At 39.6% G+C, this 251,830-nt stretch overlaps 23 protein-coding genes, 1 long non-coding RNA gene and 2 other non-coding genes across 29 annotated transcripts; 8 read left to right on the top strand and 18 right to left on the bottom strand.

The window, feature by feature from the left end:
• Window positions 1-4,105: 4,105 nt before the first annotated feature.
• TRNAG-UCC (transfer RNA glycine (anticodon UCC)) lies at window positions 4,106-4,177 on the bottom strand. The gene has a single exon. It is a non-coding gene; the product is annotated as a tRNA-Gly (tRNA).
• Window positions 4,178-10,802: 6,625 nt separating this feature from the next.
• On the bottom strand, window positions 10,803-10,874 carry TRNAG-UCC (transfer RNA glycine (anticodon UCC)). The gene has a single exon. It is a non-coding gene; the product is annotated as a tRNA-Gly (tRNA).
• Window positions 10,875-24,507: 13,633 nt separating this feature from the next.
• LOC108063377 (trypsin-1) lies at window positions 24,508-26,189 on the top strand. The gene is made up of 2 exons (XM_044393218.2): window positions 24,508-25,230; window positions 25,860-26,189. Exons 1-2 carry the CDS (start codon window positions 24,508-24,510, stop codon window positions 26,187-26,189), a joined length of 1,053 nt encoding a protein of 350 aa, XP_044249153.1.
• A 92-nt stretch (window positions 26,190-26,281) lies between these two features.
• On the bottom strand, window positions 26,282-28,279 carry LOC138912231 (neprilysin-2-like). The gene is made up of 2 exons (XM_070212137.1): window positions 27,227-28,279; window positions 26,282-27,172 (listed from the first exon to the last, which is right to left on the bottom strand). Exons 1-2 carry the CDS (start codon window positions 28,277-28,279, stop codon window positions 26,282-26,284), a joined length of 1,944 nt encoding a protein of 647 aa, XP_070068238.1.
• A 923-nt stretch (window positions 28,280-29,202) lies between these two features.
• On the bottom strand, window positions 29,203-31,200 carry LOC138912232 (neprilysin-1-like). Its single transcript, XM_070212138.1, has 3 exons — window positions 30,142-31,200; window positions 29,864-30,088; window positions 29,203-29,514 (listed from the first exon to the last, which is right to left on the bottom strand). Exons 1-3 carry the CDS (start codon window positions 31,198-31,200, stop codon window positions 29,203-29,205), a joined length of 1,596 nt encoding a protein of 531 aa, XP_070068239.1.
• A 920-nt stretch (window positions 31,201-32,120) lies between these two features.
• LOC138912384 (neprilysin-2-like) lies at window positions 32,121-34,386 on the bottom strand. Its single transcript, XM_070213141.1, has 2 exons — window positions 33,263-34,386; window positions 32,121-33,201 (listed from the first exon to the last, which is right to left on the bottom strand). Exons 1-2 carry the CDS (start codon window positions 34,322-34,324, stop codon window positions 32,317-32,319), a joined length of 1,947 nt encoding a protein of 648 aa, XP_070069242.1. The 5' UTR covers window positions 34,325-34,386; the 3' UTR covers window positions 32,121-32,316.
• A 3,611-nt stretch (window positions 34,387-37,997) lies between these two features.
• comr (cookie monster) lies at window positions 37,998-40,049 on the bottom strand. The gene has a single exon (XM_017150457.3). It carries the CDS (start codon window positions 39,927-39,929, stop codon window positions 38,139-38,141), a length of 1,791 nt encoding a protein of 596 aa, XP_017005946.2. The 5' UTR covers window positions 39,930-40,049; the 3' UTR covers window positions 37,998-38,138.
• A 7,381-nt stretch (window positions 40,050-47,430) lies between these two features.
• On the top strand, window positions 47,431-143,640 carry Fili (Fish-lips). Its single transcript, XM_070212392.1, has 5 exons — window positions 47,431-47,980; window positions 108,433-108,513; window positions 117,150-118,097; window positions 122,833-122,993; window positions 141,905-143,640. The coding sequence occupies exons 3-5, from the start codon at window positions 117,270-117,272 to the stop codon at window positions 143,127-143,129; spliced, it is 2,214 nt and encodes a 737-aa protein (XP_070068493.1). The 5' UTR covers window positions 47,431-47,980; window positions 108,433-108,513; window positions 117,150-117,269; the 3' UTR covers window positions 143,130-143,640.
• On the bottom strand, window positions 57,519-58,763 carry PpN58A (Protein phosphatase N at 58A). Its single transcript, XM_017150479.3, has one exon. It carries the CDS (start codon window positions 58,578-58,580, stop codon window positions 57,624-57,626), a length of 957 nt encoding a protein of 318 aa, XP_017005968.3. The 5' UTR covers window positions 58,581-58,763; the 3' UTR covers window positions 57,519-57,623.
• LOC108063405 (thioester-containing protein 1 allele S1-like) lies at window positions 96,640-102,269 on the bottom strand. 2 transcript variants are annotated; one of them, XM_044393267.2, is made up of 8 exons: window positions 102,156-102,269; window positions 100,906-102,096; window positions 100,586-100,847; window positions 100,299-100,524; window positions 100,171-100,245; window positions 100,011-100,119; window positions 98,842-99,949; window positions 96,640-97,793 (listed from the first exon to the last, which is right to left on the bottom strand). In XM_044393267.2, the coding sequence occupies exons 1-8, from the start codon at window positions 102,215-102,217 to the stop codon at window positions 96,744-96,746; spliced, it is 4,083 nt and encodes a 1,360-aa protein (XP_044249202.2). In that variant the 5' UTR covers window positions 102,218-102,269; the 3' UTR covers window positions 96,640-96,743. The 2 variants fall into 2 exon arrangements, with proteins under 2 accessions (XP_044249202.2, XP_070069783.1); XM_070213682.1 differs by lacking the exon at window positions 102,156-102,269 and having other exon boundaries at window positions 96,642-97,793; window positions 100,906-101,055; window positions 101,123-101,232.
• Window positions 129,206-130,295, bottom strand: LOC108063407 (CLIP domain-containing serine protease B10-like). The gene is made up of 4 exons (XM_044393021.2): window positions 129,990-130,295; window positions 129,886-129,931; window positions 129,670-129,827; window positions 129,206-129,390 (listed from the first exon to the last, which is right to left on the bottom strand). The coding sequence occupies exons 1-4, from the start codon at window positions 130,189-130,191 to the stop codon at window positions 129,206-129,208; spliced, it is 591 nt and encodes a 196-aa protein (XP_044248956.2). The 5' UTR covers window positions 130,192-130,295.
• On the bottom strand, window positions 130,399-132,400 carry LOC108063410 (CLIP domain-containing serine protease B4-like). The gene is made up of 7 exons (XM_070213015.1): window positions 132,187-132,400; window positions 132,087-132,132; window positions 131,863-132,020; window positions 131,176-131,670; window positions 131,070-131,118; window positions 130,861-130,991; window positions 130,399-130,807 (listed from the first exon to the last, which is right to left on the bottom strand). The coding sequence occupies exons 1-7, from the start codon at window positions 132,386-132,388 to the stop codon at window positions 130,440-130,442; spliced, it is 1,449 nt and encodes a 482-aa protein (XP_070069116.1). The 5' UTR covers window positions 132,389-132,400; the 3' UTR covers window positions 130,399-130,439.
• Window positions 132,713-134,804, bottom strand: LOC108063408 (uncharacterized). Its single transcript, XM_070213644.1, has 8 exons — window positions 134,442-134,804; window positions 134,325-134,387; window positions 134,227-134,251; window positions 134,005-134,162; window positions 133,464-133,937; window positions 133,358-133,406; window positions 133,135-133,265; window positions 132,713-133,083 (listed from the first exon to the last, which is right to left on the bottom strand). Exons 1-8 carry the CDS (start codon window positions 134,641-134,643, stop codon window positions 132,713-132,715), a joined length of 1,473 nt encoding a protein of 490 aa, XP_070069745.1. The 5' UTR covers window positions 134,644-134,804.
• A 7,071-nt stretch (window positions 143,641-150,711) lies between the features above and the next one.
• LOC108063393 (uncharacterized) lies at window positions 150,712-151,815 on the top strand. The gene is made up of 2 exons (XM_017150459.3): window positions 150,712-150,811; window positions 150,962-151,815. Exons 1-2 carry the CDS (start codon window positions 150,770-150,772, stop codon window positions 151,520-151,522), a joined length of 603 nt encoding a protein of 200 aa, XP_017005948.2. The 5' UTR covers window positions 150,712-150,769; the 3' UTR covers window positions 151,523-151,815.
• Window positions 151,816-152,629: 814 nt separating this feature from the next.
• Window positions 152,630-154,319, top strand: LOC108063380 (serine protease inhibitor 42Dd-like). Its single transcript, XM_017150447.3, has 3 exons — window positions 152,630-152,747; window positions 153,091-154,053; window positions 154,107-154,319. Exons 1-3 carry the CDS (start codon window positions 152,726-152,728, stop codon window positions 154,229-154,231), a joined length of 1,110 nt encoding a protein of 369 aa, XP_017005936.3. The 5' UTR covers window positions 152,630-152,725; the 3' UTR covers window positions 154,232-154,319.
• Window positions 154,260-154,908, bottom strand: LOC123002718 (uncharacterized). Its single transcript, XM_044393260.2, has 2 exons — window positions 154,742-154,908; window positions 154,260-154,681 (listed from the first exon to the last, which is right to left on the bottom strand). The coding sequence occupies exon 2, from the start codon at window positions 154,624-154,626 to the stop codon at window positions 154,378-154,380; it is 249 nt and encodes an 82-aa protein (XP_044249195.1). The 5' UTR covers window positions 154,627-154,681; window positions 154,742-154,908; the 3' UTR covers window positions 154,260-154,377.
• A 338-nt stretch (window positions 154,909-155,246) lies between these two features.
• On the bottom strand, window positions 155,247-155,675 carry LOC108063372 (uncharacterized). Its single transcript, XM_017150439.2, has one exon. It carries the CDS (start codon window positions 155,673-155,675, stop codon window positions 155,247-155,249), a length of 429 nt encoding a protein of 142 aa, XP_017005928.2.
• An 11,735-nt stretch (window positions 155,676-167,410) lies between these two features.
• Window positions 167,411-175,837, top strand: ppk9 (pickpocket 9). Of its 2 annotated transcripts, none has more exons than XM_017150440.3 (9): window positions 167,411-167,958; window positions 172,696-172,893; window positions 173,223-173,507; window positions 173,578-173,814; window positions 174,036-174,190; window positions 174,414-174,479; window positions 174,887-174,978; window positions 175,553-175,658; window positions 175,728-175,837. In XM_017150440.3, exons 1-9 carry the CDS (start codon window positions 167,411-167,413, stop codon window positions 175,835-175,837), a joined length of 1,797 nt encoding a protein of 598 aa, XP_017005929.2. The 2 variants fall into 2 exon arrangements, with proteins under 2 accessions (XP_017005929.2, XP_044249259.2); XM_044393324.2 differs by having other exon boundaries at window positions 174,042-174,220.
• Window positions 175,838-176,165: 328 nt separating this feature from the next.
• On the bottom strand, window positions 176,166-176,768 carry LOC108062158 (protein FAM76B). Its single transcript, XM_017148713.3, has 2 exons — window positions 176,655-176,768; window positions 176,166-176,587 (listed from the first exon to the last, which is right to left on the bottom strand). The coding sequence occupies exon 2, from the start codon at window positions 176,583-176,585 to the stop codon at window positions 176,241-176,243; it is 345 nt and encodes a 114-aa protein (XP_017004202.1). The 5' UTR covers window positions 176,586-176,587; window positions 176,655-176,768; the 3' UTR covers window positions 176,166-176,240.
• A 2,353-nt stretch (window positions 176,769-179,121) lies between these two features.
• On the top strand, window positions 179,122-182,786 carry LOC108054220 (transmembrane protein 145). Of its 2 annotated transcripts, XM_017137079.3 has the most exons (5): window positions 179,123-179,861; window positions 180,658-181,234; window positions 181,294-181,364; window positions 181,419-181,708; window positions 181,769-182,786. In XM_017137079.3, the coding sequence occupies exons 1-5, from the start codon at window positions 179,221-179,223 to the stop codon at window positions 182,011-182,013; spliced, it is 1,824 nt and encodes a 607-aa protein (XP_016992568.3). In that variant the 5' UTR covers window positions 179,123-179,220; the 3' UTR covers window positions 182,014-182,786. The 2 variants fall into 2 exon arrangements, with proteins under 2 accessions (XP_070068970.1, XP_016992568.3); XM_070212869.1 differs by having other exon boundaries at window positions 179,122-179,861; window positions 181,294-181,708.
• On the bottom strand, window positions 180,350-181,425 carry LOC138912329 (uncharacterized). Its single transcript, XR_011417857.1, has 2 exons — window positions 181,284-181,425; window positions 180,350-181,224 (listed from the first exon to the last, which is right to left on the bottom strand). It is a non-coding gene; the product is annotated as an uncharacterized lncRNA (long non-coding RNA).
• A 445-nt stretch (window positions 182,787-183,231) lies between the features above and the next one.
• On the top strand, window positions 183,232-184,528 carry Gr58c (Gustatory receptor 58c). The gene is made up of 2 exons (XM_017137078.3): window positions 183,232-184,293; window positions 184,352-184,528. The coding sequence occupies exons 1-2, from the start codon at window positions 183,232-183,234 to the stop codon at window positions 184,526-184,528; spliced, it is 1,239 nt and encodes a 412-aa protein (XP_016992567.3).
• Window positions 184,529-185,074: 546 nt separating this feature from the next.
• Window positions 185,075-186,356, bottom strand: Gr58b (Gustatory receptor 58b). Its single transcript, XM_017137074.3, has 2 exons — window positions 185,343-186,356; window positions 185,075-185,284 (listed from the first exon to the last, which is right to left on the bottom strand). The coding sequence occupies exons 1-2, from the start codon at window positions 186,354-186,356 to the stop codon at window positions 185,075-185,077; spliced, it is 1,224 nt and encodes a 407-aa protein (XP_016992563.3).
• On the top strand, window positions 186,324-187,797 carry Gr58a (Gustatory receptor 58a). The gene is made up of 2 exons (XM_017137075.3): window positions 186,324-187,558; window positions 187,609-187,797. The coding sequence occupies exons 1-2, from the start codon at window positions 186,539-186,541 to the stop codon at window positions 187,795-187,797; spliced, it is 1,209 nt and encodes a 402-aa protein (XP_016992564.2). The 5' UTR covers window positions 186,324-186,538.
• Window positions 187,798-194,164: 6,367 nt separating this feature from the next.
• dany (distal antenna-young) lies at window positions 194,165-195,564 on the bottom strand. Its single transcript, XM_017137077.3, has 2 exons — window positions 194,878-195,564; window positions 194,165-194,823 (listed from the first exon to the last, which is right to left on the bottom strand). The coding sequence occupies exons 1-2, from the start codon at window positions 195,077-195,079 to the stop codon at window positions 194,207-194,209; spliced, it is 819 nt and encodes a 272-aa protein (XP_016992566.2). The 5' UTR covers window positions 195,080-195,564; the 3' UTR covers window positions 194,165-194,206.
• A 262-nt stretch (window positions 195,565-195,826) lies between these two features.
• On the bottom strand, window positions 195,827-219,308 carry LOC108054221 (uncharacterized). Its single transcript, XM_044393068.2, has 7 exons — window positions 219,083-219,308; window positions 218,816-218,959; window positions 212,233-212,339; window positions 210,149-210,322; window positions 206,078-206,232; window positions 205,738-206,017; window positions 195,827-198,394 (listed from the first exon to the last, which is right to left on the bottom strand). The coding sequence occupies exons 2-7, from the start codon at window positions 218,906-218,908 to the stop codon at window positions 196,828-196,830; spliced, it is 2,376 nt and encodes a 791-aa protein (XP_044249003.1). The 5' UTR covers window positions 218,909-218,959; window positions 219,083-219,308; the 3' UTR covers window positions 195,827-196,827.
• Window positions 219,309-251,830: the final 32,522 nt, after the last annotated feature.

Here is a 251,830-nt window from a genome sequence, read left to right on the forward strand (position 1 = left end):
AATTAGTAAACCAAGAAAATTACACATCCCTAGATACGTTACAAACAGAAATGGCTCAAATATATTTTGATTTATTTACTACAAACAATTTGCAAGTATTTATCCTATTTATACAATGTCAACAAGCAAGATATCTGCCAGACAAACTCATAAGATACAATATTTGTTATGCATCGAACTTTGTCTATATAAATTTATGGGTGTTTGTTTGCCTTCTCAATTGTGTATGTGCGGTGGCGAGAGTGTGAGTGCGAAAATATCTGATGGAAACAAAACTTTTGTTTCAATCGTTTGTTAAAAGGGGGAGAACACATCAGCCAATTGGTCGAGACTGACAAAATTGCCTCTTGTCTTCGGTTAAAATAGAAAAATCTGGTATAATATATTTGATTGCTTTTTGGAATGGCGGGGGAAACTCAAGAATGGGAAAGTATTTAATTGAATAAATATATTTAGAATTAAAAAGATAAAGACTTCTTGCCAAATTGGTTTAAATCTTTAAAATATTTATAAATATAATTTTTAATCCTCTGTCTAAATAAAATAAACGACTTTTCAGCTTAATGTTTGTTTAATTGTTGTAGATACTTTTATTATATTTTGACAACCACTGTCAATGAGTCTAGATAGTTTTTGGTGTAAGTAATCTACAGCTGATTGGAAATGGGCCCACGATATTATCTCTCCCACTGACATTTCCCCGGCCCCCTTTCCACTTATCAAAAATGCTGTTTTTCTCACAATTGACTTCAATCATGTTGGCCATATGTATTGACTGCTGATTGATTGATGGAGCCCAGCAAATGGTTAGTTGTTGGGCCGAAAATTGCATAAATCCTTGGCGCCCGGCCTTTCGATTTCCTTTTGGCCCACGTTATTTAGGCCTGCGGTCCGCCTTCTCTCCGTCCCGCTCGCCACCGCCGCCCCTCTCACTAGCACACACTCGTGTAATTGCGTTTATTGTGCGTTTGAGATTTGTAATTCGATGGCTGTGCCTCTGTATCTGTATTCGCAACTGTGTGTGTGTGTTAGCCTGTTGGGGTTTGGTTTTGCCCGTGTTGATTGAAAATGGCTTAAGTAATCGACAGTTGATTGGCTGATTTGATTGCTGGTGTTGTAGTTCGGTTGTCACTGAATATTGTTCGGTGTTTGGATTATGTTTTGGATATGGATATGGATATGGATATTATTTTCAGAAATCTCTTTTAAATATAAAAAATTAATACCCTTACAAGAACTTAGTAAATTATGTGGTTTTATTTATCAAATATACAAAAAACTAAGCATAAAGTAACGAATCTTTTTTCCCCCCATTTCATTTAATTTGCTTACCTTTGATTTGGCTTTTGTAGCCGCAAACTACTTTCAAAAATTAGCAGATTGCCAGCGCCACATCCTTTTACTTCCTTTGCTTCCCTCACTTAACCCTCGAGCCCAAGATTTTCTATGTCAGGTACAATCTTTGAGTCTGAACCCTGACCCAGATAGCCCACCATATCCCTCGAGCCCCTCGAAAGCCCCCAAGGAACCCAGAAACCCCCGAACCACCAAGTCTGCCGAGGCTCTTGAGCGGCTAAATAAGCTTGCCGGCGGCTACAAACACTTTTGCGCCTGGACGCAGCCAAAAGCACCACTTTGTGTCGAGCGGTTTGGCGGTGGGGTGGCATGGGTTAAGTTTGCTGTGCGGTGTGTAGCAAAACGTAAATAACTTGCCAAAGCAAAAGGCAAACAAACAAAACTGCCACGAGGAGAAGGAAAAGCAGAATCAGAAGCAGAAGCTGAAGCAAACCGAGCCAAAGAAACGTAAAATACCGCAAAATGGCGCAAAAGAAAATCCACTTTTCCAGTAAAAAGTTCTTCACATTATGGCTGTTGTTGTTGTTGCCACTGATGCATGTGCTGCCCCCTTTGGTTGCCAGTTACCCCTCGCCATCACCATTCACCTGCCGCTTTTGCTCTTGCCAAAATGCCACCATTAGTTGACCTGAAAATGGCTTCAAGTGGCGCTCAACTCTTCTCTTTTAGTGGCTTCCACATGCACTCCAATATTTAACATAAACAAATATAAACGAACCACTTCAGCGGCTGTCTGTGCGGGTATATCTCAATCCATTCGAAAAACGGGGGGATTTTCATTTAATATTTCCACAGGTGAAAAAATTTTTTAAAAGGTTTGAAGGGATAAGATATTTCTGAGCACTGAAATATTTATATAAAAAATATTAAAATATTTTTAAGGCTAAAATTCTGAACAAATAGCTTACACTTTTTAATAATTGGAAACAAAATTTATTTTTGGAGCAATTATGTTTTCCAAGATATTAAATAATTATGCCTGTAATTCAGTGTTACCATCCCCACTTTCGCTAGTTAACATCTTCAAAAGTTTACTTACCTAAAGTGCAAAAATTCTTACCGGTTACCCAACTGGATTAATAAAAGCAACATTCCACGGAGTCTCTAATCAAATGGCCACGAATAGACATTATGCGTTTAATCAAGATGAGATCCCCCATCGGGGAAACCAGTTTCAGTGGACACCCAAAGTTGTCAAACCCTTGGGTGGGCAATTTTAAGCAGAACGCGACATCGGGCAATCAAAACTGCCATGATTAATGTCAGCACAATTGACATAAAGCATTGGCCATGGCCGAGAGTGGAAATCGCCGAGGGCCATCGCCATCCAGGCCAACTGGAAAAACTCGAACCTGAGAGACACGACGGCAGACGCAGCACACCCAGCAGATCCCAGATCCCAGATCCCGACCAACTGGAGGATGCAATTATTGATGGATTATTTACTGTCAGCACTGTCCGTTATGACAATGAGATATGGCCACAGGGCGGGCTGTCTGTCTGTCTGTCTGGAGAATGTCTGCAGCCAATGACATCGACTAGACGAGTAGTTGGACCGGAGTTGGCTGCCCTCCGGCCCGAGTCATTGAATCTGGCTCCTTTTGGCATCTATCGCATCCCTGACTTTGCAATTTATGGCCCGCAATTATCTGGAGTGTGTGTGTGCGCATCATTAGTATTCAATATATTCAATATATCCAGCATTGCATTGATGCATTAATTGCGCGTAATCACCTTTCGTATAAATAATCGAGCAACAAAAGCGGGGGAAGCTAAGAACATAACTCCCACACTGGGGAAAATTTATGATTTATCAAAATAAAAATGATATGCAAATTCAGGAAACCTTAATAAATAGTTGAACTAACTAATTAAATATAATATTGTGAGCAATATTTTAACATTTAATTTTAATTTCGAAATCATTAATATTTTATTTTCTTAAATATATATTTTTCTGTTCTGTGCAGAACTACCAAGAAGGAACCCAAATCCAAAGTCAAAGTCAAGCGCCGGCGACGCCTTCACTCATTTACATATTTCGTGTAATTATGCGGGGAAATTACAACGGGAGCGATGGGCCACCGACCATCAGCACATTCGTCGCAATCATCATCATTATTATCATCGTCCTCACAATCCGTCGCATAACTTCTTGTCATGGCCCTGAGACTTTGGCTGCCAGTCGGACGCAGACATTCGCCGTTAATTATGTTGACAGCATTGACAGCCGCGCTGGGGATCGCGATTGGGATTGAGAATGGGGATATACTTATAAGAGACTGAGGAAGGCGAGGTAGAATGGGGGGACCACCAGCCATGTTGTGTCAATCGATAAACGTTTAATCGCCTTAAATTGATAATAGCCAAACTGCCCATTATGACCGCGCTGATGTGCCGTCTAATGGATAATTTGTGTTTCGACCAACTTTTGATTTGGCCGCTCAATCACATTTCGAATGCAAAACGTCAAATCGCAGCGGAAATGAAGACCAAAAAGTTATGCTTCTTTGATTCCCGATGATTTGAGCAATTTCCATAAATTTATTGGGAAATTATGAAAAAGCCGTGGGAGTGGAAAACGTCTGAATCTGAATTTTTAAGTTGCTAAACTGGGTGCGACACTAAAAAAATATTGTTTAAGGAAAAACAACAGCAACAACACGATTTAAAGATGCTAATAAACCATAGGAAAATTAACAAAAAAAAACAATTATTAAAAAATAATAAAGAAAAAAAAATTTACTTGTGCGTCGGCCGGGAATCGAACCCGGATCAACTGCTTGGAAGGCAACTATGCTGACCATTACACCACCGACGCCCATATGAAGGGGGTGAGAAAATAACCGAACAAAAACTAAAAGAGATAAGAAAGTGAAAGAGGGGAAGAATTTACTTTGCTGGAAGAATTTCGGCTTGAGCTGTACTAATCAAATTTCAAGTCTAAAAATAGAACAAGTTGTCTTTACTAATTGCTCAAGACAATATTAATTAATAAATGATTTGAGTAGCACACTTGAGTTTGCATCTGAACAAAACCTTCACACATTTCATGGTATTCCATTATAAATTGGCAAAATCTTAAAAATTTATGGGCTGCCGTAAGATAAATAAAATGATATTTATGATGATTGCTTATTTGCTTTGAGAGTAATTGGTGGAATTTGTTTGCCCAGCACCACCGAGAGTGTGGAAACGGTGTGGAAACCTCTTCAACCTCCATGTAGGTGTTGCGTAGGTGTCAGAGGTCAATGGGTTTTCTGTTCGACAGAGACCGCCTGTGGACAAAGTTGCTCAACGGCTCCAAATGCCAAGCGAACAGGCGGAAAACGACGAGTTTTCTGTGCGAAAAAAAGCCTCTGCCTCTGCTGCCTGCCAGACTTTGTTTTTGACAAACTTATTAAAAAAGTTTCTGCCAGTTGGCAAATATCATAATCATCTGCATTTCAGATAGTACGGAGTTGATTCCCCTCCCGCCTTTCCACGGCTCATCTTTTCCTCTATAATCAGCGAAGGCTATGTTTGGCCTATGCCCTCCGACTTGAGCTCGTCATCGCCAGACATTTTGCTGGCAAAGTTTACTACTAATGGTATACTTGATGCTCTTTCAAAGGGATTACAAGGTGTTAGTAGAAACAGCTTCATTTAGCATTTTAAACCAACTAATTTGTTTTATTTCTGCAAAATATTTACAGGAAAAATTATTTTAAGCATTATACTGTAATGTCTACTTAATACGAAAAGTGTATAAGATCATAAGACATATTACTTCACTCTTTTTAAAGTGTATCCAAATTGCACTTAAAATCCGACCCACTCTTAATTAATTATCAAACAATGAGATGTGCCATTGTGTGATTATGCGATTGAGATGATGGATATGTAAATAGTTTCATCAACTGTTTATGCCATTCATATTAAACAAGTTAAATACAAAAGTGATGACAAAGTTGAGCACTAAAATTAAAATGCGCATATTGCATGGCAAAATTAATATGTGCATAAAACTTCCATTGTGGCTGGACTTAATAAACAATTTTAATTAAATATTTCCCAAAATATGTGTTTATATTAATTTTGCCCGCACATTTTGCCTGTTGAGATTCCATCGTGGATTTTTTCACAGCCAAGGCGAAAGAATAATTTATAATAGCATGCAAATTTTTGCTTTGTAACTTTATACTTTCAGTGGGTTAAGTAAACGAAAGGTATGTTGGTTGGGGATTAAAGATGTTTGCATTTAATTTTGTATGATTAATACTTGTTGATTAGTTGGCATACTTTTAGGGGTTTGAAAAGAGGTTAAATATTTTGTTTAGATATTATGGGTAATGGGTATAGTGCAGTTTACTCCACAAAGCAGAGAGCATTATTTATTTTCCATTTATTTATATGCGCGTAAGCCAAAGTTGGACAGGGGATATTGTGGGAACCCAGAGGGGACTTTCGGGTAGTAAATTACAAAAGCGGACAGTTGCTTACCCCAGTGGCCAGTGGCCAGGGTCCCTATTCCTCTCTGCACCAGCTCTCAGACATTTTCAAGCTGTGCGTGCGGAAATTAAAGGCATCAGGCCAAGAACAACTTGCAACTGGGCAGCATCCACTTGGGCTTCATAATTGCCTTGCGGTGCTTTGGCTAATAGAATTAGAATGTGCACCACATGAGCAATTTTCTGCAAATTTGTCGCTCGCTTCGTATATACACAAGTGTACATTTTGCAGCTGCTGCTGCAGAGTCTTTCGGGCCAAGAGGATCGCAGCCTTGTTGCTCTATCCACGCTAATTAGTTGGCCAAGACGCGGCAACGGGCCGAATAAAAATAAGCGAGGAGAGGCCCAGCGCTATGTGGATGCCATGTTCGGATCGGAGGAGTCGCCGGGAGTTGGCCGATGTCACCAAAGGTTGATTGGGATCAAGGTGAGAACGAAGTTGTTGCCGCCGCCACGGAGCCATGAATTGTCCACTTTACGAGTTTAGTGGGTGACTGTGGATGTGTGGAATTCAATGGGATGTTCTGGGCCCAATGTTGTTTTTTCTTCGTCCGTTGGCAACAATGTCTTGGGCCGTGTTTTTCGGCATTGTTTTCTTTTTTGTGGCCCGAGGTATGCCGGCTAGACTTATAGACTTTTAATTGGACAAGAAAATTGAACTTGTTTGAATTTTAGGAATATTTTGAAAATTATTTTTTATGTTTTACCTTTACTTTATTTAGTTTAAAAATAAAAAAAATTGTACCTTACCTCAATATTAATTTTTTTGCATTTTTTTAAATTAATATTTATTGAGTTACGATTTTTTTTTCAAATAATATAGCAACAATCATTTTGAATCTCTAAAATATTTAACTGGTTAAAATGGAAATTAATATTAGCATTTAGACATTTTTAACATTTTTTTTTCTTTTAACCCACAACTTGCTGCCTTGATCGACTCGCCGCCGTAACGGTTCCGCTAAAAAACGGTTAAGCTATAGAATTAGATATTAACAACAAAATGCAATTATCTTGGACCATGACCAGCCGAAAAACTCGCGACAATTTAGCGACGCTGTGAAATTTCAGGCCTGAATAACGAGGAATTCTTCGGCCGCCGCATGACAACGGAAATTAAATTGCATGAAATTGGAAAATTATTACACGCAGGCACACAGAGAGTGGAAAATGCATTTGCATAGTGTTGAGGTAGCCATGCAATTTGGCCGGCCATTTAAGCCAAATTAAGGCCCCGTTGCAGGCTCTACTTGGCCTAAAACCCCGTCGCTTTCGACGTCTTCCGATGGCAATTCTCTACTATATGGCTATATGGCGTATGTGCGTGTTGCTGGCGGTCACATGCAATCAAGGCTGCAATTTTCTTAACCAGTTTCCTTTAACCAGTTGACAATTCGTGTGCGTAACGCGGTCTAGACCCCGTCACTTGGGTTCTGGCCATTTTTCTATCGTCGACACGAATAAACAGTACACCGTAAAATGTTAGGAGAGTTCCTATGATGATCTACCGGTTATTACTTTTATTACTAAAACATCGATATTTTGTGTCAGCATAAAATGACTTCTATAATATTAACGAATAATAAGAAATATATATTTTAACTTTTAATTTATCAACTTTCACAACTTCTATCCTAAAATTATTATTTTTACAGTGTAGCTCTGAGAGTCTCATCTTTGTGGGCTCCTTTCTGGTCTTTGGTTTTGGCATTGGCATGCATCGCCAATCAGTTGGCAGTTTGTTTGGCTTAATCGCCTGCGTAATTGATATGCGCCTGTATGCTGAAATATACACATGGTAGGTACGTATATATCTGCTGGGAGGCGGGAGCAGCCTAGGCTCCTTTTTTAATTAAACTCCACAGCTCGTTGGCTTTTAGCTGGCAATTTAACAGAGACATTAATGCGGAGAGTTCTAGCCGGCGATTGAGCGGCAGATTGAAGCAGATGCTAAATGGATGTGGAAATAGAATGAGATGACAGCGATTGATCTGGGGGAGTGAGTGTGTGGGGTCGGGAGAAGATTGGATCTGGTGATTGCCGGTTATCGAAAGAGATACACTCAGGGAAAAAATTGTTCTGATTGTGTCTGAAAACGTGTCTGTTTGAGTCTCAAAAATAGCTTTATACCGTTTGGTATCATTATAAGAATTTATGGTATTATTTTAAGAACGAATTTTTAAGACCGCTGTTCTTACTCTAAGAACGAAACGTACTTAAATTTATATTTATTTTTAGTACAAAAATAAATTTCTTTGAATGCTCCTGTAAGCATTCTGCCATGGAAAGAAGTAATAAGGCCATGGCCCAGGGGCCAAGATGCTGGATTCTGGTATTATTTTGTGTTTGGGGGTACGAGGTTCGATTCCCGCTCACAACACAACTTATTTTTTTTTTTTGTAATTAGTAAACTAACAACATAACTTTTTTAATACATTTTTGTTCTTAAAGTTATTAAGGAAATATTAATTGAAATACATTTGAAAAACTTTTTACTTACATTGACTTATCCGGTTTTTGAACCGGGGTCCTCTCGCATCAGAGACAGACGCCTTACCAACTGGGCCATCGCACCGTGCTTCGCGCGAGTGCATAAGTTCAACTTAAATCTAAATTTACTGGTCTTAAATCAATACCCTTTGGTATCAATTTAAGAATATGGTCTTAAAAAAATAAAAGAACAAAACGGTAGTAATGTAAGAAATTCGGTCTTAGATTTTTTCGGTCTTTTTTTTCTGGGTGTATTATCGCATAGAAGGGGTTTCAAGGCTGGTAGTTAAGTTTTTATGACAGCCATATTTTACAGTACCTACTTTATACTAAAAGATAATATGTTTTAATATTTTTCTTCATAAATTTACCGACAATAAATTTAGATGGTATGAGAAAATTTGTAATAAAAATGTAAAAAGAGATTTTCAGTCTATTTTATACTAAAATCTACATTTTATTGTTCCAAATAAACTTTTTCTTGGGGCTGTCAATAAAATATTATTTTATTTTAAAACCTTTTTTTCGAGAATTCATTTATGCGCATGTGGCAGAAATTACAATTACAAATGGTTCGTTTTCCAGGCTATTCTTTGGCGCTCCCGCCTGACCCCGTTTAACCCTCTGTTGCCGGTGGCACAGCGGTGGACAAAGACAAATATTGGGCCGCAATCACTCAGCTGTGAAGATGCCGCAGAGCAAACACAAACAGAATACGGAGGCCCATCAGCCACAGAGGGCAGCAAAAGCAAAACAACACCAGCTGACCGGTCATCATAATACGGAGGGGCAGACAGACAGTGGCTGCTATAAATATGCGAATGCCAAATAAACAAAGTGGAACAAAACGTGCTGGGAGCCAAATGGAAAAAGGGGCGTGGCAGCCATTGAAATGCCAAAAACGTAAAGCGCAGCTGAGGTAACCAAACTAAATATTGCTTTTTAAATGGTAGGAAAAAGAGAGCCAGCAACAGACATAAAATAACATTGTATTTTTGTGCGTTATTTTCTTATGTTAATAAAAGGATGTAAACTATAATTTCAAGGTAAAAAATCCACAAAAAAATATATTGGTTAAATTGACCACCCGGTAAAGTAAATTTTACACATTAAAATAGTAAGTAAATCCTATGAATAGGCAAATGTAGTTAGGTAAATCAGAATATGATTTAATTTATACATTGTAAATTATAAATTCTTAATTTCTGATAAACAGAATAAATAGTACCATGCAAGAATGATCTCCATTTTGGGTTTATTAAATTTGTAAATTCGGTCAGCCTAAACCAAATCAAATGCAATAGTTCCGGCTCCGGTTAACCCAGATTTACCATTCGAGGGTGTTGCAAGCTTCTGCGGCAGCCTCAAGTGCTCACAAATGCAGTGAGGCACGCTTTGCATACTCCAATGTTGCAAGTACGACAGCAACCACAACGACACAGCAGCAACATCGTCGGGCGACCAGCAACTTGAACAATATTTGAGGGCTATCCGAGGGCAACTTGAAATTTCCGATTATGTGCGTGACTTTGACCCTTTCCCCTCCGCTGGCAGACACATAAATCGGACTCCAAATCAATTATGTTAGCCGTCTGCGAGTCCTTATCTGCCACACTACTCCGCATGGGGCTTGATTATAATCCAAGGTCAGTGCGTGTCCAGGGCAAAAATTGTATTGGGTATTTCACGCACGTTTTCGGCATTAATTGATATTTGCAGTAATACGCCTAAGTCAAGAACAGGACAGCAGTGAAATGAATAGCAAATGAGTTGCCAAGGAAGCGGATAAAAAGGAGAGAAAAAGCCAAGCTAAAATGTTGGCATCCGGAAATAATTTGACATTTTATTTATTTTAGTGTGAAAATTTTATTTAAGTTCTCAATTAGTTACTATTGCTTCTTATAATGGAAATCTTTATTCTCGGCCAACACACTTGTCCCTATAAAAATGCCAACATTTTCCCCTGGGTGTTTGGTACTCTGAAAATCTGTTATTGAGAATTTAGTGCAAACAAAACGCTTTGCTAAACGCAAACGGCATACTAATTACTCCCAGTTCTAGTGTATTTATACCCCTCCCCAGGGCAACGTTCATTGACCTTGGACCTGGCCAAAGATGTTCATCTTATTTACGAACACCAAATTACAAGCTTAAATATTTACATGTTCAGGGCAGAGACAATGTCAGCATAATTAAATTTTCTATGCAAATATTTGAATTCAGACAGTTGGGCGAGGTATTAAATAGCTAGACTTGATAAAATTAATTGAAAGCAGGTGTTATACTCAATTGGACTTTGCTAGTAAATAAATTAGCATAAGAAATCCTTCTTGAACGTGCTATTTATTAATTTGTGTACATTCTGTTTCCTTACTGCGCTTAAATTCTAGACAGTAACACGGAAAAACTAATAAATATATTAAAAAAAAAAAAAAATTAAAAAAAAAAAATTAAAAAATTTACTTGTGCGTTGGCCGGGAATCGAACCCGGATCAACTGCTTGGAAGGCAACTATGCTGACCATTACACCACCAACGCCCATTGAATGGGGCGAGAAAATTTACCCCTATGAGTCAAACCCTTACTCCCAGAAGAGAGACTCGAAGAGAACCGCGTTCTAAAAATAGAACAAGCGCCAGCCACGCTTAACAAAACGAGATTATGGAAATCTTTATGTTCTGATTATCAAATTGGGTCGTTTTAGCAACCATTAAGAAATTATATATTTTGTTGGGTTCAGTCAACCACTAATTTGATTTGGCACGTTGCCACATAAATGCAGAGATAGCTAAATATATTTTTGGGAAACTGACGTAGCTACAAATTAATAATGACACAGCTGAATAAATCCAAAACAATGATAAGTTGTCTTTTAACACATTAAATAAATATCACGGCTTTTATTAAAGTGGTTATTTTACTTATTAAATAAATATCAAAACCTCTTTAAAATGTTTTTGATAGATAAACGCATTTTAACCATTTCCTTATAATCAGAATTAAATATTTCTGACTCAGGGCTTAAAATGCATTGCAGCATATGTTTTGATTGTTAAGTAATAAGTTTTAGGACGAGTTGCTTCAATACTTTGTGGTTAATAAGTCCCTTAAGACCATGCATTCTAGCATTATCCAATCACTCTTTTATTTGTATGACAGCCATGCTTTTAAAATTTGCCTTATGCTTAACATTAAAATGAGAGCCTGAAATAAATGGCTGAATAATTTACTTAAAAATCTTATAAATTAAGTGTGACAAATGAGACGTGCACAACCTTTGATAGGTTTTCCAACGCATTCAACTTTAGTGGCAGTTCCATCAGTACTGCCAAAGCTTTTATATGCAAATGCGGAGTTCGGTGGGTCAAATAACTCAAAAAACACACCCACTCACAGAAAAACAAGTAACAAAAGGTTAAAGGCAAACCACATGCGGTCCACGAGCTAAACTATTTATTACACACCAACCTTAGCTCTTTTATATTTATTTGCCGCCTGGCGAACCGTGTAAAACGAAAGACAAACAGCAGTTCGAGCCTAAATAACCGAATCGTGTTTGGTTTTGATCTTTGACATGGACTCCCTAAAGTGTTTTTCTCTCTTTTTTGAATCGATCTCCCCGGTATTTAATTAATTTGTATGATCCGCTCACAGCGTGTCGGTAATTTCCCGTATCCGAAAGCATTTGGCCGGGCCTAACAAATTGCAGGCAATACATCAAAATCTATCAAACGAATGCCCAGTTTCATTTGGCTACCTTTTTCGACCATAGTCTATGGGGCACATAATTGATGGGACTTTGCTGGGATTGTGGATACGGTGGGTTTTCATCTTAAAAAGGGGAAAATACAATGGGGTGGGGGAAGAGAACAATGAAGTTGACACTGATGCCAAATGATGTCATTGTCGGAGTTACAAAGTTTGGCTTTGGAAATGGTTCGAACCTGTTGCTCCCCGAAAAGAGTTTCTCTCTGGTAATTTATTAATTCGATATTTCTTTCTTTAACTTTTGGGGTGCCGGTTCCTATTGAGTTGTCTACTTTGGTTAATTGTCTTCATTATTTGGGGTTAATCGCCCTACAAGGTTCCAGTTTTTTTCCAAAAAGCTTTTTTGTTTAGTCATGGTGGATTATTAAAGAATTAGATTGCTTCGCAGACATTGTTAGATATCGGAGTTAATCTTTATTTATTCCGAAATGAATGATTGAACTTGAATAGCCTTTAGATATTAAGAATTCCTTACATATTTTTTCTACAGATTAACTCATTAACTTTGAGCCGATGTAGAACATAAAATAAAGTTGTTACGTTTCGGCTAAGCACTTAAGCCTGTTGGGTTTATTTAGTAATTACATTTCAAGAGCAAATAAAGTTGGTTCTCAAGAACTGCCTGACTGGTTTCTCGATCATAATGAAACGGTTATGTTTAAAGTCCGATTTTACGAGTGAGCGTATCAAACTAATTATGCACTGCAAGAACGCTGCATTTAACAGTCCTTGAAATGCGTTGCCCTCAAAATTACATATGCAAAATGCGAAGAAAAAAAGCCAAAGAAAGAATGAATGGGTGAATGAAAAGCCAGTAAAAACGAAACGGAAACTGCATAATCAAAAATCACAGCAAGCGGTAATCAACGGACCATATATTTTCGAGATGCCTAACCCCCTGCAACCGCCAACAGCCTCCTTGAGGAGCCCACACACAGCAACTATGTAAGGCAGCCCAGCCACACGGATGGGAATGGTCAAAACAAGTCCCCAGGCCAGAAGGATGCATGCCCATGTACACGGAAGGAAATTCAAATATTATTTAAAACATTTTTTTAAATTTAGAAGGGCCTGTTTACTCTTCAGTTTTAAATTTAAGCCCAAAAGAATTTTGTAACACTTGAAAAATCTTATTTGTAAATTGTTATTTAGGTACCTAAAAATATATGAAATTAAAAAAATGAAATAAGAAAGATACACCCTATACCCTAAAAAAGATTTTAGTTTTAATCCGATTACGCAAATGTTCAATTTTCACACACTTTTTTGAACACGATGAGACACTTTAAAAAGTTGGCAATAAATAGTTTATCGAATTAAATATGATGATTAAAATTATTATTGTAGATTGAGGTTAAAATTTGGATTCAAATTTTATTACAACGTTCTCATATACACATAAATCGTTTAATAATTCATTTGTAATTAACGTTATTTCCTCTGCACCTTCTTAATTAAACGCAAAACGCTGTTTCCCTCAGTGTATGCGGCGGAATGGTTAAAAATTTGCACCGCGACGCCTCTTAGGCCCCGAACTCCTCACCACCACAACCTCCATTTGCTATCCTCACCACATGTGGCGTTCTGTTGAAAGCAACTTAGAGAGCGGTTGTCTAAGTTTCCAGACATTGAACTTGAATATGAATTTTTAATTGCATGCGGCATGCGAAACTTGCTCAGGCCAATTAATTACGCATCGATTTTTGACTCGGCAGGTTTTCGCATGTGGCCGAGACCCAAACTCAAACCCAATCCCAAAACGATCCGAACCAAACCGAAAACCCATCCCAAAGCCAACTGCCTGATGGGCAGTAACATTTGCATTTGACAGTGGGGCAACATAATTGTTGGCTCTCCTTCGTCTGACTTGGCAACTTTCGGAAATTGCTTAGTGGCAGGCTCAAGGTATGGGATCGAAGTCATTAGTTTTGTTTTGGGGCATCATCATGAGACCCAGAAAGCCTCGTTCATCAATAATTTCCTGGTAAATCACTGCAAACTGCATTCTGAGTGATTGACATCTGTGCGCCTCCCGCACCTCTGACCCCGTTTTCTGGTCGCCATGAGTCATGGAATCGAGTTAACCGAGTTAACCTGTTTCTGGGACCATGGTACTTGGCCTGTGGCTGAAGTTTGCCTGGCTGTTGAATAATTTTCAATTAACTACACGTATATGCAAGGTACAGGGAATGCAGCGATGAATAATAATTTCATTTAAGTGTGCAAGCTCTATATAGTATATTGCCGGCTAATGCGACTGGCGACTCAGTTCCATTAAAAAGGAGCAAAGGGAAATAAAGTGGAACACTCCATAAAGGCAAAACTAATCATACAATAAATGAATCCTCATCAATTCATAGACAGCAGGAGCTTGGATTCGATGAGAGCATCCATCCTGCTCATTGGTTGTCCCGGTGAGTAAGCCACAGATATATATATCGGTCCAAGTTCCGAGTTCTGAGGTCCTACAGCCTAGCCCCAAATGAGCAAACAGCAAGAGCAATAAAATTTATGTTAAGTAGCGCTCCCATAAATAGCCAAAAGCGACGATGGAGTGAGTGGCTATCGGACAGCGTCGTCATCATCTTCTGGCCTTGACAATAGCAGGAAAAAAATCAAGGAGCACTGAGAAAAACTAAAAATGTCCAGTGAATTAAATAGATTTAATTTAAAAAAGATTTTATTTAAAAAAGGAACGGAAGATCTTTCAAAAAATATTATAATAATGTTTAAATAAATTGGAAAAATAATATAGATCATATGAGATGAAAAATCTGGTTCCTTTTAAATTGTTTCTTAAATGGCCATTTTTTATTAATAAAAATATTTGTTTGTTTTACGGTTGTCCAAACTATAAAATTTCATATCTGTTTTTATTTATTTACTCTTTTTTTTCAAGTGCATTTATAGACATTCAAGGAGTGGGGCAAAAAATGGTGAAATCGTGGAATGATAAATGTCAAAGCAAATGACATAAATAATCGAATCGAGCGCAAACTCAGTCAGCCATGAAAGCGATGCGTTCCGAGGAGTTGGCTCTTGGACTCCGGAGGTCCAGGAGATACTTGCAGGCAGGAAATCGGGAACAGGAGAGGGCAGCCTATCAACGACTTTGGCTCCATAAAGAGAATAATCGGAGGAGGGAATCAGAATCGGAGTCGGAATCCTTTGGCGTCGCCAAGTGTGGTCCAAGAAGGGTTCCATTTGGGGATCCGATAGCACGAGCCGCTCCTCTTTCGACTGGCGATGATGCCAATGCCAGGCAAAGAGGCCTTCTCAATTATTGATAGATTATTTACTGTCAGTCAGCCGGAGATAGTTGGCCAGTCAGTCCCTCAGTCAGTCACTCCGTCAGTCAGGCAATGACATTGCCAATGGCCATTGTGCTCGGTTCCAGGAAAGAAAAGCTCCGTCACAGTGCCATCGTCATCATCTCTCTTCGATTCTGGTACGCGACTTACATTAATCATTAAGTGAAGCACCACTTCCCCTTCCCCTTCTCTCTGCCCTTGTGGAGCTGTCTGTGCGTGCAATTTGTAATTCTCTATAGAGCATCAGGCTGGGACTTCATATATCATAGATCCCAACTGGAGGAACCAGAATTTGCATTAACACATCAGCAAATGGTTAAAGGAGTGCTGGTAAATTCCTTAGAAACACGTTTTTTAAGAGGAAAATATATTTATAATAGATTTACCTACATTAAAAAGGATTGTATTTATATTTGCCATATATTATTTCTTATAGGCATAAACCAATCACAATGAACGTTTCCGAACAAACAAAAGTATATTCCCCTATCTATAAATCACTCTCGAATGGCCAGATCAAAATAAAGAACTTCACCGCTCATAAATTCCCAAGAGAAGGAAATCGAGAAACACTTTCAGTGCCCAATTTCCCATTTCCCAGCTCAACTTGTCCATCTGGGAGTTATATACGTGCTGCGTACCTCCCCGGCTTTTCGATTTCAATACCTGGCGGTGAGCCCGCTGCACACCTTTATGGCTCATTAACGACATGTCGTGGCAACCACGATAACTTTTGCATCCCACAAGGCCTCCTTCAGAGGAGCCTCCTCCTCAACCTCCTCACCATCCTCCTTCAGCAACAAAACGAGCTCAATAAAAATAAAAACTGTCTGTCGACCGGGCTGGCTGGACGACAATAAAACAAAATGGCAATTTACGATTTTATTTACGAGCTGCCGCCAACAGGAGAACGTGGATGGGGGCTAAGCACCCAGGCTATATGGTCTATAAGGCGCACAGATCCATCTGCGAAGGTGACTCGGGGAGTTTTGCGAAAAGAAAGAGAACTTCAAAAGCCAGCAAGCGCCCCGAACAAAAATTTGTCATGCTCATTGCGGTGAGTCGGACTCCCCAACTCCTCTTGAAATGGTTGTCTAAACTTGTGGAACTGCATAAATTATACGATTCTCGTATAGTTTGGGGCCACCAGGCGCAGCTGTCAACGCCCTTCCGCCCCTTTTTCTCTGCGATCCGATACCATTCCCATTTCTACCCGCCCACAATTGTGAACTGGAGCAAATTGTCTTTGCCGAGACTTCAAAAATTGACCGACCTGCCGCACCCCTCGATAATGCATTTCAATGGGCGTTGCACGCACAGACGCCTCCTATTTTTGGTACCATATCCATATCCAACCCCACTTCTATATAAAGTGGTGTATTTTTGGGTATTTGTCTTGATTGAAAGTTTATTAGAGGCCCTTAATTAAATTTGTTATGGACTTCAGGTGTGACTTTTTCAGGGGTGGCCTTTGAAAACCGCGAGATTTTGGGGTTAACCATTTCTGGTTTCAATTAGTCAAGGGGCGGGATAATTTAATAAGTGTTAGCTGTGAAGAAATTTTGGGAAATTGGAAATTGAAAGAGGAAATGTTGTCTTAAATAAAAGGGAAATATTAAAAGAAAAGTACGAAATATTCTTACATCATCTTCAACTCCATATAAACATCCTTTCAAGCATTTTCACATTCTTAATTATAACCAAAATACCCGAACTTAATGCTTTGATCTTCCAGCACTCTTTCGTTTATTACAATAATAAAACTTCACTCCAAATTTCCATCATAAAAACTACCGAAAAATCAAGCAAGTCGAATGAGAAAAAATCGTAAAAACTTTCTCAAATCTGTTTTTCATTACGCTACTAGAAAAATTGAAGCTCGGAGCAAAAGAAGCTATCTATCTTGGCCGAAAGTGCAGCCAGACGACAGTTAGGTACCCGAGTTGGAGTATGGAGAATGAGTTTGAATATGAGGCTCTCCAGTGGCGATGGCGCGTAATGCATCATAAATTCACATTAACACTTTGCAGACATGTGCGCGGTTGTCCCTCCCTTAGGAGACCCACTCTCCATATCTTCCTGCCCCCGATCTGCCTCACATTGTAGTCTGCCTCGCATTTATGGTGCTCATTTTGCGTTTTAAAAGATACATTTTGTGTGCCATTTGTGTCATCTAAGGGGAGTGCACGTGTGTGTGTGCAAAGAGACCCAGAGAATTTGTGCATCTGTTTTGGTTAGATTTTAGATGATATCGCACTCGATTTAAATACCCTTTTAAGGGATATGGATTTCAATACATGGTATCATATGCCATGGTTTAAAATGGATAACTTATATTTAATTACAAATATTTTAGAATTTACATACGATTTTTAAAAAATATTTTAAAAGTTAGGTCGTCTTATATCTAGAGTATTCCCTCTTCGCTGAGAAATATCCATGTTCTTTTTCTGCGTTGTGTTTTTGCTGCTGTTAAAGATGCAATAAAGATTTTTTTCTTGTGGCCCGACGAAGGCTGCGTCGTTTCAATATATTTACTTTTTAATTTTTTATTGCCCATTTGAGTGCGTGGAAGCTTTTGGGCATTTGTCAAAATTTTCACGATTTACGATCGACATCATCATCAACATCGGGAGTATAGCACCAGAGGAGCTTTTCTGGGAGGAGGAGAAGGAGGGGACCCCACTTGAGTTGCCCCGCCCTCCAGTCACTGAAATCCCCTAGCTGAAAAGCGCCGACGACAGAACAAGATTTATGTTAATTTGTTGTGATTTATTGAATGATTTTTTATGGGAGTTTCACGCATGCTGCTGGCCTAAATTATTGTCTGTTTCCCCCAGACATGGAAAACCGACAGACAGACGCACACAAAACATTTGACAAAACCAAATGACATTTTGAGTGCTCCGCATGTTTGGTTAATTGAAAAAGGAACAGAAACAGCATTGAATCGAATGAAATTGAAAGACTCCTTTTGGCACAGTTGGAGCTCGTTGTGGCATGTTTAACCCCCTCATGCCCCGCGTGCCCCTCCCTTAACCCAGCGCCAATATGATCAATGTGCGTCTGTCATGCAAATTTAAATTTGTCCAAAACCCAAGGAGAGGAATAAGATGGAGAAAAGCCAATGCTAAAAACAAACCAAAAACCGTCACACGGGGAAAAAAGCAATATCAGTTTTAAATGATTTTTGGAATGTACGTAAATAATTTTTTGACTTTAAAAATATAAAATTAAGTATTAAATAAGAATCGTCTACTAATTAAATTCGCGGAAGTCTTCCCAAGAAATTGGTTTTGTTGGTCTTCATATTTATTTGGTGGTAATAACAGTACATTCAATACATAAACCGAAAATGTATAAAAATTGAAGTTTCACGAGTTTCCAAAAAGTATGAATGAGTAGTAATAATAAACTTTTCGGTATAAAATGTTTATAATTTTAAAGTAATAATATTTAATTAGAAAACTTTATTCTGCACATCAGATTTGATTAGTATTTTTTTATCCCGGAAATGTTGATGTTATTTACCAATTTAAATTGTATATTTAATTTTTCGATAGGTAAAACCTTATTTTAGGCTTATTTTTACTGCTTAAAATCAAGAAAGTATTTATTAAATCTAGCGGATAATATAAACTTATCAAAATGATACAACAATTGAAGAATATAAATGATTTTTTTCCTGTGCCCAGAGAGGTTGATGTTGCTGCCGGGGCTAGACAAGCGGCAAGTTAATTTATGCACAACAGCAACAACAGGCGGCACGGCAACAACACAATGCCAATAAAAGGCTGCCAGGCAGACACAACAACAACAACAACTGGAACAACAACAACTATAGCAGCTACAACAATTTGAAATTGTTTATGCGTCTGCGCAGCCGCAAAAGTCGCCTTCGTCTTTTGCCTTCTGCGACTTGTGGCGCGTTTAGTGTTAAACGCTTGATTAAAATTCTTGTAACTGCAACACTTTTGTGGCATGTGTTGTAGTTGCTGCTGTTGTTGTTGTTGCTGTTGTCCGGGATCTTTATGGAGCGTGTTTTGTTTCGTTTCCTTTTCTTTTCATTTCTGTCGGGGCTTTTCTTCAGCTGGAGGAGAGCATATAGCATCGGATCGTATGTTTCTTCTACCTCGCGGCTATGCATCCTGGCTATTGTTGCTGCATTGCTCGTTGTTGCACGTTGCTCTTGTTCTTTTTTAATTGAATTGATTTGCATTTTTCACGCAGGCGTTGCTCATTGGGTTTGCTCTGCTGTCTGGCTATTTGCACTGCCATCAGTGGGTTAAGACGAGAGGAGGAGCGTTGGCAGGAGGGGGTCTGTTTGAGCACGGGGAAAGCAGAAAAGCACCGGCGAAAGCAGGAAATGTTTGCTTTTGGGGCTGGCCACTTAAATTAACCCAATTTTAAAGGAGTAGACATTTAAATCTGATCGGATATGCATCGTTTTTTCTATATTTTATTAGCATAACTTTAATATAAAGTTATTTTTTTTATTTTTGTGTTTACAACAATATTTTATGTTATAAAAAATATTTTTATATATTTATTATTGTCTGAAACCGTTTATTTGTTTCTGTTCCGGAATTTTGTGGACCAATTTTCTTAAATATAAAAAAGTTTTATATTGTGAACGGAATATTTAAAAAAACTCTTCGAAAGAAACAATACAATTTAATTTATTAAAATGTCTCTAAAAGACTGTTTCATTCTTCTTTTCCTTAACAATTTCCACACGACAAGTGACCATAATTTCATCTCCCCAAATCGAAATCGAAAATTTGTTAATTATAGCTTTACATGGTTCAACGCCCGCCCCCGAAATAAAATTGATATTAATTAATATGTAATTGTAATGGGCAGGCGGCATGACATGGGCCCACATGTATTTCAGTCAAATAGTGGGCGGTGCTGGCGGACTTTGTGTCAAATCGCTGCTGGCTTTAACAAATTAATAAACTTGACCAGACACGAGAAAACCGCATAAATCAATTTCAGTAAAAATGCGCTAAACAATCATAAATAATAATTAAATGCTGTTCAAACTATTTTGGGCAATAAAATGCCCTCACACTGCCGAATTTTCCGTTCTGTTGGATAATTAAAAACTGTCGGTAATTATTGAAATTTGTGGCCAGCGTCAGACATTGGTTAACCGAATGGTTCGTAAATTACGAACAAAAAAATGTACTCTCAAAATTTAATTTAATTAATTGAAACCGAGGCGGAAAAGCGGGGAAATGCGATGGAGATAACCTGGCTGTCATCTCTTTTACATGGCTCGTTAGCTGTTTGCTTGTTTGCTTCCGCTTCCTGTTCCTATTCCTGTCATCTATCTAACAATTTGTAACGCCTAATTGGGCAAAGGGTAGCTACAATCTACCTATATATCCGCCATATATATATGAGCATATATATATCGGGCACACATATCCATCTCAAGTGGACGAAGTGAACTTTCCACTTCTAATTGCACATTTGTATGCCTAATCGATCTGTCCGATTCGATTTGTTTTCACGTCTCTCATGGAATTTGTGTGCCGTGTTGACTTTTTTCCATACCATACCATACCTTTCATCTACTGTATTGCTCTTTCTTTCTATCTCCTTTGAGGGTTACCTTTTGGCCAGGTGTCCGTTTGAACGGTTAAAGCAAATGAAGCGTGACATTTTTCACATTTTCTCTTCGTTTTTCTGGTTGGGGGCGGAAATTGTTGGGAGGTTGACGTAGTCGGGGGAAAAACCAGCTCTATGTAAATTGGGTGCATGACAAAGGATTTTGATGTGTATGTTTTCTGAGCAATCAATTGCTCTTTAACTGGCTGATAGCATGTGTATCAATAGAATGAACGGGGTGTACAGGGTTAAGTGGACGGAATGTAACTTGTTTGAGGTAAAAGTAGCTGCATAATATACTCAGAAGATACTGTTAGAGACTTTACTACTGGATAACACTTTTTAATAATATTTCTTTTGATTTTTAAATACAAAGTCTTAGAATTTAATGTTATTATTAAAGTATAGACTGATATTAAAAAAACGAAATCGTTTTATATGTAAATAACTTCTATTAATATTATAAATTAATATTATATATTTTATATTTAATATCCCATTTAATTAAAAAAAATACCTAAAACAATCATTTTTATTCAAATTCTTAAAAAATAAAAAAAAAACAATTTGAAATGAATTCTTAAAGGGTATTAAAAATGCTTTTCACATCAACACCAAGAGGTAAAGTCAAAGTCTTAAAATTGACTCCTCATCAGCAGGCACTTCAAGTATTGTTATTGGCAGCAAAAAGCCCACTGTATACCCCTTTTTTGCCGCTTCCCTTTCCTTTTTACCCACTGTCCTTTATGGACTGTCATAAGCGGCTTAGCCGAAGTTGATTAGGAGCCATCTCTTTCGCACATTGATTGCGTGTTGCAACAAACGCTGATCATGTAAATCCTAAGTTGCAAGTTTATGTGTTGCATGCACTCTCTATGTATCTGCGTTTATATACACACTTTTATAGATATGGTTGTAATGCTGGCCAGACAGCCACGAAACCCACATGCAACTCCATTTGGCCGTTGCACGCAATTAAAATCTTCATTAGCCGCGTTTAATTTCCACTTTTGATTAAAATAAAAAATAAGGAAAAACGAAAGGCAAAAGGCGAAAAAGCGAGACTGGGCAGAAAGGCAGAAAAATCTTGTGACATGTGTCGCTGCTTATCGCCATCAGCCGGCAGCAACAAGTGGAGTTTTTCAGCAGGAGTCGGAGTTGGGGTCTTTGGATCCGGTCCTCGAGCAGGACTCTTCGGATTGGCCGGACACTTTGCCTGATTAACGTTGGCCGCTTCGCTGGAGTCGCTATCAATGCTGGGCCTAAGTGACAGTTGACTTGTTTATCAATTGACAGACGTTGTTTTCCCTCTTTTTTTTTTCTGCGATTTTATTTTTTCTTAGTTTGGGTCGGGTAACTGTTAATAAGCTTGTTCTGCGGCCTGTGAAAATGTTGCTTTTAATTAAAAGTCGTCGCAGCCGCTTGAATGTTGTTGGAATGTTTTGGCTGCTTTGCCTGCTGTTTTGTAAGCCGTATTTTAAAGCCCGATCCTGTCACGATAGCGGCCAAAGAGCTCATGTTCGACAACTAAGTAGTTGCCACAAGTCGAGATATTGTGTGTTTGTGCATAAATATTTTCTCGGTCTTTTGCCATTAAATCATGATCACGCCGATCAGCCTACGCAATTCGAAACATTCGGTTCTCATCGAGATAAACATAAATTCCCTGTATTCAGAAATATATTTCGCAATTGAATATTTGGATTGTGAAAGGGAGACTTGAGTTAGGCAATTAAATTTGATTATTTATTTTATTTTATTAGGAGGTAAATGTTGTTAAATTGTTTTGAGATACTGATTTATATTGATTTATTGTAAAATTTTAATAGTTCATTTTTATTAAGAAAACTTTTCAGTTTATCTGTTTTACTCCTCCCCTTGAAACTCTGGTCAGTTATTTCTTTTTCGTCTAATTTCTGACTTCTGCTGCTCTGCCATTTTAATTGGTTTTCTTTTGCGGCTTGCGACCACAAACAACGGTCGAAAGTTCTTGGCAACCAAAACTTTTTACCCACTCTGGACATGTTTATTACTTGGCCACAATTAAGCCATATATTTCTTGGACAAAAGCAGCTCTCCTGCTGTTTTTCCTCCACTGGTTTTTCCTGCAGGCCTGCAGTTGTGGGTCAGTGGATTACTCCTCAGAGGCTTTCCAGCATTGTTTCTTCGAGTGTCTCCCACTCTCTAATGAGCTGTCCCCGGCAAATGAAGTTCAATGTTGTGGCTTGTAAATCTCCCCACATGTGCTCCACTTTCCGGCAGAATCCCATTTCCATAAATATCAATTAAGCGAGAGGAGCGACTATCAAAAGTGACAGAAACATGTGGATGCGTCTCGAGTTTCCCCGAGTTGAGTTGAGTTGGCTTCTGGTCTTCTGGTCTTCTGGCTTTCGAACTGGCTACCTGGCCTACGCAGTTTTATAATTGGACAATTTACTGAGGTGCTGCCCCTGAAAAGGCCCCCTCTAAACTCTCCAATTGAGCTCATCAAGTTGGTAGTCTATAAAATGGGGGGGAAATGTTACCATTTAGGCGCCGAAGCATGAAACGTACTGCCCCATGTGGGCGTGTCCATCGAAATTGAAGTCGTGTGCTGGGGTTAGAGCTACGCCTCAATGGATATACCCCAAATTCAATTAGTCAAAGTCGAAAAGCTTTGCTCACAGTCCCATAAGCGGCTTAGTTTTCCGCACAAACACAGTCACACACACGGAAATTGTTATGAAAATGCTTTCACTAATTTTCAGAGCTCTTCTAATTACACTTGGAGTTTTTCGGACGGAGTTCTTCCAGCGAGCTGATGTTACTTAGTCATTTGGCATCCACTAAGCGGTCACTAAGCGTCAATATTTCATGCCTAAGCCTATTACAGATTATTGTGCCAGCTTACACAGACGCAAATGACAAGTGGCGGGAAAATCTGGGGGAAAATGGGGAAGGGGAAATTGGAAACTCGCGTTATGTGATGCCAACAATGTGTGGAGTGTCAAGTCATGATTGGAGCGCCTATTGGGCGGCTGATTTGCATAATGTTTAATAAATAGTTGGAAAAGTTTCCATGAAAATTATCCAAGTTGTCGATTAAGGAATTTCGAAGTGATTAGGGAAAATAGGAAATAATAACAAATATTCCGTGTCTAATTTATATTTCGACTCCATTAAAGCTCATTAATTTAGCAATAATGAAAAGTACAACCTCCTGGTTGACTTCCCGCCCAAAAAACCCCTGGCAAATATGGCCCCATTGCCTGTCAGTTCAAACCCTGATTGTTAGTTAACCTGCGAGGCATTTACACTCTCCTGGCAAACATTTCATGAATTCATTTGTGCGACGGCCCGGAAAATGTGTTGCCAAAATGAAAAGTTGCCCAGCCAGGCGATGCTAGAATAAAACGTGATTAGCAGCCTGATTTTCTGCTTTAAATGGATGATCCATTAGAGTATCCAGTTTAGTTGTAGCGAGTTGTCCAAGAAAGATGAAGCTTCAGTTCATTTTGATCGGTTTACTTTGCGGCCTGTGTTTTGGCCAAGACGAAAAGCGAATTCGGCCGAATCAGGGAAATGTTTTCGAGTGGCTGGGTTCGATATTTTTACCACCCGCGACAACAACAACAGCGACTTCTACTCCAGTATCAAGTACAACTACGACTACAACAAGGAGAACCACAACCACAACAACAACGACGACTTCAAGACCCACAGTAGCCAACTTTCCTATAGACAGGGATTGCGTTTCCTGTCGCTGTGGCCTTATTAATACCCTATATAAAATCGTGGGCGGTGAGGAAACGCGAGTTCATCAATATCCCTGGATGGCTGTGATTCTGATCTACGATCGCTTTTACTGCTCGGGATCTCTGATCAATGATCTATACGTCTTGACAGCAGCACATTGTGTGGAGGGAGTTCCACCGGAACTTATTACCCTGAGATTTCTAGAACACAATCGTAGTAATTCCAATGAAGATATCGTCATCCAGAGATATGTTTCCAGGGTAAAGGTGCATGAACTGTATAATCCGCGAAGTTTCGACAACGATATAGCCATTCTGCGGCTAAATCAGCCGGTTGATATGGAGCATCGCCGACTGAGACCCATTTGTCTGCCCGTACAATCCGACAGTTTTGATCACGAATTGGCAATCGTCACTGGTTGGGGATCTCAGAGGGAAGGAGGACCTGGCTCCGATACTTTGCGGGTAAAAATATTCATTATACCCTTGCAGAGGGTATTATGATTTCAGTCAGAAGTTTGCAACGCAGTAAAGGAGACGTTTCCGACCCCATAAAGTATATATATTCTTGATCAGCATCACAAGACGAGTCGATCTAGCCATGTCCGTCTGTCCGTCTGTCCGTCCGTCTGTCCGTCTGTCCGTCTGTCTGTTTCTACGCAAACTAGTCTCTCAGTTTTTGAGCTATCGGGACAAAACTTTCGCAAAAGTCTTCTTTCTATTGCAGGTAGTATATATGTCGGAGCCGACCGGATCGGACAACTATATCTCATAGCTCCCATAGGAGCAATCGGAAAAAAAAAACTTTGAAAAATTCTAGCTTCGGTGTTTTTTGAAATATTACCTTCTACTTTTGGGGATGTTATTTTTTAAATATTTCTGAATTTCGAATTAATTATTTAAAAAATCGGACTACTATATCATATAGCTGCCATAGGAACGATCGGAAAATTAATGAGAAATATTAGAAAATTGAACATTTTTGCGATTTGTTAATTAATAGGAATGATCTGCAAGGGTATATAAGCTTCGGCTGGCCGAAGCTAGCTTCCTTTCTTGTGAGAAATGTGCCCTATAAATATTTTAAAATTCAGGAGGTTAAAGTTGTAGTGCTGCCCCAATCGGACTGCCGGAATGGAACTTCCTATAAACCAGGGCAAATTACGGATAATATGCTGTGTGCCGGGAGTATTTTGGAGGGGGGCAAGGACGCCTGCAGTGGCGACAGTGGCGGTCCCCTTCAGACGACCTTCGACGAGCAGCCGGGGCAATATCAACTGGCTGGGATCGTTTCCTGGGGCGTCGGTTGTGCCAGACCCCAATCGCCGGGAGTTTACACCAGGGTCAATCAGTATCTTCGCTGGCTGGGATCCAATACACCGGGAGCTTGCCACTGCATGCCCTATCCCGAGGAGGATTACTGAATGTATTTTAGTAATATTTTAATCGGAAAACATTTTATTAAACTGTATTAAACTGTATACACAAGCAATAAACAGTTAAAGGTATCTTCAGATTACCACACTTGGCAAGTTTGGTTCGTAGGACGCATTCTAGATCCCACGGGACAGTTGAAGGCCTGTAAGAAGTCCTCGCTGTTGGTTAGGTCACTCAGAAGTTTGTATTTCGGCTCGCGACTCCAGTTGGCCGCCATCAAATCGTAACAAACCGTCTGGGCAAATCCCAGAAAGAAGAGCTGATCTGGCAGCAGGTCGAGTCCTGGCATCTTTTGTTCAGGATTCTCCAGAGTCTGCAATCTGTGGCTGCGATGGGCCTCAAAGGCCGACTTTAATCCCCCGCTCTCGTTATACAAATAGAATTGGCGAAGGACCTTCGGCCCGAGGTGCTTACTGAAGGCCTTCCACTGGCAGTCCTTATATAGCAGATCCAACTTCTCGAAAGAAGAAAAAAGTAGGAAAGTGGTGAGATGCTGGCCAACCGTGAAACCCAAGGAGCCGAATTTCAGGGAATGCGGCCATGAATTGTGGTAATAAGGAGGTTCCAGCAAACCGGCATCGATTGCGACGATTGGGATTGGATTACCATTTGTAATGTTTTTATCAAGTCCAATAATCGCCTCCCACGGCTTAGTGTAGTTAACTTTTTCCCTTGGATGGCGGGTGCTAAAACGCTTCATGTCGACTTGAAGGCGGAGCAAATTCATATTGGTTACAGCGTAACTATCGTCGACTACTTCCAGACGGAGAATCTCCCGGACTAGCTGATCGGTAAGAGAGGAGTCCGCAGGTGTGCCGAACTGAAGCACTGTTGAGGACAGCTGGAACAGTGCCTCCTTTCGCGCTTCCGAGTCCAACCAAGCCACTTCCTCAACTAAAGTTCGCAAGCTCTTTCGGACTTCCTGCACAATTTTAAGCACTTCCGACCGCTTTTCCTTACCAAAGTTCTCCTGCAATATATTTTTATTATTTTTTATTTTTTATATTTTATTTACTAGACTTACCGCCAAATGGAGTTTCTTGAACAGGGGCCACATGGAGGTTCGCATCTTAGTAGTGCAATAATCTCTTTGGTTCTTGACATCCTTTAGACTGGCATCGAATGTGTAGAGCAGCTGCATGGCCAGGTAATTGGCCACAGCCTCAGGATGCCGGAGACAAACCTTTTCCATTATCGGTAAATCGAAATCCAAAGGCTCTTTCTTCTCGTTCTGGTTCCACACGATCTCGAAATAATTAGTAATGTCAAACGCTACGCCGGGCCTAGATGAACTCTCCTCCTTAAGTAGCTCTCGCCAAAACTCAAAAACACCGTCGATCACTTCGGAAATTTTAGCCTCTGTGAGGTTAAAGGATCTTAAGTATCCGCGCATGCGCCGCTCGTTGCGTTTATAGGCCCAGGATTTGTTTTTCTTCATGTTGTCCAACTTAACGATGGCGTCAAACCCCTTATAATTAACCGCCAAGGACACTTCAGATCTTCCATAATGTGGAAGCACCTCCTGATATAGACCCCGTGCCCCGTAATTGGTGAGATGGGCGCTCATGTTGAACCAGCTGAAGTTGGAGGCATTCCAGGCTGCCCCATCCACCGCTGGAAAACCTCCGATCGACCGAATCAGATTCAGGTAATGCGGATCGGCAGCAGGAAACGGATGGAGATCAGCCTCCAGGCAGGCGTTGTAGAATCGTTGGGCCACCCTCAGTTCCCTGGACACATTGAGTGACTCCGCCAGATCCATCCTGTGCAGCAGTTCCTTCGCGATGTCATCTAGTACGTAGCCTAGTTTTCCTAGGTTTTCCCTTCGGGAGTATCGGTCCGGCCTTATGTTTTTCAAGTTACCGCAGGCGTACTCGTAAAAGTCGTCACAGGGTGCCACACTCGAGTTCATATATGACTTCACGAGTTCCGCATGGGAGTAATCAGTTTCCGAATTCTTTATCACTTTCTGTTCATTGCCAATTGTCAAGGAAAAGCTTAGTAAAAGCAAGTAGATCGGTAGTTCGACCGAACTGAGGCTTATCGAGCACCGAAAACTGCTCTTGAATAATCCCATGCTAATCAGCGGAGCTGGTGCGCGTAATTTTAACAAACTGAAGGGCCGACTGTCCAGCTCAGAGCTCGACTTTATACTGTCAGCTTTCAGCAATTGTTAGTTGTGCCATGAATGGATCTGCCAAGTAATTGCCTAATTTGTGAAATGTCGACAGCGGGACACCCAGTAGTACCCAACGTTCTTTAAAACTAACTTAATGGTTAGTTCTGCCTAGATTAAATCAGCTTCGTAAATGCTTTTTTTGTTTAATAATTTATTGAATGCTTTACAAATGATATGAAACATTGGCCACCTTTTTTAAAAGTGCAACGCAACTCACACCAGGAGGAATAATAACAGGATTCGTGGCCCAACTCTTTCACTTGAGCTGTATAGACAAGAAGAGGTCTACGTGGTTATGCTATTTCTATGTTGCCACATTACACTGTTATTAAGGGGTATACACAAACGGAACTTGGTGAACTTCCTCGTCCCTCTGCGATTAGCGTCTCGGGAACAGAAAAATTGGTAGTGGTATGGCTCGGTTATCAATAAGTCTGAGCACATGGATATGTAGATGGTCCCGAAATTTAGATATAGGTATACCTCTGCTTCCTTAAATAAAATGGGTATGGGTAGTTAATTAACATACAATAAATATCAACATCAGTCGGAGAATTTAAAAACAAGAAAGGATGCTAGCTTTGGCCATCCAAAGCTTATATACCGTTGCAGATCATTCCTATTAATTTACAAAAACAATCAACATTTAGTTTATTACAATAAAATGATTATTATAGCAACTCAAATTAAATTTATGATTAGGTAATTATTTGTTGCCCTTTATTAAAAACAAGTCGGTCGCTTAGGCGAAAAAATATTTCGATAAGCCGCAAAAATGTGATATAATTAGTTTTTGATTGGATTTTGATGTCCGATAGTGATTACCACACGTGGTAAGTTTTGTTCGCAGGACGCATGCCAGATCCCAAGGGACAGTTGAAGGCCCGGAAGAAGTCCTCGCTGTTGGATAGATCATTCAGAACGCGATTCCTTGCAAAGGCCTGTTCGTCCTCCTTGTAGCCGGAACGAATCATCTGAGCGAATCCCAGAAAGAAGAGCTGATCTGGCGACAGGTCGAGCCCGGGCATCTCCTCGCTGGTTCCACTCCGTGGAGGATCCTTACCCAGAAGGTAGTTGTGGTAGGCCTCAAAGGCCTGCCTTAAAGCCCCGTCTTCGACAGCTGGTTTCATAAACTGAAAATCGGTATATTCATCCGGGATCGCGTATTTACCGTAGACATCCATAAAGCTTTTCTCTCGCACCCTATATTGTGTTTCTGATTTCCGGTATTGGTATTTAAGGAAGGAATCGAGTTCACGGGTAAGTTTGCCGCCAACGTTAAAGCCCAAGGTGCTAAACTTTGCTGATATAAACACCATTTCCAAAGATAACGAAATATGCCTGAAACCATATCCACAACTGCATCCTCCGACTTTTGTTGGCGTATCGTGCTTCCTTAAAGTGGCGAGTGTTTAATCGATCTATTTCAGTTTTGAAGCGGTGAAAATTCATAGTTGTCGCAGCGTAACTATCGTCGACTACTTCCAGGCGGAGAATTTCCTGGACTAAGAGATCGGTGTGATCGGTGGAAAGAAATGGGTCGTCGATGGACTCGATGCCGGGCAGAATTTGGGATTCCCTGAGCAGTGCCTCCTGTCGAGCAGTCGAGTCCAGCCAGTCGGCTTCCCTAAGTAACTTTCGCAGGCTATTCCGCATTTCCCGCTCAATTTGGGACACTTCCAACCTTTTTTCCTCAGTAAAGTACTCCTGTAAACATACAATTTGTTAGTTAGATCCTATTTTTTGTTATTGAAGCTTACCGCCAAAAAGAGTTTCTTGAACAGGAACCACATGGAGGATCTCACCGTTGTGGTGCAGTAATCTTTACGGTTTTTTATCTCCTCCGGATTAACATCGAATGTGTACAGTAGCTGCATGGCCAGGTAATTGGCAATAGCCTCACTGTGCCGGCCACTCAATTTTTCTATCTCCACGAAGGGAGGATTGCAAACCCATGGGTCCTTCAACTTTTTAGCCGTGACGATCTCGAAGAAACTGCTAACATCGAAATAGTTATCGTCACAGGAGCCATCTTTCTTAAACGCCTCTAGAGCCTCTCTCCAGAAGGCAAAAATCCCCTCGATCACCTCTGCTATTTTATCCTCTGTGAGGTTAAAGGCTCTTAAGTAGCCGCGCATGCGTTGCTCGTTGAGTTTGTAGGCGAGCGAAGAATTCGTATCGATGTTGTCCGCCTGAACGATTGGGTCAAAACCCAGATCACCCATAAAGAAGTACGTTTTATGAGGCAAATCGGACCGAAGAGTATCATGGACCAGACCACGAGCCCCGTAATTGGTCAGATGGGAGCTCATGTTGAACCAGTTGAAGTTGGAAGCATTCCAGGCGGCACCATCGACGACGGGAAATCCTCCGATCGATCGGATGAGTTTTAAGTAATTCGGATCGGCAGCAGGAAACACAGAGAGATTAGCCCCCAAACAGGCATTGTATAGTCTTTGTGCCACCCTGAGCTCCCTGGATACATTGAGCGACTCCGCCAGATGCACCAGTTCCTCCGAGATGTCATCCAGTGAGTAGCCTATGTCGCTTAAGTGATCCCGTCTGGAGAATCGGTCAGGTGTTGTGGGTCTGTAGTTACCGCAGGCGTACTCGTAGAAATCGTCACAGGGTGTCACACTCAAATTCATGTAGGACTTCATAAGTTCCGCATGGGAGTGAAGGTAATCAGTTTCGGAATTCGTTATCACTTTCTGTTCGACCGCCCCGCTCAGTGAAAACATAAGTGTAAGCCAGTAGATCAGCAGCCCGATCGAACCTAGGCTAATCGAACACATAAATATGTTTTTGAGTAATCCCATGTTAATCAGTGGACCAGTAATGTGGTGTTGCAATCTTGTCCGTAAGATGTCACAACTGCTCGATTCAGAGCGCGATTTTGTACTGTCAACGAGATCCAAACCAATGGTTAGTGGCGCCTTGATCTGAATCTAATCATAAGGTCTGAATTTGGGTATTGTCGGCAACGGGATACCCAACAATTTTCTAATACGTTAATTGCAACGGAATTCTTTGTAGCTATAACAAAACCACTGTGAGTTTCCTATTCCTAATCCAGCAACCAGATTCATACAACTCAAAACAATGTAATTTTTTTCAAAATTATTTGTTTAATATAAAGAAAAACACATTTACCCCAATAATTTAAACCCAAGTGTCTGTAAGCCTAATACTCTTCTAATTCTTTACGATTATGGAGTAAAAATAATCAAAAATTGCGTGATCTTCCGTTCTCGCTGCGATAAGCAGCATTTTTACAAACAATTTGTGCGTATTGGCTTGGTTACTAGAAAACCAGACCACGATTATTGAATATTTCCTTAAATTACAAAATATCATATTTTCAACTTTAAGGCATGCATTAGAGTATCTAGTTTAGTTGCTTCATTTCATTTTTATCATGTTACTTTGCGGCTTGTGCTTTGGCCAAGACGAAATGAGAATTCGGCCGAATCATGGAAATGTTTTACCACCCGCCACAACAACTACACCGGCTTCTACTCCAGTATCGAGCACAACTTCAATATCCCTGGATGGCTGTGATTCTGATCTAAGATCGCTTTTACTGATCAATGATATATATGTCTTGACAGCAGCACATTGTGTGGAGGGAGTTCCACCGGAACTAACTTTTTATACCCGTTACTTGTAGAGTAAAAGGGTATATTGTATTCGAGCGCCACGCCCCTAACGATTTTAAAATGTGTCTGTAATATTTTAATCTGTAAACATTTTATTAAAAAAATTTTTAAAAATCGATATGAAACGTAGATCGATTTTACATTATTTAAGATAAATTTTCATTTGATATGTAAAAACAATATGGGTTTTGCATGACCTGAAATTTACATATATGCAATGCTTTTTTTTGTGTGTATACACACCTATAGGTGGCAAGTTTTCAAGGTAACTTCAGATTACCACACTTGGCAAGTTTGGTTCGTAGGACGCATTCCAGATCCCACGGGACAGTTGAAGGCCTGTAAGAAGTCCTCGCTGTTGGATAAGTCACTCAGAAGTTTGTATTTTGGCTGGCGACTCCAGTTGGCCGCCCTCAAATCGTAACAAACCGTCTGAGCAAATCCCAGAAAGAAGAGCTGATCTGGCAGCAAATCAAGTCCTGGCATCTTCTGTTCAGGATCCTCCAGAGTCTGCATCCTTCGGCTGCGATAAGCCTCAAATGCCGACCTCAATCCCCCGCTGTCGGTATATAAATACAATTGCTGAAAGACCTTCGGCCCGAGGTGCTTACTGAAGGTTTTCCACTGGCAGTCCTTATATATAAGATCCATTTTCTCGAAGGAAGAAAAAAGGAGGAAAGTGGTGAGATGCTCGCCAAGCGTGAAACCCAAGGAGCCGAATTTTAGGGAATGCGGCCATGAACGGTGGTAATAAGGAGGCTCGAGCAAGCCGGCATCGATTTCGACGATTGCATTATCATTTGTAATGTTTTTATCAAATCCAAAAATCGCCTTCCACGGCTTAGTGTTGTTAACGTCTTCCCTTGGGTGGCGGATTCTGAAACGCTGGATGTCGACTTGAAGGCGGAGCAAATTCATATTGGTCACGGCGTAACTATCGTCGACTACTTCCAGGCGGAGAATCTCCCGGACTAGCTGATCGGTAAGAGAGGAGTCCGCAGGTGTGCCAAAATGAAACTCTGTGGCGGACACTTGGAACAGTGCCTTCTTTCGCGCTTCCGAGTCCAACCAAGTCACTTCCTCAACTAAAGTTTGCAAGCTCTTTCGGACTTCCTGCACAATGTTAAGCACTTCCGACCGCTTTTCCTTATCAAAGTTCTCCTGCAATATATTTTTATTTTATAGTTTTTTATTTTATTTATATTTTATTTACTAGACTTACCGCCAAATGGAGTTTCTTGAACAGGGGCCACATGGAGGTTCGCATCTTTGTAGTGCAATAATCCCTTTGGTTCTTAATATCCTTTAGACTGGAGTCGAATGTGTAGAGCAATTGCATGGCCAGATAATTGGCCACAGCCTCAGGGTGCCGGATACAGACCCTATCCCTTATCTGTAAATCGGAATTAAAAGATCCACGCTTCTCGCTCTGGTTCCAGATGATCTCGAAATAATTAGTAACGTCAAACGGTACGCCGTACCTAATTGCATACTCCTCTTCTAGTGCCTCTCGCCAGAACACAAAAACACCGTCGATCACTTCTGCAATTTTAGCCTCTGTGAGGTTAAAGGATCTTAAGTATCTTCGCATGCGCTGCTCGTTGCGTTTGTAGGCCCAGGATTTGTTTTTGTTTTGTTTTTTCATGTTGTCCAACTGTACGGGGGCGTCAAACCCCAAATAATTCACCTCAAAGGACACTTCAGATCTCCCATTATTTGGTAGTACCTCAGAGTATATACCCCGTGCCCCGTAATTGGTGAGGTGGGCGCTCATGTTGAACCAGCTGAAGTTGGAGGCATTCCAGGCTGCCCCATCCACCGCTGGAAAACCTCCGATCGACCGGATGATATTGAGGTAATGCGAATCGGCAGCAGGAAACGGATGGAGATCAGCCTCCAGGCAGGCGTTGTAGAATCGTTGGGCCACCCTCAGTTCCCTGGACACATTGAGAGACTCCGCCAGATCCATCCTGTGCAGCAGTTCCTTCGCGATGTCATCTAGTACGTAGCCTGGTTTTCCTAAGTTTTCCCGTCGGGAGTATCGGTCCGGCCTTATGTTTTCGAAGTTACCGCAGGCGTACTCGTAAAAGTCGTCACAGGGTGCCACACTCGAGTTCATATATGACTTCACGAGCTCCGCATGGGAGTAATCAGTTTCCGAATTCCTTATCACTTTCTGTTCATTGCCAAATGTCAAGGAAAAGCTTAGTAAAAGCAAGTAGATCGGTAGTTCGACCGAACTAAGGCTTATCGAGCACCGAAAACTGCTCTTGAGTAATCCCATGCTAATCAGCGGAGCTGGTGTGCGTAATTTTAACAAACAGAAGGGCCGACTGTCCAGCTCAGAGCTCGACTTTATACTGTCAGCTTTCAACAATTGTTAGTTGTGCCCTGATTGTATTTATTTGTATTTGTATTTTATTTATTTATAGTTAGTTCTGCCTAGATTAAATCAGCCTCGTAAATGCTTTTTTGTTTGATTTTATATGGAGTATTGGCCACCCTTGTTCAACTTGCAACAAAACTCACACCAGGAAGAATAATAGAAGGATTCATGGCCCAACAATTGAAATTGAGCCGAATAGACAAGAAGAGGGGTACATGTTTATGATTTTTCTATGCTGCTACATTACACTTGTATTAAGGGGTATAAAAAATCAGAATTTGGTGATCTTCCTCATCTCTCTGCGATAAGCGGCTCGAAAAAAAAACAAATTAGTAGGGGTATAATCAAAATTTCGTAAGCTTCCGTTTTCTGTGCGATAAGCAGCATTTGAATTGGCTTGGTTACTAGGAAACCAGACCTCGATTATTGAATAAATTGTTTTAATACCTGGCATTGAATATATCATTGTCTAATATAATAGAAAAAATGGTGCCGGTTACCCGAGATAGAATCGGTTTATTTCTTTAAATTAAAAACTATCATATTTTCAACTTTGAAGTAATTTTTTTAAAGTGCACACATAGTTGCAGCCATCCCGCACATCGATCAAAAGTTTGCGCCAACTTTTTGGGTAGATTTTAGCAAATGTTGCATAAACTACTTTGGACTCGCCTTACTCATCCCCTGGGGAGCACATCCATATCCATAACCACATCCTTAACTGTAGCCATTGGCAAATAAAAAAGCAATTCGAAACTGGGTTACAACACTTGAAGGTAAGCTAAGTACCTCGGTCCCTTTACCTCTTTGGAGGAAAGTTTGCCGAGCAGATGGAACGAGGCCATATCTCATACATATAAATCCCAATTTGCTGGCGAAATATTTTGTGCAATTGTGATTGTTATGCATTTTGCATTTCGCATTTGTGCAATCATAAAATAACCCTCTGCCTGCTCGCAAAAATGGAAAGAAAGCCCAAGGACACGCCAAACTCACAGGAGCAAGTTTCACTGCTATTGGTGGCTAGTTTAGTATTTATAAAGTTGAATTCGGAAAAGGCATATAGATAAGCGGAAAGTTTTTAACAAATGTACAACAAATTATTTACTCGGGGGAACTGGTAAATTGAGTTTCGATTTGCTGGTAATCGAGAGTTAAGGTTAGTAAGTTTGTCTTTGGGAAAATAAGAGTTTGAATTTGGATTGGGGCATTGTAAAATGTTTAAGGAGCAATATAAACTTGATGGCTAAGAGATCTTTTCATCAATAATAGCCCCAATTAGTGATGATAATATTTGTGAAATGCACTTTCCAAGCTTCATCTGTTGCATACCCACCTATTTAAGATTCTCCTGCTTTATAACCACATAACTCACACTCAACACCTCATTTCGGTTGGCATTTTCCCATCGGAAGACAAATTGCCAAATCTTAGGGAGATATCTGTTCGTGTTGGCCCCCATAAAGCATAAAGATACATATGTAAATAGTTTTACCATCGCTTTGAATCATTAAAAATCTTTACGACTTCATATTAAAGTCAGACCGAAAACGGGAAAAATAAAAGAGAGGAGAACAGTAAAGAAAACATTAATGCGTTGCCAATAAATTTGTCTCCGCACCAGAAACTCGTAAAGATTTCCTACTCAAAACCATAAAGCAGTCTCGAAAAAAGTTTGTGTGTCTCAGAAGTTAAAGTACTGCCGACCTGCATGGATTTCCAGCTAAACGACAAATAACTTGGCATTTAATAACTCTGCATTCGGAGGGCCTTTCTCTGTCCCCCCCTCCCCCGCCATCGACTTCATTATAATGCAGCAAAAGTCTTGACTTTATTCCCGGCTCCATAATTTAATACTTGCTCGCTTTGTCGCAAAGCGAATTTATGCGTTGAAACTAAAGCTGAGATTGCGGACCTTGGGCCACAAAGGTGTGTTTCTGCGTGCGAGCTTGGATTATATTAAATACATAAATGCGTGAGAAGAAAAGAACAAGACTTTGGTTTAGGAATAAACAAAATATTTTTAATTAAATTAAATATGAGTTTTAGAATTATTGCAAAATATCGTAAAATATTCCAAAAACCCCCATCTTGTTTTCTTATTATAACATTTTAAAAAATAAAAATTAAATGACTTAATAAACTTTTATTTAAATTCTTTAAATAAAATTTTAGCCGTTTCACACATTTTTCAATGTCACGTTTTCATGTAGTCGTCAAGTTCATGTTTTTCTCATAACTTATTGATATTTTTATCCCCTAAGAGCCTACTTTATTGATGTTTTTCCTAACGCACATGCTGGATAGTGTACACCCCAGCTAATATCGAATATCCCTTCTTCTGTTTGGATAATCATTTAAACATCAAATTTAATAATCAGGCTGTCATGTTTATAATTGAGACTCTTGGGGGCGCAGGCAGCCTGGTCAACGGAGGCTCCTCGATGGGCAATCATGGCAAAAGCCACCGGAATGGAGGACAAGAAACATTTCTCAGAAGGCAAAACATGACACATCTCATTATGACGACTCCCAAAAGAACTCAACCGCAGAATCCCTCGGCTTCTCTCATTTCGCCTTCGTGTGCTGCTGTCAGAGCATTTTGTTTATTATTTTGTAGCTGTCATAAAGTTATTAAAAGTATGTGACATTTTTATGACATTATGACGTCTCGACTCAAGGTTCCTCTTTAGCTTTGCCAACCGAAAAATCGCTTTCGGTGGGATTTTCGGGGGAGTGGAGTGCATAAGAGGATACCGGCTTTTGTTTTCATCGCTCAAAAGTTCTGGGGAGTGAGCCCGAACAGCTTCGCCCTGCCGTCCGGCTGTCTTGAAATATGATATCAAATAAAAAGCAAATTAAAGACGATAAAAATCGTGTCTCGGCTCACGCTGAGTTATATACAAAAAGCGCTTACTTTTTGCGCCTCTTGCAAATGCGAATGTTCGAGTGTCCCAACCCAAAACCGAAACCGAAACCAAAACCAAATCCAAATCCGAATCGGAGTCCCTTCGAAATCAAGTATCGTTTAGGTCTCGCTTTTGGTTCTGGTTTCGTTTTCGGTTGCCTGTTGTTCATCTTGTTATTTGGTGGCTCATAAAACTTGTAAACATCCAACTGATTGTGCCCCTGTCTGCCTTTTTCCTTTATTTTCTGTCTCTGCTTTAGAGTGAGTCTGTGTGGGAGCTCGGTTCGAATTGGTAAGATATTTCCAGATGATATTACACTTTTGATTGGCCACGGTAATGGGGCACTGAGGGCGTGAGAGATCAAAGGGCGATAGGCGATTTAATTGCCCATATGTCCAAACTTATTGCCTTCGAAAGAGACCAACAAAAGCTGTTATAATGGAAGGTTTAGATATGCCGAATGGAAGATGGTTAAAGGAATGGGGTCTTAGTTGAATAAACAAAAGATATGGCTGAGGTGAATGGTCAGGAGGAGATGAGAAATGTGGCACCGAAAAAAAATATTCAAACTTTAAAGATTTTAATTATTTTACCTAAATTAATAAGATTAATATTACCCTTTAATTAAAATCTTAAACCATTTATCCAAAAATAATCAAAATTGTAAGCGACTAATTAACATTTAATTGTTTTGAGGGAGGAAATGCAGTTCACTCAGTCTTGCAGTCTTTCATTAGATTTAGCTTAAAATTGATTTAACTTAATATTTTTTCCTATTTCTGTTAAGGTATATTATAACCATTTTATGGAGGGTTTCGCTTAGAGTTGCGAAGATCATAACGCCTTCTTTTCGGCGGCTCTGGAGCACTTCTATATGGAGCGTATTTGTCAACATAATCGTCATCGTCCTCCTCGTCCAGTTCGTCCTCCTCTTCCTCGTCATCGTCATCATCCTCTTCGTATTGCAGATCCTTCACATTTTTATCCGTCGACTCATCGTTTTCCGGCATATCGGAGTCCACTTCGATTTTCACAACATAGGAGATACCATTTTCCTCAGTCTTCAATTGGATATTCTTCGGCTTTCTGGCTTTCGATTTCTCTTCAATCTCCTCCGATTCTTCGTTTTCGCTAGAACTGGATTCTAGCAGTTTGGCCACACGTTTTGTGGGCTTGGCTTTGGCCTTTGGCTTGGGTTTCGCTTTCAACTTGCTGCTGCTGCTGGTCTGTGGAACATCATCATCATCATCGTCCTCTTCCTTCTTTAGAAGGTCCTGCATAGCCTGATCGAAATCGAAATCCCCCTCAGCCACCTTGCGACCAGAAGATTTCATTTTTCCCGCCGCCGAGGTGGAAGGAAGAAAATCCATATCCAAGCCGGAAGAAAGCGGGGCCAAAACATCGTCTTCGTCATCCGAATAATTCAAGCCGATGGGCAGATTCTGTTGGAAACCAATCGATTTGTTGGTCGCATCCATTACGATATCCTTGTAGCCGGTGATTTTGCTGCCATAGCGGGGAAGATATTCCGAAAAGAAGTCGTTGACCTTGGACAGTTCCACTTTTCCATAATAACCCGCATAATCGGGCGCTTGACCTATGCCTATATTGATGACCGATTCGTGGGGCTTTACGAACTTGGCCTGGGAAACTTTACTGGGCGTTGGTTCTGGAAGGGAATTATTACTGGAGGCACTGCGTCCTCGCTTCACATTCAATTGCGTCATAATCTGTTGGTTCAACATATCGTGATTATTGCGTTCCTTTAGGACCCCCAAATCTGCCTGATAATCCAGGCGGGCTTGGAAGTGACATCGAGCTATCTGCAGGGGAGATAGGCAGGTGAACGAAGTGGAACAGAGATCTCCCCGTCGGATCATCCTGGCAATATGAGCATAATTCGGGAGGTGTAAATTCGGCAATCGTGAGTCCTTCTTGTCCTCCCTGATTTTCTCCAACTTCCCCAGCTGACCCTTGACGAAATTGGGATTCCTATAGAACAGCAAAATAGGGGAGACAGAATCTTTAGATTCAGATTCTTCCCTCGACCATATACGTTCAAATCCATGGGCCAAAAGCTGGGCCGTAAATTGCAGGGTATTTCGGCAGTGGAAAATCGAACGACCGCTGGACAAATGATCCTGCAAACCCTGATAATTTAGCTCTAATTGAGTTCCTTTTCCCGACCAGTTGAGAAAATCCACACAGCTGCTATCGGTGGCCAGGAAAAGTTTCACGACGAAGCGATAACCCATTAGCGGATGTTCGGGCTGCGACTCGTGAATATAAATGCCCAATTGGCGGTAGATCCTTCGACGGTTTTCCACGGCCTCTTGATTGTTGTTGGAATGGGAAGCGGAATTAGTTTTTACTGCCAGACGAAGGGGCTTTTTCTCTCGCACCGGACTTGCTGCGAATTCCTCCTGCGGATCTTCCCTGCTGTCCAGAAAGTCCAGCAGTTTTGACTCCTCCGACTGTGAATCCTCATCTTCCCGACTTGTTGCCGCCGCGAATTCATCCACCTCGTCAGCCGATTGCCCCTCATTTTCATTCACTTTCCGTTGGCGGCGCTGATTGGTTCGGTTTCTGGACATTACAGTTACTTCGTTTATACAGATTTTCAGATACCGATTTAGCCGGGCGTAGTCAAATTTTTGTACAAACGAGCAAGCCAGAAAAATAGTTTGATTGACAACCGACAGAGTAAGATCTAACTAGAGTTGTCCTGGCTTTGGAAAATATGGGGATAGGAGTTGTTTTCGTTTCGGCAAAAGTGTTGGAAGGTTTTTTAGCTAAGGTGTTTCCATTAGAGTTGCTTTACCATTTTTAGCGATGATTTAGAGGTAGAAATCCCTATCAACTTTGACGAAACAAGCACATTAAAATATTTAAAATTATATTTTTACCAAACTTAAAGTTTCCAGATTGTAAAAATTATTTACTCTTATAAAAAACATTATTATATTATTATTATTATTATCATTATTATTTTAAGATTATGTATTTTCTATACATTTACTACATTAAATATTAAAGTTACGCAAATTCAGCTTTAGTAAAGGAGCAGAAAAAACACAAAATCCGAAACAAAGCCATTTCATTCTATTTGAATGCATTTCATGTATTGTTTGCAATAAATCTATTGTTATTTATACCCCCAAAACCCCCTGTTTTTTCACCCACCCCTTTGTTCCTAAGGGCGGCGGAGTTCAAAAAGCAAAGTAAGGGAAGCCTTTCAATTGGGGATTCATGGGCTATAGCCATATCAATAATAATGCAGACCCAAACCGAGACAACAATAAAGCCGCCAACATTGACACTCAACTGGTCTATAACCAGTCAATGAGACAGAAAGAGAGAGGGCGGAATTGATCAGAAAGAGATAGCTGAATAAGAGTGGCCTTAAATTGACATTTATATGAATATTTTATAAACATCCTTTAATCATGAGGCGTCCATTGCGCACTCCCCAAATTATTCTGACTGATGTACGTTATTTGGATCAATGAACTGCGGAATGTGACCTCTTGTTTTCAATTATTTTTGGTGGAGGCATAAAAAATGCCGACTATCAGGACTTTTACACAATAATTTCACGTGTCACCAGGGGTAAATTAAAATAAAAAGGTGGCGAAGGACTTCAAGCACCAACAAATTTGGAATACTCTATTATATTTCTCTGTGCTTATATTTATTCATTGGCAATAACTTTTCTTTTTGCTATTAATCTTTATACAAAATTTAATTTACTGCTGCATAAATTATTTTAATAATGTATTCAAAGCTCATTTAATTTTTGCGAATATTTCCGCCAATTTTATTGTTCTTTTATTGCGCTAGTTGTTATTCTCGGGGTCCAAATTTGATGACAAAGTTGTAATTTCCTTCTGAAAAACATAGGGCAGCCCATGAAAAGCTGCATAACAAGAACGACGGCTGTATATGACGAATAAATTTACAAGTCCAGTTTGGGGGTAAAAAAAAAGTACCCCAGCACGCACGTGATTTTGACAATGAAACCTCCACTACTTTTTTCATAGCTTCCTATTTTTTGTGGCTCTTACTTTTGGCGGAACGAAAAAAGTTTTCTTTGTTGTGCTTTTTTATGATTTGAGTTAGTCGTGTGACGGAAGCCCTATATGAATTCATAAAAAAACTACATGAGTTTCGGTTTCAGTTTTATATTTCGACATTGTACTCCTTATCTGGACAAATGATAACCGTCGATCGGCTTAATTTCTAGCGTCAGACGAATAATTTTCATAAAATATAAATGCTAAGATGCCGCCGCCACAATTTTGTTTTGTTTTTGTTTAATGCGTGTCAAGTGGTCGTAGATTATGTATTTTTATGGTTTATGGGGCGCTACTCTAGCGGTTTTTCCTTTCAGGCCTTTGTTTTCCAAGCAATAAAATAAAAAGAGGACCGAGCACGACCTTCTACCCCCGAATTTCCCAGCTGTTTTCCGCCCTTTTCCCTGTCAATTGCATTTTTACGATCACGATTTCAATTTCGATTAAATTCCTTATTCCGAAGTGCGTCACTGCAGCGAGTGATACTCTCTATAAGCTGCTCTTTTTCGAATGACTCATGTGGAGACAATGGAGCTTCAATCCATCAATCATTTCACATGCCAAAAGGCCAACCTTGGGGTCCCATTGAACTTGTTTGACTACTCTTCTTTTCTTCGCCTTAAGCTTGAGCTAATTAAAATAAATGAATATTTTCCCCAATTTTAGGAACTGCATATTAAGGGCCAAAGTGTGGTGGACTTTGACAGTTAGCGGCTAAAATATCACTTTGCCATAAAGCATGCAGAAAAATCATTTTTCAAAACACAATGCTTATTAATGATCCGGCTGATCTGTTTCTTGAGAAAAACCATAATTAAACATATTGAAAGAGGTTACAATCAAGTTCATTAGGGAGAGGAATTCTGGGAATCGCTAAAGGGAAAGAAATTAATGGGTTGATAAATAAAATATGTTTCTAAAATAATTTGTAAATAATAAATAATAGAAGTTATCTTTTTTCCCAAATCGCTTTGTAAAAAATTTCCAAGAACGAAATCAGTTCAACTAAATATCTGTATATCTCCCTGCTTTATCTACAATCTCTCACCCATGTTTAAAGTGACTAATTGAAGGCCTAATGTTCCCCCTTTTTTCGCTGACCCTCAATCGCTTGTGCTCTAAAAAATCCACTCCCGTTAAGACTAGAAGGCAACTCCCGGTTTTTGGTAATTTGATATTTTCGTTGTCCACAAATTTTTCACTAAATATGTTTAAACTCATTTCCCTTTTCGGTATCGCTTTCACCCCTCGTATCTTTTTGGTTCTTTGTCTCTTTGTAGCACTGTTTTGTCTAATGAAGCGTTTAAACTCCCGTTCGTTGATGATAATTAACACAACTCCATTTCCGAACAGTACTGGCAAAAGGGATCTCATTAACCCTTGACATTTGTCACACGAACTCAGGGGAATTTCGTTTTGCTTTCGTTTTTTTAAGTTGAAGGAGTTTTCAATGGGATCCCAAGTTGAAGTTGAAGTTTCGGGCTCCTTTTGTCTGCCGTGCAAGTCAATCTACGCGACATCCCTTTCATCCTTACTTTTTTACTCCTTTTTCCTTTTCGCTCTACGAAATTGTTGAAACAGATGTCAAATTGTTGAGCATTTTGTATTTTTTCTGTTGCCTTTTCCCATTGTATTTGTTTTCCTTTCCATCTTGGTGGTGGCCCCTTTTGTTTTCGTTTGTTTTGGTTCATTGACTTTGCGCGGTTTCGAATTTCTGTGAAATACCCAATGCCCCATACCATAGAAACTCCTCTAGGGTTCCTCAATCGATTTGCAGTCCTCGAATAGGGCAACTTGATATGTCCTCACTTTGGTTCGAAAGGAATCCGGAGTGCCGAAAGTGGAGAGCGCAACACATGTGTCTCTTAAATTTCCTGATCCTATGGAAGATAATGCAATCTAGAGTTATGAGCCAGGCTAGTCGAATTGCCATGGTGAGGTCGTATATTTACAGGCGAAATTATTCCATGAAGTTATGGTTGTTAAAAGTATATCTAAAGTGTATCTGTAAAGATCATTGGGCCTAGAATTTATTTGTGGTTGGCACGGTTCGTAAATTTTTAGAGGCGGTGGTAGAATATTAATGGAGTATTACCTAAAATAAATTATGAAAGTAGTTCCAGAAGGAAAATTAATTTTAAAAACTTTTTTTTAATATTTGGTAGCAAATATAAATCTACTCAGGAAATTTCAGCTTGCTCAAGTAATATTTTAAGTCCCACTTAAGTTATAGCATCCGTTTTCCTAGTTATATCTTTTTCTTCTTGTCCTCCATATTCATTTTACACACCTTTCCTTGCGAAGAAGACGTAGGAGAGACAACCGAAGACATGCAGAAAGTGCGAAAAATCATTTTGCGATAAATAATACAACTTCATCAGCGACAAACGAACCCCCAAAAGCGAAGTTCCTCCCCTCGAGGGGGGACCACCCCCCGAAACCCCCGACCTTCGGAGCGTGAGGCGTGCATAAGTGAAATGTGCACAAGATACAAGATACAAAGATACATTCGGGACAACACCGAACGGAGCAGCCAAAAAGGTAATTAATCATCGTCATGGGGCGTGTGCACGATTCGCTTAACGTGCGCCTTTGGCGGTGGTTCCCCCCTTTCCAGGGGCTCACCGAGGGGCTACGGGGGGCAGGGCGCTGAATGAGGGTCAGAGTTTGGTCTGTGCAGAGTCAGACAAACATATTACTCAGGGCATTTCCATATGGTCTACTCGAAAGCTACACCTAAAAAACTTTCACAATATCTTTATGACATAAAATTATAGATTTTAATAAAAGATCGATTTGAAATAACTAATAAATAAAATATTATACTTAATCATTTTGAATTAGATTATAAGCTATAAACATTTCTGGAAAAAATTAAATAATGATTATCCTTAAATATTAAATTAAAATGTATACCAAATTTTCAGATTCTTAAAAAATTAATAAGTTTTGTAATATTAAGTTTAAGTAAACACATTTTTTTTCTCTGCATCATCTTCTCCTTCAGCTTCGAACCAGGGGCGTCCTGAAGGGGGCGTGGCATGGCGTGGCAATAATCATAACGAGCCAAATTAATGCGTTTCATTCTACATCAAGCAGAATTCCCGTGCACTTTTTTTGCCCACCCTTCTTGGTTGACACATTTGCTGATTTAGCAAATATGGGGAGTTGGCAGATACTTTTCCCCCTGCCATATCATATGTATATGTATGTGGTTACTTGTTCTTCCACCCCAGAATAATATCTAATAATTTCTAAGCGTGTGTGTGGCGCCTACTTATTAGTTTGTGAGTTTTTAAATTTTTAATTGATTGTGTGGATGATTTCAGCGATTCCGCGAGCAATTTCTTTTGGTCAACGGGGCGTGCGAAGTTGTATTTATTTAGCTAATTGGATGCTACTTAATTAATGGATTCCGTTGCCTAATTAGATTATTGCAGCTAAGAAATATATTAATACAATTTAAAGTTCCCGCCAGAATTTAAAACTGGCACCAAGAATTAAAATGGCCGAACAACATTCCAAAAATGTCCGTCTTTACAACACTATAAAAACGATTTCGATAACGATTTTGAGTAACTCTGGTCATACAGTTTTCGATAAACAAGCTTTCTATCTGGCGGTCATCGATTATTCGGCCTTTCCGTTCTGGACCTTGGCCGTGTGAGGACGTTCTCGCCTGAAGAAATTTTCTTTACTGATAGACTTAAGTCTAGTGATCTACCAAAATTAAATCGGCAAAAATTTCAGCCATCCTCGGCCTTTCTTCAGGTTTTCTTTTACCAGTTCCTTGCTGTTGATTAAAGAAAGTAAGTTGTACTAATATTTCGTGGAATAACCCTGATTATTTTAGAATATTACGCTATTCAACATACATCATTAAACTTCCACCTAAAATTGCATAAAGAAAGTGAATGTGAAAGTGGATGAAAACAGTGATAAATTCAATAAGTGTTACCACCTAGCGTCCACGCTGAAACATTTTGTTAAAATTCTTAACGACTCGGTCTTGTGAAATCCGATCCATTCGTGTCTGTGCAAGTTCATGCAACTTATAGTCTAATCACACTGTGTGGGGTAACCTATCGAGTGAGCCAGTAACCCGATTACTCCAAAAAAGTGTTTCCACTGGGTTAACTCCAAACATCTAGTGTTTGTTTGTGTTGTTTATTTTACTAGGGATGGACCTTCAACGATAGGAAATAAATACAAAATATACCGAAAAATAAAAAAATACTCCGAAATACCACAGAAGATTAGTACCTCACTTTTGACCACATCTAGTTGCCTATAGGGTTATGTCAATAACCCCATAACTCCACCCCAGTGTAAATAGGCTATTAGTGAACGTCTGACCAATCTGTTCTCGGTGCACCTGTTCTTAAAGTTAAAGCCCGGAGCACCCTTTGTCCTACCAACTACATAGTGCACCCTTAATCACACGTACATACATACATGCAACGTAGTGCACCCCTCGGTAGTGGTATTACACAGTGCACTTGTTATCATTCTGAAAGTGTAAAAGTTGGCAGGCCCAAACCTGCAACACACGCTTTGCTTTGTGATTCGCTTAAAGCAACAAAACTAAAAGTAACTGTACAAAAATCGCGGACAAAAAAAGAAAATTTCAAAATGCAGGTCAAAATACGAATAGTCAAGATACATAAAGGAAAACTAATTAGTTGCTAAGTAGGATAGTATTATAGATTTAAAGATATTAGGTGTCTATTATAGACATTGCAGAGTACTCTAAAAGGTTCATGCATTTTATATTTAGAGATACAATGATCGTGGGATCATTGTGGGATATTATATTAAAAGTTGCACTGAGGATCAAATTGGGAACTTACTCCCTTCTCTGACAGCAGTGCGGGAGCCCACTTGAAGCTACTCACACCATCTTTCGTTGCTTTTAAAATCACTTCAGTACTTCATTTTAATTATACTTTTTGGTTGTCAGGAAATCCGAAATACATTTTTCTGTTGACAGTTGTCTTATGTCTTATCAGAACCACTTAACATTCTCTGTTAATTCTGCTGCTACCTGTGGCCGCTTTATAAATTCTCTTGGATCGGGAAAAAATCCACGTGCTTATCAGACAATGCGAGAGAATTTATTGAAATAAACAAAAAACAGCTGTGAAGGCAAAACGAAGACAAAGAGAGCCAGAGAAACCAGAGAGCGGGTTGTTTGCTATAAAAAGTAGCCAAACAAGATAAAGGGATTTTTATGGCAAGTCTGCGAGTATCAAGGGAGAATATAATGTTGAAAATTAAATGGAACTACAAACAAAATTATAAAACTGATTTTATTAATTTTTTTTTTTATTTTACATATCGCTTTTATATCAGTTTTTAAACATTTGTAAATAGCACAATTTTAGAAAGTGAATGAATTTATTACGAATAATATAAACTAGTTGTTAGTGAACTGCCTAAACATAAAATAAGTAGTTTATTTAAACTTGTATTATCATAGTTCAATTAAATACTTTACAAAATAAATTGTTGAAATATTCAACTAGAATTGAAGAACACTATAAATTCCCATGCACCGGCTTTTCTTATTGTCCTCTCTTTGAATATCTCAGATTGTATTCGTTTATCGCATGCGAGCTATAGAGAAATCGCTCCATAAAACCGATTTTAGCCGAACGCCAGAGAGCGAACAATGTTAGCTCGCTGTTAAACGATTTCAGCATTTCTTTTCCATAAAACCGATTTCAGCCGAACGCCAGAGAGCGAACAATGTTAGCTTGCTGTTAAACAACTTTTAGAATCTCGTTCTGATGATTTTCCCATACGAAACGCACCCACCCCCGCTAAATGTTAGCCCCTGCTGTTAATTCCAGATGTTAACCATTCGAATTGGGAAGGCGAAGTGGTTGGTTCGTTGAAAACGGGCTCTTGCTGTTTCAGTTCAATTTGTATCTTCGTCAAGGCGGTCCTCACGCGGTTCATCTCACGGATAACAGAGTATCTGTGCTCGGTCGCTCGTTGAGATACAATTTACGTAAAGTTCGCTGGCCAATTGGAAGTGCGCGTGCTGGCTTTAAAACGGAAGTTAAAAGTTAAAAGTTTAGCTTGGGCCATAAAACACAATTAAGAGTGCAAACAAAAGTGAGCAAAGTTACCGAATTAAATTCAAACAGAGAACGTAGCTTTAAAGATTTTATTGGCCCTTTGTGTGCGTGTAATTGCCTTGATTGATAACCGTTGACAGCGACTTTCGCACCCCAACGCCCAAAAGAAATTCCAGCAATTATATTGAAAGCTGTCGGAAAGTGTGACCAAAGTGCGTTAGAATTCAATAAGTGACGAGGAAGCAGGAGTCGGGGGCTCATCCCCACTTTTTTACGCTTTGTCAAGCGTGCAAATTTGAGGAATTTTCAATTAATATTACACACCGCATCGATATAATTATATAGACGGTTGCAAAGTGCGCACTCACTGCAATTAAAGCCAGCGCCATAAAGGATTAATTGAGTCGGAAATAAATTCCTTGACATCATTTCAAAAGTCCGTTCGAAAAAGTTGGAAATATCTGTGTTGCTGTGTTTATCTCCTAAAAGGTGAGTGAGCCGGTGAAAAAACTTCTAGTTGAAGGCGTTGAATGCATTGCAATAAGTTGCTTTTTAAATGTGTTTTATTTTGTTTAATCCCTATTGAAACGGTCAGTACTTCTGAGAATAAATATGTATCAATTTGTTTAAAGAATAAATGCCATAAATAAAAGACATTTTACGTGTACATTAAATGGGTTCAAAATTGTATGTGTTAGTTTTCCATATTTGGGGACTTAAGTGTTTGAATAAACTACCACTTCCCTAGAAAAAAGGCAATAATCTGCTCACGAAAAAATAAAATTAATTACGGCTTCCGAAATAAAATGCAAATCCATAAGAACCATTGAAAGTGTCAATAGGCTGGCAGTTTTTCCAGTAGTTTTCCTGCCGCTCCTCTTCACTTCCTTTATGGTCAATCTGAAGTGGGTCGGAACGGCATTTTCAGAATGCCAGCCATGTTTGACTTTTCGGTTTTTCGGATACCATCTCTTCGACAGAACCCAACCCTCTAAACTTGATTAGCATAAATGCACAAAGGTACTCTTTTTCGTTTTTTGTTAACTGCGGTTGGCATCTAATTAATTTGAATGTTGGTGTTGCACTTGCTGGCTGCATTGAATTTAAATTGAAGTTGGCGGCAGTTGTTAAGGCTGTCTGTTTCCCGACTGTCTAATTATGCGGCGTGAAAATGCAACGCATGTACAAATATTATTCCTGCAGTTGTTAACAGTAATTTCTAGTTGCTAGCTTTGTTTGCCTTTCGGTACGTGCGTCTATTTAAAGTGGATCTCGAATCGAACATTATTGAAACAGTTTCAAGTGGCCCAAAGGCATTTGTTTAAACAAAATAGAGTTGGAGGCTTCAGGAATAATGATGGATGCAGACATAACAATGGGTATACATTCATTTATGTTGTTATTAAAAGAAGAAAGATCAAAGATAACTAGTGAAGGAGGAAGAAATATTAGATTCTGATGTACTATTGGAATTTATTGAGCTTAGTATTAATTTTTAATAGATTCTATATTTGTATTTAGGTAGAATATTCAACTTTAAATCCGCTTACATTTTTCTTCAGCATTTTTTTTTTCATCTATGTTTATGTTGCCATCAAAATGTAACTAAGGCAAGGTCCTGTTTTCACCTTAACCCAAAGCTGTCGCTCGAAAGTCTCGAGTCACAATAAGAACATTGTTCTTCAAAATATGAGGGGGTGAAAATCTAGTTCAAGTGCTTGGAGAATAATTAGTGAATGTGAGCAGTTGTATGTTGCATAGGTATGTGTGTGTGTCAAGTTGACGGGAAATTGTGTAAGAAAGATTCAGAACAAATATTTACGCACAAAAGGGAAACCAGCTCTCTCGCTGAGCAAAGAATTTACCTCAAGTGGACACTCAAGTGGTTCAGAAAAATCAAGGAGAGAGAATGGAGGGTTAATTAAAAAAAACACGCAGGAGAACAGAAATTGCTTTTTAATATTTTCAACAAAATGCAAACAGATTTCCACTTAAAGATTAGCCGGGGGAAAAAACGATGTACCCACACAATTTTATTGACAGACAGGGGTTAAGAGGTACGGGAAAGGGACGGGAGACAGGAGAGCTACCTGCCCATCCTCCCTCTCTTTCATCCCGGATGACAGCAACTGTCACACGTTACGCATTAGCGATCTTCCCTCTCTCTCTGATCCCAGGTCTATATCTCTCCCTTTTTTTGTATATTTAGCTTGGGGCTTGTGCAATGTTTGTGTAAGTGTGTCGGATCGCAGCCAGCTGACACAACTTAACCCACCTCTTTCCAAAAAATGTCCATTCCGAAAAGAAAGTGTGAATGAGATGTGCACTGCATTAGTAAATCGAGTTAAGTCGACCTAAGTAAGTACTTTGTCCGCTGCACTTCCGTTTTGGGTCTCAAAAGTGTCGCGCAGTTGGGCAAAAGTGTCAGAGGTGTTGGCTCTTATGGGGAGCTATTCCCGGAAAATGTGGGTAAGCAGCTGCATTTTATCGAAGAGTGATATTCTAAATGCGTAATACTTAAGTCTGTGGGTGTTGACATAAACCCGGGTTTTAATACATTTTTAATCCAGGGTTTATTGATTTAATTAAGGTTTTCGAAACCTTTTTTTAAAATATAGCACAATATTCTCCCATGAGAACCCATTTTAAAAATGCTGTATATTTTCTTATTCTAAAACGTATCATTAAAACTTTAACAATTAAGTATTTTTTAATATCTATGTCTTATTTTCATACAAATTTATTTAAATTCAAGAGGGACGTTCACCCTAATGTTCCTAAATCTCACACCTTTCTTGACTATACCTTCTGCCTCTTTTTTTCTTTAAAAAGTGATTCGATCGCTTTGGCGGATTCATGGTCTCGCCTTAATTTCTGCTGTAAAAAATTACCGAATTTTGTTTGTTCACCTACAACTATCTGCTTAGCCAATGGCCATTAGACCAGGCCGCACCCAGTACGAAAACTATTTGAATGCGAAATCCGTTTGTGATGTGAATAATTCCACCACATTACAACCTTCACCGGCCTTCCTGCCCCTCGATTTCCCCGATTTTCCCCGCTTTTCAGCTGCATTTGTGGTGCACATTTTGCTAGGCAAGTGGTTGCATTTCGGCGGTTGCAAACGGTGGTTTCGGCGGTTTCGTTTGGCTCTCGCGTTTCGGGAAAGTTGATTTGTTTGAACTGATTATGGGCATGTTCGGTGCGGTTTGCTTTGAGTTTCTGCAGCCAGATAATAGTTTTAAATAAGTTTCGAGTTGAATTTAATTGGCCCAACTAATGCCCACCGCACGGGAATAGATATCTGGTCTGCCCACTCCAATTATCTCGCATCCAACATACAAAGTGACAAATAGGCGATGACACGAGAGACGTGACTTATCAAGAAAACACACAAGACACAAAGCGAGGCGGAGTATCGTCATCTTCATCGGCTCTCGATGTCATTCTGCCTGCCCAGTGTCAGTGGGCATTAAAAACCAAACAAATTTCCCTTCATCTGCTAAGTTTTCCCTGCTGTTGCCCAACAATCTCACAGATGCCTACACCTGTCGTCTGGCTAATTTATATCTCGCAGATAAAGCATCGTATGACATGTGGTCCATCTGCAGATATATAAACGCATTCAGAGTTATGGCCAGAATTGACCAATATGAAATCATTAAACAACGGCCATAGAAAAGATGACGACAGGCGAACAAATTTGTTTTGAGTCTTGGTAATTTGCATAATTGAGTTGGAGTTTGGGGGCATTGTATTAGGTTACAGATCTCAAATAGCAGATAAATAATAAGCAAGGCTGGTGACATTTTCCACGGAACTCCGACACAGATCTTTTGAGTGATTGAGTTATGGTCGAGATTTTCGAGGGATTTTCTGGCATTAGGGTTTTCAATTTTATGGGCCTGTGCGTGGGGACAATTAAAGTTTCGGTTGATATTGGTTTACAAATTTCTTATGTTTTTGGTTATTGCTGGGATTAGTGTTTAGATGGGAAAGATAAAAATGTTGTTCCAAATGAAAATTATAAAATATTGATGATTTACTTATCGGACAAATATTTCCATTAAATTAAACAACAGTTATTAAAGAAATCTATAAAAATGCCTGCTTAGTATTCTAAAACGCTTTTATCCATTACTAAGTATTACCAACTATTTTAATCCATTCCCACACCGTTTGTAAGGTATTCTTTCCTTCCAAATGACCTATTACAAATAACCATTTCCATAGAACCATTACCAACACATCCTCTTCCAATAACCGTCGAAATGATCTATTCCACGTTTATCAAACTACTTCTTTTTCAGCCGTATGAAAACTGAAAACCTTCCATCAAAGTTAACTGCATTTTTATGGACTCCCCGCCACAAAGAGAAATAATTTCTGAGTAATCAGAAACTGGCCATTCGAAGCGTCCATCTGCCCACAACGATTACACAATTTGCATCCGCCTCACGTCCAAGTTGAGTGTCAGGATCTTAGAGTTTAGCTACTGGACTCGAGACAGAAACCAACAAAACCGAAACCAAAACCAAGGCAAAACCTCACTCGAAACCGAAACCAAATAGAAAACTGCGTTAAATTATGATAAAGCCGGGGTCTCCGTCTTCGCAAACAAAAAACCCATTCTCTCCATCGGTCTTTCTTCGGTTTTATATCTCCGCCGGCAGCCTCGACCGCAAAATGAACTGACCAAATGGCCCAGACAGAGAAAACATTTCTGCTAAATGCAGTTTGGCTGCAGATTAGTGCGAGTTGATTATTTACTTTGGCTTCAAATTGTGCAATGCAAATAAACGGGCTGCAGCCGCAGCATTATTATGTTAATGGCAACGAAATGCAGTTGCAATCGCAGTTTGCAGTTCGCAATTCGCAGTTCTTAGTTTGTTGAACGTGTTGCCCATGCGGGTCGTAAATTCAACTCCAACTCCTTCGACTGAAAGTTTTTCAGCCGAGAAAAGAGCAAAAGACCAAAGTCAGCGCCAAGAGGCGAAATACAAAATGCATCGCAGGCCAGGCGATGCATGTTGATTATTTTTATTGCAATTGACAAAAGTCGGGGAAACGCCAATGCGAAACTCTTGCGGCGGGTAATTCTTCTGTAATTGACCAGCTGCCGTTGGTTTTTCAGTCTTTATTTCCGACTTTTTTCCAGCTTTTTCCCCAGGGGTCAGCTAAATTTGCCAAAAAATAGTGAACGTACTGGATTGATTTGTGGGAATTTCAAGGAAAAGTTAGTGGTACCGGAATAACTAAAAACAATTCATTAAAGTTCTTTTAAATTATTCATATTTTTATTAGAATTTTATTTAATTCATTTATAATATTTATCAAATACCCACACCCTAAATTCTTTTCACTGCTCTACCTTCAACTTCTTTTCAACCTGTATTTTTCCCACTTTTTCGCACATAAATCTTCTGCCTTTTATAAAGCCAACACATCGTGGGTGATCTTCCCTTTTTGTTCGAGCCACACAAAAGCGCATTCTGTGATTGATTATCGCCGTATAATTCATTAATTTGACACCCACGCTCGAAAAAGAATGGCCAAAATAGATGGGTTTTGTGAATATTTTAATAATCAATAGATTATTTCAATCATTTTGCGTAAAGAAAAATGGGAGAGAAGAAAAAAGAGGGGGTCTGAGTTGCATGATGATGCGCCCGCATTCGCAGAGGCAACTGAAGTCTGAAAAATGATTTCTGCCGACTCATGATAAGAGTTACAATAATCCCGGGGAGTTTATCTTGTCGTGGCAATCGCGTTCGATTATTAACCCTCATAAATAAGGCCCTCGCACAGTAGCCCTTAACCCCTCTCCGACCGCCTTAACCCATAGACTTTTGCGTCAGTCTTCCCATTTTCACGAACATGCGGTTCTGCACCTCATCTCCTTGTTAATTTATTATGCACTGAAAATATGATTAAATAAAAAATGTATGTACATAATATTTAATTTATTTTATTTTTTAATTAACACTCTACAACAAATTAGCAGATTTAAAATACATTTTTCTTAAAAATTGTCTATGCAATATATGCAAACATTTTATGAATATGAATATTAATATTTTCTCCACCTTCGCTGCTTATGTAAAAATTATCCTCAAAATAATTAACAATATTTTTACCGTGCACTGCGCGCTCTTCTAATAAATGTTTTTCAATTTTCATTGTGGTTAGTAATATTTTTTCTTTTGCTCATCATGCAAGTCCATTGTTGTTGGCTGCGGCTTTTCGTTGAAAATAAAGGAAAACCGGGGGGAAAATGCTTTATCATTGACTGGAGGCCAAGGCCTGAGGTTCTCCTTTGTTGGCTTATTGAGCCATAACTGCAACTTTGTTCTTTCTCTCGTTACAATTTTTTTTTGTGGTTTTCCTCTTTTTTTTGCTGATTAATCATGTTTTTTTTTGTGGGGTTAGCTGGCAGATGTTCGTATGCCAGTGAAAGTGCCCTGAGTTTAATTTTCTTATATTTTGATAACTGAATTAGGGTTTCTTGAAAAAATGAATGATTAGTTATTTTAAGTGGTAAACTTGATGAAAGCATTGTTTCGTAAACTTTTGGATTTTTAAAGTATTTTTATTTTATTCTTAAAGATATTATTTTTTAAACGACCCTTTAAGCCATTATATTAATTGAAGAAACCAATTGGCTTCGATTAATTTTCTGCTACCTGCATTTTTTTACTATTTCCTAAATAACCCCTCAGATGTTCTATCAATATTAGACAACTCATCATCATCTGGCAGCATTTTTTCCCAAAAAACCAATTGCCGTAGTCATCATTTTTCACGGCCTGCCAAAGGCACCCGCTTTTCCTGTCAAAGAATGTTTATTTTTTATATGTTTTAAATTTCCCCCTGCAAAAAGGAACAGAAAGGTGACCAAGCTAATGTCCATGTCCTACCATTATAATTTCCTCGTTTTATTTTCTGCCGTCTCACCGAAGCAGAAATGTTATAAATCATTCGCCTGGGCATATTTTTAATAGAGTTGTTACTTGTGTTTTCATTTTGTTGGCCTTTTTCGCCCTTTTTTCGGGGTCGATTGCGGTTGATTTTTTCTATGTTAATTAAATGTCAGGCTAGTTTGCAATTTTGAAAAGGGTTTTGGTCTTTGTAATCTTTTAATTAGCAAACATAACTCTTTTTATCGTCCCTCCTAACCTTTTCTCTGTTTCTTTTTTTTTGCAGGTGAGTGAACTTTGTGGAGGGATAACAAGCCAGCGAAATGATTCGAGTAAGAAAATTTTATAATCAACTGAAGAAAAAAAGAAAATCGTTTGCATAGTCAAATCAAGTGAAAATCTTTTCACACCCAGAGATACAATAGAATGGAGGCGATGTCGGATAGGGAGGAATTTCCTTTTCCTTTCGCCCCAGTCTTCACTTTCGCCCGGCAAACAAAGCGGTTTTTGTGTGTTTTGAGTGACAAAACCGCAACAGACATTGACTTTTCACTGGTTTTCCAGTCTGGGATCCCCGAAAACGAAAACTTTAAAGAACCGAAGCCAGGAACATTGTCATCATCATCATCATCGGCATCAGGCAGCCCAACATTTCCTTCCGCTTGTTAAAGGAGGTTTTATTTGGGGATTTTCGGGGTGTGGAGGCTGAAGTTTCATTCTTTCTTTTTTTTTGCAAGCGTCACATTTGACGCCACACAAAAATCGGAGGGGATTAAGGGGATGGTACGGGGAAAACTTGCGGTTGGATGGGATGGCTTTTTCGAGGGTCTACTGTAACTACCTTTTGGCATATGGTTGAGTTGAGTTGGCTTTGGCTTTCGAAGCCCCACGTGATTGATGGTTCTTCTATGGTCCATGCATAGCCCTTTTTTCTCCCTCACTTGGGCTTTCATCTGCACCTGTTGTCACACCAGTAAACTGAAAAAGTTGCTGAAAAGTAAGGAAGTAAGGAAGTGTAAGGCGGAGACTCGTAGATGTTCCCAGCGATAGGATGGAGCTCTATAAAAATGGAACAGCCCATAGGGAAATATCCCTTCTAATGTTTATTATTGTCGTTTCCAGTTGGGTTTATTTTTCTTGAAAAAGAGACCCCAAGGAAATGGGGATTATGGGTCTATAATAAGGGATGGTAAAAATAAGCTTAGCTGAAAGAATTTTTGATTTTCTTTCCTAATCAAAATAATAAAAAACTTATAATCTACCATAAAGAATAAATTATATTAAAATTTACAATTATTTTATTATAAAGGTGCTTTGTTATTTTTAAACCAATATTTTCTGAGAAATCCAGATAACACACCTTTAAAACCTTTTAAAAATGTTCTTGCTCTTGAGCTCAACTTTCACTTTTCCCCCGTTATGTTTCCAGTTTTTTTTTTGAAGGGCTACTCCCGACATGGAAAACATCTCTAAATCTCTAAACAAGCTGCGTCTCATTTCTCAGTTCTCGATTCTCTACTTCCGAGACTTGTACGTCAATGTCAAACTTTGACAGATGCCAGCTGGCAGAGAAAGGAGAAAGGAGCTGAGAAAAAAAAGCGAAGCATGGATTTACTTTTATTTTATTACTGTCATTGTAGCTCACTCGCTTCCTCTTTTTCCTTGGGTCCAAGGTTGTGTTGTGGGGGTGACGAAACAGGAGAAAGGGGGAGAATGGATGGGTGGCTTCTTTCCATTCCCGTTATGTGGCTTTTGCGTAAGGATACATGGTCGTCGTTATCCCTTTGGCTGCTTTATCATCCATCTGTGCTCCCCGGTTTCCTTCTTGCTTCTTTGTTATCTGCTGTTTAGTCAGGCGGCGGTGGAAAAGTGGGTGGGTTTCTCGGGGAGAAAGTTCCCTTCGTCCTGGCAGCTTTTTGGCAAGTCGTAAATTAAAAATGGCTTAATATGTAAATCCTTGCAGCTTCGCTTTTCGTCTCTTTCCCCCTTTGTAGCTCTGGCTCTTTCGCACAGATTAGTTTTGTGGATATTTCAGCTTACGCCTGTCCCTGTCTTGCCATCCGAATATCTCTGCATCTCCATCTTTTCTCGGACATCCATTGCATCCATTGTGGGGTTAATGCTGCCGGGGTCCCTTCAACCCCACACATCTGCTTATTTGCCCGGTTGTTTTTGTTTTCCCTGGCTGTTGCGACATTGATATGCTTGTGTTGTCATTAGTCAACAACATCGTAGTGAATCTGCTTGTTGTCGTGTTTGTTGCAAAATCAACTCTGGCAGAAACTTTGGTCTTTGGCAAATTAAATTTAGATCGTCAAGAAAGCAAAATTGTAACTTTAAAAATTAAATTATCTTAAAGTACATAACTTAAGATTTATTTTATTATGCTTTAATGAATTTATAAGGCCAAGCCAATTAGTTATCTACTCTATATGGTTTATATAGTTCAAGGTACTTGACTCTATCTATCCGTCACATAATCCCCACCCTATCATTACCCCACACATTTGCATTAATGGCCACTGTGCATCATACCAATTTTCCGAAATGGATTGCCATTAATTTATTCCCTTTGCAAATTGCAGTGTCATTTAATTTCTCTCCTTTTTTTTGTGCTATTTTCCCCACCAATTTGCATTTCCCTCTGTGTGAGTGTGCGTGTCGTAATGCATTTTAGTAATTATTTTAGCTGCTTTTCACTTTTGTTGAGGGCAGTCATTAACATTTGAGCTGGGCGCTAGAAAAATGGCGGCGAGGGACTGGGGAATTGAACAAAATTCTTTGCCAACTTTGCCATAATTTAATTGCCTTTATGACTTTACTAGATGGAAATTAATGATTGCCATTTATCAAATTAATATATATTACTTTTTACACGACTAACAAAGAAATCGGTATGGGATTTTTTCTAGGCTATGAAATACTTGTTAATGCATTTCTCGATTAATTGCATTGTAATTGTAGCAGTTAATTATACAATGGTAATATGCGCTACTTAGTGGTAATTTTATGATTTTACACTTTAGGTGAATATAAAAATTATATAGCCTATAAAAATATTTATTTTTATGAGTATAGTAATTTTAATATATAATAAACCAAACGAAAAATGGGTTATAATACATTATTTAATAAAAACTCACAAGTTAACAATGTTAGAATTAACGAGACCTTATAAACCCTAAACACCTGAACAAATATCATGAACTCCCATATCATTTCTTATGCTCTGCACCGATTGGCCTCTGAACCCGAAAGGTGCAGAGCAGATCCTCATCGATGCACAACATTGCTCCGGCATTATCAAACTCCCCGCAATAGTTTGGGGCTGAAAAAATGGTAATCAGCTGACGCTTGGCGAAGAACTCATAGCCGTCCTCGACGACCTGATGACCCCGGCAAATGAGGTTCAGGTTGAAGCGGTGCAGAAAGGCACTGACCACATCCGAACCGAAGGTGTGACTCACACCCCGTTCGTTGGGACCCCAGCCCATTATCCTTATATCCGGATCGGACCACAGGATATCGCACACCAGTCCCGATTCCGGAATTTCAACGGGTCTCTTGATTTGTCTTATCTGCTGCATGCTAAACAGACTGGGACTCAAGCCGCCGTGGCAACAGAAGATATTATCCTCGATGATCGCGGCCAGGGGCATACAATTGTAGCAATCGACAAATGTGCGCCATAGTTTAACCGTATATCGCCTCTTGCACTCGTCGTAGAATCCATAGAACTGATTCAGGCTGGCACACTCGTGGTTTCCCCGCAGTAAAAAGAACTTTGTTGGATATCGCGACTTGAGGGCCAACAAAAGGGTCAACGTTTCGATGGACTGCTTGCCTCGGTCCACATAATCACCCAGAAAAAGATATTTAGAGTCCGGCGGATAGCCATTAGACTCAAAGTACCTCAGCAGATTGAGGTACTGTCCATGGATATCGCCCAGTAAATTGATGGGAGCCGTGAGTTCCAGCAAAGTTGGCTGATTCAGCATCACTTCTCTCGCCCGCACACACACCCATTCGATATCCCGGGCGGAGATTTGAACCATGGATCCCAGATCCCCCACCAGCTTCAGTTTTGCGATGATCTGGTCCAGATTCATTCCCTCATCGAACTTGGCCCGGGTTTTACTGGCTGTCGCCCTGCCAATTAACTTCTTCATCATTTGGATTCAACGAGGAGTTCTCTTTAGCAATTTGGAATTTCGATTCAGCGTAGAGTGTATGGAAAAAAGGATTTCTTTTTGTTTTCAGCGAATTATTTATGGTTTTTTATTTTTTTTTTTGAAAAGAGGAATATTTTCCTAAGTTTATTTGTCTTCAGTGTTTTGAAGTGTATGACAAAGGCTACTCTGTTTTCTTGACCAATCTCGGCCAAAGAATAACCATCACAAAGCCACATAACTGTCATTCAATCAACTAAATTTGAAGCACCAGCTAAACGACCACCACCCCCTTGGAAAAGCCCGCCTTATAAATCCCCCCCCCCACAGTAAACTCCCCTTTTAAAGCCCCTCTCGCATTGTCAGCTCGCCCTTCATCTTTGTGTGAGCAATCGCATCCGTTGCTTTTATTTTTCAAATCAACATAATGGACACTTTGCCCGCTGGCAGCATCATCCAGCCACCTCCCACCCCCCTTTTGGCCACCACCCCTCCGGCCATGTCCATGCATACATATATAAACGAAAAAATACAAAGGCAACTTCAGTTTTGGGCTTTGACAGCTGACATAGAATGCAGAAAGCGAGCGACGCATTTTCGAGTGGGTGGGCCAGCCCCCAACCCCCCCTTATCCACCCTCTAGGGGTGGATCAAACCCCCAGCCCTCCGTTTTCCAGAATCAGTTCTTAAGCCAAAACCTACCGCAGATGCAAATTTTCAATGCTTTGTCCTTTTCTCCTAGTGCACTAAAAATAATGAAATTCTAAAAAATTAGTATTACAATATTATTAAAATTCAATGCTCCAACTATTTAAATTTTATAAAATTAAAATACTTGTGATATCAAAAAAGGTCCTAAAAATATTTTAATATTAATAAAAGCAATTTGAACATTGTCTTGTTTTCCAATTGATTGATTTTTAAAAGAATATTTTAACATATCAAAATATCTAAACAAATTCTAAAAGTTCTTTAATTTTATTTTTCTAATAATCCGGGTCTTAGGGATATTTTTCCCAGTGCATGTCCGTCTCTCTGTCACTCATTAAACATTTTGCTAACTGCAACTCGGAGTGTTGTTGCTGCTGTTCGGGCCTGTTGTCATGGCAAGTGTCACAACAGTCGCCTGCATTTTGTTGATTTTACGAGCATGTGACAGGCTGAGATTCTGCGAATGCATCAACCCTGAACCGAGGAATGGAAATTGAAGAGGGATTCCAGCGGGCAGGAAGGGAAAAGTCGGAAGCGGGCTACAAATGTAAGTCGTGTGATTAGTAACGGATTCCGCAAAGGGCGCTGCAGAAAAGCGGTTGGGGCAGAGCAGCCCCAAGCACTCGGGCCTAGACCCACTCTCCTTTTGAACTTCATCCCTGATCCATCAAGTTGACAAGACCAAATCTGCGCCCACATATGAACATTTGTTCTTTGATGAAGAATATTTTTGCACAGCGCCTTGACGCAGACCCTCAGACTTTTAGCTTGAAACATTTTATACGCTGTCACCCGCAACTTTGAAATTACTTTAATTTTCTTGCAGTATTTCCTGTTTTAATAAATATTTTTCTAAGCCTTGAATCTGTAAATCAAATTTTTTCACAAAAAAGAGTATATAAAAGAGTATTTCTAAGTCGGATTTCGTGTTAAATACATTTTTCTTTAATACATTACCTCTCCTTGTGTTATGCAAGTAAATATGAAAATATTTCACACGAAATAGTATCTCTGCACTTTGCATTTAGAGAAAGAGGCAAACGTGAGAAGAGAAGATGGGGATTACTATTTTTGGATGAGCGGCTTCTGTTTCATATAGTAAACACAGCTGGACCCTTTATATTTTCCATTTTTGGTGGGTTCCAGCTGAGTTTTTGCTTATCTAATGCACTTCTCCCCCAAACATTTATCCTCCCTCTCTCTCTCGCGCGGACTTGTCATCTCTTTCTTCTGCTGCTCTTATCTGTGCGGATGATATTGTTGATTTTGTACTGCAGCACACATGGATGCACTGAGAATATTTTAAATGTTGTATAGTATAAACTTTTTTCTAATTTTCAAAATGTTTAATAATTAATAAATATTTTTTAGTATTTTGTTAATAAACTTTTTTTAACCTTTAATAAATTAATCTTTTTAAATTACTTTAATTTTTCAGTGCCCCAGCAGTAGCTTCCTTTCTCCTCTCTCCTTTTGTTTGTCGCTGTAGTTGTTAATTGCTTGCCGCTACTTTCTTGCACTGCCTCTCTCTTTCTAGTGCCCTATACCCCTCTCCCTCTTTTGTTAATCACTGCACACATCAATGCGGTAGTTGTTGTTGGCTTTGCTTAATGGGTTTTTATTTGTTTATGCATGTATGAGTTGTACGAAGATGAGGGATGCCCCCTGCTGACCACTCTTCATCTTTTCCTGCCATTCTATATCTAAACCCATCTCCCTCTATTTATCTTAGCTATAGTCGCTGCTTCTTCTTTTTTCGAGACCCATGGGAATTTTTACAAATGTTTTCAACGACAAGTGCTCTTTGCAAAAGAGGGCAGAATGGGTGGCTAGGAAATTTTGAAATTGTTTATACTTAAATGGGCGTGACTGACAAAGTTTTTTTTTTATTTTTGGCCCCTTAACTTTATGTTATTAATTATTTGTTTGTTTGGACCTTTGAAGTTTATAATATTTGTAAGAGGGGAAGGTTAAAAATAAGATCAAGCGTTTGTTTATATGATTAATCGTCTTGTTGGTATGCTCCAGATTTTCAAAATTATATATACGGAAAAATATAAAGATATATGTATAAAGACTTTCGTAACTATAATATCCTTTATGATTGTACTCTGCTACCATTTACTTTTCCTGAATCAATTCTTTTTTCCCATAGAGAATTCAATTTCCCCGCAGCCTTCATAACAAACCATCAATCAAAGCCTTTGACCAATTTCAAATGACAAAATTTGAATCAATTAAATATTTATTGATGTAAAAATTCGGAAATAAATATCGGATTTCCCTTGCAATTTTCTGCCTCACTCAGATATCCCTTGGAAAACATTAAATACATCTGTATACAATCGGAAACTTAATTAACATTGGACCGAAGGGAAAATGTCATTTCATAATTTCGATTTTTGACATTTTCCAGGGTGCGATGGATGCAGTTTTTGCGGGCTGCGACTAATTAACACATTTATGGAGTGACAAACATGATGTAGAGGCATACAACCCTCATATATACACACGATCTGTATCCCTGTCTATGGGGAAACCCATTCAAATGACCCAGAGCATTAACATTTGTTGCTGCGTTTGTAATTATGCGCAAACCGAAAGGGACAACTGTTGACATTTTCAATTGTCCTCATTTATTGCGACCCCAAAAATGTTTGCTAATTAAGCAATCAAATAGTTGTCGCTTTGGTAATGAAAGTTTTCAAGGGAAGGCCGTAGGAAATTGAGATAAAGTTTTCAATTATGGGTAGATATATTATTTTATAAAAAGTTAAGTCAAGGAAGTACGCATTTCTTTTGTAAAACCACAGCAGACTCTGCACCTCGACTTCGTTAAGAAAATTCCGGAATTCCACTGGCAGGCGGACAAAAGGTCGAGAGTTCAACGCAGAGATACGGACAAAAATACGGACAGCGAGACGTGTGCCGCCAAAGCTTTTATAGCTGTCGCCGTTCACACAATGCGGTCCGAAACGAAAATATAAATCAACTCCGGAGGCAGAGGATCCCCCACCAGTTTCCCCCACCAGTTATGTCGAGAGACAAAAGATCCCGCCCGACAAAAAGAAAAGGGGAGTGGGAGATAGTTGCTGGTTTTTGTTTATTTATTCATCGATTTTAATACACTGCCGCGGACAGGGGAGTGAAAAACTCCTTGTAAATGGAAATGCATTTTCGATAAAGCATTGAAAATTGATTTTCCCCCGCCAACACCTTTTCGACTCTCCCTTCCCACTTTTCCCATTTTCCGACTAATTGTTCGTGCGTGTGTGTGACGTTGGGTGGCATTTTCTTGTTCGTTTTTGGAAGCTGCATTGTTTAGCTCTCATTGATTTCCAGCTGTTTTCCCCGCTGCTTGCTGGAAATTAATTTCCCCTCTAAACGGATTTTCATTGTAATTTTAATATTCATCTCGTTATTTTTTTGTGGTTGCTACAGTTGTTGGGTGTTTTTTGGTTTTATGGCTATTTTTATGTTTTAATATTTATGGTTTTTAATGTTCCATATTTAGTGGTTTCGTCTGACTGCCGCTCTAGACACGAATCTCGTGTTTCCGATCCCCACCTCCACTCCAAACAGTTTCTCTTTTATAGGCTTGTTCTGCAACGGAAATTGATCGTAAAATCCCACACTGACTCCTAAAAAAGTTCACACGCTGCAGGGGAAGGCATTAGTTATGGCATTGGGTTTAGAAATTCAATTTGATTTAGAGCTTGTCTAGTGAAGGGATTATAACTATATATATTATGTTTCATCTTATATCTAATCGAACCCCTAACAATGGTATGCCGGAAATATTCCTTAAGGACCTTTTTGAACCACTCCATATAGTTCCCTTTATTTTCTAGTTGATCCCATCGAGGCAAGACTCCTTCTCCTGCTGTTTGCACTTAGCCAACTGGAGTGTAAACAATAGAAACCGAAGAAGAAGAAAATCTAGTACCGCTGGCCATAAAAGCAAGTGCAACACTTGATCAGCTTAAATCAAACAAAATGAGGAATAACATTTTCACTCACACTTTTTTCGCATTTTCACTCACTCGCTAACAAGTCAAGTCAACTCGACATGTCGGTGGGTGGAAAAGGGGGCTGGAAAAGGAAAAGTGGGCGGGGTGCGGTCGTTGAACGTCCAAGTCGGTGTACTATACTATACTATATGTCTCTGTGTGCGCGACTTGGGGGAACTGTTATATATTTTCCAAACATTATAGCACTTTACACTTTTCACACGCTAAAATAATATTTTTCCAGGCCGCAGGAAGAGGTGTGCGGGGGTCTTAGACTTTCAGAAGGAAGTGTTTACTCTACTCCATTTGGCCGAAACCCGTCTACCCGTCTCTTTCTCCCAGCCTCCACCCCTCTCTTTCTTTTGAGTGTGGGCTGTGCAAACAGCAGGAGCAGCAAAGGGAAACAAAAACTGAGGGAGCAGCGCCAAATGTCAAGTAGCCGTCAATTGGACAGGACGACATGGGCACAGAAGAAGCTGCCTTGAAGAGGGGGAGGCACTTGGGAGGCAGTTCCCAAGGAGCCAGTGAGTTGGGACAGTTTTGTTAACCGCAATTGGGCACACAGGATGGCTAGGCCCCAGATCCCAAGTCTAAGAAACGGGCCTCAAACACTACGAAAGGAAAATTAAACAAAATTATAAAAAAATTGGAATCCAGAAAAGGGTTCTAAAAATTTGTTTAGTTCATATCCTGTTAGACTATTTAAATATTATTGTAATGGCTAGAACTCTCTGTAGGCAATATTATAATACGAAATATTTATACCCGTTACTCGTAGAGTAAAAGGGTATACTAGATTCGTGCAAAAGTATGTAACAGCTAGAAGGAAGCGTTTCCGACCCCATAAAGTATATATATTCTTGATCAGGGTCACTAGCCGAGTCGATCTAGCCATGTCCGTCTGTCCGTCTGTCCGTCTGTCCGTCTGTCTGTCTGTCCGTCTGTATGAACGCTGAGATCTCAGAAACTACAAAAGCTAGAAGGTTGAGATTTCCCACACATATTCTTTGGCTTCCTACGCAGCGCAAGTTTATTTTAGCCGAGCGCCACGCCCTTATTAACGCCCACAATCGCCCACTAACGATTTTAAAATGGGTCCTGCGCCCACATCTTTAAAGATTTCCGAGAAGTATAAATGCAATTTTGTTGTGTATATTTATACCTATCGAAATGTAGAAGACATTTTTCAAATCGGACCATTCATTAAAAAGTTATACGCAATCAAAAATTATATATCTATCTCCCTCGCACTCCCTTTAGCTGAGTTACGATTATTAGTCGGGACACCAACCCGACACAGCGTTCGCACTCCCTTTAGCTGAGTGACGGGTATTAGATAGTCGGGACAACAACCCGACTATAGCGTTCTCTCTTGTTTAATACTACCTTTCTCATATTTCTGTTTTAAATCGATTCAAGTGAATATCGTATTCATTTCTATTTCCATTTATTGTATACTATATTATTTTTCTTAATATTACATTACTATTTTTTGCCCTTTATAATTCTCAGTGTACTCGAAGTGTTTGCATTTTTATCCTGGCCGCCTTGTCTTCGCCTTTTTGCACTTCGTCTTCGTTTGCTTCGTTTTTTTGTTAACCAGAGCTTTGGGCAAACACTTTTACCGTTGACTTTGCTGCCCTTCTGTTGCTTTTCCTCGCCCTTCCACCATTTTTCTTCCAGCAGGAAAGTCTTTGAGAGGCAGGCTGAAAACCGCTTAGCATGTTCACCGCTATGTACGTTCGGCACTCGAATTCGCCGCGTTGCATTAGTTCGCCGCATGTGTTTGTGGCCATTACAACGCCTAAGTGCAAGCGCCTTTTTAAGAGGGGGAAAAGGTGAGGAAAGGTTAGGAAAGGTGGGAAAACGTCGGAAAAGCGGGAAATGGCGGGAAGTAGGAAGTGGTCGGGGGTAGTTGCAAACTCTGCCGCCGTCGCAAATGTTTGCTCTGCTCTGTTTAACCCATAAACGTGCTTTAAGCGCTCGGCGACTTTCCTCAGACTGTGTGTTCTTGTGTTTGTTTGGGTGTGTATGCAAGTTGGGCTTTGGCAAACATTTTTTGCAGCCCCAAAGAGTCACGCACACACGCAGGCAAACGCGGGAAATGGAGCAACTCTAGCCTGCAGGGTTGCCAAGTGGTCGGCGGTTTTTTTTGGGCCTTTGTAGTGACTGTACTTAGGACTACTTGTACATTAACGAGGATTTAACAGGCTTATTACTTCCATCCATCAGAAATTCAATAAGTTTAATACAGGGTTGCCAGGTTTGCGTATTTCTGTTCCTTTGAAATGACCACACTTCAGAGTTTCGGGTTTTCTGAAGGGTTTCTAGGATTTAGATTTTCCAGATTTATCCTAGGCACTGAACTAATTGAGAATTATAGGCTTAAAAAAAGCTTATTCCTGCTCTACCTTAACCCAGGCTAATCACTTGCTTATCTACACAAATCTTGAGCAATTAATTGAGTTGAACATGACCCATGTCCTCAATAATCCCAAGAAGAGAACTTGATCTTAGCCAGAAGTAAAATCTAATTAATTTAACAAACAATACATAAAAAGAACAAAACAATTGAGGAGAAAGAATGGCGGGAGAGAGCATCTTCTAAGCCAGCGACGTGTTGATGTCCATTTAAGTTAATACTGATTAATGCTGACAAATTAACTATGAAATTAATCAATGTCCGAGTATGTAGAGCAAGTTGAACAACAGCGGAAAGTCAAAAGAGGCCCACGTTGATAGGGCAGCTCAGCTCCACTGTGGCGACATCTAGCGGTGGGGGCTGCTCGGTTTTCGGGGGGTAAGAACTTCTGTTGTTTGTCACTTGTGACGATTTATCAATGCCAGCATAAATAAAGAGAAGAGAGAGCATTTCATCAAAGTGTCAGGCAGATTATCAACTCGTCGAAAGAGACGGCGAATGAATAGAGATAGAGACAGCCTCCACGCTTGACTTGAGTTGACTTTAGTCGGCTGCCTTATAAATATATACATATATGTGTAAATACCATAGCACTGTGCGTGTCTGCAGTCCATCAAACAACATGTGATAATTCCAGGTTCATCAGCATTACAATCAACATAAAAAGTCAACTTTTGTGTGCGCCAACTATAGTGTTTACTTATTTATATACCGAGCAAGAGACATGTCAGTGGGCATTTACCATGCAAAAGTGAGCATAAAAGTTCCCATCATCATCCCATTCCCAATCGCATCCCGCTTCTTGAGGATGCTGCTCTGCCGTGGATGATGATGATGATTGAGCAATGGCACGCAACGACTTTATCTTCATCTCCATTTTTTGGCATCCGAAATTGCATAATTTATTGCGTGTGACAAATCATGAAGGCAGCCGGTGACACCGAACCGAGTAGGCCCAACAACTGTTTTGCATAACTAATTAAGTCTGACGGAAGATGGACATGCCAGTTGTTCCAGGTGTCACAGGGATTAATTTAGTCATCTGATGTAACTCGGATCCTTTTGACTGGCTTAAAACGAAGTTTGAGTGCATGAAAAGGTTAAATGGTTATGGAGATTCAGAGTTTAAGGAGTGGAATTTAAAGGAGGAAATATTTGATGGGTAATTTTAACTTAATATAATTATTATAATAAAGGTAAATTTAAAAAAAATTTTAGACTGTTATGAATGTGCTAAGTTTAAAGGAGAAATATTTTATGTAAAATAAGAGTATGAGATAGATTATAACACTTTTCCACTCACTATCAAAATACATGTAAATTTTAAATTATTTAGAGAAACCTGACAAATGAGCTTGCTTACCCACGATTAAAGTTTGATCCTCTCCTATCCCCATTCCAATATAATAACCCTTTTTCGAGACCCCCAACCTGCTTTGATATTTAAAATGAAGACATTAGCGGGACAAAAGGTCCCCGCAATCTAAATGAGAATGCGTCAGCATGTGTGTAATTGGAAAGCGCATGGCATATATTATCGGCTAAAACGCACCGACTTTATACGATTTGGTTCAGCCGGTTTAAACAAGTTCCCATAAATTTGTAGCCCCACTACGTTGTGTCCACTTAGGAGATGTCACAACACCAGATGGGGGCCACGGATCGTGGCAGCGATAGTTAATTGTGACCATTGGATGCCCAAATTTATGGTAGCATTCTCGACGGGCGTTGAGAGAACCCCTGGATGTCTGAACCTCTGGATGTGGAATAAAAACTCTAAATTATTGACTGCAGCGGCAATCGTTGCGAAGATTTCCAGTAATCTTGACCGACATTGGTTGCATGCATAAATTTCGCAAATTATGGTTACCCACACTCGAAAAAATAGCCTGGGGCTATGGGGCAGAAATAAAAACCAAAAAAGTCGAAACATCATCCTTGGCCAGCTAATTGAACCAGTAAATCGCAGTCACATTGCTCTCGGCTTCAAGTCGAACCTTTCCTTCAGTTTTCCGTTGCTTTGTTTTTCTTGGCACTGACTTTTTTTTCCAGCAATTTCAAACCATTTGCCCTGGGGATTTTCTACTTTGGACACGACTTTGTCGTTCTGTTTTTCGATTGGAAAGTTCAAGTTTTCCCTGCCCTCCAGGCAGACTCTGTCATAATTTTGGGCGGTGTCATGGATAGACAAAGAAAAGGCAAAACTTGGAGGTGCGAGAAATTAAAATAAATGGCAGAGTACAAGCATGTAAGACAATTAATAATACTTAAAAAGGGCAAAGGAAAGTATTCCCCCTCATATAGGGGATAATACAGTACACCCACATATGGATTCCCTCGTCTATTTGGGGGGTGTGTTTTGGGTAATGAATAATGTGCACTCACCTGGAAGCATTAAGCCGACATTTCACCCATCTTAGGTCGAGTATTTGCTACATTTTTCGTTGACTTTTCATGCTGGAAAAAGAACCGAAAAATTATTACAAATTGCCTACGTATATTTCGACTTTAATTGAAATTAGGTGCGATAATTAAATGCATTTTTGTCTGCCCGTGCTAAGGGTGCCCTTTGACCCTCGGGAGAGGTGTGGCCGGAACATATGGCATATGGAAACCCAAACAGGTCACAAGGGTGTGTGTTTTCCTCTTTTTTGTTGAATCAAGTGTGGTCACTTATGTGGCGATATACATCGAGTTGATTTATGACAGCATATGTGGGCTGTATTTTGGGTGGATAAGGTCTCTAGAATAAATGAAAGTCAAGCATGAAATTTACAGCTGTTCGAAATGAATGGGAAAGGTGTGAAAGCGGGCTTGGAATAATTTTAAAGTAATAGAGAAAAACTATCCAAGGACTGGGAAATGTAAAACATATTTTATTGTCGACTTAAGCACTAAAACATTATTAATTATAATTAGTAATTACTTGAATATTTAGTATTATTCTATAAAATATATCCATACCCCAAAAAAAATGATTAACCTTATTTCTAAACTTTTTCTTTTCAGGTGAGCATATTTTTCGTTATCCACATCCGCACATTTACCATACAAACGTGAGTTAAACCATGGAAAACCCGCTTCCAATGAATGGCTAATGCCGCGAAAATGGCAAAACAAACAAATGGGGGGAAAAAAACCATATTTGCCCTGCAATCAATATCGGGTGCATTCCGTTTATGGAAATGCTATTCAATTTCCAATTCATTGCCATGCAATTTTCAAATATGTTTCGGATTTTAAATGCGCCTTTGATGTCTGCGCTGGCGCCCCCGACTTTCCCGTTTTCCCAATTTTTCCTCATCTATCTGGCCTTGTTTCGCCTTCGCCTCCCATGGGAGTGGTAGCATATGCAAACGGCATTTTGTGGCTGCATCATTAACAGCATGAAGCCAGAGGCGTCCGCAGGGGGATCGGTTAGCAGGGGTCGGGGGTCAAGGGCTCCGCTTCGGCAGACAATCGAGGACCTGGCAAAAACAATTACATTTCAATTTGGCTGATGTCAAAATCAGTCTCGAGACCCCCATACTCTACCCCCCCCTAAAAGCCAGCCACTGCCAGAATAATTGTTAATTGAAAATTGTTGCCAAACAGCGGGAAAATCGGGGGAAAAGGGCCCTGAATGTTGCATGAGGCCAAAATATTTATGCATTTAAACAATGCCAAATGAGCGCAGCGAACAAAAAGAGTTGGCTTAGTCGATCCCTGGAAATGGTTAGGAATTTCCATAAATTATTTACAAATGGGTAAAAGGGGGGGAAATCAGTTTTGTCGAGTTTCAAATTCGATAATCATTCTAATGGCAAATTATACACAATTTAATGCCAAAAACATTCCAAAAATGGAGATTTGTGCGATTCATTATTCGGTATTTGACGCAAAATTGAGGGCACTGAAATATTCATTATTGTTCTTTGTCAAGCTTTCGGCGGAAATTCAGGAATTCGGATTAAACAATGTTGGAAATTTCGTTGATTGCATTGATATCTAATTAAATACATATTTGTTTGCAATCAAGCCGGAAAAACCTAAAACTGTGCTAATAACATCAAAGGAAATGCACCACTAAATATGTTTCCCACAATCAATATTGCTGTCAGTTATTAGAAATCATTTGGAATCGTTGACATTTTATTGTCAGATGGAAGTGATAATTGCAGTCATTAAGGCGTAATTAAATTAATTTAATTTTAAATTGTTTTGGCAAAATCATTAAGTGTTTGGGAAATTTTAAATGATTTTTCCCGCTTATAATAACAGCATCCAAAATCTTAATTGCTGTTCAGAATATCAAATTAAAATTGATTTGTCTTCCATATGGGTGTAATGAAAATGTGGTGATCTTTTTTTCGGATGATTTGCAGACCATCAAATACAAATCAAATTCCAACTAATGATTATACAATCATTTTGCATAGTTCCCAGCTCTTCACCTTTTTTTCTCTATTCCCTAATTACTCCAATCATCAGTAAAACATCAAAGACCAAAAGCCGTCAGACAAAAACCAATTTGGCTGAGGAAGAAAATTTGCCGCCACCTGTTTTTGGCTCATCAACATCGCATCGAGATGGCCAAGTTAATGGTTAATGGTCTTTAAAAGCGCATTTAAAACGCGTTTAGTACATGCGTGTGGAACTAATTTGCAGTTTCCCCTTCTCTTTTTCCTCTATTTCCATATATATTTTCGAGAGGCGTTGAAATTTCTGTGGGTGAAGGGGTGAAAAGGATTGTGAAACCTTTAGGGATTTTCGTTTAACTCATTTCCGCTTTTCCTTTGATTTTCCGACCCACAAAAAAAATACTGAGCCCAAATTGAGCTGCCAAAAGTTTAAATATTTATACAAACTAATTAGCTGAGCTTAATTAAAATTTATCGAAAATTGAAAAGCACTCGACCTTGTAAAGGGATATGGAAACTTAGCCTAAAAGGTAATAGACAAGGGTAAATTTAAATTTTTAGTGAAATATATCAAAAGATTTAAAACTTTAAGATTTATAATTTAATTCAAATAACACAAAATATTTCCCTTTTGTGATCCACCAGATTTTTTTTGGCAATGCCAGACACCAAAAACCAAACCAACTCTCTGTGGGCATATTAGCGTTGCTTGATTCTTTTTGGCCAAAGTCATTAGCCGCGGCTAACAAAAGCTTGCTTACTGCGTTTACGTGTACAGTGGAGTCTTAATTAAATTATGACTACGTTAATGTACCGTTACACTCTGGCCCACTCCGTTTTAGTGGCTTTGCATGTCGCCGCTCATCAGCCACAAATCGCTACGGCTACACACACACTCATTAACATTTACTCACACACACATAGGGAATTTCCCCCCACCCGAAAAATGGAGTAATTTTTGTTTCCTTTTCCGGCGCCTTTGTTACTGCTGTGTGTATGTCCTTATGTTGACTTCCGTTGCTTTGGCGTTTCGTGTCAGCCATTTGGCGAAATGTAAATAAAGTAATTAAAGTAATAAAATTTGTTTTAATGTTGCAAAGGCGCTGGGGGTCCGTAGTTCGGAGTTCGCCATGCGGGGGATCCTTCAGTGGAAAGGTGATAATTACGCTTATTTAATCATTTATTATGGCCATTTTGATGTGCTCTTTTTCTCTGTCACCCCGTTTGTGTGCCGGCTATCTCTATCTAATGCTTTCTCCCCGTCTCTTTCCCTGTCGCCCGGAATGTTAGTTTTTTGTGCAATTGTCGATTAATTTGTTTATGGCACGAAATTGTCGCGTTTATCACATAGCTACCCTGCTAATTCATCACCTGCCTTTGCTGTTTTTCCATATTTTTCCCTTTTCTATTTGCCTTTGTTCTGCAGTTTGTTTATTTCGGCTTTTAGTTAGCTTTTGTGATACCCTTAAAATAAAATTATCATATTTAATAGAAAAATAAGAAAATATTTATAAAATTAAATAAGCATTTAGGGTATTTATTATAACGTGTTATGCTCTAAAATACATTTTTTTTACTTTTTTGTTACCAATAGTTCAAACACTTCCTTCCGCTTTTCATTAATGCCTATTAACATCCTGATGGTTAACCAACTAACCAAAAAAATGGCAAATCAATTAAACCTGCGCATTTTCTGCTCATATGGGTATGCATACATCAATTTTAATTTAAATACAAAAATACACAGAAAAAAGTAGACCCCTGCCCAATTGCCATGGAAACTATGAACGCCGAAGTTTTACAGCGCATGCAGACGGATATAAAAAACAATTTTAAATTAAATACCAGACAGCACAGACAACGAAAATAGAAAAAGAACTCCGGAGCTCCCCACTCGGAAAATAAAGAAAAACAGGGAAAAGCACAACAGCAACGGCAACAAGCGAAACAGCTTCATTTAAATGGCACGCAAGGGCGCCACTTGAGTCCTGGACATGCTCCAAAATCCCCCGGCCCCGCCCCGTTTTCCGCCCAATCTGAACTTCGGCAGACAATGTAATGAAAAAACTTCTCACACTTTGGAGAAAAAACAGAGGCAGAATTAGAAGTATAGAGCTGGCTGCAAAAAAAAAGAAAAAAACCCAACAAATGTCTAGGGCGCGTATTAAATAGTTGCCATTTTTTTCGGGATCGCCATTCCAATGCTGCCCCTTCTTCGGTTTTCTTCCTCGTGTATCCATGAGTAAATAATTTTCAGGTTCAAGTGCCATATAATTCCCTTCACTCTCCCTCTCGTTTTCTACAAATTACACGGTCTCAGCACCCACCCACTAATTTCCCTGCCCGGTCCGCCCAAAGAGCCCGCATAAATAACGCCATTAAACATGTTCGAACAAGGAGCCAGGGAATGGTAGTGGAAGGGGCTGTTAGTAGGGGGTGGGGATGGGTGGAATAGGTGGAGTGGGCAAAGGTAGGGGGAGGTCCTCATGCTGTCCCCCTGCGCGTTTCAGCGCTACATTTTTATCTGCCGCCCATTTCAAGTTTTCTAAACAGCATTCGGCTGGTGCACACTCAGAAAAATGTATATTCCATTTTCAAGGAAAATATTTATTTAGAAAAAATAGTTAATTCCTACAAACTATTTAAGGGTACTCGATATTTAAAGATACCAGTTTGGGTTACCATTATTATTTTGTTTGTATTAATTTTTTTATTTCTCTCAGTGTCCCAGCAGCTTCGGTTCAGTTTCGGTTTCGTTCTCAGTTCCCCAGCATTTAGCTCTGCCATATATCAAGCGATCCAGCTCATGTGTCTGAGCCCTGTCGTGCGGTTGCCAGCCAGCAATAGCAAAGGCACAAGCCAAAGCAAACGCCAGCCTGTTCAATGTCCTGGCATCCTGCTCTTGTTTCGGTTTCAGCTCCTGGTCCTGTTCCTGTTCCTGCTCTTGTATCCCGTAGCCTCCGGTTTCCCCTCGAGTGTTCCTCCTCCCATTTCCCCTGCCAGGCTTTGGCTTAATTGCCAAATGTGTTTAGGTGCGGTTTCGCCTTTCCATTGTCCTCGCTCTTGGCCGTGTGCAAGCGCTTTTCCGCACAACAGAATTAAAAAATGTGGCAATGTGGAAAAACGAGGAAAAGCCGGGGAAACTAGGGGGAAACCAGAGGGTCATGAAAGACCAACATCCAACAGCTGAGGCCCTTTATTCGATACATCGCACAAATTTGCATGTTTCGGCCGGCCCAATTCACGTTGAGCCGAGAGAAGCTTTTGAAGTTTTATGGTTGCCATTTGATAACTTGGCACACGAATGGGGAGTTTCGTTCATGAATGGCAGTGGGGTGGGGCTTGTAAAGTATTAGCAGGGGTTGGATGGTAAGGGAAACAATACGATTGCATTGGATTTTTTCGAGATTTTTCTATCAAATGAATGGTGCGATACAATAATGTTTTTTTTTTAAGTTTTTTAGTTCTGTACTTGTGTTTTAAATTTTCTTTAAACAAATTCCACTTGATTTAAATCACAGAAACATTTTTTGTTGTCAAGAATACACAACTGTATATTCTACTATTTTTAGGTTTTAATAAATTTACTTAAAATAACTGGTTAATTCGTTTTACCTTAACATTTGATTTCTTTCAATTTAAATATACCCTTAAGAGTCCACCTTTCGAATTAAAAATGTATGCGGACCCTTGTATTTTTCCCTTTTTATTGAATGCTACCATTTATTTACCTTCAACAACTCCGCCCAAAAGAGAGAGAAAAAATTGTAGCATTGAAACACTAATTACACTCGGTTGACACACCCCCGCCTGATGGCCACGCCCACTGCCTCGTTTTCAATTCAACTTGGACACGCTCTTGTGATATTTGATACCCTGCAGTCTAGACCCGATAAAGGTGACCGACTTTTCCAGATTCTTGGCCCCAGATGAGAGCAGCTCCTTTTGTGTCTGATTTCTGGTTAAACGGAAACACTTCAAAGGCCGAAAAGACCGAAAAATCCGAAACCAAAATGCAAATTTCCCCGACTCACCGTCCTCCTTAATTTTCCGACTTTCGTGTGGCGCTTGTCGCTCGATTCATTTCAATATGTGCCGAGGGTAAATTATGAAACTCGGGGCGTTTCACTTGTTAAAACAAATTATAGGTTTCGTTTTGATTATTTTGAGCGCTGTTTTTTCCTTCGCTTTTTGAGGTAGGTAGGTAGGCCCTGGTGTATAATAATATGAATTCATTTGCATATTTTCCAAGTTGAGGGAGCGACTTGTCAGCTGCGAGCGATGGAAAATTGCCGGGGGAACATGGGAAACAAGTAAATGAAAGCCCAAAGGAAGTCGGATTACTGGCCTTACTAGTCCTTTAAATGGGTCAGAGTTCAAGTGAAGTTAGCGGAGACGTTATGCTTATGGTTTCCTGCTTCGATTTCCTCTCTCCGAGTCGCAATCCATAAATCGCCTTTCCATCGATCTGTCTGTCACTGAATCGGCCCACAAATGTGTCAAACCGCAGTCAGATCAACAGCACTAAGCGGCATATTAAATGCCAGGCCATTGAAGAGGCGATTGAGGCACTCTCCCAGCCGACGACTCATTTAAACTCAAAATGTCAGATTATTAAACTTTGATAAGGCCCCGAGAATCATACATCCATATATATAAGCTGAGATACCCGTGGGCAGCAATTGAGGATGAGTTTCTGACTTTGAGCTGGAGTTCATTCCTTCATCCGCTGGCTCACTCAACTCAGCTCACATCCCTCTTTTTTTCGAGATGTGTCGATTACAATGGCAATTTCAAGCCGTCTGACGTCTGATGAGGATCATCGCGCTCACGAGGCATGAAAAATTATGGCACGTACTCTCGCAGGCGAAGGAGATTTCCCGAAATGATAATCAAAGAAATCCTACATATATGACTCCTCCTTTTCGCCGGCTATATGGAAATAAATATTGTGCATTAATGATGATGAGCCGTGGCGAAAAGTCTTTAAAATTTGAGCGAAGCCTGCATCTTTGATAAGTTTTGGCCGGATAATTTGCTATGGGAATATTCTGGCTATGCAGTTCCATAGAAAAATATATTGTTTACTGCATAATTATTAAAATTGTTTTTCAGATTATAGCCTTTGATTAAAGTTTCCCTCCATAAATATTCCCATAGTTAAGCAGAGTTCACAGTTAAACCAACCTGAATTTAGTTCCCGATACCCATAATCGAATCAATCAATTTGCGGCCCCAACTATGACCACGCCTTCCCCTTTCACCCCAAACTTAATATAAATGCAAATTTAAATCAGAAATTGAAGAGTGTCTCAGTCCGAAGCCGACTTCGAATCCGAGGAAAATGCGTAGCAAATTCAAAATGAAATGAAACGAATCGCTGGCCTGGCTTAGTTTGTCCGTCTCCAGTTGGACTTTTTCCATAGAAATGCATTAAATTCTGCTGCTGCAGAGGGAAACCGAAAGATTGAGAGACGACGATGAAATATGCGCACAAATCATTTGGTTAGGCTGGGTTCGGGTTCGGGCTAGGGGTCTTGGTTTTTATTTTGGCCAGCAGGTAGACAGATAAAGCCTTGCCAAATGGTAAAAGCTGTTCAATGGATCGATTTGACCAAAGTTTACAGTGGTTAAATGAGAAATTGGAAAACAAATTGGATGAAGAAGGGTTATATAAGGAGTGGTAAACACAGATAGATTATACCTAATATTTCAAAAATAAAATAAATAAATAAATACATTTTAAAATTTATAGAATATTTTTCTTTCCTAAATAACTTTATTCTTTGTGAATATTTATTTTATTATCCCTGTGCACCCACTGTAAAAATTGTGTTTTTTGGCTTATGCAAAGCCAGTTTTATCTGATTAGGCCTATGCCCCTATACCCCTCACAGATTTCCCCTCGATTCGGTTTCGGTTTTATGAATTCCATCTTTGTTGAGCTTTGGTTACGCTTTTCGGCTTTGGTTTTGGCTATGGTTTCGGTTGGTTTTGATTCGGTTTTGGTTTGCTGAGCGTTTTCTTTTCTTACGTTTTCATAAGCCACAAAAACCAGGCACAAACGCATCGTTAGCCCTGTTTTTCTTGTTTGCCGTCGATCAAAATGCAATCAAAAATGTGCGGGTTCCTCTTGGTCAGAAAATAAAACTCCTCCCTTCGCCATACCCTTCACTTCATCCTCCGGCTACTTTGTTTGATTGCGTCCCGGGCACCACAAAATAGTTTTGTTGCTGCCTCGTAAAGATTTCTATCGGTGGAGAAGGGAGAGTTGAATGGGGGAATCCAAAGAAATATAAGGCTGAGTCGGCCTTTTCTTTCGCTTTTCCATGGCTTATTATTTATGGTAAGTGTCTGTTTGGGTTTGTAATTGATTTTTACAGTTCTCGAGTCTGCGGTTCGCCAAGAGTTATAAACTCAGGCCGAGATCAGTATCAATAGTGGTCCAAATGGCATCATAAATAACGTCTTCGAAGGCTTTTGTTTTCATCATGGAAATGGTGGGATAAAAATGGGTATAAATCGGTTTAGAATTGAGCTTTAAATGAAATGAAATGTAAGGAAATATTTTTAAAAATTAAATAAAATGTTTCATATTGTTAAATCTTAAAAAATATTGGACCAATTCTTCTGCTTTATAAAGCAGGTATAGCCCTAAACCCAAACCTTTTCGATCTAAACTGATCTCTTCATCTCGCTTATCTCAGATCCCAAAGTTGGAACATGTCGAACCATTAGTCTCATTTTAAATATCCCAAAAACACTCTAAACTACATTCAAAATGCATTAAAAAACAGTGGGAAACAGAACAAAACCAAGAGAGTAGGCAACCCAAAAAAAAACGATATAATCCAATTAATCCTTAAACGTTTTTTAAAAGCATATAATTTAAACACACGCCGACGCCAACGAGCGACAAAAGAAACCGAAGCGAACCCAAAAACAGAAAAACAGAAAAATGTGGAAAACCGAAACAGGAACACACCCAAAACAACAATGGTACTCGGTGTGGAGCACGACCAACAATGCCAAATTCGATCGTCTGGGGATCCAGTTCGGTGTAGTGTGTAGTGTGTAGTATGTAGTGTGCCCCGTCTATATGGCCTCTTTCCTTCTCTTTCCTTTCGGGACCCCTCTGTGACTCACTGATTGCGATCGCGAGCGGAAGGTGCGTGAACAATGGAAACAATCGAACATAATTAGGCTAAAGTGCTGCGGATAAAGGCGACTCTACTCCTTCCCGTGGCTCCGTTCATAAATAAAAACGACAACGCAAATAAATTGTAGCGAATTTTTATAATTAATTGTATTGTCGTCGTCGTCGTCGTCGGGGCTCGTTTATCCAATCCGCCCAGCGAGGGGTTAAGCTTTAGCCGGTAGTAAAGTAGTTTTTGCTGATTTGCCGATAATGCTGCACAGTAGGCGGAGGGGCGGGACGGTTCAGAAAAAATGGGGTTCGTGTATTAAAAGCGCATTAACAAATCCCCTAATCAGCGTTGGCAAATCGTCCTCTGTGGGTGTCTCTTAAAGAGTACCCCCCTCCATTGATTTTTCCAACGCATTTGGGATGCGACATCAACTTTAACTCACTCTTTTACTGTTTTCTTCTGTGGGCTGCATTGATTGAATGATGGTTTAATGAAGAAGAGGCAATAGTTAATTAGGGGATTAGTTTACATCAGATTAAAAACGATTTAAACAGTATTTAGGTTTTTAATTTTTAGGAGAAGAGAGCTTATTTGAGGCTTAGCTTTAATAATGGGTATATTTTCTTCATTTAATTAAACACAATTTGTTAAATAACATCTTAATAAAGGAATTTTAAAGAATAAAATATGTGGTGTAATATTTGGAAAAAGCTAAATAAATATTTAACTATACAAATTATTTACGACCTTATAAATTATGAGATATATTATTTCTTGAATATTTAATACAGACTAGTTTTAATCTGAATAAAACATCTTATTAGCTTTATTTATGAAGGCAAGAACTGAATAGCTCTTAGAGATAAATGCATACTTTCTATCTCACAATAAACTATAGGTAATAATTTATTGATTTTCCTTTGAGGCCAACATGCTATTGACCCAAAATTAATCTGCCCAGAATAATCGCAAAAATGGGGGAAAAAGCAATTGTTTGGTCGGTAGGGCGACTTTGTTGCCACCTTTTGACAGGGTTTTTCTTCTCATTATGCAAGTGTATGTATGTCCCTGGCCACAGATCCTCCGTGTGTGTATATATTACTTCTGCCTGGCTGAATTAATTCGCCTACTTTAGTGAGCCGGTTGAAATGTACTTTTCCCACTCCCGCGTCGCTGCCTTTCGGCCTTTTCCACTTCTTGTTGGCTTAGTTTCCTGCTTGAGCGCATTTCCAGCCGTCAAAGGCGGCCTTTGAAGTTAATCCTACCTACCCACCAACATACATACATATATACTCGCACACAAGTCTAGTATAATTGTGTTTTAGCATTTAACTTTGGCTCCTACTACTCGTTTTCTTATTTTTTTCCCTCTGCTCGCCTTACCAATTTTGGTGTGCGCTTCTTTTTGACTCCCATTTCGACGTCTCCGGGCCATTGTTTGCCTAATTTTCTGCCTCTGGGGAGCAAAAAAATGGGGGCTGTAGCTCCAAATTGGGTGATAGATGATTTGAGCTAAAGAATGAGTTCGAGTTGCTGTGAAATGAAGGGGAAGTCCGCTTTCGGCCTTTCAATTAGTTCAAAGGGAGTTCTTTAATGTTCGGGTACTGTTCCTTAATGTTTTCATGTTTTCATGAACTTTAAAGATGGTATACTTTTCCCTTACATTAAAATAATCACCACTTGAATACAAATTTCTATATCTGGCGTAAGATAAACACACTCCGTCTTGTCTTTAGCCATATGGATATGTTTTATAGACCACCTTATTCCCTCCTTCCAATATAAAACCGCAGCAGCTGTTACAAGCGTATGAGGAACATTTGGCAAATGCCACAAAAGACGACGACGCGCTGTGCCTGCAGGTAATTTATCTAATAAAATTATTATTACCATATATTATAATAAATGAGGCTTAATAAGTAGGCTAAGATATAGGGAGAGAATGACGACGAGTGAGGCAGACAGATTTTCCATGGCAATACCTTCAGTCGCCTGCTGTTTTTCCTTCTCTTTTTTTTCTGCCTCAAAGGAGGCTGTCTTGTCGGTCACGTGCCGCTTTCGCAATTTGTGGCGGCGTCTCGGGCGACAACTGGTAAAACCAAGGAAAAGCGAGGAAAACCGGGGAAAACCGGGGAAAACCGCACAAATGTCCCCACAGCTCGGGCACCGAAAATAGCTAAACAATTTGAAAAGATGTCGCACAATTTGACGACACAAACACGGGAGCACGGGATTGCGACAACGATGTAGACGAGACAAACGACAAGGCGACGGCACATTTGAAATGCAAAATAGGCAACACCGCGAGACACGCCCCCTTTTTGGGGCGATATGGATATATAGCCCATGTCTGAGCAAATCGATGGAGCAGAGTCTTTAAAGGAGGCAAGAGTCGCATTATTTGCAATCAACTAATCATGTTTAATTAAAGTGAGGAAGTAGGATATCATTTATATATTTAAATTGGATTTTTCAAACTTAGAAACGATTCCAAAAAATCTTAATTGCAATTTTGATTTTTCGATCTTAGCAAAGATGATTGCTAAATCATTAATATTTTTATTTTATAATATTGCTTCTTACCAAAAAAACCTAGTTATATATCTAACCTGCGACAATCTGTAATGATTATTTACCTTTAGAACTTTTCCTTTCGAACATTATTTCAAGCCACCACCTGCTGAGGGTAAAAGGTGGCCTACAAATTGCTTCATTTTCGGGCCAACAAATTTTTTTCTGACCAGCAGAGAGCAACCCCCAAAAACTGGGCGAAAAAAAGGGGAAAACTAAAGCCAAAGCCAACAAATATTTATGTTAAATTTGATGTTGTACAACGACGACGAGAATGGAAGCACACAATTGAAATGGCGCTTAATTTTTTATGACCATCGCAAACACTCAAGTCAAACAGGCTAACCACAACAACAACACGACGAGTATCCTTGACACAGGGAGGGTGCCACGCCCTCCGCCCCCTAAACCAAAAAAATTGTTTCACTTTTTCTCCTGTTTCCTTGGGTTGTGGGGAAATTCTTTCCTAACCGCCACAATTTTGCGGTTTGTAAAACTTTTAGCCTTCTCCTTTTTTTCTGCTTTGTTTTTCGGGCTTTGTTTGCCGTTCTCTTGTGCCTTTTTCACTTGTTTTCCATTATTTTGTTTGCATTTGAATTGAAAATTAGTATTTCGGGCACTTTAACTTCGACCCCGCAGCTCCTGCTAATTTATCATGCTACGTTCTTTTCTATATTCCCCCCGGAAGGATTTTCCATTTTCCATTTCCCAACTTTCCATTTCCATTTTGCTTGTCAAGGGTTTTTCCCGGCCTTCGTGAAGTGTTTGTTTAGGTTTTTCTTACATAATTTTATTTATGACATGTTTGATTGGGTCTTTTAAAGTCTGCCTGGCAAAATCCTTATAAATGGGCTGGCCCTCTTGAATTTATGCCGGGACATGACTCAATTGCAGTCAAGTCGCTCACTCAATTTGCCAGAACGAACGGAACTTTACAATGTAATAAAGTCCAGGAGCCGACGTGCCACTCAGCAAACAGAAATAAACACGAAACAGTAGTCTGTACTATGGATATAGAGTCCCTTTGCCACCTAACTTTTCCCCTATCCCCCACCGGTTGCAAAAGCCCCACCAACAAAGGTAGACGCTCCCTAAGAGGAAGAGCCTGTGCAGACATCGTCGACAACGACAACTAATGAGTTCCTAATTTAAATAAATTTCTACTCATAAATTAAAAACTAAGAGACAAGGACAGTGTGTGTTTGAGTGTGCCGGTGAAAATGTGTGGGGGATAAGGACAGGGATAGTCTGGCTGTCAATTCCCTCGGGGAAAAGTAGGGAAAAGCTTAAATAGCCGGAACATATTAAAGTAAAACTTGTTGGTACTTGGCTGAAATTTTCAGAAAAACTAAAAATTAAAAATTTAAAAATGCCTTAATACGGATTTTTAGTAACTTTTATTCGTGTATTTTAAACCGTTTAAACTACAATATAAAATCTTTTAAAATCAATAATATTATTAAATGTAATATTTTATTGTTTTTTATTTTCCTGCTCATTAGTCTCTAAAAAACAAAAAGAATAATTTTAATACCTTTACTAAGCTGGCCTTATAGTAATTTCAATTATTTCAGCTGCCTTATCGGTTGGCTCTCTAACAATTCGAGCTCCATTATAAAGTCAATCGCAAGTCAATTTTTGTCCCCTTTGGTTCTTTTGGCTACTTCTGCTTCTGCTGCGATTCATTATCCTGCAATGACCAAAAGCATTTACAAATTTTGTTAACGGCTGACCAAAAGCCGCGCTCACGCATCGAAATTCGATTCTGCGACTTTATGAGTATTCTATGGGAAGACAGAATCAGAATCAGAATCCAACGGGCCAACCAGCCGCGCATAACCACATAAATCAGTTTCTAGCCCCGGCAACTGTGCGCTAAATGCCGTGACAGCCGCCGAGGAGCTCCAAAGTCTATAAAATCGAAGCGGAGGGTAAGGAAAAAACCCAAGCCGAAACCGAATCGGTGACCAAGAATCCAACAAACGTAGTAGATACGTGAGGCTCGAAAGAAAAACTTTGGCGCATACCAAAAGTCAATGAGCCATTGAACGATCGATCCGGCGATATAGAGGCAGAGGCCCAAGATGGTCATCTCTCCAACCGACCATCTCCATCTACTTTGCTCATCTCATCCCGAGCAGGCACAATTCACATTTTTGCTACGCCGCATTTTTAGCCAATTTAAAGTCTAATTTAAGCAGGCGCATTCGCAACGCACGTAGAGAGGTGAATGGGGTTCCTTTTCTGCTCAGTTCTGTTCCGCAAAGGATTGATCTGGTCTGGCTAATTTTGAGCACGTACGCATATAAATTTCATCAAAATTCCAGTGGAATAAACGCTTGTGCGTTTAAAACTCGCGAATCTTTTTGCTCCTTTTGTGCCTGTGCAAACCAAAAAGGACATTGCACACTGGCAAAAAGAATTCATATTAAATTATGGAAAAGGGAATTTTTGGGCGCAAGGAATCTGCGCTGCTGGTCCTCCAGCCATCCGACGTTATTATTGTTTTTGTCTGTCTGCGCTTTTTGTCACTGAACGCATAATAAACATGTTTATTAACATTTTTCGCTGGCTACCAGGGGAAAACAATAAATTAAGAGCGGACGGCAAGACAGCCTGCTGCAACATGTTGCACGCAACATTCATCAGCGCCACGGGCGAAAAAAAATCAACGAAAAGCGTAGCAAATAAAATTGAAATTCCAAAAAAAGAGGGAAAAATTAAATAATTATTTTTGGGCTGCGCAAATTGAGGAATTTCTCAGGAAAGAAAGTTGGAAGAGAGATGACAGGGGCGAAGGAATGGTTTCGTTTTGCCATTATCAGCGAAATTTAAATATTTACCTTTTTTTATAACAAATCTTAAAGACAATTTCCTGACAATTTTAGGATTTTTTAATGAATAAATAAAAAAGATTTTTCCTTCCTTATTTTATTGATAAGATTGTAAAACATGAAAAATTATTCTCAACCTTTATAACTTTTCCCAAAAAAAATGCAAATTAAAATGGTAATATTTTTTCGGGACTTGCATTAATTCGCGAGCACAAACACACCATCGCTGAATGATTCGAGCTCGGGGCCATCGCAGACTTGATTTAAAAGCCACTCGATACGACTTGCCGTTCATTAAATGCACTTTATAGGGCGGCCGAGGCGATCGCCGCTTTTGCATTAATTTCACATGCAATTTACGCTGATTTATTTGATCTGGGCCCCGACGTTTCTGGCGTGCCAGTATAAAATGTCCGCGGACAACTGGTGTCCCCTGGTCTTGGATTTCTCCCCCGGCTGTCTGTTTGTCACTCGGGTAACGTGGATGGGGATCTTGAACCCGCTTCCCAAATTGGCTGTGGCCACAAAAGACTCAAGAACCGACTTGGAGCCCTCTGCTGCTGCCTTGCCGGTTGATTTGATCGATTTGTGTTGATTGCCTGTCAGTATCCGATACAATGGCTTCTAGGCAAGAGGGGCTTTCCTCTTGTTAGGTGTCAGTCGGGGCAGTCAAGTGTTAAATATATATAGAAAGATATGTATATATGCAGGGGCAGCAGCTCGGGGTTTATGTTAACTAAAAGTGCATAAAATCTGCAAGGGGAGAAGGTCCGTCAGTCAGTCACTCCATTCAATTCATTCACTTGGCTTTTTATGCAGAATTGATGATGGCCAAGGTTTCCAGGCTTTTCCTTTCCCGGCAAGAAATTGTGAGATTTCCAAACAGATTGTGTGTAAAACGATATGGCAGTTGGTCCTTAAGCCAGGCTCATTTGCTTATTACCCATGAACTTCGAGTTGCTTGATTTTTAAATCAAATTAATGGAGTTCTTTGGGGGTTTTTCATTTCCCATTTAAATTTATCTCCATTTTGAAGATTGCTTTAGTCACTCAGCCATGTCCCCTGCATTTTTACTCTTTTTTTTAATGCAATTTCTTTGAATATTCCCCCTTTTTGCCTGCTTACTTCACTTTATTGTGTATATATACTTTTGAGAGCTCTGACCTTTTTGGCTGCGTTATCATTCTAACGTAATCTTAATCACTTTGCTCAATGTTCATTCATCCACATCATCAATTTCCCTCTCTTCCCCAGCCAGTCTTGCTTACTCTTTCTCTTGGCCAAAAGACTTCAACTACGGATGGATTGGCTTGAAGACGTCTTGAGTTTCTTTTGAGGGTTTCTGGTCGCTTTTCTCTGCCCTGCACTTTTCCGCTTTTCCACACTTTTCCAACTCCTTAGTGTGTGTGTCTTGCTTTGTGTTTCTACATTTGCTTTTTATGCCGCTTCAATGGAACTTTTGCCGCCTTTATCAGATTTTCAAGTCAAGAGATTCGCCACCCCAACTCCTGCGATTTTCCCTGCACTTCTCAATCTATTTTCCACGCGCGTGCTTCCTCGGTTTCCATTCAGTTCTCAATGCATCAGTCAACTGACAACGCCCAGAACTTCACCTCTGCCACCTCGCAAACCCACTCCTCCGCCCCGAAAAAGAAACAAAAAACAGCATTTGCTACTTAATAGTTGCTGTTGTTGCTGTTATCGCTCCGCAATCTGCCGGCTTCGACCCCTTATGGGCCACGTTAGTTAGCCCGGTCAGGGGAGGGGCGGGGCAGGGGTACTCCCCTCCTTTGGTCATATTAAAAATGTATATAAAACTCTTAAACAAACCTTCCTTCGACCGAATCTAGCTGAGATGGTCAATGGTCAATGGTCCTGCCACCACCACTCCCGTGCGCACTGTCAAAAAAGGGAAAGGTTAATAAAAATAAAATATTTTTTTTCGTTTAAATGGAAAAGGATAATTATTATTTGACTTTACTAAAATTAAAAATCATTTTATTGATCGGAAATATATCAGAGGCAAAACCTTTTTCAACGGAGGAACTTTTTCAACTTGTATAACCCATTTTTTATTTTTATCTAGTATATTATATACACTTATCAAGAAACCTAACAATCTGTTTCCGAAAATACTGGATTTTGAATTTACGAACAGAAGTTATGAAAACATTATCTATTAAATTTTACATAAAAATAAATGAAGTACATATAATATAAGGAATGTATCGATAGGATTTTATTTTAAAGTTTAAAAAAAAATACATCCTTAACATTTGGTTCCTTTGAAAGAAATTATTTGAAATAAATAAGGAAAAAATACTTTTATTTCCCTATACCTATACAAAAACCTAATATATTTTTAAGCCCATACTTTTTCTCCTAGTGCAGTGCTGCTCCTGCTGATCCGCCTCCTACTTCTGCTGCTGGTCTGGTCCCTGCTGGTTCTTTATAGATTTCAATAATAGATTTTTCGAGTCGGTTTCCTTCGGTTGCGTTACTTGTCTGCGTCTGCATTGCCGCTGCCTAGCTGCAATTTTCGTTCATTCGGCGTGCAAAATTGTTTTTCCTCGTTGGCTGGTTATTTCTTTTTTGTTTTTTTCGTATATACTTTTTTATTTGCCATTGGCCATGAACTCGCTGACGGTTTGTGGCTCTTTGCTCCCGGGCTCTTTCTAATGTGTTTCTTTTGTTTCGTTTTCGGTTTGCAGTTTTCAGTTTTCGGTCGCAATGCAGCTGTGCGTTGAACCTTCGGCCAATTGCAATTGTTTCAGTTGCAAGTTGGTGTTGCCGCTGCTGCTGCTGCTGCCGTTGATGTTGATGTTGCTGGTGTAGCAGCAACATCCCCCGTTGCCGCCACAATTCGTAGTTTGCTTGTTGTCCACTTAAAGTGCCACATTTGGCATAGCGAAAATTGCAGAATGCAATGCATGAGGTCAAGCTGAGTGAACGATGTGGCCTGTGGAGTGCTTTTAGGGGAAAAGGGAATGGGAAATGGTAGATGGTAAATGGGAAATAGGGGAAGCCTTTGCGGAAATTGCGATCGGGGGCCGGGGAAACCCTCATTTGTGCAAAAGCTGTTCATGCCAATGACTTCGATGAGTTGGTTTGGCTTTAATGGTTATTTAGGGGAATTTATAAAGCTATCGATTCGGTAATCGGTAAATGATGAGGGCTGCAAACCGAAATTGCATTCCTATGGCATTGCACATCTGATTAGAAATGGTCAATTTTCTGAAACCATATTAGGGGACATTGCGTTGCTGCACCCAAAAAAAACTTGATATGAAACGATGATCGATTTAATATTATGTCACATAATTTATGTGATATCAATTTTGACTTGATATGCTCGAAGTTTGTACTTCTCGCTCCCACTCAAGTAATTTAAGTCGAAACATTGCTTTTTTCTCTCATTTTCGAACTTTTTATTTATTTGTTTTCATCTTGCTTTATTTGTTAAAATTTTCTGGCTCTAAGTTTTAAAATACTTATACCATACTCTTTTATAAATCCACATTATTGCCAATTATTACCTTTTGAAAAATATCCCTGCTCTTAACAAGAGTACCTTTCCTCCACTTTGCTCCATTGCAAACTTTAAGTTTCCCCTGCAATTTCTATTATTTGCTTTAAATAAAAATTAATTGCTTGGAAAATTGCTAATAAGCGTAAAGTAAGTGGGAGCCAAGGGAGAGAGAACATCAAAAAGTGACTAACCAGAGATTAAGATAGTTGCAACAAGGATGTGTGGGATGTGACTGGGCTGGCTGAATTCCTCCTGCGGTTGATGCTCAGGATCAGGTTCCAGGTTGAGAAAAGTTTTCCAAGATTGCGATTAACGAGATGCGTGGCAAGGTGAGGCCTTGTAATCAGAGAGCTACCACTTAAAAGGTGGGCGAGGGGGTGGCAAAGGGAATTGTGTCCCGAGGATACGTTTAGTAAGTGTGAATTTGGTGTCATCAGTGGGAAAAATGCAGGGGAGAGTGGTGAGTGGGGCAGCACCCCAATGAGGGTCGAAGACAAAAGTCAACGGAAATGTGCGAGTTTCGCTCGGGGCGCAACTAAAATTGGCAATGAAAATAAGCGTAGATTACGACTGCCGAAGGGAAGGAGTAGGAGAAGGAGTCGAGTTCCTGGCCATCGCCATTGCCATTGCCATCAAGCGAAACCCATCAACGTGTAATGAGAAAAAGTTAACTCGCTTCCAGGCATTTCAGTTGTTGTTTCAGTCACTGTTTCCCGGCGTGTGTCTCTGATTATATCACCATGGACCCATGGAACTAGGGGGTCATTATCTGCTCGCAGCTCTCGAACCAAAGAAACCGAAGAATCCCAAGATGCCAATGGACACACGCTGGTCACTGCGAGGGCTAAATGCTTCTATTTAAGTTGTAAAATTTAAAGGCAACCCATAAACTTGACCCCAACTCTGCTTCTTTGGGGAGTGAGAAGTGTAAGATGCCGGATAAAGTCATTTTCGGAATGGCCTGAATGGATTTTGTAAGAGCCAGATGTTAAAGAGCTTAAGTTGGATTTTAAAGGGGGCTGAAATTGGCGAAAAAGGTTGTGAAATATGTTTTTAAAAAATTAATGTAAAATTTTTTCAAAAACTATTACCTTGAGCTACGCTTTACTTTCGGTTTCGTAACCCAAAAACCTTATGTAACTTGAGGGTGCCATTAGGCCAGAGAAAATAAATCAATTAGGCACAGTTTCCAGCTCACATCATTAATTTTTTGGGCCAAGCGGAGGGCGTTCGAAATGATACACACATTATACAGTACATAATATGTCAAAGATTGGACAACATTAGTGGATAATTAACACGCCCTTTTCGGGGAGTGTTTTTTGGCCCCTTCCCAGCAGCACATTATTTTGGCCAACTTTTGTGATGCAAATGAGATTGTAACATGCGGTGTGTACAATTTATCGCATCGTCTGTGTCCAAATAATTCGCAGTTGGGGGTCCACCCACGTGTATTCGTAGTCGAGTATCCATGAGTGGAGTATTTGGTGTTCCAATTTCATTTTGTTTTTGGCTGTTGAAAATTTCACGCTGCGCTGCCTCCAAACGCAGCTGCATTACTCATACGCCCCCTATTCCGCTCTTCGAAATCATCAAAACCTCACGTCTCATCATAAAATTAATTTCACCTAATGGTATTCAAATTATGATAATTAGCCGTAGTTTCCTGTACCACCACTAAAATACATAACTCATTTTCTTGTTATCTTTCTATCGTTGCAGGTACGTTTTTTTCCGAATTTATCTGCCTAAAATATCGGAATTACGAATGCTGTGATACCCAAGTGAGTTTTGAATGGGTTTTAATATAATTTGCATGAATTATGTTACGAGTTGGCATTTTCCACTCACTCATTCACTTCGTGAGTGGGTGTGTGAGGGGCATTCGAGTGTTGTGACATGTTATGATGCGAGCAATCCAATTTGGTTTCGACTTTGTCATAAATCAGATAAGTAGTGATGCAGACGAATGAAGTCAAAGTGGAGTGTCAAATGGGGAAGGTTATAACTGGAAATATATTTTACTGGATATATTTATAAGTCAGTTGGGATAGGTATATTTGGAAATCTGTAAAATTTTAAAAAAAGCATCTACTCTTTTATTTTTTATCACAAATCCAAACAGTATGGTAAACCTCTTCAGATATTAAATACATCCACTTATCTCACTCATCCTGTCGCTCACATATCTCTTCTGGAAAAAATTCCATTAGTCAGTGATTAACCAAAGTCAGGGAAGCCCACACGAAAACGTTTCTTCACACGCCTCTGTCAAACGTCAGACAAACTCCTTTTCCGAAGTAGTCTTAATGATGTACAGATTAATGTTTTCCACCACCACGACCAACAAGTCGGGGAAAACTCATCCAAACCGCCTGAGGCGAGACTTTTTCCAACCCGAAATCAACGGCGGCGGCGAAAAACCGGATACCAAATCAGCCACAAAGCAACGCCTTTTGTGCCAAAAGCCGAAACTTAAACTATTTATTACAAAATCACTTGGGGCTGACTGGAGCAACTGACTGGGCTGAGTGGATATTCAAATGCATTAGCTCCGAATGTCAGATATGACAGCTGCTGCTCTTTTGGCTATCTGAGTTTGGCTTTCATTGAAATGTTTGCGGAGCAGGGGAATCCGTTGCCTTCGTCTGCGTCAAAATGTTTGTTACTCCTGCTGCTGTCCACTGCAGTCGATGCACGGAGAGAAATTTAGATAGGTTTAGTTTTCAATGCAAAATTATATTATTTAAAAAATGCTATTAAATAGTTACCTTACATTTTATTTGAAGGCGGTTTCTATGCAAAAAATGTAAAGGTTTTAGTACACTTTCTTTAAAATTGTTGGTTTGTAGACCATTTTTACATTGTAGCCTTATGAATATGACGAAGTTAAGAAAATCATTATTTTTTTGTATTTGTCAGTAAAAATTAATAGATAAAATATTTATTCCTTGAATAATTTATGTTTACTTTCTTAAATTCAAAATTTAAAGTTTTGATTTAAAATTTGTATCTAAAATATTTTTTTTTTCGAAAATCATTATTTTTTTTGGTAATTTTTTTCTGTGGAAAAACAATTTTATTTCCAGTTGCCGGGCCCAACCCTTTGTCTAACTGGCTAAGAGCTGTTGTAGCCAAATTAGCGCCTTTGGCTGCCCTGACATTGAAAAGGGTCTAATGGGTCGCGTTCCGATGTCTGAAACTTTAGCCGGCTCGCTGTTAATGATCCAGAGCAACGTTGGTTAATCGATTTATGATGTCGGAGGGAAAATTAAACGTGTCTGTGACTCTGGGTGAGATAAGGTGAAAACAGTAGCCGAAAAAGCCCAACACAGAAAGCGTCTTTAAAACGCCACCCAAGTTGACTCGCCGATAAGGCGAAACGTCAACAGCTGACGGTTGAAAATGGAGTTGGGAAAAATAGTTTAAAAAAAGAGAAACTATTTCCTGCGAGCTTGTCTGCAGTTCACGAAGCGGATTGCTGGGGAGTCTCAAAGTAGCGTAAAATAACAATAAACAAGAAATAATCATGTTGCGGAAGAAGTTCAAGTTCCCTCCGCTTTTCCACTCCCACAAGAGCCAATCATGTGTAAGATTGCCATCCAGGAAGACGTTGTCTGTGCCGGGTTCTTTGCCAACTATTTGGCCCAGAAGGAGCTGCAGAAATTGGAGGAGCGGCATGGAGTCCTCATCGATGAGGCGCCTTCAAAGTGCCAACGAAAGTGAAGCAGATGCGTTCGAGGCGAAAGCGGAAGTTTGGCAAGTGAAAAGCGAAAGCAGTTGTCAAACTAACTTTATACTTACGTATTTTCATTTAATTTTTGGCTGGTTTTGAAATATCTTTAATTATGGTTTTTTTTTTTTAATTTCATTCAAGGAAATATTGGAAATATCATAAGCTTATTAATTTTCTTATATAAAAGCTGTGATATTAAAATGTTATTTGTATATAATTACTTCAAGAATATTACTTCTTAACAAGAGAGAACGCTATAGTCGGGTTGTTGTCCCGACTATCTAATACCCGTCACTCAGCTAAAGGGAGTGCGAACGCTGTGTCGGGTTGGTGTCCCGACTAATAATCGTAACTCAGCTAAAGGAAGTGCGAGGGAGATAGATATATAATTTTTGATTGCGTATAACTTTTTAATGAATGGTCCGATTTGAAAAATGTCTTCTACATTTCGATAGGTATAAATATACACAACAAAATTGCATTTATACTTCTCGGAAATCTTTAAAGATGTGGGCGCAGGACCCATTTTAAAATCGTTAGTGGGCGATTGTGGGCGTTAGAGGGGGCGTGGCGCTCGGCTAAAATAAACTTGCGCTGCGTAGGAAGCCAAAGAATATGTGTGGGAAATCTCAACCTTCTAGCTTTTGTAGTTTCTGAGATCTCAGCGTTCATACAGACGGACAGACGGACAGACAGACAGACAGACAGACAGACAGACAGACAGACAGACAGACAGACAGACGGACAGACGGACATGGCTAGATCGACTCGGCTAGTGACCCTGATCAAGAATATATATACTTTATGGGGTCGGAAACGCTTCCTTCTAGCTGTTACATACTTTTGCACGAATCTAGTATACCCTTTTACTCTACGAGTAACGGGTATAAAAATTCAATTTTATTTTTATTTAGTAATATGTTCCACATTAAATGTATACAATCTTTAAGATTTACATACCCACTCCCCGCTTCCATTAACTTTGCTACTTATTTCGCCAAGATTTCCCTATTCCCTCATCTCCATTCAAACATTTTTCTCCGGCAAAGTTGCTTTCATTCATTAGCTCAAGGCGAATTCAGTTTGTTCTACATTCCTGCGAAAATCCTATCCTCAGCAGTGGCATTACGAGCATACATACGCTCCACGGACTTTGCCATGGAAAAGCAACATCAAAGTTAAGTAACTAAGGCGGTTGTCGCATTAGTTGTGATTATTATCCCCAGACTTCGCATATGGAGACATAATAATGCCGCAGCCCCAGAGATTTTCATTCGGCGCGTGTAGGTGTTGATTTGTGTTGTCTGCAGCGAGTTGAATTGAGTTGAGAACTCGGTGAAACTCAAGGCAATTGAAGGGGGGAGTTGTGAGTGGAAGTGGATTAAACTCTTGGGCAACTGTTGGCATTGAACTGTAATCAGTGTAAGCTGTCAGTCGTTGATTTCTTTTCTCGAGGAAAAATCACGCAAGAAATGTGTATTCATTCATTAAATTTAATGGGTGAAAATCAAACAAAAACCTGCCACAAATTCCGGCTATCATTGCGGACAAAGCTATCTTCGGGAATCGGGATTACTGCCCATCGATTGGCCTGACCATCACATATATAAATGGGCAAAAAAAAGAGGGAAAAAAAGAGAACCTGAAAAAGTGGCGACTGCTAAAGTTGTTGCAATTGAATTTGCATAAATTGTGGCCGGAGTCGAGTTCCTTCTGGTTTACTGGCTTGCTCTGCGGTTATGCAAATGTCCACCCCCCTCCCCCTCACACACACACACACACACATACATACCCCTTGTGTGCATTTGAAAATGCGTAAGATTTATCCAAAGATTGCTGTCCATTAATTCAACTTGGATTTACTTTTAGCATATTTTACTACATGCAGCAGAGAGACTTTTTGTATTCTCAGTTCAATTCGGATTCGAATACGCAAATTCTTTTTTTTTTTGCACCACCCCCTTCTTTTCCCCCCATTTTCATCCTCAACTACTTGCAATAAATTTGCATTTACCCACAAAATGTTTTGAACTATGAGGTTTTGAATTTGAGGAGGCCTTCGATTTACCTAGCCTTTGCGGCTGAATTTATTCAAACTTTAGTCAACGAGTATCTGGCCGATCTAGTGAGTTTATTCAGCCATATTGATTAGTTTTTGATTGCTGGCATTCAGATCGAGAGATGACCTTTTCGGGCCAATCATTTGGCTTGCTAATTCCAGCTGCACTTTAGTGGTCACTCAAGATAAATAAAAATGTCAGATGCCAAGCAAGATCCATTGACAACTTTAAGTAAATACTCTTTAAAGCCACATTTTTGTGTGCTGAAAACAAAATTCCTTTCCTGCGGTTTTTCGATTGAAAACTTATATTACATTTGTGTCAAGACAAAAGGCATTTTTCCTTCATCACAAACTAGGCCAAGAAATTTACTGAAAATTTAGTGGCTAAAAAACCAAAAGGCACACAAAACTAAATGCAATTTGTTAGGAAGCCGCAAAAACCTCTGATGGAAGCATTTGTGTGTTAGTTTGCCGCCTCAGCAAAACACACATGAAAATTTAAATCCATTAACTGGTCAGAATGTTATACACAATTTATGAGGCGCATTGACAGCAGGACCGGAGGTGGGTCCTTGTTTTTGAAAATCCTACACACATACATATATATTGAGGTATTTTTAAGGATTTAATGGCAACCGCAGGACTGCCTCTCCCGAACTTTGGGGCTTGTTTGAATAAACAGGACACAGTGTTGGCAATAAAACCAGCACAACTAACCAATAAACCCGGAATATCCATGGTTAGGGGCTCTTTCTATTTTTTATTTGGGCGGCCAGAAAGCCGCAAACGCTTTAAATATTCGAATGGACACGAAAATAGTTTCGGACTTGGTTGACATTTTCGTTGCTTTTCGTTGCTTTTTCGATCCAAAAAAGCCGGGGAATAAAGTTGTCACTTTACACACGATTGGGCGATGAGCTCCCCAGTTCCTGTTTCAAGAAGTTGGATGCCTTAAATATTTCATGATGTGAACTCTGGCAGTCAATTCGGTGAGAGCTCTTCTAAAATCCAAATTGACAGATTTTCCCTATACCCTGAAAGAAGAAAATTCCTTGGTTTAGTCACAATATTTATACTTTCTTCACAGGGTATTTCGCTGTCGAGCCCTAGAGTGCTTTGTTCTGGTTTTCTTTTCCGTTCAGCCAGGTTGGCAGGACTTGTAGGCTTCAATTTAGCTATTTTGTCAACGAATTATGTACATTTCAGAGTAGATAAAATTGCTGGCTTACGGAGTTTGTTGAAAGGTTCTAAATTAATCGCTTGCAGTCGGTAACAGAGTTATTGATTTTGAATGTGGGGCAGTTACGTGGTAAGCCAGGTCAAAGAATAGAAACCCTAGTTATGCAATTAAATATACCAAATATTAAGTATACGTCCAACTCTCTTGTAAATCCCCATTTAAAGTCACCCACTTATTTTTTTGTTAAACTCTTCAAGTTCCCGCTTTTCGCTGGCAAGGTAAACTTAATTAAGTTCAATTAAAGTGAGCAAAACCAGGCGAAAACTTTAAGCCGCAGACAGGCTGGCCCACGAAAATAAAGTTGCTAGGGAAATTAGCGCCATTTGGCGTAGCCACAATTTCCAAATCACTCAACCCCAACTAATGCGATTCATTTTCGTGTAAACTAGCGAGACGCAAACTTTTCCCCACCCACAAATCAAGGGAAGGAAAAAAAGAACGAGGAAAGCAAATCGGAGCTATAAATTCGGATTCACGATATTTTTTATGGCCTTTTTTTCGGTTGAAATTCAATAGCAGATAAATGCAGCTCACGATTCTCAACAAGTGCAGAGAAAAATCCAGGCTAAGTGCAAATTTGTCACTCCATCCGGAAGTCGGTGGGGATTTCAGGGGGAAGATATGGGTAAAAGGCTACCGAAAAGGGTTGCTGATTGAGTGAGCGATGTGAGTCGGTTAGTCGGAGGAGTTAGTTCCCGCTTCAATCACTATGGCAACTCCAGCTGAATAAACTTTGATATTTTACGTAAACATCAACGAAATCTTCGGCATTTTTCAACTTGATTTACACATTTGTTATTTCTGTTTTAGATTTATGTGCATGTCAGTTCTGACAAAATAGTCGGTTTATATTAAGCCAGAAATGGTGTTTATTTATATTGCAATTCTCCCGTTTTACTCCTTGTACGTTAAATATTTTTTTTTAATTTTATGCACTTGTCTTTAATATTCATGGCACCAGCTTCTGATTTCCCCCTTGCATTCCATCTGCATCCTTGTCGTGCTTTTTTGCCTTTTTCATATTTAATCAATTAAAAAATGGCGAGTACGTGCATTGTTTTTTTGGCCCCACCCTTTGGACTCGCTCTTAAAAATCGGGGAATGAGATGTCAAAATCCCAAATGCACATATGCTGCGCTCCGGAGAACTTTACTTTTGAGTGGGGAATTTTAATTTCCAAATAATAATGAAAAGCTGCCGCACCCACTCTGCGTTTTTGCCACTTTGTCCTGTTCTGAAGCCCGACAATGTCATGAAATTGAAGCCATGTCTGCGTGTGTCCCCGGCTTTTGTCTAATTATCGCTCCGCCAACCCAAAAGCCTCCAGCCACCCACCATCATCATAATGCAGTCCCCAAGGTCTCGGAGTGCATGGAAAAATGTTCGCATATGTTGCGCCTTTTTCGGTGGAGTGGAGTCTCCCAGAGAAGAATTGTTTGTTGGGGGGTTTTTTTTTTGGAAAGAGCTGGAGGAGGATTTTCCGAATGGGGATAAATTCAGGGGTCCGTGGACGTTTGCGTGTGGGTTTGAGTGCGTGTCTGTGTGTTGGCAAACAAATTACAGCTGCTATTTTCAAATCATTTGGGGCCATAATTTAGGTGTGTGTCCATGTCCCTCTCTCTCTTCGCTCTTTGCGTGTTTTTGCCCTTCAAATGGTCAGCTCTTGTTGGTTTTTCCCCCCGTGGAAAATGGGAGAAAGAAGGGGCGGGGGTGCCATGCTGGAAAAGCGTTAAATGGTTTGGGTGCGTCGCCTGTCAAAATTAATTTGAGATGCGAATTTCTAATGGAAACGGTTGCGGTGGATAGAAATCCAATAAAAATGGATAAAAACATCAAAGAAAAATAAAATTGTATTAAAGATGTAACTAAAGAAGCATGAAATATTTTTTGAATTTATTTTAAAAAGTATTCCTTTTTTTTGTTATTTTATTTTATTATTTTTTTTTGAATAATTTATTTTTTTAATATATATCTTATTCCTTGTTTTATCTTCCCAAATTCTTGGTTTAATATTTAAAAGTTTAAGTAGGCATTCTTTGTTTATTTGCGTGCCTCTGCCTATTGGCAATAACAATAATAATAACAACAATTACGAACAAGTGCAGAATGGTGGCACCTACATAAATCAAACAAGCGACAGAGGCAGAAAATTCAGCTTCTGCAGTTGCCACCTTTATATGGCGGTTTACATATATCCACAAGAATATGTACATATATCGCCCATCAGGTAACAACAACAAATGGGAGCTGTGAAATTTTCGCTTTTCGTGTTTGGCATTTCAATTGGAAAATGTGCGCACATTTGCAATGAAATTCAGCCAACAAACTGAGAATTTATGCTATAATTTTTTTGTTTTATGTGCGTTTTGCTTGAGGGCGTGGCACACACACACACACAGATAAACAACCGCCCACAACAATCATTTTAAGTGTTTGCTTTTGTTTTTGGCTCTGTGCGAGGAAAAGGAAAAAAATGCATTAACATTAATGCTGCCGCTCTTCTGCTTTTTTCCTTGTCCTTTTTTTTTCATTACACAAAATTATTTAATTTCCTGCAGGCGGCACGCAATTTGATGAGCAACTGACAGGCGTTCCACCCGCTAAAATCCAGGGAGTCAAAGTGGAGGAGGGGCATGTGTCTGCTGATGATGATGATGATGTCCTGTGAAAAGTTTACGATGCTGCTAACCATTCCTTCCTTTTCCCATACCCCTCGTTTTTCCATGCCCCATTGGAATTTTCTTCTCGCTTTGAGGCGGAAATTCTCACAACTTTTTTCCAACGTTTATTTAACGTTTATCGGGGCCAAGTTAATGACTTATGTGGGTCATTAGCATTTGAGGCTGGCTGTTAAAGCTTCCTGCTTTAGCTTAAAGAATTTTCGCAAAACTTTGAGAATAAAGGAATACAGAAAAGTTTGAAATACTTTCTTCACAATGAAATAGTTTATGCTGAGCTTATAATGGCTGTTTGTGATTATTTAAAGTAAATGCTTTAAAAATATTCTGTATTTATACTTTTGGTTAAAGTCAGGAGATGAATCAAATTAATAATTTGATTCGGTGTTGATTTTCTCTGAAAGTTCTAGCTTTCTGATGAAATATAATTTGGAACTAAACGAAAACCATAAAACTTATTTTAATCAAAAATTCCTTATCAGAAAACCTTGACCTATCACCCAAAAACAAAACTGGGTTGTTGAGACTGTATTCCAAAATCTATACTAATTCCCAAAATATGCATTTAAAATAAATGTTGTTTTAAATTATTTTTTACACAATGTAAATTTTTTTAAATAAAATCGGAAATTTGTGACGTTTTTTGTGTAGTGAGCTGTTATTTCTTTACTTTTTTCTAGGAGGAATATGTGTTATTATAATTGAAACCACTTTAAATATTCTTAAGTTTTTTATTCATGTTTTTCTAGTTAGTTATACATGTTAATAATTTCAAGGACCTTTAGTTTGAGTTTCTCTTATGGTCTGATCCAATATCGACTCTCTTAGCACCTGCGCCCGCAGTCCTCGCCCTCACAGATGTCGCACAGGGAGGACTCCACCTGGTAAAACTGGGTGGCCCTTCGCTCCTTGACGTAATAGTCGTAGACGATGACGTAGGATGGCCTCTGCATGGCCACCGCATGGGCACGAGTTGCGGTCACGGTCACGCACTTGGGGTCACCCTTGGTCAGGCTGTCGAAGTAGACCACCACCATGGAGTCCTCGTTCTTGGTCTCGACGAGCTTGACGCCGGCAAAGGAGCGGATCTTGTCGAGGTCCTCGGATGCGGGAACAAAGCCAGAGGGCAGCTGGATCTCCATGAGCGCCATGTTGGAGGGTTTTCCCCTGTCAGCTGCCTCGAGGGGAGTGTATTCAGCGCAAACCTGCAGCTTGAGATGCTTGTTGGTCGAGTCCTTGACGGTGGTGGTTACTTTGAAGCTGGGCTGCGCCTCCTTGGTGGCCACATTATGGCGATAAGAGAGCTGGACAAATGATACTCCGGTTCCCTTGCCGGAGACATAAACCTGGGCGGTATTCTTCGGCAGCTCTTGATAATGCATTTTGCCCACCTCGTCGCGATTGACTCTTATTTTAGATACCGGTCCGTCTTCCTTATACCGATACGTAACATCCATATCGCCGGGGGGCAAAGCGATTTCCGTTGAGAACTTGGTGATGGCCTGCAGGGCCACAACCGTATCCTGTGTGGAGCCAAAGCCGCCGTTGCTGTTCCTCTGGCCATTCAACCACTCGATGATGGGCAGGGGCTCCTCCGTGAATCCGTTCTCCAGCATGGCAAGCAGCACATAGGCGGTCAGCTCCACGTCCCTGTATCCCACGGAGTCCGGCTGCTTGGACCACCACTTCAAGTTCTCCTTAGTCCTGGCCATGCCCTCCAGTCGGGTTAGGACATCAGCGGCCTTTGGGTTTTGGGCCAGTGATAAGACCAGAGCAGCTAAAGCCAAAGACAACGGCTCATTGGTGTTGTCCACTTGGCTGGCCACATAACGCATTCCATTGTCAATCACATACTGGTATTGCGACAGGTATTCCTGGAAGGGATTTAATAATAATATTCTTTATATCGTTATGTATAATACACAAAAAAACAAGAAAGGAAGCTAGCTTCGGCCAGCCGAAGCTTATATACCCTTGCAGATCATTCCTATTAATTAACAAATCGCAAAAATGTTAATTTTCTAATATTTCTCATTAATTTTCCGATCGTTCCTATGGCAGCTATATGATATAGTCGTCCGATTTTGATCAAATTAAAATTGAAATTCGGAAATATTTAAAAAGAGTCATATCCTAGAGTAGAAGATAATACAATAAAAATCAAAGAAGCTAGAATTTATTTCCTATTACTTTTCCATTAATTTTCCGATCGTTCCTATGGCAGCTATATGATATAGTAGTCCGATTTTTTAAATAATTAATTCGAAATTCAGAAATATTTAAAAAATAACATCCCCAAAAGTAGAAGGTAATATTTTAAAAAACACCGAAGCTAGAATTTTTTAAAGTTTTTTTCTTCCGATCCTTCCTATGGGAGCTATAAGATATAGTTGTCCGATCCGGTCGGCTCCGACATATATACTACCTGCAATAGAAAGAAGACTTTTGCGAAAGTTTCGTCCCGATAGCTCAAAAACTGAGAGACTAGTTTGCGTAGAAACAGACAGACGGACAGACGGACAGACGGACAGACGGACAGACAGACAGACGGACAGACGGACAGACGGACATGGCTAGATCGACTCGTCTTGTGATGCTGATCAAGAATATATATACTTTATGGGGTCGGAAACGTCTCCTTTACTGCGTTGCAAACTTCTGACTGAAATCATAATACCCTCTGCAAGGGTATAAAAAGTGTTCTACTTGATTAAGTATAAAAATTCAAAGGAAATATTATCAGCTTATTTTTTTGTAATTTCATTTCTATACCGAAAGTTTAAATTTAATACTTTTGAAAGTATTCATTTAATACTCATCTTATTAATGCAAATATGACACTCAATAGTGTAGAATTCAAGTAATAATAGTTTCGTTTCTATTACTATTTTTTTGTTGTGTGTAGTAATATAAAAATCTTACCTCGTTCTCGAAGAAGGTGAGCAGAATATAGGAGGTGAAGGCCAGGGGTTTCTTCATTTCCTCGTAATATACGCCATTTACTGGGAACTCGCCGTTTCCACTTTGTTTGGATGCCAGGAAACGCAGTCCGTCCTTTAGGACACTTGAGTCAATGTGTATGAAATTTTTGGCCATGTGGAATGAGCGGATCACATAGGCGGTGAGCCAAGTGCTACCCTGGGAATCACTGGGTCCCCAAGTGCTGTAGGAGCCGTCGCCATGCTTGTAGGTCAGCTCGGTCTGGTAGCCGGTGGCCAAAAAGCCCCTGGCCCGCTTCTCAATGGCGAAATCCTTGCGGCCAGTGGCTTCCAGAAAGCGAAGAACCATGATGTTAGGCACAAGGTTTATCATGTTCTGTTCTCCACAGCCGGAGGGCAGGTTAACCAGGGCGTCTATGTGCTCCAGATTGGGAGCCTGAATGTCGCCGCCCACTGAGAATATCGTGGATTCGGAACCTGGTACCACATCCGGTGGCATCTCGACCTCAATGGATTTTTCGGGCTCTCCCAAACTCTCCCAAGCTCCCACACTGCGGCTATGCCTGCGATTGGCCTTGATCAGAATGGCCTTGTTAACGTACTTAGTCACACCATCGGCCTCCACTCTCAAGTTTTCATGGATGGTGTCCTGAGCCCAAGGACACTGGGCGGTGATCTTCAGCGCAGTTAGGCCGACTTTCTTGGGACGAATCATGAAGGAGAGGCTTCTTCCGGTGTTGGCGGGAATCGTGAGTCGCTTGAAACGGCGAGCCTGTGGCACATCCCTCGCCTGCTTATCACTTACGACCTCGGAGAAATCGTACTCCTGATCCGAGTTATCCATCCACACGGTGGCCTCCACCTGCCTGTCCAGGTAGTTGAAAACCACCACCGGAATGGCTATGATCTCGGCTCGTTTCACGGAATACGGCAGGTTGGTGGATATGAAGAACGGCCGGAACACGCGAATTCTAGAGGGGTTCTTTGTCATGGCAAATCCGGAATTGGGGTTCAGGGAGAAGCCAGTAATGACCCAGGAGGTCATCGTGTCGGGGATCTTGCTACTCAGCACTGCTCCATTTGGCCCAACGCTGTGGGTAGTATTAATTGGATTTAATAACATCTCTGCATAACTATGAACCTGCAACTTACTCGGTGATATTCGCAAAGAGCCAGGTTTCAGGGAACTCCTGACGAATTGGTGGGGGTGTAAATTCGGGTTTGGTCGATAGTACATCCTTTGGAATGGGTGACTTTTTGCCTGGTTATTGGAAATATTAGTTATAGCTTAAACTGGCTGGAACTATCTTACCTGGCTTCGGAGTGGTGCCTGCTGCAGTACGACTGCCGAGTCCGCACGTCTCAAAATAAGTAAGTGCATCTAGATCTAGTAGATATGGGTTAGCCAGTTAGAAGAATAATACAATTCATTTAACTTACCCGCGCTTTCATCCTTTATGTGTGCATTGGTCAGGGTTACCAGGCCGTTCGATGCGAAATTGCTGAGATTATCAAAGATGCGATCCTGACTGAGGTCGTTTCCGGACCTTAGAAGCAGAACACTCTGGTCGACTCCTAAAAGTCCTACGAAGGAATGGGGATCGGTCTTTACTGACAAGTTGACCACTTCGCCGGGTTCTGCCTTGGCTGGTACTGTGATTTCAATCTGTAATATAATTTATTTTAATTTATTAAGTATTATTTGAATTTATTAATGAACTTTTTACCGAGTTGCCAAAGGCCTTCTGGAAATTGATCGTTTCCTCATCGGAGCGCAGTTCTCCGTTCACCACGTAGCTCACAATAAGAGTGGCTTGGGGCACCATTTCAAAGGTGGGCATGACAGAGAGCCTCTGGCTTCTAACGCCCCTGGGCACATGAACATACTGATTCTTTATGATATTACCACGAGCGACGATCGTGATCATGAAGTGGGGCAGGTACCCAGTGGACACCACATTGAAGCTCACCTTTTTTCTCAGTTCGTGTCTGTATAATACATAATATTATTAAAACAATATAGAGAAATTCCCTTAATAGCACTTGCTTTTTACTATCGATCTCGATCCTGATTGACTTTTCCAGCTTGAAAATGGTTTGATTGAGGGAGGCTGAGCCTTCAAATGAGGCCGTCACTACGCATTTCCTGCAACTATTATCCGGAAAAATAATTTTTCCCATGGCTGTACTGTCCCCTCTGAGGGGAGCCGAGATTTCATTTCTCTGACCGCAAAGGAAATCGAATTTAACACTGTTTCTCGAACCATTGACTGGGGAACCATCAACATTGGTGACTGCAACCCGGAAGGAGTGCTCCTTTCCAGCCTGGTAGCTCTGCGGCCAGTCGACAGCCAAAAGGATGTAGCGATTCTGGTGAAGATTTACATAGGCAAAACCATTGTGCTTGAGATCCGTGAGCTCCTCCGTCACAGTGGCCATAACTTTCAGGGGGGATTTCAGAGTGGCCTCAAAGGGAAGCTCCACATTGACAGTTCCATCGATGTCCACGGTCTTCTCAGTTCGTCCTCCCTCGATTGAGATGGTCGCCCTGCCCTTGACCGGCTTTCCAAAGGTGTACTTGGCTCGAATGGTGGCCTTGATCTTGCCATCACTGGCCACCACATTCGGAGGTGTCTGAACTCTGACCTCGAACTTGGGCAGCACGTACTTGTCCACCCCAATGACCTTGGTCTCCGTGCTCTCACCTTGAACGGCGACTGCAAGGGTCCAGTTTCCCAGAACCGGACGATTGGACAGGCGGAGCTCTCCCGCGAAAACTCCCTTCGTGGGTCTGACCTCCTTCCACTCCTTGATCTGATTCTTCTCGCCGTCGTGTATCTGTATACCAATGGGCTTGTCGATCCTGGCCGGCAGAGTGTGCCTGTCCAGGAAGAGAACCCTGAACTGCAGGAGGTCGCCGGGCTTGTAGGTGGCCTTGTCCGTCTGAATGTAGATGGAGGCCTTGTCGTCGGAGAAGGACAGTTTGGAGGACTCCTTGAAAATGACGCCCTCAACTCCCTCGGCGGTGAGTTGGTAATCACCACTCGAGAGTTTTGGGATGGCGAAAGAAAGTATCTGCGTGGACATGGGCTGAAGATAGACCTCCTGGCTCCTCGCAAACGAGGGTCCATTCAGACTGACCCTGATTCGACCGGGTCCATCTGCCCCGTGCAGTGAAACGGTTACATTGTAGTTGATATTGGAATGTATGGTGTCGGGGCACGATATAGAATATATACTGGGAAATAAATAAGAGAATTATTATATTATATTTAATTCTTCAGGCATTCAACTCACCCGTTGGCATTTATTGTCAGCATGTATTGAAAAATACAAGCCCAGAGAAATAACCACATCATCTTGTGTTCTTATCAATCCAGCGCAGCTTAATCTTAGACTAGACCGTTTGTGTTAAGAAGACTTTGCTGAATGAGATCTACTCAAAGCGCGCTTTATTTATATTGGGGTATTTTTACACACAAAAAAAAAGAAAAGTTTTTGTCAGCTGGTTAATTTATTAAATTGTTTAGTAATTTATATTGCCAAAAAAAATGTAAATTAACAATTAAACAGCAATTTTTTTTTTGTAAATGATTTATTAACATTTAGTTAATTATTATATGATTTTATGGATTAATTACCGTTTTAATTATAAAGTAACTTTACGATTAAAATAACACTTTAACAAATACTCTAGGAAAAACAAAAAGTACAATACATAAAATAAGTTAAAAATTTTTGTATGTGTATTTTAATCTTTCTTCTTTTTCGTTAGGTTTTTTTGGTTACCAACAGATGATAACAAAAATAATGAAAGAATTTATGGTATTCATTTTATGGTCGCTAGGAAATTCCCTATTGTCGTTTCCTGGATGATTCAATGTTTATCCCATAACAGGCATTTCAAAAGGCATCATAGTCAGTACATGTGGTATACAAAAAGAGCATTCACTTGGCAGAGTAAAAATCTGTTTGTAATAATAATCATCAAAACCAATAACCCCAACTGGTGGCCCCCTATTTTGCTTGGCTCGGGATTGATATGATATATAAAATTGCATTTATAAGCAATCATGTCAACGCCAAGAGAAATATGAAAAGACATCGCCCTTGGCCCCTCACACAAAGTGCAAAAGTACTGAGAGGATGATTTCATGCATAGAACATGTAGTTTTTGAGGAGGAAATGGGGGTAATTTTGCCACAAGGAGAAAATTCACTTCACACCTACGCAGTCAACAAAACATGAAATCGAAACGGAAGTCGAGTGGAAGAACAAGTGTGGGTCTCCTCTGCCAGCAGGAAATGCATTTGGCCCAACTTCACTTTTAGTGTCAACTTGCCTCAGTCGCTTCCCCAGCTTACTTACAAGTATTTGGCGCCATTAAAATTATTTTCTTACATTTTCTTCTTATTTTTCCTCTGAGTGAAATAAGAGGAGACAAGTTTTATGCCTGTTTGTCGACTGCCTGAGGGCGTGAAATGTCTGAGCTGCAACATAAAATTTCCCCTTTAAGGTGACACTTGTGATGGGAGTGCACTAAAGTTGCCTTTATAAGAATAAAATGTTTCAGATCATGTGATTTACGTATTATAGATTCGCGTGTCTTTCTTATCTTGAATGGATTTCTCTGAATTTATTGAGTTCATCATGGTTCTGGGAAACATAAAGTTCTAGAGATAACAGGGGTGACAATTAATAACTCATTTCAACACTGATAAGGTCTTTACTGCAAAACTAATTAAAAACCGCTAATTAGCAAAACCATTGATAGAAAGTCGAGTAGCGACTTCAACTGTAGTTTCAAAAGATTCCGGGGCATAGAAATAAAACTCAAGGTGGGTGAAGTGCATCTTTCGGGAGCTGCTTAAAAGCCAATCCGAAAATAAGTGGATTTTCGAGGCATTTAAAAGCCCAAAGTGTCAGTCTGTCAGTCAGCAAGGCACTTGTGCTCAATCAGCGGGTAGGAATTCCTATGGAGAATGGGGACTTTTGCGTGGGCGGGTGCGTTTGTGTGTGTGTTGAAAGGGGGCGGGGGAAAACTCATAACTCAAATCATTCGAACAGCAGCAGGGTCCGAAATGAAGTGTCCCAAAGTATCTGTTAATAGGTGAGCCTGTCGCTCAGACAGAAAAATATATATATGGTATAGTATAGTATAGTGGGTCTGCTGCAGAAGCTTCACTTTTATGGACAGCATTAAAAAAATCTTTTCCCCATTTTATGGCTTTAAAGCGAAAACGGTAGACAAAATGCCAAAAGCTTGTTAGGAGGAAAAACGCCTCACTTCGCTTTGGAAGCATTTACATTTTGACTGCTGCCCCTGAAAAACAGTATCCGCATCAGCATCATCATACCACATCAATCAACGGCACTGGGCAGCATTAAAATGGTAATTTAAAACCGCGAGAGAAGCCTCGGGATGCTAGATGGATACAGACGGAGCAGCAGATACCCAGATACTCGGGGAGAACTCATCATGCCGACGTTTTAATGATTGGCCGCTGGCTCCTTTCCGTTGGTCCGACGCTATGCAAATGGTATCCTCCAGGTCTCCAGCTCCCCGAACTGCCACCTCCCCAAACTGACTCGTAAATCAAGATTGCAACACCTAACCGACCGGAGGGAAAACCCTGGGCGGGGAAAGGGCGGACGAGCGAACCCGGTGCAGACGCAGTAAAGTGTTTTGAGAAATGTCACCCGTGGGGCGTTTTTGTCATTTCAAAAAGTGTTCAATCAACTGTCAGCATCCAGAATTCACCGCCCTTCTCCGCCCTTTTAAAGATTGAATACTCCTTGGCAGATATATATTGTATCTTTAATGGCAGCCTGAAAGCCTTTCAGCAATTGTCAGTTGGATAATGTTTGAGAAGGAGCTGAAATATACCTTGCTTACTTACCTTATTTAATAGGCTGGCAATACTCTCCGTTTAATTATTCGAATAAATCACAAATTCTACATTACCAACCAACATTAGATCCAATTTAACACCCTGCTTATCCGATTAAGTTACGTACTCGTATTTGCGTAATCCCTGCTTTGTTCACTGCTCCTCTCCTTTCACTTAGCACCCATTTCTCCACCTAATGCCAAGCTTTCATCGGGGCAATTAGCCATTCATAACTCATCTAAAATCAACAAAGCAGCCAACCACTTGAGAGGCATTTAAAATCCGCTTAGCATCGGCTTTGGACAAACGAAATCACAGCAAATGACCCACAAATGAAGCTGAAAATACGAGCTCTGTGTACTTAGAGTCCCCCTTGAAGTTTGTTCCACCCACGCCGAGTGTTAGGTTTCGCATGTTGAAAGACCGGCAGCAGCAGCGGATTCTTTCTCAAGTGTCTCATATGACCGAGGGGATCCCGGTCCCGGTCTCTGAACCAGACCCCCAAGTCGAACCAGTTAGCTGCCACATTGAACTGAACTTTGAATTAAGTTGAGCGGCTTCCGTCATCACAAAAACACTTACCTCTCGGGGTAACCGAATACTTTGGCGAGTGCGAAAGAGTTACTCAAATTACCCAGGAAAATATGCGATTTTATGTGAATAAAATTGAATTTTTTAGTTTAAATAGTTAATGGGAAACATGGATAGTAAGGGATTTTAGAAATGAATTTTTATATATATTTTTTATTTATTTAAATATTTATTTTTATTTTCTAGTGAAGTAACTTTATTTTTAAAGCAATTTCCAATACTTAAATTTAGTCCACAAATTTCAAATAAGATCATATTCAGCTTACATAGCTTAATTGATGATTTGATATATATATATTTTTTCCCAGAATATGATTTCCTCGAAACTTATAGACCAAGCGGAGTTAACTGGCTTTGGGAGTTCAGCCACGTTCCCCAAACAATTTCTGGCTTAAGCAATTATTTGTCTAAAATAATTGCCAATTGGTCGCTGGAAAAAGAATGGCCAAAAGGAAGACAATGCAGACGAGACATCAAACAATCAAAGAGCTGGGGAATCCATTCTGTCTGCCCTGGCGACTTTGACTTTCGCGTTTGGAGAAGGAGAAAAAAGGAGATTTGACAATTGTTCGCTCTGCTTGTTAGTTGTCCGGCGATTTCCGCTTCCGCTTTCACCGACTGCAACTTTTCAACTGCCACTCGGGAGGGAACTGTAACTATTGCCACTGGGAAACGGTGTCTGGCATTGAAATGAAAACAAAGCCACAAAGTCAAAGTCAAAGGCAGGCGAGAAATTGGCAAAAAGGAGTGAATCAGTGAAAAGGGATTTTAACCGGGGTATACCGATCCTAGCCATCGTTTGGTATTTTATTAATGGCCAAAAGGATGGCTGGCGGCCCTTGGATCAAAATTTCTGCTGCGTGGCTGCTTTTGGCATTCATTTCGTAACCCCAGACGCCTTTTGTCTGGCCCGAAACAATAACAACAAAGCAATGAAATCGAAAAACGTGCTGTTAGTCCTGCTACCGCCCTTTCACTTCCCACCTAAATAAAAAAGGGAATTTTTATTTGCCGTCTATCGGCATTATTGACTTGGGGCCCTCATCGTCGTCAGCTGTGACCAGCAGGGCAAAAAGGGAAAGAATGGAAAAGAAACAGGATTCAAGGGGAAGGAGCTCCATCGTCTGCGGTTTGCCTGGCAAAATAGAAGGTTACATAAAAATAATATTTCTCGCTTACTGGCTTTTTCCCCCATTTGTGTCTCGTTCCATTTGTGTGTTTGCATTTCAACTTTCGTTTTCAATTTACGGGGATTTCTTGCTGGCCTTTTTAGACGGCTCCCCATAAACAGGGTGTAAAATGCACCTGAACTGCAGACAATAAAGCCCTCTATAAAGCAGGGGGTTCAATTTTTTTCGTAACAGATGAAAGTGGAAGTAATAGAAAAAAAAAGAAAATAAAAGAGCAAGGTTAAATGAAAAATGGCTTTGTGGTTAATGAAAAGCCTTTATTGACATTTCCTTATCATCGCTGACTGGGATTGCAAAGCAATATAAATTCCAGGGAATTCCGTTTCAATTTAAAAGCTTAATCTTATATTAAGGTAATTAAACATTCTAGGGGCAAGGTTAATTGAAATGCTTCCTCTTTACTGATAGCTGCATTTTACTATCGCTTGACACTCAGAAAAATAATAAAACCTGCTCTGAATTCACTACAAATCACTTTCTATGCCCACATACTTTTGGGTGATTATTTTTAAAGCGTATTATTCAAGAAAGTCAACCCTTAAGTATCCACCATCAATTCAATGCCAACATCTCCTAAGTGCTTGCATTTTCAATTGCCGCTCATTATAAGGATTTATGTAATTAGAATAAATGATGATTAAAATCATTAAAAAGTTTCGCTCAAGCGCATAAATTTCCACCATAATTCGATTGCCCCCGATGAGTTTTAATCAAATTGCCGAGAGAGTTTTGCAGACGTCGTCTGTCAGTCGGTAAGTCAGTCGAGGGCCGCAGAGCTCATCGATTACAGCTCATCAGACGGAGAAAGAGATGGCTGGGTGCTGGGTGAGACAGAGAGGGATGATGTGGCCATGGTTGTCGGCTTAGTGTTTTGGAGTGTGGCAAATAAATTGACATTTAGCTGTGCGTGTAACAAGATCAAGTATACGCAACGTCGCCCTCGCCAGCGAAGACGTCGTAACTTAGATTTGGCAGCAAAGCGAGAATATGCTCCTCATTAATGTTGCATGCCACCCCCTCCCCCCATCGAATTGGCAAAACAGTCTTGCCAGCATTTTCCAAAACGGAAACCCAACCGACAGCAGAGCAAACCAAGTTTTTCCCCTGACAGGGGGTCATATGTACGTAGTAAGTACGTCATGTTGCTGCTTAGTGCAAAAAGTGTTGCAGGCACACAAGGGGAACACAAGGAAATCTATAACATGCCACCTGACATTTTGATGTGGCGATTAGTTCGTGTCCTGATTGTGTCCTGTTTGCTGTAGTTGTTCCTTGTAAGGCCTTTGGAACCCAGGGATGGATTATAAAATGCTCGTTAAAAAGCTAGGCATATTCTTGTAAAATTAGTTGTGTCTTAAAATATTTTAATAATTATTTAACAAAGAAATGTGCTAAAATTTTCAATATTTAGTGATGATTACTGTTTTTGCTAGCACTGAAAATGGGATAAGTAATTTAAAAATCAATATTAATAGCTAAATTTATTTATACGTATTTATTTTCCGAAACTCAGTCTCTCTTTTTGGCGCCCTAAAAAATCATGCATGCGTGCCCTGTAAGACGCCACATACCCACATGTTGTTGATGTGCAACAGCGTGTTGCATGTGCAACAGCAACTTTATGTCCGATCTGGCTTAAGTTAAGTTGTTAGCCCCGCTGACAGTGATGAAAACTTTGCTGACAGGTCGAAGGAAAGTTGCCAGGCAAAAAAAGATGCGGGTTGCGGAAAAGCCATCGATAAAGTTATCGGTTATCAGGCCTAAACTTCACCGTACAAGGCAGAATTTTGCATGCAACTCAACTCTTTTGTATTTTCCCTCAGACTAGTCTGAGTTTTTCATGCACCATGCAACTTTTTCCACACATTACCTGACCTAGATTTTCTCGTGTTTTCCTTTCAGAACGATGCTATAATTGCCAACAGGCAACCAACCAGGCAGACAGACCAGACTCCCACTGGAGGACACTTCATCTACAGCCAGGTGAGTTCCAATTACCCATTCCCCCTGAACGGCGGAAATGCCATATAAAAGCAATTTTGTGGCCCTCGCACCTGTTGAAGTTTTCCCAGTGCCTGCGAGCAGATTTAAAGAAGTTTCCATCACATTTCCTGACCAGAAACGAAGAGGGAAAGGTAAAAAGTAGGAGGACTCTTTAATGCAACACGGAAATGCCAGAGCGGAGCTCTGAAATTTGCCAAAAGCTCTCTTCATTTCCGCAAAAAATGCAAAGCTAACGAGGATGTGGGGGGTGGTGGGCCAAAGGTAAATAGGGAAATGGCTCAGGGACCCCGGTAAAAGTAAAAGTAAAAATAAAAGCAGAAGTCCAAGTCCAAAACGCTTTGGGGAAAAAACTCCAGTCAACAGTTTGTTGCCACTGCCTCGCTTCTTATCTCTCTCTTTCTAGGTTCTTTGGCAAAAGTTTTGACAAAAATTTAATTAAATCCATGTCAAAGTCAGAGAAAGTGCGTGCCTCAATGTCAAAAGGGCCACGAAAAGCAACAAGTTTTTCTAGCAACTTAAAACTAAACAGAAATAACCCGATTTGCGTAGAAACTCCTTTTAATTCTGCATTCGGTAACTATTACACCAGAAAATATATGCCTGTTGCCCTGGTAACACTTGACTAAATAAATTTAAATTGCATTTACGTGCTTCCTTTGGCAGTCGAGGGGAATCACAAACGAGCGTTCATGAATAAATAAATTTTATGCGTAAAAATAATTCAATTATAGGCACCGCACACACATGTGCTCTTTGGGAAAATGGATCCTATCGTTCCGACCTTCCCTTCTTCGCATTCAAAGGGAACCTCTTTGTGGTTATAAATAAATTGCTCGAATATTTTCGGGGCCTGCTGGAGTCAGTTCATTGAATTTCATTGATTTTGCTTTTGATTTATTTTTACCGAAATAAGGAAAAAAGGCTGTAGCCCGTATTTACGGACTTAAATCGATTTGCATGTTTAAGGAAAGGTAAATACGATATCAGCTGTATAAAGTGTCATGCTTAAATTAACATTCCCTTCGATTTTCCATTTCCATTTTCCGGCTGAACCAGTTCCTAACCATAAATCACTCAGGCTGCGCGCTCAACAGGTTGCCAGAGTCAACCCCATTTTTCAACTTGGCCAGCGTTCAATTAACAATTGAATTTATATGTGTAACAGCGGGAATGGCAGAAAATGGTGGGGAAAATGGCAGTTGGAAAAGTCCCCCAAAATCGATGAGCAGACAGCCGAAAAAGTCTCTCGTTTCTCGCTGCCAGCTGCAATTAAAAGGCTATGAATTCAGATCTTTCACTCTCCCCTCAAACTCCGCCCATTCCTCCCGTTCCGCCCACTGTACGCCAGAGAGGGGGCGTGGCCAACTGTCGACTGCCTTGGAAGGCGAGAAACACTTAAGGGAAATTGTACGCCAACAGTTGGCTTAAAGCGTTGTCAGTTTTTTAGGGGACCTATAATGTAATTTATTGATTTAAATGGCATTCGGGAATCTGCGAAATGTTCTATTATTTCTTATTTAAAATTTAAAAAAAATTCTTTCTTTGTTTCCCTAACCGTTTCGTATATATTTTTGACAATTTTAAAAGTATTGCCACAGAACTTGATTTCCCAACCCCTTTTCTTTGTGCATAATAAAATTATGAGCTTGTTAATTCTTGCCGCTCATTTAGCTGCCAATTAATAAATTTTTCAAAAATTCCATGTCCCTTTATTTTCCACATTTTTCCATATTCCCCCTGCTGAGCGCTGCCCTAGATGTGTCTGGCATATTAATGAACATTTGTTTTCTTTGCCTGAAAATTTTCGGGGGTGAAGAAAATTTATGTGCCCAGGTTAAATTCCTGGGATTCTTTTATGTCGTATTTCGGTGTTTGTTAAGTTCTGTTCATTTGTTAAATTAATTTATGTTTGTTGACTGTGAAATTTTTACAACATATTTTGGGTAGGGCAGGGGCGAAATCAACTCACTTAACCCTTTTGATAAACGGGAATTTTGTGCATTTGTGACAGGCACCTAATGACAACTGTTGAGCAAGCAAAAAGTTGAGAAAGCCAAATCCCCTCCTAAGAATTAATTTTAGTCTAAAAGCAATTCGTTTAAAACTTAATTTAATGCTACATTAAACTCGACATTTTCCACTATAACTATGCTGCTCCCTTCTGTACTTTATTTTCCCGACCTGACCCACACGTTATCTGGAGAGCAACTTGAATAGCAGGGCACACACATATGGCCCCCCATAAATATTCACCCAGGACACACCCACTCCCTGAACTTTGACCCAAATTTCGGAGCTCATTTGCATAGTCCTTCTTGTCGAAAAAACGGACTCCCTTAAAGTGAATTAAATATGAAAGTTACTCAAATATTTAACTGAACATGGCGGTCGTATGGGTGGCCCTTAACCCCTTCATGCCGTCCCGTATACGAAAGGCAACCCCCAAGTGGGCAATCCAACAAAACAAAGGAACTGTGCGAAACGGGACTCTAATTGTTATATGTTTATCCGCAAAGCAAACTATGACCGCATTAAGAGAGCGAAGGACCTGCCCCAAATCCAGATATATATCTGCTTTTTTCCGCTTTAATGCCAGCACTTTTTATCCCTATGGTCCCGTTCCGAGTTGACTCTGGCAATTTTTTAATGTGCGGAACTCGGGACTCTGGCTCCCAAAATGTATTTCACTTCATTTTTTATTTATGTATGTGTGTCCCCCTCCCCAAAGGGCCGAAAAAAAGGTTTGCGTGCCAAATTATTGTGCCAGTGGCCTAAAGTTCCCTCTTTTTTGTTGGCCCCTTTTTTATTTCAACTGCCTCATTTGTTTCCTGCTCTTTTTTTCGGCGAGTTTGGGGCAGCAGCCAAAACGGAAAGTGCGTTGTACTCTTTTCCTTCATACCATGCCATATATATATTTTAGGAGCTGACTGTCCAAAAAATATCGATTCTCAGAATGTCCAACGAGGAGTATGAAAACTACCGGTAAACGGGAGGAAAGGTTGAATTTTTAAAGATGTAGGAACCCTTGAGGGAATATTATTGATTTTCCAATTATTTTATACCTTTTACCTATTTCTATTAATAATGCAAATGTATTTATTTTACTCTATTTTCTTATTTCACATTTGAAACTTTAATGTTGCCTTATAAGTACCCACTAATTTATTTTCTATAATTAATTTATTAAATGAATGAAGAATTTTATATTTGCATCAAATTACAAATATTGTTGTATTAGTTGTTCCAGTTTCTTTAGCTTGAAAGGCACCCCTCATTTTCCTGGATTTTTCTTAGCGCCTGCTTGATTTTCCCCTCCCACCTCGGCAGCCATAAAGATCTGGGGTCTTGAGTGCTGCAACTGCTGCTATATCATCTGAAGCTTAAGCGGATGGCCACACACTCTGGAGCATAAACTTGCTTTTCCTGCACTTCCGCTTTTTGTCTCTTGCTCCACTTCTCACTAACTCAACTTTATCCTGGCCATAACATGGCACAATAAAAGCGAGTTAAGGATCTCTAAACCATTTTAAACATTTAGTGCACCGCAGCGTCCCAAAAAAAAGGATAGCTGCATATAAAGATAAAATATTTCATTTGCCAGCCCCTGTGCTCTTTTTTTTTTCGTCAGCATTTGTAGACTTAATGCAATTGTCGCATTATTTCTCTTACTTCTCCGGCCACTTGGCGAAACACTCTGCGAAATGATATATACACAGCGACAGATATATGTATAAGAATATATATATTTTTAAATACCTCACTCGAGTGTTTTTTTCGGTGGCGGTTTTGTTGTATTTCGGTTTTTATTTTGCCGCATGGCGTCTCGTCTGGCGTCTGCCACGGCGTCTGCAAATTCAGTGGAAAAGGGGGAAAATAGGGGCGAATAGGGGACTTCGGAGGGAGTTTTTCCCCGCCTCGGATGAAATAATGCTATGTGTGTGCTCTGCTCTGCTCTGCTTGTTTGGCAACTGCCTCGGGTCTCTTGGTTATTAAGCCATTTTCATTTCCCACTTTTTTGTTGCAAAATCAAGCAGAGTGTTAAAAAAAAGGAAATTAAATTAAAATTCTTGGCCAGCGGAGAGCCATATCACATGTGCGCAAAGTTTTTCATTTTCCCAGGCCAGCATTTGTAGATCTATCTTAAAAGCCTCTGTTTTTGTTGGTTTAGTTGGGTTTAAACTAAAGTGCTAAGGATTGTAAGAGTAGAATAAAATCTTTTTCTTTAATATTTAACAAAATGGTATATTTTCTTTTGCATTTTCAAGCATCCTCTGCCAAAAGATTTCCATTTATTTCTGTCGCTTTTTTGGCAGCCACTAATTGAACAAACTAAGACCACTCACTTTACCCTCCGCTGACCGAAAAAACCAAAAACATAACAAAACTCTTATTTGCCTGCCAGGCGACCAACAATTGCATTAATTATGCGTGCAGTGAAGTCTTTTTAGAAGTGAAAATGCTGGCAGAAAAGCGATGGAAAACGTTGGAAAACTGCTGCCAGAAGGTGGGGAAAATTCGGGGAGGTGAGATTTGAGCGCTGCACTGTGGCGACAACAGCAATTCATCTTTGATGGCGAATGCCGGCAAAACTCATGAACACCCAGACCCCGGAGACAATTTGTGCGTGCAAAATCTGGGAATTCATTTCTTTGTTTTGCCATCGCCGAGTGTTTGCCTATCCAATAAGTCTCCGGTGGAGGCGACGTGGTGGACGGGGAATCGACCAGGAGAGGCCCGGTCCCGTGAAGAGGAGCAAATGCTAATCTTGATAAAAATAAACGCACTCGGGCACGTTGATGCACGGGAAAAAATAAAAACAAAATTATAAATGCGCACAAAAATATTTAATCATTTATTAAGGATCTGTTTTTTTTTCATATATAATCTTAAATATTAAGGCAAATAAATAAAGAATTCGTAAACCAAATTAAATTTAAAGTACCTACTTGTAAATGTATTTACAAGTTTAAAAATCCGTAAAATAATTGTACAAAAAAATTATGTTTATTGTGAACCTATTACTTAAATATTTTTTTCTTCATGATTAATAAAAAACTTATTTGACGTATAAATTAAATATATTTAAAACAAACAAAATTCGTTAAAGTTATTAAGGTTATTTGCTTTTATTAATGTTAGAAGAAAAAAAAACTTTTGATGCCTGAATATTTTTTTCTTGACCATATTTGTTCCCTGTGTAAGGGGGCTGCGGGAAATGCTAGGACGGCATCTCACGTTTTTCGTCGCATTTTCAATTTGCTTGGCATTTGCCTTTTCCCTGGCCATTGTCAGTCAGCTTGCCCCGCCCCTCGCCCCCGACGCCCTATTCCCCCCTGACTAAGTGAATATTAATATTGACTTTGTGTGCTCTTCGCATAGTTCACAAAAGTTTTTCACCTTTGATTGCTCGACTCGCTACCCAGCTTTTCCAGCTTCTCAGCTTGCCGGCTTCCCTGCTATATTTCCCTGCTTGTGTCCTGAACCCTGACCTCACCTCAAATCCACCCCAGATTCCCGCGACCCCTCGATTGCCATTTGTGGCCTTTAAAGTCAATGGCATGCTCAGCGGTTCTTTTCGTGGAAAATTTATGTGCAAACTTTATGCGTGGCGCAAAGAGTCCTTCCTTTTTCCTTTTCTCGGGGAACTCTCGCTATTTCTATTATCAGCATTTGTTGCTCTGCTCTGGCGCATTTCGTTCTTTTTTGTGGCTCTGACATTATTTTCCCATTTTTATGGCATTTAAGTTCAAATGAGGAACGTGGGCTAAGGATGCGACACCCTAGATTCGGGTGTCACTGCCTGGGAATTTTCCCAGGAAACAAGCTTGCTCACCTGAGCCAAAAAAAAATGTAAGCAGACTCCCACAATGTCAATATAATTAAATGAAGCTTATAAAACTGAAGAGGATGGCGGAATTCTCGAGGAGGAGGTGGCAAACTGTCCTGGGAAGCACATACAACTTTGTTGATTGGATTTTTGGTTTAGCTGCAGTCATAAACTGAGTGGAAAGTAGGAGAAAAATCCCGGAGAGAGACAAGCCTAAATGAGATGAGCTTAAAGCTGTAATCCTTGAAAAAGACTGTCCTTGTGGGGTTTAAGATTAATTGATTAAAGATATTATGCAGGTTTCTTGGCTATGAACAGCATTATAAAAATAATGATTTTTCTATTATTTAATTCGTTGAAAAACTTTAAACTAACATTAATTGTAGATCAGAAAAACAGGACTCTTGTTTACTATTGTTTACATTTTAGAAGTCTACATAGTTTCCATTTTAATAAAGCTATAATCTCCATTATTTTCGTAAGAATCTGTACTGTATTGTATATGTGTTTTTAAGTTTATTAATACATTTATTTTTAACACAGCAAAATAATATATAAAACATACTGGAATTTAATAAAATCCAGAAGTAATGAAAAAAATCCATAAAAATTACCCCCTTTTTGTCGATATCGCTTGCACTTTTCGTTAGTTTCCTGACAGGGTTAGTTAGCCTTCATTTAATTAACCCATTAAGAGCAGCCCGCTTCGATCTCTTTGGTTTTCCGTTGAAAAGCGAGCATCGCATCCAAAGTGCAGGCCACAACTTTCGACTTGTTGGCCTTTGACAGGCCCCGAAAACCATTTCCAACAATCAGCCGCCTACCCCTCCTCGTTCCGCCAAGTTTGCTTTCAAAATATTTGCCACAATGAATTCATGCCTGTTTGTGTGTGGAACCTACCCCCTTTTTCCACTTGTAGGCCTCCGCCCCTGGCTCAAACATTTCCTCTTTTTTTTGACGGCAAAGGAGGGCGCACAGGGGGTTCGGTTCAAAGTTGAGTTCGCTTGGCGTGCGAAAGTTTATTAAAAACTTTGTGTGCTTTTTGCAAACAAACACAAACACACTCCCTCTACCGCACACACACACAAACGTATATTTTTTTCTTTTTGCTAAAAGGAAGAAAACAACAAGAGCAACTGCCATGTGAAACTTAATAATTCACACGGGAGTGAATTTTTCACAATTTTCACTTTTTTCCACCGCGGAGGTTGGGGCTTTTTTGCCAATTTTATTGAAGCGTAAAATATGAACCAGAATCACAAACTGAATGAATGAATGAATGAAAGGATGTTGGGAGGAGGGGCTAGGGAGGGGGAATTTCTCTGTGAGCTTTTAACTTTTGTTGACATTATGAAACCTCAAAAGTTTGCGTTTTGCTCTTTATTATTTGTTTTACAGCTAGTTAAGGTTATTGTTGCCAGTGTGTGTGTGTGTTTTGAGGGGGGCAAAATGAGTTAAAGGGGTATTTTATTCTGCTTCTTCTCGGTCCATTGTCTGTGCTTTGTATGCAAATCAGAGTACGAAAGACAGGCACTCTCAAGTGGAATTGAATGGCTCACTCTGCCCCTTCCACATTCCCATAATTTGTTAATTACTTAATTGAGTGTTGCCGCTGGGCAAATATGTAATTTAAGTCAGCTATATGCGATTAGTTGAGAGTGGAGGGAATTTCGATTCTGTGGGTTGCCAAAAATGTATGCTTAAATGATATTATCCCATTGAAAATTTCCTGAATCAGGTTCTGAAATTTCAGCTTTCAGCTTAATATTACCTAAACTAAATATCTTAACTATTTGAATTCAGATTCAATTTATTTCCCCTTAAATTGTTCTATTAAACTGGTATCTGAGAATTTAAGCCAGCTTTTTGTCTGTAAAATTGGCTTACAATTTCAGCAAATTTTCATGAATATGCATTTAGAATTCTATACTTTTTTTTGTTAGCCTGGGGCGGTAGCTCATCATGGCCATAACTATTAGACGGTCCGACTGCATTATGCAAAACTTATAAACCATAAAATGCAGCCGACTGGGCCTAGCCCCCCCTTACACCCCTCGTCCTTCTGATCCTGTCTGGTAAGTCAGCAAGTTTCGAATGCAAAGTTGTCAGCACAAAAAAAGTTAACGCCAGGAGACCTAACTCTCTCCCACTTTATTTCTCTGTCTGCGTCTCGACTTTTATGAAATATTAGCTACCAACTTATGCACATAAATCTTGCAGTGTCGTAGAGAGAGACTCTTTTGCCGCAAAAGTTTTCGTGAATTTTCCGAAAAAAATAACAAAGAATAGAGCAGTTCCCGAAAAAAAGGTGTGAAAAGAATGGAGCAGTCGCTGAGTCCTCTTAGATATCGCATTTCAAAATGCAAAGTATGTTCATTAAAATATACGCTAATTTGCAGTGCTCAAGTAACTTTGGTTTGTTTGAAGTGGCAGTGAGATTTTATTGTGGTTACATTTAAATAATGTTGATATTTCACAGTTTATTATTTTGCCAATTTCTTTGAATACAGAATAATTTATTCGTATTTTTTAACTGATTTAAAACTTTATAGGCGGAAAAATCTGTCGCTACCATTGTAGTTTCTTTTCATCTGATAACGCATGGTCTTATTAATTATGCATTTACTTAATTAATGGACATAAATAACAAAATTAATTTCCGTAATCGAACCGTAGAACTTTAACCATATGTCATTATTTATTTAGGGAAATTTCTGTAGCGCTATAAAGCTCCGATTAAATCTGTTTAAAATGTTAAGCCCAGTTTTTTGCTTTCTATATTTTTCAGCAGAGCCTCTTCAGTTGCCAAGATGTCCGACAGCAAAGGGTGGTAACATTTTGGCACCACAAATTGGTCAACAAATAATTATCCAGACGAGAGGAAGAGCCCCCAAGTAGTCAACACAAAATGGCTGACCACACAGAGGTGACCACAACGACAAGGAGGAGGCCATGGCAAAGTGGACCCATTCCAGTGCTGCTCCTCCTCCTGATATGTGTGATCCTGCCCCGGGAATCCTCCGCCTTCTGCCCCTCTAAGTGCCAGTGTTTGGGTGGCGAGGCCAATAGTAGAGCCCTATGCGTGGATGCCGCTTTGGAGGATGTGCCCATCCAACTAAATCCCGAAACTAAATACATAAACCTAACAGTGAATCGGATACGGAACCTGGAGTTCTCCCTGCCCTTCTACATGAAGCTGGAGATCCTGGATCTCTCACAGAACATCATCGAAACGCTGGGCTCGAAGAACTTCGAGTACCAGTCGGAGCTGAGAACCCTGAATCTCAGCAGGAATTTGGTCAGCTCCCTGCACAAACATGCCTTCAAGGGTCTGACCAATCTGCTGCTGCTCGATCTCAGCTTCAATCGCATCGAGACAGTGCATCCCACCGCCCTCAGCGATCTGGCCTCGCTGGTGGAACTGGATCTCACGAACAACAACATCGTCAGCCTGGAGGACAACTCCTTCAAGGGCATGAACACCCTGGAGGTTCTCGTCTTCCGGAACAATCGATTGCTCGACGTTCCGGCCAGCAACCTGTGGCACCTGCATGCCCTCAAGAGTCTCGATATGTCGCTGAATCTGGTCGAGTTTGTGCGGAACGACAGCTTCGAGGGCCTGAAGGAGCTTCTGGCCCTCAGCCTGCAGGGCAATGTGATGAGCGAACTGGATTTGAGTGCCTTCGAGGGACTCATCTCCTTAAAGCATCTGGATCTGTCCGATAATAATCTAACGGTAAGTGATTATATTCAGTAGTGGGTTTATTATTCTATGTTGATATAGTAAAACAATGGGAAAAACACTAAAACATTGTTTAAATATAACAATTAAAATATCAGATATTTTTTTTGGTCGCAAAAAATTTAAAAACGAAATATATTTTGCAAAATATTTTTCTATAACAAGTAAAATTTCTTCTTTAAATAAATCCTCTTTTAAGAAATCTAAAATATCACTTTTCTAAACGAAAACTAAGTGTGAAATGGCACAAGCATTTTCGCACCAGGGCCGCAGGCAACTAGCATTGCTGGTCTCATAAATTTAGACACTTTGCCAGGGCGAAATCCTGTGAGCAACACTTTGCCAAAGCGGATTTCCCATCCCCTCTCATCCTCTCAACCCCTCACAGAGGACCCCGTCTAAGTTCGTCCTTCCTGGAGTTTAGCTGAATTTTGCATACGCAAAATTAATAACCATAACTCGTTGTTGCTGTCCGGTTCGCACACACCCATGCGAATGTGCGGATAGACCAAGGATACACCACGCACTCGGCATTCGAGGAGTCCTTTCGGCAGGCCATGTCCTTTCTGCTATTTATGCATGCAAACATGTCCGTGTTGCCTGATTTTTGCCGCCTCCTCCGCCGCTGTGGGTGTTGTTGCACACTCTCTTTGCTTAGGCCCTCGGCCATTTGGCCAGCGTTTCTCCGGGTTTTGTTAAATGCCGCCTGCTTTTCAGCTTTCCAGCCCCCTTTTTCCGCACTTTTCCCCCCGAGACATGCATAAACTCGTTGCCCAGCAACTGAGCCAGCTTAAAGCTGCTTAAAACTTTACGAGCAGACAATTGTGTAGAAATTGTGAACCTAAATTGAGCGAGGTCAAGATAAAGCTGAAGTACAGACGAGATATCGAAGAAGAGAAGGAAAAATGTATGTAGTCCCGCACTCAAGTGCTTAAATTGCGAAAGAGTTTAGGATTAAGCAGGAAGACAGATATATTTTATACATTCGAATTCCAAATATAACTGATAAACACATTGGATTTGGAAGAACTAAGGCGAAAAGTGAGACTTTAAAAAAAGGCTTAATCAAGTAAAAATGTTTAGTTAACTTTTTCCTACCAAAGTCATTTTAATTTAGTTCCCCAATATTGCCAATCAAAAGTCACCCATGCTGTGGTTCATTTCAAGCCCTCGCCTTGGTCTTTAAATTGACCAAACCAAATCATTAGGACACACAGTTTGTAGGTGGTGCTGCCAGAGGAGCGGAACTTTCAGTTGAGTTGTGCAAATCCCCTGCTCAAAGGTGAAATTGCATGTCCTGGCTGGTATCCCTATACCACATTCAGAAAATGGAAATGGGTAGGGGGATGAGAAATGCCCCAGTCTCCAGAAATGCGTTTTTATGTAATCACAGACAGCCTGTACACAGAGAGAAATGGCTGTCCTTTTTTAAGATTTTTTTATTTTTATTTTTATAGATAAAAATTTAAATTTTATTGCTATGAATATGTTTTGAAATTTCCAGATTAAATCATTGAAGGTTTACAATTATCCTTTTGCAAATTTAATAAGATAAAGAGGATGGAAAATACTTTTCTCTGTAGCTGCAACAGCAGGACCCGTTTATGCAAACTGATGGATGCAATGCAACCGAGTCTAGGACTCCAGATCGCCTCCTTTCGGTCCGTGTGGCTGGGAAGCAGTATTCCCGTATACTTTCGGTCGTTAGGAGGGGATAAAGTGTGCGTGTGTGTCCTGTCTGATGGCTAAAAAGGACTTTCTAAGCAGGTGCAGCAGCAAGAGCAAAAGCAACCGCGCGTAGTCAACGGCAACTGACGGTGCGGAGGAATTTATGGCGCTCGGAATCAGTTCGAAACTACTTAAAATACCTTTTGGCATTTTGTAGTTGAAATATGGTCGGTCTGCCACCCACTTTTCCACCTACCCCTCATCTTCTCTTTCCCCCAACGAAACCCTTTATATTTCCAGGAAGCCAAATCTCCTGCTGCAAACCTGTTCCGGTATTTTCAAATGGCATTCTTTTTCCTATTGGACAGATTGTTGTTTTATTATGCACAGAGGATATATCCACCGTCAGACATTCTGCCCCATTTTGGCATGCGGCCAGTGCATGAAATTGTTGTCTGCATCTGCATAGTTTTCTGGAAAATAGAGGGGGGTCTCGAAGGGCAGCAGTCTGCAGTCTGGAGTCTGGAGGAACAACTCATGAAGCATGTAAAATGCAAAGGTTGAATATGATTTATGAAGTGCGTTGAGTGGGCAGTTTAAACAAAGGGAGGGGCTTTTGTACTAACAGAGTAATAAAGCTTACTCAGTATCAGTTTCGTGTACAGGTAATTGGTCCTGGAAATTAGTTTGATATTAGCACCTCACTTATATAGCACTTTTCTGACTTAAATAAAAATATACATTATTCACCAAATGGTTTCTCAATTATTTTGCTTAATTTCCAACACATAAAGGGAAAAATTGAAATGAAATTATTATTAAATGTAAATATTTCGCACAATTGACTGATCATTCTAAATATTCCACATTTTCTGTGCTTCCCCAAATTCATTTGCATATTCCATTTTCACTTGTACAAACAAACTAATTTTTATTTCAATAACACACGTTGAAATACCTAACGAACAATTTTACATTTTCATAATTCAACAAAAATATTTGCTGATGAATGGAGAGAGATGTGTCTGTTTGTACTTTCTGTTGTGGGTTATGATTTTGCATTAGGTGCATAAGTATGCACAAACATTATTGCACTCAACTCTCAGATTAAACGGAATAATTGCGAAAATATTCGAAAGCATAAAGTTTCAATAAAACCATATTTCGCATTTATTTTTGTTGCGAGCGTACATCCGAATTAATTTATTTGCATTTTTTCACAAACTTTTGTTTGTATTTTGTTGCATAAATTTTGCGTACGGCTGCACAACTGCAAATTTTACGTTTTTTTTGTCTGAGAATTTTCGCAGGCGTGGTATGAAATGCTTTTGGAAGTAAAATATATTACTCGCCTGCAGATTCATTTACTGATTCCCTTTTACAATTTCTTGGCAATTAGCTTTCATTCTCACATTTCCAATACAGTTTTCCAATCGGAAAGGAAATAGGAAATTAAATTGAAACAAGAAAGGAAGCTACCTTCGGCCAGCCGAAGCTTATATACCCTTGCAGATTCAGCGTTTCTATTTTTGAATTTTGTTTTTAAAGAGTCAAGAATTAAAGCGCCTACTTCCTACAAAGTAACAATGAATTTTCTTATATATCTTTGAATATTCCTATGGGAGCCTTAAGATATAGTGGTCCGATTCGGCTCGCTCCGACATATGTACTACCTGCAATAGAAAGAAGACTTTCGGGAAAGTTTCATCGCGATATCTTTAAAACTGAGAGACTAGTTCGCATAGAAACGGACAGACGGACAGACGGACAGACGGACCGACGGACAGACGGACAGACGGACAGACGGACATGGCTAGATCGACTCGTCTAGTGATGCTGATCAAGAATATATATACTTTATGTGGTCGGAAACGTCTCCTTCACTGCGTTGCAAACATCTGACTGAAATTATAATACCCTCTACAAGGGTATAATAATACCCTCTACAAGGGTATAAAAATCAAAGTCAATATAATTTCACTTTCTTTTCTGGGTCTCGTCCAACCCTTTCTTTTTTCACAGTTTGCACTCACGCCCTTTTCCACGCTCCAGAAATTGCTGGAAAGGGGAACTGGCGAGGAAAAGCCTTTTAATTAGTCCAGCAGTCGCCGGTTTTCCTTTGAGTGCAGTGCCAACATGAAAACACCCACAGAGAGAAGAGGAAAAAAATGCTAGGGGGTTGCAGTATAAATAATGGGGGCTAAAAAAGTGTTGCCATTTGGTTAAACAATTGCCCGGCATGGCCTACATTGCGTATGCGTAATGCCTTTTAATTTTCAGCCATTTTCGCTGCCTTATGAGCTTTTGGCCAGCATTTGAATTCATTTGCCACACACTTGGCGCCCTTCCTCTCTTAGCTCTTCCCTTTTTTCCTTATTTTCCCGCTTTCCCGGAGTTTTTCCCCCCCACCCAGAAGTTCATTACGTTATCGCGGAGTGTGTTCGTGCCCGGACGCCCGGCACGTAGCTTCCGACACGCTAAGGAAGGGAAAATTCGGGAAAATCGGTGAAAGCAGGGAGAAAGGGAGACGAATGACGAATAAAGGGTGAGTGGAAGGTGAACACAAGTGGCAGCCAAAATTACAGCCAAAAGCTTTTGGCCCTCTTCCTCCGAAAACGAAAAGGAGGAAAAAAGAAGGAAACCTCTTCTTTTATGCATGCCACACTCTCCTCGAAGCTGTCTCGGTAGTTGTAACAAATTCGTTGCAAGATTGATTTTATTGCCCCCTGAAAAGGGAAAAAACACAGACGAATTTGCTGGGCAGCGAGTGATGGAGCAGGAAAAAAAAGAAACAAAAAACAGGGAAAAAGGGGAAGTACATGACGCGCGTTTCCGTTTCCGCTGCAGTCGCTTAAGCAACGCTTTTCTATTGATTCCCTCCTTTTTTACTGTTTAGTGCTCATTTTTTTTGGATTGAAGGACAGCGCTTGCGAACCGCAAAACGTTTTTAAAGTTGAGTGGCTTGCATTAATATTTGATAGTTTCTAGCTGGGCCAAACTTTTCATTTTAGTTTTGAATGCTCTCTAAATAAAACGCCACTTTTTCGCCTTTTTATTGCAGATGGTGCCCACACAACAGCTCTCGAAACTTTCGAACCTCACCTATTTGAACCTGGGCGGCAATCGGTTTTCCCAGCTGCCCGCCGTCGCCTTCCTCAACCTGTTTCATTTACGCGAATTGCATTTGAGCCGACTGGACTATTTGCAGCACATCGATTCGAGGTAAGTTCTCGCCCAAAACTTTTGCCCAACCATTCAACTCGGTGATCCCAAGTTCGAGTGAAAGTGGGTCAGATGAAAACGAAACTATTTTCGTCTTAGGACGAGCTAACAATAAACAAGACACCAGCCTTAGAGGCTGTCAAGCTGTCTGAAACTTTAGAATCCTTGAGGAGTTCGCAGCTAGGAAATAAGAAAGTAATTTGCAACACATTGTTTTCGGCTTAAAGTCAAGTGAAAATTAGATACCCCGATATATATACACTTTTACAGCAAGCAAGACAATAAAGTAAATAACTATACTAATAGAGTATTTATAATCCATATTTTACTTATTACCATAGTTATAAAAATCACTCATCAACCTTTCAACTCATTCGCAATCCATTTTTGGTGGTTTCGAATGTTTGTGACAATGATTACATCATCCAGAGTATGGCTTATTATGGCTGCAATGAGATATCTTTCCATTCCTTTAAACGTTTGAATTGTACCTATTACAGAACCAGGTTTCTCAAGGGACTCATACTGGGATTGGTCAGGTTTTTCAATGCAGATTTGATCAGGCTCTAAAGGCAATTCAGTATTCGCATAGCAGTTATCGAATCTCCTTAAATTTACACTTTGAATGCCCCCAAATACATCGGTTACATTGTAGAGGAAAGCGTTCCATGTCGTCGGGGGACTCAAGTTCAGTCCCATGCAGATCGGTGCTACTAGAACTGAAAGATTTGGATAGTACGATGAAGTTATCATTACAAGTATTTTCTTTTCACCTGATCTTGGCAATTTATTAGCCAGCTTAATCACAGCTATATTATTCTTAATTGATGGATAAGATGCGAACTCGGGGTGCAGGTGAAACCATGCTACATCATAGTTAACCAAGAATCTAGATTTTACTTGTCTGCGGGAAACAAAAATATAGATTAAATAGATTACTGCATTTTTATCCCTATGAAAGCTACTTACACTTACAGTCAGGACAAATTCTTGAAATATTTAAGAAATTATTACATGGCAATCAAGCGGAATAAAAATACCTCTTGTGATTAGAGCTCCACTGAAATTATGCTGGAACAGTGACAACTCCCACAGGCGCACAAGAACCTTGCTGCCCCAATCACTTATGCACTTCTCAGTCAAAAGCCGCGGCTCGGACTCCAGCACGTTATTGGCTATCCATAATTTGAACCTATTTACATCCGTATAGACGCCGTGGCCAGAGCAGTCCCGGTCTCCACGGCTTACCACGCCATACTGAACGAATCTACTTATTCCCCGGTATGTGGTGTTCGCTGCCAGCGGACCTCCAGAATCGCCACGACAGGTGTCTTTCGAAACACCGCATTCCGACTTTAATGTCAAGCTAACCGGTTGTGTTTATCTCGGGATCCCGTGTTTCAAAAAATTTTATAAAAATTCGTTTTATTTATTTCTTTTTATCTCTTGGTTCTGTTTGGACTTCACGTCGTGTGACTTGTGCTTTCGTACTTGGACTTCATTAACGCATCGCGTTTGCCGGCCTCGCCTGCATTGGCTGGCCGGCCGCCCTGCTGGTCGTCATCATGTCTGCCGCTGATCAAGATATTAATGTCCCTCTATGTGATCATGTTATGAATGTGGATAGTTGCGATGGTTCTTCGTCTCCCAATTTATTTATAACTGATAATTCAAATGCCAGTACTAGCAAGGAGTTTTCAAGGTCGTCTAGAGGTCGTGGTGTAAGGGTGACCTCCGTCAGGTCCAAGGAAGCTAGATCACAGAAATTTGATCTTGAACGCAATTTATCTATTGCTGATACTTCATATTCATCGCTAGACAATTTGAAAGACGTTCTGGAAGCTTCGGCGGATACTTTGCTTAATACTGAGAAAGATTTTGCTTCTCAACATGAATTTGATAATTTTAATGAAGGAATACACGGTGCAAGCACACCTGGACATTCCACTACTTCAAATCTACAATTCGTCAGTCAGGAAGTGGCGGACCAGTTGCGTTGCGAATCCGTCAAACGCATAAGAAAGCGAAACAAGCTTGACCCTAACCACAGTAAGGATGCTTCATTTGGACCAATTATTAAGCGCTTTCGTAATCTTAAACGCAAGGTTCACTTGGAAATATTTGGATCAGAGGACTCGGAATCTCCTGGTGAAAAATATTCAGGTCATGGAAACAACTTTGCCCTCTTATCGGATGAAGACATTGAAAACCCACTCCCTAATGATCGTATAGACACCCAGTCTCCTCCATCGGAGCCCCTAAACTCCTGCCAGCCCCCTGTGACTAGTAAGAGTACAATAACTTCTAGCAATAGTGGTGGAATTTCCCAAAAGTCAAAGGGTATTTCTGGTACTCCTATTCCGTCGTCTAAAGCACCCAAATCTGAACCACGTCCGCCCGCCTTTGTGATAAAGGGTGTTACTGATGTCAAGCAACTTATGAATCTGATCAAGGCCACCACAACCAATATAAGATTTAAGATTACTGGACCTGCTACAGTGAGGGTATCTCCTTTCGATGGTGATACATACAAATTAGTTCAACAACTTTTGTGGAGTAATAATATTCCGTTTAATTCTTGGCAATTGAAAAGTGATCGATCTTTCAGGATTGTCGTCAAAGGCCTACATTCGTCTACGGATCCTGAAGATATTAAAGCTGATTTAGGCGCCGCTGGGCACGTTGTCCGCAATGTTTATAATCCCCCGGGTAAGAACAATGGTCACAGGCCCAATATTTTCTTTGTTGAGCTAGAGTCATCGACAAATAATGTCAAAGTCTATGACATTAAATCATTGGCTTATCAGTCAATTACTATCGTCCCTCCTGAACGCCGAGATGAAGTTGTTAGATGTTATAACTGCCAGGAGTTTGGACACACAAAAACATACTGTTTCATACCTCCCAAATGTGCAAAATGTGGTGGTGATCATGAGTCTCGAAGTCCTGTTTGCCCTGCTACGTCTCAGGATCAATTTAAGTGCATTAATTGCGGTTTTAACCACAGTGCAGGATACCGCAAATGTCCAGCTTTTCTAGAAGCAATTGCTCGTCGCAAATCGGGAACAATAAAAAAACAACCATCAAATAAATTTGTACCTGCCCCTCTTCCTGCCCAAAGTGCTTGGGGCCCAGCTTTACCTTCCCCGGCTATTGGATCTAGCACTTCCAAGCCCATGCAACGCGTTACTGAGCCTCCTCCGCCTAGTGCTGGCTTTGAAATACTTATCTCCCGTATTGACCAGATGATGTCAATGATGTTGAAAATGATGGAACTTCTTATGAACCAGTTTACCGGCAGTTCGCCTTCTGATGCGTCTAAGATCAGGAGACATGTCTAGTTTAGGCATTCGTTTATCATTTTGGAACGCCAATGGTGTCACTGGCAAAAATCTCGAGTTAGAGCACTATCTTACGGCTAATTCAATTGACGTGATGCTAATTAACGAAACGCATTTTAACAGCCGCTCACATTTCAGAATTTTTGGATATGATTTATTGACGGCTAATCATCCCTCTGACCGTCTTCGAGGAGGTGCTGCTATTTTAATCCGCTCTCACTTGCAGTACTCCCCTTACAGTACCAACTCTACTGTAAAATGTCAAACTGCTGCAATTACCTTAAGCACGGACTTGGGAGACATCGTGATTGCTTCTATTTACTGCCCCCCCTCCTTTTTATGGACTGCTCAAGATTTTGGACAACTTTTTAGCGAATTTTCAAACCGTTTTATCATAGCTGGCGACTGGAATGCTCACAATCAATTTTGGGGTTGTATCCGCTCTTCACCCAGAGGTGTTCAGCTTTTAGATTTTATTACGTCTTCAAGTCTGCAAGTCTTAGCTACAGGAGGACCAACTCACTTTCCTTCTGATGCAAGGCGAAATCCAACGGCAATCGATTTTGCTATTTATAAGGGTATCTCGTCCAACTTTCTGACTGTACATGAATCTCATGAACTTAGTTCTGATCACATTCCGCTTGAAATACTTTTATGCGCTTCTACTTCACCCCGACTTACAACACCAAGGCTGCTGTCTCGTCGGGCTAACATTGGACGTTTTAGGGATCACCTTACAATCCTTATTGAGAATGATGAATCTGCTGATCTGAACTGTCCTCTGGATATTGATACAGCTGTTAGTGACCTTACTCTAAAGATTCAATCTGCCGCTGCCGCATCCACTGCTATCGGTAATCGCCCTGCTGTTCCACAGCCAAATAATGCCCTTTCAAACACCAGAGTAACGGCGCTGGTTAGGCAGAAGAGATCACTCCGGCGACGCTGGATGCAAACGCGTCATCCACAAGATTTAGCAATATTTAAAAGAGCTGATACTCTATTAAGAAAAGCACTTTATGATGCTAAGTCCGAATTTTTTGTCCGGAAACTTAGTGCTATCGATCCGGATGCTGATCGAGGCTTTGAACTGTGGAAATGCACTCGCGGGCTTAAACGGCAGCCTCTCCAGAAGTTTCCCTTGCATCGATCGGACGGTACCTGGGCAAATAAAGATGATGAAATAGCTAAGGAATTCGCTGATTCTTTGGAAGAAAGATTTAAGCCTTTTGATTTGGCCACAGATGAAGAGACTGCTATTACAGAAGCCTTTGATGATGTTCCCTCTGGTCTAGCTTCTCAAATTTTACCTATTGAAGCAGAAGAAGTTAAAGACCAAATAAAGCGACTGAAGATGAACAAAGCCCCTGGCCATGACAGCATTGACGGAAAAGTAGTTAAAGCTTTGCCAGTAGCAGCTATTTCGTTCCTTACGCGTATCTTTAATGCTATGATTGTTCTTTCATATTATCCGGAGCAGTGGAAGCATGCGAATGTTGTTATGATCCCCAAGAAAGGCGTCTCTCCCCGCTGTGCAGATTCTTTTCGGCCTATAAGCCTATTGCCAACCTTCTCTAAGATTTTTGAGCGAATCTTACTAAAAAGGCTTTTTAGTGTTCATGTGTTTCAGAATGCAATTCCAAATCATCAGTTTGGTTTCAGGAGTCTGCATAACGCTGCTGAGCAAATGCATCGCGTTGTCAACCATATCCTTAAAGCATTTGAGGCGAAAAAGTATTGTTGCGCAGTATTCCTAGATGTCAAGCAAGCCTTCGATCGAGTCTGGCACTGTGGCTTGCTCTATAAGCTGAAACCCATTCTTCCCCTGACATACTTTGATCTCCTTCGCTCATTTCTAATTGGTAGAACCTTCCAGGTGGATGTTCGAGGATCCAAATCTGCCTCAAGGCCTATTCTTGCTGGAGTCCCTCAAGGAAGTGTGCTGGGTCCTGTCTTGTATACAATATTCACCTCGGACCTTCCGTCGCCCAGAGGCAGGAATGTTTTAACAGCTACCTATGCAGATGACACAGCATTTCTGGCGACAAGTGCTCTGCGAAGAGAGGCGACAGATATGGTGCAGGACATGCTAAATGAGTTTGAGGCCTGGGCGTCGAGGTGGAACATCGCAGTTAATCCTGCCAAGTCTCAGCATGCCACCTTTTCATTGAACAGGCTGAACACTTATCGCCTAACCTTAGACGGGACTCCAATAAAGCACTCGGACACGGTTAAGTACCTTGGGCTCACTCTGGACAGGCGGCTTACCTGGAAGCAGCACATTGTGGCAACCTGCGCTTCAGTAAGGCAAAAAGCGGGGAAAATGAGATGGCTTCTTCGTCCGGGCAGTGGACTATCGATCACGGCGAAAACCCGGCTCTTCAAAGCAACCTTGATGCCTAGTTTACATTGGGGTATACACTTCTGGGGCACTGCCTGTAACACTTCTATAAAAAGAGTTGAATCCTGCCAATCCAAAATTTTAAGACATATGATAAACGCCCCATATTATACAAGAAACACTACTATTTTTCGAGATCTCAAAATTAATCCTGTTTGTAAATCTATCACCAATTCTGCCACTCGCTACAGATCAAGACTCATCTCCCACACAAACAGACTTGCCCTCACACTTTCCAGACCTATGAACAGAAGAAGACTAAAAAGATTGCACCCATCTGACAATTGGATACTTGGACGGCACGCTTGTGGGAAACTCATTCCAGACTTAGACGCCTAGACTGCAACACTGCTAAACTTTTGTAACCAATCTTTTTATTCACTTTTTGTTAATTTTTATTTTTTTTTTTTCATGGGTGAAAGTGAATTGAGTTTCACATAACACTCTTCAATAAATATTTGTTATGCATATCAAAACGAAACACCGCCCGCGCAAATATTGTATTCGCAATCGTTCAGCCGGGAGAGAGTTACGCTTTTCAGCCGATCACTTAACTTGTTTTCCTCTGTGACACCCCAGCCATAGGCCGAGAAGGTGTAGACTCCATCTGATGTAACGTCCTCATCTAGGATTATGCATATCGGACGGATAAACTCTGAAAAATTAGAAGTATTAAAAAATAATAATTGTTGAGGGGTGAAGTTAGATTTATTTTAAATATATTAATATTATCTTAAGAATATTCTTTTGGAAATTTCAAGTCGATTTTATAGATTAATCTATTTATCGATATTTATTTTCTTTTTAATTTTGTACAGCAAAACGGCCACAATTATTATTGATAATGAAAAATATTTTAATATTTTTAAAACTTTTTTTAACACGGCAAAAAGTTTACTTTATGACGTTCTTATTGCTTGCTTTTTTTGCTTACCATTGAAAATCACTTCTCTGTACAGTTTAAGCAGAGCTATGTCAGAATAGCCCGAATGTGGAAATCCGGGATGATTTATAGCCCTAGCGCCTAGACGCTGGACGTGTGGGCAATCCTCAGCAGAGCATGATCGGTCTATTTCTCCCAAGTGTACGTTTCTAAGGCGGTTTATAGATCAATCAATTCAGCGGGATACAAGTTTCGAGTGGTACTTACACTTCAGTAAAAGTTTCGAAACAGTGTGCAGCCGATAGAACGTATCCTACGATAAATACAGGATAATATACAATCCTTACTTCAATACCTACTAATTTCCTCACCTTTGTGTATAAGCGTTCCACCACACAAAAATTTGCTACGATAGTACACGCTTGCCATAAAAGGAGCGGAATACTCGTAGCTCCCGTTAACTATTCTATAGGTTAACAGCTCTGGACCAGCACATTCATCGTCCAGGAGCTGTGATAACCCGCCTTGAAAAAGCACCAACGCGATAAGAACTAACGAAAGAAATCCGCACATCTTCTCCGTTCAAGTGATGATCACTAACTAAATAGCCAACATACTGATTAGTATCAATGTAGACCCCAAAAAATTGGAAGAGAGATTAAAAGCTTTTAGGAACAACCATATTGAGTATCTCCCTTATCTGCGCCCAAAGAGATATGTTTTAAAGTGAAACATATAAAAATGAAGCACACTCAAATGAACAGCCCGGTACTTTAATCCAAAATAAATTCATGATTTATATTTTAATGATTATATTTAATTCAACCTTTCAACTCATTCGCAATCCATTTTTGGTGGTCTTGAATTTTTGTAAGGACGATTACATTATCCTGAATATGGCTTATAAGTGCAGCAATGAGATATCTTTCGGAGCCCCCTATCGTTTGCATAGTACCTATCACAGAGCCAGGGGTCTCATAAGGTGCATACTTCGATTGGTCAGGCTTCTCGATACAAAACTGATCGCGTTGTACAGGCAATTTAGTCTTCGCAGAGCAATTATCGATCTTCTTTAAGTCCACCATTTTAATGCCCATAAAAGCGTCATTGAGACTGTAGAGGAAAGCGTTCCACGCCGTTGGGGGACTCAAGTTCAGTCCCAAGCAGATCGGTCTAACAAGATCTTGAACTAAACGAATTTTCTATTACAATACAGAGTTTTTAGGATTGCTTATTGTTTACCTGATCTTGGCACCTTGTTGGTCAACTTAATAACAGCAATGTTATTCTTTATTGATGGAGAAGCTGAGAACGCAGGGTGCAGGTGGAACCATTCAACATCATAGGTGTGCAAGTATTTTGATTCTACTTGTCTGATTAATATAGATAATATATAATATAGAATCAATTAAATTCACTGCATTTATATCCCTATGACAGTTAATACTTACATTTTAGTGACACTTGAGGGGAAAGCACTTGCAACGGTCAGGACGAATTCTTGTAAGTTTAAGGAAACATAAGATAGTGATTTAACTGGATAAAAATACCACTTACGGTTTGTGATTAGTGCTCCGCTGAAATCACGCTGAAACAGTGACATCTCCCACAGGCGGATAAGAACTTTGCTACCCCAATCACTCCTGCAGTTCTCGGTCATGAGCCTTGGCTGGGATTCCAGCACGGTGTTGGCTATCCACAATTTGTAAGCACTTACGTCTGTGTAGACGCCCCAGTTTTTGCATTCCCCATCACCGTAACTAACTACTCCATGCTGAACGTATATAGTTTTTGCTCGGTAAGTGGTGTTTGCTGCCAGCGGACCTCCTGAATCGCCGTGACAAGTGTCGCCCGTTTCACTGCCCGCGCAAATAGTGTTGCCGCCACGGATGTACGGGCATTCTCCTCGGTCCAATCGGTAGAGTGTGACGGTCTTCAGATGAACACTTACCTTTTCAGTCTCCGTTTTACCCCAGCCGTGGGCCGAGAATGTGCTGGCTTCATCTGAAGTTGCCTCCTCATCGAGAATGATGCAAATCGGTCGGATATTTTCTGCCAAAAAGGGAAATTAAAACATTTGTACAATTTTGAAATTTGGTACATTTCAAGAATAGAACAAAATAAAAAAAATAAATGAGTTAAAGGTGGAGCTATAAGCGATTATTCAAATTCAAAAATCCGACCGGAATAATTTGGAGGAGTTTTCTTTGTGTGAATATTCTTACCGAGATTTTATTTACTTACCATTGAACCTCACTTCCTTGTCCAGTTTTAGCAGAGCTATGTCATGCTCAAACATGTTTTTAAAACCGGGATAAGCGATAACCTTAGCAATACGGTGCTGGACATGCGGGCACTGGGTCTGTGAGCACGATCTGTCGATCTCTCCCAAGTGAACGTTTCTAAGAAATATAGTAGAAATAACAATCTAAACTTCATGTAGACTAAAATTTATGAGTGGTACTTACATTTCCTCAATATATTGGACACAGTGAGCAGCTGTTAGAACGTAACCTACGAAAAGTACGAGTTAATAAATATCCCCGAGCTTAATAATCCTCTCCTTACTTTTATGTATAAGCGTTCCACCACAAACAAACTCGGTCCCATTGTAGAGGCTGGCCATAAATGGAGCGACATACTCGAATCTTCCGCCCACTACTCTGTAGGTTAACTGCGTCAGACCCCCGCAATTGTCGTCCAACAGCTCTGAAAATGCACTTTGGGAGAGCACCAAGGCGATAAGAACTAACGACACGAAACCGCACATCGTTTCCGTTCAACTGATAATCACTGACTAAGTAGCTGGCGTTCTGATCACTTTCCAAGAGGACCCAAAACCAAAACAAAAGAAAGCTCGAAAGCTTTCTCCAGACACAATATTGAGTACTTTCCCATTTCAAGCTTAAAAACACAGTGTTTTAAGTGAGAGATCTTTAAGGGTACTCATATAGGAAAATCTGATCTCTTTGGACCTGATAAGTAATCTTAAGTACGAATCCGCTCGTATTATCTGTTAGATTTTTTAATCCAAAACAAAAACCACGTTTGATAATTTATTTGATTTCTTATTTATAATAAATATAAATCGCATTCATATATCCTTCAACTCATTCGCAATCCATTTTTGGTGGTCTTGAATATTTGTGAGGACGATTACATCATCCTGAGTATGGCTTATCAGTGCAGCAATGAGATATTTTCCGGCACCCTTAAACGTTTTAATAGTACCTATCGCAGAGCCAGGTGTCTCATAAGGTGCATACACGGATTGATCAGGCTTCTCGATACAGAACTGGTCATGTTCTATAGACAATTTGGTCCTGGCAGAGCAATTATTGATCCTCTTTAAGTCCACAATTTTAATGCCCAAAAAAGCGTCATTGAGACTGTAGAGGAAAGCATTCCACGTCGTTGGGGGACTCAAGTTCAGACCTAAGCAGATCGGTTTTTCAAGATCTTGAACTGAAAGATATTTTTATTACAACGAAGTTCCCAGTCATATCTTTCTCTTACGTAATCTTGGGATCTTCTTAGCCAGCTTGATCACGGCTATGTTATTCTTTATAGATGGTGAGGATGTGAACTCGGGGTGCCGATGAAACCATTCTACATCATAAAACTCGGAGTATTTAGTTTCTACTTGTCTGCGTTAAACAAAAATATAAACATAATTAGGAAAAGGGAAATATATTTAAAAGAGTGTACAATATTTATCCCCGTGAAAGCTACAACTTACATTTTAGAGACATTTGAGGGGAAAGCACTCGCAGCAGTGAGGACGAATTCTTATAAATTTACAAAAATATTAATTAGTGATTAAAGGGTCTAGCATTGCTACTTACGGTTTGTGATTAGGGCTCCATAGAAATTATATTGAAATAGTGACATCTCCCATAGGCGGATAAAAACTTGACCTCCCCAATCGCTTCTGCATCTCTCAGTCAAGAGTCTTGGTTCTGATTCTAGCACAGTATTCGCTATCCAAAATTTGTAGGCACTAACATCTGTATATATCCCACGGCCTGTGCAGCCTCTTGACCCGTGGCTTACTACACCATACTCTACGAACACAGTTTTACCTCTATATGTTGTGTTCGCTGCCAGTGGTCCTCCAGAATCACCGGTACAGGTATCTGTATGATTCCCGCCAGCGCAAATTTTACCCGGATGGCATTTTTGTCGGTTGAGAATGACGGACTTCAGTTGATCACTTGCCACGTAATTCTCAGTAATACCCCATCCATAAGAAGAGAAGATGTCGATTCCATCGGATGTTACCTCCTCATCAAGGATAATGCAAATCGGACGCATTTTCTCTGAAGATGAAAAATATATGAATTTTCCTGAAATCAGGAACCTTTTTTTAAGCTTTATTTAGCTTACCACTAAAACTCACTTCAGTGTCCAGTTTTAGTAGAGCTATATCATCACCGTTCCCTTTTTTGAAACCGGGATGACTTATAACTTCACCAACACGACTCTGGACGTGAGGGCATTTCGATGGCGGACACGATCGGTTGTTTTCTCCCAATTTGACGTTTCTAAGACAGTTTAAACAATAGTCTTTAAATTAATCTGTACAACAAATTTCCTAACAGTACTTACACTTTATCCAAATCTTGAAAACAACCTGAATTAAGGTGGAATACAGAAAGTATTACTTATTAAATATTCATAAGTTGAATATCACTTTTCTCTCTTACTTCCTTGTTCAAACCTAGCACCACAACGAAATTGAAAACAATGTGCAGCCGATAGTACGAATCCTAAGAACAGGTTAACTTGATAAATGGCCCTGATTTTATATTTATTTTTCTTACGTTTGTGTATAAGCGTTCCACCACACAGGAATTCGGTACCATTGTACAAGCTTGCCATAAATGGAGCGGTATACTCGTCGACCCCGTTCATTATTCTATAGCCTATCCGCTTTGGACCATCACATTCATCGTCCAAAAGCTGAGCGAAACCATCTTGGAAAATGATCACCGCGATAAGAATTAACGTCACAAAACCGCACATCTTTTCCGTTCAAGAAATGATCACAAAATAAGTAGCTGTCGTACTGATCACTTACATCAAAGACCCAAAAGAATCCGCGGAGAGCAAGAGAGCTTTTTACATACACAGTATTGATTACCTCTCTTACGAACAAAATAATCTTCACAAAATTTCCCAGAAATCTATAGTATTAACAAGATGATAATCAAAGTATTAATGGAAATAAATATATAAAGAGAGCTTTTAATATAAACAAAATCAGTTTGATTTCCTATTTTATACGGTAATGACTTATAAATACTTTAAATGATTCTCCTGACTTTAAATGGGCTGTATTTAAATTCAATTGTGTAAAATCTGAGCTCTCTGAACATTTTGGTGAATTAATTTTGCCGCGTACTCAGCTGCAGAACTAAGCGGCAGACAAATCATTATTGCTCAATGCAATCAATCATGCCTAATACGCTTTTGGTAATAAGATGCCACCACACACAAGCCCTCTCAACGAAAGGGGCGGGCGGCAATGGGGGGCGTGGCAGGGAGAAATGCTTGAGCTCAACTCGAGCATATGTTAATTCAATAATTCCGGGCAATTTTCATATCAAATCAATGAACGAGTCTCGTCGTCTCTGGCTTCCTTTGAGTTTGAGGCCATGTCAATCAACCACCGACAGTGGAAGAGGTAGCAATATATGGTGGATATACATCAGCCGCATGCCACGCCCCCTCTGGGCGACATGCCGCTTTACAATGACATTAACATGACTAACATGACAAGCGATGAACGGAGAGGGGACTCCCCTTTGAAGGAAAGGGAAAGCAGACAGCATCGTATGCCTTTTAAATGAGTTTAATTTGGAATTTTCGTTTGATTTTCTTGGCCCAAGTTTGGCTCGGGCTTATCCTGCACCCCCATTTTCCCGCCCACTTTCCCAGCACCCCCCTCTATTGGCCTTTGTAATTGCTTTTGCTTTTTGTTCGGCTTTTGTTTGGTCTCTGTCTCAGTCTTGTGTAAACTTTTCCCTCTACATTGTTCGCAGACTGTTGAAATTGTTGCTCAATCTGCACAAACACATTTACATATGACTGTATATGTATACAAGTACTACGTGGTGTGTCTGTCTGTGTTGACTGATTTGCAAACTAAATTCGTGTTTGCCTTGACTGACTGACGAACAAAAGATAACTGAAATTCGCTGGATTTTGCTTCCTTATGCTAATTTTGTGAAATTATTGTGTGCCTGAATAAAATACTTTGCAGAACTATTACAACATAAAATAGGTTACATTTTTTAGAAATTCCTCAGGATTATTATAAACAAAATATGACGATAAATATTTTGGAGTTTGTGATTTTGGCAAATTTTAAAAATAGGGGTAGTATGGTTTATTTATACGCGTTGTACATGATAGGTGAACGGTAAGGGAAAAATTCAAAATATTAAAAGGGGCTGCCAGACAAATTGTTACCTTTACAAACTTCCACCATTTGCACCCTTAAGGAAAAGGCGAAACATTTTAAATTAAAGAGAGATAGACATAAGAACCCCCAAAGACAGAGATAGAGAGACAGACATACATGTAAATATTTATGCAAATGCGTTAATGGAAATCTGAAATGCGGACAGGTTGCGGAGGAAATGGAGAAGGAAAGGAAAAGGACGAGCAGCGATGGCGACACGTTGATAGTTGAGTTTATGGGGCGACAGGATACATTTCCCCAAAAGGACCGTGTGTGTGATTTCACCTTCCCCTTTCCCAAAAACCCTCGGATCGCTGCTCATTATGGAATCCTTACACCTAAACAATCAGCGCGAGTCCTTGCAAAATTCATTAGGCAGCAGCACGTTGTCCTCCCACTTTCACCCCCTACACCACCCCCTTTCCAAAAACCAACAACCCTTCGAAACAGGAGTTTCAGATTTTCAAAGGGAATGCGAAAGTGAACATGACTTAATAGCAGAAAGTCATTCTGGAAAAAGGACGGTAGGTGTTGCCCGGTTTATTGGGTTGTGGATTTCAAAATTGAAACTAATTGTTTTAAAATTTATGCGGAGAGGGTTCGGGGGGTCATGTGTGACATTTGTTTTGCGGCAGCTTTGGGGTTGCAGGCCCCCAAATTTTGGGGACCGACCTCCCAACTGCGCTCTGAATTCTGATGAGGATGGATGCCAGGAGTTGAATGCGACAATTGGGAATTAAATTGGAGTGTAATGGACTGTGCTCACTGTAATGGGTTAGAAATAAAGTCTTTGGGATAAAGGATGAAGGATAAAGGAAACAGAACATATTTTAAAGAAGACTTTTCTTATTATTTTACAAAGCGGATTATTTCGTAATTTCAAAATACCTACTAACGATTTAAAATATTAAACAAATGAAAAGCTCTGTAAAATTTTAAAAATAATATTAAACTATAGTCACGCATTTCATTAGAACTTAAAACTTGATTTCTTGGTATACAAAATTATTCCAACAACAATATTTATGGATCGTTAAAAAATATTTCCAGGAATTTCTAATTTAAAGCTTTTAAACTTATTTTCACATTAAAAAACCTCAATAAATTTCTAGACCAATTTTTCACTTTGCTGCCATCTCATAAATTTCGAGGTGTTTATTTGTTGGCCTGCGAAAAATATAAATTATTTATTTCCGTAAGCAGGTCCAATTATCTCCTTCATTAGCTACTTTTCTCCATTTCATAATGTATTCCGTCCAATTTCTTGGTAATTGCCACTTGTCTTGTTTTCCATTTAAAAAGAATCACTTAAAAAACACTGCTAATTAAGTTGGTTACTCTGGAGCTCGAGTTTCCTTTCATCACTCTCACCTGTAGCGAATGCGAATGCTGCTGGCTCATTATGCAAAAGTTTAGGTTTATTTAAATTCAAATTCTCGCCGTTTTGGCGAGGAAAATTCAAGTGCAGCAGTGGGTTAAGGGGGCGGAACATGCATATGCATAAACGGACTGGCTTAGACGTCCTTCTTCTGCTGGTAAATACGCATAATAGCTACTCGGGTCCTGAGTTGCCGCCTTGAAATATTTCCCAGCTCATAATTTATGGAGAAATATGGCTGGGGTTCGGGGGTTCGCAACATGTTTATGTTTTCCTGTTTCCGTAATTTCTTCCTGCCTTCATTTCGTCTTTTCCTCGGCGTTTTGTTGTTTGCATTTTTTTCTGTTGGCCCTCACTGTCTCTTGGAAAAATATGCATTGCATACTTTTTGCTCACAAAAGGTCGCAACTTTTTTGACTCGGCCCTTTGTTTATATTTACCCTGCTCTTGTTTATTAAGATTCTCCCTCCGTTGTTGGCTCATTAGGCTGACATAATTCTTATCAACGTTTCTCTTAATCAGGGCAGTGCAAAAAAAAAATCTAAAGAACTCCTGCAAACGGCAGTCATTGACTTTACGGTTGATAATCGTATTGAGAGCTCCGTTTAATGGCCACTCGTTGACCTCTCGTCTTTCAATGGGAAACACTGCAAATGTCGCCGGCAATAAAAGCAAAATGAAAGCAAACCAGGAAAATGGCCAAGTGTGTTTGTCATAAATGTCGTCATTTGATGTACGAGCTTAATTAGCTCTCCACACATTTTCTATGTGACATAATTAGATAACATATTCATAGGGCGGAAAAAACACTGACAAATTGCCATCATTAGCAGACAGAGATGCTTAAAGGCTGGGGGTTTTTTTTTAAACGGGATTACGCATTTTAATTGCATTGACAATAAAAACTGTGAATAGTACCTGATTAAATATAAAGTGTATTTTATTGAAAAAAATTAACCTTAATAATAAATATATTTAATTAATTTTATTTGATTTAATTTGAAGAAATACAAGCATTTGTAAATAAAATTTAACTATTTTTTTGTTCATTATTGACCAAGGCATTTGCTTACTTTATTGTTGGTAAACAAACCATAATTATGTGAAATTGAAGGGGCAAAAACGGAGGCCGTTTAGCATTTTTCTACGCAGCAATTTCTTGTCACAACGCCCACTTGAGAAAATTAAAGGACCTTATGGGGGCGTATACGTAATTTAAAAACGTTTAAAATGTCATTAACAAATTGCGCGGCCATATCGTTTGATAATGTGTCTCCAAGCTTTTCAAGATTGCGTGCATGTGAGTTGATTATCGGTTTCGGGATGGCAAAATATTGGAAAGGTATAGCCGCATTCAGCGAGCTCATTGAACCCAGGAGCTGGGATCCTCCGAGCTTATCGAGTGCCTATCCTTTCATATTTTGATGTAGTTAAAACGTCAATCAAGTGAATAGAGAGAGAAAACAGGGGATTTGTGGAGGTTGGGCGACCGAAAGGATTGACTGCCATTCAAAACTATATCAGAAAGGCAATGACTGACTGACAAACTGTTTGACAGACTGCCTGATTGACTGGCCAGACAGGCGAATATACACATACCCGTTCGTCCTGCCATCGAGTTGACGATGTGACTGAACTCTGATTCTCTGCAAAGTCCTGGGAGTCCTGGGAGTCGTGACTGAACCCAGCGAACATGGACAGCAAACATTTCAATCGGATTTCGAGCAATTCCAATTCAGATTCGCACAAACACACACGCACACACATGAGCAATTTGCATAAAAGGAAAAAAGAAGGATCGGAACAAGGCAAACATTTATGCCTCACACAAACACACACACGAGAGACACACACACATGGCAGCCATTTCCGTTTCCGCACGTTTGACGTTGGCAAACGCAGACAAAATAGTCGAGAAAAAAGGAATCCCAAAATTGGGGGAGTCGAAAACATGAAACATGCAAAATGAAGTTTGAATCGCGCCACCAAACAGACCAAAAACCAAAGCCAAACAGCAAAAAGGTGGATCTTCCCCCCTCCGCCACCATCCATTTTTACCGCCATTTTGTTTGCCTTGTCACTTGGTTTTTTAGGCAGTTGCATTTTTGAGGGCCGGGCAACAACAGGTCGATGAGGTAAAATCATCAACCTGTGGCATCTCTGGGGCCCCCGAAAATCTTCCTTAGATGTCACGTTCTCGTGTTGGCTCTGCCTTCCCCAGGATATTTGCATAATATTTGCACAAATAATTGAATTTATTTTTTGCTCGTGCGGCTTGTGCGCTACCCGCTAAATTGTTTTGGGTAAATTTCGGCTTATGTCGTTCGCAGACAGAGTTTGTTTTGGTAATGCAAAGACCCATTTTTTTCACGTTGATCGCCTGCAATTGAGGTTTTTCAAAAGTTTTTTTTCCCTTCTCGTAGTTAAGTTAAATGTTAAACTTGCCATGAAATTGAATGTGCAAAAGGTGGAAAGATAGTAGTGGAGTACAGGTAAATAGGGTTGCGATTTGGTGGGAATTGTATGGTTGTGATAAGTGTGTCTGGCGTGGTGTATAGATTTTTAAGAATTTACAAGGGTTAAAAGAAGGGGAGTTTTAAGAATTATTCCGTTTTGTTGGCAAATATTTTTTAGTAACTGAAAACTTTTAGGAATTATTTAATAGAAAAAACAGTCCTTAAATTACTGATTTTTAAGATGTATAATAAACTGGGTTTTTTTATTTAATAACTCAAATAAATATTATTTAAATAGTAGGTATGACAGTATTGTTAAGTTTTCCATTCAATCAAACTTAGATAGGATTAATCATTTTTAAAAAATCTAAAAGTAATTTTAAATTTTTGAGAACAGTTTATCTTTAATCAACTGTTGCTAGATATTGCATGATGTTCGATTTCTAGACATAATATATAACTTTCAGACATATTTATTATCTAGAACGACAAACTTTCAAAGTGTGTTTTCGCCAATCCCTGAGGACATCAGTCAACCTAATGAATTCCACCCTTTACTGCTGACAAACAATTTTCGTTCTCATTGCCACTGCCATTCGAATTCATCACCCGATGCAGTCGAATGAATTCGCAGCAAACTTATGGCCCCCGAAGGATTTACAAAATGTGGCCACTTGGGAACTTGGGAAATGCAACGGCAACTGCAACTTGTGCAATAAATGCGTTCATTTAACATCAAATGCTAGTCGCAAGCTGTAAGCTGCAAGTATTGAAATGAAATGTGGCCTTCTTCAGAACGCTTAAAAGCGACAAATTCGCTTTGTGTCAGCGGAGTAAGTCAAGTCGAGTCGAGTCGAGTCGGCGAGGAGCCTGCTAGCCGAATGTTGCTCATACGCCACGTTGCACTTATTTCATTCAGCTGCAGCCACATCTGAAGCTGTCTGGTGAAGGCGATGGTTCTGGGGTCTTAGGTATCGGGTAATGCACTGCTCTGCTCAGCACACACACATCCTTGGAGCCCTGCATCCAAGCATCCCTGCATACTTGCAACCCTTCATCCTTTTCCTCCAAGTCAGCGACTTAGCGCGTTGACTTAACTTGGCAGGGATTTACGACAACGCTCCACGGAGCTCGAATAACATGGAGCCTTGTCAGCTTGCTGCCTCCTCCTCGTCCTTCGTCCTTCTGGCCCCTTTTTATTCCCCTCCATTCATCCACCTCCTCTTTTATTAAGTTGAAATAGACGCAGGCTAAATAAATCCATGTCGCTTAAGTCGAAGCTCTGACGTTGTCATGTGTGTGCGATTGCGACTGTGTGTGCGAGTGTGTCGCCGGAAAATGCCGGGAAAACTGCTGAGCGTATGTATGTTATTCATGTATTTCATTGCCTGGCATTTAAGTTGAACGCTGATGCATCGTGCAGTGTGCATAATTAAAACGAACAGTGTACTGCAGCCGGGCAAATAAAATAGGAAAAAAATACGGCAGGACGAATGGCGCAGAAAGATAGTCAGTCTGGCTAATAAAAGCACTCACTGTGGGAGTTCTTCTTCTCCATCCTTATATTTTTAAAAAGTTTAATTGGAGTTATTTTAAATATTTTCTATATACTTGAAAAAAGAAAAGATATGGAATATTACCCTAACGCTATGTTTGCGGTTCTAGATAAATCGTGTGTTTTTAATAAAAATAAAAAATAATGATTATTAAAAATCATTTTAATATTTCTAGTAACAATAACTTCAGGATTGAAGATGCATTAAAATAATTTAATTATATTTCTTGACCTCTTACACAATTTAATGTTAATTTACCATTTTTCCCGAATAATTAAAATATCCTGGCTTTGTAAAATCACGTTTAATAAAATATGGAATATATTATTTAATTTCAGCATTTGTCAAACACATTTATGTTAATTACCCTTTGAAAAATCATACTTTTTCCATATTAATTAAAATATTCCCCTTTTCTCTCCCTTTCCAGAGCCTTTGTGGACAACACGCACCTGCAGACGCTGCACCTGAACAACAATCCCCAGCTGAGCGACATCCCAATGCGCCTGTTCCAGGGCAACCCCAACATCCTGGAGGTCTACATGCAGAGCAACAGCCTGCAGACCCTGTACTCAGCCCAGTTCCCGGTGGATCAGCTGCAGAAGCTCTATCTTGGGGACAATCCGCTGCAGTGCAACTGCTCGCTGCTGTGGCTCTGGCGACTGGTCACGGGGAACTTCGAGGGAGTGGATCCGGCAATGGAACCCTCAGCCGGCGGAGCAGTGGCTGCTCTGGCCAAGGAAGCCGACGACGAGGAGCAGGCGGATGAGGCATCCTCCACGGACGATGGTGTCTCCGCCTTGGCTGCCTACATAGCCGAGCAGCATATAGTGAATGCCCTGCATACCACCGAACCCAGTGCCTACGAACTGGCCACCTCGTCCTCGAACAGGAACTCGGGCATCCTGCGGATGGATCGCCAGCAGATTGGCTGCGACATTTGGCGGGACAAAGTGCGAACGAGGAGGCAACTGCTCTCGATGAGCGAGGGCGAGATCACCTGCCCCGCCCACATTGTGACCGTGGTGTGTGCGGTGATCACCTGCCTCCTGGTGGCCATGATTGGAGTGAGTGTGCTGTACTACCTCCGGTTTGTAAAGCGCCGCAGGAAGTTGCTCCACGAACGGGGTCCCATGAGGACCAGCAAGAGCATCATTAATGTCCACGATCGCATCCTCCAGGGTCACAATGCTGGGCTGGGCATGGGCATGAGCATGACCCTGGGCGGTGGTAACCATGTGAATGGCCTGGGCATGACCTTGAACTATCCCCATCATGCCCAGACCCTGCAGGCCCACCATCACTACCATCAGGCCATGCCACTGCAATCGAATCATGGCAATAATCATGACTACCAGCAGACGACGCTGCCGCAGCTGGATAAACTGGAACTGGAGCGCTACTTGGCTGCCCAGACCATTGCCAATGAGTACAGGGCTTTGAAGCCCTGGGAACTGCCTGTGAAGGAGGCGGACGACGAGCCCGAGCATCTTTACGAGCGGTTCGATCACTACGAATATCCAGATACCCACACCATGAGCAAGCTGAAACAGGCGGCGGCCTTGAACCACTCCACCACCAACACCACCTCCTCCTCGGCCGGAGCCTCACCCATCCCGCCCTCCTCGGCCAAGCCGCATGTGGTCTACGTATGACGTGGGCGTGGCAAGGGCGAAAGGGTATCCCAGTTAAACACGGATATCGAGATGGTCGGACTGAACCACTACCAGGGCTACCCCAACCACAATAACAACAACAACTATAGGGGCTGTGTACAGAGCACCAAGGTCAGCGGTCAGTTCTGAGTGGGCCAAATCAAAGGGGGTTTGGTCGAGCGAAAAACAGGGAAAGTGAGAGGTTAGGCTAAGGAGAGATTAGGATGGTTTTTGGGGGGACATATCGATGAGTTCCGGGATTTCAGCTGAAAAAAAACAAAAACGTATTACTAACATTTAATTCTAACCTTCTGAAATCCCGTAAATCATCGAAACTATCTCCTAAAATCAACCATCATAGTGCTTTAGGTTGGATTACATTTTTTTCGAATTAAAAACAACAAAGTTTAACAAGCGTCAAATGAAACAAGGGATATGTCTACGTGTATAGCAAGCATACAAATACTCTTAAAGAACTATGGATAGAACATTACAGATACCAGATATATTAGATATGTATACTAACCGCTAGCACTAAGAGAAGAATACGATTTCAAAGAAACCTTTTTGCTGGCCCCAAAACTAAGCTAAGCTGCATTCGAAAATCTCTCACTCAGATCACTCACTCTTTCTCTCCCACTCATAGTTAAAATGGCATTTAGCATGCGAATTCGAATAGATAGCATCTAGTGGTTAAGCAACTTACAAGTGAATTTAAATATATATATTATATGAAATATATGTTAGGAGTAAGTGTGTGCAGGCTAAAGTAGTTTATTGGATTTTCCTGATTTGATTCACGAAATTACCGAATATGTCTTCAGCACTCGGGCTATTTTGGGGAAAAGACACAGACTTTGGCAGGCAAAATAACCTAATGGGGACCAAATAGTCCAGTCCAGTCCAGCCTAGAACTAACTGAATGAATCCAGCTGCCAAAGAGGTCCTTTTCACTGGCCCGCTGAACCATATTCCCAACTTTCCTAACTTTAGCAAACATCTCGAATGACAATATACGAAAAAATGAAGAAGAACATTAAGCGGAAAACTAAAAATTAAATTATATGTAACACCTATATTAACGTATATCTTTGTGAGCCAGAACTCAAAGTTGACGAAATGATAAATATAATTTGTAAATATATATCCCTCAGTGGTGGGGCACTTTGCAATGTGCTCTCTCGTTTATGTGTAAATAATTTATGGAATGCATTTAAAAACATTAGTCAAGTGCATAGATTATTGATTTAAGAATAAATGATTTCCAAAAAGCAATAACTCAGAATCAAAGCTCGTTTGTTGTTATTTTTCGGTTGAGTTTGATTTGCGAATAATAATTTAATTAAATGCGACAACAGCAAGGCAAATAGCAAATGGCGAATAGCTAAAGCAAAACTAACCGGTATTTGCATAAAATAGCCACACAGAGCACACAAAAAGCCAGTGTAAAAATATTTCGAAAATAAAAAGTAAAGAATAAATAAGCAGAATCAAAAGGCAATGCAATGCACACGAAATGCATTTAGAAAAACGGACAGAAAACGAAACTAAATTCGGAATATAAATAAAAACCAGTTTGTGTATAAAAGGAGCAAAACGAGAGCAAGGGAAAAGGCAAATAGAAGCCACACAACCGTAAGTTTAAATCTAATAATATGATATACTCAAAAATATTTAATTAAATGATAGACACACCCACAGCAACAACAACAACAAAAATGTTATTTCTTATACGAAGACTGAAGAGAATGATGATGGAAAATAAAATGAAACATGAAATTAAAAACGCTCTTTTCACTCTAATCAACTATCAACTGCAAATGAAGGGAACAAAGTGGCAACAAAACCAGGAAATTTGTGTGCAGCCCGTAATAAATTAGGGATTTACCTAGATGAAGTCGGCCTTTGTTTCCTTTTCGTTTCTTTTTTTTGCCCCCATGAAATACGACAAATCTGCTGGGCAGCAAACGAGAAAAGCTGAAATCCATGTAAAACAAATAAAATACTTGTATATCCTTACCAAGGGAGTGGCCCCAGTGAACTGAAACCGAAGCTGCAGAAGAAACGGCATAAATCTAGTGCCGAAACAAGTGCTCGACAAACACACCCGCCCACATAAGTAAGTAACCCAAAACGCCTACAGCAGGACAAAGGAAAAAAAATTGTAGGTTGGCAGGGGGTGCAAATATGTGGCTCAGTAAACCAAAGTAAGTAAAATATTTACTGCCCAGTCAATTGTGCTGAGTTGTTGGTCTCCACTAAAGCTGTTAAATTCTGGTGAAGGGATACAATTTGAGCTGCATCACAGGACGATACCTCTGCTGGGTAAAATAAAATCCACAATTTCAGGAATTTTCCGACTCTCAAATTGCCAAAACAACAAATGTAAACTGCACTGTGTGCCAGAGTTGCCAAAATCCTCAGCAAAATTTAAAGCGTTTAAAAGATAGTTTTTACAGCTTTATTTCGATGATTTTACATTTAACTAGAGAGTTTTTAAAAACAAGTAAAACAATTAAACGATTTCAGAGCCCTTAGGCAGAGACTTAGCTAAATTAACAGGAGCTTTGGTTTGACAGAATTACGATTAAAAAACCACTTAAATTTATCTTATTAGTAATAATTATTATTTTCTTTTCTGCGCACAACAATAAATTTGTTAGGTTTTAATGTAAATTTACTGCTCTAATTAGTGTACAAATATATAAAAAATTGACAGAGAACGTAAAAAAAGTAAGCCGCAAAATGTAAAAGTTTAAGTTTTGTGATTTAATAAATTAGTTCCATGCTGAACTGCACAGCATTTCCATAGATACCGTGGTGATAAAACAATTGCTAGCCCACCTGCAAGAACAAATAAAAAATGTAGAGCAACAAAAGCACAAACAAAAAGAAGAAACAAAGGAATTAAGTAAATAAATCTGAATGCTTTCTAAATAATTAACATGAATGGAGCTCACTTTCATTTAAACTGGGTCCCCGCCACTCATTGAGTTGTTCAACTCAACGCGCAGCTTAGACGGCGACAAATCCCCCGTGTCTGCGTTTGAATGATTGTGGGGCATTTGTTGTGGGATGAAATATAGCCAGCCAACACAACCACCCACCACAGAAACACCCCCTGAAAATCCCACCACATCAAGGAAACACCTGAGTCTGCGTCTCGAGAGCCGCACGGATGTAGGCGTGTAAATAATGGCAAGTAATTAATATTTCGACATTATTCTTCTGAACGCCCAAAGGGAAAGTAAAGGCAAAGAGGCAACATTGTGTGCTTTCTCTCTTACGCGTTTAATTAGCTCGGAAAATGTTTCGGAAAAACTTGCGCATAAGTCATAAAGTGCAGGAAATCGAAGGATGAGTGGCTTCCATTAAATGCAGCTAGCCATCTGAATAACGATTTCAGTGGCATTTTAATTGCCCGAGTGAAATGAAATTTCGTTATGGCGATATAGAGATGCCATTAAGATCCAGAGAGATACAGCCGAAGATGCCAGATAAACACTCGAACAACAGGACCAAGTGGTGGCGAACATAAAAACTTAATGTCCTGCAATTTGTTAAAAGATGCGCAAACTGCCCAATAAAATATTGCTGATGTGATATTAATATTAATGTGATATTAATGTGATTGAAAATACAGAGTGTGTGGGCAAAATCTGAGGGCCCACTTCAGCTAATTGTTTGCAAATGCACCACATTTTGAGAATGCGGGTCCAACAGCTGTTTATACACAGGACACTTTGTTTGCACTTCGGGAACAGAAGGACAAGGAGAATTGCTCAAATAGTGGTCAAATGGTCGAGACACAAACGTGTGTGTAAATAACTCATGTGCTCTATGATAAATCAAAGTCACTTAGCGTTCATGTCGATTTGAAATTCACTTACAGTACTGACCAAACAAACAGAAAGGCAAAATCCGAGGACATATCATTTATATCAATTTAAATAACGACCTTTCAATGGCTAGAAAAATCCCGTAAAAATCCCAACGAAGCCCAGAAAGGGAAATGCTTAGATGGATGGTCGGACGAGGCATTGACAGTTGTAAGCCATAAACCACAGAAAATTGGGCATTATATTAGTTAAGATGCTGTCAGGCCGAAAGATATCCCATTCTTGAGGGCAAGGGACAGCCCACAGAGCAGACATATCGCTTTCAACACGGGGATAAAGTGGGGATATGGGGATCCAAGGGGCGAGAGTCTGGGAGATAATCGGGTGGACACAGGAGCAGCCCGTAACGGGTACTAAAACACCGTTTGACAGGCTAGGAAAGCCGGGAGCCGCAAATCCGGGAATGGGAATCCCCAACATTGAAACCGAGACAGAGGAAAGTGACCACCAGATAAGCAAACGCATTCATCTTACGGAGTAACGAAGGAATAACGAAAAAAATAAGAAATGCTAACCTGTATAGTCGAGGAAATCCGCACAAAAGTTAAACAAAAGTTGGACATACATATTAAGGGGCTTAAAGTGTAGCCGGGAACCTAAAACAAGGAACTTATCTTGACAGCCGGACTGTGCACTTAACCAGGTTACCCGCAAAATACACCTATATATCTTGATCAATTTGGCTAGCGAAAGGGAGGAAAAAAACGGGAAAAAGAAAACTTAAATCATAGCCATCTTTTGTTCTGTTTTCCAACCTGGTTTCTGTTGCCTTTTTCCCCTTTTTTGCCGGCTTTGTCTGCGCCACTTTGCTTATCTTGGCCACACTTTTTATTGGTCGCCTTTATTTGGCATGACATCCCCCATATTTTACCATATAACAGCAGCTGAGATAAGTGGCAAGCGGAAGGACATGCGAATTAGTTATGGTTGCGGAAAAAATGCTACAGAAAGGGTTCAGAAAGTGAAAGTTGCAAAGCGAAGAAAGGAAAAGCTTAAAATTGTAGCATCTTATTGTTCCTTATATAATTTTTCCGATTCCAATTCCGTTTCCACTTTACCGATTGTCAGAAATAATTCCAAGATATTTATACGACTCAATAAATTACATTTGCAATTTAATAATCTAGGTACTTCCACCAAATACAACGAAAATTTACAGCTCTATCAAAAATTATCGCAGCAATTTTTCAACCAGCCAAAAAAAAAAAGAAATGGCAAAAATCAAAATTTCATTGCCACCGCAAAAATCAAATTTGCAGAATTCGCCCAAAGTGCGAGGAGTGGAGTTGTGAAACACTTTTTTCCTTTTTATGGAAAATTCGGGTTTTCGCTGGGATGTTTTCAAACATGACACCTGAAACTTTGGCATACAAATTTATGAAAATATTTGCACATCAATTTTACTGCTTGAGGGATGGGGGAGCCAACACCTTTTGGCTTCATTGAACTTGCAGCTTCGTGTTACAAAGAGCCACCCCGATTCCCCGATACACATGCAAATATGTATAAACTGAATCAATTTTTACCGCGATAAACTTCGGCTACACCTTCTGCGGAGAAAAAAAGGAAAAGAGCCGGGGATTTTACGGCGCTGAGGTAACTGCAAAATGTTGTGTAAAATTTGCAAATGCAATAAATAACTCGTTTCGGTGTAAAAAATAAAGAAAGGGGTTTGCTTTTGGTGTTTACACCCCCTTACAAAGGCATGTAGCGATTCCCCTTTTTTTTTGTGTTTCCGTATTCCTTTTTTAGCTCCTGTTTAGGTTTTTCACTCCCCCCGGTAAAACCAAAAGCGCGCCACATGTGCGAGTCTGCTTGTAGTTCCTGTGGGTTCTTACTCTCTGGTTGGGCTACTCTATAAGAAGGAGTTTTACCTTGTTCTTGTAAGTTTTGGACAAAAAATGTATAGTTTTTAGTTGGTTATTTGAAAATTTATTTCTTTTTAGCAAATATATATAAACCTTTTTAATTACTGAATTATTGAAATTTTTATCACTGAAATATCATAAAATATATTATTGTTTGATTTATAATCTTTAAATATTAAATATTTAAAAAAACTCTTATTTGATAGCATCCCTAAAATTTCTGAAAAAAAAATCTGTGGAACACTGTAAAATAGTATATGAAAGAAAAATCACTTTAAATATTTTGTAGAGAACTTATACCTTCGTCAAAATCCCTCTAAATACAATCTTTATTTTTTCAGACTCTTTTTGTTTCGCTCTGCGTGTTTTTTGGTGTGGCGGAAAGCATCCCCGAAAGTATGCAAATAATTTTTGGCTCCAACTCATATTTGATATTCAGTGTCAGTTGCTCGAAAAAGGGTTACCGAATACAAGTTATTGAAATTTGCATGCAACGGGGCGGGTGATAAGGGGGAAATGGAAATGCTTGGATATTATGGAGGAACAGCAGGCGTTGTTGGGGCAATTTATAGCACTTGCGTTTTTAGGGGGCTGTTCTGCCGGAGGCAAACTTCTCGGTTATTGTTTCGCCATATAGAGAGTAAGGGATTTTTCCGGCCCCAAAGGAGGTAATTGTTTGGCAGTCTTCGGGTTTGATTATGTTCCCTTGATTTTTTAACAGCTGGAACTTTAAAGAGTCCCGAGATTCCGCCCCCTGAATGCAGATACCCAATTAAGCTTTAGCCTGGTTCAACGCTTTCCCATCCATCAGGATTCGCATGCGGCACTCAAAAGTTACCATCGCAACGCTAACCGCGCAACAAAAAAGGGCATAAAAACTGGTTAAATCCCTGAAAATAGCAGAAACTACGCTAATAACATTGTCATATGGCGGGGGCGAAAATGATTTTGATTTTTTTGTTGGCTCTGCTTTTTCCGCACTAAACTTCGCTTATCAAAGTTGAAATTGCAGCGCACATTGGGGATTTGTCGGCCACTCGAAAACTGAACTCCGAATGCGAGGCATTTAAAGTGGGGATGGCGGGGATAAGGGATTTCATTCGAAACTCTGATACGAGCAATCGGCGTTTTATTTGCCATTTTTTGCCCGCCGCGTTTCATCATCGTACGCCACTGACCCAGTTCAGACATTTATCACAACGGCACACACACACAGAAACAGACACAGTCGATTGTCCTGAGGGTCTAACCCCAGCACAATGAATGCATGACCTCCTCATATCCCATACCATATGAGGATGCCATTCCTTTCGTTTCCTCCATTTCCCCACTGACTGCTGACTAAGTGGACTTTTATTTCACTATTATTACGGCCCATGCGGCGTATACGCAATGAATAGTTTCGACTTCGAGCTTTTGGCTTTTTTCTCTGGCGGCCATCTTCAGTTGCTAAGCGATTTAGATTTGCCCACATATCTCTCGGCTTTTGATGGGTTATTTGTTCTCTGTGTAAGATAAAGACCTGCGATATTCCAACTTTTTCAGACACTTTCCTGAATCACAATCATTGTATGTCGGTACAGATAACTACTGTCTGCCCCCTGGCGGCGTCCATTCATAAATTTAAATCCAATAAACCTTTGCCTATCACTTATCTGCGGGTTCTTCACCCAAGGAGAAACGTCATTGACTTGATGACGTCATGTGTCATCTTTATGAGTTTATTAATAAATTCTATCATTCGGACAAGCGCCGATTCGACAGGGAAATTTCAGAGAGATAAGACTATCTACGATTTGACACGCTTCCCAGTTCTTTGAGTTGGGCAGAGTGTTGTCAGTAGACGAACGACTTTTGGGCGAGCAAGATCACCATGAGCTTTCAGAATAGCCTAGGAATTTTGCTTTTGGCATTGGTAAGAATAAAGAAAGTCGAGAAATATGATCTAACTATAAGAAAAAAATGTATTTATATTTATTTTAATTTTTATGGCAAGATTAATCAATATTAAGAGTAATTATTATATTTTAAATATTAAAACTAACCTACTTTTATATCATTTAAGCTTGCTCCTGCGTTGATAACAGCCTATGGAGATCAGAGTCGCCATCGATTGTATTTGCAGTCGGATCAAGCCATACAAACTATTAGCAATCAGCTGGTTGTACAGGCAATTGAACTGGTGGACTATGTGGTAGAAGATCTCCTTGTGTTGGACTCCCAGAACTCAATTCTTCTGGGCTATTTAGATCGGTTCGATGTCTTTACTGCCGTCAATGCAAATCACACAGAGCTGAAGCTGAATGCGTTTTATGAAGTGATTGAGGACTATCTTGATTCTGATACCACCGGGGACCCGCTGAGGACATCCAGTATTGAGACCCAGTTGCTTGCACTTTGCCTGCAGCGCAATGGATTCGATCGCTGGAAGCGAACCGTTCAAACCCGAACGGCTCAACTGCAAAAGCTAATCTACAGAAAGCTGAAGAAGCACCTGGAGTCCATAGATCGGGAGGATCGCTTGGCTGTGGAGCGCAGGTGGAGAAGGATCCTAACACGTGGAGGTCCCCGAAGATTGGAGAAACTGAGGGAGTTCGTCAAATGGCTGGGAAAGTTCAGAGATTAGCGAGTGACGAGCCCAGTTGAATGACTTTTTAAGCTATAAGATAGGCAATTAAGTGATAAGAATAGTTATGTATAAACATTTCATATGTGTGTAAACTAAACAAAAAATTCGTGGTTTAATAATAACCCACCATTACCTTGAACTTTATCAGCAAACAGCCTTTGTGCAAAAAGAAAATTATTTTTAAATTACTTAACCTTATCTGAACTAAATAAAACGAGAGATAAAAATGATTTCATGTCATTAAGTATAATTTTCTTCATTACAAAACAATTAAAAAAAGGAAAAATAATAAAATAAATATATATTATTAACTTTGCTTTTAAAGCAATAACTCTCAATAAAGTATCAAATTCATAGAAATAAAGAAAAGGAAACGCAGATAGTGCTATCCTTTTGTACTTATAAATTTAAGATATAAATGTAAAAAGTGAGTGAGTGCATTGAAGCTATTATCTTGTTGTGCCCTTCCACTTACTAACTTACTTCCCCCAGATGAATGCAATTTTTCCATAACACGCTCCCTTCCCCATCTCCCAAATACAGATCGTGTGTATGAGGGCTTTGTTTAATGCACTTCACAGCTGGAGGAAACTTTTTTCCAGCCCCCGTGTCGACGGCAATGAAAACTTTGTCATGCCTCGCAAAAAGGATGATAAACTTGGGTAAAAATTATGAAACTGAATATGGAAGCGTTGGCGAAATTGAGACAGCAAAACAACAGATCCAACGGACAGGCAGAAGACATACGAGACTTGTAGCCATGTGAGGAGCTAAAACTGAAACTAAAACTGATACTTTTTATGGATGGCAAGTGAAAAATGTAGACAGTTGGAGAACGACTTTCCGGGGGGGCGGAGGAAGCGGGATTTGCAGGGATAAAAGAAAAATGGCAACTGCATTTCCTGTCTGAGAGCTGACAAAGTGCTGAGTGCATTTACGACTTGGACTTGGACGAGTGTTTTGTGTCTTTCCTCCAGCTGCAGGAGATGCCCGGAATTTATGCACTCAGTCCACAGTCCACAGAGGAAAATGGGAAAATTCCTGCCCTGGGGCATTCTCTCTACTGCCTGGGTTATTTTCTTTGTGCCATCTGATAATCGGCTCAGCTGTGGCTAATCGGTTTACATTTGTCACACTGGCACTCTGGCCAAAGATTCTCCGAATCACTCCCATTTGCTGCCCAAAGACCCTCACAGAAAGATGCAAGTTGCTCTGAAATTTGGTGAGTCTCTCCAGAAAATCGAAGTCAAATGGAATTTATTTCGAGAAAAATTAAAAGAGAGCATTGACAAGTCATTAATTAATACACAATAATGTTTCATTTTTAAAAATAAAAATCCATATTAAACTTAAAACAGATAACAATGAAGCCAAATATTATGCAAGTTTAAGTTTTAATATTTTCTATGGCTTTCAAGATGTAAACATTTTATTTAATTTAAATATTATATTTATTTTCAACAATTTTCTAAATTTCAAATGTCAAAATATTTCTATTTTTTTTTATTTTTAATTATTTATTGTTTAAATAACAGTTCTATTTAAATAAAATTTTTTCGTTGCAGTATGTATTTTTACCACTACTTTTCTACTGGCCAAACTATCGCGATCAAATGAATTTGCCAGCAAATTGTACTACCAGGCCTCAAGGAAAAATCTCCACAGGAACATTGTGCTATCCCCAGCTTCGACCAACATGGCACTGGGCTCCGTTTTCTTCGGCATGCAGCACTGCAAGGAGCTGGAGGACGTGATGGAGCAGGTGGCCCATGGAGACATATTTTTGGACGATGTGACCATGGTCAATCGGGTGTTTGTCGATAGGGATGTGCCCCTACTTAAGGGCTACCAGAAGCAGGTAGCCGAGGTCATGAAGTGGGAGGCGGATAGGGTGCACTTCGGAAATCCCCAAGGAGCCAGCGATGCGATCAATGACTTCATTCGCCTGACGACGAGCCACAAAATGGACAATCTCTTCCATCCCTCGAGAATCGGGAAGAACACCAAGATGGTTGTGGCCAATACGGCGCATTTCCATGGCAAGTGGGCCAGTGTCTTTTCAATCAATGATACCAAAAAGCGACCATTTTACCAGGGAAATGGTTTCGACATCCCAGTGGACACAATGGAAACCTTTGGCACATTCCGCTGGGGGGAAAATTTCGATCTGGATGCGGAAATGGTCGAAGTGCCATACCAAAACAACGAGCTCTCCATGCTAATCGTTATGCCCCGCGATCCCGAGAAGGGTCTCTCCGAGCTGAGCAACCTCATCAGCAAAGTGGATCTCATGTGGGTGAGCAGGAGTCTGGAGGAAAAGTTCGTACACCTGCAACTACCCAAGTTCCGAGTTCACTCAAGGATCGCTTTGGAATCAATTCTCAAACCACTGGGTGTGAAAACCCTGTTCATGAATCCGGATTTGAGGGGAATGACTGGGAAGGAGCACAAAAGTCACAAAATCAGCACTATGATGCACAGTAGCTTCTTCGAAATCAGCGAATTCAGCCATCAGACAGGAAAAAATGGTATATTTTGAAATTAATTTAATTTAAATAATTTAAATAAACCTTTATTTCAGACTTTGGCGGCAGATGGATGGGTTCCCCCGTTGAATTCTGGGCCAATCGTCCATTCATTTTTGCGGTCAAGAATCCAAATCACATTTATTTCATTGGCCATGTGGCTGTGCCAAAGGTAGTTTGAATCGAAGACTAATAATTTTTTCAATAACTTGTATATATAAAATAAATAACGTTTAATAGACATATAATAGATGCTAAATTTACACAAATGATATATGATTTTCTCAGTAGAATTTTGTAGAATTTTATTCAATGATCTCCGTTCATTTATTGCTCATCTCGACGTCGACACCGAAAACAAAGAAAGGACTTTACACAACCAAAGAGGACCAGTAGACCCATGCAGGTGCAACACAGGACAATGAAGAGGAATATTATGACGAATATGAACAAAAGTCCCCACAGGCCGACGGAAGTTGCCGGTGCATAAGTGGTTGTTTTCAGAGCCGCAACTGTTACATTGCTTTCCAATTCTTCGTAGTCTATGTACGTTGTTATCGGCGTCGACTCGTCCATAGCTCAAATGAGAAAACTGGCCAATTTTGATAATTCCTGTTTCACATTGACACCTCTAAGAAGAAATGAATTGTGCTGAAGGAAAGGTACATTACAATAATGGCTCATAACTTACTGCAGTTTTCAATTCATGTCGTCTTTCGGTCATTCGCATAGCAGCTCAAGAATTTCGATCGTTCCGTTTATTCAAAAAATATTGTAAAAACATTCAGATGTTTTTTAAATTATTCGAATTTTTAGGAGGTCGCAGTCGCAGCTTACTGAATCAGCTTAGGTTTTTTTCGAGTTAACTTTTTTAGACTATTAAATATAGCGCTTTGGAATTCGTGTTTTGAAACCAATAAAAATATTTGGAAGTATATTCAAATAGATATTTATCTACATTTTTTTTTAATAAACTTTTTTATATATATTTTTATAAGCTATCTTAATTTAAAAAAATGTTTAAATCGAAAATCAAAACTTATTTAATAGAACAAATTTTATTTATTAATTTTATATCCAAAGTCTAATTATTAATAGTTTCTATAAGCACATACACATTAAATTTATTGCGTTTTAGATAGGATCACGTACATAGGACTACGTACATATAATGTGTAACTCAACTTTCTGACCGATTAATCATCGTCTAAATTGCAATCGCAACAATCGTCCCCTCCATCGCAGTCGCCGCAGCCGCCGCCGCCCTGGCAACAATCGTCGCCACAACAATCGTCGCCACAACAATCGTCTCCGCCACCTTCACCTCCATCACCGCAACATCCGTCTCCACCACAGGTGAAACAGGCGGAGCAGGCCAATCCACAGCAGCCGCACAAGCAGAGGATCGGCAGGCAGATGACGAACAGGCAGCACAGGAGCACCAGGAACACAATTAGCACAATGATCCCGACACCCAGTGAACCCGAAGACGCCGCTTTTTCAGTGGTGGTGGTGGTGGTGGTGGCGACGGTGGTGCTAAAGGAGTAGGTTCCCCAGTCGATTACAGGAACCGGGGCCACTGTCTTCACATCCGGCGAATCCACCGTCGTTAATGTCTCCTCCATTATGACTCAATTGGAAAAGTTTGCAATACATAAACAATTGAAATTCGAGTTACAAAGTTTTGGGCTTTCATTCAAAGCCTCCTGCATAGATGTTAATTATAATAACCCAAAATATACACAATTATATTAAGAATTTAAATGATACATATACATTTTTATTCATATATCACGGCATTAAAATTAAATTTCTATAATTTGTATCGATTTTCTCTATTTCCAAAACCTCCACCTTGAATGACAAAAGTTAAGAAGCTCAAGGCCAGAAGTGCATTCGTCACTCCTCTGGGGGTTGCCACATCAAGTGACTTCTAACGATCCTCCCCCTTCGAAATCCTCCGCACAAAAGTGCTCATTATCCCCACGCACACACCCTCGCACATACAATGCTTATTCGAATTGTATAAAAATTAATGAAATGCATTAACGAAAGCGTTTCTGAGGGGAATGGGAAGAGTGTGTTTTGGGGTGGGAATGGGTTTGCGAGAGGGGTAGTCCTCAAACGCGGATCCTGGGTCCCTGTCCCTGAGCTCCTGAGTGTACCTGCGCTCGTTAGCGCTCCATACACCCTCTATATGGCACACCATCACCCCCAGTCATATGCAAAAAAACCCACTCTCGCCCATCGTCATCATTATCATAATTTGAATGTGATGCGAGCTTTAAAATATTCATGCGAGTAGAAAGATTTTTTTTCAAGTGTGCGCACGTGTGCGCGTGGATTCGTTATGCGAGGGTGTTTACTGTACCAAGAGGTCGTTGATTATAATGACTGTATTTTGCGTGCTGATTACTCCACAGAGAAAATTAAGACAGTGAGTCAACAACTAAACGCGATAAGCAAAGGGAAGCAACGATATATGTTGAATATTAGTTGATATTTAGCTGTTACTAGAACAATTGCATTGATAGAAAGTAATATATAATAAAATTTAGATATGAAAGGCCTAAAAATGCAGCATATCAAATTTCACAGTCTCAACTTCAACCAGAACTGAGTTCCCAGAGGTTTGTGAATCAAGTTCTTATAAAACGCTCCCCAAGATGGCATCAATTCACTGCTCTCTTTCAATCACAAATCATTGATTGCAATTGGAAACTATTAGACACGTTTGTCAGCCAATTGGCAGGCAGCATTGAAAGCTCATTCAATTCACTACCTCACACGCACACAATCGCGCCGTTACCCATACTCAGACATTCATTCACACACACCCACAGACGCACACACACCTTTAGCTCTTAGCATCATGCCACACGTGGCTGCATGTCAAAGTGCAAAGTTTTGTGCCACAAAAAACAAGTTGCGAGGGGTGGCAATTGGGGGGTAATGGCAGTCAAAAGAGCCGCTTGTCGATGTTTTCAAAAAAAAAAAAGAAAAAAACATGAAAATCATAGGGGAAAAACCAGAAAAAAGTTACGTTTTCCCCGGCGTTGTTGTTGGCAACCCTTTTAGCTCTGGCAATTTAAACTCGCCTGCTCCAAAGTTGCCCACTTGCCATATCCTGTCGTTGGCGTTGCTGTTGCCGTTGTCCTTGTTGTTGCTGCGGTGGCTGTAGTTGCCGCATCCCTCGAATGGCGAGGGGCCTTAGAGGGTTAAGGGCTGAGGGGTTGAGGGGTAAATGCGTGGCAGGCAATGCGCGAATGCACAAAGTCAACTTGCACATTAGAATTCGACGAGAGATGAGTTCGAGGGAAATTAGGCACTGCAAACACGTTAGCTTCGAAGGCAAAAGGAATAGGCTACACTGATAAAAAAGGAACGTAATAAATAAAAATATATATTACTCATTAAATAAATATCTGTTTAGCTATAATATTTCTCGATATAATTTTAATCATTTACAGTCTTTGATAATTTTAAATTTGAAAGTAAATAAATATGACTTTTTTTTTTATGTAATTTTAAAGAAAATATTGATATAATATTTTAGTATCAGTGTAGGAAGAATGATGTCTTGGGTTTCCCTGTTGCTAAAAACAAAAGATACCTATTATAATTTATTTTACAAAATTTTCATTAAATTTAACTTACTTTCCCTCCTCCAATTTTCTCTCCTCGCCGAGAAGTCTCAAGCGGTCAGATCTCCATCCCCGAAGGCAATCGTTTCCCGGTGAATTTATGTATATTCCCAACCAATCATCATCATCATCAGGAATAAACGCAGTGGCTATGATCGTGTTCGTACTTTGCCATCATCGCCTTCATTGGCACTCAACGGAGGCAGCGAATTGCAATCGTAAACTTGATTGTAATAGTATAATTTTTGGCGTAAAAGCCAAACAAATAAACAAGGAAGACAAGGACGAGGGATCCCAGCGTATCCCATCCGGCGGATAATCCCCGCACATATGAGTCAGTGGACGAGGGCGGCCGAATTTCCTGCCCCCATTTTCATGCAATTTTTATGACTTGGCTCTATTTGCTGTTCCTTACTTTGTTTTTTTTTTATTTGGGGGGCGAGTCGAGCGAATCTCACTCATAATCCGCCCCAATGGACCTTTCTGTGCAAGGCTGCAAAACCATTTACTTTCCCCAGAACCAGAACGCCTTGGCTTTTTCCCCATTTTCCTTTATTTTTCCCTGCTTACCACGTCACGCATTCTGCGAAAAGTTATTGTTATCCTTTTGTTTTAGTGCGCATCTTTTATACTCGTTTCGTTTTTTTTCTCCTGTTCTTATTGCCTTCGCTGGCCCTTTCGCATTGATTCATAATACATAAATATAAATATTGCGTATACGCAGCGTTTCCCTTGCCCACGATTGCCATAAATTCTTATAAGCGTGGCAGAAACATAGACACACACACAGGCTTATACTCTAGGAAACCCCAGCGCCAAAGTCATCAATCTTTTAGCATTTCACTTAGATAAAGCAAACTTGTACTCCCCGAATCATTTTCCCTACAGCCAATATTTGTGCATAAATATTAATATTGCATGACCATTTTTATTTGTTTGCCGGCCAGACAGGATCTGGGACTTTCTTCGGCTGGAATCGATAAGAAGCTCTGATTATAAACCTTAGTTCACTTAATATGAACAGACTAACCTAACTTAATATATTTTAAATATTAGAAAAGGGAAATTAAAAAAAAGGGTTTCTTAGAAATCAAAATGATTTAATATTAGTTGAAAAAAAAAAAATTAAAAATTGCAAAAAAAAAATAGTTCTTGAAATTTTTAAGGTAAAAATTAGAAATATTTACAATTTACTTTCTCCGAGTTCTACATTAAAAATTGTATTTTATTGAATTTTAAATAACCAAATTGATTTATAAAATGCACCTAGACTATGTTATGTTTCTTGTTTAGCAAACTAATAATAATAAATATACAGCATTTTTTCTTAAAGGTTTGCCTTATGCATTAGTGAAAAACGGCTGCAAATGATTTAATTTATTTTTCCCTTTTTTCCCATGTTCGCCCTGATTTATGTGGCTAAATAATTAGCGCCTTTTAGGAGCTATTAAATGGATTCCAAACAACGCTCGTAAAGGCCCATCAATCGGCCATTTCCCCATTTTGTGTTGCCAATCGGGCGACGGCGGTAATAAATTGAATGCTCCAATATTTTGGCACGGGCCCATTGAATTTAAATATTTGCAATTACATTTAAATGTTTGGCCATGTGTGGATTTCGATTTCGGATGTCGAGCGGCTGAGTGGATGAGTGGGTGGTGTCTGTGAAAGTATCCTTACATTTCGGGCTCTGTCTGTTCGCACATGCCAATAAATTTCGAGGCACAAAGTGTCAACGCGGCCGAGCCCTCCGATTTGCATATATTCGCATATCCCCTTTTCACTTTATACTGCAGGCCAGGCCCTTTCTTTCCGCTACTTACAACAATATTATAATGGAATCCCACTTGAAAATAGAGCAATATCCACTTGCATATGTTGCCGCGGACATTTCGAGAATGAGACGACGCTATAAATATTATTGAATTGTTCCAGCCCCCCGTAGTATTTCTCTTCTCCGCTCCTCGGCTCTTAAGAGTCCGCCCCCTTTGGTACAACAACGGCAACAGACGATGATTGCGGCAAGCGGATGTAAAAACCTTGGCAATGACAGTTTTTGGGCTCCGATCCGGTCTACGTCTGTTATGCAAATATCTTTATATATAAATACTTGTGGGCACTGGGAGAAAATTGGAGTTGAAAGAGTAATAGCTGGAAGAATGAAAAATTTTAAAATATTTATAAAAGCACAGTTTACCATTTTATCAGCATTTCCACTTTAAACAAATTTTTTTTATTTTTTTATAGGACATATTACATTAAAAATATTATTATATCTTATCAAATGATTCTAAATTATTTTTTAGCTTGCTACTGATAAATATGTACAAAATGGGAAAGGCAAACAAGTTGTTAACCACCTTAGAAAAAAAAAATTAATTATTAAAATAAAATGAACAACACTCTTTAATACCCGTTTCTCGTAAAGTAGAAGGGTATATTGTATTTGTGCAAAAGTATGTAACAGGGAGAAGGATCGTTTCCGACCCTTTATAGGGAATTTTGGACTGAGGCCCTGAATTTTAGTTTCTGATTCAACTTAAGAGCCACTTTGAGAGACAAAAGTCGGGGTCAAATTATATTAGTTTCCTAAATTTTTTAAAAAATCAAAATTTGGTCAAAGTAATCCAATTTTTATTTTTGGATAACAAATTATCTTTATTCAGAGATTGCCCGTTCTTATTATCATAGGCAAAAAGTTAATTTGTTTTCTTTGACCCAAAAATTTAACATAAACTTTCATTTTGTATTTTTATATTTCATTCTCAAAGCATTTGCGAAAAAAGTTCTTTCGATGAGAGTTTTAATATTTAATTCTTCTTCTTTTGGCAGTGGCCATGTCTGTAGGTATATCCCTTTAGACACTGAATAGCGTCGGCAGTGTCCAATGCCACGAAAATGCAGGCAATGAAGACCAGAAGCTTCTGACAGGAAAGTCGGTTAATCAGCATGGTGAAATCGGTTTTGGTTTATTTCAATCAAAGCTCAAGTAAAGAAGATAGCACTCGCCAGAATCCCTGTAGAGTTTGTTTGTTCGAGTCGCAGTGTCCGCCTTTATACCGATTTCTAAAATTTACATCTGATATTCTACCACACGAAGTGTTATATGCCAACACAAGTCCAACGAATTTATTGGCCGCGTGTTCGTGTTTTGTTTAAAATTTTACAATATTTTAGTATATTTTTATATTCAAGTGCTCTTTAGAATTTTTAGTGCTAATTTTAACTATATTATATATTAACTATATTATTCACTCGCTGTCAAGCACTTAAATTTTAACTCTGCGTCGTAACCTGTCAAATATGTATATTTATTAAAATTTCTACGTTTATAGATTAAGACTTGGTTTTTCTTAAAATAAAAACAATGGAATGAAAATATGGCATACAAAATAAAAAATATACATCTGGAGCGCGTATTTACGCGTATTTAAATACAGAGTATACTATGAGTAATGATACCATAAACACAAATAATTAAAAATTTAGTTAAATAGTATGTAAGTGGACTATATTTTTTCCTCTGCATAAAATCTGCCCATATACGAGAGTGTGTGAGTAACTGTTTATATGCAAATCTTTTATTTCGCTGTTGCCTCCGTTTCATTTCTTATTTCCGTTGCATGGCCGCCGTCGCCGTTGACTTTTTTATTTCTTCTGCATTAAATTAACATCAATAAAATGTTGCCTCTGTTTGCCAGAGTCCGCCCCTGGCTGGACTTCTTTTGCTGGGTGTTCTGGATATCCTGGGTGTCCTGTTTGTCCTGGTGTCTAAATGTCCTGATATCCTGGTGTCCCGCTGTTGCACTTGTGCGTAATTTGAAGCTAATGCCAACATGTGCTGCGATTTGTTCCACTCCCACTCCCTTCATTCAGATTTCCTTCTTCGAGATTCTTTTAGTCTGTTTTCATATTACTCATTTCCTTACTTCTAAGACATTTGCATCTGACAGTTTGCAATTTTTTGGAGCTGGAGAATTTCACTTCAGACAAAGACAAATATTATTTTCGAGATTTTTAAAATTCTTTACAAATATATTTTTGCAAAAAACACTTAAAGCTCATGTTAGAAAGTGTAATTATTGCAAAATCATAAATCTTCTGCCAATAAAATCTAGAACACAGTTTTTTTTTTCGCAAAACCCCAAAAGCACACAAATCAAGCGAACTAAGCTCGCTCATAAAATGCCCAAACACAACTCTCAATTTATATGTACTTCCCCACGAAATCCAACGAATTTCCATTGAGTTGAGCTATGATAGATTTCCATCGCATTCGGCGCATGTAAACATCGGCTTTTGTTAATCAAATTAAGTGCAAGTTAATGGTGGGGCAAAGCCTGCCTCCAACCGCCGATATTTTTCACAAGAGTTATTACGCCCCATCATTGCTCCACCCTACTCACCCACCGCCCACTTTCCTCTGTTTGCACACTCGAAAATGATGAATAATAAATTGCTAATCATAAATATTGCGAAATCAGGCGAAAAAACCGAACGAAAAGAGAAATGGCTAACAAGAGAAGCCCCCGAACCACTTCGTTTTTTTACACGCTAAAAAGCAAAACAATGCCAAAAGTACACATTGTTAAATTGAAAGGAAACAAATGTAAAATTTATACAGCTGCAGTGCAGAGAAGCTTTGATTTTGATTCATCCCGGGGAAAGCAACTTGAATGCAAAATCAAAGAACAGGCGATGGGTGAAAAGTGGGGGCGGGATCACCCTAATGGTCTAACTTTGTGTGTTTGCCCCATTATCGAACCCAAATGTTGAAACATCGCTGAATAGAATGGGTGGTTGTGCTTTTCGGTTGAGAATTATGTGCGGGGTGCAGCTTCCATCGACTGCAGGGATATGATTAATTTAGCGTTATCAAATTGATTGGATTATTGCTGGGAGAATAAAAACTTGCGCTGTGATTCATGGGGTGTCGTTAATAACCTATAAAGGGTACTTATTTTGGTGTGTCTAAAAATGTTACAAGATGTCATGCTCATAAATTGATTTTCTTATTAAATTAATAGGTATTTCATTTAATTCAAAAATGTTTTATACAAGTTGTTATGGTTTTCTTAGCCTATTTCAACTAAAAGAATTTCAGAAACCTTAAATAACCCAAATACTCCCAAAAAGCACCCTTAAAATCTCTTAAATTCCCAGCTTGAAATGTTATCAAACCACAATTACCCAACAAACTGCCACCTACCAGCGACTTTTCCCATTTTTCTCCTCTCGTACTCAGTGCCAGTAATTAGCGTGCCGGGAAAATCAATACAATCTGAGCGAGAACAACACAATCAGCAATCGCCGGCAGAACCAAATCAAAATCGGAACCAGAGTTTCAGAGTTACGTGTTTCGGGCCACAAATGCCAAATTGTCCAAAGGGTAATCAAACCGAGACCGAGTGACCAAATCTGAAATCGCCCAGCAGCTGCCAAGTTTCTCATGAGGAGTGCAGAGAGAAAAAAGTATAATAATTATAGGGACTTATGGATTATTTATCTCTTAAATGGTTTAGGGTCCTATTATAATCTAATAATATTTTAAAAATGTACAGATAATTAAAGCGGTTTTTCAGACATTTTCCCAATTCTAATCTTAATGAATGGCGCTTTTAAATATTAAATAAAATTTTAATTTCTAAATGATTTTTTTAATTTTAATTCTTAACCATTTATTCTTATTGCACCAAATATATTTTTAAATTTTCTTTGAAATTCACTTCGAAAACCCTACTTTTTTAACCCTTTTATCCTTATGATAATTAAGATATCCTATCTCATTTTTTCACCGTGTAAGCCCTTAACAAAAGTCAAGTGTAGGCGGTCGACTGATTGCATTTAAACCAAAACGCTTCGTTGGCCAACAGTGAACAGTCGGCTGGGAGCAGTGACCAGGAAACAGTAACGGTAAAGGTAAATCTGCGGTACGTCCAAAAAGTTTCCGCAACATTTTCGCATTGCCAGCGAGAAAGTGCATTTAATTAAATTTCCTGTTGTTCGATGCGAGTGCAAAAAGCGTTGCCTACTTTTGCGGGCGGGCAAGAAGAAACTGTTGCACATGCAGCCGCAAAATGTTGGCTGCTCATGACACCACCAACAGCCAACAACCATCAACCACCAACAGAGCACCAACGGGCCACTCGGAGCCACTGTTGCACAAATAGTGCAAATAGCAATAACACTGGCTGCAGCTAGAACAACAACTAAACCCAAACAATTTGCAGCATCTTGCCAAGAAACATCTGCGAACACACAAACACATTGCCGACAAATAGCACCGTCTACAAAGCAGTAAGAATAATAATTCAGAAATCGCAACGAACGGGAGACACCCTAAACGAATTATTAAAACGATAAGGAAGTACTTAAAATATGAATATTTAAAAGTGTAAACTTAAAATAACGGAAAAATTCACTGCGAAAGACATGAGCTCTGAATATTGCTCAAGAAAAAACACTTAAAGACTGATAAAAAGTGTTATTGAAGAGTTTTATTTAAAAAAAAAAAGAAAAACGGTTTTCGCATTTCTTTAATAGGGATTTTTTTTAAAAAACATCATTTTTTTTAAAGTTAGAGAAACTGAGAAGTTTTTTAAAATAGTTATAGCCCTTAATATAACATTCCCTTTAATGTTCTTACAGGATCTATTAAAGGGTATCAATGAAATATATTTTTAACTTTATTGTCATTATCAGAAGATGAGAAAATTAAATCGACTTGTGAATAAGAATCCAATCAACTGGATATCCTTCAAAACCCCTGTCGATTGGTTAGGGTATTCTGAGAAACTGCTGCTCGTGGACAGCGAAATGGCTCTGCGAATTGTTGCCGCATTCAGCGGAAATGCAAGCTGAGTTAGCTATATGTTGTAGTGGAAGTCGAAGCTCCTGCTCCTGTTATTGTTTTTGTTTTTGCTCTTCGTCCTGGTCCTCGTTCTCGTCCTGTTCCTGTTGTTATTCGTGTTGGGTCTGGTGGCATGGCCCATGAATATTCATGGCGCTTGCCGGGGCAGTCATTCATTCATTCGTGATTTCACGCAAAAGGGGCAAATGCGAAGAAGCTGCGGAAAACAATGAAGAGGAATGGCACAAGACAAAACATGAAGCCAAATAAATAAACAAATGTCAAGCCATGTTGCTGAGGGCGGACACAAAGCCAAGAAATTGGCGTGAAAATAAATCAAGAAATAAATTGGAAAATTTGTTATTTCAACGAGTGAACAACGGCAATAGTTTGGAGGCAAATGTTTGTTGAGCCAACTTGTGCAATGCTAAAAGGAATCGATTTGCTTCTGCATAAATTGGCCGGAATCGGTTGAGGCGAAATTCGTGCGGTTGCTTGTCGCATTATGGATAAATTATAGGATTTAATGGGATTTTCTATATCCCTATATTTTCTATCTTAGCTATTTGCCCAAGAACTTGAAACTTTTTACTACGCAGCATTCTTAAAATGTAATCCCTACGCATATTTTTCGATTTTCCCTTTTACTTCGCCTCTCAATTTCCTGCACATTCTTCAGAAAAGGCTGAAAGCCCAGTTAAATGCGTTTCCATAGCCTGCAGATTTAATTTTTCCCCAATCCTTCTTTCCTTTTTCTCGCTTTTCTCGATAACAATTCGTTTGGCCCACAAAGTGAAGGCCAATTAAAATGTCCTTTAAGCGTTTCTGCAATATTAATTAACATGAAAAAGGCAGCAAGTAAAACGCACATGTATTCTTAACCAAAAAAAAAACAGAACAGAAAATATAAAAAGCCTGGTCAATGTTTGGCAATCGACTCAAATAGAGGTCGCCACGGGTGATGCCGAGGGTCAGGCAAGCGCCTTTATTTAATTGGAAAATATTACATTTTTAAACAATATCCATTAAGAGTGCCAGTAGCAGACTGCCTCCTTAAGCTGCAGTGCATATATAAATACGGCGCCCCTCCGCCAAACCCTACAATATCAACTGCCAAAGGTAATCAACTGCTGGGCGAAGTCGCATTCGCAATAAAATGTGGAAAAATGTAAAAAATAAGAGAAAACCCCTTTTAATGTTGCCCATGTGCATGGGGGCTTAAAGGGGGGGTGAGCGGGTTGGGGGAGACGCCGCCCATGTCTGGGTCTGGAAAACACAAGTTCGCGTCTGGACCTTTGTCCCCGGCAGAATTGTGGAGTGGATTCCAGTTGCGAACCAAAAGGACTGGGCCTGAATGGGGTCATTTACTTTGAGTGTTCGACGCTCATTTAAATGCAAATTTAAATGAAATTTTAATCCAGTTTTAAGGACGCAGTTGGACACTCTGGGGGCGCCTTTGATGTTCCAGCTCATCTTGCTGATTACCTCCGGTGCCTTATTGGTTGGCAGTTCGATCATGGACCTTTTTTTTTTGCAGGCCTACTGATCTCTTTCCTCATTGAAAGGAAACTCAGAAAAGCAAGCTATCCTGAAGAATTTTTTGTAAGATTTTTGATAAATTTATCAGGAAAAGGGGTTTATATTTCATGTGAAAATGTAAAAAACTCACATAATATTATAAATTACAATATAGAAAGATTATAAATAGTGCTGATAAACTAAATAGAGTTATAATAAAATCTTTAGCAATAAAAATAATGAAGTGCCATTTATAAATAGTTAACCAATATTTTTTTCATATGCAGAACAAACGACTTTAAACGAGCTCTTTAAAATAAAACGTTAAGTATTGACCACTCACCGATATCGAAACAAAAGCCGTTCTGATCGCACAAAAAAGCTTCTTAATATCTGGACCATCCAATTACCGTTTAATCGCAATCTCTTCAACGTCAGCCACTCATGAATGAAAATCCTTAACTAAGTTAATGCCCAGCCGCAATTCCATGATTACGATGATAATGATGATGGGGCTGCAGCCGAGGGATATACATCCCCGATCCCCATTCAACTTGGCTACACTCGCGCGCATTGATTGCATTTCGTGTCATCCAATGGATTTACTCTCGCCGAACTGCGTCCAACATCAGGCATAATTTACAGCGCATTAAAAACTCCGATGATGATTTATTATTGTCCTTGCCGGCCATGTCCTGCGACCTGCCGCCGTACCACAAAAACATATTTAAAGCGACGTATTTATATTTTAATGAACCGGGGAGTGGTGATAAAAAATCAGAGCTTAACCATGTTACAATGCTCGTGGGTCGGGAAAATTATGAAGTTTGTCCCGTAATCAGTGTGCGGGTGGTGTTCGCCGCACATGTTTAATACTGTAATGCGAATGCAGTGTTGTATTCGGCCTGTCCTATCCTGAAGAGGGATTTCGGTGGTAGCAGATGGACAAGTGCGATGAGGAAATTCATAAAATTTAAATAGGAATATATAAATAACAAAAACTAGTATACATTTTTAAAAATTAAACAACTAACAAAATATTGATTTTCTCATAATAATAATAATGTTTAATTTACATGTCGTGTTTCTTTTTGTTTAAATTAATAAATTTATTTCTTTTAAAGAGTGTTGGCAACACAAAATCAAATTGAAAGAAAAGAACGTTTATTTATTATATTAAACTAGTGTCCTTACAGCGTTCTTCTTTTTAAATATTGTTGAATTTAGAGCTTATTATAATAAGAAATTCTTTCATCAAATTTCCCCATATTTTAATTTTCACTGATTTTAGCAATTTACTTTCAAAAACTGCATCCATAAATCCTGTCTTGCAGCATCGCCCAAGGATATGCAACCGAAAATTGTCGACAGTTCGCCGTCAGCGGCTGCGAGGACGACAAGGACAACATCGACGTCGAGAAGGAGCAGCTGGGATGAGAACGAGGGATCCGCATCCGGCAGCGACTCACTGCTGACTTCGTCGACAGCTTCGCTGCGAGCGCCGCAGGATAAAGCCAGGAGGTCGTTTGCAGGTCCTGGTCCTGGACTGCTGATTTTTCCGGGCACCGCGCAAAGACATCAGCATAATCCAAATGGCAACGCAGGCAGCAAAACAATTGCGAAAGCTAATGACGGGAACGTGGCCATTAATCAGCCAGGACCCACCGGCAGGAGCATTCGCTCTTTTCGACGTCCGCCACTATGGCAACCTCCACCACAGGATCAGGGACTGCAGGAGGGGAGAGAGGAGACGGAGGTCCTGGATCGGCCAAATCCGAGGGATAGCCACGGTGCCTGCCTAACCAAAGTGCAGGCCTTCATAATCGAGTTCCTGCAGGGCTCCTCCATACACGGCTTCATTTATTTGGCCAAGCTCGGCCTGAATTTTGTCGAACGGTGAGTTGTTGTGATTTGTATGGTTCTTTCAATGGGTGGATTTTGGCTCAAAATTGGATAATGGGTAATGAAATTGGATCCGGAGTGGGAAAGTGGAAAATGTCCAAAAAGGGGAAAATACTAGCTCTTGAAGGGAGAACAAAGCTAAACTAAAATTGAAATTTTCGAAATATTTAACTGTTGCACTAAAACTTAAAGTCACAGGAACATTAATTCATTTAATACCAAATATTTTAACTTGAATAATTAAATTTAAAATCCAATAAATCAGAGTACTGAAAGACCTTTTCCATTATTGTAATATTAATAAATATTAATATTATTAAAAAATATTTTAAGTAACAAATCAGGTACTATGGCCAGAAAAACCCTAAAATGCCTCTTTCTAAAATCCAGTACAAAGTGCCCTCTTAACCTAGATCTTATGAAACCAATATTTGGTTAAGCGGCCACAAGAACTCAGCCAACATTTCCACTCAATTAATTTACAAGTAAAATTAATGCTAAGCCCCAATACGACCAAACCGCTAGTTTAGCTTATGCACAGGATATCCCCAGCTCACCCCCTAGAAACCATAAAGTACAAACTAAAACGATGCAAAACTATAAGTCGGGGACTTAAAAAAGGACTATCCAGCGACCGCGGCCACGTGCAGGGATACCGAATCGTATTCGGATTCATAACAGAGCCGTTCTGAAGGTCCTGAAGGGGAAGTGCGTGCCGCGAGCCCCCAACTAAAACTTCTCCAAGCCAAATACATTTTTCCACATATCTTCCGTTTTATGTGGTCGATGGGGGAAGGTAGATCTTGCGGTCTGAAGTAATATTCTCGTTGCTGGAATTTGTATTTTTGTGCGGTGCAATAAATCCTTAGTACTGACATGACATGACAAACAGGATTACACACACACTCTCTTAAACTCGGGGAAGGGGAAATAGGGGAAATTCTCCGACGCTTTCGCTACCTTCTCTCTTTTTCGTGTTGGCCATGGCAAGGCTTAAATTGGCAACACTCCACCAAAGTGGCCGAATGGTTGGGAAAGGGGATGCGGATGCGGTGGTTGGTGGGAAATCTGTCAGGGCTGCCGGCTGAGGGTTAATTAGTGGATAACAGCCGGGCCAAGGACAGGGCCAAGCAGACACTGGCATGAAAGACGGGAAAATATCCGGGATATTATAACTAAAAAAATTAATTTACAGTCTTCAAGTGATTAACTATTTTAAAATTATATCCTTTTAAGATACAAAATTAAATTTATTAAATAAAAACATTTGAAAGTTTCGAGTAATTTTAAAAACTTGCTTGGCTACAAAAAAAGTTTAATTTAAATATTTTCAAACTATGTTTTAAGATTTTTTGATTTGATCCACATGTTATACAAATAATATTGAGGCAAACATTAGTTACCCATTTAATTAAAAACGTTGCCTGAAATTATATTTATAAATTCTCCGTAAGAACGCAAGTTTTTATATTTACCTACTTATAAATATAAACGCAAAAAATATTCTACAGGCTATATATTATATGCAATTCTGAAAGGCCTAAAAGAGATCATATTAATTTTAAAAACCATTTTAATTTATTTTTTTAATTAGTCAAAAGCCTACTAATTTTTTGGAAAGTGTACCCCATGAGATCTCCCCCAAAATCATGAAGCTCAATTACAATTATTGTTAGTTTTCCACCCGAACCGAATCCCAACTGACAGGTGTTGGCCAGAAGTGAGAGGCCAGGGGAGTAAAGGTGAAATCTAGATGAAAGGAAGGAGGTCACGCAAAGCTTAGCTTTAATTAATACACTTCCCTCCCGGGATTTCATGAAAATGATTTGTTGGGCGCTTGTAGAACATTTTACTCGGAAAATTTATTTCTTTGACCAATTCCACTTGGCACAATTTGGATTTATTTCGCCCTGCTGGCCAAAAAATAGAAAATATAAAGGGAAAACAAGAAAGGAAGCTAGCTTCGGCCAGCTGAAGCTTATATACCCTTGCAGATCATTCCTATTAATTAACAAATCGCAAAAATGTTCAATTTTCTAATATTTCTCATTAATTTTCCGATCGTTCCTATGGCAGCTATATGATATAGTCGTCCGATTTTGATCAAATTAAAATTGAAATTCGGAAATATTTAAAAAGAGTCATATCCTAGAGTAGAAGATAATACAATAAAAACCAAAGAAGCTAGAATTTATTTCCTATTACTTTTCCATTAATTTTCCGATCGTTCCTATGGCAGCTATATGATATAGTCGTCCGATTTTGATTAAATTAAAATTGAAATTCGGAAATATTTAAAAAGAGTCATATCCTAGAGTAGAAGATAATACAATAAAAACCAAAGAAGCTAGAATTTATTTTCTATTACTTTTCCATTAATTTTCCGATCGTTCCTATGGCAGCTATATGATATAGTAGTCGGATTTTTTAAATAATTAATTCGAAATTCAGAAATATTTAAAAAATAACATCCCCAAAAGTAGAAGGTAATATTTCAAAAAACACCGAAGCTAGAATTTTTTAAAGTTTTTTTTTTTTCGATTGTTCCTATGGGAGCTATAAGATATAGTTGTCCGATCCGGTCGGCTCCGACATATATACTACCTGCAATAGAAAGAAGACTTTTGCGAAAGTTTTGTCCCGATAGCTCAAAAACTGAGAGACTAGTTTGCGTAGAAACAGACAGACGGACAGACGGACAGACGGACAGACGGACAGACGGACGGACAGACGGACATGGCTAGATTGACTCGTCTTGTGATGCTGATCAAGAATATATATACTTTATGGGGTCGGAAACGTCTCCTTCACTGCGTTGCAAACTTCTGACTGAAATCATAATACCCTCTGCAAGGGTATAAAAATATGCTTTGCCATGGCAAAAAATCAGCTTGTGACGCACAAATTTCTGGATTATGCACAACTCCATCACAAGCCCGACTTAAGCTCTTCTACCCACCTCTCTCCCTCAAAAACTAAAGCATTTCTGGAAAAAAATATATAAAGGGGACCCACTCGCATACAAAGCTGGGGAAAAAGGGAAGTGAAAATGCATAAACCTGAGAGAAAGAGTCTGTGTCGCTGACATGTGATAACCTCAATTTCACAAGCGTTGATATGGTAACTATAAGGGCTTTTGCCCCTCCAAGCCCCACCCCCTTTCCCCCCTTTTTTTGGGTGGCAGCGACAGGTGCACGATTGCATAATCCACAACCGAAAACTGCAAATGCAAATGCAAAACACGCAGCGGCGTAGGACGCACAGGATTAGGGCGGTGTTTTCAGGGGGAGTTTCAAGGGGGGATCCGAAACCTATGGCAGGGCATCGGGCTTTCGAGTGCCCTGAACTCTGTCACAACTTAAACCCTTCCATTGGGGGCGACTCGAAATTCCACAAACAGTGCGAAATAGAGCGCTTAAAATCGGGGAAGCAATTACAAAATCATAGGGCTTTGCATTGGAATATTTTTAAAAATTCTTTGAACTATAAATTCGATTATTGAATGCATACTTGTAAAAACAAATGAAATCCCTAAATTTTTTAGTTTTAGTAAACTAATACACAAGAAAACAAAAATGTTTTCATTTCTTTAATATTAATTTATTTTGTTACGTTCCTTAATTTTCTTCTTACTAGCATTTTAATGACAACCATTTTCCATAATTAAAAATAAGTTTGTTTTAAGAGATATTGGTCCTTTGATTAAATTTTTCTTTTCACAGTTTTTTTTTAAAACCTGCTCCAAGTAAATTTAAAAATAATTGTGGAATTTTGATTACAGCTTTTTGACAATATTAATCCCATATCACACATATTTCCATGGCATACCTCAGTCAGGAACTATGTATGTAGAAATTCAAATACCCAACGATTCCCAAAAAAGTAAAAAAAAAAACAACCCTTGCTGCACGATTTACAAACGAGAAATTTGTGGCATCAAACATGCATCACTGAGCCTCATTCACGCACAAATTTTATGCATATGAGTGTCGAGATGATGAAACAAAGCAAATACATAAATTGCAGGCCAGACTGACACGAGTTGGGAAATGGCAGTGGTAAGTGAGAGGGGGGAAAATGTGAAAATGGGTGTGGGAATGGCAATGGAAATCACAATGAGTCTGTCATATGCGATGTCCAAAAGGAATTTTGTGGTGTTAGACAAAGTACAGCACTCAGATGTCGGAGAAGAAAATTCCGGAAAAAAAACCGAAAGAGCGGAAAGCTTCACTCAGAAATAATAAAGAGTTGGAAAATGTTTGGGAAAATTAAAAGCCAAGTAGCCGAGTGTTTTCGTGTGTGAGTGTGTCAGCGTTGAAAGCTTTATGAGCCATTGCTGGCATCAAAATGTCATTGTAGAAGACATTCGCACGAAATGGGAAAATTCTGCAAAGGATTTTTGGCGACTGCCGTCTGTGTCTTTGCCAGTTTGTTTGTGGCGGTTCAAACGAAATGGAGGAAGAAAATGAAAGAAAAGCCAGCAAAGGGTTGCTAAAGCGTTGATGCGTCCATTGACTCCTCCTTCGACTTGGCCATAATTCTTTCGTCGCGAATATTTCGCATAATGCTGGCAAGAAAAAAATTTACACGCAATAGATTTTTATGTCCTCCGCCAGAATGCACAGTCAACAGCAGTGCGAATTATTCCCCCGATTGCCATATATCATTTTCTGACTCTGCCGCATTTTTGGGAATTTTCATTCAGATTTTTTATACATCTCCCTTTTTTAGCATGCTCTGGTTTGCCTTCATCTGCGTGGCCTTATTCAGCATCATCTCGTTGAGCAAGCGAACCTGGCATCGGTTTCAGACCTCGCCCATGGTCATATCCATGGATCGAAATAAGCTGGTCTGGAACACCAGCTTTCCATCGCTGACGGTCTGTCCTCATAAGCGGATCGACGAGTTGAAGGTGGAGGAGTATATACTGTGAGTAAAGAAACTGTTTTATTAAATATATTCAAACACTTAATAAGTCGGATTTTCGGGCTAAATTATGATAATTATGATATCTTTTTATACCCTATAACAAATTCAAATTTAAATATGTAAAACTAGATAGAAAAAAAATAAAACCTAAAATTTGTTACACCAAACTGTATATAAATAATCTACATATGTACCAACAACAAAAAAAATTTTTAGAGAAATTTTGTTGATAATAATAATTTTTTGATATTTCAAATTAGAAAACTAAGTTCGAAATACTCTGTTTAAAATATTTAAAAATCATATTTAAAGTGTATTTTTTCCAACAGTGCCCATCCCGACCAATTTTTGTCCGAGGAAGATCAAGAGGATTTCCGCGATTTTATTGTCAAACTTGCTAGCCTCACTTACGAAAACTTGGAGACGCTGCCGCTGAACAAATCGTATGGGATTCCCAGTTACAAGTACTTGGACCTCCTCTACGAATTGAAATGGGCCTTCGAGCCGGAAATCAGCAGCGGCGCCGCCGTCAAAATGTTCATCTACGAGACGCAAACGGAGTTTGGCATTTGCCATTCAGTCAACTCGCTGGTGGCTCGCTACAATTCCTTTGAGTGAGTAATTGTTGACCAGGAAGTAGCCCTGATTTGATGATGCTTTCCTGACTACTTGGTTACTTGGCAGCTACTGGCGCTCCGGAGACTGGAGCCTTATGGACCACGGGGACAGGGTCACAGTTCATCCGCTAGACGGTGAGATCTACGCCCAGATTATAAACCTTTCGACTGCCTACGATGTTTATTTTCACGGGGCCGGAGATGTGCCGAGCATATCGAAACAGAGGTATACCTTTCCAGAGAGTGACTACACCACAGTGGAACTCATCGCCCTGGAGATCTATACAAACGAGGAGGCGAGAGCGTGAGTAGAAATAATATTTAAAATAAGAATATGATATTTTTAATTTGTAAGGTAAGAACACAGCTCCTCCTCTCAGGAATTCCCACAAGCACAGAACATAAAACATGCGCGAATTCTTTAAAACATTTTTTCAAATGCATTTTTGTTACTTCTGTACTGAAACTCTCTTAAGTTTACTTAGTTATTAATTGATTTTAATATATTTTTAACCCTTCCTGCAGTTTCAGCACGAAACAGAGGAGCTGTCGCTTCAACTACGAGGCCGACGAAATGATGACGGTGCCCATCTACAGTTTTGGCCTCTGCCTTTCGGAGTGCAGAATGTTTTTCGCTCTGCGGGTCTGCGGCTGCATTCCGCACTTCTACCGGAATCGCTGTGGGTATAATCATATTTTCGGAACACAGAGTTGCACTTAATTGGCCCCCATTAAAGTTAACTTTTATGCGCCGGACGGGGATGCATCAAAGCTGCCCAGTTTTATGGCGCAAATTCGGTCGTAAAATGTTTAAATACTCGTAGTTTAAGTGGCAACTTTGGCACGATTATCTGTCTCGCTCCAATGCACAACATCCGTCTCTTTCTTTTGGTGTTTTTCCAGTGCGAAATGGACGAAGGTTGCCTGTTTGCGGACTGGAGGGCATTGGATGCCTGGTAAAAATTAAACGTGAGTAATTTCCACCGCTCCGAGAACATGCAAATATTTAACCTGCCCCGGAAATTCGATTTAAATTATTTCGGTCGAAAAAAATGGACAGAATTTTCCGAGAACGTGACCATAATTTAATTTTTCATGGGGTGGTCGAAAGTCAAGGTTGGAATAGACAACCTGTTGCGTAATTGCAATGGGGGAAGTAATTTGCTAGGAGAGAAGATTATCGGACAGGTTGACATTGATAAGCTGGATAAATGTTTTTACCGAAAAAGCTTGTGTTTTATTAGGGGAAAGAATATTAAGTTGGGAGATAGAAGATTTTTAAAATAAGGTTTTTTATTATTATTTCCTTTCCTAATTTTCTAAGGAAAACAAAATGTGAAAATGAATAAATTTAATAATTTTTCTATACCACAAAGGCGAGATAATCTCATTGAAATCGGACAAATACAAAATCAATTGCAATTGTTTGGCCAACTGTGATGACTCCAACTTCTTCGTGCAGTCCTATGTAAGTACATCGCACATAATAAAAAAAATAAATGAAAAAATGGCGAGTCGCCTATTAAAAAATATAAAGTAAACTTTAACTGTAAAAATGTTTATGGCGAACAGAAGCGCCATCTAGTGCTCGTTAAGTGGCAACTGCAGACGCCGCTGCGTCGCGCATTTCAAGTGGAAAAATGCCCGGAAAACTGAGGAAAATCCGCCAGAAAAAAGAGGAGAGAAGCGTAGCAAAGCGGAGCGCGGGGCATTTTGCCTTAAACAAACATCAAAATTGTAGTCCGGGGCTATAAAAAATAATAAGCGCAGAAGTTGCAGGAACTGGGCGCCTTGAAATATGCAATTATTTTGGGGATGAGGTGTACGAAAAGGGGCGGGAAAACCAAAAGTTTTGTTTAACTTTTTTCGCGCTGTGTGCGGCGAAAGTTTTTACATTTAATAATAATTTTTGCTTACTTGCCTTGTTGCCAGAATACTGATGCTGATGATGATGATGTTGTTCTCATTTAGCTTTTGTTTCACTTATCTGCTTATCTGTGTATATTTTCGGCATTTCCCCTATTTTCCCGCTTTTCCCTCAGCGTTCGCGTGTCTGGTTCCTGGGCGCTAATTTACAGTGGGGCATTGTGGAATACCCAAAGATGCAACTGCGACGCGACGTCCTCTTCTCGTTCGCAGATGTTTTGGGTGAGTTTCGTCCACTTATCGAAAATTTAAGGACTCACTTTTCCATTTCACTTTCCACTTTATTTGCAGTCTACATCGGTGGCCTTGTCGGATTTTTCTTGGGCTGCAGCGCCCTGAGCTTCACGGAAATCCTCTACTACTTTACGGCACGATTTGTGCGACGCATGTTTATTAACTAAATCAGCTAATTTGGCCGCTGAATTCAAGTTATATTATTAAACTTTGTTAAAATAATTTATTCAGTTAATCAATAAAAAGAAAAAATATTTCAACCTAACATATTTTTAGGTTAGTAGAGTATGCAAAATATATTTTAAAAGATGGCAGATTCTAATACACATTTTAAATCAAAAAAAGGTTCTAAAATATTTTTTTTAAACCATTTCTTTTTTAAATTTTTTTTCTAAACTTCTTTAACTAAAAAATGTTTTAAAATAACAAAATATTACACTATAAGTCCAAAATAAACCTATGCTACTTAGACCATTTTATAAAGTTCAGATTGGAACATTTTATGTTCCCTCATATATCTTTATTTATTTTCTTGAAGAAAATATTTACGTTATTTTTAAGTGTCGCAGCTTAGTCACTGAAACTGTCGTCCTCTATGCCAGAGGCCGCCTTAATCTCGCTCCAGCGCTGTGTGATCGAGGATCCCTCCCTGTTTTGCTCAACACCATCTGCAGCTTTAGGATTATTTGGAATAGGAGGCGGCTGAACGGCTTCATGCCTCTGAATGTAGAAGGTGCATCGTTTGCAGTAATCATTGTTTTCGTCAAGCGGCTCGAACATTTTACTGCAATATAAACATTTCTTGGGCTGCAGACGACAGCGAGTGCATCGGTGTTCCCTGTCCGACAATTCGTCCCACAGACATCTTCGAAAACACTTGGTACACATGTACAACCTTGTGTCGAGCATTTCCATTTCTGTAGATCACAGATATGCAAAATGTGAAAGTTTGGATATAAAATAAACCAAGAAAAAAGTTCTTACTTCAACGTCGTTAAAAAGGTTTACAATATATTTTGTAGAAGTTAAAGCCAACGCCTTCGGAATATGATTGGAAATGACAATTTGTGATAGTTTGTCTTGTTAACTAAAATGACGAGATCAACCTAGGCTACTTATTTATGTGGAAAAATTAAGGGGTGATACAAAAAACCCATATAATTTTTAAGATCCTAACCTCCAAATTCCTCTGGTATTTTGGGTGTAAGCTAGTGTTATCAATCCTTAGAGATATTCCCACACTTGTGACTGCCTAATCACGACAACTGCTCCGCCATCTTTTTATTGGCCAAACATAAACAGTCGCGCCGGCCTAATCAAAAATAAAATACACTTTCTGCAAAGTTGGCGAAAATCATACCGAAACTCCCCAATATTTCCACCTCATCATCATTGAACCTTCATTGTCCATGTTTCGTCGCTGGCATTTCAATGAACTGTGGGCTCCTTCAATCGAATAGAAAGAGATGGGCAGAGAGAGAGGGAGAGGGTGGGAGCCTGTCAGAAAAGGACGACAAATTGTGCTCCTTTTGTATTTTTGCCAACCTTGTCGGATTTTATTATTGGGGTCGTCGGCAGACATTGAAATGAACTTTTCGTCGTGTTCACATGTTATGTGTGCTTAATATTTGCCGAATTATTTGAAGTAAGTTATTTTTCTCCAGTCATTGTTTGTTTGGAAAAACGTACAGTCAAGGTTCTATAAATAAATTTGATTATTTTTCTTTATATTTTTCTTATTGGTCTTCATTTAAAATTAATAAATGTACTTAAATCTGAGGCTTAAAAAAAAAAAATATTTATACAATTTCTTGTTTTGATACCATTTTCTTTAAGCTATTATTAGGAAGCTTCACTGTAATCTAATATATACTCCCCTAAAAATCTCATTTATTGTATTTGTCTTGACTTTTGCACAACTGAGTGAACTGTGACTGTCAACAAATGCCAAAAACTATAGTTAAGAAAGCTCATGAATTTATGCTGCTCTTTCTGCAATTCCTTTTTCGTTTTTGCGGCGTCATCAATAAATGAGTGAGAAACGGTCGAATGAAAATGGGTCATCGGAAAAAGGGGGGAAATATTACTTGCTGTAAGCTTCGGTTGATCTGCTTCAAGATTCAAAGTTTTCATCTGCCACACATAACAATGGCGAAATCTACATTTCAATGGCTTCATATTTTTTATGCAAAACCGCACTCTCCCTTTCGCACACTCGCTTGCTGTCTCCCTCCCGCAATCAAATCTCAAAGGAATTGTCAAAGTGTGTGGTTCTTTTTTTTGCACCTTTGCCGGTGGAAATGGAAAAAGGGGGCGTGGAAAACCACAATCCACATGAGATTTTTCTCGCCACCGCCGGCTGCATTTTAAATGACTAAGCGAAAGGGATGCTCGCTGAGGTTAGGGTGCTGAGGTTTGGGAGCTACGTATCACCCAACTTTGCACTTTGAAGTTTTTGGGGCTGAAAGGGTAACCACTCTTTTTACCGCATAAATTTGGGAATTATTGAAATTTATTGTTCAAAATTGCCATTGGCATGAAGTGAAGTGAGGAGAGCGTGGGGCTCAGAATATAAGAAGATCTAAAAATAAAAGTGATAAGACGCTAAAGAGATCCATTGTTCGTTAATCCTAGAAATGGTCTTTCCTTGTAAATTTCCACTGGGAATTAATAAATTACCTTGCTTATATACCATTTTTTTGAGTTCTTAATAAAAATCCCAATTGATTGATATCAAAATCAAAAAACTTTAATATGGACATTGTCCATTGGACAACCTTAAAAAAAACGTTATTTTAAAAATTCAAAAATGTACATGCTTCTGTTATTAGCTGAAAAAACTGTCCTTTTAGATGGGTCCCATATCAACCAGAATAACCACAAAAAGAGCTGTCATTTGGAAAAGAACGATTGTATTTATTAATTTTAAAAGATTTTATTTTGATTATTCGCATGGAACTCAGAAGCTTTTAACATATAATAAAGGTTGTTTTTTAGTAAACTAACGGCTTTTTTGAATTTAAAAAAAAAATTTCAAAAATTTAGTTTAAAAGGCTGGTTGTGAGTCCTTACTTTTAGTTTGCTTCTGGGGTTCGTGTCTCTGCTTTTAGTTCAACTCAGTTTTGAAGAGAAAAATACCAACTTGAGTGGGTTTTTTGCACCTTGCGTGAAAACCAGGTGAGCGCAAGAAATTTAGTGAAAGTAGCTTTCTTTGGCTCTCAGTGCGCAAGGACTTGAGTGAAATTCTTTCTCTCTCTCTCTCTCTCTCTCTCTCTCTCTCTCTCTCTGTGAGCATAAGCCAGAGAGAGTGCGCACGAAATTAATTCAAAGTTTGGCGCGTTAATTGAGTGGAAAGTACCGTTAGTACGTTTCAACACCGATATTTTCAGCGTGACCGTTTCGCGTGTTTTCGGTATATTTTTAGACCATTTTGGGTATATTTCGAAAGAGTACAAACGGTATTTCAGAAAGTTGGCCATCTCTAATTTGTGGAAATTTCCGCAAAACAAAAAGAAATTAAAAATAGCCTCGCTAGGCGAACTTGCGAGCGATGCACAAAGGGGCGCCACCTTGGCAAGTGGGCGTTGCCAACGAGGCAGCCGGAATGGAGCAGCATCTGGCCAGGATTACCGTGGAACGAGGAGGAGGCGGAGAGGAGGAGGCTGCGACGCAGCAACAACAACTGATAAGAAGTGAAAGGTGGTCGTGCAATCGCAGAGTGGTTTTCCTGGGACTCCTGATCCTCCTGCTCTCGGGGATTCCCCTGCCCCCCAGCCAGGCCACCCACATTAGCGGCGAGTTCCAGACGGCGGACTTCTTCCAGTTCCTGGTCAAGTTCGGCTTCAACAAGGCGGATCCCACGCGACGCAATGGCTATGGGTACATCTACGGCAACATCACATCGAAGGATAAGTATGGAGTACCCCTCACCCTCGTCGTTCTGGATAGGAGCACCTTCCTCGAGTTCTACGGCAATCGCAGCCAGCGGAGCAGGGAAGCCGCCTGTGCGGGCATGTTCTCCCGTCTGCAAAGGATCGCCTACGAGTCCACCTGCAATCCGCGTGCCAAAAGGGACTTCCTGCGCCACGTTCCCTGTCCCGAGAATCAGCTGTGCAGCGATGAGGATGCACCCGCCAACGTTGTCCCAGGATCGCAGTTCACCTACGTCATTAACTTGGAGGCGGAACCAAGGTGGGTTCGGGGTTATATTAGTATATAAAGCTAGGAAATTTGAGGATGCTTCAGGAAATGTCGTATAAATATTAATCTAACTATAAATCTCAAATATATAGGTACATATTTATATTTGAAGGAAAGTTAGAGATACTTCAGGAAATGTATTATAAATATTTATCTAACTATACATCTCAGATATGGGTAAATATTTGTATTTGAAGGAAAGTAAGGGATACCTCAAGAAATATATTATAAATATTTATCTAACTATACATCTAAACTTTAGGTACATATTTCTATTTGAAAGAAAGTTGGGGATACTATAGGAAATGTATTATAAATATTTTTGTAGCTAATGAGTCATGGAAGACCCTTCTGGTTTCCATTTACGAGAATTGTTGAGCCCTTGTGGATGCTATTATTGTTTTAAAGGTCTTGTCATTATCATTTGTACCATTTGTTTCCAAACCGACATCAGAAACCAGATAAATGAAACCGTCATATCACAGTTATCTTTGTTTATTCATTACGTTCTACCTCTTTACAGACTTTTCTGTATATTTTAGTGAACAAAAGCCTCAGCTATTTGCTTTTTAATAGGTACTTCTAGGGAAAACGGAAAATATTAAATCTCCGCTCTGTGCCTGACTTTGAATAACTAAAATTTCTATTAAGATGTTACTGATTTTTTGTACTATGATTTAGCGAACTTTACTGCTAAACTTAAGATTTTTCTTTAAAATAAAGTAGTAGATAGAAAATAAGAGATATTCGCCCTCTTTTAACTTAATTTCAAACCCTTCTCTTACAGATTCTGGTACCTCTCCCTGGTGGCCTGCTATCAAAACCACAGCACCTGCCAGTGGCACGCCCACGAGAGCCTGCCCAGGCTAAGCAAATTGAGCAGCAACCTCTTTAACACGCTGCACTACGACATTCACCTGGTCAACTTGCACCCCAACAACTCGGCCGCCCATCCGCTGACCTACCAGTACTCCTACGACCAGCAGAATCTGCTCGAGATGTATCTGATCTTCATGCTCGTCTACATTGTGCTGCTGCCCATGCAAATCTATGCGGTGCGCCGGCAGAAGCATCCAGTGACCAAGTTGTTTACGTTGAGTCTGCTCAGCGAGTTCGTTAGTTTGGCTCTGATCACCGCCCATCTGATTCACTATGCGGCCAATGGAGTGGGAGAGCCGCGATTGCAGGCGGCGGGCGATGTTCTGGACATCCTGAGCCGCACCACCTTCATGCTGATCCTGTTGCTTTTGGCCAAAGGTTGGGCCGTAACCAGGCAGCAGATAAGCAGAACTGGTTGGATCATCCTCATGTCCATCTGGGTGCCATACTGCGCGTTTCACGTGTTTCTCTACATCTGGGATAGGGTAAGTGGTCTGGAAATAGCTTAAAAATGTGTTTATTTTAATGTTTTACCTGCTTACAGACGGAAGTTGATGTGGTTTCCGACATAGACGAATACCAGACGTGGCCGGGCTGGATAGTCTTAATATTGCGGTGGGTTTTTAGAGCCCATAAATCTTCCTTCACTCATTATATATCCCCTTACAGCACCTCCTTTATGATGTGGTTCCTGTACGAGCTGCGTAACACAATGAAGTACGAGCACTCCACAAAGAAACTTGACTTTCTGCTGCATCTGGGCGCCTCCAGTTTGGTGTGGTTCATCTACCTGCCCATCGTTGCCATTGTGGCTCTGCAGGTCAGTCCCATGTGGCGCTACAAGTTGCTGCAGGGCATCACCAACTCGGCCGACTGCATGGCCTATTGCGTGATGACGGGTCTGTTGTGGCCACATCGAGCGGGCCAATATCTGCTCTTAGCGGGCACAAAATATGCGGGTAAGTTAGCTTGATGTAATGGGAAATTGCGGAATATCAATATGATGCTTTCTTTGCCAGGCATGGATGAGTTGGACGAGTTCAACGAAGCGCCGCACATTGTCAGAGAGCGTGAGCGGCGTCGGAATTCCCCACCCGATGACATTTCCATTGGCACGGGGAGCGGCGGTGGTCGGGGGATGGTGCTGTCTACAAGCATTCCACATTCACTGAACGGCGACGCCTGCAACGATCTTCTGGAGGCGGAAGATCTCGACGCCGAGCTGCTCACCGATCTTAACAAAAACAGCCACATTGTGGCGTAGATGCAACGGGTTAATTACTAGCTGTAGAAGTCAATTGTGCTAAATGAAACACGGAATGTTAATCATCCTTATAATTAATCATACATATAGCTAGATTGAAGTGGGTGGATTTTTGTAGACTATATATTTTACAAGTGGAAATTAACAAATATTTTGGTTGTGAAATAGAACTCTTTATTTTATTATATTCAAATAATATCAATTAACCTTTCCTGCTAATTTTGTACTATCAATCAAAAGTAAAAGTTGAATTGAAGGAAATATAAACATGACCATCCAATGAATGATATAAATTGTTTCCCATACATTTCTATAAAAGAAATAATATTCCTAAATTGACTACTTTTTGCCACTTCAGTCTTCTGTTAAAAATCGACCCACAATAACCTAGATATAAACTTATCTGCGTGTATATTCCATATAGTGTGTACCACTTACAACGAAGACAGAGCGAGTGCAGCAAATGCATCAGAGATTGTTGTGTGATTTTATGTAATATGCTTGAATTTATAATTAGTTTCTAGTTAACGCATAGGAAAACGATTCGATACAATACGCTTTAGCATCATCATTTCGTTGCGGTAGTTATTGCATAAGCTTACATTTTAACAAACTACCGACTACCTACTAAGATAAGCATAGATTTCCAAACAACCATGCGGTATTTTGATAAGAACAAACCAAACACACAAGCCAACGTCTGTAGAGAACCACTTGAAATGCTAAAAGAAAGATAGCGAAATAAATGAATAATTTTTAGATAAGTACTTCAAGGGGCGACTTTGATTTGCTTTGTTCTACTGATAATTATGGCGCTGTAAATTAGCCATATTTAATGGAACTATAAATACTCTTTAGAAAATTGCATTTACACTTTCTCTATTTGAAATTATTATTTTTTTTATTACTATTTGGCTAGCCTACTTTTTATTATGAATTTATTACTTACTTATTTTGTTACTTTGAAGTTGGAAAATGGAAAATATACCTATTATTTTATTAGTAAAGGATATACAAATGTTTATTATTATTATTATGTTGTCCCACCCGTTTTAAATATTTAAGACGGTCAAGGGTAACTAATTATATTTAACTGAAGGTCCTGTTGCATGTCCTATCATAATTCTCACTACTTTAAATCCCTAGAGCCCTTTTAGTTTGCCTTTCATGTAGATATTTATATTGCTGCCTTTAGTAACTGTTTAATCCTCCAGCAAAATGGTTCAAATATCCCTCCTACGCATTTACTTTGAAGTGAGTCGCTTGATAGGACTATGCAATCTGCACTACGATTCCCGGAAGTATCGCTTTATCCTCTACCACGTGCCCACGGTGACCTACTGCCTCATCCTGAATGTGGCCTATCTTTTGATCCTGCCATTTGCCTTGGCCCTCCTGACGGGCAATGTATACAAGTGCAAGAATATGGGAATGTTTGGGGCGGTCTATAATGTGGTGGCTCTGACCAAACTCCTGACCATGCTGCTCCTAATGTTCAGTGTTTGGGCGAAGAGACGTCGGTTGCATAAGCTGGGAAATGATCTGATGAAAATGCTGCACAAATTTCGGTTTGCCTTGGGAAACGATTGCAGGAGAAGATGTCTGTGCAAAGTTCTGCTGACCAGTTCTCGATTTGTGCTCCTCACACAGCAGCTAATAACACGAGACTCCTTGGTCGAGTGTGAGAATGAGTCCAGTTTCAGGAGAGCTATGGTTCCATACTTTATGGCATCCGTAGTTTACGCTTTGATCTTGATTCTACTAATGAGCTATGTGGATTTGACAGTCTACATGATCGAGGTAGCTGGGAATTGGCTGCTGGAAAACATGTCGCAGAGTGTTCAGGAAATGATTGAAGATTTGGAAGCCTTGCCAAAGCGAAGGGGAATTCCTCGAGAGATGGGCTTGAGGCAAATCCTTCCCGCCTGGCGAAAACTTTGGAAGCACTGCCTCCATTTAGATGAGGTTCTCAGTCAGATCGTTGATATCTTTCAATGGCAGCTACTCTTCAACTTGCTCACCACTTATATTTCCAATATAACCATTCTGTTTCGATTGTGGATTTACCTGGAATTTGACCAAACTTTTCACATTTGGAAGGCAATTTTATTTGCTATTCTATTTCTCACTCATCACGCCGAGGTCGTAATGCAGTTTTCCATCTTTGAGATCAATCGGAGGAAGTGGTTGGAGCTGCTAGGACGTGTGGTAAAACTTTGGGACGATAATTTTCCGGGTAGTAAATATAAAACCGGTAAAGGAATGATATTGTCCAGACAGGTAAGTACTCGAAATCACATTGATTAACCCAAAAACTTTTTAAATATTTATAATTCAGTTGGAGTTTTCGATTTTGTATCTCAACCGCAAGCTGCAACTGAATCCACAACGGGTGAGACGCCTCCACATAGTTGGATTCTTTGATCTGAGTAATTCAACAGTTCATAAAATGTCCAGTAACATAATAACCAATGTTTTGGTTCTGTGTCAGATTGCCTACAAAATATATGGTTAAGTAAAAATCCATTTGTACAACAACAAAAAATTTAAATGAAAACTAAGAACATTTTGTTTATTCCTTAAGTAATAATTCAAATCATTCAAAGCTCCAAACCAAAAATTAAGAACTAGTTTACTAAAGTATGTCTTACGTTATTAATTCTTACATGTAAAAAAAATGATACCATAAAAGGACTTGGTAAATTATTCGGGTACTGGAGAGTTATCAACATTATCCGCTAGAAAACCCCAAAGGTTCAAATTCGTATTTCCTTTTTCAGGTACGGTACAGCTCCTATAACAAAAGTCATGAACGCTTTTGGAAACCATACAGTTATCAGTTTATATAATATCCTGAAAGCTTTTTATATTTATAAATATTCGAATATCCTTTTTATAAAACCCGCTATAACGCAAGTCCTGAAAGCTTTCGGAAGCCATACAGTTTATGTAAAGTCCTGAAAGTCACAGACCTTAAGTTTATTGTGTATTATTACATGACAACTAGAAAGCACCAGTAAAATTTAAACAATATTTTCGTAGATCTAAATAGCAATTCCATTCACTCTGCCGATTTGCCCTTGATCAAAAGTGCCACGTACTGAGTTTTGTTAGGATGTTCTTGACGTCTCAAATCGAATTGCATGAGGATAATGACGTTGCTCAGGATGGAGCCTATATAACTAAGGCCAGCGGGTTTGTCTAGCTCTACGAGTCCGCAGATTTTATAGACCAAGTGGTTACGTCTCAGTTGCATGGTAAAAATCTCCAACTAAAAGATAAAGATTTCAAATTATTGAAATGAATTATTTTTTAATCGGAGGACTCACCTCCCTTTGTAGCTTTTTGTCACCATTTGGCAGGTCGCTGAATTGCTTGAGTGCTTGGCCGGTATTATTACAAGAGGTCACAACCTTATCCAGCATTTCCAACAGCTTCAGAGTTCCCCAGATGTTACAGACAATCAATCCATTGCCAAATAACATGCCCCAGCCATCGGACTTGATTGTTCGATTACTGTACTGAACAGCATGATATAGGATATTCAAGGTGGACATAAACATATTGATAAAGACAGTGGCATTGATGACATCGTAGAATCCAAAGATCTTTCTGGCCAACCGAAGGGTTTCCAAGTGCATGGAGGCTATGGAGCGCAAAGTTTTCCATTTCTTTCCAGCTTTTTTCCCGTGAAGAGCGTTCAATGCCAGATGAATTACCATGAACTGATGATTCAGCAGGATAAGCAATCCATAGAAGCCCATTTTAACGGCGATAAAGTGCAGGAAGTGCGTGAGCCTGGCACTTAAAGCCAGTAAACTGTGCTTGTTAATCACACTCAGTAGTTGATATTGTATCAGGGAGGAGAACATAAAACCACCATAGAGCACCAGTATTTCTTGGACCATTATCCTGGTCAGGGATTCCTGCAGTTCCTTGATGTCATGCCTATTCACTATGGTACCCATTATCTTGCTGAACCGCTTCCAATAATTCAGCGAGTTCATATAGAGCTGAATTATTTCCTGCCGTTTCATCCACATGGTTCCGTAGCACCCGAGAATGGCCAAGAATCGCAGAATTAGCATCGCAAAGAAGTTCCACTGCAGGACTATGTTGTACTTTATATAGCCATCCATCAAAGCCTGAGGTATCATGTAGTACATGTTCAAAAACAGAAAGATTCCCACGATATAGCTGTATATCAGGTAAGTTCGCGAAACCTTCTCCAGGCGAATGGTTTTCCTGTAGGAGCGTATCCTTAAAGTAGTGCCCATCAGGGCAAAGAATACGGAATGGTAGTAGACCAAGTTCATCACGCGACCCAGTTTCGGATGCAACATGTCGGAGTTGAGGTCACCGGGTAACTGACAAAGTTGTGAAATTAATTAGGTGAAAGTCCTTCGCGGTTTGATGGAAAGGCGATGAGCAGGTCAGGTTATCAGATTTCCGGCAGGATAGCGGAGCTTCCATCGATTCCCGGACAGTTGACAGTCGTCCTTCGCCGGTAGCAGTTGTCCGTGTCATGCTGCTAAAGTCCTTTTACATATACACACTCGGTTGCGGTCTGGTGCCGGCTCCTTTGAAAAAGGGAAAGTTCCTCACAGGATATTCGCAGAAGTGGTACCTCCTCTACACGGCCTTTCTGCACGGAGTTCTTCTCGTCCTCCTGCCCTTCACATTTCCCCACTACATGTACGATGAGAGCTACATGAGCAGCAATCTGGTTCTCCAATGGGCCTTCAATTTGACCAACATAACCCGTATAATGGCCATGTTTTCGGGTGGTCTTATGATGTGGTTCAAAAGAAAAAAGCTCGTACAATTGGGAGAACACCTAAGAAGACACTGTCTTAAGTGCGAAAAACTAGAGGATAATTCCAGAAAGTTTCTTAAACTGCGAAAGAGAATTCGAGGAGTACTTGGTCAGATGTTCTTTGTCACGAATCTCAGCCTTTTGGTGGGCACTTTAATACTAATGGAAATCGATACGGATCATGGTTTCAGCAAAATAGCAATGATTGCGACGCACATCAGTCAATACACCTATATAGTTATTATGATGGCGGGTATTTGTGTGATCCTTGTAATCCTTCACTGGCAGAGTGAAAGGGTTCATTTAGGTCTCGAGGACCTGTGCTATTTCCTTAATCATGAAGAGCGCAACTCCCTAGTTTTATCGGAAGACAAGGCTAAAAAGTCCCTGGACAACCTGCGCAATCTTTTCCAGCTTTTTGCGGAAAATCAGCGACTCATTATAAAGGTTTTTAAAATATTTGACATCCCCATCGCTTTGCTGTTGCTAAAAATGTTTGTGACAAATGTAAACCTGGTTTATCATGGCGTGCAATTCGGTAATGAATCTATAGAAACATCGTATCACACCAGAATCCTGGGACAATTGGTGGTATTCTCGCATTACTGGAGTGCAGTTCTGATAATGAATATTGTGGATGATGTGACTCGTAGCAGTGACCTCAAAATGGGAAACTGCTTGCGGCAATTTAGTCATCTGGAGTTGGTCAAAAGGGACTTTCAATTGCAGGTAGTATGTTTATAATAAAATTTATTTATAATTTATAAAAAAATTTCCAGCTGGAACTCTTTTCCGATCACTTGCGTTGCCATTCTGCAACCTACAAGGTCTGCGGACTATTTGTGTTCAATAAACAAACTACTATGGTTTATTTTTTCTTCGTCCTGGTTCAAGTTTTGGTCCTTGTACAATTTGATCTTAAGAATAAAGTCGAAAAAACGACTCCAAAGTATTCAAACATGTCTTAATATAAGTATAGTAAACTAAATATAGTGATTAAGATATATTACCTCACCTATTTATTAGTAATTTTGTATTAAAAGGATCAAATTATACGAATTAACCACCACAAAAGGAGTGCGAGCAGGACGACTATACAAACTTTATGGTAAGATTCGATCGCTTTGTGGTAAATAAAAAACAAGAGAGAACGCTATAGTCGGGTGCCCCGACTATCAGATACCCGTTACTCAGCTAAAGGGAGTGCGAAAGAGATGGAGAAAAACTTTGATCCGCCGTAACTTTTTAACGAATGGTCCGATTTAAAAAATTTCTTCTACATTTCGATAGGTATTGATAAACACAATAAAACTGCATTTTTACTTTTCCAAAATATTGAAATTTTTAAAATCGTATATAAGCGATTGTGGGCGTTAGAGGGGGCGTGGCACCCTTTTGAAACAAACTTGCGCTGCGTAGGAACTCCTAGAATCTGCATGCAAAATGTCAATCTTCTAGCTTTTATAGTTTCCGAGATCTCAGCGTTCATACAGACAGACAGACGGACAGACGGACAGACGGACAGACGGACATGGCTAGATCGACTCGGCTAGTGATCCCGATCAAGAATATATATAGTTTATAGGGTCGGAAACGCTTCCTTCTACCTGTTACATACTTTTGCACGAATCTAATATACCCTTTTACTCTACGAGTAACGGGTATAATAAGCAGGAAGACGGAAAAGTTTATTATCAAGCTCGGGAATCCACATCAATGTAACTTAAGCGTGTTTAATTGCTCATCACATACCGTTACAGTTATTAAATATTAAAATCCATTAATCAAATGTGTTTTCGATCGCCGTGGAGCAATAACAAAAACACTAAAGGCGTTTCACATGGCGTGGGAAGAAGAGGAAGCACGAGACTTCTTAGGCAATTATTATAATGTATGTATGTATATAAGCTAGGTGCCTCATCAATTATACATACATAAATAAATATATGCATGTTTATGTACAGAGATTGCCAAAAAGTATAGGTATGTAGTATATTTAGTTGGCCTAAAGCAACCCAGATAATTTCAATAAGTCCATCCACTCCACATACAAAATGGCACCATATGTGCGAACTGAGAGAAATTGTTAGTACTTGTGGTGAAAATATTATGTAATTCAATTTGTTCTAATAATAATATTTCGTGCTGTTAGAATCCTGTTATTTATATTTGAACTACAAAAAATTTAAAAATGTAAATTTTTTTTTGTAAAAGAACAAACTTTGTTACTAAATTTAGGACCCATACTCAACTAAAAGTAGGTTTAACTTCAGATTTGCAAACAATTTCTAAGTCTAACAGGAAGACTTCTTAATTTTATAACAAAAAACGAAAACAGGATGACAAATTTCTAAGAAATTTTATGATTTCTTGATTATAATGTTATTTTCTTTCGGTGCTGTTAATCTTATGTAGCGAAACCTCTTTGTCGGCTAACAAATCAAATTTAATCAAGCTCTCAGGAAGTCAGGCCCCCGAGCAGGATTTGGCCATTAAATCTGGCCTGCGGGGCACAAAACTATCCGATTGCCGAACCCACTCCTTTGGATCCTCGCCGCCTCTTGTGGTTCGATATTCCTCAGCTGCTTTTTGTATTAATTCCAATCATACGCACGACTGGGGAATTTCCATTTGGACTGAAAGGATTTCGGGTCATTATGAGCTCCTACTTCATCATTCTTCTATCGCTCCTGCCACTCCTTCATCCTCCGATTGTATTGTTTCTGGGTCGAAACTAGTTGAAGATGGGGGCGGGATGGGATGGGGTTAATTGACCAAGGTTTGTGTATCGATTGCAAACTGTGCTTGGGACTGCGATTGTGTGACATGGCCGAAACCACAAAACGAGAGCAAACACGATTTCTTTTGGTAACTAATTAGCAAACTGGGTAAGTTTATTTGGCAAACAAGCCACTTTTCATCCTCCGTTGGGTCGCCTTAATTAACCCTTTGACAGTAATAAACAGAAATGAAAATTATGAAAATGGGCAAAAATATGGCTCAGAAAATTGCAATTTACTTGCAACTTTGCTCGATAGATTATAATTATTTTTCGAAAATAAGGAGCTCTACAGTAAAACAAAATAGTTCTAGGTTAAAAAGTACATTAAAACAAAATATATATATTTTTTATATATATTTTAAATGTTAAAAAACTAATATTGAATCAAAAAACTAATATTAAATCAAACTTCACTAGTTTTGACTATAATTACAATTTAACAAAGTCATTTGTGTTATTTTAAAGCCAAAACAGACGGGAACCCCATTTGGATCTGGAAAACCCCATCACAGACCAGTGAGTCGCATGAAAATTTGAATTTTTCGTGCATCCCTGGTTTTTGCATGCCCTTAAAACGCAATTAATTTGTTATAAAGTTTTGGCAATAGTTTCGGACTAAGCTTCGTTCAACATTGAGCCCTCTGAATGGACATGGACAAGTTTCTCAACGAGTTGCGGGGGATTTGCGGGTCGGAAAAACAGTTATCAACACCAGGAAAAGCGGGGGAGGGGAGGTCCAGAAAGGGGAACCACACAAATGTGGGTCAAGTTATTTTCAACACTTAAAATAAACTCTCCTGCCTTGGCTGCTTGCACTTTGCCAAAATGCTGGCCAGCATTTTCTTTAGCCGCCCATTTTCTGGGTCAGTAGCAAAGCCCCCGAACCTCCACCTCCCGCCCCCTCCCAATTTTCCGACCATTTTCCAACCCAAACCCTCTTTGTCATCGCCGTCGCCTCTGCGCATAAATATAAATTGTATTGTTTCAAAAAAGTTTTCCCACTGAGTTTCTGCGGCCAGCGGAAAAAGTAGTTAAAGTTTTGTTTTCGCCGCTAGTTTATTGCGTGATTTCCTTCGCAATGACAGGCGGTGGGTGGCTGGGTGGTGCGGTGGTTCCATTCGGTGGCTGTGGGTGGCGGTGTTTTGCTGCGGTCTGAGTGGCGAGTGATAACTGCAAGGCGAAGGTGGCGAGAAAACATTTTGCCACATAATTCACAGTTTCTGCCAGTGCATTTGTGCGGCTTTTAACAAGTTGTGGCTTTCTTTTGGGAAATACCAAATGAAATGGAAGCACAAAAGTAGAGGAATTTAAGGAACACTCATTATGTAAGCGGATTTCTAGAACTTAAATACCAAGCTTTATTGTTGGGAAAGGGATGGATTGCATTTAAAAGCGTTCTAAAAATTTAGTAAATATTAATTGAGCGAAAAGCAATTGGAAAATAGTAGTTAAAGCATTTTTTTAAATAGATCATAGAAATGCAATCCTTGGTAAGGGAACCTCTTTGTTAGAAACACTTTCATATTAAATTACTGTTCTACATTCTACTACAAAGAGTTATATCAATAAAAGGAGTATTCCTTATGAAACCTTTTATTAAAATCTTGAATCAAAGAAACAAAATGTAAAATAGTACCTCTGTGAATATAGTTTTTTTTTTTTTTTGTTAGCCCCAAATAAACCGAACAGCAGCTGGTTGCAATTGCAGTCGTTTAGGTGATAGCACCACCTTCGCATTTCGGAGGTACTTCAACTTTAAGGGCACTTGAGGCTAGTTTACAATTCCGCCAATGCAAGTAACCGTTATGCACGTACCGCCACGTGACCAAAAGTCAAAGGGAGGGGGCGGAACGGAAGGGGAGGGGGCGTGGCCATTTCCACAGATCGGTGCTTTCCATTCGACTCCCTTTCGTCTGGCAATTCTAATTGCATTTTTACTTAGTGCGGAGTCGAAAAGTTTCTTCTCTTTGAGGGGGGAAAAGCGAGGAGGTGGAAGGACTTTCGGACGGCGGGTTTCCCCCGGTGCGTAAAGTTTAATTAAACGTGTTTGATTTATGACTTGTTGGGCATTCGGCTTCTGCCGGCAGCTGCAACCGCAATTCCAATTCCGAAAATCTAATGCGTTTATTTTCGGGTCCTTCTGTGTGCAGAGGCCAAAGTTCTCGCTACGCTTTTCCCACACTTTTCCGCGCTTTCCCACGCTTTCCCGCGCTGGACATAAAAGCCAAGCACCTTTATGGCAGCTGCAGCTGTGTGCGCCATATGATTTCCGTTTCCGCTTCCGTTTCAACACACAATTTCTAGCACCTTGCAAACGCCGCATCTTTGGGGCTCCATGTTCCATTAAGCGTTTATTGTTAGCGTGGTCATTAAAGTTGCATTTTTGCCTCCCCGAAAACTCCCCGAACTTTTCCTCAACAAGTTCATCATCAAAGTTATAAGTTATAGCACAAACAGCCGAAGGAGCAGCAGGTGCCAGAGCCACCAATCTAGGCGCAAATCCCAGAGCTTAGGATTTTCTGGGCCGCAAATCAGGTCAGGCCACAGGCACAAATCTCTGGCTCAATCCAAGCTGAAAAAAATTTTCCACGATAATCAACTTTGATACACGTTTGCAAAGGCCAAAGTCTCGGCATTGCCTTGTAGGCTTTTCCGCCCGGCCTTCTTGGCATTAAAATGCCGAAAATGATTGGGAAAATCGCAAAAGAAATCCGGAAAAGGCACAGGCGCCCAACGTTTTTGGGGCCAAGGCGAAAGTCCCTTATCCATATTTTTTATGGCCAGGGAGGAAAATGGAAAAGTTTATGTTAAAGCCACTCTCGCCCTCGTCGATGAACTGTGTGGATAATCGCGAGGCCGTGTTCCTGGCCATTTCCACTGGCTTAGCTTGGCCCATTGGCTGCGGTTGTGTTTGTGGGTGGTGTTTGGGTTTGGCCAAGATGTTTGCCTAGTTTATTGAGCTGGGGGAAAGCTAAATGGAATTGCCCGCCCTGCGATTGAAGTGCAATTAGAGTAAACATGGAAAATGCATTTAATTTAATTTCTAGCTAATCAGGAGATTTTTCTTGGTTTGAGTAAATATAAAGCAAAGGTTTTATGAAAATTTAAATATTTAAAATGATTTCTAGGAATGAACATATTTTTTTAGCTGTTTTCAATTGAAGTTAATAAGCCTATAAAAAATTATTTTATGATTTAAACATGTATTGGCTCTTTTTTTCATGTACTCTTATTGTTGACGGCTTTACGATAATAAAAAGGATCACGCTAATTGCTTGAAAACATTTAATAAAGTGCAGAGCGAAATAAAAAATATGACAAAATACCCTGTCTAACTAAACAGCCATTCTGTGCGTAGACAACTTTTCCAATTGCTTTTGTCACAATACACTAATTGGTCCGCTCAAGGATAAAAGGCAAAATGAATTTATATATTTTTTTTAACCAAAACAGAAATACAAGCCGCACAACCAGACAGGAAAAATGACAAAACACAACTAACAGTTCACAGTCGAGTTCATCTATAATCCACTACAAAATCATTTTCATAAATGCTGAAATATGGGTAGACAAACTGCAAAAAAATTAAACATATATTTCATTTATGGAAACGTTTCGCTTTCGTGTTTTTTTGCGAAAATGAAATTTTACATTTAACATGACCAATTAATGTGCGGCAAAGCCGCAAATAAAACCGCTTAATTACGTGACACGGCCAAAAGGCAGGCGAACCCGACAGCAACAAAGGCAAAAGCGGCTGAAATGCAGAAATTTGCATGACACGCATCGAAATGAAATAATAATATGGTTAATAAAGCCAGCCGCATCTGATTCATTCACTGCGCCGCCACATCCATGCCCAGATGTTCGCCCACATCGCTCGAACCCACCGCCGATTTCGCTGATTCCACCGATTCCTGGCCAGGATTCCGATTCCAGACTCTCCGGCCTCGAGGCCAATTATCGCACTTATTTCGCTGCTAATTAAAATGCAATTATTTGCTTTAAACAACATAATCCCATTGACAGGGACTGGCATTTCATTTTATTTGCATATATTGAGGCTATTGAGGTAAACTTTTGGGTTGCAGTGGGTGTTTTTGGCTTTGTGGAGCTGAAAACCGCTTGAGGGATTTAGAAAGCCGATTCTTTTCACACAACCATTGATCTGATGGTTTTAAGTGACCATATTAAGCACTGAAAATATGTATAAAGTTGTAAGAGATATTTGAAAATCTAAAAGTATTATTTACGCAACGTTGGATTAATTATTCTCTATTATTTGAATACCTAGCTTTATTCTTATCATAAGCATTTAGGTAGATGATTACAAATCCTGAACATTGTATGCACTGAAAATATGTATAAAGTTGTAAGAGATATTTGAAAATCTAAAAGTATTATTTACGCAACGTTGGATTAATTATTCTCTATTACTTGAATACCTAGCTTTATTCTTATCATAAGAATTTAGGTAGGTAAATAAAAATCCTAAGTTCCCCATCTTTTTAAGTAATACCCTACAATTTTTAGACAGAAAAACAAATGAATATATTTAATAATGTATTTTCCCCTATCTAAAATCCCCAGAATTATCATTGTTCCATATCGGCATCTGTAGAGCAGTCCTCGTCATCCTCGGCGGTGATGTGAATGGGTGGAGCCTTCACGTTTCCGCGATACGGATGCACTGGCACCTGGACCATTCGTTGCCTGGGACTTATCGCCTGCGTCGTGGCCTCGACATACTGACCCCCATTGGCGGCCACATTGCGTCCAGCTTCTTCGACGAAATCCGTGATGATTTGCCACAACGGCAGGCGATCCGCCAAGCCGCGCGAACGAGCCTGATGCACTGCAGCGGTGGCAATCAGGGTGAAGTTCATGAGTCCGGCATTGAAAATATGCAACCAGGCACTGATCTGTTGCTGACTGTCGATGGAAACCGCTGGCGGCATGGGAAAAGGCATGGGCATTGGCACGGGAACGGAAATGGGTGCAGCTGGTGGATTTGGTTGGCAATCCTGGTAGGGTGGCACCACCGGATGACCGCTTATGTTGCGCTTTTGTGGCAGCTTCAGGGATTTCAAGGCCACCGGCGGCGATAAGGATGATGATTTGGAATTGATTGACGAAGCCGATGATTTTGTGCTGATGCTGACTTGCGGTTTGGCCAAGGACATGGCCAGAATCGAGGGATAGTTGGCGGTTCCTGTGCGGTAATGATGATGTATATGAGCCTAGAAAGTCCCCATTCATTACTCACCTGGCTGGCCAGTTGCCTCGCGGGCCATTCGCTGCTCAGCTCGTTTCACCCAACCGCGAACCGTGGACTCCGGAACACCCAGCTCACGGGAAATACCGGCCTTGGTCTCACCACCGCGGATGCGGGCAATGGCTCGTTCCTTGTCGTCCAGAGAAACTTGCACCCGGGGTCGCTTGCCGCGCGGCACTCCAAATCTTTCCATTCTATGGTAAGGCGAAAATCGAAAGTCGGTGGTGTCCTAACCAAGCGAAGATTCGAGAAGAAAGGCAGCGAAGAACTTTCGACTGGTTTTTGGCTCTAGAGATTTACACAATTTCACTCGCGTTGCCCGATTCCAGACGTTGTTCTGTTCAGCTCGACACGACGATTATAATGACAGGAGTTGAGAGGTCCCGGGCCTTTTGAGTTTGGGTCAGCTGACGTTTAAATCGGCGATGGTTTTCTTCGCGTTTCTACAGGCCTCTTCGTCTTTCCCTTTCGATGACATTTGATTTTCCCTTGCTCCCCTTTCTCCTTTCTTTCTTTCTTCAGTGAACCCTTCGACGCAGGGCTGCATTTTGTCCTCGGGACTGCCAACTTGCGCGGACCCAAACCCTCCAATCGAATTTAAGCGCTTTTAAATTTCTCATTTTATTTATTTTCGTACTTTTATTTATACATTTATTTCTGACGTACACTAAAATATGTGTCCTAATTTTCAATTTTTTTTTTTCATTTCTTTGTGGGTATTAACTTCCATTCATTTCTGGGACCTTCCTGCTTTATTCTTTCTTGGGGTTTTTACACACTTATTGTGGGGGTCAACTGTACCTTTGAGGTGCAGAATTTATTTTAAGAAGTATTTCAGTTTCAGTGAGGAGTTCTCTGTCAACAATTTTTGCGTGGGAGTAAGTGAACAAGGGATTGTTTTTGTAATCCACAATGCCGCACTAGTTCTTCCGAATCCTTTTCTTATAGACTTAAATACTAGAACCATTTGTAGGTTTCAATTTACAATTTCTCTGGGGATTATCGATTTTGGTTTCGCCTTTCTAAAATTCCTGCCACAATTTGTGGAATTCATGGGGGGAAGTTCTTTATTCAATTATGGACTAGGTAAATCTATGTGCAAAAAATATACCCTATATATTGTATATCGTACATTATATACATATGCATGTATATATATGTATGTATATACGCCTGGTTTTGCTTGACAATTTGCCAACAATAGTACAATGTATTCGTATTGTATTTTATCGATATAATAACTAATAAAACCACTAACAATTGTTTATTTTAATTATTCTTATTACTTGGAATTAAACGCTTGTTTTCGTTTTGGCTTTATTTTGGTTTTGTCATTTTACCTGTCTACCTTAATTAAAATCTAGTTTCTTTATGCCTTTTAAAGTATTCCGTTTTTTATTTCAACAATTATCACGTGACAATTTTTCATGTTTTAATTAATTTATTCAGGGCAGTTTAAGTTCTTTCCTTTGTGTGAGTGTGTGTTTTTTAAACATTTATATGTTTGAGGGCTTTTATAGTTTTTATCGTACAATTATTCTCAATTAATATTCATTAGATGTCACGTAGAGCGAAAGTTATAGACTCGACTGGGCAGAGCTACTTACATAGTTATAGGGGGATTCTATTCCTTTTGTATTGTAGGTGGAAAAAGAAAGGTCCTTTTACAGGAAACTTAAAAGTATTTGGTAAAATTATTAAATATAAAAACTAATACAACAGTTTTGGAGGTTTCTTAACGGTACAAAGTAAGAAAAATATTTAAAAAGTATTGCAGTATTTTAACTTTTAATATTTGTTCAATATAAAATGGGAATAATTTCTCCATAGTTGGATTGGTTAAATAAAATATAAAAGAGTTACAATATAATTATCGGTCTTGTAGTAAGAAATGTTTAAAAAGTTTAAACATTTAAAATAAATTTTCTAAAATAATTTTTCTTAGTAATCCTCTTGCAGATGATGTCTTCCTTGCTGCTGGGAGGACCTTCTGCACATTCGCCTCAAAATGGCGAAGAGCAGGGCAAACATGAGACACAGTCCCACGGTTATCAGAGCCAACTTTCCATATGGCAGTTCGCTGAGATCGCGTCTCAGGCAGATCTCGGGTGATTCATCGTGCAGCACCAACTGCTGGTACTCGCCAGCATGATGGAGGAGTCCCAGTTGCTCCAGATTCCACTCGATATGTCGGGTAAGCTGCGACAAGGTCGAAGTGTGCGTCACATTCGGGCAATTGGCTATTCCATTGCAGATCAGATGCTTGGGAATGCAGACTTCAGTGTCGCCGGGACATCGGAAATCGCAGCCGCCGTCTTGGAGCAGTGAGGCGGCCAAACTGCCATCGGGATTGCGGGGCAGGTGGAAGAGTTCCGTCCACACAAGCCGGAAGATGTTGCGTCCCGGCTGACCATCTCCCGTGTATTGGATAAGCACGGGCAGGGGTTCCTGATCGGCACCCGTGGCTCCCAGTTCAGCGGTGGTTAGAATGGGTAAATCCCTGGCAAGGGAAATATTCTCCGGGCAGACCACAAATCGGGGCTCTAGACGTCCCGCCAAATAGACCTCAATCTTGGCACTTTCGCAGCTGCGATCCGCAAAGCGAGCCTTCTCCAGGTTCAGCCACAAATCTCGCTGGGCGGCCACTTTCAGTTCCCAAATGCACTTTTCCCGGCGATAATGATGCTCTGGCGGTGCCATGGGTCCCGAAACCATGGCCAGTGCTTTTTTGTAGGGAAACACCAGCTCGCCATCGGGCGAGGGACCCAGGGTAATGGGTCCACACAAAGGACCGTGGGCAAACTCGTAGGTTGCTTCGAACAGGGGATTGGGGTTCTTGAAGTACGATGTAATGGCATGCTGGCCCTGCACAATCATCTCGAGATTCATCTGATCCGCCGACGATATAACTCTCACCGCCCGCGGGATATTATCGCAAAAGCAGGCCAGGTTATTCTGATATTTATCCCGCTCCTCCCAAATCACCAACTTATCCACTCGCTCCTCGTGACACCGAGTGCAGGCATTGCTGTTATAGGGCAGCTCCTTGAAGGACACCGCATTCACTTCGATAATAGCTCGAGCATATAGCCTTCGATCCGTGACAAATTTATACTGACAGCGGACATCACTACCCCCAGTTCGCTTAAAAATCAAGGAATTCAGGGGGGATCGAAGACGACCACCTGGGTGCTTCCAGGCATACATCACCTCATCGCAAAGGGTGTTCGGTACAGGATCCCCGAAGCGAGTGTTGTTGAAGAAATCGTAGTGCGCCCAGTAGTACAGTGAGCTGCCGCTGTAGCTGCCTGTTTTCGAGTCGAATTGAACGTACAGCGAGGGACTGGTGCTCACGAAGTCAACTTTCTCCATTGGCCGGGAGAAGGTGTCGCAGAAGGTCTTGATGATACGCGCGGGATCGGCGTGGTCCGAATCGTAGATGGTCAGCGATTCCCCGCAGTCACCTTCGTACTTCAAGATCGGAGATTCGATGCGATTGATGCGGAAACTGCAAATAAAATAATTGTAAAGTCAATTAATTTTTGTGTTGGGATTTTCAAAAAAAATCGGTATCGAATTTACATTATTTAAGATCAATTTTAAATTGATATGCGGCAGGTAAATTTAAACTGGTCGAAAAGAGTATTTCCTGTAAATGTGTTTACATGGCCACATCGATTTTACGGGAACATGCTTTTTTTATGTGTAAGAAAACTTTGATAAGATTTTGTTTTGATTGTTAATTAAGACTTATTGAGCTTTGAGTATAAGTATACTTTTATACAAAATTAACTTATATCCCCCAGTAAAACCCCTCTTAATTTCCGAAAAAACATCGGATGCAGTTTTCTGAAATATCTTTTTGTCCTACAGTGTCAGGCATAATCATAAGTCGCGTCTGGTAAACACCTCACTCGGCTGCTGGCTCTCTGCCAGGCCGCAATTCTGGCCATGTCCTTACGTCCTACAATTTAATATAAATTCCACCTGCCAACAGGTAAAAATAGCCCCGTTTCGCTCTTTCGCTCCCTAAAAGCCGTCTCTATCGCATACACGTAGCCTCGTTGGGGTTTTTTGGGTCGCGATGTGAGTTACATTTCTGCCTCCATCAAATTGCATTCCAAAACTATTTGTGGCAGGCTGACGAAAACGATGGGAGAGCGCCAAGGATATTTGAAAGGAGTTGATGTGGAAGGCCAATTTTCTGCAGTTTTCCCGCATTACGTTGCTAGCTGATGTGACTGCAGTATTTTCGGGGAGCGAAATTCTAGTTGGGTCAGCGGAAATTAAAGGACCAATGCGACATTATTTATTATTGGGTTTGATAACATCATTAATGATATCAACTACCCATATTTATTGTCAAAAATATTTTTTGATCAGCGATTTGAGTTGTAAAGTTATTTTTAAACCAACCTTATTCAACCTTCAAAATGAATGTTTTTCCCTTATTACAAAATCCCAAAACACACAATTGCCGAGACCCTAAAAATAACATCCATTGCTCTCAGTTACTTATCCCGCAAAATCCACAAATGGTTATATAACTCGGCTCCTGTTTAGGTTTTGCGTATATCCTTTTATATAACTACCATTCAGAGTGCGGTGAATACATTCTATGCAATTACATTTGCCTCTATCCAAAAATATGACATAATACAACATTTTATTAACTCACACAAAGTTGGCTAAAAAAAGAGGCAAGGACCAAGGGTTTCGGGGGGATGGGAGGCCGCAGAGAAAAATCACCATCATCAGCAGTTTGAAGGGAGGTCGGCGAACGGGGGGCGCTGGCCACGCCCCCTAATCTACGTCGCTGGCAGGCAGCAGTGTGGCACAAATTTCATTTGGTTTCCCTCTTGTTTTTTATGCCCGTGAGTCTCGCCCCTCACTATTCATAATGGAGCAGAGTTACTATTTTTTTACCCAACTATATCCCCATATCCCCCGGCTCCTTCTCGGCGCTTTTCGACGTGCCCATACCGTTATTCACGTACGCGTCGTCGAAAAGTAAGCCCCGACACCCTGCGGCATGTCCTCGTAATCCGTTTGCAGCCTAGCCCAATTCCAGTTGGTACACTGAGGGAAAACTATGCCTTATTGGGATATTAATTTAACATTTTATCCTAAATTAAAAATAAATGTTACATAAAATAGATTGAATTTTCTGTGAGATTAGTCCATATATCATTTATTTTAATCAATATATAGGTGTGCCATATCTAAGATGACCTATTAACATAAAAATATTATACACTGCACTATGGGCAAAAAATTCGAAAGTGAGGCATTTTTAAATTTTTTTGTTCTTCAGTATTACATAAATGACCTTCTGTGGTTATTTACAATACTTAAAGGAACCTAAAATCCATTTTCAAAGAATTTTATTTGGCGTTTTTCGCTATTTTTTCCCTTAAGAAATTCGAAAGTTTGAAATAGGGTCACACGTTTACAAAAAGGGACGAAAAACTTTGTAGTTTTCACACCTCGATTTCTTTGGTTATTGTAAGCCAACCAAAAAAGTTTAAATATGGATACAAAGAGTGAAGGATTGTTAAATAAATTATAAACACTGAATGTTTATTATATGTGCTTTTTGTCCATTTGTTTGATGAGTTGTCGCTTAGTTTTTAGATGACAAATAAGAAATGTATTTTTGCTTTCTGTGGAGTGTAAGATGTGAGTATAGGAGAGTATAGGCAAGGTAAAAATAGGAAGTTATAAACAAAACAATTGCTAATCGAACCCTATCAATACTTTTTGCACGTTTTTGCACGTTATACGTAAAACCTCCATGTTGTAGTTGCATTCGAGTTCTGTCACTACACATTGCTTAATGTTTGTATCGGCAACAACCGGCAACAAACCGCTGTGATGGAATTTGTTTTGCAAACTATGAACGGAATCGAATTAAGCGATAGTCAGCACACAATAGTCAAAAAAAAATTAAGCAGATTGTTGCCTTTTTTAGTCGTAATTTGCCAAAATGTCATAGAATAATAGACCGATTCAAGGAAGAACATTTCCTGCGGCTTTCGTCGAACATGAAAATTTCATTTTTGGAAAAGGGCTTGCCAAGCGACAAACCTGGTCGCAAATGCCTAACTTCTAATGAGGCAGGACCACGATTAAAGCGTAAGGTGGCATCTCAATTGGCGAAAGAAAAAGAAAATTCGATGCCATTAATTTGGCATGGTGCTTCTTTTTGGCAAAAAATATCAAACAAGAAGATACTTCAGTTTTGTTGCGAAAGGCGTTAAATATGAAATATTTATTAACAAATTCATTTTTTTTATATCCTTGCCTTTAAAAGTAAATATGCGGCGTTGGCGGTTGATGGAGACTTGGTCCAATTCAAAATTTAACAAAAACAGAAATTGTATTACAGTTACCAACACAAACAACATTTTCTTTAAATCCTTGCCTTCAAATGTATATCTGCGGCGTGGGCGTAGGATGAATATGTGGTCCGATTCAAAAAGCAACAAAAACCGAAATTACATCTTAGCCTTAAAAGTATATAACAAAAATTTTAGATTTGTATCTTTAAAACTGGAGTTAATGCCTCAAGGACTGAATATTTGCCCATAGTGCACTGTATACAAAAAATATTTTTCATATGGGTCCTAGAATTTAGTGTGGTTTCTTTTAGTGTAACGCCGAGGATCTAACTCCCAGTCCGAGTTTCCCGTTATGCTGACTCAGTGGGCGGGTTTATTTTGGGGGTAGTAGGGGTTTTGGGGGTCTGTTGTCAACTGGTTAGCCTGGTTATGTGCATATGGGAGTCGATTGGTGCCATAGCCAAAGGCCCAGAGCGTCAGTTTATGTGGCCATAAGGCTTATAAATAGCCCAAGTATGCGACATGTCTTGTGCATTTCAAGCGGATTTTTGTTACGTTTTTTTGGGGATCCACTGGCCCTGCGATAGTGGGCTAAAAAACGTACTAGATAGCTACAATTGATTTTATTTTTGGATATTTGCAAGATTGCCGAAGGGGAGCAAAGGATTTTATGAGTCATCTGTGTGTAATAACAGATACAAACATCAGAAGAACTTGAATGCGGTAAAATAAAGTAGGGAAAATAAGTGGAATGTACTGAGGAAATGGTAAGAGTTTAAAGTTAAGGAGGTCATTGAAAAGTCTCTCAAATAATGATTGCAACCTTGTGTCTTCTAGTTGCAAAACATTACAACGTAATGTAATAGGAAGTCGCAAATGATAGTGGATAATGCACAATAGTAACACAATCTATCGGATAATGGCACACTAAACCAGACGCTGATGAGTTGTTAGTAGCTAGTAAAACTAGTACACGGCCAACTCCCCCCGACGACCATTTCACTCACAACATTATTGGGAAAAGTGTGTGCTCTGCACAAGCAAATGGATTGCTTATCCATCCCCGTACTACTAAGGAGCAAACTTAAGTGCAATATACTCAAGGAGTAGTTCAACATCTGGTCAGCTCACTTGGAAAAAATCGCAGTAGATAGGTGGAAGACAAAGACCGAGCAAACAAAAAAAGTGGGAGGAAGGCAGGGAAGCCGAAAGCGAAGCCATGACATGTTACTTAAATGAGCAACTTTGTTGGAAACAATGTCGACAGCGTCTAGACTCGGAACTTGGGACCCGGGACTCGGGACTCGGGAATCCTGCGACAGGCAGCAGGACAACAGCTCCCACACACTTAGGTGGGTGGGATACTTTCGGGTGGTTGATGAAGTAGTAGGGGTAGGTGTACGAGGTAAATGTAAACTGACAGTTACGAAGAGGACTGCGAGAAAACCTTCCTAATGGGCTGCCTTTGTGGCCAATACCCTGGCAGAGGATATTATAATTTGCCTCGACGTTGCAATATCGTGAAGAAGATGTAACTTACACTATAAAGTATATCTATATTATTTATCAGTCAAAGGATATCCTTTCTTAAAAACACTGGGATATCGGAAACTACAAGTTCTTATTACTTATGGTGTTAACTACGAATTTTATTTTAAATCGTTCTTGTTTTTTGATATCTTTTATTATTTCATTTGCTTAAGGCCCCGTAGCTTTAGCTAAGTTTAAGTTCGTCTGTAAATTTTACATTATAGTCGAACACTTTATAATAATAATAATAATTATTTCAAAATTCAAAAATTATATTGATGCAATATTTGTATCATATAAAATGTTAATACTAATAAGGGAACTTAAAAAGGAAAACATATTTAATAAAATATTTTTTAAAAGGGTTTCTACTTAAAAGGTGTCATATGATCCACTTATTTGTTAGGGTATCCTAAGCTTCGATCTTTATAGTTACCGTTCTTTCTTATTGCCTCTGTAGTTGTTGCGTTGTCGGCTGCAACTTGAGTGAAGTTGGCAGAAACAACAAACTGCAGCAACAACCCAAAACAACCACAACAACATTGGCAATAACAACAACCACAAGGACAAAAACTTGGCCAGAAAAGCAGGAAAAATGTTGTGGGTGTGTGCCGAACGCAGTTTCCCATTGCATTTTTCGTCTACTTTGAACTTTTGCCGAAAAAGAGAACAAAAACAAAAAGAATGGGAGAACCCACGTAGCTTTGGCCATCTCTTTCACTCAGAGTATAGCTCTCTCTTTCGATTGCTTACCCTATTCGGTTGCATTTTGTGCACTGTAATCACGCAATCATGTTGCCCACTTCTGAACTCTTAATGGCAATCGGTGTAAACGTGCGCACAACTTTTCCACCGCCCCCCAGATCCCCTCCCCCTATCAGCTTTTCCACCCGCTTTTCCCACTGCCCTGTTATCCAGCAACACAATGGGTTTACGATGGTTACTCGGAGCTCCCTTGGAACTCCTCTTTCCTTCTGTAGGTGGACATAAATATTTATCTTTTGGCAAAAACTTGCTTGATATTTTAAACCACCCCCTGTTCTCCGCCCGATCCTTCCATCTTCCCCATGTGCTGTTGTGATGTTTGCCCTGTACACATAGTTTTCTTTAGCCGTTTCCAGCAAAAACTTGGCAATGTTCGGTAACAATTTCTGCATAAATTACAGAGCTGCAACATCAAGCGGTTGTTTGGCTTCTTCAGGCGGCGAAGGAGGTGCTCCAGAATCATTGCAATTGCAGCTGGATTACTCGAAGCGAACTTGTGTAAATGGTAGGACTTGAGATTACACAAGAGAAGGACATAAACGGGTGTGATTCAGAGAAGATTTTATCCATCAGTACAAGCAAAAAGGTTCCCTATAAAATTCAAATGATTTCATGGGGTATTGGATGTAGATCCAAATGAGATCTTTCTCAAATGATCTTAAATATTTAGGAAATAATAAAGAAATTCCTTAAAAGAATCGGTTTCTAATTAGAAAAGTTTTTACACCTTTTGTAATGTTTAAAGTTTATTTAAAGATTATTTCTATCTTTTATTATTTTTTAATACAATCATTTTTAAGTAAATAAAACTCAATACAGTTTAAATAGCTATTTAGTAATTTTAGCCAACCTTTACCAAGTTAAATTCCTAAATGACCCCTCATTCCTTAGTTCAAGCTTAAACCCTTTAATCTTTATCCTGTTTTCCTCGCAACCATCGATGTGCCCTCAAAGTGTCAGAGAGCTGGAAAACTTCGCCATAGTCTTTGTCAGTCGTTGGGCCATGCAAAGCCAAAAACCGCAGCACAATAAAATATTTCGCAGCGCATGGTTGGAAATGCAGTGGAAAATACTCAAAATGAAATGCACAATCAATGCGACACTTGGCCAAAAAGTTCAGACACTTTCCCAGCAGCAGCAGCAGCATTCCGGAGACAAACAACACCGACAACGGCGACAAAGTAAAAATGTATATATATATTTGGATTTATGTGCGAGTATGCACACAAAGAACAACTCCAACTCGACACGTTAAATTAAAATGTCACATAAATCTTTGCGGGAAATTTCATTAAAATACGCTTACAGCATAGAACGCAATGAGGAAAGCCCGAGGATTGTCCCAGAAAAAGAAAGGGACAGGGATGGAATCCGATGGAGCAAGTGCCAACCGCCCACATAGCCGCAAAACTTTGCACTTGTAGCGAAAAGGCCGGCCAAAGGATTTTTGGACTGCGGAGAGGGATCAACTTGGATAGTCCTTGTCGGGCTAACTGGTTCAAAAATGGAAATTTTAATGGAAAAACTTGCAAACGCAAAATGGCAAGTGGTGACCCCGATCTTGAGACACGAGGTACGAGTTTGCAAATGTTTTCGCAGACATGATAATTTCAAAAAGAAACTTGAAACTTGTTTGATTTTTGATTAAAAGTAGAACTTTGTCTGAAACTTTGTGTTGACCACTCTAGGGACTGGAAATCAAAGAATTATTTTTTAAAGAGTAGGAGGCGTAGATGTTTTAAAAAGTTTAATAATTTTTTAGAAACAGCTAAAATCATTAATATGTTAAATTAATAATTTAATTATATAATTATTTTGTTGTTAGACTAATGTCATTAATTCTTATTGAAATGAATAGAAATTTTTAAGAAATTTTGTGTAATAATTTTAAAGAATTCGAATTTCAATTAAAGAGATTTCTTCTCTGCCCAATTTCCAAAACAAATGTTTTAACAGGCATTTAAAAAATGGATTATTAATACGTAAAAATAAACTAAATAAACTAACTAACTAAACTAAGTAAAATAAACTAAAATTCACTAGAAAAATAATAATAATATGTGCTTATAGTTCCAGATAAATCCAATATTACAGTCATCTGAAGCTTTGAAATCTTCTGTCTCTCAATGTAGACAAATCTCTAGACAAAAGTGGATAATATGACAAACACTCGCGTCGAATGCCCAATGAAATGCATGGAATTCCTAATGCCTACCTGGGGAAATAGAGGCGCACAATTTCGCCGACATGTCCTTTGATGTGGTAGCTGCAGGACGTATTCGGCGGATACCAGTGGGCGATGCTGAGGAAGATGCCCTCGCTGGCGCTGCTGTCTTTTAAAGAGTCGGAGCTCAGGAGCCAATCGCAGACGCCGTGCTTGATCCCGGCCGTCTCCACATGTCCTGGCCAGTTGCCAACGTTGAAATGGAAGCCTGTATTGAGCAGCGGACCCGCCGGCGATGTCACAAACTCCACATACATGTATTGTGATGTGCCTGCCGGATATGCAAATTGTTTAGATCAACTCGCTGGGTCTCTTGCCATTCAAAACTCACCAATAATACTGAATGGGAACTTGCCCAGGCCGCAGAACTTTCCTATCAACGGCGAGTGCTCGTCGCGTCCATCGTATACGGCCAGCCAGTCGTAGGGACAGTGCTCATTACCCGAACCAATCGGTCTGATCGGACAGGTCATCACATTCTCACATCTGCAATATATAGAGGGGAAAGGGTCACTCTTTGATTACTGGCTTCTTTGTTGCATTTATGAAAGCGTCGAAAGGGTAAATTTAATTTATCCAGCGCCGACAATTCAATAAAAAAGCATAGTGAAAAACTGAACAATTAAAAAACTCACGTTCCACAAATAACGAAGAAAATAAAAGGCGACAAAAAGCACGGAATAAAGAGTAAGGCTGGCAATTGAATAACTGACTGAGTGCTGATGCTTTTATTGCCCGGCGGAAATCCGTGAAAAAATGCTGGTAAAACAGGGGTGTTGGCCAAAAGGGGGAGATATGTAGCTGGGGAAAACCTTTGGTTTTACTGATATTTATGGGAAAATATAAAAAATACAGCTGGATTTAGTATAAAATAAAATCCATAAGAATTAAAGTTTTAAATAAAATCTTAAGAGTGGATTTTAAATTGTAACTTTGGGATATAAAACCTCTTTAAAACTTTAACAAAATTGCAGTCATTTAGGGGGATTAGTTGACTTGTCTTTTTGGCAAATGCTTTTAAAATGGACTTGAATAAATGATTGGTGAGCTTCATAACTTAAGTGCTCGGCGCCCATGGTCATGACATTCATTTGCACTTTGCCAGCCCGAGGCAATGAAAAAAAAAAGAAAGTTCTCACAGAAAAAGCAGGAAAAAAGGCGGCGGAAAATCCAAAGCGTCTGTTTTGAAGCCTTTTCTAATTTCTTGCGTCAGACGGTCGAGGATGCTTTTAATTTTTTGCTGGCCGTCTGGTCGAATGGCACATAACCCTGACTCTTCAGGTCGAAGGACTGGGTCCAGACAAAGTGACCTTTGTGCCAGGCCATCGCCCATTGGCCATTTTCCATTGATGATGGCCACGATGACGAACGGGGATTCACAATTTTTGCTTCCCCCTGGCGGAGCAGACTGATTGGTATTGGTGGGCATTTCAAAAGGCAAATGAAATGCCTCTCACCTGTGTGTGCGAACTTTCTAATTGAAAGCTAACTTTGGCAATTACCAACTGAACTTTAATCAAATAGAGACGCCCAGTGAGTCAAAGCCAAAGGCAGTTGAATGTGATTCGGCCGTTGAAACAAAAATAGCAATTTAATTGACAGTTCCATTGAGCCTTTCTGCTTTCTCTGCCTTTTTTCGTCCTTTTTTTGACCAATCGCTAGAAAGTTTTTGAAAGAAGAAACTTTTGACCAACTTTTTTGTATCTATATCCATCTATACGTAGCAGATAGATAGATAGATTTCTATTAGCTAGTCGGTCCGTTTCAGTCAATTTAATCACTTTGTCAGCAAGTTTTTCTCCGAGTCTGCGAAGAGCTAATCCAACTTATTGATAATAAATGCGTTGTTGGCCAGAAAGTTGATTACACAAAAGAGAGAGAGGGGACAGAGAAAATGACTGTTTAGTCTGGGGGGGAAAAACTTTTTCCTTTATCCCCCTCTCGGAAAACCAGCACACACATATCAAAAAAGAGGAAAGAAAAGCGTAGCGTAAGGAAAAAAAACATCAACTGACTGGTAATAATTTTGGCATATTAAAAAACTTTTTTACTCGATGACTTTTGCATTTGTTTGGCATCCGGCCGTCGAAGTTTTGCCGACTGAATTTTTAAGCTGTGATGGCAGAAATATTTTTGGTATAGCGCAAAGAAATTAGAAATGTTGTTGTGGGTTGTATTTTTTGACAGCCAAAGGAGCTGTGCAATAAACTGAAGTGATTTATAAAATAAAATAGCGGCAACACGAGTGGAACTTTCTGCTGACTTGGCATCAATTTCGGTGCCGAACAGGTCGGGTTTTATGAACTGGATTTATGGAAGATTTATACAAGGCTTAGGCGGATTATGTTGATTGTTCAGATCTGGAGAGAGAGCTTTATGCCGGCAGGAACTCCAATATTTGATTATTGATATTGTAACTGGATATTTTTAGGGTTTCTAACTTCGATGATATTTTTCTTCTACTTAAATCATCCCCTATGAAATGCCCAAGTAAACAGCATTTAAGTGAAGTTCTCCCTCTTCGTTCCCAGGAAAATCATTTAGAGTCCCAACTTTCCACCATGATTAGCTCCTTGGCAAAAGGCTTGTTTGTCTAATCCTTTCCTGCACACCGAAAGTAACTTAGACTTGCAAATTAATACACACTTTGGGGGGATTGAAGCTCGAGTTTTACCCCGTTTTTAACCCCTACTCTTCAGTCAGCTGCGGAACCCAACTCAAAGTTGGCAACTTTGACATGCGTCTGTCGTTGTCGTCCTTTGCCATTGGACTTTTCAAAAGGTAAATATTCAAATTGAATCTATAAAAATAAATTGAATGTTGCTTATCTAATTCCAACTTGCTGTTGCTTGATGTGCACGTGCTGCAGGGCTGGAGAATCTGAATCGGAATGGTAGATGGCAGATGGATTGGGGATGGGGATGGTCCAGGGGAAATATGCTGACTCCAGAATTTGCACATCAAACAGGCTTAAAGATACTCGGCCACTTCTGCCGGCCATTTGTGCTGGGAATGTGCAAAGTGTTAAAAGCTGAAGGTTTTTCCCACCCGACCATAAAATCCCCAAACGGAAAGGAGCAAGGAGCTTTGGCCCCACCCTCGTTACCCCGAGTTCATGATAAAGCAAATATTTTGTGAAAGGTCATTTCGGTTAAGCAAATGTAAATTGTATTTGTCGCGACAAGGCAGTGGGGTGCGTCCAGGGGGGATTTATGCCCTCTTGGCCGGGAGTTGGCCCGTAATAAAATATTAAAGTTCTGATTTAAGCCGAAAAAGGTTTTGCAGGTGCGTCAGCAAATGAGTTTTGCCTAAATGGCCAAGGGAGAATTCGTTTGAAGTTGAAGGTTTCTTCAACAGAACATTTTGGAAAATAACAAGAACATTTTCAGGAGAAAAACTACAAAAAAGAAACCTCTATTTGCTATTTTCTGTTAATATTTGACTGGGGTTTTATAAAACAATTTCTATCTATTATAAAAATGGTATAATCTAAACAATAATTTTATTATAACCCATTTTCAACATCTAATTTGTTTTATAACAATTTTAATTTCTTTAATGATTTCATTTCATAATTTCGTGGCTTGTTCTTTTAAATCCACCAAGGTAATATTAAAAATTTCTTAGATTTTCACATTGAAAAAGTCAAAGGGAAAGATGTAACCGAAGGTGGGTGAAATCGTTTTTCTCCTCAGACAATTTCATCATTTTGGCATTAATAATACAAGACAGCCATGGCTGCAGGCATTCCCCACCCCTACACCCCCCATTTTATTCGGCACAATCGAGGGCAACCTCACTCAAAACGTAATCCTTTAGCCAATTTTGCCAGACACAAACACAGAGACGCCGAGTCACAGATACAGATTCTGTGGATTCGGAAAGTGACGCATACAGATACGGTGAGTGCACGAGGACATGTCGCCAACGTTTTCCAGCAAATTGGTGCCAATTTTTGCGACGAACGCTCTGTCAAATTGTCATTGTCAGCATGCCAAATGCATTACAACAACAACAAAAACGGGGGCAACAACAATGTTTTTGGGCCAAATGTCGTCGAATTCTGTGGATTGTGCAATCGCCGTGCCAAAATGACAAATTACAGGGTGTTGCATTTAACACTAATTTCGTTCCAAAAAAGAAAACCCAGCGAGAATAAATGGAGGTAAAATAAATTTGCATAAATAAAGTGAACTTTTTTTTAAATTTCAGTAATAGACGAGCTTTGATGGAAAGACTAAAAGTCAGACACCATTTTAATTATATTTCTGCCAGGCCGATTAGTTCATGTTGCAATTTGTTCACTAATGCTAATCCGATTGTAATACAAATTAACATAAACGCATAATCATTAATCAAATTATTGTATCTTTTTGTTGCAGGCAATCTATTACAAACTCACCTCTGGCCATCCACAGCGAACTGTTCATTCTGCAGATACAATTTAATATACGGCTGGCGGGTGTGCAGCTTATAGCGACAGTTCAGGGCCCGAGGATATAGGCCAGGATACGCAGGGGATTGAACATAGCAGGTCTGCAGGCGGCAATCCCGATATTCTCGTTCGCAATAGGATCTGTTGGAGGAAGGGAAAGATATATCTAAAGTAAGTATATAAAATCATTGAATTACAGGCTTGGAAATATTTAATCTAATTTGTTGCAAATTGGTTATATCACTCAGGCCCCAGCCCCGATAAATGTTTGCCCCAGAAGGCGTCCTAAATGATCCGGAGAACTTTTGGGGTTCGTTTGCCCAGTCCTTAAACTGCGTCAAGGAAGCCAGAAAATTGTGTTCACTGATTTGGAAATTCCTGTTCCACTCGCTCACACATTTCTCTGCTGTTTTTTTTTCGAGCTTGTAAAATTGTTGTTAAATTACAACAAAAGATTGTGTAAAATTCCTATTCCTCTTCGAATTTTTTGCGTGTAATTTTCAATTTGTTTAAGTAAATAAACGGAAAATCATTCAAAGGCGAGGCTAGCGTAAATATGATTACCATTTTTATTCCCTTTACCCTCAGTCCCGACCCTCTTCTTCCCTATTCCCAACCCCCAACCCCCTTCACTTTGTCTTTGGCAATTTGCTTTGGTTTGGTTCCTCAATTGCGTTTGGGTTTTGGCTTTGGTGTCGAAGCGCGCGTGACCGCAAAATTAGCATAAAAATCATATTGGCCATGTGGGTTGATGGGGATAGGAAGCGGGAATTTCCCCGGTTCCCAAGGGGGGGAGGTCCTGGTGGTCGCCTTTGATGGGATCTTAAAGAGCTAGCTCTTGATGCTAGTTAAAGTGGAAAAATGTTGGCCAATCAATTGGTTTAAATGCGAGTAAGGGTGCTCGAGTAGAGCAGCAATTCAATAAATTCCTGTGGCAATTTGCTATTCAGAGCAACTATTTCATTTTGATTTTAATATTCACCAACACGATTTTTATTCTGGGATAATATTTTTTTAATTATCAAGGCTTTTTGAAGCCTTTCTGAAGTGATTTTTACAATTTCCTGCTTTTGTATCATCTAACGATTTTATTTTATGTCGAATATTCCTGCATATTTCAATGTAAATTGATAGCCTCACCATGCTATCTAATTGCTATATTTATTTTCAGGTATCTGATTCTTGTCTAAATGTTTTTGGCAAGAGTTTTTTATTATTATTCCTTGTCGAATATTTCAAACTTTTATAAGGGAAAATCATTTTATAGCTGTGACTTTTAAGACTATTTAAAAAGAAATTAATAACAGCTCTTGCGATTTTATTTCTCGTTGAATTCCCTTCGTTATGCCTACATTTTTCAAGTACCATCTGCGATGGCAAGTTATTTGAGAAAAAAGCCTACTCGAAAAGTTTATATTCACAGACTTTTGCCTCCCCCACCATCTGCCTGCATATGCACAAATATCATTTGAGTAAATCTAGCATGTTCCTCCCCGCCTCGTTACTTGCAGCCAAATCTTTGCTTAAAACTTGCAACTTATTTTATTAAGATAAAAGTTAGACTGGCAGAGCCAAGGAATATATATACAGAAAAAAATGGAAACTCCAAAGAGAGAATCAAATAAAATTTAATGTCTGCAAAGTTTTATTTTTGTCAGGGTTTCGGGTGGGAGGTGTTTCCATTGCTTCGTGCCCAACGAAATGAATTCTTCTCTTCGGTTTCAATTGCCGACTTTTTCAGCCATCCTTCAGGCGTAAGGAAAATCCGCCCTCGTTTTCCCCGCTCGCGAATTTTATGTTTGCCGCAGTGCAGAAAGCACAAGTAATTCAATTTAATGCGACCTTCTGTTGCCGGATTTTCTCCTCTGTTTTGTGACTCGTATATGATTATGAAATGTGCCAGCGAATCGAAGACAAGGACCCTGTCTGAAGTGGCCCGTCAAAATATGCCCCCATTTGTGTAATAAAATTGAATTAACGCCGGGGCTATAAAATCGCCAGAAAATCCTCTTTGAAAACCCATTTGATTACTCGATTTTTCGGCTACTCACCCTTGGACAACTTCGCCGCGACGATTTGGATATAATTCCGGATGTTGGCCATATCGCAGATAGACTTCGGTTTGTTGTTCCGCGCGTGAATCGAATGTGAAGTAGGTCTGCAATGGGAAGATACAGAGAAAAGTGCGGGATGAGTGGACAATGGCTGAAAATCACGTATACGCAGTGTGTGAGCCCACCCATTTGCCCATTCCCCCAATCCACATCCCTCTGCCCGCCATTGTTGCTGATGAATTTTGTCAATTTCCCTCCAACTTGGCTCGACGTCAGACAATTGCGTGTTTTCGCCCCCGAACCCGCCCACTTTTCCGCCCGCTTTTCATTCCATGGCCTGCCACATGGAAATGTGCAATGTCATTTGCCCTGCCACGCCCACACAAGACTGTGAGTTTCCCTGAGCCTCTGCCATCCTGTTTGCCTGTTGTTCCCCTGCAACGGTTGCCGTTGCCGTTGCCTCATCAGCGCTAATGACGTGCTGCAGTGACGTAGGCAGCTGCCACGCCCCCTTTCACCTCAGACCGCCCACACAGCTGGAAATGGAAATGGCCAAAAGAAATGAAGTGATAGAATGAAGGGGAAAAAGGCTGGGGTTACGAAAGGCTAACGAACCAAGATGCCAGAAAAAATATATTTCTGAATAATAATTGTTGCAAATAAATGAATGCGGCTCTTTTATTGTGCACCCTTCAATTTAACACAATTATTTTTAAATTTAATTAAATTGTTGAAATTCCACAGAAGCGAAAAAAAATTACTTAATTAAAAAAAAAATAATGTGGATTTTTGTTTCTTCCATATAAAAAATAATGTAGATTTATTTCTGCTATTTAAAGTTTATGATAAAAATTTGTCCAATCCTTTAAAAAAAATCTTTGATTTTTTAATGGCTTTAAAACATTTTAAGTGTATTTAAGGCTACTTTTTGGGTAAAAAAACATTTTTAATTAGGTTGATACACAATATTTCTAAAACCTTTTCAGTAGTGTAAACTTTGCTTTTCAAACACTAGTTATTCAAACAAATAAACAGGATTTGTTCCACAGCGTTTACCAACTCGATAAGCTAAACAAAAGCAATGATTATTGCCAATTTGTGAGCTTTGATTCGATTTGGTTGCTAATCGAATTCATGCTGCACCATCCCCAAAAAACATTCATTTCAATTACGGATATCGAAGTCGAAATTATCGACAGACAGCCACAAAAGCGATTTCCTTATGCGCCGCCCCATTTCCACCTGCCGCGAAGTCAACGTCATGGTTATCAATTCGCCCCGTTCCCAAATCGCTCCACCGGCCTTGATGGCCACATAAACCTCGTTGGCCATTTTCCATCGAGGGTATTTCAGGAGGATTCGGGTGGTTCGGGGTTTTCGGGGCGAACGGAATTGGTCGGGGGCTCTGGGAGGGGCGTAATGCACATGTCAATATTAAATGCGTTACCGGCGTCAATGACGTTAGCGCCACTTAACGATGTGAACAATGGCAGACGCAGGCTCGTTTCGATTTATCCAGATGCTGTTCACGTGGCTACCTATCCGCTCTGGCCACCCCAAAAATATCTCCCAAAAGCTGCAGTCTGCTCTTCTCGAATATGTGGGTAGATGCCAATATATCGGAGTTTACACAGAGGGAAAATATTTAAAGAATTTAAAATGCAAAATCACCTAATTAATTTTGTTCTTTCAGGTTTTAGACTTTTTTATTATAATCCACAAAATATATAAAATACCTCCTTGAAAATCGATGAAGTCTTAATAAAAATATCTGGAAAAACCAATGATTTTACTTATAATCTGAATTCTACAAATTAGTACAATTATTGCAAAAAAAGTAATTTAATTGATATTTTAATCTTCAAAATATAAACTTATCCAAACTAACAAAAATTTACTTTTTGAGTTATATTAAAATGGTGTTGGAATTATTTGATAGACCATGCAAATTCGATTAAGAGGTTATTCTGAAACAACTGGATTTTGTTATAAATACACTAAATTATAAAAAGATTTTGTATTCCCCGAAAATCAATCCAGGAATATTCTCATGCATAACTTCTCCCTGTGCAGATTTTGAACGGATTGAATATTTTGAAAAGTGGAGCTCTGCTGAACCCGATTCGCATTCGATGATGGCGATAATGATGATGGCGGTGGAGATTATGCCGATGATGTCCACGGTCGTCCTACCGTTAATGTTCTGACAAATTCGCGCTCGAATAAATTAAAATTTCAAACTGATTTGTTGCCGCCTGCTCTTTGGCGTCCCGTTTTTGTGAAATTATTTTTGATTTATTTTGCATGGAATTTATGTTAATGCGAATGCGAAATTATTTCGTTTCCTCTGCCGTCGCAAATGCTGTGCTGTGCTGTGCTGTCCTGTCCTGTCCCTCATTAAATCGTGTTATTACATTGCCAGAGCTGTCGCTTATTTTTATTTATTACTGAATAAAGCGCGCCTCACCCGCCGATCCGACGCACTCGCGCCGAATAAGTGGCAAAAAGTTCCCGTCTGCTTGGCGGAAAAACAAAAAGCGAGAAAAAGGAATACAAAGCGCAGCATCCGCCAACTTTCAACTTGCAACTTCCAGCGAGCTTGGAGAGTTTTCATAAATATTTATGACTCCATTAAGGTGTGCATAAGACACACTCTGGAGGGTGTCCTGCCCGTCCTGCCTGTCCTGCTGGAGGACCCCCAGTTTTTCCCACCCCCTCTAGTTTGTCTGCTCCGGAGCTTCGAGCTTGGAGCACTCATTCATGGCTTTAGTCGGTTGTTTGTGTTTGCACATCCCTGCAACTTGTTGTAAGCCGGGCCATAAAGCCAATCGCCTGCATTGACTACGCACTGCGAAAAGAGGGGGCAACTATTTGGCTTTGGGATTGAATGGAATAGGAAGGCTTGAATGGAGTTATGGATATTCAGTGGAATGTGATTTTGAAGGTTATGGCATTATGATGAAATGGGGGAGATAGAAAATTGGTTTGCCGATTTCCATGAGCAAATTCTCAACTGAAATGAGTAAATTGTGGCAAAATATCCTTAGGTTAATAATTCTATATAAAATAAAATTTATTAAATGTCCATTCATTCTTTCTGAACTAAAATTATGTATAGAATTTCCTTAGTAAATTATCCTTAGGATAATAATTTCAAATAAAATATAATTTATTAAAATCCCCTTAATTCTTTCAAATTTTAAAGAAGATAACTATTTCCTCACCACATTTTCCTTTTGAAACGTTAATCAAGAAAAGAGATTACTTTCTTTGCCACTTCCGCGTCTAATAACAAGCTTTATTGTCTCATTTCTTTTGGGTATAATTTCCCTCCATCTGTTACCATCTGCAAGCCATGCATATTTCAAGGGTCTTCCTTCCTTCCGCCCTCTCGACAAAAAAAATCTCCATTATAAATATTGAAATTCTTTATGTGACATAAAGAACTTATCTTTCATTTTATAAATGCAAATACCGCATCAAAAACGCAGCAGCCAAGCAGTTGACAAAAAAAGAAAACAAAAATACAGAAAAAAAACAAAGTGAGGAAAATCAGAGGAAAAATAGCAACGAAAAGCGAACGGGGCCAAAGCTAAATAGAATTCAAGTTGTGAACTGAAAATTCACATAGATATGCGTCGAAATATATATATAATCTGGTGTGTTTGTATATACATATATATCAGCAGGAGGAGACTGACGGCGCCAGCCAGCCAAAAAGGATGCAGGAGACAGGACGCAGGACACGCCGACAGACGGAGGCCAGACAACAGTGCAGTCCACCCACGCCATAGACGCTCGACCCACTCCTGAATAATGCATGCAAAAATACAGAAAAGGGGAAAAATAAATATAAGGAAAAATAGAAAAAAGTAGGAAAAATAAAGCACACTCACACAGACTGGTAGTTGTATGGAGTATCTGTGTGTATAACTCTCGCTAAGTGCGAAAGTGAGTTGCATAGATGCAACCGAGCAGATAGAGCAACACGGGTCAGGACATGGCAGCAGCAGCAGGAGCAGGAGCAGCCCAGCCCAGAGCAACCAAGCCAAGCCAGGCCAACAGGGAGCAAAAATGGAGGGCGCACCGGGAAAAGCGGGAAATGGAAAATGGGAAATGGGGGCCGACAGGAGTGAAAAGGGCGAAGACAGGCTGCCAAGACTTGTGTGCTGTAATATTTTCCTTAAATTATGTGATAAATATAAATATACAGACATTTATATACGGACACTGAGCGAAATCTATGTCTAGTCTATTGAACATTTGAAATTATAGATTCGTCTAAATAGTAAATGCAAAGTTAGTTAAAGCATGAAATATATTTAAGTAATCTCAAGTTTGTATTTACAAAAATAAAAAGGTTAGTAAATTTCAAAAAAGTTAGAAAAATATTTCTTATAAGCCTTTATTCAAATAAAAATTCTAAAAATGCCAAAAACCGATATCACTATGGACGGCAGTCCATGTAGTGACGAAGCGCACCAGGAGAGTGTGCGAAGGCGACTACTATTATATAGCCGCAAAATTGAAAATCTGCTGTGATAGTCCGATCGTAATGAGTAATACACCAATCGAAAGGTATTGCAAAAACTTAAAGGATTGCATACCAAGACCTCAAGAAAATCAATTGGTTTGGGAAAGAGAGCGGTGAAAGTGTAAAAGTGAAAATTTAGAAATTTGGATCTGATGGGGCCGTTGGGGATAAATGCCCCCTCGCAATGTTTTAGTAGTTTTTCTATTAAAAATTCCCGTCGAATGAGGGGTCATATGATAAAATCCGACGCTCCGTTCAAAAGTTATAGCCAAAATAAGATTTTCTTCTTCTTCCCAAAATGAAATAATTTGTCCCTTTGTTTGTGGGTATGCATCAAATCGTGGTTTTAGGATCCTGAACTAAATTTTACTGTGCTTAGCAGCAGGATATGAACAACGTTTGTTCTACAACTTTTGGAAAAACCCGCTAGTTTGGCGGGAAATCATTGAAAAAAGCTAGATTTTGACGGCTTATAGTTTCTAAACGACCAAAGCTACAGACTCGTGCTACACCTCGTTAAAAAGGTAATTTAAAATGCTAATCGCGTTGCCTTGGGTAAAATTGGCTTAATGCAATAGTTTAAAATGTATGGCTAAAAGTTGTTTTTCTAAATCACTTTTTAGCTATTTTCTCAAAAACGGCTCTAACGATTTTCTTTACAACTTTAAACTGTATAGCCCTTGAGATTCCTTAAATTTTGGTATATAACACATTACTGTAAAAAGTCACGTTTAAAAGTTATTTTTATACGAAAATAGCCACTTTTGCCAGCTCGAACTACTAACGCTCCCTGAGTATTGAATTTTGTGTGAGGGTATACGAACTGTATTTTGGGGTCATGGAATCAGTAAATTTGCACTTAAGAGTTCCATAAAGGAATCTTTTGTTCTACGACTTTTGGAAAAAGCCGCTACTTTAGCGGGAAAAGCTAAAAATAGCTAAATTTCGTTAGTTTGTAAGTTCAACACTACTGAAGGTACAGACATGTGCTAAAACTCGTTTAAAAGGTATTTTGATATACTTCATCGCCTTTTTGACTTAATTCGTTTAAATACAATGGCTTACAAATTATGATTGACCAATTTAAATTTAAATGTATATATTAGCTCCTATGAGAGCAAATGTAAACAAACAAAAACTTCTGATATCAAATAAAAACACCTCTTAACGAGGTAAAAAACTAGTGACGATCGCACCTTCAACATACAAAAGTTCTGATATCAACATTTGTGACGAAAATTTATTACACTCGTCATTAAATAGACTTTCTAATATTTTTTTATTCGGCACGCTGCAATAGAAAATGCCTGTAAAGGGAAAAAGGCTGGAATAGTTTGCTAGGGCGGGCCGAATGAGAAAATATTAGAAAGTCTATTTAATGACGAGTGTAATAAATTTTCGTCACAAATGTTGATATCAGAACTTTTGTATGTTGAAGGTGCGATCGTCACTAGTTTTTTACCTCGTTAAGAGGTGTTTTTATTTGATATGTATAAGAAATAGAAAGTAAGCAAACGAAAAACTTAGAAATCTGGTTTAAAAATATATTATTCTTTCAATAATGGTCTTTAATTTTTCCTGGAAATTTACAAAAGCTTTCTAAAAAGAAAATTATAGTTTATGTTAAAGTAATGATCACTAAAAATTAGAAAGTATTGAAACTAATTAAAATAATTTGTTATCTTAAGAATCTTGACTATGAAAATACAAGTGTCCTATAAACATTTAGATCATCTTATGATTTCTAATATTCTACAACCCATTCTTAACTCAACCAATTTTCTCTCTCTGCAGATATATATCTAAAGCCCTAGAAATATGCAAGGAACCAGCAAAGGGGACTTTTGTTTATTAGTGTAAGTGGCAAGACTCTGGCGACAGAAGACAACAGACGGCAGAACTTCAAGGATGCCTGTCTTTGTTGCTCCGGCAGTAATTGGAATTCTCTCCCGGCTGGAGCACAAAAATGAAAAGTCCCACCGAGATCCTGTATGAGATGACGAGCGAAGGAAAGAAAGTGTCCGGGTTGCCGGAACGCCGCCTCACCTGATCCGTAAAGTTGTCCGTGTGGAAGAGGACCTTCACATAGCTGGTCTCGCTGATGAATGTCTGCGGCTGTTCCGCCTCTCCGCAGAACATTCCTGGCTCCCTGCGATTCGAGACATCCGTCTTGGCATTGCCATCAACAATCTGCAACAATGGGAGGAGCGATTTAGTGTGTCGCATATGTCATCGCTTAGCGGGCGATATAAATTAGCCCCCTCCTGACATGAGGAGGAGATAAATCAAGAGTCGGCCAGCGGCCACACCCACCTGCAAATAGCCGCCGTCGCAGTGGGTCGCGTTCAGCAGCTGACCCACTTTGAACTTCTTGAACCGCAGACGCAGCACAAAGTCGCGGGGAGCTCCTTTCAGGGTTCGAAAGCGGTACCAGCAGGTCAGCGGACGTCCCACGTTCTGATTGCTGACCTCCGGCGAGCTGATGTCTTCGAAAATGTCCACCGTCTTGTTGCAGTGGTCCCTCGATACGTCCGACGAGCTGCCGCTGCCACCGCCACCTCCACCGCCTCCTCCGCCACCACCGCCTCCACCGCTACCACTGCCACCTGAAAATAAAATAAATAAATAAATAAGTTAAAATAAATATTAATATTAAATAAACTATTTATACTATAATCAATAAATTAATTAGGTACCTACATTTTATTATTTCAATTTTTAAATTGTATTTAAAGAAGATCAATTAATATTGACATGAATGAAAGAAGTAGTTTATTTGAAAAGTCAAACACGGTAGAACTTTCCAAACTCACATGAATCCCCATACTCTTCAGGTTTTGAGTGATGGAAGTTCCACTGTATATGGTCGTATTGTGATTGACTTATATAGAAAGATGGCTAGTAATATTATACTAATTCGTATTAAGACCCAACTAATATTTTTAATAAGAAAGAAATTGGCACATATAAATTTATATAATAAATCGGATTTACATTTGACATTATAGATTAAAGTAACATAAAATAAAAAACGAATTCACCCACATTCAAACTGAAATCTTTTGATAAAAATCTTGTTGATGAACTTCCCCATTAACTAACAATGGGCTTCTATCTTCGACTTTTATCTCCCATTTTAGGTCCATGGAAACCTAAAGTCGTGCTCTTGATTTCCAGGCTAGATACCATGTGTTGTGCTTTTTGCATATCTCAACGAGGGATTTCAGGTTACTTTCATGTGGGCATGCTAAACCGCAGGACTAGGCTTATTAATCCCCAGCCACCGCTAACCTCTATTTTTATCTGGGGGCACAAAAAGCGAAGAGAAAACCAAGCTCAGAGCTCCTGCGGCCGTTTCTATTCATTGTGCTTAATTTATACAGCGAAATGCATAAATGACAAAAGGACATTGTGCTGAATTTGTAATTCAAGTCTGGCTGTTAACAATGCCACCCCCTTATGGTCCTTATTTCTAGGGGGTGACTCAAACCCCCTAACCCCCCACATGCAAAAGACGCAGACGTCGTTGTCCCTGACTGTGACAAAGACCGAAAAAAAGGAGGAGGGAAGGTCCTGCCACGCCCCCAGCGCCCACTTTAGCAGTCAAGGCGCGTAAAATTTTGAGGAGAACTCTGAGAAAGGAGGAGAGAACTGCGAACGGAGAATTGAGAACGGGAGGGGAGAATCGTGTCGAGAGCTGAGTTTTCGCGTCGAGTATTTGTGTGGCTTGGCTTCCTTATAAATTACCCCAAAAGGCGAGTGCAAGTCCTCGTCGAGGATCTTTTCGCCTATAATGCAAAAATATTCTGGTGCTCAACTTTTTAATCAGAGAAGCGAACTTGTTGGCTTTCGTGGGAGTTGGCAAACAAGGAGGTTACGTGACCAACATTTTTTGTTTTTATCAGTTTGCATTCCTCTGATTGTTTTGCTGTTTTATTATTTGCTTAACTTTTAGCCCGCTTTTTCTCAGTTCCCAGTTAAATTATGAATGACAAGTGCGACAGGAATACGGGAAATTTATCGGGTACAGTTGGGTACAAAAAGTCTCTTACTTTCCTCCTCGACTTTCATCGAGAGCTTTGCATGGAAGGAAGGATATCCTCAGCAGTCACACCTCTAATTGAATTGAGCACTTAATTATTGTGAGGCGAGCTTTTCGCTCGCAACAACATCAAAAAGGATTTAATTAAATGAAATATCATACACTTTCATTTGGATTAGAGCGGGGGAGCGAACCACAAGGGGGGGTGGGGTGAGTTCCAACCTAAGGATATCGTTTCAAAGGACCCATGCCTTTTGTGCAAATCGATACTCGCGAACGTACATCAGAATTTTGACGAAACGCAATCAGCTTAGCTGCAGGCAAACCCACGGAAAACCACCCATCCGGAACCACTAAAACCGCCAGCCAATATCGCCATCACCCGCGCGGCATGTGGTCTCGAGCTTAACAAGGATCCCCATCCTGTCCTGTGGGTTCCTTAAGCTGAAATCAAGAAGGATTAGGGGGTCGGAGCTCGGTGGGTACTCCCCCCAAATGCTTGGTTTTCGGGTTGCCTGCTGCCTGATGGAAATCGCCGAAGGCGACAGGCGAGAGTTGGCGAGATGGCGTCTAACAAATCTGTTTAATTTATCAGCGTTTCATTATGTAATACACATTCTATAGAAATGCCCCCCCGCTGTGTCGCCTCATTTATCCATCCCAACTGCTCTCGCCTTACTTTCCTGTGGTCGCCTGTCAAAGATAAACGGCAAGATTGTAGCTTCAAATTCAGCTTTTCGGTTGGTAATTAACGGTGGGCAGGGAAAGTTCGAGGAGATAGGAACGGCATCTAAAATTGGAACAATGGAAACTTGAGAAGCTTCCTTTTGCAGAAATTCCCAAGTGAAATTTAAGAAGTATGAAAAATTAATATAACAATTTATTAAATTCTTAAGGAGATATGCATTTGTAATAAACAATGGCTTCTTCTTCAAGACATCTGTAATTTGTTTAACTACAAGCTTTTTGCAAAAAAAATCGTTCCAAAATAATTTAAGCTGGTCAAACCTTTTTTAAATTCACAACTTTGTTTATTTCGACAACAAATAAGATCCGATTCATTTCTCATTAAATCTCTGAGGGTAATCTACCAGAGCAGCCCATAAATAAAGCCAGTTCCGCATTCCCAAATGTCCGATGAAAGCGTTGATGAAAGATCTTTTAAAGTTTTTACGGTATTTCTCAAAAAAAGAAAACAAAAAAACGAGAAGAAAACAAACCATCAGTCAGCCGAGGCCTTTGGCCCCGTCAGCAGTTGCAGTTCAGGAAGAAAGCAGACTGAGGGCCATGATTTAAACACTCGCCAAGTGCCAGACGGCAAAGTCCAACTGGTGGCACTCACTCACTTGTTAAGCCTTAAGTCGGCTCACAGCCTCCTCTTCACTTGACTTCACCCTTGCCTTCCTTGCTCTCGTGCTCCCTTGGCTCTGGGATGAGATGTCCCGTTCTTTGGTCCTTAATCTTCGTCCTGTAAAGTTCACACAACTATTGTCACATGCGATACACCCACTCAATGGGTTACAAGCCCATTGAGAAGATGAAGTTGGGGGCAGGAAAGCAACAACGACTAGAAAACAATATCAAGTAGGGATACACAGAGGAATATAAACATAGATTACCATAATGTATACATAATAATTGATTTACAATCTCTATTGAAATTCACACTGTTTAAAACTATTTTATTGAAGTTTACTTAATATTTACTCAGTGCTAAAAATGTTATTAAAGCTATATTCTTGTGGCTCATTTTTCCATAAATAGTAATATTAAAAATATATTACCAATATAATTAAATTTCAGGCCGAAATATTAATAATAATATTTATTTTTAGACTTGTCAAATGTAATATATTTTTTTTGTCAGTTTTTATTAAGTTACCAATGTATTGTGCATTTTCTCTCCGTGTAGACTAGAGTTTAGCTTTTCCTTTTAGCTCCCTTTACCACTTTTTATCCTTGAGGCGAATCGATTAGATGCGCTCGGGCGACCTGCGAAGTAGGAAATACTATTGGACTCAATCGCCTTTTTTCTTCGCCTCGGCTTCAGTTCCTGGTGCAGCTTAAGGGAAAGCTGGGAAAATTCTTCTCAAAAGTCGCTGGTCTTTTGCATATCCCCGATTCTTCATGGCCTGATTGTCTCTGTCCTTGGCCACATGTTGATATATTGTCAACAGACGCACATCGCATTTGTCTCCGCTTTCCTTTGGCTTTTCGGGAGGGTTGGTATTGGGGTTGGGGTTTTCCCCGCCCCCTGATTCTTGTGTGTCCCTTTTTTGATAAAGGTTGACAAGCGTTCCACCCAGCCCAGCCACGCCCACCGCCCTTGTCAACCGCCATTGAGGCCTTGCCGTGGCAGACATGAAAATCGATTATGAAAATCGTTTGTTCAACATTTTTCACGCAGATACGCAGCAGCACCAGTGGAAAAGCGGATGGGAAAATAGGGAAAAGTGCGGGATACAGATCGAGAGGGCTTTTCACTTGTCGCTGCCTCGTAGATTTTTCTTCTCCTTTCATTTTTCTGTTTTTTTGCATTTGCATAAATATTTTAATAGAATTTTCGTCCCTAAAGCGGCTTTCACTATTTTGCAGCTGAGGCTGCTCCCGAAACTCCCATCGCCTCATAAAGATTGATGTTTAATGTGGGTCCCGTGCCAGGTCCTGGGAAAAAGGACGAAAGGAATAATATGAAATTGACTTATTCAAATAAGTGATTTACCACTTGACGACAACGAGCAACCCAAAAACTCGTAAAATACGGCAACAACAAGAAATTTGCATAAAATTGGAAAAGGAACTGCCAAACAGCAGCACTCAAAAATGGTTCCCAAAACTAACGGTTGGCCATCAAAAATTGAAGTGGGTCTTCTTAGCGAAATAACTGCCAGGGTTTGATTGCTTGAAATGCGCTGGGAAATCCATTGACATATTAAATTAATACGGATACGTGAAGTTTGCCAGGGTCACGGGGTACTTGGGAAAGCAATTTGAATAATAACCAATCGATCTTTGCATAATTTCTGGGTTGACCTTTCAAAGTTAGCAAGATGTTTGCAAAAGGTGTTTAGTTACTCCTAAGATTTTAAATTTCAACCATGAAATTTTAAGTGAGGGTAAATTATGGATATATTTATATTAATTTAAAACTGTTTAACATACATTTTCAATCCTAACGATTTATGCCTTTCTAAGTTCTTCACTTTCAATCCCCTTTTATAGCTTATAAACGATTTCCATTCACAGGCAACTTAAAGAAAGTTTCCTTTGGGGCATTTATCTGTTCTTTGGTCCTTTTTGTTGGCTTGTCCACTCCAAGGATATTAAGATTATCCATCAACACTTGGTCTCAATGCCTGCTTCCCTTCCCATTAAATTTTTGCTGTCAAATGAATATAAATGACCTGACGCTTTAAATACTAATAGCCAGCAAATTCTCTCTTATCAGAGCAAAAACATTTCTCAACATTTTTCCCGTCACTTTTTATCTTATTCGATGTTCTTCTTTTTATTTTTTTTGTATTTTTTTCTTTTTTGCATTCTTTTGTGGGCAAAGAAAAAAGTTTTGAACAAGACAATTTGTTAAAAAGGAAAGCTAAGGAAAGAAAAATTCCCCAGTTCCCCTGCGGATGCTCCGACTGTCGTTGATAGATTAACTGTAACGGTGATGGATCATTTACTTAAATTATTAAAATTGCCTACTCAAATTTCACACCCAAATGGAGAGCAAAGTTATTCCCTTCTCCGCAGCCTGTGAATGATTCACTGACTCGCTGACAGACTGATTGAATGCCCAATGATAGGTTGTTGGCAGCGGGGGAATTGCGGGAAGGTTGAAGTGAACACTTTGAGGTAAATTCGCATTCTAAGCCGGGCAAATCTGTCAGAACCAAATAACAGCAGAAACAAAACTCGAACTCGAGCGATAACAAAAATAAAGTATAGCCAAAAATACTTTTCGAGAGCTCGGTGTCAATATACTCTGCTTTAAAAGGGGTCAAGTGAATATTTTAAAGATAGGAAAGAAAAACAATTTCCTTTACTTTTTCATTACGTTTATATAAAGTAAGTTATATTTATTTAATTCTAAAAAATACTTTAAAAATATGTTTAAAATTATTTGTTTAATTTGTTTTACTTTAATTTAAGTTGCTTAGAAATATATTTTTAATGAAGTTTTAAAATATTTTATTTAGTTTCAGAGTGTTTAAGTTGCCTTGGTCATTTGCTTTGATTTTCCCCCGTGCACGCTTCTCTTCTGTTTTGTGATAATTTTATCAACATGAAAATCCATTAAAAAGTTTTCTCGTTCGCATTTCAGTTTTCGGGCAGTTTTTGGTTGAAATATTTCCACAGGCAAAGTCTGTGTATCGGCTTACTTGGCTCTTCAGATCCTCTTTCCAGGGTTTCTCTTCCGTTTGCGATTTTTTTTATATGGGTGTCCTTTGCGCAAAGACTTCCTTGCCAGGGTCACTTTGTGCTGCGATGCGTAAAAGTTTCTCTCTACTTTTTTTTCCTGTATATTTTATTTGGCCAGACCCGAGGGCCATATTTGTGCGGCGACCTTTTACACTTTTTATGCTGATTCTTGCTGAATTTCCCTGTTTTTATCCTTGGGCGGGGAAACCATTTCTTGACATTTCATGATTTTTGTACGCTTTTCTTTTTTTGGTGGGTGACAACTGCGAAAGAAATCTAAGATTGAGACTTGGGGTTTTCCTTCATTAGTTAAATACCCATGGTCTAGGCCAACAGACTGCCAACGGCTATTTACTCTACTTCCTGGCCAAATGAAGGGTTCAATTTGAACTTTTGGCATTGATTTAAATAGGGAAAAGGTTGGGAAAAATCTCATCAGCATGAGCACACAAAAAAAATGGTACCTGAGGCGAATTTTCACGAATTTATTCATTGTATCGAATATGTCAAGAGCAGAGCAGCCCGGACGTCAATCTTTGGGAGTCAAAAGCAGGAAACTTTACAATTCAGCTTGGGATAAGGGTGAAAGGTGAGGAAGGATGCTGAAGTTTCCCCTTGACAAGTTCATCAGAATTGGTTGCTAATGCAGGAAGTAATTCGAAATAAAACGAAATTCACGTAAAAAAGAGTCCCTGAGGTTTACGTTTTAAACAAGGATTAAAGTAAGGAAAAATCTCTGTTTAAATTGATAAAAAATAAATTCAGATCATAAAATCAGTTAAGACATTTTATAGGATTTATTATACATGAAATGCACAGCCTTAAAACAATTTATCAACTCTAAAGTCGTCCATTGATTTTTAATAACCATCTTTAAACTTTTCCTCTTGAAATATTAAGAGCCTTAGAAACAAGCTCAAAGCCGCTTTGCGATGCTATCTACAAAAATCTGCAAGTAAAGGGTGCCAAGACCTCTTTTCTTGTTAAACTCCCTGCCATCAACTTGGTACACAATTCCCTAATCTGTCCTAAATCGCATTATAAATATTAAAATCATTCTCTCCCCCTTTTTTTGGTTCGTGCCAGACCCATTTGCCATGATTAATTACAAGGTATCAGTACCATTTTGTTATCCCATCAATTTCAGGCAACTTTGGCCCCCGAAAAATCCCTGCTCTTCGCCAGAAAGTTTCCCCTTTCCTTTGCAGGCGAGTAACGAACAATTTTCAATAAGCAACAGCAACCAAGAGCAAAAACCGCATCTTGCTTCAAGCCAAAGTCGTAGCCTAATCCCCCCAATCAATCTGTTGACCTTCAACCCAAAAATGGTTTACACACATACAAAATACCACCCAAAATACACGCACACATATATAGCAAAGTTGGTCGGGCATGAAAACGTTTTCCCATTTGGCAGCAATTAAAGAGCTTCAAATGAATTTATATACACATCCATAAATTAAACGAGTCCTGGCTCCGCTTGCTCTTCATTCATTTCATTTAAGTTAATTAGATTCAATAATTTTGAGGCCTAAAGCATAGAAATGCCACACAGCCCGGCTATCCGGAGAGCAGAGCCCTAAGTCGGAATGGCTGCTGCGTGCCCGAAATTTCTAAATAGCCAACATAAATTGAGATTTATATGGGCGCTTAGGTGGCCATCATGGCCTGGTTCTCCTCGGTCTTGGCCATCCGCATCCTCATCCTGGCATTGCCGTTGCTCCTGGTCCTGATCCTGGAGCAATTGAAATTTGCCAATTTCGTAGATTTTTATGTGTATGCACTAAAAATGAAAATTTAACGGTCCCATAAAGGGACGGTCGTCTGTAATGCGGATTGGAATGCTCTGTAATTATCTCTGATGAGGGTATAATATTTCTTTCAAAAAATGAGTTGAATTGAACCATGTTTTTGAATGTTTTTGTTAAAGATACATTTTTAAAAATAATATTATTATTTTTAAATAATTTTCGCACTATAATTATAATCTGGTGAAGCAAATAATATACAATTATTTATTTCGCAGATATATATTATTTTAATACCATAATTATGAACATCGTTTTTAATCTGAAAGTCCATCCGTTTCACAATAAAATTGACTACCTTTTTTCCCCAGCCTACGTGCTTTTTGTCGTGGATTTTTCAGAACGGAAATCCAAAAAGTTGATGGATATAACACAGAAAGAGAGATAAAAATTGGCTTCGTATATTAAACGCTGCGGAAATTGTTTCATCAATTTGTTAATAAAACGCACATACGGGCTGCCGAAGAGCGAAAGAGTAAGAGAGACGGGGAAATGTGGGACAGAGGCAGAGACAAACGTTTGACTTAATAAAATAAATTGTATAAATTGAAGTCTATCATTTTGAGATTCCCAGGCGTAACATCACAGCCCCTCACATAAAACATAACAAATTGCATGAAATTTACGTGAGAGCGAGTGTGTGTCTGTGTAAATATACGAGCCACCCCCCTGGAAAACCGCCTGAAAACCCCCGAAGTCCCCCGGAAAATTGTCATGCATGGCATGAACGACTCGACTCGACTTGACTCCCCCCAGTAAAACGGCAACTGAAGGAGCAACAAATTTCTAGGCCTCCAGTCCGAGTGGCAGAAGACAATCAAGTCAGCCAGTCACAGGCGACATTTGCTCCTTTAGGTGTACGTGTGTGCGTCTGTGTCCTGGCCACATCCTGTTGTTGGCCCTATTCCTGACACACTGACACACGAACTCGAGCAGCAAAACACTGGGCTCGGATCACTCGGGTGAAGATGTTGCCAGGCGGCGAGATTGAGTTGTCTTCTTGGCAGGGCAAAGTGGATTTCTGGCCGGAAGAAGGTTTCCCAAAATTCAATGAGGTTTTTAAGTATTTATAGAAGTAGGAAATATTAATATATTTATATTTATAAATATATATAAGACTACCAATTGAAGAAATCAAATTTTTTATTTATTTTTTTTTCTTAGAACCCTGAATTATAATATACCAAAAGTTAACACAATTCTTAATTTTTGTACTCTACGAAAACAACTTTTTCGCATTAATCCTAATGTTAAATCTCCGATTAATTGACGTCGATAAAAATGATTTATAAAGATGGATGCACCTAATTCTCACGCACATGGACGCTGTTTTCAAGTTGATATCATTTATAAATCAACTTTATTTCTGCCCATCAATCGCCCTGGCATAGATAGACTATTTTTACGGTTATTTGTGTTATCTCTCATCCATTCTGTACATATAGGGACATGCTGAGATAATAAAACTTATAGCAGACAATTTAAGGCGGAGGGAAAAAAGAATGAGAGCAGCGGAGAAAGCGGAGGCTAAGTAAACTGAAATGGACTCGCAAGACTCACGTGCAGATAAAAATAACGGCAGGAAAATGACAAAGACAGCAGGAGAAGCCACGTGGAGAAATGGAGAGAGATAGAAAGTGGAAAGTTGAGAAGAAGTGGGAGAGGGAGAAAGCAAAGAACAACAACAATGGATGCGAAGAACAAATACAAGGAAAGGCACGAGCTTGCAATTTAATACGCAGATAAACACACACAAAGAAAGCATTCAAGTGGGGGAGTGGGAAAACTTTCACTGAGCAAAAATACTACAAAATTTTTTAAAAACAAAATATTTAAAAATTTAAAAATGATGTCCAAAAGTATGGTATAAATAAAAGATGATAGTCTTTCGTTATTTACTCTTCGGATTAAGTAGCCGAAAATATTCTGAAGCATACTTTTAGACACCTTTGAAAAAGATTTTAAATTCTTGTTACTATTTTAAGAACTATTTTTGTCAGTGCTCGACTAAAGGAAGCGAAAAGAACTAAGGCAGATGATGAAGTCGAGCACGGCACGCACATGTCTAAATTTATCCACGAACTAGGTAACCCCGCCCCTCGGCATCCCCACGCAGATCAAGCGATATCGGTTGAATGACACGACATGTAGCGATGCTTAGCTTCATTTTCCCACAACTCCCCCGCCAAAACAACAGCCCTCATCATCGTCATCCTGTCGCTGTTGTAGGCGCGCTTGTTGCTGATTATGTTGATGATGCATGTTGTAATGTTGTTTAGGCTGATGTTTTGGCATAGACTGCTTCCACTCCCCACTCACTCGACATGTATCCCACTTTCCGTGGACAAAGCAAAGCCAGCCGAATGCAATTTGTAGCAATTGTATAGCGTTTGCCCCGCATCCGCCCCCGAAATCCCAAATCCCAACCCTTCAGCCATCTTTGATGTGTTTGACAAGCCCATCGGGAAGGCAGAGTTTGCCATCCGAAAGGTTATTAATATTTATACGGCTCTCTGCGAAAGCAGACAGCCAAAGCAGCCGATTAGAGCGAGGCGTTTAATTTGCGGACGGAACAATGGGGCGTATGAGCAATGCTAATGTTGATTTGGCTCGCCATCCATCGCGCTGTGAGCTAAATGGCCTGCCAAAGGATAATGGTTTCAGCTGGGTACAGTTTGACTTCAGTTTGTGGCTTGTCTTGGGTTTTAATCAAAATCTTGTATTAAAGGCAAATATTTAAAATGACAGTGTCTAAAAGCATGCAACAAAATATTTTTAATTCAAAAGTTAAATGAGTTCATACAGGATGGCGACTATCCTTTATTCACAGCATACTTTCTGTGGCACAACAATATATTCTAACCATCAAGCACTAAAATATTATTCGGTAATTACGAAACGACACGGTATAAATTACCATAAATCTCATTAATCATATCAGCATGTTTTGCGAATTTCCATCTATTAATTACTCAATAAATATTTCGCTTGTATATACCAAGAACCAAACCGACAATTAAGGACTTTAACCACACAGCCACATCCACCTCGCTCCTTCGACTTGGAGTTTCCACTTCTTTTGCTGCATTTTAATTGCAAATTTCCCACAGACTCTCCGCAGATGTGTTGACTGAAGAGCTTAACTCAGACTTGGTTGCCGAAAGAAAACTTTCGAGACTAATAAAAGATTTCTGATACGTGCGAAAGAAATATTCATGAAATTTCATGAAAATTAAATTAAAAAACTTGTTTCAAGTTGCGGTAAAGTGGGAGGGGTGGTGGAAAAGCTGGAGCTTCGCGTAATAAACAAGTTAAAACTCTAACCATAATTTTGTTTATTTTCTGTATGCTGCCTGCAAGTAAACAAGAAAACAAAAGCTTCATAAATTCAAGCCGCAGCATATGTGAAGGACCCTCCTCCTCCTCCGCCCCCTTTTTCCTAACCATTGTGGCGTTGGCTACAGTTTATGGAAGTTTTTCCCTTATTTTTGTTTATTTTTTTTGAGTAGCTTCCTCAATTGCGGCTTTTGGCTTTGGCAACATAGTTAAGATACAAGAGCCAAGACAGGATGGTTTTCCTACATTTTTCCCTTTTTCCCCGCAGTAGGCAAAGTTTTGCTTTTACACTCAATTACAATGCAGAAAGTTTGACAGGAAATTACTGTATGGCAAAGTTCTGAGTGTTTTTGTAAAGCTTCTTCAGCCCGCGAAAATCCCCCAAACCAAAGTGACCCGGTTAATATGATATACCCGCTGTAGATTTTTCATATAAAATATACCTGGAAAAAACTCCGGTAAATGAAGCCATTGAGACAGAAAACTAACAACGTTATTTTCCATATAATCCAGAATCCGGGGGAAAATATGAGTGACACAAATTTCCATAAATCAAAGCTATTCGTGCATATAAATAAATCAAATCAAAGGCTGCATAATCGCAAGAGCAAATAAACATTGAGAGAGAGAGCTGCACAAAGCTGACACGGATACAAAATTTATTTCAATATTTGCTTTAACAAATTGCTCAAATCACAGAGCAAACAAACCCACCGCACACACGCAAAACACACACGATGCACAAAGAAATTAATAAAAATTTATTGCATTTGAATTTGTCGCTGACATAAAACAATTACAGAGCTACGAGCACCAACAAAATGGGAAGCAGGCGAAATATTTTTATTGTAAATGAAACGAAAACAAATTTCACGCGTACGCATAAAAAATGTAACACCGAAAAGCAAAATAAAAACAAAATATGCTTTGTTTCGACAAAAACGCCGCTGGACATTTTTTCACCTGGAAATTTTTAAAAAATATTATAAATACATTCTGCATATCGTGCATGCAAATGTATTCAATGTGCTTAAGGTGTTTCATATATTTTCATCGGTTTTGCTTGCATTTTTTTGTGAGTTTGTGCAAGGAGTTTCAACAAAAAACTGGCAGACAAAAAAGCGGTAGGAAGTAAAATTGAATTGATTTTAATGGAAGGTAAATGTAGTGAAATATAATAAATCTCAAAATCTGTAGATGCAAACTGACAAGCTTTTTAAATAGGTGAGACCTGAAGTGTTGGGGGTTTTTTAAAAGGTTTTTTATTACTAAAAGCCTTCCATAAACACGCATAAATTTGGTGTTATATGGAGTCTTTGATATGCGCATGGTATATTTCTGGTATTAATACGCATGTCGTTTTTACCATGCAATATTGGTAAAATTTATATTTAACAATGTCATTTTTCCGATTTCTCTATTTTCTTTGTGCAAACTATTTTTAATATTTAAATAATCTAAAAAAGTTGTGTATATAAATAATCTTAAAATTAAATCAAATAGCTGGGAAATTACATTTTCAAGGTTTTTAAATCAATTTTATAAAGCTATGTTACATGAGTCTTCAGTCGTTTCAAATGTTTTGTTTTAATTTAATATTACCCCAAAACTCCAGGCCCAATTAAACTTTCCAAAAACATCCCTGAATGCCCCAAAAACTCCCAGTTAAAGCCTTATGTACACCCAATCTACACATATATATATATTTAACCAAGCCACAGGCTTGGGGCAATTACGCATCGTTTCATTATGAAATTTATCGTATTACGTTGATGAAATCACTTGAAGAGGTTTCTGGGGGAGGGAATGTCTTACATCCACGCTGCTGTTTCGCTTAATTTCCCCATTGGCTGATGAATCTATATGTGGATGTGCAGAAGGCCTTTGTGGGCGGCTGCTGTGAAAGTCACATTTGCTGCTAGAATTGTTTCACATTGTGCGCCGGGCGCTCAATAATTACAAAAGGATAGGGAAGGGTCCTTGTGCGAGTGCCTGGGTTTGTGTTCATAATTACACATGAATTTCAATATCCTGCGGCAGCTTTGGCTTTCCTCTTCAAAAGTCCTTTGCCACATCCTTTCGCTCGCTGTCAATATTTACCCAGAGATCTCCGCCCCCCAAAAACTTAATGACATTTGCTATATTTGGCTTGACTTTAAATGGCTGCCTCTAACGACTTTAACAAGGCGCAACAAAAGGGTTTTCCCCATTTGCTCTTCCCCCATACCATTTTCGCAACTTTCCATTTCCTATTTCTATTTGCCAAAAACTCTTTCCACCCGAAAATCTTTGGCAATTTTCGTGGAAAAGTTTTTAATGTACTCGGCGCAGTGTTTTGTGGTTCTCTGTTCGGTGTTTTGTATTTGTATTTTGTATTTTCTATTTGTATTTGCTTTCTTCTCACCGCCCCGCTCTGTCGAGTGGGCGTGGCAGCTGCCTTGCGCCTTGTAATTGAGTGTAAGCGCTAATTGGAATTTTGATGAAGTTCGGCGGGAATTTGGCAACAGTTTAGGTCGAAGAAGGACGAAAGGATTTCGGGGAGTTGGCAATTATGTAAGTAGCAGTTGAGAATGTTTCGAATTTCGTGTGGTCGCTGATTGGAGGGGATATAGTAGGCGGAAGGGAAACGGGAAAGGGTTAAGTGAGTGTGGAAAAGCTTCTTGTAGTCGCTCGAGTCGGGCATTAAGTATACGCCATGCGGAACGACTCGAGCCCGCCTCGAGAGCTCGTGTGCTGGCAATTGATAACTCGCTGGCAAGAAATTTAAAGTTTTCCCACAACTTTCGCTCTGGAATCAGCCGAAAAATTCATATCAGCTTCTAGCGAAGGGAGCCAAGAACTTTGCGGCCCAGAAGGCGTAGCACTCATAATAGACTCTTTTATTTCTTGGCGTTGCTCAGGGAAGCATCTACACCTATAAGAATTTCATTAAAGTTGTAAGAATCAAGACAAAAGTTTTTATTTTGAAATGCAATAAAACTGTAACATCGAATTATCATAATTTTAGTGGCACAACCTCAAAATAAATTCTTAAATTTAGCTACGCATAGAAAAATTATGTCGAATAAATTGTAAATATGTTTTGTATTAGTAAAGCAGAAGTAATGAAATTAATTTCTTATATAGAATGGAAAAAAAAATATGTTTTATACTAAATATTTATTTAACCTTGGCAAATGTAATAAAGTAATAAGTTTAATAACTTTATAATAAAGTTAGTAAATAGTTAAAATTAATGTCTAGCACCTAAACTTTATCCCCAGTGTGCTTTCATGCTGGCAAACAAACAAGGAGCTGTCCTTGTTTCAGCTTTGCTTTTACTGCACTCGTTTCTGCTTCTGTGTTTTTGCACTGCACCTTAACCAGGAAGTTGTGTGTCATAGGAAGCACTTGTGTGACATAATAAAAACTCTCTACCTATACTATGCTTTTTTATGTGTGTGGACCAGGTGGCACAGGTCCTTTCTACAACATGCTGCACTTTATGCTTTGTCAACAACAACAGCAACGACATCAACGTCATCATCAAGCGGAGACCCGCAAATGTTTTCTTTACTAAGCCAAAGTCAGCAGCAACTACAAATGAAGTTCATAAGTACATATACACATACACACATACGACTGGGCCTCAAAAGAACACAAAAATGGGAAAAAATAAAACGAACAGACTGAATTTAAGAGACCCATCGGTCTAGGAATAAATAATTCAGACTTTCAGTAAAGAGTAAACAAAAATTATTAGAAAAAAAAAAAATTAATATTAAATGTGGAATTTTTTAAAAATGTATTTACGTGGTTTATTTTTTTACCTCAAATAGTTTTAACCAAATCCGAGGATTTTAATTGTGTTTGGCTTAAGAACCACAAAGTTCCACTAAAAATATTTTACAAACCGATGACTTTAATCCATTTTTTAAACTAAAACAATTTCGTTCGTTTTTCGTTTCATTTTGTCAAAAGATTATTTTAAAAGTTTTTACATGCTGACTGCCAGGGATATCAATAACAATTTGGATAACATAGCTTTGATGCAAAATGACTATTTATTTAACATTTTTGGGCGTCCATTTTACTAACTTTTACATGTTGACTGCCAGGGATATCAATAGCAATTCTGTTGACATAGCTGTGTTGAAGCATTACTATTTATTTAACAGTTTTGGAATATTATTTTTATTTTTGACATCAGCTAGAGGAATTTATCCCTCAAAAATAAATGCAGCTTTCCGCAGATTTAAATCTGCAAATGCCAGCAAATCCGTTGGCGAGAAAGGAATAACCCCTGTGCATTTGTTTTGGGGTTGCACTTTCGCTGGGGAAAGGGAGGCGCTAATTGAAATGTGTTTGCCTTTCCTTTTGGGGCCGAAGTGCAAAATGGAATTCTGCTTGGCGGGCAGAAAACACTCGTGATGCTTTGATCAAAAGCCCTTGCCTTACAAACCTTCGCCCCCTTTTTTGGGGCTATGCCGCCCCTCGTGTCTTCGCTTACTTTGAGCAATCAATTATCAAGTTACAGCCGCCAAAAAATCCATTCCCACAGCAGAATTCGCGGCAATTAAAGTTTGCATCATGCGTTGTGCTCTCCGGATCCTCTGCTCCTCCATTTTTCCCCAGTTTCATTTCGCAAAATTTGCATAGTTCAAGGGCTTCGTTCCTAACTGAGTTTGGGTGGATCGCGCCACCCCTTTTCTGCCCCGCGCCTCCGCCCCTGCTCTCTATTACCCCGATTCGTGGCCTGAAAAAGGCTCGCAAAAAATATGAAGTAAAGCTAAGGCTAAAACTGGTTGAAATGGAGGGATGTGGGAGGGCTATGAATGGGCGTGGTCCTAAAAATGAAATTGTTGCTCGCCTGCAAAACTTGATTATGCCGCGAGAGTAGTGTGTGCCATACGTCTATGGGAAAATTGGGGGGAAATGATATATGCCATATTCCGCCTACAGTTGAGAGCCAATTTGTGAAATTGAAGAATGAATGATTGCAAAAATGTTTACAAATGGAATCTCAACTGTCGAAATGTGTTTCTGAATGCACGAAATTCAAATTGCAAACATCAATAACTCGTATATGCACATGTAAGGCAAACATTTCAAACAAAAGGCAATTGGCGCTTAAATTCAAACTCCGAATATTCTCTTTATCTCCATGATATTTGCGATTCAATTGGTGAACTTTAATATGGACAATTAAATGGCCATAGAAATATGAGAAAGTTATTTAATTTTTGTTTGTTGGAAAAATAAATAATTTCAATAGGTTAAAAAGGTTCAATTCAATAAGTAAATAAATTTAATGTAATAAATGCTTTAAGATTTTTTTTATATTTTCAAAAAATATTTTTATTTTATTTTTCTTACATTCATATTTCTTATTCTTCAGAGTGAAATCAAAGCATTCCAATAATTGCCCAAATTCTCAATTTTTTTTACCCTTCTGGTTGCTAAGAAATTGATGTAATTTCATTAGTTTAAGTAACATTTGGAGCACATTCGTTTTGGTCAGCTTTGCACCACCACCTCCGACCTGTGTAGTCCTTAAAAATTACCTTTTTTCCGGCTGCCAACTCATTCCTTTCGCTGCTTGCCAGAAACAAACACGAAAAAAAGGTCAGAGAAATGCCCACAAAATAAGCTTCTGTTTGACCAGGACTCACTCAGCCGCTCAGCCACCCATTCCGCCCACCGTTCAAACAGAAAGTAAAGAAAAAAAAAATGGGGGTGGGAAAAAGGAGCGAGAAAGGACCTTCAGGTGCAACAGCCTTTGCGGTTGGCTCCTTCGTCGTTGCATGTAAAAATCCCTTCAATGATTAATGTAATTTCACGCGCCACTTAACGTTATCCCTGCAAGGACATTATGCTTAATTGCAGCGTCAGTTTGAATTTAACCGAGATTCCCTCTTCTTTTTTCTCCCTTTTTTCCTTGGCCTCCATTGTTTCTGCGGTGGATTTTTTCTGGGCCTTGGCCAAAAGTTGCCGTGCGAATTTATGAAAAAGATTTGCCTGCCTGCGGCTATTTAAAGTTAAAAAGGCGCACAATACCCGTGCCAACACACACACACGAGCACACTTCATTTGCCTTGGAACTGCCTTGCAGTTACCTTTTATGTGGCCATCTCGCTGGAAATGGGTTAATTGCATAATTTGCGAATTTCACGTGCAATCTGCGGTGCTTACAAGGTGGCGGGTAAATAAGAGAACGAGCCGTGATTTCAGGCCGCTGGTGCTGATGATGATGATGAGGAGGGCGGACCGACCACGTAGCTGGAAGTCTCATTAGCCGGTGATGAGGCAGTTTCGCCAGCTTTTCATAATTTCATCGGACTTGATTAAATTCCCAAAAATATAATTACCTGGAAATAATAAAAAAATGATATTTTTATTAATAAGAAGAATTTCTCAAGAAAGTATATGTAGAGAGAAAATATTAAAACCCTTTGGGCTTTCTTAAAAATCAAATCTAACAAATATAATATAAAAAATATTTTATTTAATTTTTTTAGTTACTTATTTATAATTACAAAAAAATATTTCTACAATAAATCTTAGCATTACCTATTTTTTTATTTTTCCTTCATTATTCATTATCATTTTTCTTTAAGTCAAAAATAAAATGTAGGTGTTACTTAAACTTAAAAAAAAGTACTGGTTTGATGATTATTATTTTCTGACCTTTTAAATTAAGCAAACTAAAAAGTTATTAATTTTTTCATAACCCATTGCAGTTTGAATCTTATTGACAAACGTCAGAGACCACTGAAAATCGTTTTCATTTTAAAATCAAAATCCCATTCCCCATAGTTTGTTGGCCAAAATCAACGAGGTAACCTTTTCACTTTCAATTTTTGCCAGAAGCAGGCAAAAACCCGAGCACAGGTCAAAGGTCTAATCAAAGTCCTGTGGTCTAACCTGCAATTCAGCTCCTTTTGGCCAACCCCTTCCCCTCGTTTCGCCCCCCTTTCCACCACCTCTGTCGATTACTGCTCAAATTTGCCGAGTTTTTCTTTTATTTTGCCATGCGAGTAGATTGTCGTTTTATGAACTCGCAAGGACCTGCATTCGGGGCTTGACTTTTGCCTTTTTGCGGTGAGCATCTGGTGCTCTTGGCCTGGTCAATGCCAGGATATCAACAGCAAAAACAACAACAACAACAGCACCAGCATGGCCAACAAAAATGGCAAGAACAAGTTTATCTAAATTGCCGTATAGACTGCTGCAATGTGGAAAACGGATCCAAAGCTTGTGGCCTGCGGTTAAGCTTGAACTCTCGAGCTCCCCTACCCATTTCCATTCCCCCGTCTTTGCAAACCCTATATCTATATGGTCGTACATATCCGTATCTGAATCTCTATCTACGCCTTCGTTACGTATTTGCTTTTTACATGCTTCCTTTTTATACCCTTGCAGAGGGTATTATGATTTCAGTCAGAAGTTTGCAACGCAGTGAAGGAGACGTTTCCGACCCCATAAAGTATATATATTCTTGATCAGCATCACAAGACGAGTCGATCTAGCCATGTCCGTCTGTCCGTCTGTCCGTCTGTCCGTCTGTCCGTCTGTCCGTCTGTCCGTCCGTCTGTCCGTCTGTCCGTCTGTCCGTCTGTCTGTTTCTACGCAAACTAGTCTCTCAGTTTTTGAGCTATCAGGATGAAACTTTCCCAAAAGTCTTCTTTCTATTGCAGGTAGTATATATGTCGGAACCAACCGGATCGGACAACTATATCTTATAGCTCCCATAGGAAGGATCGGAAAAGAAAACGTTAAAAAAATTCTAGCTTCGGTGTTTTTTGAAATATTACCTTCTACTTTTGGGGATGTTATTTTTTAAATATTTCTGAATTTCGAATTAATTATTTAAAAAATCGGACTACTATATCATATAGCTGCCATAGGAACGATCGGTAAATTAATGGAAAAGTAATAGGAAATAAATTCTAGCTTCTTTGGTTTTTATTGTATTATCTTCTACTCTAGGATATGACTCTTTTTAAATATTTCCGAATTTCAATTTTAATTTGATCAAAATCGGACGACTATAGCTGCCATAGGAACGGTCGGAAAATTAATGAGAAATATTAGAAAATTAAACATTTTTGCGATTTGTTAATTAATAGGCATGATCTGCAAGGGTATATAAGCTTCGGCTGGCCGAAGCTAGCTTCCTTTCTTGTTGCAAGTTGATTTGGGTCAATGCTGTTTGTTTGCCATTGTTTTCCTTTGCTGTCTTGTTTTTATAACTTTGGCAACGAGTTGAGTTCGCCTTTCTCTAAACCCATCTTTTTTTTTTGGTATTTGAAATAACACAAAACTAATTGGTTTGTTAATTAAAATTTTGTTGAAATCATTTCTTCATCCCATACCCACAGTGTTTGTATTTGATTTTAGTACTCGATATGTATGTTATCCCCAAGCTTATCTCTGATCTCTTTGAGTATTATTTCACTCGTGTCCTTGGAGCAGCTATCCTCAGCACCGAAAAAAATATAATTCCACTAAATTATTGTAAAATTGTAATATTTTAATTTAAAATATATAAATATTTAATAAGAATTACTTCTTTAAGCATGTATGACTTTACCTAAAATTTTTTCCCTAAACTGTTTAATGGTTTCTTAAACAATATTGACCTGGTTTTTCTCTGTTTACTTTGTATCCATAACCAAAATGAAATTCTCTGTTTTTACGGCAAGAGTTTGCTGGAATATTTCAAGGGGGAATTTTGCAGGTTTGCTTTGAATATTGAATATTGCTTTTGTGGCTGCAGAATCAGTGTTTGGCCAAAAATTTCATTTTAATGGTTGCATAAGGCGCTATCTTCTTGTTTTTTTCTCTCCAAATCCTAGCCAATTGCAATCAGCACTGAACATTCCTCGCCAAATTGCAATGTGCTGAGATTAGCTCGGTCCAAAAGCAGCAAAGTAGAAATCACCTGGTTTACCTTTTGTCCGCCACTCAGGTGAATGGAAAAGAGGCAGGTAAGGGGAACATGGGCGAACAGAGGGAGCACAAGGGTGCCAGAAATAACTGTTAATTCGAATGCAAAGGCAACGTGCCAATGGCCTCCGACGACGACCAAATGTCAATGCAAACAGAACGAGCTTCCTTTGGAGCTGTGAGCAGCGCTTCTGCCACGCTGTCCATTCAAACATGGCAACTTGATTAGATATTGTTGCTCTGCTGCTATCTGGTATGTGCTGCTTGGACTTCTGGCTTCTCATATGTGCTTGCTACACACGAAAAAAAAAAACAGTATATTATTAAGCTTGTCTGCGAACTAGGGATATGATATCTGAAAGATTTGATTCTCCCGAAATGTTGTCCTTTTTTGGTAACGGAATATGGGCATTACAATCCATGTTACTAAAAAATATCTAAATATATATTTGGTTTAGCCAACAGCATTAAAATTAAAAAACTGTTATTACAAATTTTTTAAGTTGGTACTTTATAAAAATGGTTTTTCCAAAAATTAAGTTAATTAAACTTCTTTACTCTTCGAAATCACATAGAAAATTAAATTTTAACTGTGGCTATAAAAACCTATAAATAAAAAAAAATTAAATTCAAAATATATTACCAAACTAATATACGATTTTTATAAATCGACGTTTATTTGTTTACCAAATTCTAGATAAAAACATTTCCATAACCTCTACATTTTCCGAATATTTATAATATAAATAGAAATAAGTTCAAACTTTGTTCTCAGTGCATCAATTCCTTTCGGAAGATACTGGAGCCAAAAACGGACAAAGTTGCCATTAGCCTGTCTGTCGGTACAATATGCCGGTGCCAATGCCATTGAATGTTCATCGACAGCAGCTACAGTAGAAGCTCGAAAAACATTCAAAGGCATTGCAGATGTTTGCCAGAATTTGCATATTTGTTTGGCAGCTTCATGTCGGAATGCATTAAATCCAGACAGATAGAAGGACATTCAAAAGGGAAGAGAAAGGCGACTCCCTGGTTGTTATGCTTACTCCCTCGATAAGGTATTTTTCGGTTTCCACTTAATAACATGGCAAATTGACATGTGAACAGAAAGCAATTAAGCAACATTCTTAAAATGGAATTGAAGTTGAAAAAGTACTCTTATAAAGTTGGTTTAATAGCGAGGGTGGATCAATTAGTTATAGGTTATCTTATAGGGAAAAAATCAAGGGCTTAAACCTGTTTATTTAATGTTGTGGAATATTATCGTATAAGCGACCCTCGAATCACCATTATCAACCATATCCCCATTTCATAGTGTAAATAATGAATTGACAACGGCAAACTGTAACTGTAAAGCCGTTTCATTGGCAAATGTCTATATAAATTGCACTTGATTGGCCTGGATTCCATTCAGCCAACAATGGCATAAATTAAAAGCACCATTCCGTTTTCGATTCCGATTCGGATCCCAAAAACCAGGCCGAAGCCCAAAGCTTTACGCCCCCAAGGCGTATCACTCATACGCAGCGTGAGCCGGAGACCATTTGGCATGGCACCTTGTTGGCTTGGTTTGTTTGTCCATTTATTTGTGTGTCCTGTTTGCCCAACTGTCCATCGTCCTTTTGTCCCCGGTCTCTTCCGCTTCTGCCGGTCCATTCTGTTTGCCTGCCACTTTGCCATTATTATTTATACTTTTTCTTGTTATTTATTTAAATGCTTTCCCTTCCTCTCATTTGTGCAAAATTGTCGCAGCAAATGATTTTATTTGCGAAGCCATAAAATTTACATTCACATTTCTATTTGTTTGCCATTGTAGCCGGGGCATCAACAGGATTTTGAGAGCAGTACCAGCAGTACGAGCTCCGAACTCGGAACTTTTCCCTAGCACCGGAAGCTATGGACATGCCTAAGCGGCTTTGGTTGCTTTAAGTTTTGTCTTCTAGTCCAAGTTTCCCTCTGCCAGACATTTTATATGCAGCAAGGGGGTCTAATGACCTTCTGCACTTTGCCGACTGCAGTTTGGTATCTTTGGACTACAGGATTTGCACATGGGCACTAAATTTGCTCCGTTTTTGTGAGGCTTTGAGCACATGAATAGATTGTCAGGTTATAGAGGCTGTCCTTAAAATGAAACTGTTTTTGTTGCAACTTTTTAAAATTTAAAATATAAATTATTTAAATTAGTCTGCTTTGATTGCAAGCTTGTAAGGCAAAGCTTTCACTAAACTGATGAATATCTTTATGAATAAATTATTATAATTAATGTATACAATTTGATTGATTCGTTAAACAAAAAATTCTATTTTATTTTACCTAATGCTGACAAAAGAATAATTTACTATGATACTCATTAAAGAATGAATTTAATATTCTTAATAACAATAACCTTGTTTGGTTTTTTGTTTAAAGCTGCGTTCTACTTAAAATAGGCAGATTAATAAAAGCGCGTTGAATTAATCCGATAAATTGGGTATTTTTATTAAGCCATAAGCTTATGCTTTTTTAATTGAATGTAAATCATCCGAAACTATTCTTTAACGTTAGTGGTTATCATATGAAATAAAAAATCTATGGAAGTTTACAATTTCCAATACAGAGAATCATAGAGCTGCCTTTAGATGGAGCTTCGCCCTTATTATCATACACGTACTTATATATATGCATATTCAACGTTGTTTGACCATCCACGGAACCGGTACTGATCCGGATCCAGGCGCCACAGCATAACTAACTAATTAATATTAATGCATGGAGAATGCTAATTATGCTGGCACACACAGATACTCACATGGACACACGCTCACACACCATTTCAGGGGAAAGGAGAAAGCAAAACACAAAGTATTTTGCACACAATCGCATGAAACGTGAGCGAGAACTCGGAGGAATGAAAGCCTGGGCCAAAATGGAAAAAGTTTTGCATTGAAATGCAAGCAAATTGAAATGAGCGGGGGCCTCAAGGACTCGAAAAGGGGGTGGCTAGTGGGTGGGTGGCTAGTGGGTGGGCGGACTCTGCAAAGTGGCTGGGAGGAACACGTGTTGGCCATTTCAAAAATGTAAACGTCAGCGAGTCCATCACGAACAGGCTGCTCCTCCATTTTCCCCCGCTCTCCCGTAAAATCAACCAACTGCAGACGCTTATTTGCTTATTCATAAGCAAACATTAACTTAATTTCCATGTGTGCGAGAAGGACGGCGGACGTGGGCCAGAAAGAGAGGGGTAGCGAGTGAGCTGGGGCCGAAACAAAAAGCTTTCGCGAAATGTGATTATCAGTGCTGGGCCAACAGCTGCCGACAGCTGCTTAATACAGCCGAATATATAAAATAGGGATGGAATTCCGGGGGAGTTCAAAACGCCAGTGTTGCCATGTGTGTGCACTCGAAAAGTACACAAAAAACAAAGCCAATGCAAAGGATATAAAAATAGCAAACAAAGCAGAATCACTCAACGAGTTTATATAAATTATATCATTTAGTTTTCAGTTAGCTTTTATTAAGGTCGTTTCGTGCAACACTACTGTAGAAAACTTTAGCAAATAAATATGGAGATAAAAAAACACAAATTAATGTAGAAGAAAATTATTTAAGAGAAAGAAAAACAAATTAAAACAAGAGAGAACGTTATAGTCGGGTGCCCCGACTATCAGATACCCGTTACTCAGGTAAAGGGAGTGCGAGGGAGATGGAGATATAGATTGAAAACTTTGATCACGCATAACTTTTTAACGAATGGTCCGATTTGAAAAATTTCTTCTACATTTCGATAGGTATTGATAAACACTATAAACTGCATTTTTACTTTTCCAAAATATCAAAGTTTTTAAAATCGTATATAAGCGATTGTGGGCGTTAGAGGGGGCGTGGCACCATTTTAAAACAAACTTGCGCTGCGTAGGAACTCCTAAAATCTGCAAAATGCCAATCTTCTAGCTTTTATAGTTTCCGAGATCTCAGCGTTCATACAGACAGACAGACGGACAGACGGACAGACGGACAGACAGACGGACAGACGGACATGGCTAGATCGACTCGGCTAGTGATCCTGATCAAGAATATATATACTTTATGGGGTCGGAAACGCTTCCTTCTCCCTGTTACATACTTTTGCACGAATACAATATACCCTTTTACTCTACGAGTAACGGGTATAAATATTATCCTATTATATATATTCCATGTTACCTTATTTGTAAATATTATGAATTAATTTGGGCTACCTTCTACAATACTTTTATACAAATCTATAATACCTTTAAAAATGTATGCGAATGCATTGATATAAAATACATTTATGAAAATTTATTGGTTTTTGATTAAATTTTAGGTTAAGATTTATTCCCCAATATTTTTTGTTCTCGTAATTGAAACCTAAAAATAAAATAATAATCCAGCTTTCAGTTTAACAAGTTATAAACCCATAAAGATAGTTATGTTCATGGATGTATTTGCCGCTGCCTTTATCACTCCCCCACCAGCGAAATCAAGTTAAACAACTCGGGGCGGAAAATATGTGAAAAACCTTTTACAGGTGCCTGGAAATTGCCACCACACATGCAAAGTAGCCGCCAGAAGACTCACAACATCGCGTGATGCAATTGCAACGGCAACAGCAGCAGCAAGGCCAACAACAGCAATGCGTCAGTTGGACAAATAAACAACATCAACTGAATGTAGAGGGGGAGGGGGAAAAATGGATAGGAAAATTTGCCGAGCAAACAGCAGCCAACATCTATATAAATTTATAAACGAAACACATGCAGCACCGTGGCTATGTGTTTAAGGATAAAGCGCAAAGTTTGCAGACATACAAGCAGGCAGGGGCGCAGGTAGTGGAAAATTAAAAGGAAAACTCTAAAGGGACTCCCTTTTGGCGCGCCCCTGCCAACAATGCACATTGTACATTGAGGCCATTTTGTTAATATTTAATATCAAATAAAGGCCCCGGAATGGTGCAAAAACTGCCGCCAGCGGTGGAATTGAAACAGAACTGAAAATGGATAACCAAGTTTTGAATAAAAAAGGACGGAACCTGGGAAAATCCCCCGAGGGCGAGGATATCCATCAAACTGACCGCAGCGCAGCCCGTCTCACACGGCGTATGAGCAATATGAGTGGCCGGCACTTAAACGAACCGAGCTGCAGAACGTGCCTTAAACTACGTCCATTTGTTCAGCGTTCTTGTGTGCCAGGTTAATACCCAATTACTGTGCAAATTACTTCAACTTCTTCTCTTGGCCCGCCGACAAAAACTTTTGTCTGTCTGCGTATGCGTTGGCCATTAAAGTTTCACATTTCACTGGCCCGAAAATGTTCAGTTCAACTAAAACGTGCCTTAACCGAGCTTCGCTTGAGTTTGGCAGTCGCTTTAAAGCTTTTTAATAAACGTCATAATTTGCTTAAAGTTTTCCCATAACCAGGTGCTGCTAAAAATACTAGAAGTTCGTTTCGTTAGTGCATGAGTTTTCCGAGTTTTTCGGGTTTTTCAGGTGCCTGTGGCAGCCACACAATTTAGCAAATTATCTTGATAGTTTTTAGCAGGTGGAAATTTTGTGGATTATTAATGGAGATCTTGTGTGAGGATGAGTCCAGCTTAGCTTTTAAATTTCTTTAAAGATTGTATTATTTCTTCTTACATTTATTTTTAATACCACAAAGGCTAGAAATAATCTTAAAATATTTTTTTATTTGTGAAAATGATTTTTAAGCCTAAACTGCAATTCGTTTGATGAAATGATAAGGATATTTCCACTTTTAATGCCACAAGCGACTTAAAAAAAATCCAAACTAAATAATGGGGACACAAAAAAATGAACAAAGCAAGCATATTGCATATCGCATGGACTTACTCGTCCCCGTGAGACTCATCAAAAATATACGGGATGCCCCGCCAACCTTTTGCCGCTTTTAATTTTTTGTTAACCAAAAAAGAGCGCACTTTTGGGACAAATATACGAGTAATGTATGCAAATATTTATGTATTCATGTGGACTTGTGGGCGGTGACTTTTTCTGGGCGGGCAGGCGGGGCAACAACAATATGGCTTGGGGCCACAAAAAAAACGGACGCGAGCGCCGTGAAAATGGAAAATGGCAAACAGCGGACAGAGATTACAGTCTAGCGCCCGAAGGAGCGAGGCAAACTTTTACTTTGACATATCACAAACTCGCACACACACCCCTGTGAATATTCAAAATGAAACACAAAAGCAAAGCGAAAGCCTGATGCTTTTTACTTTGACCGCCGTCGGGCACTCGAAAATGCATATGGGCCCGCCTGCTTTTGTATAGCCCCCCCTCTGCCATTTTCCTATGAATTTCCCTCCCCCTCCCCTTCAATACAGCTTTCCATTTGTATTTGTCTCTCTCTCTCCGGGGTGTGTTCGCTTTTTAACCACAAAAAATGGCTGCAGTACGCGCAACTAAACACACAACAAACTTTGGCGCACACACACAGAAGAGATGCGGTCCTCAATGCACGCTCACTTTGGCTTTCGCAGCGCGTGCACTCAGAGAAAATTATGGTCTAAGAATACCTTTACCTAATATTTGTGAAACAAATAGATACTGCTAGATTTTGAAGAGACATTTACTTACATAAATAATTTATATTTATTTTTAGATATAGTACCTATACTAAAGCATAACATATTTTATAGTTATTAACATTGTTTTAAATATGTTTTTCTATTTTTAAATCTTTTTATTTCTTTTAAGTCTAAAATCAATCATTGTGATTTTTTCCTAGAATTTTAATTTAAAATAAACAAACACGTAATTTTTTTTCAGTGCACCCACTCACTCTCACACTTGCCTGCTGCATTGGCATTTCTTTTGAGAGCAGAAATTCCTTTCAAAAAATCAACATTCAAATACGCAGCCAAGTAAAAGTGCGAGTGGTAAAAGCGCAATTTCCTCTTGAAATCTCCGCTGGCTCCCTATATCCTATTTTCCCCATTTGCCTTATTCCTCCACTCAATACCAATCTTTCTTTTTTGCCCCTAACCTCGTGTGTTGGCCGTATACAGTGTAAAGCATTTCTGTGAGAACTTTGATTTGTGGCCCTCCAATGAAGATGGATTGCTGGGACGGGAAAACAAACGTATAACAGAACAAAGGACTTAGTGAAGCCTTCGGCTAAGAGTGTTTTTGTGGAGAATGCTTAATGGAAACCATATCGAAACTATGCTCCATTAGGTAAAGGTTTAGTTAAAGGCAGGTAAATATATATCTATGAGGCAATTGATCTTTAATAAATGATTATGAGTTCTAAAGGTAAATACAGTTGAACAAAAAGGTAAGAGAAAACGTTCCTATTAAAAGCTAAAAATTATTGTTTTCCCTGAATTCCGTATTTAATTAAAAACCCAGCAATATGCACAAGCATTTATAAATGAAGTGATTGGGGGAAAACTTGAAGCCTTCTCCGCATTCTTTGTTTCGCATAAGTTTACCTACTTTACGGGCAAACTTTAAACAAATCTGGTCGTTGCCACCATATGTTTATGAAAGCGCTTGGCTTTTGAGCCATAATTTCCAACAATTTGTTGAGCTCGGCCGGAGGGCTGGCTTTCTATGGCTCTGGTTTTGCCTCTACTTCTGGTTCTGGTTCTTCTTGTGTATAAAATTACAATAAATCCTTGCATTTTAGCTGCAAATAAACAAAGATTTGCAGCGCCGAAAACGAAGTCTGAGCGCGCTAAAACAAAACAGAAGGAATCGGAAGGAGGAGGAATGAGGCCAGGCCAGGACGAGTGCATGCAAAGTAGCATTTTAAGTTGCCCGGAAAAGCGGAAAAGGCGGAAAATGCGGAGAATGGGTAAGGCTTTCCCAAGACCCAGGGAACTGTGCATGCTTCAGGATGTTAAATCAACATGTAAGCATTTAATGCGGCGCTCCAAAGCTGAAAAAGCGTAAAATTCCCCAAATGACCATAAATTTCTGTGTTTGGCATCGCAATTGTTGTTGTTACCCTTTTGCCCTTTCCCCGTCTCACTCGCACTCTCGCTTTGTCTCTCTCCCCCTCCCTCTCTCCCACTTACTGTAACTGCCGGCAAGTGTAGAGAAATGGAGAAAACTTCAACAAGCACTTGTAAAAATAAATGGCATTTTGGGTTATGTGCAATAATAAAATGGAAATTGTGCAAAAATATTGTCGCCTCTACCCTGAAAAATTCTGGACTGCCAGTGGAGGAAGCAGAGGTGAAAAGCGAGGAAGGGGCGGGGGGTGGATTTGGGGGAAATATCTGGTTAAGCTGCCTGCTTGGCCTGGCTAACTGGGAACTATATAATGGCCGATGATGTACGTCCTTGTTGGGTTTAGACCCTGTGTTGACAGTGAATCTTTCGAGAAATTGTTTGGAAAAATATGAATGTGTGTTTTAATTTTTTTTTTTGGTAGAGAAAATAGCAAGGATTGTTGTTTTAGGGTATCAGTTTATTGAAGCTTTGTTTCATCGAACAATGGTCGTAAAAAATGCGTTTGCTGCAACTATTCAATGGTTTCTGTAGTAGATTAATGGAATTTTAGATGCATGCCCGGCAAAGCTGCCATAATCGATAAAGTATTGATAGATGCGCAAACACTTTATAAAATATCCTCAATAAATATTTTCTGGCTGAGAGCTAAATTCTCAATAAACGATATCGCTCCTAAAATACTGTTGAATTCAAAGAGATGGCAGTAAATTTAAATTCTGTTGTTCTTTTGTTGTGTATTTTTGTAAAATTCTTAGCAAAAATATAGAAATTATTAGAGCTTTGATATCACTTATGAAAGTGTCAAAAAGTATGCTGTAAAAGAATATCGTTTCTTTTTATTTCAAAAGTAATGTTGAATACTTCTAGGCTCCTTTGTAAAAGATTTCTGTGGAACACTCGATTAATAAGAGAAATTAAGAGCGCGTCTGTATTTTCTTGTTATAACATATTTCGCACGACGCTGATTTCAGACAAAGTTTCTAATTTCACGCCCTCCTGACAGCTTGCCATACTTGCTCCCTTTCCCCAGGTCCTTCCCCGCAGCACGGATGTCAACTTGCCATATGCAAATGACTTGCTTAACAAATAAAGTATTTTTTTTTGGGCTCCGCCATGGGTCCTTCTGCTCACCGGGGCAACGGGGTTAAGGGCCTGCCCAGCCAGAGAACAATGCGTGCGAAGTAACACAACTGTGCGTATGCGCAATTTTCACATTGTTTCAATATCACGCATACGTTAAAGTGTGACTGTGTTTGCAGGGTGATGAGGGGGCAGGGGGTTGGAATGGGGGTGTTTGGGGTAGGTGCTCGTTTCGGTTTGTCGGTGCTCTCTGTTCGGTTTTTGGTTTCGGTTTTTCGCCTCCGGCTTTTCCAAGTATGCACAAGTAATGTGAGAAAATTAAATTTTTCGTGGCTCCCGCAAAAGTGTCGGTCTGTCTGCGTGTGTGTGCGTTCCCTGTGAGTATTTGTGTGGATTACACACACGTTTGCGATTTTGTGCTAAACATTGCCCTTACCACAACTTTGCCACCCAGAAAAAGGGCGTGAAGAATAAAACTTAATTCAATCTGCATATATACTCTTCACTCCTCGTCGTCGTCGTCGCCCTGCTGCTGTTTGCTGTTTAAGGAATATTTAATTAAATTTCGCCTGGTTATTGTTATTGTTGCCTGGCGACATTTGTTAATTGAATGCGCCGTTGGAAAAGTGATTATCATTGAGTTTGTCGTTTGATTTATGTGACGACTGTAGGGCATAAAATTGCTACATCAAATGAGATGCTTTAAGTGGATCTTATGTATGTGCGTGCGGAGCAATTTAAATGAAGTATTATGCTAAGAAATTTAAGATTTATAAAGGATTATGGGGGGCGGAGGTGAAGACGTATACAATATCCTTGTGATTCTCTCATTTCTTTGACTGCGCACTTTGCATAATTGATATCATACACTCCCCAATGGCCTGGCATTTCCCCCCCATTAACCGCATCAAGCTTCATTTAAGTTCAATCAAGGCCGAGAGCCGTTCAATATGAATGCCATAGTCCAGTGTCCAAATGCCATCGAAATCGGTCGCCAAGTGAAAGCCACAAAAGCCACAGAAACCTTTTTGCCTGTCCGCCAAGCGTGACGCAAAATTGCAAATGTCAAATGCTTCACAAGGATACGGATAGACGCCAGAATGTGGGTGCACTGGAAAAAACCTTAACTTAAAAGTTTCCTGAGTAATATTGGTTTTATTTGTAAAAATATTGCTTAAGGAATAGCATATTATTTAATGTTATAATATTTTTTCAACGTTATAGAAAAAAATTATTATATAATATTAATATTTCAAAATAATTTTAACTTAAAAAAAAGATATATTCTGTTGTTTTAAAAAAGGAAAAAAAAAGTTTTTAAAAAATGGGAATTTTTCCTTTGAAATTCTGAATTACAAAACTTATTGCATACTTTTAGTCTCCTTTTTAAAAGGTTTGAAAGCATTAGAAATTTCTGAGAAGCCCCAAAAAATTCCATTACCTTTTCATTTTTAAAAGTACAATAGTTTTTTTTGTGATTCTCATGACTTGTAAGATACAGATTCAGATTGGCCCTCCAACCATGAAATTTCTTTCAATGCTTTTGTGAGTTCGAATGATTGGAGCCGGCGGGTAAAGCGTTTTGGTTTTCCTGCGAAAGCCGCAAGCGTCAGAAAGTTCTTTGGCCCAAAAACTTGGACTAATTGAGTGGGCTTAACCGGAGAAACCCGATGCCAATGCCAATTAGCAAAGTCAGTTGATTTCTAGACGGGGGTTAAATGGGAATATGCATACGTATCTGCCAACAAAAACTAGCATTAAATTAACAAACAAATGTCAAATGCAAATGGCAATGCAGACATTAACAGGATCGTTTTGCAGGCAATTTAATTTGCCAGCGAAATGTTGTCGAAATTACAGCTCGGAAAATTGCGCAAAATTATGCAAAATATTCTTAGATATGCCATCCCATTCTCTCTGGCTTGTTTGTGCATTCGAGGAAATTGTAGCCAGAAAGCAGAGGAAATTCTAATGTAAATTTCATGCCAACACATAGCAAAAATGTGAGGACACGAAAATGCAGCAGCAACTTCAATGCCAAGCTATTTGATCTCTCCATCTCACTCGCTCTCTATCCATCTCTCTCTCTTAATGCGAGTGTGTGTGTGTACCGGAAATACTTGGCATGCCTCATTGAAGCTCGTTAGCTGACTTATTGCTAGAGTCTGGCTAAGGGATTCATGTTGACAGCTCATGGCGGCACTTTCAATTGAAATAAATCCTCACAAAACTCACGCACACACATGGGTAGTGGAGAAAAAATACGAAATTTGCCAATTTGTTGTCATGTCCCACTTTTGCCACGCCCATTAGCCCATTAGAGGGGGGCGATCCGAAAGTGGGCGGAAGATATCGCATGGAAGACCAAAGGCATTGTCAATACTTGAGCCTTTTTACAGCTCATTCACAGGCTGCCTTCGGCTCATTTCTCATGGCTTTTCCATTTCCCTCCGATTTTCCCGCTTTTCCGCTACCCTCCCCTTGTCAAGTGTTTTTCAAGTGGAGATTAGCACGATTCCTGTGCAGCTTATGCCAAGGATGCGGCCCCTTTTATCAGTTCGATTGGTTTGCTTGTTCAACTGTTTTCCTTTTGCCTCGATTTCTTTGAGTTGTTTGCCAAATAAAGATTTGAGACGTTTACAATAAGGCAGGAAATGGTATATATATCACATATACTTAATATTTTAACAAAAAGTGGGAATAAAATGTATATAAATAAAGACATATTGATACACCAAATAAATAAATAAAATATAATCATTATTTGGTTTGTTTAGAGGAGCTTAATTTAAGTTTGTTTAACTTGGAAAATATAAAAACAACACCCGCAAAAATACTATATTTCTAGTACCTACTTTTATTTATAAAAATTTTTATTTTAAATACTTATAATTAGGGACAACTAAACTTATTTTATTAAACACTGGTTTCAATGTTAATGGTTCTATTTACAGTAAACCTGGCCCAAAATGAGGGCAATTTCATCACGTTTAACGATGTAAAAAATTGGGCTAATGCGGAGAGATATAAAAAAGTAAGGCACCAAAATGAAATCATTTGCACCTTTAAAAGGGCATTAAAAGTGGACCTCAAAGCGAGGGTAGCTATGTGAGTTTGGGGGCGGGAAGAGGGAGAACATGAGTGGCAATCAACAAGAGACACACACGTAGAGTTGCAAACAAATTAGAACACGCACGAATGGCCGGGCCACAAAAGCGATTTGATGAAGAAAACCAAGGGATGGGAGAGAGAAAACAAAAAAGAACTGGGAAGTAGATCAAAGCCAAAGGCACGTGAGTCTATGGCAACTTTTCCCCCAAGCGGCAGGATAATAATTGAGTAGATGCCGAAACTAGTCAAGGTGTACAAAAAATAGTTGCAGAAAATGCAAAATAAGGGGACAAAGACGGCGAAACTGTGAGAAAAGGGGCGGAATGGAGGAGGAAATCGCCTGGCTATTATCCACAGGCTG

This window comes from Drosophila takahashii, chromosome 2R (assembly GCF_030179915.1).
Source record: "Drosophila takahashii strain IR98-3 E-12201 chromosome 2R, DtakHiC1v2, whole genome shotgun sequence".
Classification (NCBI taxonomy): Eukaryota; Metazoa; Arthropoda; class Insecta; order Diptera; family Drosophilidae; genus Drosophila; species Drosophila takahashii.

Excerpts from the sequence above, each read along its gene's own strand:
- LOC108063377 (XM_044393218.2), top strand. The coding sequence starts at position 24,508 with ATGAAGCTTCAGTTCATTTTGATCGGTTTACTTTGCGGCCTGTGTTTT. Across the intron at positions 25,231-25,859 it reads CTGGCTCCGATACTTTGCGG|GAGGTTAAAGTTGTAGTGCT; the intron begins GTAAAAATATTC and ends TTTAAAATTCAG.
- LOC138912231 (XM_070212137.1), bottom strand. The coding sequence starts at position 28,279 with ATGGGATTATTCAAGAGCAGTTTTCGGTGCTCGATAAGCCTCAGTTCG. Across the intron at positions 27,173-27,226 it reads TCAAGAAACTCCATTTGGCG|GAGAACTTTGGTAAGGAAAA; the intron begins GTAAGTCTAGTA and ends AATATATTGCAG.
- LOC138912232 (XM_070212138.1), bottom strand. The coding sequence starts at position 31,200 with ATGGGATTACTCAAAAACATATTTATGTGTTCGATTAGCCTAGGTTCG. Across the intron at positions 30,089-30,141 it reads TCAAGAAACTCTTTTTGGCG|GAGTACTTTACTGAGGAAAA; the intron begins GTAAGCTTCAAT and ends GTATGTTTACAG. Across the intron at positions 29,515-29,863 it reads AGGAAATTCTCCGCCTGGAA|TTTATGAAACCAGCTGTCGA; the intron begins GTAGTCGACGAT and ends ACCGATTTTCAG.
- LOC138912384 (XM_070213141.1), bottom strand. The coding sequence starts at position 34,324 with ATGGGATTACTCAAGAGCAGTTTTCGGTGCTCGATAAGCCTTAGTTCG. Across the intron at positions 33,202-33,262 it reads TCAAGAAACTCCATTTGGCG|GAGAACTTTGATAAGGAAAA; the intron begins GTAAGTCTAGTA and ends AATATATTGCAG.
- comr (XM_017150457.3), bottom strand. The coding sequence starts at position 39,929 with ATGTCCAGAAACCGAACCAATCAGCGCCGCCAACGGAAAGTGAATGAA.
- PpN58A (XM_017150479.3), bottom strand. The coding sequence starts at position 58,580 with ATGATGAAGAAGTTAATTGGCAGGGCGACAGCCAGTAAAACCCGGGCC.
- LOC108063405 (XM_044393267.2), bottom strand. The coding sequence starts at position 102,217 with ATGATGTGGTTATTTCTCTGGGCTTGTATTTTTCAATACATGCTGACA. Across the intron at positions 100,120-100,170 it reads AGGCACCACTCCGAAGCCAG|GCAAAAAGTCACCCATTCCA; the intron begins GTAAGATAGTTC and ends TCCAATAACCAG. Across the intron at positions 99,950-100,010 it reads CTCTTTGCGAATATCACCGA|CGTTGGGCCAAATGGAGCAG; the intron begins GTAAGTTGCAGG and ends TACTACCCACAG.
- Fili (XM_070212392.1), top strand. The coding sequence starts at position 117,270 with ATGGCTGACCACACAGAGGTGACCACAACGACAAGGAGGAGGCCATGG. Across the intron at positions 118,098-122,832 it reads TGTCCGATAATAATCTAACG|ATGGTGCCCACACAACAGCT; the intron begins GTAAGTGATTAT and ends TTTTTATTGCAG. Across the intron at positions 122,994-141,904 it reads TTGCAGCACATCGATTCGAG|AGCCTTTGTGGACAACACGC; the intron begins GTAAGTTCTCGC and ends CTCCCTTTCCAG.
- LOC108063407 (XM_044393021.2), bottom strand. The coding sequence starts at position 130,191 with ATGTGCGGATTTCTTTCGTTAGTTCTTATCGCGTTGGTGCTTTTTCAA. Across the intron at positions 129,932-129,989 it reads TGGAACGCTTATACACAAAG|GATACGTTCTATCGGCTGCA; the intron begins GTGAGGAAATTA and ends TATTTATCGTAG. Across the intron at positions 129,828-129,885 it reads TTCGAAACTTTTACTGAAGT|AAACGTACACTTGGGAGAAA; the intron begins GTAAGTACCACT and ends AAACCGCCTTAG.
- LOC108063410 (XM_070213015.1), bottom strand. The coding sequence starts at position 132,388 with ATGTGCGGTTTCGTGTCGTTAGTTCTTATCGCCTTGGTGCTCTCCCAA. Across the intron at positions 131,119-131,175 it reads CGGAGCACTAATCACAAACC|AATTCGTCCTGACCGTTGCA; the intron begins GTAAGTGGTATT and ends TAAACTTACAAG. Across the intron at positions 130,808-130,860 it reads CAACAAGGTGCCAAGATCAG|TTCAAGATCTTGTTAGACCG; the intron begins GTAAACAATAAG and ends AAATTCGTTTAG.
- LOC108063408 (XM_070213644.1), bottom strand. The coding sequence starts at position 134,643 with ATGTGCGGTTTTGTGACGTTAATTCTTATCGCGGTGATCATTTTCCAA. Across the intron at positions 134,252-134,324 it reads TGCTAGGTTTGAACAAGGAA|GTTGTTTTCAAGATTTGGAT; the intron begins GTAAGAGAGAAA and ends ACCTTAATTCAG. Across the intron at positions 133,938-134,004 it reads CACTGAAGTGAGTTTTAGTG|AGAAAATGCGTCCGATTTGC; the intron begins GTAAGCTAAATA and ends TTTCATCTTCAG.
- LOC108063393 (XM_017150459.3), top strand. The coding sequence starts at position 150,770 with ATGAGCTTTCAGAATAGCCTAGGAATTTTGCTTTTGGCATTG. Across the intron at positions 150,812-150,961 it reads GAATTTTGCTTTTGGCATTG|CTTGCTCCTGCGTTGATAAC; the intron begins GTAAGAATAAAG and ends ATATCATTTAAG.
- LOC108063380 (XM_017150447.3), top strand. The coding sequence starts at position 152,726 with ATGCAAGTTGCTCTGAAATTTG. Across the intron at positions 152,748-153,090 it reads GCAAGTTGCTCTGAAATTTG|TATGTATTTTTACCACTACT; the intron begins GTGAGTCTCTCC and ends TTTTCGTTGCAG. Across the intron at positions 154,054-154,106 it reads CCATCAGACAGGAAAAAATG|ACTTTGGCGGCAGATGGATG; the intron begins GTATATTTTGAA and ends CCTTTATTTCAG.
- LOC123002718 (XM_044393260.2), bottom strand. The coding sequence starts at position 154,626 with ATGGACGAGTCGACGCCGATAACAACGTACATAGACTACGAAGAATTG.
- LOC108063372 (XM_017150439.2), bottom strand. The coding sequence starts at position 155,675 with ATGGAGGAGACATTAACGACGGTGGATTCGCCGGATGTGAAGACAGTG.
- ppk9 (XM_044393324.2), top strand. The coding sequence starts at position 167,411 with ATGCAACCGAAAATTGTCGACAGTTCGCCGTCAGCGGCTGCGAGGACG. Across the intron at positions 167,959-172,695 it reads GGCCTGAATTTTGTCGAACG|CATGCTCTGGTTTGCCTTCA; the intron begins GTGAGTTGTTGT and ends TCCCTTTTTTAG. Across the intron at positions 173,815-174,041 it reads ACAAACGAGGAGGCGAGAGC|CACGAAACAGAGGAGCTGTC; the intron begins GTGAGTAGAAAT and ends CTGCAGTTTCAG.
- LOC108062158 (XM_017148713.3), bottom strand. The coding sequence starts at position 176,585 with ATGGAAATGCTCGACACAAGGTTGTACATGTGTACCAAGTGTTTTCGA.
- LOC108054220 (XM_070212869.1), top strand. The coding sequence starts at position 179,221 with ATGCACAAAGGGGCGCCACCTTGGCAAGTGGGCGTTGCCAACGAGGCA. Across the intron at positions 179,862-180,657 it reads AACTTGGAGGCGGAACCAAG|ATTCTGGTACCTCTCCCTGG; the intron begins GTGGGTTCGGGG and ends CTTCTCTTACAG. Across the intron at positions 181,709-181,768 it reads AGCGGGCACAAAATATGCGG|GCATGGATGAGTTGGACGAG; the intron begins GTAAGTTAGCTT and ends TTTCTTTGCCAG.
- Gr58c (XM_017137078.3), top strand. The coding sequence starts at position 183,232 with ATGGTTCAAATATCCCTCCTACGCATTTACTTTGAAGTGAGTCGCTTG. Across the intron at positions 184,294-184,351 it reads GAATGATATTGTCCAGACAG|TTGGAGTTTTCGATTTTGTA; the intron begins GTAAGTACTCGA and ends TTTATAATTCAG.
- Gr58b (XM_017137074.3), bottom strand. The coding sequence starts at position 186,356 with ATGTTGCATCCGAAACTGGGTCGCGTGATGAACTTGGTCTACTACCAT. Across the intron at positions 185,285-185,342 it reads ACAAAAAGCTACAAAGGGAG|TTGGAGATTTTTACCATGCA; the intron begins GTGAGTCCTCCG and ends TTTATCTTTTAG.
- Gr58a (XM_017137075.3), top strand. The coding sequence starts at position 186,539 with ATGCTGCTAAAGTCCTTTTACATATACACACTCGGTTGCGGTCTGGTG. Across the intron at positions 187,559-187,608 it reads AAAGGGACTTTCAATTGCAG|CTGGAACTCTTTTCCGATCA; the intron begins GTAGTATGTTTA and ends AAAAATTTCCAG.
- dany (XM_017137077.3), bottom strand. The coding sequence starts at position 195,079 with ATGGAAAGATTTGGAGTGCCGCGCGGCAAGCGACCCCGGGTGCAAGTT. Across the intron at positions 194,824-194,877 it reads CGAGGCAACTGGCCAGCCAG|GAACCGCCAACTATCCCTCG; the intron begins GTGAGTAATGAA and ends ATTACCGCACAG.
- LOC108054221 (XM_044393068.2), bottom strand. The coding sequence starts at position 218,908 with ATGTTCTGCGGAGAGGCGGAACAGCCGCAGACATTCATCAGCGAGACC. Across the intron at positions 206,233-210,148 it reads TTCGCTGTGGATGGCCAGAG|ATGTGAGAATGTGATGACCT; the intron begins GTGAGTTTGTAA and ends TATATATTGCAG. Across the intron at positions 206,018-206,077 it reads GTTCCCATTCAGTATTATTG|GCACATCACAATACATGTAT; the intron begins GTGAGTTTTGAA and ends CATATCCGGCAG.